The following is a 265646-nucleotide window of genomic DNA, read 5'->3' as shown; positions in this document are numbered from 1 at the left end:
ACGGGTTTACAGGAAACCGGGACACATACGGGTTTACAGGAAACCAGGACACATTACAGACATGGGACACACACAGGTTACAGGAAACCAGGACACATTACAGACACGGGACACACACGGGTTTACAGGAAACCAGGACACATTACAGACACGGGACACACATGGGTTACAGGAAACCAGGACACATTACAGACACGGGACACACACGGGTTACAGGAAACCGGGACACATTACAGACACGGGACACACACGGGTTACAGGAAACCGAGACACATTACAGACACGGGACACACACGGGTTTACAGGAAACCGGGACACATTACAGACACGGGACACACACGGGTTTACAGGAAACCGGGACACATTACAGACACGGGACACACACAGGTTACAGGAAACCGGGACACATTACAGACACGGGACACACACGGGTTTACAGGAAACTGGGACACATTACAGACACGGGACACACACGGGTTTACAGGAAACCGAGACACATTACAGACATGGGACACACACGGGTTTACAGGAAACCGGGACACATTACAGACACGGGACACACACAGGTTACAGGAAACCGGGACACATTACAGACACGGGACACACACGGGTTTACAGGAAACCGGGACACATTACAGACACGGGACACACATGGGTTTACAGGAAACCGAGACACATTACAGACATGGGACACACACGGGTTTACAGGAAACCGGGACACATTACAGACACGGGACACACACAGGTTACAGGAAACCGGGACACATTACAGACACGGGACACACACGGGTTTACAGGAAACCGAGACACATTACAGACATGGGACACACACGGGTTTACAGGAAACCGGGACACATTACAGACACGGGACACACACAGGTTACAGGAAACCGGGACACATTACAGACACGGGACACACACGGGTTTACAGGAAACTGGGACACATTACAGACACGGGACACACACGGGTTTACAGGAAACCGGGACACATTACAGACACGGGACACACATGGGTTTACAGGAAACCGGGACACATTACAGACACGGGACACACACGGGTTTACAGGAAACCGGGACACATACAGGTTTACAGGAAACCAGGACACATTACAGACATGGGACACACACGGGTTACAGGAAACCAGGACACATTACAGACACGGGACACACACGGGTTTACAGGAAACCAGGACACATTACAGACACGGGACACACACGGGTTACAGGAAACCAGGACACATTACAGACACGGGACACACACGGGTTACAGGAAACCAGGACACATTACAGACACGGGACACACACGGGTTACAGGAAACCGGGACACATTACAGACACGGGACACACACGGGTTTACAGGAAACTGGGACACATTACAGACACGGGACACACACAGGTTACAGGAAACCAGGACACATTACAGGCACGGGACACACATGGGTTTGTAGGAAACCAGACACATTACAGACACGGGGGACACACATGGGTTTACAGGAAACCGGGACACATTACAGACACAGGGGACACACACAGGTTACAGGAAACCAGGACACATTACAGGCACGGGACACACAAGGGTTTGTAGGAAACCAGACACATTACAGATACAGGACACACACGGGTTACAGGAAACCAGGACGCATTACAGACACGGGACACACACGGGTTTACAGGAAACCGGGATCCATTACAGAACAACATCGGTGAACCCCAAGCTGCAATGATCTAGCAAAAAGGTGAGAAAATACAAATAGCCAATATCAAGAAGAAGAGGTATCACCACAAATCCACAGAGATGCTACAGGAATAATAAGGTAATATTATGAACAACTTTATTCTAATCAACTCAGCACCCTACATTAAATGAGAAACATTCCGTGAAAGGCACAGATTACTAAAACGAACGCTAGCCAAAACCCTAATCCTCTCCCTACAACTGACGAAGAAAGAAAACCCAAGAGTCCCATAATAATTGAAGAAATTGAATTTGGGCTGGGCGCAGTGGCTCACACCTGTCATCCCAGCATTTTAGGAGGCCCAGGCAGGTGGATCACCTGAGGACAGGAGTTTGAGACCAGCCTGGCCAACATGGTGAAATCCCATCTCTACCAGAAATACAAAAACTAGCCCCCGTGATGGTGCACACCTGTAATCCCAGGTACTCAGGAGGCTGTGGCAGGAGAATCGCTTGAACCCGGGAAGCAGAGGTTGCAGTGAGCGGAGATCGCACCATTGCACTCTAGCCTCGGTGACAGAGTGAGACTCCATCTCAAAAAAAGAAAAAAGAAATTGAATTTGTAATTTAAAATTTTCCACAAAGAAAACTTGAGGCCAAGATGTGTTCACTGGCGAGTTCCATGCAATACTCGGTAGAGAAATAACACTGCCCTATCCAAGCTCTTCCAGAAAATGGAGGAGGAGAAGCCTGGTACGCCCACCAGGACGGGAGGAGGCAGCCACTCTGGAGAAGTGTCAGTTCTGGAAACGTGAAGCGTGAACTTCCTCAGGAAGCAGCCACTCCACTCCTAGGTGTCTGCCCAAGAGACATGAAAGCACAAGGACGTGTAAGCAGCGTTTACAGCAGGTTGATTTACTGCAGCCAGGACCCGGGGTGGTGCCGGTGTCCGTCAGCAGGAGGACGGGTGAACCGGGTCATCTTGGAGCCATCGTCCTCAGAAACAGGCACATCCGGCTGTTGATACGCACAGCGTCGGACCCTCCAAGGCACCACGCTCAGCTAAAGAACACAGACGAAAGAGTTCACAGGGCACAGCTCCACTCGCGGAACTGCAGGGAGGACCACGGCCCAACTCCAGTGACAGACGCAGGCCCATGTTGCCAGGGCCAGAACGCGGGGAGATCTGGGAGAGGAATGTTCTGAGTCTCAGCTGTGGTGCCGGGTGCCCTTGTCAGAAACCGTCGGTTACATTTAAATGGGTGCATTTTGTGTTTGGAAACCATGCCCGGCTCTCTGGATAAAGCCCTGATTTATGTGGTTTTGAATTTCTGGGATCTAAACACCGTGCCCGCCCCCATCTCCGATTCAAGCCCCCAACACGTCCTCACTCAGCACGGAGCTGGGCAGACGTGCACGACCTGCTCCCACCTGCTGGCACGAGCCCACCTCACCTTGGGGAGTTGATTTGGAAAATGAAATGAGCACGGAAACGTGTCAGCGCCAGGCTGGACCCAGCAAGCCGCCGACGCCAGCGAGACGCCAGGCTGGACTCAGCAAGCCGCCGATGCCAGCCAGACGCAGAGCAGAGAACGCTGGTCAAAGAGCAGCTGGGCAGTGTCTGCTCGGCCGAAGCCCAGTCCCGGAGAGGCAGGCTCTGTACCAGGACGTGGAGGCTCCGGGGTCACGAAACCCCCAGGGCGAGAGACAAAGTTAGTGAGTGACCACGGGCCGTCCAGGGCAGAGGGGACGGAGGCAGCACGTGCGCGACGGAGCCTCCGCACAGAGCGTCACGGCCATGACTGGAAAGCCCAGACACGTCTCACGAGCCCCCGGCCCAGGTCAGAGGCGGCAGGATGGCGGGCGGCCCCATGCACAGAACTGCGGCCACGTGTGGAAGGCGACAGACACTGGAGGCACGGGGTCTACTCTGCTCTGGACCTGGTGGTGGCCACGCTGATGTTCACCCTGCGGACATGTTGGAGCTCCCCGTCCACTCCGTGTGCTGCTTTGCATGAGTTCCAATCCGCACGGAAACTATTATGATCAGAAAACCTCTCTAACTGCGGCGTGTGACAGCCTCCAGTTCCCGGTGTCGTGCTGTTGTTTTGAGATGGAGTCTCGCTCTGTCACCCAGGCTGGAGTGACTATTATGATCAGAAAACCTCTCTAACTGGCGTGTGACAGCCTCCAGTTCCGGGTGTCCTGCTGTTGTTTTGAGACGGAGTCTCGCTCAGTCACCCAGGCTGGAGTGCAGTGGCGCGATCTGGGCTCACCACAGCCTCCGCCTCCCGGGTTCAAGTGATTCTCCTGTCTCAGCCTCCCGAGTAGCTGGGAATACAGGCGCCTGCCACCACGCCCGGCTAATTTTTGTATTTTTAGTAGAGATGGGGTCTCACCATGTTGGCCAGGCTGGTCTCAAACTCATGATCTCGTAATCCACCTGCCTCAGCCTCCCAAAGTGGTAGGATTACAGGCGTGAGCCACCGCGCCCGGCCTGGGCTGCACTTCTGAGTCCCTGAAGCTTCCACTGTGTTTATTATGAAGAGCTGAGCTGGGGTTTGTCCTCTAACATGTGTGCTAAGGAAGCGGGAGGAGACCCGGCTCCGTGCGGGGCCATTGTGGCTCCTGGCCTCTCTGCCTCTTGCATCCTATTTTGTTTCTGCTAATGGTTGACCCCGGGCAGCCTGAGCAGACACACCCCGCGCCCCTGCATCCAGGTCATCGTGTCCCGAGCACAGCCGCCCCCCTGCATCCAGGTCACCGTGTCCCGAGCACAGCCGCCCCCCTGCATCCAGGTCATCGTGTCCCGAGCACAGCCGCCCCCCTGCATCCAGGTCATCGTGTCACGAGCACAGCCGCCCCCCTGCATCCAGGTCACCGTGTCACGAGCACAGCCGCCCCCCTGCATCCAGGTCACCGTGTCCCGAGCACAGCCGCCCCCCTGCATCCAGTTCATCGTGTCACGAGCACAGCCGCCCCCCTGCATCCAGGTCACCGTGTCCCGAGCACAGCCGCCCCCCTGCATCCAGGTCACCGTGTCCCGAGCACAGCCGCCCCCCTGCATCCAGGTCACCGTGTCCCGAGCACAGCCGCCCCCCTGCATCCAGTTCATCGTGTCACGAGCACAGCCGCCCCCCTGCATCCAGGTCACCGTGTCCCGAGCACAGCCGCCCCCCTGCATCCAGGTCACCGTGTCCCGAGCACAGCCGCCCCCCTGCATCCAGGTCACCGTGTCCCGAGCACAGCCGCCCCCCTGCATCCAGGTCACCGTGTCCCGAGCACAGCCGCCCCCCTGCATCCAGGTCACCGTGTCCCGAGCACAGCCGCCCCCCTGCATCCAGGTCACCGTGTCCCGAGCACAGCCGCCCCCCTGCATCCAGGTCACCGTGTCCCGAGCACAGCCGCCCCCCTGCATCCAGGTCACCGTGTCCCGAGCACAGCCGCCCCCCTGCATCCAGGTCACCGTGTCCTGAGCACAGCCGCCCCCCTGCATCCAGGTCATCATGTCAGGAGCACAGCCGCCCCCCTGCATCCAGGTCATCGTGTCACGAGCACAGCCGCCTCCCTGCATCCAGGTCACCGTGTCCCGAGCACAGCCACCCCACCCCCCTGCATCCAGGTCATCGTGTCCTGAGCACAGCCGCCCCCCTGCATCCAGGTCACCGTGTCCTGAGCACAGCCACCCCCCTGCATCCAGGTCACCGTGTCCTGAGCACAGCCACCTCCCTGCATCCAGGTCACCGTGTCCTGAGCACAGCCGACCCCCTGCATCCAGGTCACCGTGTCCACCCAGTGATGTGCTTCCCAGGCCGGACTTTTCTAAACTCAGCCTCTGAACCCACCACAGGCCGGACACACAGCTCCTTCCCTCAGCCCCACGGCTTCGAGAGGGCCCTGGCGAGTGCCTGTCCAGGATACCTTGTTTTTTGTTTTTTTTTTTGCGATGGAGTATCGCTCTGTCGCCCAGGCTGGGGTGCAGTGGCGCAATCTCAGCTCACTGCAAGCTCCACCTCCCAGGTTCACGCCATTCTCCTGCCTCAGCCTCCGGGGTAGCTGGGACTACAGGCGCCCGTCACCACACCCAGCTAATTTTTTCTACTTTTAGTAGAGACAGGGTTTCACCATGTTAGCCAGGATGGTCTCAATCTCCTGACCTCATGATCCACCCACCTCGGCTTCCCAAAGTGCTGGGATTACAGGCGTGAGCCACCGCCCCCGGCCTCAGGACACCTCGTTTTAAGGGCAGTGAAAGCCAGGAAAGCCACGGCCAGCAAGACCCAGCAAGACCCAGCAAGGCCCACGCCACCCTTGCTCCTGTCGAGGGGCCGGCGCCCGTTTGTCCTCAGGGAAGGTGGTCTTTGCCGCTGGCTCTGGTCAGGGCTGCATCTGGGCCACCAGGATGTTTGGTGCCAGCCCTGCAGCTGCGGGGCCTTCTGTGGTGGGCACGCATTTGCATCTCAATGACCCTGATTAATATTTAAGGAGCCAGCTGTCTGAGACACATGAAAAAAAGGGTGAAAAAAGCGCCTTGTTCCCTTAAAGGGTGGGCTCCAGGCTCTCCATCAGGTGGCCTCGTCTCCCCACACGATGTCCTCACTCACAGTTCTTCTCCACGCAAAAGATACGCGGCATCATCAGCCAGATCAGGACCTGTGTCCCCGCCAGGGCCGGCCCCATTGTGTGCCGCACAGCTGCAGGCTACAGCCCCGGCCCGTCTGCCTGCCCTGCCCTTTCACAGCCCTGTCTGGTGGAGGTGGACGGCACAGCCCACAGCTGTGCACAGGGCACAGCTCAGGGGGTGCCCCAGCCAACACACCCCGGGCCCAGGGGCATCCCCCACTCGGTCACTGTCACCCCCGCCAGGGGCCTCCCCAGCCACCTGCCCATCTGTCCACGGTGCCTTTGGGGCAGGCGTGGCCAGGCCTGCTATTCCTGTTGTCTGTCCCCTCACTGGGTGTCAGCTCCCCCGAGGAGGGTCTGAGGGTCGGCCTTGACCCCAGGACAATGGGGACACTGGGCTGAATGCTGTCTCCCTAAATTCACGGCCACCCAGAATCTCAGAACGGGACCTATTTGGAACTAGGATCTCTGCAGTTGTGATTAAGGGGAGGGCCTTGAGATCAGGTCATCCTGGATTGAGGACGGCCCAGACCCAGTGACAGCTTCATAAAGCCAGGGACGATGATACACAGCAAGGGAACAAGGCTGCGTGAACATGGAGACGGAGTGATCCACCCACCCTGGGGCGTCCGGCCGCCAGGAACCGGAAGGGGCAGGAAGCATCGTCACCCGGAGCCTCCAGAGAACACATCTCCAAGACACAGAGACTCACTTCCGCAGAGCTGGGAGGGGACCTCACCGTTGCCTGGAGACACAACACAGCCCTGGGTTGCTGCAGGCCCAGGAGACGGGGGCCCCAGCAGGAGTGGGAGGCGGTGCCTGCAGGCCCAGGAGCCCCACAGACCCGGGTCGAACCGAGAGGAGCACGTGGAGGCCCCTCCTCAGTCAACCGCCCCACCACCCTCTCAGCCTCCTGCGGCAGCGCTACCCGAGGCCCAGGGTCAGGTCCCGAGGCCCAGGGTCAGGTCCCGAAGCCCAGGTCAGAACCCACAGCCCAGAGTTCCCCAGCCCAGGGTGAGGTCCTGTGGCCCAGAGTAAAAACCGACGGCCCAGGTGAGAACCTGCAGTCCAGGGTCAGGCCCCAAAGCTGAAGGTTGGGCTGGGCCTCTGCAAGCCCCACACCCCGAGAGAAGCCAGTGGGCGCCCCCTTCACACACTCATGTGGACCCTGGGGAGGCCAAGACGCAGCGGACACCGAGAAAAGCACAGGCCCCTCCCGGGAGGAAGGCTCTGCCCAGGCTCGAGGCTGCGGCAGCAGGTCGGGGCACCCGAGGCCACCCATGCCCGTGAGGGCACCAGTGTCCCGAAATGCAATAGCAGGAGTGGTTCTTTTTTCCTTCACCTGCCTGAGGTGCTGAGTGGACAGGTCCCTGGTCCCTTCCTGCCATCCCTGGTCCAAGCGAGTCTGAGAGTTTGAGGGATAACGGGGGCTGGTCGGCAGGGCCTGGGCAGCCCCATGCAGGAACCTGCGAGAAGATCCCCAAGCGACGGGAGCTGGCATCGTGGTTTGTGGCTATTTCCCAGGCAGAGAAGCCCCATGTTCCCTGGGAGGGAAGAGGAGGGAGCGTGGCTAGGGGCACCAGGACACAGAGGCGCCGGTGACACCCCTCTCAGGCCAGGGGGACACACAGAGCACCTGTGTGGAAACACGTGCACGCACCAGATGACAGCACACATATGTACACAGCCGCGGGTGCGACACTTCCTGCTAACATCAATGTTGTAAATTGTGTGAATGGAAAGGTATTTTGGAAATAGGAGTGAGGCGTGTGGAGCTGAGCCTCTGCCCGGTGGTTGCTCTTAACCCCGGAGGTGACCACACCCCAGCCACGTCCCTGAACCAGCCGCCGCACAGAGCGGCCCCTGCACGGAGCGGCCTGGCTGAGCCTTTTCCAGTCTCCAGCCCCTGCTGCTGGGCCTGGCTTCTGCAAGAGCCACCAGGCCCAAGACCTCAAATGCCCACCTGAGAAAGGGGCTCAGGGCTTTTCTTTCTCAAGGGGAAACGTGAGCTTCCAGCAGCCACAGGACACCTGGGGAGCAACTCTCTTTCTGAAGCTCAAAGGCTCTTTCAGAGGAAGGTCCGGCCTCTGGTGGGGGTGGGGTCACCTCATCCAGGGCAGGGGTGGGGACACCTCATCCAGGGCATCACTCTGACCATCCTCGGGCTGCCCTGCCCCCTGCGACCCTCCACGCCCAGTGTCCACTACCCCCTTAGGGGGACACTGTCCACGGCAGCCCCCAGCCCCCTATCCGGAGCTGCAGCAGGGCCCCCCAGAAGCCCCCACAGTGGGAGGCCCGTGTATTCATGCCACAAACACCTACGGAGCCCCTGCTTTCCGGGGGCCATGGAGCCAGGTGCTGGGGACCAGTCTCCTGGCTGGCAGGACGCGCTCGAGGCCTCTGTTGTCCTGAGGGCTCTGGGGTAGCGGCAAAGCCTGGGGGCCTCCAGGTGGTGGCAGCCGATTGGACCCATCCACACATCCTTGAGTCCTCACCCTTCTCCTATATCCCCGGGCTGGCAGTGGCCACCTCACAGGGGCTCCACACCTCCTCGGGGTGGACCCTCCCCAGCCCAGCCCACCCAGCCCAGTGATCTCAGCCAGAAGCAGAGCTGCAGCAAGGAGGGGGCCACACAGCCCCCAGGGCTCCTCAGCCCGACCACACCAGGACGCCACGTCCCTGGGCTTGAGGCATCTGCCTTTCAGGGCCGGGCCTCTGGCTCTCCCGGGAGCACGATGTCAATGAGACTCGTCTTCCCTGGGGGCAGGTTGGCAGGGGGAGGGGGAAACAACGAGAGGGCAAGGAGACCGAGCCCCACCTGGGGACACGGGAGAGGCCAGGCTGCCCCTCCACAGGGAGCAGGGGTGCAGGCAGCTGAGGGTTAAACCCACGGCTCGGGGGTGCCTCCCCACGCCCTTCCCTGGGGCCCTGGAGGGACAGCTGGCCCATCACTGTTACCTGTCGGGGCTCAGGCAGCACAGCTGTGTAGACAGTGTGAGCCCAGGCCTCTGATCCAGGCTGCTCAGAACAAAGTGCCCACACCTGGACCCAGCCTCCCACTCTGCAGGGCAGCACAGCTGGCAGCGTTTCCTGGGCGTCCCCCTGACCTGAGTGCCCAGGGTCTCCCAGGCATCCCCCCAACCCATATCCCCCAGACCCAAGTGGCCAGCATCCCCCAGGGCGTTCCCCTCAACCCCGGGTGCCCAGTTCACAGTGGGGACTGTGCTGAGTCCATCGCCCTGCAGGCAGCGCCGAAAACCAGCTGGTCCACATGCCCTGGCCACGTCCACTCAGCACAGGGCAGTGCATGAGCAGCACCCTCAGCCCTCTCTCGGTACCGCAATGGGGACCCCACCGCCAAGCTGCAGCCCCGGCCACTCGGTGGCGGTAAGGGAATGACCTGATGGTGACGGTGAACATGCCGAGCTTCATCCTCAGGCCCACAGGGTGGGAACCACACACCAAGCACCTTGTGAATACCTTGCCGGCTCCGCTGACTTCCCCATCCCACAACCCCCGAGCTGAGAATGAGCAAAGCCCCCGTGGGCTGGAGAGCCACCTTCTCCCCCATCTACAGGGTCTGTGGGTCCACACTGGGGGCGGGGGGTACCCCTTCTCTGGTCGGGCCGTGCACACCCATACCTGGGCAGGGCAGAGTGGGGCCGGAGCCACCCACAGACCCAGGCAGCAGAGGGGCTGGCCCAGAGGCCTAGAGACCGTAATAGCAGGAGAATGCAGAACCCCAAAAAGAGACATCCACGTCCTCGCCCCAGAACCTGTGGACGTGACAGTATTTGGAAAAGGGTCTCTACAGACATCAGTAGGTTGAGGGCTTTGAGACGAGATCATCCTGGAGTAGGGTGGGCCCTAAATCCAGTGGGAAGGGTCCTTCTAAGAGACAGGCGAGGAGAAAACACAGACAGAGGACGTGGTCAAGTGAAGTCAGAGGCAGAGACGAGCGACACAGCCACAAGCCGAGGAACACCTGAAGCCCCTGGGAGCTGGAAAGGACCCTCCCCTGGAGTCTCCAGTGGGAGCACGGCCCTGCCGAAGCCTTGATCTCAGACTTCTGGCCCCCAGGACAGTGGGGGTGGGTTTCTGTTGCTTTAAGCCCCCGAGTTTGCCACAGCAGCCCAGTCCCCGCACCTTCCTGACAGCCACACCCAGTCCCCGTGCCATCCTGACAGCCGCGCAGCCACACTGGGACAGATCCATCTTCCCAGGCCTCGCCTGGCTCCTCCCATCAGCCTCGGGGCCCAGCTGCCCCTCAGAGGCTCAGTCAAGACTCATCTTTGGTCTCAGGGCTGCTCAAAACAAAGTCAAAAGCACAAACAACTCCCCTCTAGGCATGTAAATTTTATAACTTAGAAGAAATGGACCAATTCCTTAAAAACCACAACCAAAACTCACCCAAAATATAACTGATAACGAAGAGCCCTTCAGCTATTAAAGAAATTAAATCTGTAAAGATATGAAAAGGAAACATCCGGCCGGACGCAGTGGCTCATGCCTGTAATCCCAGCACTGTGGGAGGCCAAGGCAGGTGGATCACCTGAGGTTGGGAGTTCAAGACCAGCCTGACCAACATGGAGAAACCCCATCTCTACTAAAAATACAAAAATTAGCCGGGCATGGTGGCATATGCCTGTAATTCCAGCTACTCAGGAGGCTGAGGCAGGAGAATCACTTGAACCCGGGAGGCGCAGGTTGTGGTGAGCCGAGATCATGCCATTGCACTCCAGCCTAGGCAACAAGAGCGAAACTGTCTCAAAAAAAAAAAAGAAAAGAAAAATAAATAAAAGGAAACGTCCAAGCAAAGATGGCTTGACTGAATCCACCAAACCTTAATAAAAGAAATAACACCAATTCTACACAACCTCTTCCAAAAAATAGAAGAGGAGGAAACACTTCCCACTGTGTTTCATCAGGCCAGCATTACCGTAATACTAAAACCAGAAAAAGACAGTACAAGAAAAGAAAACCAGAGGGGCGCAGTGGCTCACGTCTATAATCCCAGCACTTTGGGAGGCCGAGGCAGGCGGATCATGAGGTCAGGAGATTGACACCATCCTAGCTAACTCGGTGAAACCCCGTCTCTACTAAAAATACAAAAAATTAGCTAGGCGTGGTGGTGGACACCTGTAGTCCCAGCTACCTGAGAGGCTGAGGCAGGAGAATCACTCAAACCGTGAGGCGGACATTGCAGTGAACCGAGATCACACCACTGCACTCCAACTTGGGTGACAAAGCGAGACTCCATCTCAAAAAAAAAAAAAAAAAGAAAAGAAAAAACCACAGGCCAGACACAGTGGTTCACACCTGTAATCCCAGCACTTTGGGAGGCCAAGGTGGGTAGATCACTTGAGGCCAGGAGTTCCAGACCAGCCTGGCCAACATGGCAAAACCTTGTCTCTGCTAAAAACAAAAAATGAGCCATGTGTGGTGGTGTGCACCTGTAATCCCAGCTACTCGGGAGGCTGAGGCACAGGAATCATTTGAACCCAGGAGGCAGAGATTGCAGTGAGCCAAGATCACACCACTACACTGCAGCGTGGGTGACAGAGTGAAACGGTCTCAAAAAAAAAAAAAAAAAAAGAGGCCAAGCACGGTGGCTCACACCTGTAATCCCAGCACTTTGGGAGGCTAAGGCAGGTGGATCATGAGGTCAGGAGATCGAGACCACCCTGGCTAACATGGTGAAACCCCGTCTCTACTAAAAATACAAAAAATTAGCCAGGCATGTTGGCGGACGCCTATAGTCCCAGCTACCCGGGAGGCTGAGGCAGGAGAATTGCTTGAACCCAGGAGATGGATATTGCAGTGAGCTGAGATCTCACCACTGCACTCTGGCCTGGGTGACAGAGCAAGACTCTTGTCTCAAAAAAAGAAGAAAGAAAGAAAACAAAGCCAAACCCCAGACCAATATACCTCATGAATATAGACAGAAAACAAAACCTCAGCAAGATATTGGCAAATTGGTAATATCAGAAATATGTAAAAAGAATTAGACACCATGCTCAACTGGACTGTGGATTGTATTCCATGATGAGGAATGCAAGGTTGGTTCAATTTGAAAACCAATCAGCCAGGCACGGTGGCTCACATCTGTAATCCCAGCACTTTGGGAGGCCAAGGCAGGTGGATCACTTGAGGTGAGGAGTTTGTGACCAGCCTGGCCAACATGGTGAAACCCCATCTCTACTAAAAATACAAAAAATGAGCCGGGCATGGTGGCAAGCGCCTGTAATCCCAGCTACTCAGGAGGCTGAGGCAGGAGAATCACTTGAACACAGGAGGTGGAGGCTGCAGTAAGCCAAGATCATGCCACTGTACTCCAGCCTGGGCAACAACTGTGAAACTCCATCAAAAAAAGAAAAAAAAAAAAAAAGCAAATCAACCAATTAAAAGACTAAGAAAAACCATATGATTGTATCTCTGATAGATACAGGAAAAAACATTAGACAAAATTCAACACTATTCATAATAGAAACTCAGCAAATTAGGAAGAGAAGGAAACTTCTTCAGCCTAATAAAAGGCATCTACAGAATCCATAGACCTCATACTATTTAATGGGGAAAGACCGAAAGCTTCACTGTAAGATCAAGCACAGGACAAGGACAGCCAGTCCCACTGTTTCTATTCCTTATCACACTAGACTTGCTAGCCAGAGTAATAAGGCAAGAAAAAAGAAAGCAACACGGATGACGCCAAAGGCACTGACGGAGTGAAAGTTTACACCAAGTTTCAGAATTGGTGAAACTAACCTATCGTGAAACACACATGAGGACAACGGTTCCCTCTGTGGGGGGGTTACCTGGGGAGAGGCATGAGGAACGTTCAGGGTGTTGTTCTGTCTTGACCGAGGAGTGTTCTGTCTTGACCGAGCTGTGGGTTACTGGTGTCACATTTGTCAAAACTCATCCAGTTATAACCTAAAACATGTGCATTTTATGTTAGCGGGTTGAGGACTCACCACTGCAAACCCTGCAGGCTCCATTTGGGGAGGCCCCCCTACATGTGGCTACTGTACCCACAGCTGCCCATGCAAAGGCCCCACGAGGACCTGGGCCTGTTGGTGCAGAGCCCTGTGAAGCGGAGGCTGCACCCCCCATAGGGCAATACCCAGCACCACCCCCATTACAGACCTTCCAGACCACCCTAGCATGTTCTCACACATGCTCAAAGAGAAAAGGCATCTCTCATCTTCAAGTGTTCCCTGTTCACCCTCTTTCCTTAATTTGCATTACAAGGTCACCCCTGAAAAGCCCCTTCTGAGCTATCCTTCCCTCCAGTCCCAGAGATGCACAGCTAGGCACCCACAGGCCGCAGGCAGCTCCCGCCCAGATGACCCTCAGTGCTCCAGCACAGGGACTCAGGCCGAGGTGTGGGGAGAAGTGTCCAGCCATGCAGCTGTGCGGCTGGTAACTCACCCCACTATTCCCAGGGGCTCAGAAGGGGACAGACGGTCTCAAGAGACAGGTTGGCCATCGCTGCAAAGTGGGCGAGGCCACAGCTCTGTGTCCCAGACAAAGGCCCAGCACGAAGGTCACACAGCCACCTCACTTGGGCGGGGGGTGAGGGGGTCATGCCCAGAAGCAGCCCCTGTGTCTGGCCCAGCGGGCGGGGGGTGGGGGGGGTCATGCCCAGAAGCAGCCCCTGCGTCTGGCCCAGCGGGCGGGGGATGGGGGGGTCATGCCCAGAAGCAGCCCCTGCGTCTGGCCCAGCAGGCGGGGGGTGGGCGGGGGGTGGGGGGGTCATGCCCAGAAGCAGCCCCTGCGTCTGGCCTGGGGTCTGCAGAGTAGGCAGATGCCCTCCCCCTCCCCTTCAGGCCCATCACTTTGTGGGGTCCTCTGAAGCTGGGCCTGAGGGGGCTGCAGCCCCCAGACTGGTTTCCCCCAGTCCAGGCCCTCCTGGAGGCTCATGGCTTGGCACAGGCAGAAACCAGGGAGTTTGTGTGGGGAGGGCAGGGCAGGGCAGGCCACACATGGAAGGGCATCCTCTCTTCCACTCCCCGCCTCCCTCCACGACACGAGTCACGCCCATTCCCCAGGCCAGTCTGGTCGCACAGGCCCAGGGTCACAGTCCACATGGAGTCTGGACAGCCATTTAATTTGGTGAGGGACGTGAGGATGGGATTTTGCCCCTACTAAAGACAAGTCTGTAATAATACAGCCACAAAAGTTCTAGAAGAAACCATTTTGCTACCCACGGTGACTCAGGCAAGGACCACCAAGGGGGCCAAACTGTTTGGTGACAGGCAATAGGAATCGGAGAGCACAGGGCGAGAGGAGCCCAGCCTGGGCCCATCACAGGGACAAGTGCAGCTGTGGTGTCGGTGGAACAATGTAGAGACACAGACACAGCACCCAACAGAGGAGCCGGCTGAGGGTGCTGGGTGGAGACTGTGGGCTCAACCCCCTCAACCCCAGCCCACAGGAAACTCAAGGAGTGAGGAATGAGGCAGACGGCACAGACGAGCTGGCTGAGGGTGCTGGGTGAAGACTGGGCTGAAACCCCTCAACCCCAGCCCACGGGAAACTCAAGGAGTGAGGAATGAGGCAGACGGCACAGGAAAGCATCAGGCACACCAAAATGCCAAACTTCTGCCAAGGCAACCAGGCTGGTACACAGGCCCCGCGAGCCACTATCCCTCAGTGGGAAATCTGAATTCTCCAACGTTGTTCCTTTTCAAGATGATTGTGGCTCTCTGCCGTCTCTTGCAATTTGATATGAACGTTACAGTCACCTTGTCCATTTCTGCACACACAAAAATCAGCTGGGATTCTGATAGGGATTGTGTTGAATCTGTAGATCAATTTGGGAAGTATTCTCATCTTAGCTATATTAAGACTTCCTATCCATGAACATGGACATCTGCATTTATTTAGAACTTTCTTTCTTTCCAGTGTAGTTTCAGTGTACAAGTCTTGCACTTCTCTTGTTAAATTAATTTTTTTTTTTTGAGACAAAGTTTCACTCTTGTTGCCCAGGCTGGAGTGCAATGGCATGACCTAAGCTCACTGCAACCTCCACCTTGCAGGTTCAAGCGATTCTCTTGCCTCGGCCTCCCGAGTAGGTGGGATTACAGACCTGCGCCACCACACCCAGCTAATTTTTGTATTTTTAGTAAGACGGGGTTTTGCCATGTTGGCCAGGCTGGTCTCCAACTCCTGACCTCAAGTGATCCACCCACCTCAGACTCCCAAAGTGCTGGGATGACAGGCGTGAGCCACCGCGGCAGCACAGATTCATGTTTGAATGCATGCACCTGCTCACTAATTCACTGGATTTGTTCTCTAATGGGAGTGTCCCCACGTGGGGAGACGCTGGAGTATTTACAGTCAGTGTCTGCTGCTTTCTTCGAAACGGTGGGCAGAAAACACAAAGGCACGTGCGTAACAAGTAAAACACATATGGGCAAGTTGCCGAAATGGCTGACCCTGGGCACTGGGTGTGTAGATGTTCTCCGGGCTATTCAGCCTTTGCTTGAAAACCTTCACGTCACACAGCTGCCAGGAGGTCATCACGTTGGCGTGACCCCTCCCCTGGACCCGGCCACGGCTCTGGCTGAGATGACCTGGACGGTGCCCTTGGCTCAGGCACAGCTTGGGGAGGCTGCTTCTCCGGGAGAGGTGCCGGGGCTGCTGTCCCCAACCCAGCCTCCCCATGTGGCTGCCCTGGGCTGTCCACTCGACGGCCCCCTTGCTGGGGCAGAACCTTCTCTACCATGGAGCAGGTGCCTTTGTCCACGGGCTCCCGGGCACAAGCCCCCTGCTCTCCCCCATCCCAGACGCAGACCCCAACCCAAGCCGTTGTTCCAGGAATAAAGAGGCAGCCACTGCAGACTACAGGGATTTGTGAGCGAGACGGGCAGGATGGGTGATGGCGAGCGGAACACCCCTTCTCCCTACTTCCAGCCTCGTGCCTCGCACCCCCTCCCCCCGCCCCTCCTGGCCATGCTGCCCCACTCAGCCTCACGCAGCCTGGCCACATTGTCCCAACGCTGTCCTTTCAGAGTAGGGAGTGATGTTCAGCCCGACCCCGGTTCCCTGTGCCCTGGAGTCCCCCACAGTTCCTCACAGTCCCCGTTAACAAGCACAGTTGCAGGGGGCGGCCGTCCACACGCAGAGCCCTTGCTGCCATGACAGGGCCAGCCCAAGAGGCGGGGGCTGCAGCCACTGCTCTCATGAGGGTGGCAGGAGATGCCGGCCCGGAGCCAAAGTGTCCGGAGCGGCTCACAAAAGGTAGCTCATGGGGGCGCCGCCCCGACACTGTGATCCACCCAGCTGAGCTCCCTTGTGATGGCCGTAAATTTTTATGGGCGCTAAAACAGCTGGGGCCTCACCTCACCAGGGAACAGACTCAGAGCAAATGCTAGAGGTGACTGTCCTCCTGTTCTCGGAGCTGCCATGAAAAGCCTCTGCCACAGGGTGGGACGGGGCGGGACGGGGCGGGGCGGGGCGGGGCGGCGGATGGGCTGAGGACCCATGGGGTGGGCGGGCGGGGCGGGTGCTACTGCTCTGACCTCCTGGACAGAGACGGCGAGGACAGGGCACCGGCTGGGGGCAGAGGCTGCTGTGACAGCCGTCCTGTCTCCTCCCACCAGGGCCCTGCAGCCAGCCCTCCTGGCTCCGTCAGCTCAGCTCCTTTCAAAGCCCAAACATCCTGCAGCTAAACCTGGAGGGGGGCGCAGTGGCTCACGCCTGTTGTCCCAGCACTTTGGGAGGCTGGGCCAGGAGGACCACTTGAGCACAGCGAGCCACGATCTTACGGCTGTACTTCGGCCTGGACAGCAGAGTGAGACTCAGCTCTAAAACAAAGAAAGAGGCCGGGCACTGTGGCTCACGCCTTCACCCCACACCCTGACCACCCCACCCCTCCCCACCCTCATGCTCCTCCCCTGCCTCACACCACTGGTGGCATGGGGCAGGGTAGGTGTCTCACCAGGGAAGGAGCTGGGGCCACAGAGCCCTGAGCAGGGCCGGGGCAGAGTCCACAGGCCCCACCCATTGCCGGGTTCATCCATTTGTTTCTGTGTTGATTTTGCTTTTTTTTCCTAAAAATTTAACAAATGCCCCCTGCCCCAGCCCTGCCCTAGCCCTGTCCTGGCCTTAGAGATGGGTCTCAGAATCCCGGGCCCCAGCCGGGAGGAGAGTCCCTGGTCCTTGCTTCTGCTCAGGGCACGCACCCTGCTCTCAGGGCGGTGTGGCCTCGGGAAAGCGGCTGAGGGGCTGCCCTGGCCTTTTCTGTGAGTGCCACGCTGGCCAACTGCCAGGAAAGTAAACGTCTCCCAGAAGGAAAAAACTCACAAGGCGGAGGGTGCCGGGGTGGCACAAGGGGTTCTGGACCAAGGGGCTGGAGGCAGCTCTTGTCCAAGGAGAACCCCCCTCCCAGGCACCTGCTGGTCAGAGCTGGGGCCCCCACACCTGTTCCCAGCGGGCCCCGTCCCCACGTGCCCGGCAGCCTCTGTGACGTCCAACAGGGCCACGGAGTGCTCCAGGCGCCTCGCTGGGCCAGAAGTCGAAGGACAGAGGGCTCGGCAGGGCTTTCCTGACCCGTGATGATGGTGGGCAGAGCCCTCCCTTGAAACCAGCCCAGCAACGCATGCCCACTTTACCCACCTGGTAGGACTAAACCCCTCTAAGGAGAGGGGGCCCTTCGGGGACACAGGCTGGGGCTTTGGGGAGTGAGGCTCTGTGAGCCCTGCCCCAGGACCACCACACAGCAGGCCCACAGGCCCAGGCAGGGACTGCAGACACAGGGCCGTGCAGGCCGGGAGCGCCTCCTCCTGGGACCCCTGCAGCCCCTGCCCTACACTCCCAGGCTCAGGGACCTCCTCCCGGCCGGACACTCCCAGGCTCAAGGGACTCCTCCCGGCCGGACACTCCCAGGCTCAAGGGACTCCTCCCGGCCGGACACTCCCAGGCTCAGGGGCCTCCTCCTGGCCCCACCGTCCCAGGCTCAGAGCCCTCCTCCCGGATGTTTCTTCTGGAGCCTGACCCATGGGCTTTACTGCATCTTCTTTGAGATAAAATCGAAAACAAATCTTTAAAGGCCATCTCCAAAAACCACAGAGGCCGGAACAAAGTAAAAGTAAAGCTTCCTCTCAGGAGCTTCCTGCTTATCTAAAAAACGCCTGTGTCAGCAGCACCTTCCAGCCCAGAGGGGTCCCTGGGGCCCCAGCCTCTGGCAGGGGCCGGACCCAAGGCCAAGTGAGCCACGGCAGAAGGTGCCGGGCCCTGGCGTGCGGTGCCACGGGACGGGGACAGTGACCAGCCCTGCGGCTCAACGTCAGTGTCCGCGTGTGTGGAGTCTCCTGCTCAAGGGAAAAATGCCCTTCAGTCCTACGAGTAGGCAGCAAAGTGGCTAAACAGTGCCTCCAACCACTCAAATATCAAAAAGCTGCCTTGCCTGGAAACAGGGTCCTTGGCGACGTCATTGAGATGCGGTCATACCGGATCAGGACGGACCCTAAATCCAAAGTCAGAAGACACGGCCCATGACGACCAAGGCAGAGGCTGGAGTGATGAGGCCATAGCTAAGGCAAAGCTGAGCGCCAGGGGCTGGAAGAGGCAGGAAGGCTGTCCCGTCCCCCTGGGGACCCTCCGTGGCGCAGGCCCGGCAGTCCCTGATCTCAGGCTCCTGCAGCCTCATTCCACAAGCCAGGCTGGGCTCCGGCGCATCCAGGAGCAGGTTCCCCTCCTCCCTGTGGTCAAGGCTCCAAGCCTGCCTCCTTCGCTCCTTCCCTTCCCAGAGTCTCACCTACCTCGGAAAAGAGGAGGTGGCCTGAGACCGGCTCTGCCGACAAGCCCGGCCCGGGTGTTTTGAAAGCAGATGTCCGTGAACGTTTTTAATCCGTAGGTAGACGGCACCAAACCCCAGTACGGACCGTGCGTGGGCACTCAGCATTTCACGACAGAAGGAGATGCCAGCCGGGAAACGCAGTGAACCAAACGCCATCCCGCCCAAGGCCACAACACCCAGAACACCCACAACACCCACAACACACAACACCCACAACACACAACACCCACAACACCCACAACACTCACAACGCCCACAACACTCACAACGCCCACAACACAACACCCACAACACCCACAACACAACACCCACAACACCCACAACACCCACAACACCCACAACACCCGCAACGCCCACAACACCCACAACACCAACACACAACACCCACAACGCCCACAACACCCGCAACACCCGCAACGCCCACAACACCCACAACGCCCACAACACACAACACACAACACCCACAACACCCACAACACCCACAACACCCACAACACACAACACCCACAACACACAACACCCACAACACCTACAACACACAACACCCACAACACCCACAACACCCACAACACAACACCCACAACGCCCACAACACACACAACACCCACAACGCCCACAACACAACACCCACAACACCCACAACACACAACACCCACAACACCAACACACAACACCCACAACGCCCACAACACAACACCCACAACGCCCACAACACACAACACCCAACACCCACAACACCCACAACACCCACAACACACAACACCCACAACACCCACAACACCTACAACACACAACACCCACAACACCCACAACACACAACACCCACAACACCCACAACACCCAACACCCGCAACACCCGCAACACCCAAACACCCACAACACAACACCCACAACACACAACACCCACAACACCCACAACACCCACAACGCCCACAACGCCCACAACACAACACCCACAACACCCACAACACACAACACCCACAACACACAACACCCACACACCCACAACGCCCACAACGCCCACAACGCCCACAACACCCACAACGCCCACAACGCAACACCCACAACACCCACAACGCCCACAACGCCCACAACGCCCACAACGCCCACAACGCAACACCCACAACGCCCACAACGCCCACAACGCCCACAACGCCCACAACACAACACCCACAACACACACAACACCCACAACACACAACACCCACAACACCAACACACAACACCCACAACACCCACAACACACAACACCCACACACCCACAACACCCACAACGCCCACAACGCCCACAACGCCCACAACACCCACAACACCCACAACACCCACAACGCCCACAACACAACACCCACAACACCCACAACACAACACCCACAACACACAACACCCACAACACCCACAACGCCCACAACGCCCACAACGCCCACAACACCCACAACACCCACAACACCCAACACCCACAACACCCACAACACCACACCCACAACACCCACAACACCCACAACACCCAACACCCACAACACCCACAACACACAACACCCACAACACCCACAGCGCCCACAACACAACACCCACAATACCCACAACACCCACAACACACAACACCCACAACACCCACAACGCCCACAACACAACACCCACAACACCCAAACACCCACAACACACAACACCCACAACACCCACAACACACAACACCCACAACACCCACAACACCCACAACACAACACCCACAACACCCACAACGCCCACAACGCCCACAACACACAACACCCACAACACACAACACCCACACACCCACAACGCCCACAACGCCAACGCCCACAACACCCACAACGCCCACAACGCAACACCCACAACACCCACAACACCCACAACGCCCACAACGCCCACAACGCCCACAACACAACACCCACAACACACACAACACCCACAACACCCACAACACACAACACCCACACACCCACAACACCCACAACGCCCACAACGCCCACAACGCCCACAACACAACACCCACAACGCCCACAACACAACACCCACAACACCCACAACACAACACCCACAACACACAACACCCACAACACCCACAACGCCCACAACACAACACCCACAACACCCACAACACAACACCCACAACACACAACACCCACAACACCCACAACGCCCACAACACAACACCCACAACACCCACAACACCCACAACACCCACAACGCCCACAACGCCCACAACACACAACACCCACAACACACAACACCCACACACCCACAACACCCACAACACCAACACACAACGCCCACAACGCCCACAACACACAACACCCACACACCCACAACACCCACAACGCCCACAACGCCAACACAACACCCACAACGCCCACAACACAACACCCACAACACCCACAACACAACACCCACAACACACAACACCCACAACACCCACAACGCCCACAACACCCACAACACCCACAACACAACACCCACAACACACAACACCCACAACACCCACAACGCCCACAACGCCCACAACACCCACAACACCACACCCACAACACCCACAACACCCACAACACCCACAACACCCACAACACACAACACCCACAACACCCACAACACCCCCCACAACACCACCCACAACACAAGACCCACAATACAACACACAACACCCACAACACCCACAACACCACTCCTGGGTACACGCCCAGGCACCACAAAAACCTCTGTCCAACAAGAGCCGGTGCATGGACAACCACAGCATCTCACGCACTGCGCCCAGCAGCCCAGCGTCCACTCACAGATGAGCCACAAACCACACACAGGCCGGCCACACACAGAGCGCCACTCAGCCACAAGAAGGAAGGAGGCCCCAGCACACACCACGCCGGGATGAAACCTGAGGCAGGACCTCGAGCGACGGAGGCTCAGAGGGACACAGTGTCTGATCCCATTTCTACGAAACATCCAGAACAGGCCAAGCCAGAGAGTCGTGGAGGCTCTCACCCTTGGGAAAGGGTGGTGAGCCAGTGCTGATGGAGACAGGGTTTCCTTTTGGGGTGATGAGGACATTCAGGACTAGAGAGAGGTGAGGGCCGCCTGACACCGCAACGTGCTGAACGCCGCCCAAGCGTGCACTTTAAAATCAGTTAACACCAGCCGGGGGCGCTGGCTCACGCCTGTCACCCCAGTGCTGCGGGAGGCCGAGGCAGATGGATCACCTGAGGTCAGGAGTTCGAGACCAACCTGGCCAACGTGGCAAAACCCCATCTCTACTAAAAATACAAAAAAAGTTAGCCGGGCATGGTGGCGGGCACCTGTAATCCCAGCCACTCGGGAGGCTGAGGCAGGAGAATTGCGTGAACCCAGGAGGCGGAGCTTGCAGTGAGCTGAGATCGGACCACCGCACTCCAGCCTGGGCGACAGAGGGAGACCCTGCCTCAAAATAATAAATAAAATAAAATAAACTTGGCCCCACGGAAACTGTTTTTCTTTCCTAATGGTGGGGGGAGGGAGAAGGCTTTTCCATTCCCCATCCTCCCACATCACCCCACACAGAAGCCAGAGGCCCGGGGCCCCTCGAATGTCTCTGAGAGAACCTCGTAGAGACTCTGGGGAGGCCCAGCCACCTCACACAGCAGCAGGAGGCACTTCTGATCAGCAGCAATGCAAACAGCACTGCCCACTCCACAGCCCACCTGCCCACTTCTTCCCAGCCAACAGGACCCAGGCCTTCCCAGGTGCGGGCCGGGTGTGTGCCCGGGTGTGGGGCAGCCCCATCTCAGGTCAGTGTCGGAGTGAGAATGGGCAAAGGACGTGCCGGGCTGGTGGTGGTGAAGGGACACAGGACATAAGACAGAGGAAGGACGTCTGTCCCTGGCCGCCGTGGGTGGGATGTGGGCCCCAGTGGGCGGGATGTGGGCCCCAGTGGGCAGTGGCGGTGCTGGTATAGACAGGGCCGCGCCTCTTCACCCCGTCCTCACCCCAGCGGCCCCGGAGCAGCAGGCAGACTCAGAGAGCTCCTGGGAAGGGGCTGTCGGCTGATGCAGGAGGAAGACATAACTGTCACCCGTGGCTGGGTAGGAACGGAGGGACAGGACCCCACCCACCATCAGGGGCCTGCTCATAACACGGTCCCACAGACCCCACCCAGAGAGCCGAGGACCTTCCCAGAGGGCCATGGGGCTGCCACAGTGATGGCCCCCAGCCTCCCAGGTCAGAGGCCTTCCCATTGTCGGCCGCCCAGAGGCTCCAGTCCACTCCCCCCATTCCCCACTCTAGCTCACGGAGCCCCTGAGGATACAGAGAGTCCTGAGTGCCCCTCAGACCTCAGTCTTCCCATCCAAAGCGGCTCCCGTGCTCCACGTCGAACCTCCCCTCCCGAGATGCCCCTACCCACACGCCACCCTGCACCAGTGGGGTCAGAGCCTCCAGGAGACGAGGTCTCGTCCCAGCGTCCCTCCCTGCCTCCTGCCTCCAACCTCAGGCCTGAAACATAAACCCTGGGTCCATTTCATCACACAAGTCTCAGTGTCTGAGTCCAGCTTTACAACAACCCTGTTGTAGGCAGGTGTCTGCTTTTGAACAAACTGTTGGTTCACGTCCCCAGTGCCCTGGGCGCGTAAATCTCAGCACATTTAATGCACCTGGTTTCCAGCCTCTGGCAGGATTTCGGGATGTGTGAGTGACTCATCTGACCTGGGTCCAGGCACGGAGGCCCCAGCCATACCCTGGAGGCCGAGAGTTCATTTCCCCCCGCTAGGACTGGGCCAGACCCCTGCCTGGCTGCTCACGCCCCAGGCCTGAGCTGCGCTGTTCCCCGGGCCTGGAACAGACACCCTTCCAGGTCCTGTCTGCTGCAAGGTTCCTGGAGCACATTCTCCCAGGACACAGTGGGGCAAAGAGAGAAACAGCACGGTCCCCCCAGGACGCACGTCCGGGCTCCAGTCGTCACGTGTGTGGCATGAGGGGAGGGGTGTGTTCCTGTGCCTGGCAGCGAGTGTCCGTGAATGCGCGTGTATTATGTGTGTGTGTGCATGTGTGTTGTGTCTGCACACGTGTTGTGTGTGCGCGTTGTGTGTGTACATTGCGTGCCGTTGCACCCGTGACATAAGGTGACACGTGCAGCTTCCAGAGCTACCCTGTGGCCTCCAGCACAACCCGGCAGCACAGGCCGGCCCGTTTTCCGTGGCCCGTTTTCCGTCCTGTGTCTCGGTTTCCTTGTTTGTGCAACAGGGACCCTCCCAGAATCCCTGGGGTGACTCTGGGGAGCGTAGTGACAAGCAGGTCTGTGAAATCCCTGGGCACAGTGACTGGCACCTCCCGAGTGCAGCCCAAGGGCAGGGGTTCCGCCAGAACCAGCTTTGCAACCGCTGGGAGACCAACCTGCACGGAAGACCACAGCCTGCAAGGGGCCGCCCAAGAATCAGGCGGCAAAACCCATGAGACAGACTTGGGAAGCGGAGCAGAGATGCTTCAGAAAACAGACGCGAAGCCAGGTCTGAGGCCTGGAAGCGACGGGGTCGGGCAGGTGGGGAGAGCACCAGGTCTGAGGCCTGGAAGCGACCTCAGGAAGTCACCCGGAAGGCAGGTGGGGAGAAGTCTTCACACCTGGCCTGAGAGCCACATCCTCAGTGTTTATGAGCAGAGGCGGAGCCAAGGCCGGGTCTCCCAAAACCACCTCACACACGTGCACAGGTACACGTGCTAACATGCAGACACACGTGTACATGCACAGACACGCAGAGACACGTGTGCGCACCCTCCCCTCCCCGAAGGCACAGCCGCTCCTCAGAGAACCTCCCTCCTCGGCCTGGTGAGTCTTGAAACGGCTTTTACATTTTTTAGTTTAAAACTCACATTTCCCCGACCCTCTTATTCTTTTTGTGAGACGGAGTCTCGCTCTGTCGCCCAGGCTGGAGTGTAGTGGTTGATCTCGGCTCCCTACAACCTCTGCTTCCCGGGTTAAGCAATTCTCCTGCCTTAGCCTCCCAAGTAGCTGGGACTACAGGTGCCACCGCCATGCCCAGCTAATTTTGTGTGTGTGTGTGTGTGTGTGTGTGTGTGTGTGTGTGTGTGTGTGTGTGTGTGTGTGTTTACTAGAGATGGGGTTTCCCCACGTTGGCCAGGGTGGCCTCAAACTCCTGACCTCAGGTGATCCACCTGCCTCAGCCTCCCAAAGTGCTGGGATTACAGGCGTGAGCCACTGCTCCCGGGCCGACATCTGTTTTTAAAATTCACCATCCACAGGCACAGTGGCGACCACAGCACACGCAGCCCACGGAAATCCGGCCGGGTTAAAAAGCAGCAGTTTTGTGGCAAACCCTGAATTGTATTTTGGTGGCCGAAGGAGCACGTTAGCACATCAAAGAGAAAGAGAACTTGGGAGGGAGAAGGAGAGGCGGATGAGGAATCAGATTAATTTATTTTGTGCAGCAAAATATCTTACCAGCTTTGAGCTGTAAAATTCTGACACGCTTTCCTGAAGGGGACAAAGAGACCACAAGCAACCCTCTCGTTCTCAAACCCACAGCGCTCGACACCGAAAGCCATCCCGGACTTTAAAAAGTGGAATGACGGCGAAATCACACAGAAAATAAAAGCAGAGGCTCAAAGGAAGCGGCTGTACGTAATCGCTTTCAGCAAATAAACATTCTCAAATCCCGGTCTGATGGGAACCGAGGGAGAAAAGTACAGGTTTTGGGAAAGAACAGAGGGGTGGGGGCTGGGAGCTAAGAGAGGCATCTTATTTTATCTGGCTGCTTTCCAACAATAAAATCTAATCCATCATTTTCTCCGGGTGAAGGCTCTTAATGAAAATTTAGAGAGTGTGACTGAAATTTAGAATCCCCCAGGGATCCCGCAAGGAAGATGTCTAGCAGCCGTGCAAACCTCCCTCCAGCCCAGGCTGCCAGAGGGCACGGCCGCGTGGAGGCAGCGGGTTCCCATCTGGCTCTCGAACCACCGTGCCCCTCGCCACACGGGGAACCTGTCCCTGAACCGAGGCCGCCTGCTTGAGCCTGGCAGTCCGGCCTCCCCCTGGGCTGGGCGGGCCCGGAGTCTGGCTCTGGGATCCACGGCCGTTTGTGGCTCACAGCACGAAGCCACGTGGGAAGGGGTGGGGGCCACGCGTCCTCCTCTCAGCCTCTCAAAGCAACACATTTGCCCCGATGCCGTCGGCCATCACCCTCCCGCTCGGAGAGGGACAAGGAGGAAGGAATCCCGCTCTCCTCTGCTTCCCAGAAGCTCCCACGGTGAAGAACAAAAGTCAGCCCACATTCTGGGGTGCACAGAACGGGGTCTGTGGGGGAGGGAGGAATGGCAGAGGCGGCCGGCTGAGCACCCGCCGGTTGGTAAGAGGCAGGGCTTTGTGACGTGAATGGAATCGGCACCAGTGCCCCTTCGTGGCTTCTCACTGTCCAGAGAAGACCCCGGGTGACTCCGCCCTCCAGGGCACCCCGGGGCAACGTGGGATGTTTTTGCCCATCTCAAATCACAGATGCTGCTGGCATCAGGTGAGTGGAGGCTGAGGAGGCTGCAAACATCCTCAGAGCAGGGGCAGCCCCCCCGCAGGGATGCATCCTGGCCAGGCCAGCAGTGGTGCCATGGATGGGACGAGGGTGCCGCGGACGGGACGTTGGTGCCATGAACGGGACGGTGGTGCCGCGGATGGGACGGCGGTGCCATGGACGGGACGGTGGTGTGCCCACCAGGGCTCTCAGCAGGCCCACGCTCAGCCAGCATCGTAATGACTTGTGTTACGGGCTCACAGCTCCCGACGCCTTGCAGGGATGTGGAGCCCCACCCTGCCCCCGTCCCCAGGACCAGGTTGGACGCTCAGGTGCGTCCCTGCCGCAGCATCCCTTTCCCGACACAGCACGAGGACACCGGGGGTGGCGTCCACTCTCCCTGAGTTTCATGGCTTAGGCAGGGGCTGGTGTCCCCAAACCACGTTTGTCCACAGACTCGGGGGACCCAGGCCTCCCTACACGCTGCCGGGCCTGGGGAGGGGACAGCTGCCAACGTGGGACTGGGGGCGGCAGGTGGGCGCTGGTCAAGGCGGAGGACCAGAGTCCCCCTAGTGTGACGAGCTCCCCCCACTGCTGGCCGTCGTGGGCCTAGTGTGACGAGCTCCCCCCGCTGCTGGCCATCGTGAGCCTAGTGTGACGAGCTCCCCCACTGCTGGCCGTTGTGGGCCTGCTGTGGACAGGCGTCAAGTCGGGTCCTCTGCCTGTCTTTTAATTGGGCTCTTTGCCTTTCTGTGATTTCCTCTCGTCTTTCTTGAGCCCCTGTGTGTACAAGGCTCTCATGTGCCTCCCAGCCCTGGAGGCCCGTGGTATCCCCTCATGTCCCCGGCACTCGGCTGTGAGGCTCACAGGAGGCAATGGGGGCCTTCAGCCCTGGCCCAGCCCCTGGAGAACGACAGGACGTTTGCAGGCGGTGGAAGCCTTTGGTTAATGCTCCCTGAAGCAGACCCGGGATTGGGGGGGTTGGGGGGGTCTCAGGGTTTTAATATTCTCTGGAGGTTCCATTTTTAAGGACCTTCTTGGATCAGACGACATTGTCATCCAGGATATTTCACTTTCTCCTGGGAAGATACAGACCCCAAATAGCCTCAAAGGATCTAAGGGATAACCCAGAGGCCAGGCTGACCATGAGCCAGTGTAACATACAAGAGTGGCCACTGCTTCCAAACTATCCCAGTGCGAGCCCAGCAAGCCCAAATCCGGAACGCAAGCTCACCGCAATCCCAAATCGGGAACGCAAACCCACCGCAATCCTAAATCCTGGCCAAAGCCACCCTGGAAAGGATTTTCAGAACCAAAATTTGCCCTCATACCAAGAGAAGAGGGTTACTGCCCAAGCCAGGCAATGCAGAGTGACACCAGACCTCACCGTGAAACCCAGCATCGGGACAGACGTCGAATCAAAACACGCGTTCCTACCGCGTTCACGCGACACCGCCAGCTTCACTCTCCGCACGGTGGCTCGAGACTTCCTTCAGCTTTCTGCCCGTGATACACAGGGAATTCGGATTGTTTTCCACAGAAGTGGGGCCCGTGTGATTCTCAGCAGACACTCTCGCTCACACACAGGCCGCACCAGCACACGCTGTATTCTAAACCTTCTACAGCCTTGAGAATCCTTCCCTTGAAAAGCAGCACGATTTAAAAGGAGCTCCCAAGGCCGGGCGCAGTGGCTCACGCCTCTGATCCCAGCACTGTGGGAGGCCGAAGCGGGCACATCACGAGGTCAGGAGTTTGAGACCAGCCTGACCAACACGGAGAAACCCTGTCTATACTAAAAAATACAAAGTTAGCCAGGTGTGGTGGCGGGCACATGTAATCCCAGCTACTTGGGAGGCTGAGGCAGGAGAAATGCTTGAACTCGAGAGGTGGAGGTTGCAGTGAGCTGAGATCACATGACTGCACTACAGCCTGGGAGACAGTCTCCATCTCAAAAAAAAAACTCCCTAAAATTCAGAACCATCGCTTTTCTGTGTCTACATGAAAGTGTGGGTACAACCCCTCACACTCACAAGCTAAAATCCGAGTTTCTGATGAGAAACATCCGGAGTCCTTCCCCCACCTCCGCAGCAGCCGAGCCTGGTAGAAAGGGTGGGGGGCTACGTTGGCCACACGTGGGGCTGCCCCTGGCCATTCCCAGTGTCTGGGCCTCACTGAAGCCTCGGTTCGTAGGTCAGACATGCTCCGTGTGGGTCTGGATGCCAAAGCCCCCAGACTCACATCGCAGCTGAATCCCCCGAGCTCACTGCTCCTCTGCAGAGGGCCCGAGCGTCCTCCAGGGGGTCTTCCCAGAGTGCAGTCACCAAGTCAGGGAAGGGTGTCCCCACCCTGTGGGACCTGCCACTGGGTGAGAAGGAGCCGTGACACCATGGCTGCAGCCCTCAGGACAGCAGGAGCCAGGCTGGTCCCACCTGCACCTGGGGGAGGCCCAGAGGCTCCAGGTGAGTTCACGTCCCGTGGCCGCCAAGGAGCAAGGGCTCCAAACCACACCAGTTCATTCCCTCACGGCTCTGGAGACTGCAGAAACCCTCAGTGCTCCCGGGCTTGTAGACATATGGCTCTGATCTCCGCCTCCGTCCACATGGCTAACCCGTGTCTCATTCCTCCTCTCACCAGGACGCTGGTCACGGGACCAAGGCCACCTGGCTCCAGTCCGACCTCATCTTAATGTAATTCCTCCTGCAATGACTGTATTTGCAAATAAGGCCATATTTGAGGCTCCCTAGATGAGAATTTGGGGGGCACACTGTTCCAGGAAAGCGTGCTGTGTACCTGGGGTGCCAGGTTCAAGGAGAGGCTGGAAGAACAGGCAGAGCTTGTCCCCACCCTGGGTTCCAGTGCTGCCGGGGACTCTCCTGCAGGTCCAGCCCTCCCCAAGCTCCTGGAACACCTGGGGAAGCTGAGACAGCGGCCAGCAAGTGAAGAAAGAAGGGTCAGGCCTAGCGATGAGAGGCGGCTGTCAAGAGAGGCCACTTCCGGGCAGCCGTGTGGGGAGCTGAGCTCCTCAGGGCTGGAGGGGCGGGTAGGAGGGTCAAGAAGGGAGGAAAGGCGGAGTCAACCCCGGAGTTAGAAGCTCACAATGAAAAGGTATTTCAATGAAAACCTGACATTGGAAGACAACCCTTCCCACCCTCCCCAGCTCCTGGCTGGTCGGCAGGTAGCACCCAGCTGGCGGGGACAGGCCGCCCCTGCTCTGGTGACAGCTGTGGGTGCAGTGGGGGACACATGGTGGATCCACACCTCCCCACCAAAGGTCCTACATGAGACATTTTGAAACCAATTTAAAACATACACAAGAAAGGCCAGGCGCGGTGGCTCGTCCCTGTAATCCCAGCACTTTGGGAGGCCGAGGTGGGCGGATCACCTGAGGTCGGGAGTTCAAGACCAGCCTGACCAACATGGAGAAACCCCGTCTCTGCTAAAAAAAAATACAATTAGCCGGGCGTGGTGGCACATGCCTGTAATCCCAGCTACTCGGGAGGCTGAGGCAGGAGAATCGCTTGAACCCGGGAGGCAGAGGTTGCAGTGAGCCGAGATCGCGCCATTGTGCTCCAGCCTGGGCGACAAGAACGAAACTCTGTCTCAAAAAAAAGAAAAAAATACACATGAAAAAACTGAGACATCTTTTTCACGTTTTCCAATATCCACAGCCCCCCAAGGCTGCCAGGGGTCACCGCCCCGTAGGTGTGCACCTGGCCCTCCCCTGCCTCCCAGGGCCTCTTCTCTCAGCCACCTGCACAAGGTGACAACGCTTTGTTCTCATGAAAAGCCACTGTGTCTGCCCGAGCATCACACGCAATCCTCACCTCCCGGGTTTGCTGACAAGTTCCACGAGCATGTCACACGTAAGGTGAGGAAGCCAGTGGGGCTGTGGTGGTGAAGGAGGCTGTTGGGAAGAAAAGACCATTCCTCTGTCCTCTTACATTCTGCGACTGGGGCCTGCAAATTAAACTGACAAAAGACGGATCCATAGGATGAAAAACTTGATTGACAAGCGCGCGGCAGCGAACGAGAGAAGTGCGTGGTTCAGCGGTGTGGAAACCACCGCCTTGTATCCTCACTAGGTCAGGGAAGGGGGCAGCAGAAAAGGCTTCTGAGGGGAAGAACAAATAGGTTTCTTCAAAAAAGACAAAAGGGCTTTTAGAAGGACAATGGAAAAAGTTTGTCTGGGCGCCTCACGCCTGTAATCCCAACACTTTGAGAGGCTGAGGAGGGCAGTTCACCTGAGGGTGGAGTTCGAGACCAGCCTGGCGACCAACACGGCAAAACCTCATCTCTACTAAAAATACAAAAATTTGCCGGGCAGCTGGGCGCGGTGGCTCATGCCTGTCATCCCAGCACTTTGGGAGGCCAAGGCGGGCAGATCACGAGGTCAGGAGTTCAAGACCAGCCTGACCAACATCGTGAAACCCCGTCTCTACTAAAAATACAAAAATTAGCCAGGCATGGTGGCGCACGTGCCTGTAATCCCAGCTACTCGGGGAGCTGAGGCAGGAGAATTGCTTGAACCCAGGAGGCGGAGGTTGCAGTGAGCTGAGATCATGCCACTGCACTCCAGCCTGGTGACAGAGCGAGACTCCATCTCAAAAAAAAAAAAAAAAATTAGCCAGGCATGGTGGTGCGCACCTGTAATCCCAGCTACTCGGGGGGCTGAGGCAGGAGAATCACTTGACCCAGGAGGCGGAGGTTGCAGTGAGCTGACATCGCGCCTCTGCACTCTAGCCTGGGCAACAGAGTGAGACTCTGTCTAAAAAAGAAAGAAAGAAAGAAAGAAAAAGGAAGGAAGGAAGGAAGGAAGTTAGTTAGTTTATGATAATACAGGCATAAGCGGTGTTTCTGTCTTGGTCCCCCCAGGCAGAGATTTGGGGCATGTTTTATTCCAATTCTCCCCTCTGGGAACGGAATCACCATGAAGAAGGAATCTGTAGCAGCCTCAGGTCCCAGGAGTTGCTGGTTTTAGTCAGAAGAGAAGCTCTGAGAAGCCGTTTTTCTGCCTCTGTTGATCTCAGTTGCCTGCAGCTCACAATACTCCTGATGCCAACATGGCGTGGTTTTGGATCACGAATCTCGCTCCCCTTCGAGGCCCTCAACCACAACACACCGGGCCCGTCGCTCCGTGCTGCGACCCCGTCCTATGGACGCAGATCTGCTTTTCCTCTAAGATCAGGCCCCAGCAGATCTTCTAGGAGCCCCTCAGTCTCCCAAGTGAGGATGTTTCCAAAACCCAATGAGGCAGGAACCAGGAGGGGAATGTAGGCTCCACGGTGTGGAGTGAGGGGAGGAGCTGCAACGGGTCCTCACTCTGGGAAGCCACCAACAGAGCCCAGAGGGCCTCCCCAGGCCAGGCCAGCAGCCCCCAGCTCAGGCTGTGCTAAATAAACGCAGGCCACAAGGCAGAGGGAAACCACTCTGCTGATCGTTTCCTGAGGGCCCCGCAGTGCCGACAACACACACACGTCAGATAAGCATCGCACCTACCGTCACTCCACCCCTTCTCCACCCCCTACTCCAGCATCTCCTGGGTTTACTCTTTCAGTGAAACAGAGCTTGTGCTCTGAGCATCTAATAAATTGTCATAATGTCTTACACCTGACACCTGGAATAATGAATAAATTCCTTCCCCAAAAATAGGCATAAGTGTTCTTAACTCCCTGAAAGAGACTTGGGCTTAGAAAGCACAGGACCCAGAGGTTCAACATGCACTGGGGCCACCAGGGAGGACCCAACGGTGAGCCCTTCCCATGACTTAACAGGAATCCTCTAAGTTGAGCTTTGTTGCTTGAGTTCACACTCAACTTGCTCTTTTTTAAGTGGGACCCACTAGTACATTCCTTTCTCAACGCCTATTTTCTGATTTAATGGAAATGACTCTAGGGAGGTGAAAAGGAATATTATTACTTCACAGTCCACGTGTATTCCATAGTGAAAGTCAGGTGGTTCTGCAACATGGAGGTCTGGCATCCTCAGGCTGTGTCCTGACAGCAGCCTGGACGTGGTACAGCCAAGATGGTGAGGGCCATCATCATCACCACCATCACCATCACTACAGTCTTTACCACCATCATCATCACTATAGTCTTCACCATTAACATCACTACAGTCTCCACCACTATCATCACCATCACTATAGTCTTCACCACCGTCATCACCATCACTATAGTCTTCACCATCATCACCATCACTATTGTCTTCACCAACATCATAACCATTGCTATAGTCTTCATCACCATCACTATAGTCTTCACCACCATCATCACCATCACTACAGTCTTCACCATTATCATCACCACTACGATAGTCTTCACCATCATCACCATCACTATAGTCTTCATCACCAACATCAACATCACTATAGTCTTCACCATCATCAGCATCACTAGTCTTCACCACTATCATCACCATCACTAGTCTTCACCACCGTCACCATCACTACAGTCTTCACCATCATTACTACAGTCTTCACCATCATCACAAGAGTCTTCACCATCATCACCATCACTACAGTCTTCACCATCATCACCATCACTACAGTTCACCGTCATCATCACCATCACTACAGTTCACCGTCATCATCACCATCACTACAGTTCACCGTCATCACCATCACTACAGTCTTCACCACCGTCACCATCACTACAGTCTTCACCATCATCACTAGAGTCTTCACCATCATCACTAGAGTCTTCACCATCATCACTAGTCTTCACCATCATCACCATCACTATAGTCTTCACCATCATCACCATCACTACAGTCTTCACCATCATCATCACCATCACTACAGTTCACCGTCATCATCACCATCACTACAGTTCACCGTCATCATCACCATCACTACAGTTCACCGTCATCATCACCATCACTACAGTCTTCACCATCATCACTACAGTCTTCACCATCATAAGAGTCTTCACCATCATCACCATCACTACAGTCTTCACCATCATCACCATCACTACAGTCTTCACCATCATCATCACCATCACTACAGTTCACCGTCATCATCACCATCACTACAGTTCACCGTCATCATCACCATCACTACAGTTCACCGTCATCATCACCATCACTACAGTTCACCATCATCATCACCATCACTACAGTTCACCATCATCATCACCATCACTACAGTTCACCGTCATCATCACCATCACTACAGTCTTCACCACCGTCACCATCACTACAGTCTTCACCATCATCACTAGAGTCTTCACCATCATCACTAGAGTCTTCACCATCATCACTAGTCTTCACCATCATCACCATCACTACAGTCTTCACCATCATCATCACCATCATCATCACCATCACTACAGTTCACCGTCATCATCACCATCACTACAGTTCACCGTCATCATCACCATCACTACAGTTCACCATCATCATCACCATCACTACAGTCTTCACCACCGTCACCATCACTACAGTCTTCACCATCATCACTAGAGTCTTCACCATCATCACTAGTCTTCACCATCATCACCATCACTAGTCTTCACCATCATCACCATCACTACAGTCTTCACCATCATCACCATCACTAGAGTCTTCACCATCATCACCATCACTACAGTTCACCGTCATCATCACCATCACTACAGTTCACCGTCATCATCACCATCACTACAGTTCACCATCATCATCACCATCACTACAGTCTTCACCACCGTCACCATCACTACAGTCTTCACCATCATCACTAGAGTCTTCACCATCATCACTAGTCTTCACCATCATCACCATCATCACTAGTCTTCACCATCATCACCATCACTACAGTCTTCACCATCATCACCATCACTACAGTCTTCACCATCATCATCACCATCACTACAGTTCACCGTCATCATCACCATCACTACAGTTCACCGTCATCATCACCATCACTACAGTTCACCGTCATCATCACCATCACTACAGTCTTCACCACCATCGTCACCATCATCTTTGGCTGACACTTACATGGCACTGACCACTTGCCCTCTCCATGTATCCATTTATCTAATCCTCACACCTGTTAGGTAGGAACCATTAGCCCCAATTCACAACTGATGAAACCGGAGCACAGAGAGGTTAAAACCACGTAGGCAGAAGGTAACACCACCAGAGTGTGAACCCAGGCAGTCTGGTTCCAAAATTAGTCCTGTCCCTGAGCCCCCCGACTCTAGGTGAGCCAGCATTCAGACACGGCAGGCTCGTGGGTGCCCAGTCAGCAAGGACGGCCTTGCTTTCCTTCCTCCTGCCTCCTTCTGCTTTGGCCTGTGTCCTGCACAGAGAAGGTTCCCCCAGGCCCCGTGGGGGCAGAAGGAGGGGGCAAGTGGGCGTTAAGATGAGAAAGTCTCGGTCCAGGGGTGGTGGCTCACACCTATAATCCTAGCACTTTGGGAGGCCAAGGAGGGCATGAGCTCAGGAGTTTGAGACTAGCCTGGGCAACACGGTGAAACCCCATCTCCACTTAAAATACAAAATTAGCCGGGTGTGGGGCAGGCGCCTGTAGTCCCAGCCACTCAGGAGGCTGAGGCAGGAGAATCACTTGAACCCGGGAGGCAGAGGTTGCAGTGAGCCGAGATCGCGCCACTGCACTCCAGCCTGGGATAAAAAAGCGAAACAGTCTCAAAAAAAAAAAAAAAAACGGGGAGGTCTGGCTCATGTCATTCACCCGCAGCTGGAGCACCCCCGAGGAGCCCCACTCAACACTGGCTTTTCTGAAGATGAGCCACAGAAGTTCAGTTCCTGGGGAGCAGGGCCGGTTCTTTCCTGCTTTTAATGCTATAGGAAACCTCGGCTGCTGGGGAGGCTGCGCGCGAGGGGCCGCAGACAGGCCGAGGGTCTGCAGGAAGCTGCGAGTCGACAGGAGAGAGGGGATGAGAGACGCGCTGAGCAAAGGCGGCGAGAAACGCTGCCGTCACCTCCTGCCTGGGCCCCGTGGGGCCGCCCGGCCACCGCCACACAGACGTGGTGTGTAAAACCGTGGGTCAGCCCGCGTCTGCTGGTCGCCAGGGAGCAGAGGCTCGTTAAGAACGTCTGTTAAAAGCCAGGAGCTTCCATCGTCACTCAGCTAAAAACGTGTCAGTGGAGAACGGAACCAAATGTGCTTTTTCTAGGGGAGGAAACGGGCTTTTCACACACCGGCTGTCACCAGGACCAGGTAGGTGTGAGGGCCTGGCGGGCGACGGTGGGTAGCAAGGGGATGGCCGGCAGTGGCGCCAAAGCATTGTGTCTTGCCAGAGCCTTCCTCCTCGCCTCCCGGTCAGATCCTCACCCTCCCTCGCCACCGTGCGCCTGCAGCCACACTCGCCCCTGCCAGCCTTGGCCAGAGCGTCCTCTGAGGTGCGAGGCAGCAGACAGAGTCCCCGTGCCAGCCACCCTCCCCTTCTCGCTCCGTTTTGCCAGGTGACTCCCAGTCTTCAGCAGCAGAACGCGGTCCTCCCTTCGGGGTCCCTGAGCTGCAACACAGCCGCCTGAGGCTGGGGACGGCTCCAAGGAGCCCCCAGTCACCAAGAAGCAGCCTTCAGAAAAGCCGCCGCGGGTTCCGGGGAAAGGCGGCCTGAACGTGCATTCCCATGAGACTGCCTGGAGGGGCGAGCTCTGCTGCGGGGCAGGGGGTGCCTGATGGGGGCTGAGGCCTGTGCAGAGAAGCCAAGAGGACACCTGTACCCTCCCCGAGTCCAGCCACCAGAGACCCAGAGCCCCCCACGAAAGCAGAGCCTCAGGCCGGGCCCTGTGGCTCACGCCTGTCATCCCAGCACTGTGGGAGCCCGAGGTGGGTGGATCACGAGGTCAGGACACTGAGACCATCCTGGCTGACACGGTGAAACCTCGTCTCTAATAAATATACAAAAAATTAGTCGGGCGTGGTGGTGGGCGCCTGTAGTCCCAGCTACTCGAGAGGCTGAGGCAGGAGAATGGTGTGAACCCAGGAGGCGGAGCTTGCAGTGAGCGGAGATCGCGCCACTGCACTCCAGCCTGGGTGACAGAGCGAGAGTCCGTCTCAAAAAAAAAAAAAAAAAAAGAAAGAAAGAAAGCACAGCATCTGCTCCCTGCTGAGAGGAGGCCCCAGGCCAGGTGAGGGGGGCTGCCCCACGTGTTCCCGCTGGGTAGACCCCTGCCCCCACCCACAACAAATGGGGCACAGCAGGTGTGGAGGGGGCAGCCTTCTGCACCCCTCCTGGTGCTCAGCTCTCTCCCGGGACCCCTGCACCTCCCAAAGGCACCAGGCCTCCCCTGGCCCCGTGCCTTGTTGGCTTCCAGGCCTGACTCTATGTGACCTCTTCTCTGAGGTTCCCCTCACCTCCTCCCAGTGCCAGGGGAGGGACACGGGTGCCTACAGGGAAGGTGACAGGTCCCTTCTAGCCTCGAGAAAAGTATGGTAAGCCCCGGTTGAGGGACCTTCTAGGAAATCCCGACCTCCCTCCTCAAAACCGCCCAGACCACCAAAACCAAGGGAAGTCCAAGAAATGGCCACAGCCCAGGGGGGTTCACAGCCCAGGGGGGCTCAGGCAGCCAGACGGGAACTGTCCCAGGATGGGGAAAGGCCCCACGGTGAAGGCCGAGGACTCCGGTAAAACGCGTCGATCCTGGCTCGCGCCAGTGTGGGGCGTCACCTCCACAGGACCCTGCGGGGAGGGCACAGATGGGGGCTCGGCTCTGTCTCCTCAGTGTTTCTGAAAACCCACAGCTGCCCAAAAGAAAACCTGTTATTTGTTTAAAGTACTAAGATTCCTGTCATCCCAGCACTTTGCGAGGCCAAGGCAGGAGTATCACTTGAGACCAGAAGTTTAAGACCACCCTAGGCAACATACTGAGACCTCGTCTCTATAAAAAAAAAAAAAAAAAAAAAAAACTTTAAAAAATTAGCCAGGCACGGTGGTACCCACCTGTGGTCTCAGGAGACTGGGGCAGGAGGATCACTAGAGCCCAGGAGAGGTCAAGGCTGCAGTGAGCTAGGATGGTGCCAGTGCACTCTAGCCTGGGTGACTAAGGGAGGCCCTGTCTCAAAAAAATACATTTTTTGGCTGGGCGTGGTGGCTCACACCTGTAATCCCAGCACTTCCAGAGGCTGAGGCAGATGGATTACTTGAGGTCAGGAGTTCAATACCAGCCCGGCCAACATGGTGAAACCCCGTCTCTACTAAAAATACAAAAATTAGGCGAGCGTGGTGGCAGGTGCCTGTAATCCCAGCTACTCGGAAGGCTGAGGCAGAAGAATTGCTTGAACCCAGGAGGCAGAGGTTGCAGTGAGCCGAGATCACACCACTGCACTCCAGCCTGGGTGACAGAGCAAGACTTTGTCTCAAAAAAAACTTTTTAAGGTAGCAGGATTCACCCATAATGACATCAGCCCAGCATTTCCACAAACCTCAAAAGAGAAGAGAAGAGAAGAGAAGAGAAGAGAAGAGAAGAGAAGAGAAGAGAAGAGAAGAGAAGAGAAGAGAAGAGACGGGCCTGGCTGAGCCCCGGCAGCCCACGTGCCACACTCCGAGTTTCTGCACAGCCTGGCTGTACTCGTGGGCCCCCATCTCGTCCCCACTTCTCCTCAGGTGCTTCTGGGGTTTCTGTGAGTAATTCCCCAACAATTCGGACCTCAGTGACTCTGGACTGAGGAGTCTCACCTCCCAGAGTGACTGTGATTATAAATAGGATTTTCTCAAGCTGGTTTCTACTCTGAAAACTGTAATAACGTATGTCTGATCCTCGTCTTCAACAAAAAGATTTAAAAGCAGCAAAGCATGGCCAGGCATGGTGGCTCACACCTGTAATCCCAGCACTCTGGGAGGCCAAGGCAGGTGGATCACTTGAGATCAGGAATTCAAGACCAGCCTGGCCAACACGGTGAAACCCCATCTCTACTAAAGATACAAAAAATTAGCCGGGCGTGGTGGCAGACGCCTGTAATCCCAGCTACTCGGGAGGCTGAGGCAGGAGAATCGCTTGAACCCAGGAGCCGGAGGTTGCAGTGAGCCAAGATCGTGCCACTGCACTCCAGCCTGGGCAACAGAGCAAGATTCCATCTCTGAATGAATGAAGCAAAGCAACGTTGGTAAAGACCCCACAACAGGCATCTGGCGGCTGTGTCCAGACCATGCTTCTCAAAGGGGATCCAGAAAGCTTCCAGGGTCCCCGAGGTCAAACCTGTTTTCATGACACTTCTAAGAATGGTTTCCTTCCCATTCTAATTTTTTTTTTTTTTTTTTTTTTTTTTAAGACTGTGTCTCGCTCTGCTGCCCAGGCTCCATGCAACCTCCACCTCCGGGGCTCAAGCGATTCTTGTGCCTCAGCCTCCGGAGTAGCTCGGATTACAGGCGACCGCCACCAAGCCTGGCTAAATTTTTGCATTTTAGTAGAGATAGGGTTTTACCATGTCGCCCAGGGCGGTCTCAAACTCCCGCCCTGAGGTGATCAGCCCACCTCGGCCTCCCAAAGTGCTGGGATTACAGACGTGAGCCGCTGCGCCCGGCCTCCTTCCCACTCTCCTGAAAATGTGGGGCGGAACGTTCCGGAGGCCACCGGCTTGCAAGCAGACGCAGACATGAGAATCCAGCACAAACAAAGTCACGCCTTCTTTTTCTTCCCACTACATTTTTTTTTTTTTAAACGGGGAAACAGTTGTTTTTCATTAAAATGCTATGTTCACATGCAATGGATTTATTGCTATTTTTACGTGAAAAGGTGAACATTTTTAAATGCTCGATTTCTGGTAGAGTGAATGTCCACAGCGGCCGCCCACGTAAACAAAAGCCCGAACGGTTTTAGGATTGTGAAGGATCCTGGGAGCCAGGCTGGGCCAGTGTTGGGTGAGGATCCTTCCGGAACCCGGGATCACGGGGACGATCACACGGACCTGTGGCTCCACCCGGTGGTGACAGCGAGAGACCCCAGCGGGCAGGAGCGCGGCCCGAACCGCGTGGCCCCGGGGATCCGCCCAGGGCAGGCAGGGGTGCCCCGGGCACTGGGGGCTCAGGGCTGGCCGTCCTCCGCGGCGGGGCCGTCCTGCGGGTCGCAGGGTCCTGGGCAGCCTCCCCGGGCTCCACCAGCCAGATGCCTGCGGCAACACCAGCCTAGAGATCACAGACGTCTCCAGATGCCGGCCAGCGTCCCCCGGGGGCAGAACCGCCCAACCCCGTGAGAGCTGCCCAGTCCACAACACAGACAGGACGGTGCTGAGGGAGGCGTCAGCATGGAGCAAAACATTCGCACATGATGGCCGAGAGCTCCGGGCACTTACTCCACCTCCACTCCGTCCCACAGGGGCTCCAAGCCGGCCGCTCCCCACCATGGGAGCCGGGGTAGACCCAGGGATGGGGAGGCCGTGTCGGTCCCGCAGCAATGGCAGAGGGGATGTCTGTGCGGTCGCCGCCCACGGCAGCATCTGCAGGGTCAGCGGCGCTGGAGGGGTTCAGGCCTGGGCACTCCCTGGGGGTCTTAGCCTCTCCTTGCCTCCTGCGGGCCTCACAGACCACGGGGCCTCCCACGCAGTCCTTGAGGCCCCCCACCCACGGCTGCACCAAGGGGCAGTGCCTGAGCCCTCAGCCCCGTATGAGATATATATGATATGTACACACACACACACGTATATAAAGTTACAGGTATGAAAAGGTTCATTGTGGCATTTTTTGGTAGACTGGTTTTTAGTAGGATGAGAAATGACATGGTTTTATTCTATGTCTTATGAAGCCAAATGTTTACGCACAGAAAAGCAAACAAATCAACCTTGAGGAGCCCGCAACTGATCAAGTGAGGGACTGTTCCTCCCTGTCGGGGGTAACCTCCCTGGTTCTGTCAGGGCTCACTCCTTCACTCCAGAGCGGGGACTCGACTGTCATTCAACTCATCGGTGAGGTTTTATTTCTACAATTATGTTACTGTTATTCTTTTTTTTTTTTTTCTTTTTTTGAGATAGAGTCTCGCTCTGTCGCCCAGGCCGGAGTGCAGTGGCGCGATCTCAGCTCACTGCAACCTCCGCCTCCTGGATTCAAGCGATTCTCCTGCCTCAGCCTCCCGAGTAGCTGGGATTACAGGCACGCGCCACGACGCCCGGCTGATTTTGTACTTTTAGTAGAGACAGGGTTTCTCCATGTTGGTCAGGCTGGTCTCAAACTCCCAACCTCAGGTGATCTGCCCACATCGGCCTCCCCAAGTGCTGGGATTACAGGCGTGAGCCACTGCGCCCGGCCACAATTATGTTTTTCATGTGAAGGTGGCTCCTTGTTCTTTTTGCATGTCTCCCTGTTCTTGCTTCTTTGTTGTTCTTCCCTCATTCATCTCCTTGGGAACTGTAAACACAGCTCTTTCAAGACCCCCTTCACGTTATTCCTTGGCTGCAACCCCCGACGTGCTGCTCTGTGGGCTGACCGCTTGTGTGCAGCCTGCATGTCCTCCGATGCTGGAATATATTCGGTTGTTCTTTCCTGCACCTGCCCTCGTGGAGTGGGGGTCGGGGGTTCCAGGCAGAGGATTTTGAAGATTGTCTCTGACCAACCTTACGACGTGCTCCAGCCCTGAACTGGGTCTTCACAAGAGCGTCTCAAGTCTGAGATGTTCACCCCCCACACCTGCGAGCAGCAAGACCGTGGCCTCTTCTCAGACTAGCAGCCTGCCCGCCTGCTCCTGAGGTGCGGGGGTGCCCCCACCCCCAGCCCTGCCAGCTCACTCCATTCTCCTTGTCCTCCTCTTGTGGGTGCAGTGGCTGTCTGAGGTCCTCCACCTCCCCGTCTGGGGAGTGGGACTCAGCCCACACCATTGCAGGCATCTCTAGGGGTAACTGAAGACCATGGTGAGAATTCTCACCACAGAGCTTGAGCCCCCACCAGCCACTGAGTCTCGCCAGCGCCAGCCTCAGCCTCTCGCATGGGACTGGGCAGGTATCAGACCCCAGCATTCTGAGGCTACGTCCCACCCTCGGTCATGGGAGTACTTTGCACTTTCTATTTTCACATTTAAGCCTTAGATACAATTTCTAGGCAACAGAAAAAATCCCATCCAGAACCATGTAACCTCCAATTTTTTTTTAACTTTTTAATTTTTTTTTTTTTTTTGAGACTGGGTTAAGAGACTGGCTAATTTTTGTATTTTCAGTAGAGACAGAGTTTTGTCATGTTGCCTAGGCTGGTCTCAAACTCCTGGACTCAAGCAATCCACCCGCCTCAGCCTCCCAGAGTGCTGGGATTACAGGTGTGAGCCACAGCGCCTGGCCAAAGCCCTGATTTCAATTAATAGTTTCCATTTAAGTTCATCTATGACTAAGCGCTTTGCATACACCAGTATTCATGTTTTTTGGTTTGTTTAAGAGACAAGGCCCCGCTCTGTGTCCCAGGCTGGAATCAGCTCACTGCAGCCTCAAACTCCTGGGCTCAGGAGATCCTCCTGCCTCAGCCTCCTGAGTAGCCCGGACGATACGTGTGAGCCACCATGCCAATTTTTTTTTTTTTTTTGAGAGATAGTGTTTTGCTATGTTACCCAGGCAGGGCTTGAACTCCTGAGCTCAAGCAATCCTCCCTTCTCAACCTCCCAAAGTGCTGGGATTATAGGCATGAGCCACCACCCCCAGCCTCTATTATTTTTCATGATGCCCAACTTGCCCCTGGCAGGCACTGTGCAAACACGTTACACAGCGCCTCAGTCAACCCTCCCAAAAGCCCTGGGCAGCATTGTCCTCCCCTTCCTCTAATGAGCAGACCTCAGAGAGGTTGGGCCACTCACCCATGCCAGCCACCTAGTAAGTGGCAGAGCCAGCCAGAAGCTCAAGCCAAACACAGCCGTGTGGACAGCCGTCCCTCCATGCCACACCTCCTCCCTGCTGAGGGAGAGGCCAGCCAGTCCCCGTCCACATCAAGTGTCCTGAGAACCAGGTCTGCCTCCCCACAGGGCAGTGCTCTGGCCACTGGCTGCTCAGTGTGGGAGCCTCCTTTTGGGCAGAGAGCAGCCCGGGGCAGCCCAGAGCACACTGGACGTCCCGGGGAAGCTCCTAAGGCAAACCCTCCACATATCCGAGCCTGCTCCAGAGCCCAGAGGTTCCGGGCCAAGGGGGCACATGGAGTTTCAGTTTGTGCTACTTCCCTGGGACATCCTGATGTGGCCTGTTTGGGAGAAGCCGCCAGGAACACCCTATCCTGTTGGCTCCATGTCCCAAGTCACCCAGACCTGTCCCACACCCTCCCCGCCGCACCGTCTCTACTGAGGCCTCTGCAAGATCCATCTGGGACATCATGAAAGGCTCTGCTAACCCTCAAAGCCCAGGTACCATGGGTTCCAGATTTGGGCGGCATTTTCATAGAAAATTGCATCAGAAAGACCTCACTGCATCTCCCAGCCCTCCTCAGGGAACCAGAGGGGACCCGTTCCTCACCCACAGCAACCTCTGCAGCCTCTCCTCAAATCCCCCAGCCTCTACCACAGCCTCCCTCTCCCCTCCCTTCCTTCTGTTAAATGAAATCTATAGGAAGCCACTGGTGGCCAGGTGCAGTGGCTCATGCCTGTAATCCCAGCACTTTGGGAGGCCGAGGTGGGAGGATCACTTGAGGTCAGGAGTTCGAGACCAGCCTGGCCAACATGGCAAACCCTCATCTCTACTGAAAACACAAAAATCAGCAAGGCGTTGTGGCACGTGCTTGTAATCTCAGACACTTGGGAGGCTCAGGCAGGAGAATCGCTTGAACCCGGAGAGGCGGAGTTTGCAGTGACCCGAGATCACGCCGCTGCACTCCAGCCTGGGCGACAGAGCGAGACTTCATCTCAAAAAAAAAAAAGTTCCATGTCACCAAACTGAAGCTAAGTTGTTTATCTGAACTTCTGAGAAACCAGGAGAGTAATAACAGCCAAATTCCCAAACAGGCCGGTCCTTGCCGGTACAATAAGGAGGTCTCTTCTGCTTTCACCCTTACAAGAAAAGCAGCTTCGAAGTGAGCAATCCGTGTCTTCTGTTTCCGCTTTCCTCAGCCCTTCCGTCTAGAAAACCAGCCTCCTCTGTTCAGCCCCCCAGGGCACTCCCTGCTCTTTGTAGAGCCAAGCCGTTGCCCAAATCTAGCATCACGAATGGAGCCCACGAGGATCTTTAAACTAAATTTGTAACTCTGTCTTGTGACAATTCTCTGGATCAGCTTATGCAGGGAGGGAAAGAGGGCAAATCAGACACTGTCCTAGTGGACGAGGAGGGAGATGTCCGACCTGCCGTGGGTCATCTCAAGCACCTACTTGGCTGGGTGAAGGGATCCCTAGAGACCTCATAAGGCGCTGCTTCTGGGTGTGTCTGCGAGGCGGTTTCCAGAGGAGCCTGCCTGGGGGTCGGGGGACCAAAGGGAAGACCCTCCATGGGGGTGGATACCATCAATCGCCTGGGGGCCCAGAAAGAACAAAAAGGGGCTAGGCACGATGGTCCACGCCTGTAATCCCAGCACTTTGGGAGGCTGAGGCAGGCGGATCACTTGAGGTCAGGAGTTCGCGACTAGCCTGGCCATGGTGATACCCCATCTCTACTAAAAAATACAAAAAAATTAGCCAGGCATGGTGGCATGCACCTGTAGTCCCAGCTACTCTGCAGACTGAGGCAGGAGACTCACTTGAACCTGGGAGGTGAACGCTGCAGTGAGCTGAGGTCATGCCACTGCACTGCATTCTGTCTCTAGCCTAGGAGACAGAGCGAGACTCTGTCAAAAAAAAAAAAAAAGAGGGAAAAGAAGTTCTGCTCTCGTTCCTGGCGCTGGGACTCTCTCTTCCTCCTCCTGCCCATGGACAGGGCTCCCAGCCTTGGGACTCCAGGACTTAACACCAGCGGCTCCTTGGATTCTCAGCTTTCAGCCCTGGCCTGAGTCACATCTTTAGCTCCCCTGGTTCTTCCGTTTCCTGACTTGGACCGAGCCAGGCTGCCAGCATCCCAGGTCTCCGGCTTGCAGATGGCATCCCTCCCGGGACTTCTCGGCCTCCCTAACCGCATGGGCCAATTCCCCTAACAAACCCACTATCATCCGTCTATTAATCTCTCTCTCCAATATATTGGTCGGCCTCTGGAGAATGCCTACTGATGCGACGCCTGTTTCTGTACACTGGCTTCTGCCTCAGATCTCACAGGTGTGCCAGGGAAGAAGCATTCCAGATCCCATTTAGGAAACTGTGGAGGACGGTGTGAAAGTGAAAGCTCAGGACCCCAATTCAGGCTGCCAAAAGGACAGAACGAAGCCGAAGACGGAGCCGGTCAAGTTACTGCCTCTCCCTGTGTTGTTGGGCAGGTAACTACAGACGCGAGGTCACATCTCACTCTCCATTCTCCTCATCTTGGGGACGCATCATCGGCGACCCCAGCCCCCCCACCCCCCACCTCTCCTTTTGTCTTCCCACCGTGGGCTCAGAAACAGGACCGGAGCCTTCCTTACCCCGCAGCCCGCTTTCCCCCTTTCAATACGGAGGCCTCAAAACCATCTCTGGAGAAAGGCATCGACCTGTTCCCCAGGCGCGACCTCGTCCTTGCCGAGACACGCTCCGAAGCCCACCGAGGCCTGTCCCGGCTACTTCTTGGTTTACAACTGAAATGGACCAAAAAGACACCGCGCATCCTTCTGGATCATCTGATTCTGCAGGGGCCTGCGACTTTCGCCGTCTTCGAGATATTTTACGGTCCTGGAGTTGCAGAAAACGTCGAGCAATGCGAGCGACTCTCGACCAGCGTCGCGTCCGTCAAATGCAATCGATCATCGCCAGTGGAGAGTGACCGGATATGAGAGCCCTGCCCGACTCCAACATGGCCGCCCAGCCCACGACCGAGGCCTGCGCAGCCGCTGCCAGGAGCCAAGATGGCTGCAACGAGCGCTGACGTCACGCGGGCGGCCACCGTGCACGGCTGACCCTTTCCTGCCTGGACCCGGAAATTATCTCCCAAGGCGGAAGTAAACGGCGCGCGACGGTCGGTTGAAAAGTTGGCGGGCGCGGGCGAAGGCTGCGAGCGGGGCCGTCCGGGTGGTCTGGGCGACTGCCCCGAGGGCCCGCCACGCCCAGCGGCCAGCCCTGACCGTCTTACCTCAGTTTCCCCACCTGTAAGAGGGATCCGCTGGCGGGTCCCTTTGCCATCCTCCTCCTCTAAATGCAGGGACAGAAGACGGCCGCTGGCGGGACGGCCACAGGGGCCCAGGCCCGGCGCCTGCACGCGGGGCTCGCGCCCGGGTGTTTGCCCATATCGGGAGGCGGCGGCGAGGGGCCCTGGCGAGGTCACAGGCGGGTCAGGGAGCAGCGCTGGCTGAGGCCCGGCGGCCAGAGGGAGCGGGAGGGAAGGTGCGGGGCCTGGGCTGCTGCCTCCTGGGCACATCTAGCTTTCGAGGGTCACACCGCGGGGAGAGGCGACATTTTGAAAAGGTAATGGGGGCCACGATCCCTCCAGAGGCTATAGGGAGGACCCTTCCTGCCTCTTTGAGCTCCTGGGGGCTCTGAGAGCTCCAGGCGTCCTTAAGAGGCTTGTGGCCGCGTGGCTCCAAACTTGTTGGTTTTTTTTTTTTTTTTTTTTTTTGAGACGGAGTCTCGCTCTGTTGCCCAGGCTGGAGTGTAGTGGCGCGATCTCGGCTCACTGCAAGCTCCGCCTCCCGGGTTCTCGCCATTCTCCTGCCTCAGCCTCCCGAGTACCTGGGACTACAGGCGCCACCACGCCCAGCTAACTTTTTTGTATTTTTTTTTTAGTAGAGACGGGGTTTCACCGTGTTAGCCAGGATGGTGTCAACCTCCTGACCTCGTGATCCGCCCGCCTCCGCCTCCCAAAGTGCTGGGATTACAGGCGTGAGCCACCGCCCCCGGGCCAAACTTTTTTTTTTTTTTTTTTTTTGAGATGGAGTCTCCCTCTGTTGCCCAGGCTGGAGTGCAATGGCATGATCTCGGCTCACTGCAACCTCCGCCTCCTGGGTTCAAGTGATTCTCCTGCCTCAGCCTCCCGAGTAACTGGGACTACAGGCGCGCAGGCCACCACCCCTGGCTAATTTTTGTATTTTTAGTAGAGACAGGTTTCCACCATGTTGGCCAGGTGATCTGCCCACTTTGGCCTCCCAAAGTGCTGGGATTACATATGTGAGCCACCATGCCCGGCCTCAACTTTTTTTGAGACAGTCTCGCTCTGTTGCCCAGGCTGGAGTGCAGTGACATTATCTCAGCTCACTGCAGCTTCCACCTCCCAGGCTCAAGCAATCCTCCCACCTCAGCCTCTCCAATAGCTGGGACCACAGGTGCACACCACCACACCCAGCTAATTTTTGTATTTTTTTGTAGAGATAGGGTCTGGTCCAGGCTTGTCCAGGCTGGTCTCCAACTCCTGAGCTCAAGGGATCCTCCCACCTCGGCCTCCGTAAGTGCTGGGATTACAGGTGTAAGCCGCTACTTCCTGTCATCTATTCTCTGTATTTTGCAAATAAAACGTTTGCAGGTCATGTCAAATATCAAGTGATTGATCTGTGGGGACGCAGGCGCCTTCCTCAGAGCCTCTCCCTCCCTTGCTCCTGCCCCAGCCAGCCTTGTGCATCTGCAGATACCGAGGCTGCTCAGGGGTGCTCTGCTGTCCACTGAGTGCGAGGAGTCTCAGGCGCTGCAGGGACCTGGGTGCTGCCACACAGGTGGACAGCCCATGGTGGCCGGTTGGAGGCCTCTAGCACAGACCCTGCACACCTGGAGGCTTCTGCTGGCAAAGCCCTGGGACCTAAGACCAGATGCCCAGGGCTATGGCCCACTTGGGATGACACACAGGGTCCCCAGATGTGTGCATCTACCACAGTGACCCCCTTTTTGGGATGCTTGTGTCTGTTCTGGGGCTGCTCTGGGCCCCAGGGGTTGGGGGTGGACGGTGTCCCCTTGTGAGAAGGGGCCCGCGTGGCAGGAGTTCCCTGTGGGCGCAGGCCAGGCCCTGGAACGGTCTGTACCTCACACACTGCATTTGCGAGCGGCTGCGCTGTTCCTGAGCTGTTCGGGAGCTCAGAAATGCAGGCGGGTGTCTTCCTGCCCCATGGGGTGGTACAGATAGCCAGGAAGGGAGTGCCGGCTGCCCAGGGCCCCAGGCTTATTTCCCGAGACAGAGCTTGGCCACCTGTGGTCTGGTCTCCACGTAGCAGGATGCACGTTCGAGGCCTGTGACCCATGGGGTGGTAAGTGGGGTGTGCAGCTGCCCCACCCGTGTTGGGGTGACCTGGCTGTCCCCAGCAGCCACCTCTGCACGGGGGCTTCTGGTCAGTTCGGGCCATCCTAGCATCTGGCTAGGCTCTGCCAAACCCATTTGCCAATCAGATTTGGAAGACTGGACATTCTGTGGTTTCCCTAGCCCCAGAAGCAGCAGCAGGGCCACCCCCTGCACTGGAGGTCCCAGGATCCCTGATGGGCTGTGGCGTGACCCGTCCAGGGTCTTAGAGGCCAACCTGGATTCACAGCATGTCCTGTGGTTAGTGGTACAGGCGGGTCCTTGGGCCCTGATGCACTTACAGTGGTGGCCACCCAGCCCGGGATGTTTGAATGAAGCCGTGGGGACAGCCAGAGGCCAGAACACACCGTCTTAACTTCTAGGTGTCCTTGGGCAAAATCACTGGACCATTGTCATCCCTTTTTTTTTTTTTTTTTTTTTGAGACAAGGTCTCCCTGTTGTGAGCTGTGGCATGATCACAGTTCACTGCAGCCTCCGCCTTCCAGGCTCAAGGGATCCTCTAGCCTCAGCTTCCCAAAGTGCTGGAATGACAGGTGTGAGCCACTGCACCCAGCCTAGTCATCCCAAAGCAAGTGTCCGTCTGTGTGGGCAGGGACTCTCCCAAAGCCAGAAGCCCTGTCAGGCTGCTGCACGGCTCTGGCCACCACCCTGCGGATCACGGGCTCCTAGGAAAGCCGCCCCAGGGACCACGACACCGGAGGGTGGCCTGGGGCAGAAGGCATGACTCACTTTCCCTTCTCTTCCCCCACAGACCTTGGAAAGGTCTCGCCTCAGGGCCTCCCACCACCCTCTGCTGAGCAAATGTGTGTCTATTTTGGAAAATCTGCGACTTCTGAGCTGGCGCTCTTGAAAGAGCGTAATTTGGTGTAGCCAGCAGCGAGGGCCTCTGAACCCAGCAGGCTGTTATTTGCCCGTCGGTTCCCCTTAAACACACTCAAGTTCTGAATGGGGGCAGCATCCCATCCCCGGGAGCCCAGCTGGCATTGCTTCTGGTGACACACTGACCTCCAGTCCTCAGGCCAGGAGCTAGGGCGTCCGAGCCTGTGGGGATCCACCACCCAGCCTGCTTCTGTCCTTCCAGGACCTCCTGCCTCAGGCCACGCTTCTGGTTAGCAAAGACATACCTAGCTTTTCAGGAGACGGGCGTCTCTTAAGTAGGAAACCTCCGGCGACTGTAACCACGTACTGACCTGCAGCTGTTCAGAGTAAACCGAGCTAAGGCAGGCACGCTACCCCGAGGCTGCAGCGCGAGCGTGGCTACGGCCAAGCCCCTAGCAGGCCCCTGACTACACAATGGAGGTCAGGTGTGGATGACAGCCACGCACCCGGGACTCCCTTGAAGTTTTCTTTTTTTTTTTTTTTATACTTTAAGTTTTAGGGTACATGTGCACAACGTGCAGCTTTGTTACATATGTATACATGTGCCATGTTGGTGTGCTGCACCCATTTACTCGTCTTTTAACATTAGGTATATCTCCTAATGCTATCCCTCCCCCCTCCCCCCACCCCATCCCTTGAAGTTTTCCGTTGTTTTCTGTGCTTGGGTTTAAGAGCTTAAATTGTTTTTGAAAATCACTTTGAAACTTTCACAGATGACAGAAAAGTCGTTGCCGTGAGCTCCAGTTAACTAGGTGGAGTGAGTTTCTTTGGTGAGGAGCTGCCTTCGTTATTTCCCCAGGCCCCACGCTTGCGGTTTTGTTTGCAGGGACTGAGGGAAGTCAGCGTGTCCTCCACACACATTCACCCACCACCCCCAGGCTGCTTGGGGCCTGCAGGCCACAGGGTCCCCCTAGGACAGCCAGCGCCCTCTGCAGAGCCTAGGGCACAGGCGGGTGGAGGACGGGGCTGGTCCTTGGTCCCCAGCTCAGCACTTTATCCCTCTGTTCCCCGGAGAGTTGACTGGTGTCGGGGGCTGTCTCCCCCACCCATTTGGAGTTGAGGCCGCAGCCAGAGGCCAGTGCTGAGAGACCCTGCTGCAGCTTCCTGCTAGGAAGGGATCAGAGCCCCCTGTGCCAGTGTGGTACCAAGCCCTGAAGTCAGCGTGAAGGGCCTCCGGCCTCCTGTGCTTCCCCCACGGTCTTCGTTGGCTGTAAATGGGGTGTCTCGATGCTCCTGCCCCAAGCCAGGACCAGCGGCACAGCCCCACGCCTGGTGGGTCAGGAGCCCCTCGGGCCGGGGACAGCCATTTCTAGGGCAGCGGAAAGAGCCCTGCGTGTTCTCACCCAGCGGCCCAATTAGTGGCCTAATTTCAGAAAGGAGCCCCTGGCCTCGGGAGGCTGTGGTCACTCCGTTGGGGGAATGGCTGCCATTCCTCCCAATGAGAATCGCTGAAGCCGGGTCCAGCTGTAGGGCCGGGGGAGGCAGATTCCAGACCCGAGGCTGACTCCAGCTCAAGGGGTCAGCGCCCGGATGTGTTTGGGGGTTTCCGAGTGCAGCCTTGGTAGGAAGGTCGAAGTCAGTCTTCAAGACCCCCATCTTACTGAGGATGGGACCTCACAGCCCCCCACATGGGAGCAGAGGTTACTGCACCCACCTAGGTCAGCACAGGACCTGCTTCTGATTCTGGGGGTCCACACGACACCGAGGCTGACTGGTGCCCCCCCAGCGACCAGAAACGCCACAGAAGTGGGGTGAGAGACGGGACCCATCACATGCCTGGGACATGGGCCTGCAGCAGACCCAAAACCCTCAGCTTGCCCTGGCCCTGCCCCCACTTCCCTCAACCTCCTCCTGCCCTTGGCCTTGGGGGTCACCCAGACCCTGCTCAGGTAGGCAGGCCGGGTCCACCATGCAGGTACACACAGCCACTTCTCTGCTGAGACGCTGAGGACTGGCAGGACCCGCCCGGACCACAGGGCAGTGCTCACTCCAGGACGTGGCCCCACAGCCCGTCTCGGCTGTCCCGGTGGCCCACACCACACTCCAACCTGTGTCCTGATTCACTGGGGGCACTGGCCGTGTTGGACAGAGCTCAGGCACCCTCAGGGACCTTACTGGGTCCAGTGAATTGACCAAAAGCCAGAACCTGGAGCCTTGGCGACCCCATTAGGAGACCCCCTAGGTCCTTCCAGATGAGCAGATGCAAAGGCCGCTTGGGGTCCTGAGAGCGGCCACAGAACCCCCAGCTCTCATAACTCAGCTGCAGACCTCAGGGTGTTCCCCCGCCTGGCCCTGGCTCCAAGCCACCTGCTGTCCCAGTGAACGTGGGGGACATGCCCTGGGGTCCCCCCCCCCCTTGCCTGCATCCTGGGGTGGCACACACCCCTCCCCTAACAGCCATTCCACTCTCTGGCGCCCAAAGTGGTGCCCCCAGCCACAGGGAGAGCCCTCAGCAGCCCAGAAACTAAGGTGCATCCGGAGTCACAGCACCAGGGGGCACAGGCAGGGCAGGGCGGGCACTGGGACCAGGGAGACCTCGTCTAGCCCCCACCATGCCAAGAGGGGCAACCATCTGCCCTGAGGAGGAGGCCTGGTGCCCTGGGCTTTAAGCTGCCCCACCCCACCCCCAAATCCATAATAAAAATAATCCCTTCCCTAATGTGCCCCAGTTCCAGAGGCGCCTCTGATCCAGCCGACCCACATCAGGGCGGGAGGTGCAGGTGGCCCCGATTCACGGAGTCACACTGGCAGGGAGTCCTGCTGAGTGACTTCAGGGACCTGAGTGCCCGAGAGGGACAGGGCCCACCTCTCCCCGACAACCCCTGCAGGGGTCTGGGCCACCCCAGGCAGGCCGGGCGGTTCCCTGTGACACTGGGGAAGGCAGAGTGACCTGCTCACAGGCCCCTGGCCCTGGCAGCACCCGCCGACGGCCTGGTCCACGCTTCCCCGGGGGTGGCCCAGCTTCTGCAGGGACTGTTTGGGGAGCTTGGCCCTGTGCCCCCAGAGGCTGCTGTTGCTGCCTGGGCGCCCCCACCTAGGATGCAGCCTGGTATGTACGTCACCTGCTGGTACATAGGGCACAGCTCCCACAGGAGCCCAAGGGGTACACCCAGGGCAGGGTGGGAGGAGACACGGGGAAACGTGTCAGAGGAAAAGGGGCCAGTCTCAGCTCTGCAGGCTGACAGGTGCAGAGCCCCAAAGGGAAGCCCCCTTCCCAGAGCCTCGAGGTCACACAACCCGAGCCCAAGTGCTGCAGCTGGGGGCACCTCTCCAGAGGCAGCGTGCCCCAGAGCACCCACAGTGGGCCGGTGTTGGGGACGCCTCAGGCCGCCACTCTCAGCTCAGATCAGACTGAAAAGCACGGCACTCTCCTGCCCTCGGGAGCTGCCCCGTGCCGGCCACTGGTCTGGGAACGGGGGATCGGGCCGGAGCAGGGAGCTCCACAGACCCCCGGGGCCCCTAGCAGGAAGAGGCTCACATCCCAGGGTGAGCCACATGGCCCACACAGGATGCCTCTGTCAGGGGGGCACAGCTGAGTGTCACCTGAACCCTGCAGGCTGCAGAGGCTCCAGAGGGCAAAGGGTCCCAGCCCCATCCCCACTCCTCCCGGCTGGCCCAGGACACTGGAGGGGAACCCACCCCCTCAAGTGGAAGGAGACCTCTCCACCAGGGCCCAAGCTGGCCCCTCAGGGAAAATGGACCAGCCCCACACTGGCCCCTGGCTGCATGTCCACCCGCTGGGTGAGCCCAGGGGAGGTGGCAGCACAGGCTATCTCTGGGGTCAGCCCAGCCCTGAGGAGGGGGTGGGGGCGGCGCCAGGGCCCAGGTGGCGGGAGGGGCGGGGCACAGCCAGGGCTCTGCCTGGCGGACTCCCGGAACATCACTTGGCCCTCGCTGTCACTCGCGGTCGCCTGGCCGTTGTCATTGTTCCTCCGCCGTCACCTTTTCAAGGTAGGTCCGCGGAACAGGCCCCTGGGGCTAGGGAGGGCCCGGAGGCCCCGCGACTCTCAGCCGGCCCAGGTCGGTCCCCTGGGCTCACCCTAACTCCCGGGGCCAGGGCAGCTGCCCCGCAGGCAGCAAAACCCAACCCGAGCCGGTGCTGCAGGCAGGGAGGCGGCTCGCGCGGTGTGGGGGAGCTGTGTCCATCTGAGCACCGCGCGCCGCCTGCAGTGCCCACCAAGTCCCGTGGCTGGGGGCGTCCATGGGGTGCACGGGGCGGGTGGCCAGGCTTGGCGGCAGCTGCGCGAAGGTAGGGCTGGGCAGCAAGGACTGGGCTGCGGGCGGGGCGCCAACACCCCGGGCCTGGGAGGACCCGCAGGCAGCTAGTCCCGCACCCACGGGGCTGAGTGTAGGGTCTCCGAGGAAAGGCCAGCACCGGGGATGGGGCGGGTGGGGGTGCTGGAACTCCAGGGTCTCCGGGAGGGAATCCTCTGCATGACCCTGATCACTCCCCCAGAAACCTGCCCCCGCTCGCTCCCCGGGCTCCCACCCCGCTACGGGCAGACCCTCTGCCGGCTGCTGGGAGTCTGCGCAATTCACCACCGGGACCCCACCAGCCTCAGGCTCTGGGCCCCTCCCTAGGTGGCCGGTGCAGCTGCACGACCAAAGGATGGGGAGACTGTTGGGCCAGGAGCCCCCTTCACAGCCAGAGGCAGGCTCCCCCAAACTCAACGCCAACCCCCCACCCACCCTCCCAAGGTTCAGCCCTGTCTCCCAACCTTGGGGATGGGGGCCAGAGTTGGGACGGAGTGAGGGACTCCCTGGGCCCCTGGAGTGGGTAGGGGGTGGGAGAGGCAGGGGGCAACCCACCCCCACTTGCCTCGAACTTGTGGCAGTTCTGAGGGGTGTCAACCTGTGGCTTTCCCAGGCTGGCCACAAGCAGAAAGCACGCAGGTAACGTGTGTGTGGTTCCCAGACACACTGGGGACCCAGGGGCCACCCACAGCCCATATCCCAGACTCGGGTAGTGTAGCCTGAGCCCCCAAGATCCTGAGCACACACCCCACCTGCCAGAGAAGCAAACTGCAGCAGAACATTCCTGTCCAGGAGTCCTGGCTCTGGACTGGGCTCTGCCACGCAAAGCAAAGGGGCACACAGCGGGGCGGGGCAGGGGCCACCTCCTGAGGACCTCGCCCCACACCTCACGCCGTGGTCTGGGTCAGCCTGCGTGGGCCTCAGTGGGAGGGTAGGAGCTGGGGGCCTGCCGTGCTGAGCACCCTTTCTGCTGCCTGCAAGGGACCTTCGTAAGGTGTGGGGGCCTATGGGGGAGTAGCTGAGGATGTAAACTTTCTTGCAGTTAATTAGTCCCACTGCAGGAGGCGGGAGCTGGGGCCTTGTGGGAACTCGCTCCGTGCCCTGCACCCTAGCAACGCCTAGGGGACTGGCCCAGGCAGTGGTGGGGACTCTCCCCATTTCATCATGCGGGGCTCAGCTCAGGCCTGTGGGGAGGGAGCAGCGGGGGCGGGGACTACAGGCTGGTGGCCTCGGCCCTGTGGCTTCCTCCTGTGCCCTCCAGCCCCAGGCTGGCTGCTTCAGAAGCCCCTGACCCCATGGAGGAGTGGGACGTGCCACAGATGAAGAAAGAGGTGGAGAGCCTCAAGTACCAGCTGGCCTTCCAGCGGGAGATGGCGTCCAAGACCATCCCCGAGTGAGTGCCCCACCTGCCTGATTTGCCTCTCATTTGTCTGCCCTGCGCCGGCTGCTCATTTCCATAGCCACGACCACCGCCGCCGACAGGCAGGTGCAGCAGGAGGCCCTCGGGGGTCAGGTGCCACCACTCACCTGCCACCCGCCCACCCGCAGGCTGCTGAAGTGGATCGAGGACGGGATCCCCAAGGACCCCTTCCTGAACCCCGACCTGATGAAGAACAACCCATGGGTGGAAAAGGGCAAATGCACCATCCTGTGAGCCCCGCACCCGGCCCCTCTCACACCATCTTGTAAGACTGTGCCCGGCCCCACTCACTCTATCCTGTGAGCCCACGCCCGGCCCCACTCACTCTATCCTGTGAGCCCTGCACCCGGCCCCTCTCACACCATCTTGTAAGACTGTGCCCGGCCCCACTCACTCTATCCTGTGAGACCACGCCCGGCCCCACTCACTCTATCCTGTGAGCCCACGCCCGGCCCCACTCACTCTATCCTGTGAGCCCACGCCCGGCCCCACTCACTCTATCCTGTGAGCCCACGCCCGGCCCCACTCACTCTATCCTGTGAGCCCACGCCCGGCCCCACTCACTCTATCCTGTGAGCCCACGCCCGGCCCCACTCACTCTATCCTGTGAGCCCACGCCCGGCCCCACTCACTCTATCCTGTGAGCCCACGCCCGGCCCCACTCACTCTATCCTGTGAGCCCACGCCCGGCCCCACTCACTCTATCCTGTGAGCCCACGCCCGGCCCCACTCACTCTATCCTGTGAGCCCACGCCCGGCCCCACTCACTCTATCCTGTGAGCCCACGCCCGGCCCCACTCACTCTATCCTGTGAGCCCACGCCCGGCCCCACTCACTCTATCCTGTGAGCCCACGCCCGGCCCCACTCACTCTATCCTGTGAGCCCACGCCCGGCCCCACTCACTCTATCCTGTGAGCCCACGCCCGGCCCCACTCACTCTATCCTGTGAGCCCACGCCCGGCCCCACTCACTCTATCCTGTGAGCCCACGCCCGGCCCCACTCACTCTATCCTGTGAGCCCACGCCCGGCCCCACTCACTCTATCCTGTGAGCCCACGCCCGGCCCCACTCACTCTATCCTGTGAGCCCACGCCCGGCCCCACTCACTCTATCCTGTGAGCCCACGCCCGGCCCCACTCACTCTATCCTGTGAGCCCACGCCCGGCCCCACTCACTCTATCCTGTGAGCCCACGCCCGGCCCCACTCACTCTATCCTGTGAGCCCACGCCCGGCCCCACTCACTCTATCCTGTGAGCCCACGCCCGGCCCCACTCACTCTATCCTGTGAGCCCACGCCCGGCCCCACTCACTCTATCCTGTGAGCCCACGCCCGGCCCCACTCACTCTATCCTGTGAGCCCCACTCCACTCGCACGTGATTACAGTCTGTAAAGGTGTGACTTTATAAAGACATCTCCAGGTTTCTGTCTCTGCACTCTGCGGGAAGCAATGCGGGGGCATGTCCGCAGCTCAGAGAGAACTAGAGCAAGTCCCTGATGTACAGGCTGCGCCGCACGGCGTTGGAGACACCCTCGTTGAAGCGGAACCAGACCTCGCTCCTGCCCACCGCTGTGCCCATGCGCCGCTCCACTGAGTCCTGCTCCGGGGCCGTGTCCCCTGCGGGGCCACAGGGTTGCTCCTCAGCTGGACCCCAGCACCCCAGGCCCCCCACAACCCCACAACACCCCCACACACACCTGCGCTCGGGACTGCTGTGCTCCTGACGACCACACGTCCAAAGAAGTCCTTCTCAGGCTGATGGGAGGAGGGACTAGTCAGTCGTATAGGACAGATGCCCCATCCAGCCCCTACCCAAGACAGGAGGACCGAGAGCCTTTCCAGGGAGGAGGGGCCAGAGCACCTCTCTCTGAGACACCTTTCGGAACCCGGCCCAGGCCAGCTGCCCCTCACCCCTCACTGCCATCTGCTCCCCACCAGGTGCCAATCAAGAAGAGCCAATACAGCCACTCTTCTGCCCAGATGGGAAACTGAGGCCTGGGTAGAACCCTGGTCATGCTGAGGGTAAGGAGCTGGTCCTTCAGAGCCCCCCTTAGGGCACTGAGCCAGCCCCACCCTCAGCCAGACTCCTCCTGTGGCTCAGCCCCACCCCCAAAGGTACCCTGGCCCCGCCCCATGGGTGCCTTGGCCCCACCCCTGAAGATACCCTGGCCCCACCTCATGACTGCCCTAGCCACAGCCCTGAAGATACCCTGGCTCTGCCTCATGAGGGGCCCTAGCCACACCCCCAAAGGTACCCTGGCCCCACCCCATGGGTGCCTTGGCCCCGCCTCATGACTGCCCTAGCCACACCCCCAAAGGTATGTACCCTGGTCCCACCCCCGCGGCTGCCCATTCCACACCTGTTCCTCCCGGGCCGCTCGCCTCATGATGTGCTCCAGCCGCTGCTCATGGTTGCGTGGGGCAGGTCGGTGCACCCCTTTCTCCCCAATGCCCCCCAGCAGACCCTCGAGCCCTGGGGGGCTCCCATCCACCTGTAGGGAGCAGGCATTGTGAGATCTGGCCGCACAGGGATGCAGTGGGGATGGTGCACGCCCAGACCGCAACCTGCTCCAGAGCCAGGGTGGGCTCACCTGGGGGCTGTTCTCTACCCAGGCAGAAGCCTCCGCCCGCCGCATCTTCTCCACCTCGACCTCGCGGGCGATGAGCTGCTTCGTCTGGTAGGTGAGGGGCTTGCGGGCAGGCAGCTCAGGGAAGCGGCAGAGTTCTTCCACGTTCCTGCTCAGCGCAGGGGGACACCAGGGCAGGTCAGCGGGGCCGGGCTCAGGGCCAGAGAGCCGCCGGGCGCTCCAACCGCAAACCCCAAAAGCCACAAGGCCAGAGCGGGAATGTGGGGCTGAGTCCTGGTGCCACCGCACCCCAACCCTGCGGCAGCCAAGTTTAACTGCCCCGAGCCTCAGTTTCCCCAACTGCAAGTGTACGTGGGATGATGATGAAACCTGCCGATGGCTGCCACGGAGAGTGACTCAGCATCCTGCACGTTGGTGCCGTCGCCGGGGCAGCAGGACCCCGGGGCCACTGCCCCATGCCTCACCCCCACCACCCCCATGGCCATCCCACAGCGGGAAACGGAGTGTTGGAAAGTGCAGTCACTCTCGGGGCCCCGGCTCCAGTTCCACGTGGGGGTGCTAAGGCTGGGAGCAGCTCTGCAGCAAAGCTCAGGTCCCAGAGCCAATCTCAAGTAGCTAGAGGTGACCCCCCTTCTCGGTTACATCTGAGCAAAAGATACGCTGGGGCCCACCACCCCCAAACACCATGACCATGCTTTCAGACTCCTGGCCCCATGCGGGCCCTGAACATGGAGCACGGCCGGGGAGCACGGCCGTGGAGCACACCCCAGGCACTGGAGGACTCACGGCTCCAGCCTGTAGATGTACTGGCCATCGGGCGTGCGCTCCTGGCGGTAGGTCAGGCTGTAAGCGAGCATCGTGCCCACCAGGCTGGCCAGCTGTTGCTTCTCACGGGTGCTGTACAGCTGCGTGCTCACCTAGCGGATGGGAGGCAGCAGGCAGGGAGCTGAGCAGGCTGTAGATGTGTGCTCACCTAGGACGGGAGGGCAGCAGGCGGGGAGTCCCCCCCCCACCCCGGGGATGGCACTCACGGGGCGGAGCTTGGGCGCAAGAATGTCCAGGAGCAGGCAGAGGGCATCGAGGAGCAGGGCCTGGGGCGTGGCCCGGCTGCGTGTGGCTGGCGCGATGCCGGACACCAGCGTCTGGATCAGGTTCCTCATCTGGCTCATCCGGTTCTGGGCCTGGGGCAGGGGGTGAGCCAAGGCCTGGTCACCTGGGCCTCCCGGGCGAGGGGGGAACGGTGGGTTGGGCTGGGGCAGCCACATGGGCAGCGCGGGGGGGGAGGGGAGGGGCGGCACGGGGCCGGGGGCAACCACACGGGCAGCGCGGGGGGGGGGGACGGCACGGGGCAGGGGGTACCCACACGGGCGGCACGGGGGGAGCACGGGGGAGGGGGCAGCCACACGGGCAGCACGGGGGGGTACAGGGCCGGGGGCAGCCACACGGGCAGTGTGGTTGGAGAAGGGCACAGGGCCGGGGGCAGCCACACGGGCAGCACGGGGGGGGCACGAGGGGGGGCACGAGGGAGGGGGCAGCCACAAGGGCAGCGTGGGGGGGCACAGGGGAGGGAGCAGCCACATGGGCAGCGCGGGGGGGGGCACGGGGGAGGGGGAAGCCACACAGGCAGCGCGGGGGGGGCATGGGGAGGGAGCAGCCACACGGGCAGCACGGGGGCGGGGGCGGTATGGGGCCGGGGGCAGACACACAGGCAGCGCGGGGGGAGGGGCACGGGGCCGGAGGCAGCCACACAGGCAACACGGGGGAGAGGGCAGCCACACAGGCAGCGCCGGGGGGGGTGGCATGGGGCTGGGGGCACCCACACGGGCAGCACGGGGGGGCACGGGGGAGGGGGCAGCCACACGGGCAACACGGGGTGGGGGGCAGCACGGGGCTGGGGGCGGCACGGGGCTGGGGGCAGCCACACAGGCAGCGTGGGGGGGGGGCACGGGGCCGGGGGCAGCCACACGGGCAGCACAGGGGGGCGGGCACGGGGCCGGGGGCAGCCACACGGGGCAGCGCGGGAGGGGGCACGGGGCAGGGGGCAGGAGTGGTGCAGGGACGAGCACACCTCCTGCTGGCTGCTGGGGAAGGTGATCCTGGGTGTGTGGCTGGAAGCAAACAGCACGTGGAAGGCCACGGGCAGGAAGGGTGGGTAGCGCAGCAGCTGGAAGCTCTGGCTGTGGTGAGCAGCCCCCGCCAGCAGGTCATCGAAGGCCAGCCAGTCCAGGGCCACACACACAGCGCCCAGGCTGGAGTCTCGCAGCCGCAGACGCAGGAAGTTGTCAAACAAGCCCTGCAGGCGGCCGGCAACCCCTGAGCTCCTGCCCACCCCAGGGAAGGTGCACCACCACGGACCCTCCACTCCTGCCTGCCGCCTGCCCCACAAGGGTCCCCACGACGCTGGGCGTCTGAGGCAGCAGCACACACCAGCAAGGAATCACGGGGCCCAAGGGGTCGGGGGAGGGTCCACCCTGAGCATCCTCGCTACAGCTTGACAGAGAGTGACTCAAGGGGGTGACCCACCAGGAGGCCTCCAGGAACCAAAGGGATCCAGCCTCACTCAGCCCCTCCTTAGACTGCCTGAGGAAGTTCCGCCCACCAGAGTCCAGGCCGTGGCGTCCCCACCCCTGTTCCATGGGGGAGTCTATCCCCGCCGCTGCTCCACGCTGCCCCTCCACGACGCGGCTTTTGGGATTTGGGGATTGGTTGTGGATCCCCAGCTGCTAATCCAAAGCCGCTTAGAGTCAGCAGACAGCTTAGGCAGGGACTCCCGGGAGCAGGGCGGCAGGAAGCCCTCACCGCCCTGCTCTCCACCCCATGTGCATCTTAAGTCCAGAATCCAGTCCCTCACAGCCCCAGGCCAGGCTGTCCGGCAGGGGCTCCACCCCAACCCGCTGAGAGTCCCAAGCAGCCACCAGAGCGACCTCCCCCGTCAGACGGCCGCCCCTACCTCCTTGCCTGCCGGCCTGTGCCCTGCAGCCTCTCCCACCCTCCTGGCTCCTGCTCCCCACCTCAGACTTCCTGGCACCCCATTTCCCAAACCTGCCTCTCTCAGCACCCCCAAAGCGCCTCCCCGTCCACACGGGAGGGCCGGCAGGGGCAGGGGCACAGCCCAGGTCCTAACCAGGCGGCCCCAGGCAGGGATTTTGGTGGAAGACAGGTACCTGGACCACCTTCTCGTGCTCGCCCGCAGAGGCAGCGGCATGCAGGACACGGTAGAATCGCTGTGAGGCGGAGGTGAGGGAGCCCGCGTCTCCGTCACCCAGCAGGAGTGTGTCAGCAGGCAGGGCGGGGTCCTGGCCCACACGGCGCCTGCAGGTGGGGTGCTGAAGCTAGATGGACCCGTGTTAAAAGCACAGGCAGCCCCACCGTCTCCCCGGGACACTCGGAGGCCCCATCAGAGCTGCCACCCACTTCATTCTTCTCAGCAGGGCCCTTGCTGCCTCGCTCAGGTAGAGACAGCCAAAGACACGCCCAGACCTCAACCCCCTGAAACATTCCCTTAAGCCGAGGAGCCCCAGTCTGAGAGGAGCCCTGCTCTGACCCTCTGGGGTTAGGGGACCCCAGGGAAAGTCCCCCTCCAGGTCCAGGCCAGGACCAGCACATCCCACAGGCCCAGGCCAGCGTCTCCCATGTCCTGTAGCATGACCAGGCCAGCATCCCCTGGGGTCCCATGGCACGTCAGGACAGAGACATGCTGGCTGCTCCTGCCCACGGGAGGCCAAGCGGTGTGGACAGGCAGGGGCTCAGAGACCACAGCCCAGGCCAAATGTGGCAAAAATGAGGGTGCAACTGGGACAGCGGCTGAGTCAAGGGGCGCCCTGGAGAGGGACGCCCTGGAGGCCCCACCACACTGGGGGTGTCTTTCCCACAGGGGGCCGTGGAGGCTTCTCTGGCTGACCCCCCAAGGCTGTAGGGGCGAGAACAAGCCAGGAAAAGGCTGAGGAGGGCCCTGGAGGCCGGACCAGGCAACCGCGGGCTCAGGACACTGAGTCCCCGCCTCGAGGGTAGTGCTGGCCTGCACGCAGGGCTAGCGTCCTGAGGTCCGGGCACCGTGAGCGTCTGGGCCGAGGCTGTGGCCACCGCCTACCTCTGGGCTCGAGGCAGCTGGAAGACCTCCTGCCACACCGAGAAGAGCCCTCTGCGCTGGTCCTTGAGGCCCACGCGTGTGGCCTGCACGTCCCGCACGCTCAGCTCCCGCTGGCCCCGGCTGTACAGGAACTAGACACAGGGCGGGGGCATGAGAAGCGGCCAACTCCCGACCCCACCCCACCCCACCCGGTGCCTGCCGGCCGCCCACCTGCAGGGTGTTGATGCAGGCCCGGATGTCATTGTCAGTTTTCTCACAGAGGGCGGCCAGCACCCCCGGGTCGGCCCTCATGCCCTGCCGCAGGGAGACCTGGTGGAGAACGGCTGCTGGAGGGCCCGATGGTATGCCCCATCCTTTCGGGGTTACCAGTGTTCCATGGGGAGGGGCAGGGAAACAGGGGCCAGAATGAGGCCACGCCCCCAACCCCGCCATCAGCCACACGGCTCCTGGGGCTCCACCGACCTCCTGGAGCCGCTGCACCAGCCTCGAGGGCAGAGTCGGCGGGAAGTGGAGCAGGAAGGCCTGCTGCTTCAGCTGCCGCAGGGACGGTGCGAACCTGAGGAGAGGCAGCAGGGCCAGGGACCCCAGGGTTGGCACCACAGCCCAGGACACAGGGACGGGCCGGAACCCTCCCTCCAGGCACCGGGGCCTCTCCTTACTGTGGCGCCCGCCTGTGCACTCACTGGTCATTGCAAATGCAGATAATGGGCCTCATGAGGAGCCCCCCCTCTGCCCGGCGCCGTCGGCCGCCTCCCGAAGGCACAGCCGGGCCCTGTGGCCCCACCTCCTGTGGACCCTTGCGGTTCAGGATGCTCAGGAGGACGTTGATGGCGGCCTTGGGGGAGGTCAGAGGACACGGTGAGTCCAGGCCCTGCTGCCCGCCTGCCTGCCCGCCCACCCACCTACCCAGGCATCAAGGAGCCCACCACGGGGGCCCCGTCGATCTCATCGATGACCAGGCAGTTGGGCTTCCCGCCAGCACCCAGCACCGACTCCATCTGGGTGGCCGCCTCGATGCGTGTGCGGAAGACCTCCGGGCTACGGTCGTCACTGCAATGGGGAGGTCAGGGGTCGTCAGGGCAGCGGGCGTCCCTGGCAGGACAGCCTCCCAAGGCCGGGGCTGCCGCATTTGCGTGGAGACCGCCACATGACGCGGCTGCTGCCGATCCCGCGAACCCCGAGGAAGGACACGTTTCCCCGGCCCACACACCCAGGCCCCCACCACCCTCAAGACGGGAACATCCACACCCGGTTTCAGGTCCGCCACCAGAACTCAAACACGTCAGGACAGAAGGCGAGCCAGAGACAGACCTCACATCACTCACCTGGCGTTCATCTCCACCACAGAGTACCCCGCGTGACGTGCAATCACGTGTGCCAGGGTGGTCTTCCCCAGCCCCGGGGGCCCACAGAGCAGTGCCACCTGCAGCCCAGGTAGATGAAGGCGTAGTGTGCACCGCACCTACAGGACGCTCCCGGCCTAGCAGCCAGGGACTGCCACATGTGTCCCACAGGCTGGGCGCTCCCTCCACCCCACTCCAGCCATCAAATAAAAACAAAATTCAGTACTTTCACGCACCAAGATGGCAACAGAAAAAAAAAACCTACACAAAGCAAAGTTCGTGCAGACAAAACACAGCTGATACCAGTGTGACCGGCCCCCAGAAACCACCGACCATCCACCCAGATCATCCTGGCCAGCCGCAGAACCCTTCAGGGACAACAACTTCCCCCGAGTTGTTACTGGAACGCTCCAGTTCTAACTCGCGCTAATGGCGCTTCACGCCAAGACCCACACGTCACCACACCCACGGCTCCTGGAGAAAGTTAACAGGCTTCGAGGGTGCCGGTGCCGAGTGCAAAGCCTCAGGCTTGTTGCCGGCAGCACAGCCAGCGGGGCTCACCTTCTGCCTCGGTCGCTGGCTCGGGTCCAGCCCAGCCTCCAGCATCTCCTCCAGCACCTGTTCGTGGCTCTTCCACTTGCCTGGGGCTGTGGCCTCCTTGCTGACCCGGGCCGGCTCAACACTGGGCCTGGGCTTCCGGGCAGGCCTATCGTGGCCAAACACCACCAGGTCCCACAACTTCAGCCACTTGAGCAGGCAGCGGTTGGTGAACTGCGGGAAGGACGGGAAGGGAAGCACAGCCTGAGGGCACCGCCTCCAGGCACGGACAGTCCACCTGCCACCATGAGTCCCATGCCCCATGGGACACCAAGCCACAGGATGAATGGCCACCCCTGTCTTCCTGCCAGCGAGTGACCGCGAGGCTCACACCAGGGGCTCCATCCCCACGGCTCTGGCCACAACCCATCTAGGAGGCCCCTGCCCTCCCCAGGGGCACTCCAGTGTCAGCTGCTGGGAAGGTAGGAAAGGGAACAGACTTGGATCAGGTGACACCCTGGACCCCTGGCCTGCCTCACAGGTCACAGGGGACCAGTAGCACACAGCCCTGTGCTCAGTTCCCCACCTACAACTCCAAAGGGCAAACCAGAGCCCACTCCATCCCCGAGGCCCAGTGGATTGGCTGTGCAAAAATCACTGGGCCCAGGTTCTTCCGTCTTGGGAACGGAAGAAACCAGCCACACTTGAGCGAGAACAAGACCTCACGTCATCACTGAGCAGCTCCGTGTAGTGGCGGGGTGCAAACTCATCCACCCAGAGGCAGTGACTGGAGGCGTCTTGGCCGTCAGTCGGTTCCTCCTCAGGGGCCCCCAAGGGCTGGGCTGCCTCCTCCTCCACCGACCTGAGACTGGAGAGGACCACGTCCTGAGCCACAAACAACTCGCAGGAACATGCCAACCCACACGCTAGGAGCTAGGAGTTGGTGCAAGAGCCAACAAGGGTCCCCAGGGTGGAAGGGCCAGCCGAGTCACCTGTGCAGGGTGTCTGAAAGCCTCTGGGCCTCCTGAAGCAGCCGCTCCCGCCGCTGTGCAAACAACAGGCTGGAATCAGGAGGGCTCAGGCGGCCCCGCCACCGCCCCGCAGCAAACCCGCAGCCCCTACCTCGCCGTCGACCTGCTTCTTCAGGGAGGCAAAGGACACACCCAGCAGGTCCAGCTGGCCACCGCCTCGCCATGGGACGTGGAGGAGAGAGCCCTGTGGGGAAGGGAGGACAATTGCCTATGGGCCCCTCCTAGGTCACAGGATTCACATCGGCCCCCATCAGTGCTCAGCGACCCGGGTGGGACAACCCCAGTAAGCTGGCCAGTGAGGGGTGGGAGACCGGACAGGGGGGCCAAAGGAAGGAAGCCATCCAGATGGGTCAGCTGCAAAGGGGAATTGGGGGGCAGCTTTAGGAGAAAGGAGGAAAGGGCAAAAGCAGGAGGGGGAAGCAAAGAGGCCCTCTCCACCCGAGGCCATACAAACACGCTGGACAGCAACCTGGTGTGGGGAGGCTGTGTCCTCCAAGTCTACGCCCCATGACGCAGCCTCCCCCTCTGCATCCCTGGGGCTCTGCATAGGACTCCCTTTAAGCAAATGGCAGAGCTGAGGGGCTCCAAGGACCCTTTCCTGAGCAGCACTGGCCCACCCACCGTGCAGGAAGGCCACAGCCACGCACCTGCACCCCCGGGGCCATGGGGTCAGCACGCAGCACCAGATAAGCCCGGACGCCCTCTGTGGATGTCACGTGGACGTAGTCCTCCAAGATGGGGGGCCGCCTCAGGACGGGATTGCGGGCAGCTGGTGAGGCCCGTGTGAAACCCACGTCAGCAGCAGCGTCTGAGACTCTGGAGAGAGACCGGGGCTCAGTGGCAGAAACTCAAGCGTGGGGTCACCCTTGGATATGGGTGTCCGAGACTGCCCTCAGCCATGGAACGCTCCCCACCCTCCAGGCCTCGTCCAGGGCACGGGATGGGCTCCATCTGAGTCCCACTGGACAGATGGGATGGGACGCCCATGTCCAAGCCACACACCCGTGGCCCCAAAGCTCTGCGAGGTCCTCAGGGCTCGGCGGCGGGGTGATGTCCGTCGGCGAGGAGTCGGGAGGGGGCGGCTCCTCCATCTCCTCCGACCTGAAGTTCAGCCTCTTGACCACCTGCAGCCTAGGCCGTTTGATCCTGGGGGCTGGGTGAGACACATGTAGGGAACCAGAGGCCTCCCCAGCCTCGCGCCCACTCCGGAGGCCCTGGGGCAATGCCGCCAACGTACCGTGGGGCAGGGACCGGGCCGGCTGCAGGTCGGCGTCCACCTGCCTCTTCCTGGCGCCGCCCTGGCTGCTGCCCACAGATGCGGCTGGGGCGGGACTGGAGGCCGCGTCCCCTCTGGCAAGGGCCTCCTCGAACGTCCGCGGGGGTCGGCCCGCGGTGGACAGGGGGACCCCGGAGGGCGACGGAGTCGACGCCCCTGCTGGGAGAGGAGATTGTCAGCGGCCGCCCCGAGACAGCAGATCCCGCCAGCGGCGACGTGGAGGCCCCTTCGGCCCCCGGCACGCCCTCCCCGAGATCGCCACTGTCCCGGCTTTCGCAGCTCCTCCCCAACGGCCGGGGGCCGCGCCGCACCTTCCAGCTCTGCCAGCACCTCCAGCTCGGCCGCGAACTGGTTGTGGAAATCATCCTCGACGCCGCACAGCTCCTGCTCGTAGTCCTCCATACCGTCCGCGAGCCCGAGCTCCCGCTCCGAACCTCCCGCGCCGCCGCCGTCGCGCACTGCCCGCCCCGAGCGTGCCGGGCGCCGCCAATCAGCAGCCGGCGTGCCCGGCGGCTCGCGCCATTGGTTGGCGTGGCGGAGGCGGGGCTGCGCGAGGGGTGGGCGGGGCGAGTTCCTGCTCCGAGCCCCCGCGGCCTGTCCTGGGGAGCTCGCCATTGGCCGCCGCAGCCGCCCTTCCGCGGCGGGGGCGGGTCGGGGGCGGGCCGGGGGCGGGGCTGCGCGCGCAGCGGGGCAGGGCGGAAGCGCTGCCAGGCGTCCGGAGTGGAGCTTCCAGGGTCTCTGGGTCGCCAGCGCGCGGGCGCGGGGCTGGAGCCGGCGCCGGGCACGGCATCGGGGGCCTGGACTGCACGGCCCGGCAGCAGGTTGGTCTTGGCGTGGGCGTGGGCGTGGGAGGAGCTCGGAGCCAGGGTCGGCCTGCCCACCGGGCCTGTGCGGGGCGCGGGTCTGCGCTGACTGCGGAGAGCGAGGAGGCCCCAGCCCTAACCCGCGCTGCGGGCAGACCTGGCTGCCGGGCCTGGTAGTGCTGCAGCCCCTCCCCGCCCCCACCGTCGGGCAGAGGCCGTCACCTGCATCCCCTGGAGGGGAGGGTTTGCGGGGAGGATCTGTGGGGCAGGTTTGGAACGGGCTCTTTCTCCAGGCTTAGGTCAGGCAGGGCCCTTCAGGTCAGCCCGGAGCAGGCTGACTCCTTGACCCCCCAGCTGACGCCCCGGCCTGATCTCGGGATCTGAGGATGCAGGTGCACAGTAGGGCTGCGGACCTGGCTCGGTGGCTTCGCACCGGAGCCCGGGTGGGGCGGTGCGGGTACCTCTGTATGCTGGGCTGGGCGCTCCCCACGTGCTCACAGCACACGCACCCACGCGTGGCTCGGCAGGCCGGCCATGGAGCCAGGCAGCGTGGAGAACCTGTCCATCGTGTACCGGAGCCGCGACTTCCTGGTGGTCAACAAGCACTGGGACGTTCGCATTGACAGCAAGGCGTGGCGGGAGACTCTGACCCTGCAGAAGCAGCTGCGGTACCGTTTTCCCGAGCTGGCCGACCCTGACACCTGCTACGGGTTCAGGTAGGCGGGGCGGCTGGAGCCCCACGGTGGCGTCTGTGGAGGAAAGTGGCTCAGACGCTGGACTCTGTCCCACTCCAGGTTCTGCCACCAGCTGGATTTCTCCACCAGCGGGGCGCTGTGCGTGGCCCTAAACAAGGCAGCCGCCGGCAGCGCGTACAGGTGCTTCAAGGATCGGCGCGTGACCAAGGCTTACCTGGCGTTGGTAAGACCTGGTCGGTCCTGGGGTGGGGCGTGGGGACTCAGGACTCCCACCCGACTTGGGCAGCCCTGGCTCAGAGCCTCCCACGACGCTCTATGTGGCTGCTTGGTGTTAGGTGGGCTCCCCGGCAGCGCTGGGCTGCCCCGTGAACTGCGTGCGATTCCCCCTCTCCCGCAGCTGCGGGGGCACATCCAGGAGAGCCGGGTAACCATCAGCCATGCCATTGGCAGGAACAGCACGGAAGGCCGAGCCCACACCATGTGCATCGAGGGCTCGCAGGGTGCGGCAGGCAGGGACCCACCGGGCGGGCATCGTGGGTTGGGGTGGGCCTGGGCAGGCAGGGACCCACCGGGCGGGCATCGTGGGTTGGGGTGGGCCTGGGCCCCGGGTTGGTCCCACTGACCTCACACCTGCCTTCTGTGCCCCAGGTTGTGAGAACCCAAAGCCAAGCCTCACAGAGCTCGTGGTTCTGGAACACGGGCTGTACGCAGGCGATCCTGTCTCCAAAGTGCTGCTGAAGCCGCTCACGGGTGTGTCTGGGGTGGGCGGTGTCCTGGTGGTGACAAGGGAAACTGAGGCACAGGGCCACGAAGCTTATGTTGGGCCACCCTGAGCATCAAGGCAGAGCTGGCAACAAGCAGTCCTGCGTTCTTAACTCCACGCCCTGCAGCTTCTCAGCTTCTCACCTGACACAGGGTCCCTGCTGGCTCCTGACTGAGTCCTTGGGGGTCTGGCTGGCCTAGATTCTCCAGGACCAAGCGCCACCCTGGTCCTGTCCTCACCAGTGGTGACTTGAACACAGTTTTCTGTCCCAAATACTGTCATCCTCACCCATGGCAGGGGACAGGGAGAGTTCCACCCCAAGGGGCTGCTTCAAGACTACAGCGGGGTCATGGCGGGAGGTGGGTCCTGGTCAGGGAGATAGGTGTGGATCGGCCCCGCCCCCAGCTTGATCCGGCACTGCCCTCATCCCGCAGGCCGGACACACCAGCTGCGCGTGCACTGCAGTGCCCTGGGCCACCCCGTGGTGGGCGACCTGACCTACGGAGAGGTCTCGGGCCGGGAGGACCGGCCGTTCAGAATGATGCTGCACGCTTTCTACCTGCGCATCCCCACGGACACCGAGTGTGTGGAGGTCTGCACGCCTGACCCCTTCCTGCCCTCCCTGGATGCCTGCTGGAGCCCCCACACACTGCTGCAGTCGCTGGACCAGCTCGTGCAGGCCTTACGGGCCACCCCCGACCCTGACCCCGAGGATAGGGGCCCCAGGCCAGGCAGCCCCTCTGCACTCCTGCCTGGGCCCGGCCGGCCTCCTCCACCCCCAACCAAGCCCCCTGAGACTGAGGCACAGCGGGGCCCCTGCCTGCAGTGGCTGTCGGAGTGGACGCTGGAACCGGACAGCTGAGAGCCATGGGGCTGGGGCTGGGGGTGTCAGCTGCACAGCAGGACTCTAGGGAGATGGGCGAGCGAGCGTCTGCTTACTGGCTCTGGGGCCTCAAGGTGCCAGGCAGCATCAGGACCACTGGGTTGCCCTGGCCAGGCCTGCGAGGAAGGGCTGAGGTGGGGCCGGCAGGGGGCGCCAGGCAGCCGTGATCACAGGTGACGACCGCACTGCGGCCGGCCGTGGGACTGATGCGGGATCCCGAGGGCCTTCCTGCCCACATGCCCCAGGAGAAACCGAGGCCCCTCCCTCCTCCTGGAACAGCTTCCGGCTCTCAAGCTTCACCCCAGGAGCGTTAGTTTTACGGACTCAAGGTCACCCCAGGAAGAGGCAGGGCCAGGTTTTGGGATAGGCTTTGCCTGCAGGATAGGCTGCTCCTGGGCCTGGTGAGCTACTGCCCCCAACCTACCCTCTAGAGGGGCTGGGAAGGGCCGTTCTGGGCTCACCTGGCCTGGGAGACCCATCTGGTCCCTGCGTCCTCTGCCCCTCACTGCTCTGTGCAGATCCTGTCGCCCTCAGCTGCCTCCTCCCGAGACCTAACGGTCCCTGCTGGGCTCGAGTCTGCAGGCCCGGCTGCGTGTGCCTTGGCCTCCCTGTACCCGTGGTTCCCCCTTCACCCGGATTCTGAGCTCAGTGTGGTGTTTAGTGCATGGGGGTTGGTCAGGGGCCATGGCCAAGGCCCTGCCACGCACGCCCATCCCTCAGATCCACTGTGAGCACCAACCTGCTGCAGTCTCTTGGGCCCCTGCTGGCAGCTCTGCCACGTCACTGCTTGCCTGGCTCCCACACAGCCACGCATTGTCACTCTGCCTCCGGGACCCCAGCTTGGGAGCTGTGGGTCTGCCAGGTCCCACCTCCTCTGTCCCCCATGCCACAACCTGGGCTCCTGGCTACAGCAGGGCTCCAGGGACTCCAAATAAATGTTCAGTGACTGGCTCCAAGGATGACCGTGAACGTGTCCGAAGTGGGGCTTCCAAGGGACGGGTCTGGCCACGCAGACCTTTCCTAGCTCTCTTCCCTGCCCTGAGGCCCCAGCAGGACCCAGGACAGACGCAGTGGTCCAGGCTCCTGTCGGCTCCTCCTGCAGACAGCAAGCACCGTGCAGCTTTGGCCTGGGCACAGACCCTGGGCAGGCCCCGGAAAACCCCCAGCCCCCACAACCAGAGCCATGGGAATACCCAGCTGGTCCAGCCAGGGATCTTCGTAGAGCCCAGGCCTGGGCCCACAGAGGGACCTGGCCTCCCAAGTCTCAGAGCTCTGTGGAAGGGGCATCTCATGGGCCAGCACTTGGTCTCAGGTCCGCCTGGCCCCTGCCTGCCACTGTCCAGCTCCAGGGCCAGCCCTGAAACCCTGGTTAGGACCCCAGCAGTGACAGCAGCAGGGCCTGGACCAGAGGCAGCTGCCACCGTGCCCTCAGCCGAAACGCGGGTTCCAGACCCGGAGTCCCCACCGGGGCCCGGACCGGAGGCAGCTGCCACCGTGCCCTCAGCCGAGACGCGGGTTCCAGACCCGGAGTCCCCACCGGGGCCCGGACCGGAGGCAGCTGCCACCGTGCCCTCAGCCGAGACGCGGGTTCCAGACCCGGAGTCCCCACCGGGGCCCGACTGGAGGCAGCTGCCACCGTGCCCTCAGCCGAGACATGGGTTCCAGCCCCAGAGTCCCTGAGGTGAGGCCACAGGCCCTGGACTCACTGCTGCTGCTCCCGTGACTCAGTTTCCTCATTTGTAAAGGAAGGGGCTGGTGCAGATCTGAAGAGACTGCATAACCCTCAAGTAGCACCAGTCGGGCCACCCCAACAGAGGGCAGCAGCAAAGCCCTCCCGGCCAGCACACCCATCACTCGAGGCTGCTCCCTGGCCAGCCCCGGGATGTGTCCACCCTCGGGCGCCTGGCCCCAGCCTCCCCTCCCCCAGGGCTGGCTTGTCTCCAGGCCTCCTCCTGGTCCTTGTCTGAATCAGCCCAAGTCAGGGCCAGGCACGCCTCCCCTCTCTGGCTGGGACAGTCTCCCCACCCTGCCCCACGGGGCCCCACCCCTCTACACTGGGGACTGCCAACCTCACTGCCCCAACAGCAGCTGTTGGAGCCGCTGTGTCCAGCTGGGCTGGCCCAGCTGACAGCCGGCCAAGGGACCTTCAAGGCCTGACCTGAGCCGGACCCTCATCAACAAGCCAGGCCTCCTGAGCGCCGTCCCTCATGGTGCCCATGCCTCGGTGTCAGCCTAGAGCTCTCAAAGGGGCACCTGGGTTCCTGTGGGCTTGTGCAGGCCTGGGGAGCGGTCACCTACCAGTTCCCCTGCTGTCAGCCTCCAGAAGACCCAGATCGGGGGTCAAGTCTCAGCTTGACCGTGGAGCTGGCTTGTTGGGCACCCATAGCAAAGCTCTGGTGCAGGGGGTGGTGGTTCCACAGCTGAACCTGAGCTGCAGGTCCTGCCAAGCAGGGGCTGAGTCTCTCCCAAGATGAGAGCTGGGGTAGGTGGGCCAGGCCAGGGCTCAGCCTGGGTCACCCAGCACCCTGTTCCAGTGAGGGGAGAAGCCTGGCAGGTGGGCTGGGAAGTCCCTCCTGTGTCTTCTCCTGCTCTGGCCTGCCTGGTAGAGCCCCACAGTGCATACATGGGTGCTCTTGCCTGCCCAGCTCTGAGCTGTGGCACCCACGGAATGGCCGCAGCCGTCACCATTCCTGGTCCCCGCATTGGGTACTCGTGTGCCTGATGTCCCCGCAGAGGCAGACATGGTGCGTCCGTGTCCGTGCTCCCAGGCACACAGACCAGGAGGCCCGAGAGGCACCTGTGCACACGCAGGCACCAGCAAACACGGCGGACTCAGGTGCAGGCGCACATGACCCCTGGGGCACGGACGCTGCAGAGCAGGGCCCCGGTAGGTGGGGAGGGGTGTGAGCTGGGCAGCTGCCAGCTGTGCGCTCAGCCTTTGCTCTGGGGGAAGGGAGTAGGTGCCCATTGTGCCTGAGGTCCCCAGGGGCTGACACGGTGCATCGCGTGGCACAGCCCGGGCCTCCCCCACAGGACTGCCTGGCGGGCGTCACCGTGGGAGTGGGACTGGGCAGGGCAGGGCAGTCTCATGGCGCCTGCCAAGCCAGGCATGGAGGTGAGCGGGGACCCCGGCATCCCGGCCCTGCACCGCCTCTGCACCCGGGCGCTCAGTGGTAGCGGCTGACGCACTTGGCGGGCTGGGATTGCGTCTGGAGCACCTGGTCCGCAACTCCCTGCCAGGAGCAGCCACCCCACAGCCTGGGCAGCACCTCCCTCCACCACACCCAGGGTTTCTGCTCAGGTGAGAAAGGCTGGCGGGAGCCACCACCAGCCCACCTGCAGGGCCGGTCCCGGACCTGTGGCTGGGCCTGAACCTCTGCATTTGCCTCTGCATGGGGCAGCCTCCCTGTCTCCCTCCTGGGCCACAGTCAGGAGGCCCAGAGGTGCCCAAAAGCCATCAGGCTGGCTCCAGGAGGAGGCAGTGGCCCACAGCAGTACCAGACTCCTCTAGGGTCCCTGGCCTTGCAGCTTCCATTTCCAGCGTGGTTGAGGCTACCCCAGCTGCCACTGGGGGCTGGATGTCAGCGACAGAGCCCAACATCTGGGGCTCAAAGAGGGAAAGTGAGCTGCCAGGGCTGCCGGGTGTGGGGATGAAGCCGGGGCTGCACGAGGCTGCCTGGGGGACTCGCTGTTTGTTGGAAATCTGTTCATTGGAGACCCAGCAGCCCGTGGGTCCCCTAGGCCCCGACCTGCGATAAGAAAGGCCCGAGGGTTTCACCCAGCTCCCGCTCCCTGCTGCTGCCTTTTACTGTTTATGGGATCGTTTCCCCTCGAAGGTGGGAGAGCCGCAGCTCTGGCCCCACTGCCCTGGGTGAGCCTAGACTGCACCCTCCCTCTCCACACCCCAGGGGGTGGGAGGCAGTGCGGGGCCAACCTGTGTGTCTCACCTGTGTCTTGCCTCTGTCACGCCTCTCCAGCTGGTCCTGGACCCACTGCCCGTGGCCCCAGCACCTTCCTGCCCTGGGACGTCTCAGCCAGGATGACCACTGCACGCCGCCACACAGACGTGGGCCGCAGAGTGGGTGAGACGAGACCTCCATGCAGAAAGGGGCCTCCAGAGTGGCAGGCCCTCATGGCAAAGCCATCCCGTAGACATGGGAGCGTCCAGGGCCCTGGCCACCCCATTCTCCTGAGCGAGGGTCTGTCCCAAGCCAAGGAAGGAGAAGGCGGGCCCTGCCCAGCAGCAGCAGGACGGGGGTCGGGCTGCCAGGGCACTGTGAGCCCAGCCTTCCCCAGCAGGCATGGGGGTCCTGGGAGGGTGAGGCAGGGCAGGCAAGCTTGGCTAGAGGGGGCCACTCCTAGCCCAGGCAGCTGGACATGGCTTCTGGGGAAACGGTGGGGGGGGTGAGTGGAGACAGCGTTCTCTTGGGCAGTCCGGCCACAGGCAGGGCTGGGCTCTGAGGCCAGGGTTGCCCAATGCCTCACCCTCCCTGAGAGGGGTGGGCCAGGCCCCAGCAGCCCAGGAGGCCGTGGGCAGATCTCTGTGTGAGCTGTGGCAACCCCTGCTCAATGCCTGCCGGAGAAGAGACTTCACCACGTGGTCTCCCCAGGGCCAGCAAGATAAGGGGGCTCCCCTGCACCCAAACCCCCTTCCTGGGCTGGGTTTCCAAAGCAGGAACATGGGCTGGGCTCCCAGTTCCTGCTGGGAGGCCCTGCCGTGACCCCCACTGCAGAGCTGAGCAGCCGGGGCCCTTGAAGGTGGCTTCTGCCCCCACAGCTCTGCTGCCTTAGGGGTCTCAGGGCTCCACTGTGAGAACACAGAGCCATGGGGCATCTGGCTGGAGGTAGAAGGAGCTCACACATATGCACCTGCCATCTCACACATGTGCAACACGGGTGGACATGCACACACGCTGCCAGAGTCATGCACACAACTGTCACCTACCAGTGCACACTGTCACCTCCCCATGCACACAGCTTTCACCTACCCGTGCACACAGCTGTCACCTACCCGTGCACACTGTCACCTACCCATGCACACAGCTTTCACCTACCCGTGCACACAGCTTTCACCTACCCGTGCACACAGCTGTCACCTCCCAGTGCACACAGCTGTCACCTACCCGTGCACGTCACCTCCCCATGCACACAGCTGTCACCTCCCCGTGCACATAACTGTCAGCTCCCCGTGCACACAGCTGTCACCTCCCTGTGCACACAACTGTCACCTCCGTGTGCACACAGCTTTCACCTACCCGTGCACACAGCTGTCACCCGTGCACACAGCTGTCACCTACCCATGCACACTGTAACCTACCCGTGCACACCGTCACCTACACATGCACACAACTGTTACCTACCTGTGCACACAGCTGTCACCTACCCATGCACACTGTCACCTACACATGCACACTGTCACCTACATGTGCACACTGTCACCTACACATGCGTGCCTGCAAGCATCCAGCCTCATGCCTGTGCTGTATACCCGTGCACACTGTCACCTACCCATGCACACTGTCACTTACACGTGCACACTGTCACCTACATGTGCGTGCCTGCATGCACCCACAGCATCATGCCTGTGCATGCTCCACCAGACACGTCCTGTGCTTGGGCCCAGGCTGTGCACAGGTGGCCAGTGCTGTGGGGCTCCAGAAGTTCCTCCATGTCCTCTGGCCTCAAGGAGACCCCCATGGTGGGGGCCACAGGTCCACCCTGGGACCCGGATGCCCCGGCCCCTGCTCCTGCCGGGACCCTCACAGCCCACCTTATTCCAGGTGCCCTGCAGAGCTCAGGCCTCACCCTCCTGCTGTCCCTTGCTGCCCACTGCTCTGGGCCCCAGGCCAAGGTTCTTTCCCCAGGAGGGCTGGATGCCAGCGGGGCCAACCTGTGGGCCAGGTGAGTGCAGCCCTCCTGCAGTAGGGGTCTGCTTCTCGGTCGGGCCAGGGGAGGGGTCAGACGAGGGGATGGGGAGGGGTCTGGGGGTGGCCGCCAGCAGTCTGCACGCTGAGGCTGTCATCTCTTGCTCCACCTTGGGGGGCCCTGAGATGACTCAGTGTCCAGTGTCCAGCTTTGGATCTACACGGCCGGTGTGGGTCCTTCAGCCACTGCCGAGGCCTCAACCATCAGGCCCTGCCGCCTCTGCCCACCCCAGAGGACACTCTGGTTCCCCGCACTGCCTGGAACCTCATGCTGGGCTCGGCCCTCCTCCCCATCCTTCAGAGTTAGTGACAGTGACAGGCTGGTTAATTGACTAACCAGGGCGTCTGTGAGGCAGGGCTGGGGTCCTGAGTGGCACAAGGCCCGCTCTGTGTTTGACTGGATTAGAGTCACACCACAAGGAAGGCTGGGGAGACGGCTTCCCCGGGGCTGCCCAGCAGGTGCCAAAGCCCTGGGTGGGGGTGTCTCCTCCTCAGGTGCCTCAGCAGCCAGCAGGGATGTTCAGGGAGCCACCTGAGCTCCCGGCCAACTGGGACCCAGCCTCAGGAGGAAGTGCTGTCCCAGGGTCTAGGCAGGGGCCACACGTAAGGCTCTGTGTGCAGCCCAGAGCCTGGCCCCACAGGGTGTTCTGGAGAGAATGAATGAAAGAGAGAATGAACGAGTGAATGAGTGAGTGAATGAGTGAATGAGTGACTGAATGAATGAGTGAATGAATGAGTGAAAAATCAGTGAATGAGTGAAAAATGAGTGAATGAGTGAGTGGGTGAATGAATGAATAAGTGAAAATGAGTGAGTGAATGAATGAGTGAAATGAGTAAACAGTGAATGAGTGAAAAATGAGTGAATGAGTGAATGAGTGAATGAATGAGTGAATGAGTGAGTGAAAATGAGTGAATGAATGAGTAAAAATGAGTGTGTGAATGAATGAGTGAATGAGTGAATGAATGAATGAGTGAATGAGTGAATGAATGAATGAATGAGTGAATGAGTGAAGGAATGAGTGAAAATGAGTGAATCAGTGAATGAATGAGTGAAAATGAGTGAATGAGTGAATGAGCAAAAATGAATGAGTGAATGAGTGACTGAATGAGTGAATGAGTGAATGAAAGTGAGTGAATGAATGAAATGAGTGAATGAGTAGAGCGAGTGAATGAGTGAGTGAAAAATGAGGGAATGAGTAAAAATGAGTGAGTGAATAAATGAGTGACTGAATGAGTGAATGAGTGAGTGAAGGAGTGAAAATGAGTGAGTGAATAAGTGAATGAGTGAATGAGTGAATGAGTCAATGAATGAGTGAATGAATGAATGAGTGAATGACTGAGTGAATGAGTGAATGAGTGAATGAATGAGTGAGCAAATGAGTGAATGAGTGAGCAAATGAGTGAATGAGTGAGTGAATGAGTGTGAGTGAATGAATGAGTGAAAATGAGTGAATGAGTGAAAATGAGTGAATGAGTGAGTGAAAATGAATGAGTGAATGAGTGACTGAATGAATAAGTGAAAATGAGTGAGTGAATGAAATGAGTGAATGAGTAGTGAGTGAATGAGTGAATAAATGAGTAAAAATGAGCGAGTGAATGAATGAGTGAATGAATGAGTGAATGAGTGAAGGAATGAGTGAAAATGAGTGAGTGAATGAATGAGTGAATGAATGAATGAATGAGTGAATTAATGAGTGAATGACTGAGTGAATGACTGAGTGAATGACTGAGTGAATGAGTGAGTGAATGAGTGAATGAGTGAGTGAGTGAATGAGTGAATGAATGAGTGAATGAATGAGTGAGTCAATGAGTGAATGAGTGAGTGAGTGAAGCAGGACCTTGCCTGTGTCCGGGGCACCACCTCCCACTCTCCCTCCTTCAGTGCTGGGGAGCGATGGAGTCAGACTTTGGTCCTGCAGGCTGCGTGCGGCCCATGCCCTTCTGCTGGGCAGCCCCCCTCAGCTGCTTCCACCCCTCCTGGACCCTGCCTGCCCCTGTCTCCTCCTCTCTGCCCAGTGCCAACTGCTCCCTGCTGCAAGGCTTCTGGTGCCAGCCGGCCAGCCAGCTGCCCTGGGACCAGCTCTCAGCCCTAATCCAGAGGCTGGCCTTGCTGCAGGTCCCCCTCCAGGCCTGGCAGGTGAGCGGGAAGGAGTGTGAGTGGGTAGGCGGGTGGCCGAGGCCAGGCTCTGAGGGATGGGCCCGGATAGGGAAGGGCATGTGGGCTCAGGTGTGAGAGGCGAAGGACGGCTAAGCGAGAGCTGGGGCAGGACCCAGTGTGACCACGGTCGGGACAGGGTGTGTGGCCCCCTAGAGCAGGAGGGCTGTGTGGAAGCCAACCCACCAACTTCAGAACCACCTGGAGTGTGTCTCTGCGGCCCCCCAGGACAGGAGGTCCACCAGGAGGCAGGGTGACTTTCGGGTGCAGCCCAGGCTTATCTACTTCCAGGACGTTGTAGCCAACTTGCCTGCAGATGCTCCCCCCGTGGCCCCAGTGAGGACAAGGGTTCACCCTCCCCTCTCCACCCACCTCCGCGGGGAATGGTGCCCAACTTGGGGTGCATACTCGGGGCCCCTAGAGCGGATTTTACAGCCCACAGGCCTCTCCCTGCACGGGCTGCAGGATCCTGGCCTGTGCGGGGCCGTCCAGGAAAAGGGAAAAGCAGAAAGACCTCCACCCCTTCACGGGAAAACCACACAGTGACATAGTTTAGAATTATCTGAGCGGTATGAATGACCCCGGCCCGAGGAAACAGACTCAAGAGGTGTCAGCGCCCTGAGGCCGGCGGGTTGCAGGCTGGTTTTCCAGGCATCCGGGAAGCAGGAGTTACAGGCAAAGAGGCAGGGAACACGGGGTAGGCAGATATCAGCCCGTTCTCCCTGAAAAGGCAGGATATCTCAAATTGGGGGCTTATAAGTCATAGGTGGATTCAGAGACTCTTTCATTTGTAACCGGTTAAAGGAATAAAGCCCTGTGTAAAACATGGACTCAGCAATAGGGAATGCTTTCAACTCAGACAAGGAGGCCACAGGAGGGACAGAGGGACAGCCAGCAGGCACCACCTCCCTTCTGCCTGGCACGGCCGTAGGTCTCATTTATAATTTGGTATCTTGTTGCCACAGTCTTTTTTTCTCTTTTATTTATTTATTTATTTTTTATTTTTATTTTTTTTCTCTGAGACAAAGTCTCGCTCTGTCACCCAGGCTGGAGTTCAGTGGTGCGATCTCGGCTCACTGCAAACTCCGCCTCCCAGGTTCACGCCATTCTCCTGCCTCAGCTTCCCGAGTAGCTGGAACTACAGGCGCCCGCCACTACGCCCGGCTAATTTTTTTCTATTTTTAGTAGAGACAAGGTTTCACGACGTTAGCCAGGATGGTCTCGATCTCCTGATCTCGTGATTCGCCCGCCTCGGCCTCCCAAAGTGCTGGGATTACAGGCTTGAGCCACCGTGCCCAGCCTATTTATTTATTTTTGAGACAGAGTCTCACTCTGTCACGCAGGCTGGAGTGGAGTGGCACGATCTCAGCTCACTGCAACCTCTGCCTCCCAGATTCAAACAATTCTCCTGCCTCAGCCTCCTCCCAGATAGCTGGGATTGCAGGCGTGTGATACCACGCCCAGCTAATTTTTGAATTTTTAATACAGACGAGGTTTCACCATGTTGCCCAGGCTGGTCTCAAACTCCTGGCCTCAAGTGACCCGCCCGTCTCGGCCTCCCAAAGTAGTGGGATTACAGCCATGAGCCACCGCACCTGGCCTTTCTCTTCTTTAAAACATATAAAATTTTATTATGGTACTTATTTTTTGAGATAAGATCGCACTCTATTGTCCAGACTGGAGAGCAGTGGCACCATCTCAGCTCATTGCAACCTCAACTCCCAGATTCAAGCCATCCTCCCACCTCAGCCTCCCCAGTAGCTGGGACAGTTGTTTTTGTTTTCGTTTTTTGAGATGGAGTCTCTCTCTGTCGCCCAGGCTGGAGTGCAGTGGCGCGATCTCAGCTCACTGCAACCTCTGCCTTCCGGATTCAAGTGATTCTCCTGCCTCAGCTTTCCAAGTAGCTGAGACTACAGGCGCCCGCCACCACGCCCAGCTAATATTTTTGTATTTTTACTAGAGACGAGGTTTCACCATATTGGCCAAGCTGGTCTCAAACTGGCCTCAGGTGATCCGCCCGCCTCGGCCTCCCAAACTGCTGGGATTACAGGCATGAGCCACGGCGCCCGGCCTAACTTTGTAATTCTTTTTGGAAACGGGTTTCACCATGTTGGCCAGGCTGGTCTCGAACTCCTGAGCTCAAGTGATCAGCCCTCCTCAGCCTCCCAAAGTGCTGGGATTACAGGCATGGGCCACCACACCTGGCCTGCTTTTGGCCTTTCTTTTGATAATCAAACAGGCTGAACGTTCTGTTCCAGCTCACAGGTGTTCTGGGTGTTTGTGGGTCAGAGTTTTTCTTCCCCTCCCTCTCAGCCAGGAGGACCTTGCGCTGCAGGAGGCTAGCAGCCCGTGCTCCATTCCCCAGGGCTCCTTTCAGGCTGCAGAAGGGTCCCCGAGCCCCCACCCTGGGTGGGCTCCTCCTCAGGGATGAGACCCTGGTGGTGGCTGCACAAAACTCTGGGGCCGTCCTCGTCTGCCTCGGAGCCCCTTGCCTTATGCACCGTACGTCCCAGGGGCTTCCTTGACATAAAATCAGGCAAAGGGCCCTCTGAGGAATGGGCTAAAAACCCTTGAAATGATCTCAAAGGCCAGGCTAGACAAGCCTAGGCAGGGGGCGCTGAGGCTGGGCAGCGTGCTGCATAGGCTGAGAGGGGCAAGCAGAGCCTCAGGGAGCATGGGGTGGGGGGTGGAGGCCGGGCCTGGCAGAGCCCCGTTGCCAGGAGGAGGCTGTCAGGTGGAGCCGAGGAGCACCACCCAGAGTCCACTTGGGAAGCTGCCAAGGGGCTGCGCTGGAGGAGACCCCCAACCCCGGTGTCATGGGGCCTCCTTGGTGGAGACAGGCAATCGTCTACACCCACCCAGCATCCGGACGTGCGCTTTAACACCCCGTCAGTGAGGAGGCGGCTTTGGAACTGGGGGCCGGGGAGGCTGCGAAGGGGCCTGGCGGCCGGGGAGGCGGCTTTGGGGCTGGGGGCGGCCGTTTGGAGGCCTGTTCTGCTGTGCGGGGTTCCCCTCCAGGCAGAGGGGCGGGCACGGGTGGCCGTGGGGATGACCTGACATGTGGGAAACGGGGCCCAAGAAGTGGGTGGGGACTGGGGCCTGAGGCCTCTGCAGAGGGGAAGGGCGCCCACGGGCTGCCACGGCGAGTCCAGAGTCACGAGGGAGCGCCCTTCTGCCCAGCTCAGCTGCTTGGCCAACCTGGCGTCACGGTGCGGCCTCCAGGACGACTTCACGCTCCACCCATCCAACCTGCTGCTCTTCTACAAGTGAGTGCCCCTCCCTGCCCGGCCACAGGAGTCCTGGGGGCCCTCAAAGCCCCAGGGGCATCTCAGGGCTGCTGGGAGGTCCGGCCCCACCCCCAGTCGGCCTGACAGCCTCACACTCACCTGTAGCCTGAGCCAGGTGCGGGAAGCTGACTGCCGGGCCTTCATCCGCCGTGCCGCCCAGGGGGGCGTGGAGCTGCTGAGCCATCTACCCGACCAGAGGGTCGCCCTGCGGCGTGCGGCTGTGGCCTGCCTGGTGGGCGCTGGGTGGGGTGGGCCGGAGCGTGTGGGGGGTGGCTGTGGCCTGTCTGGTGGGCGCCTGGGCAGGATGGGCCCGGTGCATTGGAGGCAGCCTCCCGCAGGGCACCGACCTGCTGGCCCTGCAGGGGGTGGCCCGCCCGTGACTCAGCGCCTCCGACCTGCAACTGCTCGGGGCCCTGGTGTGTGACATGGACGCGTCCAGCATCGGTGCCGCAGACCCCCGCGTGCTGGAGAACCTGCGGCACTGCCCCCGGCTGACTGCTGCCCAGCGCATTGCCCTTAACTCACTGCTGGCCGGTGGGAAGACCTCGCTCGGGTGGGTGAGGTCACAGGGCCGGGCAAGGAGGCGGGGACGAGACGGGAGGCAGCCTGGGGTCGGCCCAAGAGGTCACTGATGTCCACAGCCCACTGACATCTGACCTCTGGCCTCAGCCTCACCGGGTCCTGCGGCCGAGGGGGCAGAGGGTTGGGGTGCTGTCCCGCTGGCTGTGGTGGGGGCATCCCTCTCATGGGTGCCAGTCGGGGGCTGGGTGGTCAAGCACCTACTGGGTGCTCCTCCTGCCTGCTGGGTGTCCACGGAGGGGCAGGGGCTCCCAGGGCGGGGGGCCTGCCCTGGACCCAACACTGCGCCCCATTCTGTGCACAAGGCCCCCTGGCTCCTGGACACTGGAGGGGCTACAGGCCCTGGGGCCCCTGGCCACATACATCAGCCCTCACCTGTGGGCGCAGGTGCAGGAGGTAGGAGGGGGCCCCGGGGTGGGCACAAGCGGGCTGTGGCACGGGGGCCTGGGCCACCAACCTCAGCCCACACCTGCCCTGCCAGGCCGTGGGCCTGGGCTTCTTCCACAGCGTGGTGGCTTCGTGCCGGGTGGGAAGGCTCAGCCAGCGCGAGGCCAGGTGCTTCGTCACCAGCTTCCTGGAGTCCGAGACCAAACCAGTGTCCTCCAGGCCCAGGCTCAGCACAGGTCAGTATGGCCACTGAGGCCTGCGACCCTGCACCTCACCGGTCCGGCTCCTCCCTCGGGCCTGGCTGACTTCAGAGAAGTAGTTTGGCCAAGTTCTTGGTTAGAACTCAGGGAAAGCCAAGGTCTGACCAAGGTCAGAAGTGGAGGGGAAGGGGTCAAAGAGGGGGCCTGGGCCAGGCACGGTGGCTCACACCTATAATCCCAGCACTTTGGGAGGCCAAGGCAGGCACATCACTTGAGGTCCATAGTTCGAGACCAGCCTGGCCAACATGGGGAAACCCCATCTCTACTAAAAACACAAAAATTAGCCGGGCGTGGTGCCTCATGCCTGTAATCCCAGCTACTCGGGAGGCTGAGGAGTGAGAATCGCTTGAACCTGGGAGGTGGAGGTTGCAATGAGCCAAGATCGTGCCACTGCATTCCAGCCTGGGCGACAGAGCGAGACTCTGCCTAAAAAAAAAAAAAAAAAAAAGGGCTGGGCACAGTGGCTCAGGCCTGTAATCCCAGCACTTTGGGAGGCCTAGGCGGGACGATTCATTTAAGGTCAGGAGTTCAAGACCAGCCTGGCCGACACGGTGAAACCCCGTCTCTACTAGAAATACAAAAATTAGCTGGCATGGTGGCGCATGCCTGTAATCCCAGCTACTCGGGAGGCTGAGGCAGGAGAATCACTTGAACCCGGGAGGCAGAGGTTGCAGTGAGCTGAGATCAATGCCACTGCTCTCCAGCCTTTGGCGCCCTGCTGCTAGGCGACAGAGCAAGACTCTCTCAAAAAAAAAAAAGGGCGCCCAGAGCCGGCAGTGGTGGTTGGCCCAGGCCCCAGTTACCAGCCTGGACCCCACACACCCCCCGGGGGACCCTGTGTCCGAGGCAACATCACGGCCGCCACGCTGAGGGACGACCTCTTCCTGGTGCACTACGACTGTGCAGAGCTTGAGTCCTGCCTGGATGGCCGCACCCTCAGAACCAACCTGGACACCCTGTTGCAGCACCCGCTGCCCACTGAGTGCCAGCACGTGGTCAAGGCCAAGCTCGCACAGGTGCACGGCTGGGCTGTGGGGACGGGGAGGCCGGCGGGCGTGGCACCTCTGCTGACCCTGCCCAGCCCTGTCCACGTGCTCAGATCTACTCACAAGGCCTCCCGGAGGATCAGCTGCGGCTCATCACCTCGCTGATCTACCTCTACTCCCGCACCGAGATCGGCCAGTGGAGCATCACCTCCCAGGACACGGTCGTGGCTCTGCTGGCCTCTGACGTGGCCCTGGAGAACCAGACAGAGGTGAGGGCACCTGGGTGGGCGGGCAGGTGGGTGGCCCCAAGCCCCAGCCTGCCCTACTGACCCGGGCTCTGCCCCCAGGCTGTGCTGCAGAAGTTTCTGGAGCACAATGGCACAGTCTCCGGCGCCCTGCTGCTGGCCATCGGGGGCACCCGCCTGTGCTGGATGAGTCCTCAGCAGATCCAGACCATCCATCCCCAGGAGCTCCGGTGAGCCAAACCCAACCCCAACCCCCCACTGCCTCGGAGGCAGCTCCCACCTCAGCCCAGGAGGACCACGAGGGGAAACTGAGGCCAGGGAGGGCAGCTCAGCCAGGCTATCAGGGGTGCATTAGTCCCAGGGCTGCCCTGGCTGGACTCTAGCTTTCAGCAAAGTACACAAACTGGGTGACTTTATTTATTTTTTGAGACGGAGTCTCGCTCGGTCACCCAGGCTGGAGTGCAGTGGCATGATCTCGGCTCACTGCAAGCTCCGCCTCCCGGGTTCATGCCATTCTCCTGCCTCAGCCTCCGGAGTAGCTGGGACTACAGGCGCCTGCCACCACGCCTGGCTAATTTTTTGTATTTTCAGTAGAGACGGGGTTTCACCGTGTTAGCCAGGATGGTCTCAATCTCCTGACTTTGTGATCCGCCCGCCTCGGCCTCCCAAAGTGCTGGGATTACAGGCGTGAGCCACCGCACCTGGCCTATTTATTTATTTTTTGAGGCAGTCCTACTATGTCACCCAGGCTGGAGTGCAGTGGCGCGATCTCAGCTCACTGCCACCTCTGCCCCCTGGGCTCAAGCAATCCTCCCACCTCAGCCTCCCGAGTAACTGGGATTATAGGCACCCACCACCATGTCTGGCTAATTTTTTTATTTTTGGTAAACATGGGTTTTCACCATGTTGGCCAGGCTGGTCTCGAACTCCTGACCTCAAGCGATTCACCCTCCTCGGCCTCCCAAAGCACTGGGATAACAGGTGTGAGCCACTGCAACTGGCCAAATTGGGTAATTTTAAAGATAAATATATTCTCTCAGTTCTGGAGGCCAGAGGTCTGAAATCAGGGTGCTGGCAGTCCCCACCCCCTCTGAACCCTGCAGGGAGGACGCTTCCTGCCTCCTCCAGCTTCTGGCGTTGCTGACAAGGTTTGGCGCCCCTGGGCTTATGGATACATCAACCCCATCTCTGCCTCCATCCTCACGCTGCGCTCTCCCCCGTCTGTGTCCACATTTCGTATTCTTATTTTTTTTAAGAGACAGGGTCTCACTGTGCTGCCCAGGCTGGTCCCAAACTCCTGGATTCAAGCAATCCTCTTGCCTCAGTCTCCCAAAGTGCTGGGATTTACAGGCGTGAGCCTCCACGCCCAGCCCTCAGATTTCCCTTTTTTGTTTGTTTGCTTATTTTTGAGATGGAGTCTCACTCTGCCGCCTAGGCTGGAGTTGAATGGCGCGATCTCGGCTCACTGCAACCTCTGTCTTGTCTCCTGGGTTCAAGCAATTCTCCTGCCTCAGCATCCCAAGTAGCTGGGACTACAGGCGCCCACCACGCCCGGCTAATTTTTGTATTTTTAGTAGATATGGGGCTTCACCATGTTGCCCAGGCTGGTCTCGATCTCCTGACCTCGTGATCCACCCACCCAGGCCTCCCAGAGTACTGGGATGACAGGCGAGAGCACCGCGCCCAGCCCTCAGCTTTCCCTGTTCTTAGAAGGCCCCCATTCATTGGTTTAGGGCCCACCTGATCCAGTCTGACCTCACCTTACCCATCTGCAATGACCCTGCTTCCCAACAAGGTCACATTCTGAGGTTCTGGATGGATGTGAATTTTGGGGACCCTGTTCCCCCAGGACAGAGGGCAAGAGGAAAGCTGTGGCTTGGGAAGGGAGGGCCATGCCCAGCGTTGGAAGGGTGGGGGGCTGGCGACCAACTCCTCAGCCTCCCGCCTCCCACAGGCTGGCCGGGACCCTGGACCTCTCCTCCTGCCCCCAGAGCCGGAAGGACGTGCTCTACGCCAAGGCCCGTGAGGCCTTCGGCGGCAGCAGCAGGACCCCAGCTGCCTATTACCGCCTCATGCGCCCCTACCTCGGTGAGCCCTGCCCGTGGGTGGGCACCCCTCCCCCAGAAGCCCCACCCCCCTCACCCCCGTCCCCCCAGGCAGCTCCCCTGGTGGAGCCCCAGCCCCCCTCACCCCCGTCCCCCCAGGCGGCTCCCCTGGTGGAGCCCCAGCCCCCCTCACCCCGTCCCCCCAGGCGGCTCCCCTGGTGGAGCCCCAGCCCCCCTCACCCCCGTCCCCCCAGGCGGCTCCCCTGGTGGAGCCCCAGCCCCCCTCACCCCCGTCCCCCCAGGCGGCTCCCCTGGTGGAACCCAGCCCCCCTCACCCCCGTCCCCCCAGGCGGCTCCCCTGGTGGAGCCCCAGCCCCCCTCACCCCCGTCCCCCCAGGCGGCTCCCCTGGTGGAGCCCCAGCCCCCCTCACCCCCGTCCCCCCAGGCGGCTCCCCTGGTGGAGCCCAGCCCCCCTCACCCCGTCCCCCCAGGCGGCTCCCCTGGTGGAGCCCAGCCCCCCTCACCCCGTCCCCCCAGGCGGCTCCCCTGGTGGAGCCCCAGCCCCCCTCACCCCCGTCCCCCCAGGCGGCTCCCCTGGTGGAGCCCCAGCCCCCCTCACCCCCGTCCCCCCAGGCGGCTCCCCTGGTGGAACCCAGCCCCCCTCACCCCCGTCCCCCAAGGCGGCTCCCCTGGTGGAGCCCAGCCCCCCTCACCCCCGTCCCCCAAGGCGGCTCCCCTGGTGGAACCCAGCCCCCCTCAACCCCATTCCCCCAGGCGGCTCCCCTGGTGGAGCCCCAGCCCCCCTCACCCCCGTCCCCCAAGGCGGCTCCCCTGGTGGAGCCCCAGCCCCCCTCACCCCCGTCCCCCAAGGCGGCTCCCCTGGTGGAGCCCAGCCCCCCTCACCCCGTCCCCCCAGGCGGCGCCCCGGTGGAGGAGCTGCGGCACCTGGCCCAGGCCAACATCTCCATGGACATCGACACCTTCACCAGCCTGAACCCCCTCGAGCTGCAGGTGGGGCTGGGCTACCCCGTGGGGGTGGGGGTGGAGGTGGGGATGGGGGTGGAGGTGGGGATGGGGGTGGAGGTGGGGATGGGGGTGGAGGTGGGGATGGGGGTGGGAGTGGGGGTGCAGGGCTTTCCCAGGCAGGGGAGCCCCTAGGTCACAGGTCACAGCCAGCATACCCCCACTTCCCTGCTCCAGGCCATTTCTGGGCCTCACTCCCGCCATCTGCCCCATCCTGGGTCTGGCCCTACCCTGTGGGTCTTCCCCTGGCCCGGAAGGTGGCCCCACGGCCCCTCTGCCCCACCCCTCTCCGCAGAGCCTGGATGTTGGCAATGTGAGTGAGCTGCTGGGCCACAACGTGGGAGACCTGCAGAAGGCCCGCAGCCACCCCACCGTCAGGGCCTGGCTGCACAGCCTCAACAGCTCCACCCTGGGCCAGCTCAGCCTGGACGCCAGCCCCGCCGGCCCCACTGGCCCAGCCCACGGCACCAGGGGGCCCCCCAGCACCACCCACCAAGCGCTCCATCTGGTCCACACCTCGGGCCTGCCCACGAACGATGCCCAGGCCTCCACCTCAGGTATGGCCCCCGCACCCCTCCGGCTTGGCCCCCTCTGCTCGGGGCCCTCTCAGACCCGTCCTTGCCTCGTGGCCACTCCCACAGGCCTGTCCACCAGCTTTGTCCACTGCCTCCTGGGATGAGGCTGGCCAACCCTGCTTCACCCTTCATTGACCACTGAGTTAAAGATACAGCTGCCTCCCCTAAAACCCACTGACCAGCAGCAAGTGGGAGTAGGGGAAGCTTTGAGACCTTTGTTGGGTCTCAGAAGAGCAGCCGCAGGTGGGTGTCCTCGCTGGCTGTCCCCACCCTCCCCAGCCAGAGGGAGGGGCTGCCCAGGCCTGTCTGGCTCTAGGGGGTGGATATGGGGGTAGCGTCTGGTGGGACTGATGGTGGCCTCCCTGTTCCATCTACAGGCAGCCTGTGGGCCCCCCTGGGGTACCTGCCCCTGGCGATGGCCCTGCCTTGCAGCCTCCTGTGGCTGCTGCACTGGGGGACTTGCATCCTGGTTTCTGTGGACAGCGTTGCCTCAGGGTGGCTGGGTTCACAGGGGTCAGGTGCAGGAAAAACAGGGCTGTTAGATTCAGCTGGACGCCCACTTGGGCTGAGGGGCCAGCTCTAGGCCAGGCCAACCTACCCAAGCCCCACCTCCTAGACCGTCCCACCCATCCCCACCTCCAGGCCCCAGGAGCTGGACTGAGGACCAGGCCCTAAGAAGGTGCCTCCCGCACAACCACAGGCCCAGGTGGGCCACGGAAGACGCTGCCCGGGCCCTGCAGAGGGCTGGGGCTGGGGCTGGGGCTGGGGCTGGGGCTGGGGGCCACAGACTTCACTGCTGGACATGAATAAAGTCCAAGGTCGTGGTCCTGCGTGTGTCTGTGCTCAGGGCCTGAGTAGGGGAGCCCGGGAATGTCCTAGCCGGGGCCAAGCCTGTGGGGACACGGGCACAGGACTCCAACCACCGTCTACTGGGGCCACCCTGAGTGCTGGCCTGGCCCTCAGCACAGTGGCAGCAGGGTCAGGAAGACCTCCAAGGGCCCCCACCTGGCCTGGGGGCGCAAGACCAGAGGGAGAGGGAGCCACACTGGTGGGGTCACAGAAAGTCCTCGGAGGCCACAAGGCGTGTCTGCAGGGGGCATGTTCCCGTTTACTGAGTGCGAGTTCTCTTGGGGTGGAACAGGGACCACCCGTGCCTGCTCCTGGCCAGGCGGGGATCCCCAGCAGGGCTGGGGCCAGCAAGGGAGTGGGGCCCTCAGGCCAGGGTGGAGGCTAGGAGCAGTGCCAGGACGGTGAGAACAGGTCCAGGTCCCAGGAGGCAGGGCGTCCCCGAGAGGGCCTCTACGGAGAGAGGGGTGACTCAGAGCGCCCACCTCCACGCCCCCAGCTCTGCCCCCAGCCCTGGCCTGGCCACCCCGCCCACCTCGCACGCTGAGATCTAGGACCAGGTAGCCGTTGGGGATGCCGCCCTGTAGCCCCAGCCCCAGCGTGTCCAGGTCGTCCTGCTGCTGCCGTAGGATCCAGTCCCGCACCGGGCTGTGCCGCTCCTCCGCCTTCAGGCCCTCCACGTGGGGTCCCAGAAGTTTCTGCACCTCAGCCACAGTCAACGGCTGCCAGAGACCCCGGGCAGCCATCAAGGAGGGTCTCCTTCCCCCAGCGCCGCCAGAGGGCTGCCAGGCTCTCCTATGTCCAAACTGCCCCACCCACAGATGCCCACCGCAGCCTCTCCAGACTTCGGAGGTCTCCGGCCAGCTGACCTCAGCTCAATGGCTGCCCTTCCCTAGGCCCCGCCACACGGGAAGATGCTGGCCCTTCCTAAGGCCTCGCCCCACTGCAGACCCGCCTTACACGCCCTCCCACCCCCCGTTGGCCCCTCCTCCATGCGCCGCTCCACCAGGGCTTCTCCACTCGCCCCCCCTCCACGCCCCCCCATGCGCCCCTCCTCCACGCGCCCCCCCTCCACGCAACCCCCTCCACGCAACCCCCCCCACGCGCCCCCTCCATGCCCCCCCATGCGCCCCTCCTCCACGCGCCCCCTCCACGCGCCCCCTCCACGCCCCCCCATGCGCCCCTCCTCCACGCGCCCCTCCTCCACGCGCCCCCCCTCCACGCGCCCCCCCTCCACGCGCCCCCCCTCCACGCGCCCCCCCTCCACGCGCCCCCCCTCCACGCGCCCCCCCTCCACGCGCCCCCCCTCCACGCGCTCCCCCCTCCACGCGCCCCCCCTCCACGCGCTCCCCCCTCCACGCGCCCCCCCTCCACGCGCCCCCCCTCCACGCGCTCCCCCCTCCACGCGCCCCCCCTCCACGCGCCCCCCCTCCACGCGCCCCCCCTCCACGCGCCCCCCCTCCACGCGCTCCCCCCTCCACGCGCCCCCCCTCCACGCGCCCCCCCTCCACGCGCCCCCCCTCCACGCGCCCCCCCTCCACGCGCCCCTCCACCAGGGCTCCTCCACTTGCCCCCCTCCACTTGCCCCCCTCCACGCGCCCCTCCTCCACGCGCCCCCCCTCCCGCTCACCCCTCCTCCACACACCCCTCCTCCCGCTCGCCATACCAGCACCGCTTCCGTCCGCAGCTTCATGAACGTGGCCAAGTCCATGCTCACATTCTGCTGACTGAGCGCCTTCAAATCCTCCGTGGGGGCCCCACCTGCCCGCGGGGAGAGGGGCCCGAGCTGAGGCCTCACCTCACACCCCCAGGCCCTTGACCACAGGCTGCTGGAAGCCCACTTGCCTTACAGGGCTTCCCTTTTTCCTTAGGGATTCCAGGGCCTGGGTTTGCCTGGCCGCCTGACCCCCAGGCGTGGGAGACTCTGGAGGTGGCTGGCGCCCTGAGCTGGGGTCAGAACCCACAGCCCCTAAGGCCATACACACCCCGGGGGCAGAGGGCAGGTGACCACCCCGTTACCCTGGCAGCAGGCGGCCCAGCTAGGCAAAGGCCTGGCACCCCTGAGTGGAGTCTGTGTTTCCCCCGTTGTGGTGCCCACCCTGGCCAGGGACTCCCTGGCTCACCCAGGAAGGACTGGATCTTCATGAAGTATTCGGACCTGTTCATGTTCTGGAAAGCAAGGCGGGCCTTGGGATAGAGGACGTCCAGCTGCCTTGGGTCACAGGTGTCCAGGTCCTGGGGCCTGACTGCCCTGGGGACACGGTGGGTGGACAGTGAGCGCCAGCACACGGACCCACCTTGCCGGGCAGAGTTCTGGGGACTCACCAGATGCTGCTGGGGGGCACGGAGCTCAGCTGCTCGGGGCTGAGGGAGCACAGGTACCCAGGGTAGAAGGCGGTCAGGGTGTCTAGGGTGTCTTTGTCTAGCTGGCCCCTTCCCTTCACAAAGCGGTCGATCAGGGTGGCCACCTGTGGGAGGGGCCACCGAGGAGCCTTGTGGCAAGGAGAGATGTATTCCTCCACCACCAGCATAACCTCAGGCCGTGCCCCTGACCCCAGGCCCGCCCAATCTCAGGCTTTGTCCCCCACTCTGCCCCTCAGCCCTTCCCAATCTCATGCCACATGACCTCCGAGCCAGACGGTCACCTGAGGACTCATTTTGTGTCCTTTGTTGACTTCAAGCAAAGCCTTCAGGGTCTCCAGGGACGTCACATTCCACTTGCGAATGTCCTCAGGGCTCATCTTGAGGAAGAGGTAGCCCAGGTGCTGGATCACAGACTCGGGGTAACCTTGTGGGTAGAGCTGCAGGCCAAGAGACCAGGAGGGCCCACGTCACTCCCAGCGGGGCTGGGGATGGCTTGGACACAGCAGGCCGGCGGGAACCTGAGTCATGAACTACCTCATCCAGTTTATGCTTTAGGACGTCCAGCTGCTCGTAGGTGAAGGGGATGGCGTTCACGCGGTCCATCTGGGCGGCCAGCAGGGCCGCATCCACGCAGGCTTCCAGCTCCCACTTCCTGTAGAAGATGAGGCTCTCGTCTATCTCGCGGGCCTTCTCGCCTGAGGGACAGGCTGTCTCTGCAGGGCACAGGGTCAGGGGTCAGGGGTCAGGGCCAGAGTTCGTTTGACCCCTTCTTCCTCCCACACCTCCTGTGAGATGAGACCTCGGGCCATTTGTGACCCTCCCTGTGCCACAGTTTACCCACTGGCAAACGGGGATTCTGTCCACTCTCCGTGATTATAATGGGACGTGCTGCAGAGCCAGGGAGGGGCAGGTGAGACCCTAAACTGATGCCCACCCCCAGGGGTGCTGCCCAGCCTGGTGCCACACTGCACAGGGCACTCACTCTCCACGTCCCGCCGGAACCGTGGCCGGAGGATGGTCTGTTCATGCTGCTGCCAGGATGGGTCCCGAGAGGAGCGTCGCCGCCACGCGGCCACGGTGCCCTGAGGACGAGCAGGACCCGGGCTGAGCCTCGGGTGGCCGGGCATCCCCACGGGCTGGGGATCGGGGTCTCACCTGCGGGATGCTGCGGATGATGGGCTGGCCCAGCACGGGCAGCAGGCCCCGCAGAGCGTCCAGCGTGGAGACAGACCATGTCGACGGGGGGCTGTGCAGACACGGGACACAGCTCAGGGACCCCCCACGTGCAGCCCCAGAGAGGGAAGAGGCCAGGCCGTACCCCCTGGCTGTGGAGGGGACGCTGGGGGCATTGGCAGGGGTTGTGGCGGGGGTGACTGACCCTGGGCCTTGAGGCGTGGCCGCAGGTGTCCTCACGCTGCTGAAGCCACACCGCCAGGTGAGCCTTCGAGGTTCCAGACACCTTCACTTACCCGTAGGGGGGTCCCCCGCCCTGCAGAGCCGCCCTGGCTGCCTCCTGCTGGTCCTGGTCCAGGGGTCCCGGGCAGCTCACCAGCCGGGGTAGCAGCACTTCGGCCGACTCGGCCACAAAGCGCCCAGGCAGGTCGCAAGCCAGGCCTCCCAGAGCCCGCACATCAGCCTCGCTCAGCAGAGACCCCCGCACACCCTGCAGAGAGGCTGGCCTCAGCGCCTTTGGAACTGCCGAGCCCTCTCCGCCCCGCGCTGGCCCCAGCCCCTACCCAGCAGGCCAGAGCCGCAGGCAGCAGCCGCTGTCGCTCGGGAGCCCCCCTCGGGAGCAGGTCCACATTGGCCTCCGTGACGCGGGAGAAGAAACGGGTGCAGGCCTGGGGCCCCGAGAACGCATCTGGGCTGTGGAGAGAGGGTGCTGGGGACAGGCCGCACTGATCACACCCGTCCCCACCCTGAGAGGCAGCCTGGCCGGCCTCCACATCTCTGCTGTGGCCTGGGATCCGAGGCAAGGGGCAGGGGGTTGGGGGCTGAGGGCTGGCGGCAGAAGCCGGGGGGGTGGGTTCAGGGGGCAGGGGGTGGGGGGCAGGGCCTACTTGAGGAATAGCAGCAGGTCCAACGGGAGGGCGTCCAGGTCCTCGGGGGGCTCAGAGAGCCGGTGAGCCAGACAGCGCAGCTGCAGGGGCAGGGAGTCCAGCACAGAGTGTTTCGAGCCGCTACTCACATGGTGGGCCAGGGTCGCCTGGCCAGTCTGCCCACCACAACACACCCCTGCCCTGGCCACGAGAATCTGTGGAAGTGGATCTCTGGCCGCCTGCAGTGCTACCCCAGGGGATGTGGGCTCCCGTGCCTGGCTGCCGCTCCCCTTCCCCAGGTCTCACCCACTCCCCCGAAAAAGATTCACCCTTGGGGCAGAGCCTGGAGGGCTGCCCACGGCGCTCCAGGGGGGGGGCCAGCACACAGCGTCATATCAGACTTGCTCCTGGGGAGCCGGCCCCTGACGTGGACAGGCACCCTAGTGGTCATCTTGGGTGGCCAGAGGAACTCTGGGAAGAACTGGCCGGGGAGAGATGGCAGCAGGGACAGAGGGGAGTGTGGTGGCAAGGTGGGGACTGCAGAGCTGCCTGTGAATTCCTCAGCCTCAGCTGTGCCCACCTGCCTCAGCCCAACTGAGACTGACCTGCTCTGCTGAGAGCTTGACATTCTTCTGTGCCAAGGCCACAGCCAGCTCCTGGACACGCTCCGTGCTCAGGCCGGACACCTCCGCACACGGGAAGCCAAGGAGTTGGCGTGGGGAGAGGCTGCAGGAGGGATCGGGCTGGGCACCCACGATCGCCCCTCCCCTGCAATGTCCACCCAGTGCTCCCCAAGCCCCACACCCCACCTCTCCCCGAAGGACCCTGGTGCTCCCTGCAGACCTCCCTCCAAGACCAGGTGACGCCCTCAAGGGCCGGGAGTTGCCATCACCTGGGGGGTGTCAGTCCCTCCAGCAGTCCTGAGCCCAGTCAGATCTGAGGTGGAGCAGAGGAGGAAGGGGGAGGAGACGCGGGAGGAGGGGACGTGGGGGGAGGAGGTAGGGGAGGGGACATGGGGAGGGGTGGGGGAGGGTGTGGGAGAGGGGTGGGGAGGGGACATGGGGTGGGGGAGGGGTGTGGGGGAGGGGACGGGGGATGGGATGCTGGGGGATGGGGTGCCCTGCCCACCCTCAGTCCCCAGGGCCCCTCGAGCCTCACCCTTGAGGACTGTGAGGACCCCGGACCCACCTGGAAATGTTAGGTGGGTTGGCCAGGACTCCTTCCAGGGGCACAGCCTCCTGGGGGCACAGGGCCTGCTGAACATGGCTCAGACCAGCTCTCTGGAGCAGGAGTTCCCAGGTCCCGCTACCCCTGGGCCAGGTACTCCCCGAGTTCAGCTACTTCCCAGGCCCAGCTGTGTCTCAGACCCATGGGCTTGGCTACTTCTCATCCAGCTACTTCCTGGACCCAGCTGCAATTTCAGCTCTGCCACTCCCTGGACCTGACTGCTCCCAGGCCAGTCACATGCAGGTCCAGGTGCCCCTTTGCAAGCAGGGACCGTGGAAACTGGCAAGCACCGTGGATACGTGACAGAGAGAACACAGCATGGCACCCCCACCTGGGACCTGAAGACCCTCCCCCGTTTCCCCAGAGGGGACCTTACCTGCCCTGTCTCTCCAGCCAGGGCCCTCGAGGACTGCACCCATCCTAAAGGGGCAGAGGGGACAGCTTGGGGGAGGGGGCGGGCCTCTGGGCTGTGCCCTGAGCCAGGGGAGGAAGGAGGCAGAGCCCGGCCGCCCCCACAGCCAGCCCTGTGCACGCCCCAGAGAGAAGCCAGTGGCTCAGGCCCGTGTACCCCGTGACATCACAGTCCCCCAGGCACGGGGGTCGGGACTCAACCAGGGAGCCCGGCCTTCCACATCTTTCCCTGAGACCCGGCTGCTTGGCCGGTCAGACCACCCATCCCACAGACATCCCCACTGTGTCCTGAGCCCCATCACTCCCTGGCTGGGTCTCCAGCTCCAGTCACCTCTGGGGGCAGAGACTGCTGCTGAGACGTGGCCACCACAGGCACTCCAGGGAGAAGGCAGGGGCAGGCAAAGCCTTGCTGGGGGCCTGGCCCCCAAGGCCCCTGGGCCATCTCCACCTCGCCAGCAGCCCCATCAAAGTACCCACCGAGGCTGAAGAGCAGGAACAGGAGGCTGCTGAGGGCGGGGGTCCCACAGGACCCCAACAGGGGTCGAGCCGTTGGCAAGGCCATAGTCTGTGTCTGTGGAGGGCAGTGACTCAGGATGGGACCCCCTGCTCCCACCCCATGCCTCTATCCTGGGCCAGCCTGGGGCCACGTGGGCCCAAGAGGGGCTCCCAGGGCAAACTTCTGTGGTACCTGCAGCTTGTGTCCGCACCCTGGCCCTGCCCTCCAGCCACTGAGCCCTCTGTCCCCCGGACTGGCTCCTCCTGTCCAGGGGAGGGGCTGGGTCTGAGATCCCGGTCCCCAGCCCAGACAGCCCAGGAGTCAGTTGGCGCCCACCCCTCTCCCAGAAGGGCAGGGCAGTGTGAGCAGAGCTTAGATTAAGCAGCCGGGGCCGCTGCCCGCTTGGGCTGGCCTGAGTCTCCCCACTCTTGCACAGGAGGATGAGCAGCCCCGTCGCCTGGACGTGGCTCCCTCCCCTCTCCCCTGCCCTCAGCTGCAGGTGCCTGGGCTTTGTGAACACCCCAGGCCCTGCCAGGCAGACAACACCCTTGAGGCAGGAGGGGCACTGCGGGCACAGAGGCCACCGCCCCTTCCCACCCAGCAGCGTCTTTTTGGGCCACTTGGCCTCTCTGAGCCCATTTTCAGGTGCAGTCCAGGTGGGGCAGGGCTGGGCCAGTGAGCAGCCTGGGGAGCCCCTTGTACTCTCTAGGGTGGGGCCTGTGGGCCAGTGTGGGGTGGGGAAGTGGGTGGGGAGACCCTCCCTGAACAAGATTGTCCTCCTGGGGTAGGGGTGGGGCCCGCAGAAGAGGGAACTGGCTTCTACACTCATCCCTTTCAGGGAGGCCACCATGGCGGAGTAGAATAGAGCTGCCTCCTGAAAACCTTGGCCCAGGCCCGGTGGGTCCACCCACAGCTCAGAAATGGGGGTCACACGCTCATGCTCAGCGGCCCCGTCCACAGGCAGAGCCTGCCTGGTCGGCCCGGCCACTGGGGAATGTCTCGGGGAGGCACAGACCCTCCGGGTGACAGACTCTACTCCCCCAGGCCCCAGAGGAAGTGGGGAGGCCCCTGAGGCTCTGAACACCTTGAGAAGGTGGAAGAAAACAGACCCCCCCACAGCCAGAAAATGGGCAGTGAATGGGACCCCCAGCCCTTGGGGTGCATGAAGCCAGGAGGGAAACGTGGCCATCGGATCACAGGGGACCTGGGCACTCCCCACCCCAGCTCCATGTGACCCAAGGACCTCAGCACCTGGGATGGGGGCTCCCCGAGAGCCCGGCCCTTCCTGCTCTGAGGGGCCTCTGCAGGCCACGGGGGGCCCTGGAATCTGCATCCTTTACACCTGCAGGAGAGCTGGGCTGGGGCCGTGGAGGCACCTGCACTGCCTTAGGACTGCCGCTTCCAAACAAATGGGTCTGCATGTGCCCTGCTGGGTGAAATCTGCGTCCAGCTGAAGCCTGACCATCGCTCTGGTGCTGGAAGCCCGGCCTGGGGCGGCCCCAGTTCTCCAGATGGAAGGTGCAGATTCCATCCACACCACAACAGAAAGAGCTCAAAGGTTGTTACTTACAGATCCCAGGGAGGGAGGCACCGTGGGTCCACCGGCAGCTCTCTGTCCGAGCGTCACAGCAGACGGGAGTGGCCGGCCAGGCAGAAAGAGGAGTGCGTGGTGCTGGCAGCGCCCATGAGGAACAGGACAGCCCCTTTCGGATCTCGGGCCAATGCCCACACGTGGGCCTCTAAAGGGCGATGTGAAAGGGGGAGCCCAGCCCCCAGGCCTCCGAGGCCTTCTGCGCAGTTGGGTAGGGAGCTTTACCCCTAACGCCCGGGCAGCCCCCAGCCCTCCAGGTCCCGAGTGGCCCCTCCCAGGTCTCAGTGGGCCCTGCCCAGGGTAACTCTGACATGCAGAGTGATTGGCCACACCTGAGCCTCCTCTGCCTTGGTTTCCTCAATTGGGAAGTGGGGGTGGAGAGCCTGACAGCCTCCCGGGCCGTCAAAAGGAACAAATGACGGCTTTGCCCGGGGCAGCAGGGAGCGGCGGCACCTCACGCCGCAGGAATGTGTGGGTGGAGACCCCGCACAGGAGCCTCGGACAGGCAGCGGGCCAGGCCTGGGGGAGGAGGGATGCCCAGGAAGGCAAAGCTGCCCTCAGTGGGCAAGGGTGGGAGCCCGGGCCCAGGTTTCACAGCTGCCCTGGGTGGGTGCGGGGTGTGGGTGGGAGCCCGGGCCCAGGTTTCATGGCTGCCCTGGGTGGGTGTGGGGCGTGGGTGGGAGCCCGGGCCCAAGCTTCACGGGATCCCACTCTGATTCTCGGGTGCTGAAACCCAGGGAGCACTGGCCCCCCAGTCACAGGTCAGCAGGCTCTGGATGGCGGCCACGCAGCCCAGACAGGACTCCCGGGAGCACAAGCCTGACCCCCAGTGCAGTGTGGGCCTCGCAAGGCTGTGAGCCGTCCGTCTCAGGGCTGTGGGAGCACACAGGTCAGGGAGGCAGGACGGGGCCCAGCTCCAGGCACACGCACACCCCTTTCTCGCAGGGTCGACTGGAACGGAGCTGCCCCCGGGTGCTCGCTGGCCTGGCGAAGTGGGAGCTGTCTTCCCCACGCATCTGGGCTGGCTGCCTGCTGCTGATGGAAGAGCTGCTCCTCCTGACCTGGGGCCACAGAAGCCCCCTCCCTGCCCCTGAAACCCCTCCCAGCATGTCGTGAGCTCTTATCCCCAGTACGGAATCTGCCTCCGCTATGAACACCTGCAGAGGTTTGTGTGCTGAACGGAGGTGTGCGCAGCAGTCATCTCTGGCCTCTTTCCACGGAGTGGGTTTTCTATCGTGACTCGTGGTGGAATCGGACCTTCACGCACACAGAATTCAGCAAGGCTGCCAGGTGTAAGCGTCAACTTACAAATGTCAAGAAGGGATTAAGGGCCTTTTAAAAACTCCCTTCCACAGAGAACAACTGAAAAATTCCAGACACTCTTGTAGCAAACCAGTTACCCAAGGGCTCTGGGGAGGGGACAGAAGGCAGCCGGCTTGGGAGGGAACTGACAGGTAAAGGGAGAGGCCAGCTCCGAGGGGCGTTCCCTTTGTGTCCACACAGCTTTGCTCTGAAGGAGCCGCAGGTTGGCTGCGGGGCTGTGAAGTGGCCCAGACTGCCACGGACACCCACCACTTTCCCGGCCAAAGGCCAAAGGAAACCAAGGAAGGAGCCCAGCATACTCAGGGCGCAGAGCTCGAGGAGAGGCCTGAGCCGGAGGAGCCAAGGAGGCGTCCACGTGCCCAGCTGAGCCCTGAACTGAAGGAGCCGAGGAGGGTCCAGGAAGAGCTCGGAGGGCCCCGTAGACACGGCTGAGCCCTGAACAGGAGCCTCAGAGGGGCCCATGTGCCCGGCTAAGCCCTGAACCAGCAGACTGCAAGCTGCGGACAATGAGGAAAACGCGCTGTGGCCAGCCTGGGCTCACCCTTCAGCCAGCACCGTGGGAGGCTGAAGCGGGAGGATCCGTTGAGGCCAGAAGTTCAAGACCAGCCTAGGCAACGTAGTGACACCTCATCTCTATAAAGAATCTTTAAATGAGGCCCTGTGTGGTGGCGCATGCCTGTCATCCCAGCACTTTGGGAGGCCGAGGTGGGCGGATCACCTGAGGTCAGGAGTTCGAGACCAGCCTGGCCAACATGGAGGAACCCCGTTTCTACTAAAAATATGAAAATTAACCGGGCGTGGTGGCACATGCCTGTAATTGTAGTTACTTGGGAGGCTGAGGCAGAAGAATCACTTGAACCCAGGAGGTAGGGGTTGCAGTGAGTCGAGATCACGCCACTGCACTCCAGCCTGGGCAACAGAGTGAGACCCTGTCTCAAAAAAAAAAAAAAAAAAAAAGGCCGGGCGCAGTGACTCACGCCTGTAATCCCAGCACTTTGGGAGGCCGAGGCGGGCGGATCACGAAGTCAGGAGATCCAGACCATCCTGGCTAACACGATGAAACCCTGTCTCTACTAAAAATACAAAAAATTAGCCGGGCGTGGTGGCGGGCGCCTGCAGTCCCAGCTACTCGGGAGGCTGAGGCAGGAGAATGGCGTGAACCCGGGAGGCAGAGCTTACAGTGAGCTGAGATCGCACCACTACACTCCAGCCTGGGCAACAGAGCGAGACTCCATCTCAAAAAAAAAAAAAAAAAAAAAAAAGCCCAGGCGTGGTGGCTCACGCCTGTAATCCCAGCACTTTGGGAGGCCAAGGTGGATCATGAGGTCAAGAGATCAAGACCATCCTGGCCAACATGATGAAACCCCTTCTCTACTGAAAAAAAAAAAAGAAAGAAAGAAGAAAAATGAGAATATCCGTGTGATTTTTTTTTTTTTTTCTGAGACGGAGTCTTGCTCTGTCGCCCAGGCTGGAGTGCAGTGGCGCAATCTCTGCTCACTGCAACCTCCGCCTCCCGGGTTCATGCCGTTCTCCTGCCTCAGCCTCCTGAGTAGCTGGAACTACAAGCGCCCGCCACCATGCCTGGCTAATTTTTTTTTTTTTTTTTTTTTGTATTTTTAGTAGAGATGGAGTTTCACCGTGTTAGCTGGGATGGTCTCGATCTCCTGACCTTGTGATCCGCCCACCTCGGCCTCTCAAAGTGCTGGGATTACAGGCGTGAGCCACCGTGCCCGGCCATATCTTTGTGTCTATGTGATTGAAAGAACGTAGATTCCTACCTCATATTATATGCAAAATTTACTCAAAGCCAACCATAGGCCTGAGTATAAAAGCTGAAACTATAAAACCGTTAGAAGGAAATTCAAGAGGAAGTGTTTGTGGGCTTGGAACAGGCAGAGACCTGTTAGATGGAAGAAAGAAGGCAGAAACCATGACTGACACTGCTGCTCTTTGAATGATGCCGTGAAGAAAATAAAGAGCCAAGCCACAGAATAAGAGAAATATTTGCATGACATATACCCAGAATTGACAAGGAACATTTGCGGTTCAATGATAAGACAGACAATCCCGTAAAACCCAGGCCATATGCGCCGCAACGCGGCTGAGCCTGGAAACACGGACACGTTGTACGAGTCCCTTTAGATGAAAGGTCCAGAGTGGGTCAATTTAGAGAGACAGGAAGTAGATGAGTGGTTTCATAAGACCCGCGGGAGGGAGACCAGTCAGGGGGACTGACTGCTAAGGGGTATGGAGTTTCTTTCCTTTTCTTTTTTGAGATGAGTCTCCCTCTGTCGCCCAGGATGGAGTGCAGTGGTGTGATCTCGGCTCACTGCAAGCTCCGCCTCCCGGGTTCACGCCATTCTCCTGCCTCAGCCACCCGAGTAGCTGGGATTACAGGCGCCCGCCACCACGCCCGCCACCACGCCCAGCTAATTTTTGTATTTTTAGTAGAGACGGGGTTTCACCATGTTGATCAGACTGGTCTTGAACTCCTGACCTCAGGCGATCCGCCCGCCTTGACCTCCCAATGCTAGGATTTCAGGCTGCAGCCACCACGCTGGGCCCGAACGGTACTTCCAATGGGTAAATGGGTGAGCTGTATGGTGTGGATTATCTCTCAGTAAAGCTGTTATTTAAAAATGGGCAAAAGATTTAAACAGACACTTCACACACACAAAAAAAGATACAAAAGCCAGGTGTGGTGGTGCACGCCTGTAGTCCCAGCACTTTAGGAGGCTGAGGTGGGAGGATCACTTGACCCAGGAGTTTGAGGCTGCAGAGAGCTATGACCACGCCACTTCACGCCAACCTGGGTGACATAATGGGACCCCATCTCTGCAAAAAATTTAAAAACTAGCCAGGCGTGGTGGCGCAGGCCTGAAGTCCCATCTACTTGGGAGGAGGAGGTGGGAGGATAGCTTGAGGCCAGTTTGAGGCTGCAGTGAGCTATAACCACACCCTGGGAGAAAACCCTGTCTCAAAAAATACACAACACACGATCAATCTGAATGTGAAAAGAGGCTCATCATCATCACCGCTCACTAAATGCAAATGAAATCCACAAGGAGATACCGCTCACTACACACCCACTAGACATTACTCATTAAGGAAATGCAAATTCCATCCACAGTGAGAAATCCACAGTGCAACACTGCGTATTACACACCCACTAAAATGACTAAATTAAGGACCGACAATGACAAGTGTTGGCAAGGAAGTGGAGCAACTGGAACTCTCAGAGGCTGCTGGTGGGAGTGCAAATGGATACAGGCAGTTTTGTTTGGCACTTTCTTAAGAAGTTAAACTTATACCTAACCATGCCACTTAGCTATTCCACTCCTAAGGAATGTCCTGAGAGAAATAAAAATGTGTTCACACAAAGACTTATGCATGAATATCTACAGCAGCTCCATTCACAATAGCCAAAAATGGTTTAAAAAATATATATATATATACACACACACTTCCATCAATAGATGAACAAAGTATGGCATATTAACACTATGGTGTACTGCCCAATGATAAAAAGGGAAATACTGTCTCATACATGAAAAAAATAAATGAATTTCAAAAGCATTATGCTCAATAAAAGAGGCAGACTCAGAGTACATAAGGTATGATTCCTGTTACATAAAAATTTAAAAGGCAAGCTAATCTATTCTGACAAGAAGCAGATCAGTGGTTGCCTGGGGCTGGGCAACTTCATCAGAATGAAGGACTCCTACTCAACAAGAGCAGGAGAGAGGAGCGGACTGCAGAGACTCTAGGAAGTCTCTGGAAGGTGGGGAAAATGCTCTGTGTCTTGACTGTGGTGATGGATTCGTGGGTGTGTATAACTTCCAGGACTGTTTGAATTATATGCTTTATTTTCTTCTTTGGAGGCAGCGTCTTGCTCTGTTGCCCAGGCTGGAGTGCAATGGCATAATCACAGCTCACTGTAGCTTCAACCTCCAGGGCTCAGGTGATCCTCCCACCTCCACCTAAGTAGCTGGGACTGCAGGTGCGTGCCACTGTACCCGGCTAATTTTTGTAGAGATGGGGTCTCGCTATGTTGCCCAGGCTGGTCTTGAACTCCTGGGCTCAAACGATACACCCATCTTGGCCTCGCAAAGTGCTGGGATTATAGATGTGAGCCAGCGCACCCAGCCTGGAATTATATACTGTAAATGGATGCATTTATTGTACATAAGTTTAACACAATAAAACTGATTTAAAAATTAATAGCAGCCAGGCCCGGTGGCTCATGCCTGTAATCCCAGCACTTTGGGAGGCCGAGGCGGGCAGATCACCTGAGGTCAGGAGTTTGAGACCAGCCCGACCAACATGGCAAAACCCTGTCTCTACTAAAAATACAAAAATTAGGCTGGGCACAGTAGTTCATGCCTGCAATCCCAGCACTTTGGGAGGCTGAGGCGGGTGGATCACTTGAGGTCAGGAGTTTGAGACCAGCCCGGCCAACATGATAAAATCCCACCTCTACTAATAATACAAAAATTAGCCGGGTATGGTGGCGTGCACCTATAATCCCAGCTACTCAGGACGCTGAGTCAGGAGAATCGCTTGAACCCAGGAAGTGGAGGTTGCAGTGAGCCAAGATCGTGCCACTGCCCTCCAGCCTGGGTGACAGAGCAAGACTCCATCTCAAAAAATAAAAATTAGTAGCTTAACAAGCCCTGATGAGGATGTGGAGGGACAGGAACCCCCGTGTGCTGCTGGTGAGCAGGTTAAAGGGTGTGGCCTCTGTGGAGAACAGCTTGGTGGTTCTGCAAAAAGTTAAACATAGAATGACCACATGACCCAGCAATTCCCGCAAAACAAAAGAATAAAAAACAGGAACTTGAACAGATCCTCACACACCCATGTTCCCAGCAGCATTATTCATAATGGCCAAGGCAGAAACAATCCCTGTCCATCAACTGATAGACAGATAAACACAATGTGGTCCATCCATACAATTATTCATGGAAAAAAACAGACTATGGAAAAAAAAAATTTTTTTGAGATGGGGTCTTGCTCTGTCACCCAGGCTGGAGGGCAGTGGCACCATCTCAGCTCACTGCCTCCTCAGCCTTCCGGGCTCAAGCGATTCTCCGGCCTCAGCCTCCTGAGTAGCTGGTATTACAGGCACCCACCACCACACCCGGCTAATTTTGTATTTTTACTAGAGACAGGGTTTCACCATATTGGTCAGGCCGGTCTTGAACTCCTGACCTCAGGTGATCCGCCCGCCTCGGCCTCCCAAAGCGCTGGGATTACAGGCGTGAGCCACTGCGCCCCGCCTCTGTGAAATATTTCAAAGAGGTTTCTTCTGAGCCAATATGAGTAACTGCAGCCCAGGGAAAACAAGCCCAGGAAGCCTCAAGTGTGTGATTCTGAAGCTGTCAGGTTAGAAATTTGGTTTTGTACATGCCAGGGAGACAGCAGTTATAGGCAGACATAAAATACATAAGTCAGTGTACATCAGTTCAGTCCTAAAAGATGGGATATCTTTTTTTTTTTTTTTGAGATGGAGTTTTGCTCTTGTTGCCCAGGCTGGAGTGCAATGGCACAGTCTTGGCTCACTGCAACCTCTGCCTCCTGGGTTCAAGCAATTCTTCTGCCTCAGCCTCCTGAGTAGTTGGGATTACAGGCACCTGCCACCACGCCCGGCTAATTTTTGTATTTTTAGTAGAGACGGGGTTTCACCATGTTGGCCAGGCTGGTCTCAAACTCCTGACCTTAGGTGATCTGCCCACCTTGGCCTTCCAAAGTGCTGAGAGGACAGGCGTGAGCCACCGCGCCTGGCTAAAGGTGGGATATCTCGAAGTGGGGTGGGGAGTGTGTTCCAGGTGTATTCAGATTGTCTTTAACTTGTAATTGGTTAAAGGAGTCAGGCTCTAAAACTCAGAACCAGCGAAAAGGAAGGTGTAAGGTCCCGTAAGGATGCTGTGTCAGAGTCCGCCCCCTCCACTGGGTCACAGTGACCCGTGTAGCAGGAGGGCGAGAAGCAGGCGTGACCTAACCTCTGCCTGGCAGGGCCTTAGGCCTCCTTTATAATTTGGTATCTTATTGCCACAGAGTCTCTTTGTCAGTCTTGCGATCTGTACTTTAACATGAATGCCAGGTGGTCGTTAAGCCTCAACTCCAGAAGGGATACAAGGAGGCTGCCCGACTCCCTTCCCATCATGCTTGGGAACTCTGTTTTAAGGTTTTCTTTGGGGTCCCCTTGGCCAAATGGGGGTCCTTTCAGTTGGTGTGGGACTTAGGATTTTATTTTTAGTTATTCAATGAAATATCACTCAGCCCTAAAAGGGAGTAACATTCTGACACGTGCTACAATGTGGATGAACCCTGAGAACACTTTGCCGGCCGGACGGGCGCGGCAGCTCACATCTGTAATTCCAGCACTTTGGGAGGCCCAGGAGGGTGGATCACTTGAGGTCAGGAGTTCGAGACCAGCCTGGCCAATGTGGTGAAACCCCATCTCTACTAAAAATACAAAAATTAACCAGACATAGTGGCTCATGCCTGTAGTCCCAGCTACTCAGGAGGCTGAGGCAGGAGAATCGCTTGAACCCAGGAGGTGAAGGTTGCAGTGAGTTGAGATCACGCCATTGCACTCCAGCCTGGGCAACAGAGCGAGATTTTCTAAAAAAAAAAAAAAAAAAAAAAAAATTGCAGGGTGTGAGGGGTGCAAAGGTATGATCCTGTTTATTTGAAATATTCAGAACAGGTGAAGACACAGACGGGAAAGAAAACAGCAGCGCCCGGGAACCAGGGCAGTGGAGGATTATTGTTTAATGGGGACAGTGTCTGTGTGAGGTGAGAAATTTCTAGAAATGGGTAGCGGTGATGGTTATACAGCATTCTGAATGTACATAATGCCACTGAATTACGCACTTAAAAGCGACGAAAGCCGGGCTTGGTGGCTCAGGCCTGTAATCCCAGCACTCTGGGAGGCCGAGTCAGGTGGATCACTTGAGGTCAGGAGTTTGAGACCAGCCTGGCCAACATGGCGAAACCCCATCTCTATCAAAAATACAAAAATTAGCTGGAAACCGCTTGAACCCAGGAGGCGGAGGTTGCAGTGAGCCGAGATCATGCCACTTCACTCCAGCCTGGGTGACAGAGGGAGACTCCATCTCGGGGGAAAAAAAAAAAAAAAAGTGGAGATGGGGAGGAAACCAAAAAAGGGAACGGAGCAAGATCCCCGAGGCCCTGGGACCAAACTACACTGCAAAGCATTGGTAAATCTGACTTCATCTGAAAGAAGGGGATTTCTACTGAATGAACCAACTGGCAGCTGAGAGGCAGATGTCAAACAAACACACAGAAGACATTTCCCAGCACCTGAAAGAGTCCACGGCACAGCGAGCAGCAGGGACATCCAAAACCAGAGAAACAGCCAACGCGGGAGAAAAGCAGGGGCCGAGGGAGAAGCCACCAGCTCAGGGGAGCAACTGGGTGGCTGGTTCACCAGGAGGGGTTTGAGGTCTGACCTCTGTACATCCATTGAAATTCAAATTAGAACAAGGAGCTTTGCATGAGCAGAAGGAAGGGCTGTGGTGAGAGGGATGCTGGAACCCACAGGCCTGGAGAGAAGAGGCTGCCCTGGTTCCCACCGCCACTGCGCAATCTCGCAGCCCGTGGGTGGCTTTCCTTCTGGTCTCCTCGGCGCCTCGTTTGGCTGCGCTCACAGGCGCCTCGCTTCCGTGCTCACCTTACCCCTCCCTACACCCACCCCACTCCACGCTGCTCCATGCCAGGGACGCTGCTCCATGCCAGGGACGCTGCTCCGTGCCAGGGACACCGCTCCGTGCCAGGGATGCCAGGGATGGTGGCTGCCAGGGTGCCCTCACCCCCATCCACCCCAGGCTATTGTTGGCCTTTTCACACTTTGAATGAATAAAATAACTTTGGTGTTGTTTGTTCTACATATTTAAAAAAAAATACCTTTTCTCTTTGGTTTTCACATGGCCAAATCGTCAGGGTACTGGCCGTCGCATTTAAGAAGTTGAGTAAATAGAGATGTCCGGCTTTGCTAGCTCAGCCTCTGGTGTGGACACATTGAACGTTAATCCGATAATCCACAGAGGATCCCTCAGCAGGACCCACTCCCAGAGAGCAGTAGCCATGCTCTGAGCTGAGAGGCTGGCTTCTGCTCTGATCGCTCTCAATTCCATCCCCCATGACGTCAAAACAGAAAAGAGGACCGAGCCCCTAGCCTGGAGCAGACGCATCACTGGGTCTCCGCCCCGGTCACCTCTTCCAGGAAGTCTTCCCTGGTTGGCCCAGGCTTCCCGACTCTGGGAGGTCAGCGCCTCTCGCTCGGCCACTGTTTCCTCCACCCGCCAGGCCAGAGCAGGATGCCCTGTGCAGTCAGGGCTGTGGGAGGTCGCCTTCTATCCCTGTTTTACAGAGGAGAGAACTGAGGTGCCGAGAGTTCAAATGAGGGGCCAGGTCCCTCACGGGAACCAGGTCTTCAACACAGGAGCACGGGCACAGCTCAGGGGCCAGGCACTCCGGAGTGGTCCCGGCTTGGCTGATGGTGGAGTGGGCGGTTCGGAAGCTGAGATTCCAGTTCTGCAAAACAGACATCGGTGCACAGAGCAGTACTTGGTCCGGGGGCTGTGATGCTGGCACACAGCCGGCCCAGACAGGGGCACCACGATGGTTATGATGGAGGAAGCTCTGCCTTTTCCAGGCCTCCAGCCTCATAAAACACGACCAGAGTGACTCCATCTCATAGTGCCTAGCTTGGCACTCACAAGGCAAGTATAAAGTTCATGCTTAGGGGCTGAAAACAGCTACGTCCCAAGCTGACCACCAACTGTGACTGCAAAATAGTTATGCAAATAGTTGCAAAATAGTTATGGCCATACAGGACATTTCCCAGCAGGCCTGAGAATGTCCAGACCTCCAGAGAGTGCAGCCCACTTCACTGAGAGAGCGCCAGTGAGCAGGCTGAGGCTGAAGGTGATTGGTCACGGGGAGCACCAGCAGCCCCGACCTTCGGTGAGCACAGCTGCACATTCAGGTCTACGTGTAGAGATTCCTTGTAGTTTCTTATAAGCAGAAACACTAACAAAGGACAGCGAGTTCTTCCTGCTCTCTGAGCACGTCCGCTCTGTAATAGAATCATTCGTTGTTTTTTTTTTTTTGAGACGGAGTCTCGCTCTGTCGCCCAGGCTGGAGTGCAGTGGCGCGATCTTGGCTCACTACAAGCTCTGCCCCCCGGGTTCACGCCATGCTCCTGCCTCAGCCTCCTGAGTAGCTGGGACCACAGGCCCCGGTCACCATGCCCAGCTAATTTTTTATATTTTTAATAGAGACGGGGTTTCACTGTGTTAGCCAGGATGGTCTTGATCTCCTGACCTCATGATCTGCCCACCTCAGCCTCCCAAAGTGCTGGGATTACAGGCATGAGCCACCGTGCCCGGCCTCTTCTTTTGTTTTTTTGAGGCGGAGTTTCACTCTAGTCGCCCAGGCTGGGGTGCAATGACACAATCTCCGCTCACCGCAACCTCCACCTCCCAGGTTCCCACGATTCTCCTGCCTCAACCTCCCAAGTAGCTGGGATTACAGGTGCCTGCCACCACGCCCAGCCGAGTCATTTCTAATAAACTTGTCTCGCGGGGCATGATGGCTCATGCCTGTAATCCCAGCACTTTGTGAGGCCAAGGTGAGCGGATCACGAGGTCAGGAGTTACAGACCAGCCTGGCCATCATGGCGAAAGCCTGTCTCTACTAAAAATGCAAAAATTAACCGGGCTTGGTTGCAGGCGCCTGTAATACAAGCTACTCAGGAGGCTGAAGCAGGAGAATCGCTTGAACCCGGGAGGCAGAGGTTGCAGTGAGCAAAGATCCTGACATTGCACTCCAGCCTGGGCAACAAGAACAAAACTCTGTCTCAAAAGAAAAAAAAAGAAAAGTTTTGACAACGGCTGGGTGCAGTGGCTCACGCCTGTAATCCCAACACTTTGGGAGGCCGAGGCAGGTGGATCACGAGGTCAGAAGATCGAGACCATCCTGGCCAACACAGTGAAACCCTGTCTCTATTAAAAATACAAAAATTAGCTGGGCGTGGTGGCACATGCCTGTAATCTCAGCTACTCGGGAGTATGAGGCAGGAGAATCGCTTCAACCCAGGAGGCAGAGGTTGCAGTGAGCTGAGATCGCACCACTGCACTCCAGCCTGGGCGACAGAGCAAGACTCCATCTCAAGAAAAAAAAAAAAAATTTCAACCGAAGCAGTGCCACATGGAAAATGAATGTGAACATATTCTCTGGGGTTAGCTATGTCCTAAAAGAAAGAAAAGCAGTTATTCATCTCAATGCAAGATTTCAAAATAAAGCTGAAGGTTGTGAAAGCTGGCCAGCTCTTACAGGCCATCTCCATGCAACTGCCCACAGTCCATTCCTAGAATTCCTGTAACATGCTTTTTTTTTAAATATAGATGGAATCTCACCATGTTGCCCAGGCTGCTCTCAAACTCCTGGGCTCAAGAGATCCCGCCCGCCTGGGCCTCTGAAAGTGTTGGGATTACAGGCCTGAGCCACCGTACCCGGCCAATACGCTTTTTCACGTTAAATTTTCTTTTTAGCTTTTTCTTTTCTTTTTCCTATAGTTTTTTTCCACTACTTTATTTTTATGTTTTGAGATGGAGTCCCGCTCTGTTGCCTAGGCTGGAATGCAGTGGCACAATCTCGGCTCACTGCAACCTCCGCCTCCCGGGTTCAAGCGATTCTCCTGCCTCGGCCTCCCGAGTAGCTGGGATTACAGGTGTGCACCATCATGCCCGGCTAATTTTTTTGTATTTTAGTCAAGACAGGGTTTCGCCATGTTGCCAGGCTGGTCTCGAACACTTGACCTCAGGTGATCCTCCCACCTTGGCCTCCCAAAGTGCTGGGACCACAGGCCTGAGACACTACGCCCGGCCCTGTTCGACTATTTTAAATTATCGGCATTTCCACAACTCACTGCGCACCTGCGATGGAGGCGCGGGTCACACACCCTCCTCATTAGCTGTAACTGCAGCATGTCACGGCCTCCACCTGTCAACAAGACGTGGCTGCCCCCAGGGAGGATGTGGGTGTTGATTATGCTGCTAATGACCCCACGCCCATCCCGACGGCAATTCCGTTCCACAAATAAAACATCTGCTCGGCCAACGGAGAGCCCGAGTCCTGCTTGACAGAGGGCGGGGGTGGGTGTGGGGTGGGGCACGGGCCACACGCGGGGAGGCAGTCCGGGTCCAACCACAGGTGGAAATGGCCGCCAGCACCCCACACTTTCCTACAAAAAGGCACTTTCTCTCCAAGTTTTATGAATAACAGGCTGCACGGGGCCACCCACCGGGGAGCCCGGGGCCCGGCAGCCTTTCCCATGTTCCCCCTGCCGCCCAGGAGGCAGGGCCTCGGGAGCCCTCGAGCACATCAGCCCGAGCGGCGGGAAGTTTCTGCAGACTGGAGGGTGTGCCCCCCACGTCCACCCAGCTTCCCACAGGAGCCAGCATCTCCATACTTATTTTGTACTGTTATTTGAGATGGGGTCTTGCTCTGTTGCCCAGGCTGGAGTGCAGTGGTGCAATAACGGCTCACTACAGCCTCGACCTCCCGGGTCCAGGCAATTCTCCTACCTCAGCCTCCTGAGTAGCTAGGACCACAGGCATGCATCACTGCACCGACTCATTATTTTGTAGGAACGAGGTCTCAATATGTTGCCCAGGATGCTCTCAAACTCCTGGGCTCAAGCGATCCTCCCACCTTAGTCTCCCGAAGTGTTGCCATTACCGGTGTGAGCCGCCACCTCGGGCCTCATCTCCACATTCCTGTTGGGTACCACGCCGCCCCAAGGCCATGCTGGCCTACCCTGCACTCTGTTGCCTGGCCCTGGCCCTCTGGGAAGCTCGTCCTGGTGTCCTGCACGTTGGTGGCCACACAGGTGGGGGAGTTGGAGGATTCACCTTCCCCACTTACGTGAGTTCATTCCCACACTGCTATAAAGACACTGCCTGAGACTGGGTAATTTATAAACAAAGAGGTCTGGCCGGGCGCGGTGGCTCACACCTGTAATCCCAGCACTTTGGGAGGCCGAGGCGGGCGGATCACCTGAGGTCAGAAGTTCAAGACTAGCCTGGCCAACATGGTGAAACCGTGTCTCAACTAAACATTCAAAAATTAGCCGGGTGTGGTGGTGGGCACCCGTAGTCCCAGCTACTCGGAGGCTGAGGCAGGAGAATCGCTTGAACTCGGGAGGCAGAGGTTGCAGTGAGCTGAGATTGCGCCACTGCACTCCAGCCTGGGCAACAAGAGTGAGACTCTGCCTCAAAAATAAAAAATATAAAAATAAAAGAAAGAGGTTTAATTAACTCCCAGTTCCACAGGGCTGGGGAGGCCTCAGGAAACTTACGATCATGGCGGAAGGCGAAGGACGCAGGCACATCTCACGTGGCAGAAGGCGAGAGAGTGGAGGGGGAGCTGCCACTTATAAATCAGCAGCCCCCGTGAGAACTCACCATCACGAGAACAGCATGTGGAAACCCTCCTCCATGATCAAATCACCTTCCTCCCTCGACACAGGGATTACAGTTCGAGATGAGATTTGTGTGAGAACACAGAACCAAACCATATCACCCCCACCCACCCACCAGGCAGCTCCTGGGCCCCCAAACCTAAACCCAGGTTCTATGGCGAGAACCAAGAATAGCACTGCTCTCGGAGGGTGGCCCTGCGGGGTGGGGTGGGGCGGAACCACCGTGGACCCCAGTTGCTGCTCCCTAGCCCTGTGTGTGATGGGGGCATCTGGCCTGGTGTGTCCTTCGGGCCTTGGAAACCACATGGGCTGAGTCTGAGTGCACATCCTGCCGCCCGGCCAGACAGACCCGCAGTGAACCCACCTCTCCTCCTGCCGCCCACCCTGACAGACCCGCAGTGACCCCACCTCTCCTCCTGCCGCCCGGCCAGACAGACCCATAGTGACCCCACCTCTCCCCTCCTGCAGCCCTGACAGACCCACAGTGACCCCACCTCTCCTTTCCCAGTTCCTGGAAGCACAGGCCTTGATGGGAACACAGGAAAGCTCAGTAAACGTTTTGAAATCAGACGTTCAGGAAAAATTAGTTAATTTTGGAAAACTCAGCTCTCCTCCCCAGGAACTCCTGACCTGAGGGGGTTTATTCCCCCTGTATGGGGTTTTGGCACCTGCTGGCCCCCGTGGGCTCCGCAGCACCACCTGCCGGCCCTCAGCCAACCTGGGCTGCATCCCGTCCACCGGACTCACAGGCCCCACCTCCACCCCGCCCGCCCCTCGCAGGCCAGCCCAGCCCCCACACAGCCTCCCTAAGCCACATACCCGGTTAGGAGGTGGAAAGCATCTCTTTGTCCTTCAACCCCTGAGGGTCCCACAAGAACCTGAAATGAGGGCTGTGGTGGCTGAAGGGCAGCCTCCCAAAAGATACAGCCAGACCGGGCCCAGTGGCTCACGCTGTAATCCCAGCACTGGGGGGCCGAGGTGGAAGGATCACTTGAGCCCAGGAGTTCGAGACCAGCCTGGCCAACATGGTGAAACCCCGTCTTTTTTTTTTTTTTTTTTTTTTGAGACGGAGTCTCGCTCTGTTCCCCAGGCTGCAGTGCAGTGGTGTGATCTCAGCTCACTGCAAGCTCCACCTCCCAGGTTCACGCCATTCTCCTGCCTCAGCCTCCTGAGTAGCTGGGACTACAGGCACCCGCCACCACGCCCGGCTAATTTTTTGTATTTTCAGTAGAGACGGGGTTTCACTGTCTTAGCCAGGATGGTCTCGATCTCCTGACCTTGTGATCCGCCTGCCTCGGCCTCCCAAAGTGCTGGGATTACAGGCGTGAGCCAACGTGCCCAGCCCCGTCTTTAATAAAAATATAAAAATTAGCTAAGCCTAGTGATGGACTCCTGTAGTACCAGCTGCTCAGGAGGCTGAGGCAGGAGAATCGCTTGAATCCGGCAGGCAGAGGCTGCAGTGAGCCAAGATCCTGCCACTGTACTCCAGTCTGGGCAACAAGAGCGAAACTCCGTCTCAAAAAAAATAATAATAAAGGCCAGGTGCGGTGGCTCACGCCTGTAATCCCCGCACTTTGGAAGGCTGAGGTGGGTGAATCATGAGGTCAGGAGATCAAGACCATCCTGGCTAACATGGTGAAACCCCATTTCTACTGAAAATACAAAAATTAGCCAGGCGTGGTGGCAGGCGCCTGTAATCCCAACTACTTGGGAGGCTGAGGCAGAACTGCTTGAACCCGGGAGGCAGAGGTTGCAGTGAGCCAAGATTGTGCCACTGCACTCCAGCCTGGGTGACAGAGTGAGACTCTGTCTCAAAAAATAATAATAATACTCATGCCTATAATCCCAGCACTTTGGGAGGCCGAGGCCGGCAGATCACGAGGTCAGGAGATTGTGCCCATCTTGGCTAACACATGGTGAAACCCCGTCTCTAGTAAAAATACAAAAAAATTAGCCACGTGTGGTGGTGGGCGCCTGTAGTACCAGCTACTTGGGAAGCTGAGAGAGGAGAATGGCGTGAACCCAGGAGGTGGGGCTTGCAGTGAGCTGAGATGGTGCCACTGCACTCCAGCCTGGGCAACAGAGTGAGACTCCATCTCAAAATTAATAATAATAATAATAATAACAGTAAAAATAGCCGGGCGTGGGGGTGCACACCTGTAGTCCCAGCTACTTGGGAGGCTGAGGCCGGAGGATCTCTTGAGCCCGGGAGGCTGAGGCTATAGTGAGCTGTCATCACACCACTGCACTCCAGCCTGGGAAGAGAGCAAGACACTGTATCAAGAAAAAAAAATGTGCTGGAGCGACGCAGTCACAGACCAAGGACACCTGGAGCCCCTGGAAGCTGGAGAAAGCAGGAAGGGTTCTCCCTGCAGCCTCCAGAGGGAGCATGGTGAATGACACCATGACCTCAGATGTGTGGCCTCCACAGCTAGCAGGGGACGCATCTCTGTTGCTTTCGCCCCGGTGTGTTGTCATTTGTTACGGGAGCCTCGGGAGACAGGCACAGGATGATCCCTTCGGAGGGTGAAGCTCTGACACCAACCCAGGAGAGGGGACCAGGCGGCTCTACCAGTATCATGAACCCGGACCAGCAAGAGGATGCTAGCATGCAACCTCCCACTCAACCACCGGGGGCGGCTGTAGGCAAAGGGGGGTCCTGTGGGTGCCCGCAGAGCAGACGCCTCCACCAGGCGTCCCTTCCAGCCCAGGGAAAGGGGGTGCCCACACACAGTCACAGCATCACAGCAACCTGGGGTCCGGCTGGCCTCGCACTATGTCCCCAGCCGGCCCTCGTGTCCCCCCCGTGCCCTCCCTGGGTTCCCAGGCTCTGGCTCAGGGACTAGCACGTGGGAAGTGCATGGTAAATACTCGCTAATGACGATGATGAAACAATCTGCAAAACAGAGAGCAGGGACCCCAGAGGCACAAGGTTGGCACTAGAGCTCAGGGGCTCCAGGGAAATGTCTGTGAGTTAATGAAGAACCCCGCCCCAGCTCCATCCATCCGGAGCAGCAAGAGGAAGCTCACCTAAAGACCCTTCCCTTATCCCAACAGCCCTCCTCACTCTCACATTTTCTGTAAACCCACTCCACCGCATTTCAGTGGCACTAAGTTTCTTTCGTATTTTTTTTCTTTTTTTTTTTTTTTGAGACGGGGTCTCGCCCTGTCACCCAGGCTGGAGTGCAGTGGTGCGGTCTCGGCTCACTGCAAGCTCTGCCTCCCGGGTTCACACCATTCTCCTGCCTCAGCCTCCCCAGTAGCTGGGACTACAGGCGCCCGCCACTACGCCCGGATAATTTTTTTTTTTTTTTGTATTTTTAGTAGAGACGGGGTTTCACTGTGTCAGCCAGGATGGTCTTGATCTCCTGACCTCATGATCTGCCGGCCTCGGCCTCCCGAAGTGCTGGGATTACAGGCGTGAGCCATCGCACCCGGCCTCGTGTTTTTTTTTTTCTTTCTTCTTTTAGATGGAGTCTCGCTCAGTCGCCCAGGCTGGAGTACAATGGTGCGATCTCAGCTCACTGCAACCTCTGCCTCCTGGGTTCAAGCGATTCTCCTGTCTCAAACTCCCGAGTAGCTAGGACTACAGGCGCGTGCCACCACGCCTGATAAGTATTTTTTTTTTTTGAGACAGTGTCTTAGTCTGTTGCTCAGGCTAGAGTGCAATGGTGCGATCTCAGCTCACCACAACCTCCACCTCCCAGGCTCAAGCGATACTCCTGCCTCACCCTCCTTAGTAGCTGGGATTCCAGGCACACACCACCATGCTGGGCTAATTTTTACATTTTTAGTAGAGATGGGGTTTCACCATGTTGGCCAGCATGGTCTTGAACTCCTGACCTCAAATGATCCACCCGCCTCAGCCTCCCAATGTGCTGGGATTACAGGCGTGAGCCACCGCGCCCAGCCTAATTTTTGTATTTTTAGTAGAGACGGGGTTTCACCATGTTGGCTGGGCTGGTCACAAACTCCTGACCTCAGGTGATCCACCCACCTGGGCCTCCCAAAGCGCTGGTGAGCCACCGCACCCGACCCCCTGTTCTATTTTTAATAGAACATATTTCAGCCCCTAACCTCCAAGCTCGGCCAGGTATTGCCAGGTGGCGGGATGGCTGGGACCTGGAAGCTCACCTGGCCCAGGTGCTGGGGAAAGCTCCTCCGTGCAGCAGCAGAAGAAAGTCCTGTCTGGCCGAGAGGAGCAGCTGCAGGTGATGGAGGAGGCCACACAGGCTGGTGGCCCAAACCCCACAAGCAGGTGCGGGAGTGCCCAGGCCGCATCTAGGTGGGGACATGTGGTCAGAATCAGGGCCTAGAACCCTGGGGAGGGTGCGGCGCAGGCTGGGGCCTAGGATGTTGCCATCGTGAGATCTCCATGGGCTGAGCCTGCTTGGGCCGGAAAGATGCCAGCCTCGATCCAGGAGTTTCCTGAAAAGTCCCCATAAAACTGGCCGTTAGACATGTAACTGGACATATGATGCCAGTTACACATGTAACTGGCCAGGCGCGGTGGCTCATGCCCGTAATCCCAGCTCTTTGGGAGGCTGAGGTGGGTGGATCACTAGGTAAGGAGTTCAAGACCAGCCTGGCCAACATGGTGAAACCCAGTCTCTAATTAAAACTACAAAAATTAGCCGGACGCAGTGGCAGGTGCCTGTAATCCCAGCTACTCGGGAAGCTGAGGCAGGAGAATTGCTTGAACCCAGGCGGCAGAGGTTGCAGTGAGCCGAGATCGCGCCACTGCACTCCAGCCTGGGCAACAGAGTGAGACTCTGTCTCAAAAAAGAAAAAAAAAAAAAGTGAGTCGGGGTCGGGCGCGGTGGCTCACGCCTGTAATCCCAGCACTTTGGGAGGCTGAGGCGGGCAGATCACGAGGTCAGGAGTTCGAGACCATCCTGGCCAACACGGTGAAACCCCGTCTCTACTAAAAATACAAAAAATTAGCCGGGCGTGGTGGAGGGCGCCTGTTGTCCCAGCTACTCGGGAGGCTCAGGCAAGAGAATCGCTTGAACCCAGGAGGTGGAGCTTGCAGTGAGCCGAGATCGCGCCATTGCACTCCAGCCTGGACGACAGAGCGAGACTCTGTCTCAAAAAAAAGAGAAAAACAAAAAGCGAGTCGGCCCACAGGGTCCTGTTTCAGGGTCTCTCAGGGGCATGGACTTTTCCAGACTGGTCTCCAAGATAACAGAAAAAGAGGCTGGAGGCCCTGGGAGCGGCTCCCCAGGAAGGGGAGACCTCGTGCCCATCCCTGCTTTCTTCCCTGCCTGAATTCCCCAACACGAGCTGAGCGCCTCCTGTGTGCCAGGCGCGTTCCGGGTTCTCGGGTTGCATCCGGGAGCACCTGGTCCGCAGGTACGCAGAGGATGAGGAAATGGACGGAGCCAGATCCCCTCCGCTTCCTTGTGAAGGCGGAAAGACTCCGGGGCCGGAGCTGCGGCACTGGCCCGACAGACCCCTGCGCCCCCCGCACCCCAACCCGGGGCCTGGGGCGCGCGGGAGGCGGACGAAGCGGTAGGTCCCGGGTTCCCGCGGGGTGGGCGGGGAGCCGCCGCGCCGGGGCTCGTCAGCAGAAGGAGCCGGCCCCGGGACGAGGTGCGCATGCGCCCCGGGGGCGCTTTCCGGCAGCGTGGCGGAACCAGCCACTTCGTTTCGCGCCGTTTAGCGACACCTGCGCGCGGCGGCAGTGCGGCCGTCATGGCGTCGCCCTTCAGCGGGGCGCTGCAGCTGACGGACCTGGATGACTTCATCGGGCCGTCTCAGGTGGGCCGGCCTGGGCGCGCGGGGGCGAGGCTGCGCTCGGTGCCCTGTCGGGCGGAGGGAAATTGCTCTGCGCCCCACTTCCTCCCCTGAGGAATGAGATCCGAATCCCGGGAGCCTGGTCTGGGCCGTCGGGGACTCTATCGACCCGGGCGCGGGGCCTCAGACACTGAGGCCCGCTTCTTACCAACAAGGAAACTGAGGCCAGGGAGGGCGGCGCCCCCCAGCCCGCTCCTGTGCCCCATGGCGTCCGGGCGGGCTGCGTGGGAGGGTCCAGTGGTCGCGGGCTCGCGCCGGCCTGCCCAACCCAGAGAAGGCAGCAGAGGCGGCTCCCACACATTCCTAACCCTAACCCGACCCCTGGGTCGCAGCTGGAGGGCGGCGGGGCCCGGGCCGGGGCCTCCTCCCCTGCGCAGGACGCCTTGTCAGGCCTCAGGACCCCCAAGCCACAGCCTTTGCATCTGCATAAACGGGTGCGGTGGGGACCCCACCTCGGTTGAGGGCAGTGGGGGCGGCCCGCTAGACGCCCCGCAGTGGCTCCTCAGTAGAGCTGTCCTTAACGTCGCCCTTGTGGGCTGGACAGCTACCCTTGAACCCGGGAGGCTGCAGGCGCCCTTTTCTGGGTGCACCTGCCTGTCCATGTCCAACAGCCCCGCGGGGCCAGAGCTGAGCAGGGCGAGAGGCGGGGTGCTGGGAGCGCTTCCGGCAGGGATGAGCTGGGAGGCGGCTTTCTGGGCTGCCAGGGTTCTCAAGGAGAAGAGAGAGAAATCCACTTGTTTTCCCGGGCACTGAGCAGGAGGTGGTCTCCAAACAGATCCAAGCACACGTCCTCTCGATGGGCAGTGCAACTCTGGTCTCTGTGGTGGTCACGCCCCCCGTTCACGTGAGGGGTGAAGGTCAGTGTTGGTGGTGTCTCCGCAGGTGGGTAGTTTGCAGGCGCGCTGTTAGCACTGGCCTTCCTGCACACTGGGGACTTCAGTGCCGCAGGATGTTGGGAACCCGATCCCTGGGTGAGAGCAGTGGGGCAGGAAGAAGACGGTGAGACCAGCCTCAGTCCCTGAGTGCATGGCTCCTGGCAGAGCCTTCAGGCCGTGCGGCTGGGCAGCCATCCTTGAGGCCTGGCCTCCCAGGGAACCTCCGCCCACTCACAGGGGCTGACTTGGGGTCTCTTCCTGCTCTAGGAGTGCATCAAGCCTCTCAAAGTGGAAAAAAGGGTGGGAAGTGGCGTGGCCAAGATTCGCATTGAAGATGACGGGAGCTACTTCCAAATTAACCAAGTAAGGCACAGGAGGCTGCTCCACCATCTCTCCTGCCCGGCTGATCCGAAACACTTTTCTCTGCTTCCTCCCGTCACAGAGCGGTGACCCTGAGACGCTCCAGGTCTCACCAGTCCTTTCCCACTGGTCGAATTCACCTGCCATCTGGGAGGCCGGGGGTCAGGGTGCCTGGGGCAGGTGAATGAGCAGCACCCAGGCCAAACAGCTTGATCTGCTCAGCAGAGGGGCTATTTGCAGAGATGTGGATCCTGTCTGCGTCTGCCTGTTCCCCCTAGTTCTAACCATGTAAGATTTCCTAATTCAGACCCCTCGTTCTTTTGTTTGTTTGTTTGTTTGTTTGTTTGATACAGAGTCTCCCTCTATGGCCCAGGCTGGAGTGCAGTGGCATGATCTCGGCTCACTGCAAGCTCTGCCTCCCGGGTTCACACAATTCTCCTGCCTCAGCCTCCCGAGTAGCTGGGACTACAGGCGGCCACCACCACGCCCAGCTAATGTTTTTTGTATTTTTAGTAGAGACGGGGTTTCACCGTGTTAGCCAGGATGGTCTCGATCTCCTGACCTCGTGATCCACCCGCCTCGGCCTCCCAAAGTGCTGGGATTACAGGTATGAGCCACCGCGCCCGGCCCAGACCCCTCATTCTTAAAGAATAGTGCTTCCTCTCTAAGTGATAAGATCCTGATGAAACTGTTAAAATTCAGGCTGGGCGCGGTGGCTCACGCTTGTAATCCCAGCACTTTGGGAGGCCAGGGGCGGGGGGCGGGGGGCGGGGGGCGGGTGGGGGGGGCGGATCACCTGAGGTCAGGAGTTGGAGACCAGCCTGGCCAACACAGCGAAACCCCATCTCTACTAAAAATACAAAAATTAGTTGGGTGTCGTGGCGCATGCCTGTAATCCCAGCTACTCAAGAGGCTGAGGCAGGAGAATCACTTGAACCTGGGAGGTAGGGACTGCAGTGAACCAAGATTGTGCCACTGCACTCCAGCCTGAGAGACAGAGACTCCATCTCAAAAAAATAAAGAAACTGGGCCCGGCGCGGTGGCTCAGGCCTGTAATGCCAGCACTTTGGGAGGCCGAGGCGGGTGGATCACGAGGTCAGGAGATCGAGACCATCCTGGCTAACACGGTGAAACCCCGTCTCTACTAAAAATACAAAAAAAAAATTAGCCGGGCGTGGTGGCGGGCGCCTGTAGTCCCAGCTACCGGGAAGCTGAGGCAGGAGAATGGCGTGAGCCTGGGAGGCGGAGTTTGCAGTGAGCCGAGATCTCGCCACTGCACTCTAGCCTGGGTGACAGAGCGAGACTCCGTCTCAAAAAAAAAAAAAAAAAGAAACTATTAAAATTCACCTGTCTGCCATTTGGACTCTAAAAAACGTCTGCCTGATCTCATGAACTGCTGCACCGAGAAACGATTTCCAGCCCAGTACTGGGGGCCCAGCCCACAAACGAAGGGAACCCCTGGAAGGTGCTGGGGTGCTGGTAGGCGCGGCTGTCGGCGCAGTGGCAGTTGGTTTGGAGGAGCTTGTCAGCCTCTGCCCAGCACCCTGTGGCAGGCAAGGCTTTGTGCCTTGGGGCAGAACCAACGTAGGAATACAAGGCGAGCTCAGATTGTGATACACAGGCCTAGCAGAGAGCTGGGCTGTGAGGGGTTCCCACCCAGTTCCCACCCAGTCGCCTTGCTCCTCTGGCTGTATTCCGGGCCACTGCAGCACCCCTGGCCCTGCTCAAACCATTCCTGCCTTTGTAGGAGAAGTTGGGGGAGCTCGAGCTGGGTGCGTTTTGCATGTAAGAAAAGTTGCTGAGGGATGTCCTGGAGGCCCCTGACTGGAAGACCTTGTTCCTGCATCTGTTTGGCGAGGCTGATGGTTGTTTCTGCCCCGCCCACCGGAGGCCAGGCTCCCAGGCTTCCTCCCTCTGCTCTCCTCTTCCTGTGCCTTCGTCCTTTCATCCTTTGTCCTCAGCTTTCTCGCCTCCTCCTTTCAGAGCCCACCTTGGCATTTTCCTGCCCTACAGCCCCGTGAGTGTGCACCGGGGCCAGCACCCCGTCCAGGGCCCCATGGGTGAGTGGGGTGGCTGCTGCTTTGCTGAGATACCGGTGGCAAGCCTTAGTCCTGTGATTCGGATGCACTAACCAAGTGGTACCAAGAAGCAGACTTTGACGGCATTATGAAACTGTAGAACGTGCGTGTGCATTTTTGTAATACATATCTAATTTTTAAAAATTCAGCGGCACACAAGCCCAGCCAGCAGCCATGTTGGATGTCGGTTATGAGCTGGACTCCACTATTCTCTGTCTCCATGTCCTCGTGCAGAGGGGGCCCCTGTGCACCAGGTTCTTCTCCCTTGTAGGATGGCGGGACCCGGAGGCTGGAGAAGGCCAAGGTCTCGCTAAACGACTGCCTGGCGTGCAGCGGCTGCATCACCTCCGCAGAGACCGTTCTTATCACCCAGCAGAGCCACGAGGAGCTGAAGAAGGTTCTAGATGCTAACCAGGTAAGCAGTGGTCGGCCTGGGGACTCTGCTTTAACCTGAAATCCACCCCAGCAGCCGACAACGCGTTTTGCCAAGGGCAGCTCGTGTGGTGCCGCCGTCCGTCGTGCGGGTGGCGCCTGCCTTTTTGAGGCTTGGAATCTTGGTGATTTGTCAGTGGGCTCCAGTGGTGAATGTGTCAGGCCCCGAACTTCAGGTTCTAAATATACATCCAAATGACACCCTTACTGGGTGCAGGGGCTCACGCCTGTCATCCCAGCACTTTGGGAGGCTGAGCCGGGTGGATCACTTGAGGTCAGGAGTTCGAGACCACCGTGGCCAACATGGTGAAACCCCGTCTCTACTAAAAATACAAGAATTAGGCAGGTGTGGTGGCACATGCCTGTAATCCCAGCTACTAGAGAGGCTGAGGCAGGAGAATCGCTTGAACCCAGGAGACAGAGGTTGCAGTGAGCCAAGATCGCGCCATTACACACCAGCCTGGTGATAGACTGAGACTCCATCAAAAAAAAACGATACCCTTGGCCAGGCACGGTGGTTCACGCCTGTAATCCCATCTACCCAGGAGGCTGAACCTGGGAGGCGGAGGTTGCATGCAGTGAGCTCTGATCGCACCACTGCACTCCAGCCTGGGCAACAGAGTGAGACTCTGTGTTTAAAAAAAAAAAAAAAAGACTCTTGATGGAGCTGGCCTGCCCTCTCCACAGCTGACAGCATCTCACCGTGCGGCTCTGGCCACCAGGAATCAGCATAAGGCCGGCAGAGTAAGCAGCGTCTTCCCCTTGCTTTGCAGATGGCGGCACCCAGTCAGCAGAGGCTGATTGTAGTTTCGGTCTCACCACAGTCTAGAGCATCGCTGGCTGCACGGTTTCAGCTGAATCCTACAGACACTGCCAGGAAATTAACCTCATTCTTTAAAAAAATAGGTAGGCTTTGAACCTGGGGTAACACTGCCGCTCCAAATCAAGGGGGCGTCTGAGTAAGCCCAGGCCCCTCGCGCCTCTGAGTCACTGACATGCCACCCAGCCCTGAACTTCAGCGCTACAGAAACTTTATTCCCTCTGTGACCTCAGCCTGAAGTTTTGATTTGACATTTGAGAGCAGTGCCTTCTCACAGAACACGTCTGCATTCTGACTGTGCACTTTCTCTAAGCTGGGGCTGACCAACTCCTTGTACTTTTAGCTGATAATATTAAGGCACTCTCTCCGGGGCTCTGTTGGGTTCAGCCAAGGTCAGCTTCTGCTGACTTCGGTTATGTGCCTGGAGCTGGGCTTGGGGAGGATCTGGATGTCTTGAGAGCCCCCAGCTAACTAGGCTCCAGTGCCTGGTGTCTCACTGGGAATGAAGGGGCTGGACCTCATGGTTACTGTGTGCCTTTCACAGGTAACCACCATGTGCAGTCCCTTCGTTCCCAGCGAGGCAGGCCTGTGCGCCTTGTAACCAGCAGACTGCCTGTCATCCAGCTGTGTCCCGGGTCCCTCACACTGGAAACCTGGTGACACTGGCAGGTGCCCCATGGCTCCTGTCTGACCCACGTCCAGTTGGTGCCTGAGCAGTGCTCTGGCACTGGGAGCCTGACCTGGTGTCCCAGGGAAAACCTGGCCTGGGGCAGCCCATGGTTCTCCAGATGGAAGGTGTGGATTTCGTCCCCACCAGAATAGGAAGCAAGTTCAAAGATTTTTACTTAGAGATGACGATGACGGGCAAGTGGGGCACAGCGAGTCCTCCGACCACGGGTTACGCGAGGGAGGAGTGACAAGTCAGGCAGAGAGAGAGGGACCCACACGCGGGTGCCTCTGCTGGGTCCAGGGCACGATCAGGCAGGTTTACGGAGCAGTTCTAATGGCTGGGCTTGGAGCTGGCTGGCGTGTTCCAGGAGTCCTGCTGTGTGTGAGGGGTGGCCACTATGGCAGGTCTGCACAGTCAGGGTCCGAGGGGCCAGTCCAGCAGGCCGCGTCCAGCTGTGCCCTAGGGAGGGTCACCGGGAGCAGTGCACGTGGCAATTCCCTGGACCAGCCGCGCTGAAGAGCTGGGAGGGTGGAGGACTGAGCTGCCGGGTGGCTGCCCTGCCTCTGGGGTGGGAAAGCAAGGCCTGCGTTCACAGGGGATGCCGAGGCAACGTGGCTTTAGGAGGTCCCCGCAGTGGGGCTGGGGCTTTGGCGCAACATGGCTTTAGGAGGTCCCCACGGTGGGGCCGGGGCTTTGGCACGGCAAGCAGGTGCGACACACGTGCCCTGGCAGCACCATGGTGGTCCACACACCGGCGTGTGCTCGCGTGGGCGTCCCGCATGGGGTTAACCAGGCACCCACCTTCACCTTCCAGGGGTGCACTTCGTCTTTGACACCGCCTTCTCAAGGCACTTCAGCCTCCTGGAGAGCCAGCGAGAGTTTGTGCGGCGATTCCGAGGACAGGCCGACTGCAGACAGGCGCTGCCCCTGCTGGCCTCCGCCTGCCCAGGTATGCTCATGGTGCAGGTGGTGGGAGAGTCAAGTTCAAGTGCAGTTGAAACGTGAGGTGATATGGACGCGAATGACAAGGCGGGGGCATGGGGGGTGGAGACGCAAGCCGGTTTTGCGGGATGGGTTAGAAATGTTGGCACAAATGGCCTTTTCTGGAGAAGAGGCTGCCCTCCCGTGGGAGCCACGCGCAGTCACCTCAGGTCCCTAGGCGGTGTCGCCTGCACGCCAAGCTCCGCGTGGTGGTGGGGAGAACAGGAATGAGCGCTCTTTAATGTCATCATGATCTCCTGTATGAGCGGGCCCGCCCCCAGAATGTCGTGCTGCTGCCTGTGGGTGCGGGGGCCGCCATGCGCCCCCGCCAGCCCCGTGTGCCCCCTGTCACCTCAGGCTGGATCTGCTATGCCGAGAAGACCCACGGCAGCTTCATCCTCCCCCACATCAGCACCGCCCGGTCCCCGCAGCAGGTCATGGGCTCCCTGGTCAAGGACTTCTTCGCCCAGCAGCAGGTAACGGCGTTGGGCCAGCCCCAGACTCAGGCTGGGGAGCGGCCAGAAGTGACTACGCTGGCCTCTTGCCATGAGGCTGCAGGAAACAGAGTCCTCGCCGTGGTGTGCGGCCTTCCCGAGCACACTTCCACCCTTGTTCCCTCCTTGTTCAGGCCCTTCCTCTTCTGCAGCAGAGGGCTTCGTTCTGATCCAGACGTGCTCACTGCTCACCCAGAGGCAGCCAGGCCTGAGGCTGAGGGAGCAGGAGGCCCTGGGCAGTCCGGGCCTGGAGCCCACCCCTCCGGCCACCAGGTGCACGAGGATGCCCAGCACGACCCCCACCTGAGGCCCAGCGGGATTGAAGCCTGATGACACTCAGCCAGCAGGGGGCGGGAGAGGGCGAGGGCGGCCCTGGTGGTGCCTGGGCCTCGAGCGCCCATGTCCCCTGCGGCACCTCTTGCCTGACTGCACACGGATTTTCACCCGGGGCTGGAGCTGATTGGTTCCCCCGTGACATCCGTTTCCCCGGCTGGTGTGCAGTGAGAGGGCCCGAGCCGTGGGAAGGCCACTTCTCCTCCGCTGGACTTGGCTGTTAGGGAGCGCAGGCACGCTGGGAACGGGTCAGTGTCATTTTCTGTCACAGCCAGGGCCCGTCCTGTCCAGGGACATATCCGCAGAGCCGGCAGGAGGCTTGCTGGGAAATGGAGTGAGGCTCACTGTCCCTCGGGGTCCGGCCTGGCTGCAGGATGGCTGAGTTCCAGGTCACGTCTCAGCCACCTTACTGCTGGGAATGGGGAGACAAGTGTTTGTTTCTCCTTGTAGCACTTGACCCCCGACAAGATCTACCACGTCACGGTGATGCCCTGCTATGACAAAAAGCTGGAAGCCTCCAGACCCGACTTTTTCAACCAGGAGCACCAGACACGGGATGTGGACTGTGTCCTCACAACAGGTGTGGTCATGCCGTGCGGCCCTGAGCCCTCAAGCCTCCTGGTCTGCTTCCTGAGCCCTGGGCACAGGTGGCAACTGCCCAGGATCCTGCCTGTGGGGGCCCTGGCTGGAGTGTGGGGGCTCGCGTGCGTGCACGTACCTTCGTCTCTCTCCTTGGAGCCAGGTGGGCCCATTTGCAGCTGGCCTGTCTTGGGGACCTGCAGCCAGGTGGCCCTCAGTAATACCTCCTTGTTGGCTCTGAAATGAGTCTTTGGAGGTGGGCAGAGATTCTCGAATGCAGCCTCTTCAGCTCCCATGAGTCACCCCATTCCTGAGTCGAGCAGCCCCACAGTCTCCCAAATGTGAGGCAGAAAAGCAAACTGCGGCCGGGCATGGTGGCTCACGCCTGTAATCCCAGCACTTTGGGAGGCAGAGGTGGGTGGATCACGAGGTCAGGAGTTCAAGACCAGCCTGGCCGAGATGATGAAACCCCATGTCTACTAAAAATACGAAAATTAGCCGGGAGTAGTGGTGGTGCTCCTGTAATCCCAGCTACTCGGGAGGCTGAGGCAGGAGAGTCACTCGATCCCGGGGGGCAGAGGTCGTAGTGAGCCGAGATCGTACCATTGCACTCCAGCCTGGGCGGCAGAGTGAGACTCCGTCTCAAAAAAAAAAGAAAAGCAGACTGCCTAAGAGGATGGACAGATGGACACTGGGTGAGCAGAGTGGCCTGGCCGCTGGCACACCTCCCTGGGCAGGACCAGGAAGCCTCCAGAGGGGCTTCAGGAGTGACTGGGCCTGGCCTCCTCACCACGGGCTAGGGTGGACATTTGGGGCCTTCTGGGGCCAAAGTGCAGACTGCTGGGGATGCAGGTGGCTTGGATGTTCTCTGACTTTGTTGCTGGGATCTCCGCTAAAGAGTGTCTTCGCCGTGGCTTCTTTGCAGGAGAAGTTTTCAGGTTGCTGGAGGAAGAGGGCGTCTCCCTCCCCGACCTGGAACCAGCCCCTCTGGACAGCCTGTACGTATGTCTGCCACCAAGAACTGTTATTTTAGCTTCTAACGCTGCCTCTGAGGATAGCATCCCCCTGCTCTAGGCTTGCCTCCCCGCAGCCCATCTTGGCGTCCACAGAAGTGGCTGAATAGCCAGGCGCAGTAGCTCACGCCTGTCACCCCAGGACTTTGGGAGGCCAAGGTGGGCAGATCACCTGAGGTCAGGAGTTCGAGACCAGCTCGGCCAACATGGTGAAACCTCGTCTCTACTAAAAATACAAAATTTAGCCAGGCATGGTGGTAATCCATGCCAGGCCCTGTAATCCCAGCTACTTGGGAGGTTGAGGCATGAGAATTGCTTGAACCCAGGAGGCGGAGCTTGCAGTGAGCCAAGATCACACCACTGCACTCCAGCCTGGGCGACAGAGCAAGACTCCGTCTCAAAAAAAAAAAAAAAAAGAAGTGGCTGGGCCCCTGTGATGGCTGGTGACACAGGAGCTGTTCCTCTGTGTCTGTGACTTGTCTCCCACTTGGAAATGCAAACGCTCATGTGTGAGGGAGGAACAGAGGCCCTGCTCGGGAGGTTGGCAGGCAGCAGCCCCAGCTGTGCTGAGGCCCCTCCCTCCTTGCCAGGTGCAGCGGTGCCTCTGCAGAGGAGCCCACCAGCCATCGGGGAGGGGGCTCGGGGGGCTACCTGGAGCACGTGTTCCGGCACGCGGCCCGAGAGCTCTTTGGAATCCATGTGGCTGAGGTTACCTACAAACCCCTGAGGTCAGTGGGATGGGCCAGATCTCTGGGCAGAGCGGCCACACAGCCCCCAGCCTTCCTTGGGCTGCTGCCTCCCCCGGGGTCGTCCCACAGAGGTGGGCTGGGTGGAGGGCGGCCTGCAGGGTTTGGAGGGGACCCTGGGGCCAGGCAGGGCCCTCCTGGCGGGCTCAGGGTGTGAAGGCACCTAAGCACTCCAGGCCTCAGTCGGCCCATTGTGGGGGATGGTGACCCTGAGCCCGAGAGGCCAGCATGGGCAAAGGTGATGGGTGCCTGGCGCAGGCACGCGACCACATCCCAGGAGGGAGGGCCAGGGCCTCACAGACATCCCTGGGGAGGGAGGCCTGTTTCACAGACAGCCCAAGGCTGGAGGTGAGGTCCCCTGCTGGACTCGAGGAAGTGAGCCTTCCACCCTCTCTCTCCGTTCTTGTCCTTCCCTCTGCCCAGGAGAGAGGGAGAGAGCCCTGGGAGCTGCCCGGTCATCCCCTGAAGCCCAGCAGGCCTCCCCTTCCAGGCAGGCAGGAGCCTGGTGGGTGTGCCATGTAGACAAACCCCACCTGTGCCCCCCAGGAACAAAGACTTCCAGGAGGTGACACTGGAGAAGGAGGGCCAGGTGCTGCTGCACTTCGCAATGGCGTACGGCTTCCGCAACATCCAGAACCTGGTGCAGAGGCTCAAACGCGGGCGCTGCCCCTACCACTACGTGGAGGTCATGGCCTGCCCCTCAGGTAGCTCCTGCAAGGGACAGGACACGAGGGCCCCTTCTGGGAGCAGAGCTGTGGGCCACCATCCACCAGGCTGGGAGTGGGAGGAAGTGGGGCACAGAGGGGGCCCGGTCACCTCCTTGCTCCCTGCTGGTCAGGAAGCTTGGCTGGGGCGCAGGCTGTGACCCCTGTCCCGTCTGCTCTCCCATAGGCTGCCTGAACGGCGGGGGCCAGCTCCAGGCCCCAGACAGGCCCAGCAGAGAGCTCCTCCAGCACGTGGAGAGACTGTACGGCATGGTCCGGGCTGAGGCGCCCGAGGACGCGCCTGGGGTTCAGGAGCTGTACACACACTGGCTGCAGGGCACGGACTCAGAGTGTGCAGGTCGCTTGCTGCATACCCAGTACCACGCCGTGGAGAAGGCCAGCACTGGCCTGGGCATCCGGTGGTAGGGGCTGCAGGACCAGGACTCCCAGGAGGCCGTGTCCATGTGTGACAGCAGAACCACATGCCCCAAGACCCCAGGGCTCCCCCCAAAATTCTGAGTGAGCTGCAGGGTGTGCTGGGACCCGAGTAGGAGCTAGGACTGGCCAGGACCCGCAGCCGCCTCGTCACCTCCAGTTGGGTGCCTCTGGGTTCCCACTGGCTCTGCCCAGGTGGGGTGGGGTGGCCCAGGCAGCAGAAGGTTCCCTGAGGTCCCAGAGCCTGTTCCATTGGCCCTGGGCCGAGGCCCACAGGTGCTGCCCTTGCTGTTGCTGGTCGGGCACCCAAGTGCGTGAGGGGCTTCAGCCTGTCCCGGGGTTGCCTGAGGCAGAGCAAGACGGGTTCTCACCCCTGACTTCTGGAGGTTTCCCTTGAAGCTCTGTGCAAAAGGTGGGAGACAGAGCTGGACCTGCAGGGGTGGTCCCGCCACAACCCTGCATGTGGACCCTAGCAGGAGGGGGTGCCAGGCCCCTGGAAAGCAGGGGTTACCGTTACGAGGCTGTGGTCCGGGGCAAGCCAAGTACGAAGCAGCAGCCATCACTGGCTGCATCATCCCCCAGCCAGGTCCCCACCAGGCCTGTCTCCCAGCGTTTGTCTAATAAACGCACCCCTCCTAAAACACGCCTACGAAAACAGCTCCTCTCCTGGCACATCTGCCAACACTGAGAACGGCCTTTCAAAGCTTTATTCGTAGTTCGGAGGCCCCGTGTGCCCCACTTCCCAGACACCCAGGTCTCGGCGCCCACACAGGCCCCACTGAGTGGTCCTGTGTGTCCACCCGGGAAGCACCAGCTTGCCCACCCTCCGAGGCTGGGCAGATGGCTGGCCAGGGCCTCGAAGAAGGTGCCAGAGGTGGCCCTCGCATGGGTCCAGCTGGTCGAGGTCACGAGGAGGGACGCAGGCCCCAGCCCTGTGAGGGTCTGGGTGGCTCACTCGTGTGGGGCTGCACTCAGGAGCCCCCACTGCAGCGCAAGGAGGGCCCGCGCCTGTGGCTGCCGCGGCTCGCCCGCCTGTTCGAAGCGCGCCCGCTCCTTGCAGAGCGTCTCCAGGACGTCGGCGGGGACCGCCTTGCCCGTGAACTTGCGCACCGGCTCCTCTCTGCAGGGAGGGGTGCAGTGAGGCGCAGGGCCCACTGCCCACGCGGGAGGATGGCGCCGAGGGGTGGGCGGGCAGGCAGGCACTTAATGAGCAGCCTCCCCAAGCCAGAGATGCTCACTCAGCCCAACACTCAGTCCCGAGATGCCTTCCTAAGGGTCCACGTAACGGTGGAGGCACCGGAACAACAGCCATACTCACGCCACCCGCAGGAAGGGGTTGTAGAGGCGCTCCTCGCCCAGAGTCGACGGCACTGTGGGCACGTCATCCTCATCCCTCTTCTGGAGTGACCACAGGCCCCAGTCACCATTAGGCCTTGTCTGAGAGCCCCGCCCCCGAAGCCTCTTCCCCCCGCCCCACCCTCTTGCCGCGGCGGGAAGGGGCCGTGCCTTAGCCCAGGACAGCTTGGCTCTCACGTGGTCGTTGCAGGGCTCCACTTTCTGGGCAAACTCCAGGTTGCTGAGCGTGTGCTCGTGGCCGCAGAACACCTTCTGGAGGAAGAGCGCTCGGTGAGCGCGCACGCGGCCAGGAAGCGGGGAAAGTGCTTGCGCCGGTGGCCTGGCCTCCCCTGCCCGGTCTGCCCTCAGGTGGACATTCACTCTGCATCCCTAGCACAGTGAGGGTGCGGAGCGTGGGGGCTGTGCCCACGGGAGAAGAGGGGAGGGCCCAGGCCCGCTCACCGTCTCGGGGGGCAGGGTACCCAGCTCGGCCAGGCTCTGGTACATCTGCTGGGCGCTGCCCTCCAGGCACGAGCCGCAGCCGGCCACCGACAGCGCGTCGCCTGGCGGGGGAGGGCGGGTCAGAGCAGATGGGGCGGGGCCGGCGGGAGGCGGGGTGGGCGCGCTCCGCGCTGCGGGTACCCGAGAACAGGGCGGGTGGGTCCGGGCAATCGTCCTCCCACAGGAAGTAGCTCATGTGGCCGGCAGTGTGGCCGGGCGTCAGGAGGCAACGCACGTGGATGGCCCCGAACTGCGGCGGAGGAGCAGGCGGACCTGTGAGAGCGGGTGGACCCGGAGCGCCCTCCCCGCCCCTCCCGGGAGCGCGCGCTCACCCGCAGCTCCTCGCCGTGCGCCAGCCTGCGCGTCAGCGAGAAGATGCGCTCGTCCGCGCCCAGCACCGCCAGCCCGGGACGCAGCCGCGCCAGCTCCGGGTTTCCCCGCGCGTGGTCCCTGCGGGCGGGCGGGCGGGGGCCGGGTTAGGTCGGGTTGGGACAAGGCGGCGTCCTCGTGCCTCCCCGCGCCCCGCCGGCGCTCACCAGTGATGGTGGGTGGTCAGCACAGCGGTCAGAGACACCCCCTCCCGGCCCACGATCTCCAGCAGCTGAAAGGGACGGGAGTGACGATAACACAGACGGTCCCGGTGGCCCACTCCCTCCATATCGGGATCCGCCGCGCTCACTGCCCCAGGCCGGCCAGAGCCCCGGGTAGCGCCGGGGAACGGGGACCCAGCGGGCGGCGACTGCACCCAGCGCGTGCAGGGACCGCCAGGCAGCAGCGAAAGGGCGGAGGCCAGAGGCGCAGTAACTTCAGGGAGCCCCAAGATAAACAAGGAACCCCAGCCGCCAATGACTTCCGGAGAGCAGAGCACGTGGGGGCTCGCTCCTGCCAGGGGGGTCGGGGAGGCTCTCGGGGGACACGGCCGCGTCCCTGCGGCCCGCGGCCTGCCCTCACCCTCTTGGGCACAGCCACGTCCACGGCCACCGCCTCGCGCGTGAGCTCCTCGATGACCAGGTACATGTAGTTGTCCTCGAGCACGGGGATGACCTTGACCTTCATGGTCACCGAGCTCGGCCACCGGTGCCTGCTCCAAAACAGGCCCCCCAGCCCACGGTGCCCCTTCAGGGCGGGGCCCGCTCTCCACACCCTAGGAAGGGCTGTGCGAAGCGGGCTCGGTCAACACGCTGGGGGCCAAAAGAGAAGCCCGGCTCCCCAGGAACTCCCCGGCACTCGCGTGGAATTCCACGCACCGGGCTCCAGCAGGAGCGGAACCCGGCCGGTCCCCAACCAGCCCCGGCTCCGCCCCCAGTCCGAGCCCCAGTCCCCAAAGGCCACGCCTTCCTCCCAGGCCCCGCCCCTCGGCCCCCCGCCCTGCCGCCGCAAGACCCCTGACCCGGGACAGCCGCGTTCCCCCGCCGCCCGCCTCACCGGCACGGCTGCGCTGAGGGCCCGAAGGACAGACAGACGGAGGCGGGGCCTCGGCCGCCGGTCACGGGGTCCGGACTGAGCGCGGCGCTGGGCTCGGGAGCCGCCAACCGCCCCCCTCCGCGGACGCGCCCCGCCCCCGCCCCCGCCCGGCCCGGATCCTGCGCGCGATGAGACCACAAGGCCCGCCGGCGGTGCGCGTGCCCGGTGGGGCGCCGCGCGCACGCTCCGACCCCGCCGCGCCCGGCGCTGGCACCTCCTCCAGGAAGCCCTCCCGACGCCCCGGCTGAGCCAGTCGTTTCCGAGTTCTCCGGCCCCTGATGGGGACGTCTGCGCCCCTCTTCTCAGGCCAGAGGTGCAGAGATATACCTCCCCGTCCCGGGGCTCAACCAGCACTGCTAGGTACACAGAAGGTGTCCAGCGAGTGTAGCTCAGGGCATCCTGCGGGCGGGCTGCCGCTCCGTTCCGCGTGCTTGTCCGCTGCGCCCAGGCTGGGCGCTTTCACGCACCTGGTTCCATCTGCACAGGGTATGTGCAGGGGGCGCTGGGCCGCATTCCCCAGGTGGGGAAACGGAGGCATGGAGAGAGGAAGAGCTATCCTCCCTCCTCAGCAACCACCGGTCTGGCCGGCCCCTGTGGGCGGTGCCCTGGGAGTCACCTGGGACCAACAGAGGCCTTGGCAACGCACGTAGCAGTGCCGGTGGCAGCAGCAGCCATGGGGAAGCCGGGCGTGGAGGCGGCACCGGGCTCGGAGCTGGCCAGGGTCCCCTAGCCTATGGAGCACGCAGCCACCACAGGCCCCAGGCCTGGACCTCCCTCTCGGCGGGTGGAGAATGTGAGTTCTCTGGGACTCGCCGCTCCTGCCATGGGGTTGAAGTCTGCCCGTTCCCCCAAAGGCCAGGAGGGTGCAGGTTCCTTCACCCTGGGTCTAATTTCAGCCAGGAGAGGGACTTTTGCAGCTCAGCCAGGCAGGGAGGCGGGACTGGTGAGTGCATGGGAGTGGGGCCACAGCCCAGCCTGGGACCCACCTGGGGAATGGGTGGCGGTACCTCCCCAGGTTGTGCTACGAGCCAAGGACTGGCTGCCAGGAGCTCCTGGGGGCACCGCAGTGTGGGCCACCAGCTTGGAAGCAGAGGTCCCACCAGATCTAGCGCTCAATAAGGAGCAGCAGCTGCAGGTAGGTGTGGGGCCCCAGGGTGCTCGTGAGGAGGGAGGGTGCCAGCAGGGCCCACAGATGCCACCTCTCACCTGGCCACCCACAGATCTCCAAGGAGCTGGTCGACATTCAGATCACAACCCACCATCTACAGGAGCAGCACGAGGCTGAAATCTTCCAGCTGAAGAGTGAGGTGAGCAGCCGTGTGAACCAGCCTCAGTGCACGGGGGACAGGGGGTGCAGGCCCAGGACACGTGCCCTGCATGGGCATGCACACGCACGTGGCATCTGTGGGTCTCGGCCTGCCTCTGAGTGCTGCATGCCCCTGAGCGTGCACCGGGTGAATGTTCACCTACCCCAGGTGGCCCGCGGGCAGGTGCACCTGCTCATGCCAGTTGTCCCACAGATCCTTCAGCTGGAGAGCCGGGTACTGGAGCTGGAGCTGCGAGGAGATGGCGCCAGCCAGGGCTGTGCAGTCCCAGTGGAGTCTGACCCCAGGCACCCCCGGGCACCAGCCCAAGAGCTCAGACACAAAGCCCAGGTGCCTGGACACTCTGATGACCGCAGATTCCAGGTTACCATGAGCACATGGAGAGCCTGGCTGGGAAAGGCCAGAGGGAAGCCTCAGCAGGGGCCTCAGTGAAACTGGGGCTCACCCACCCCTTAGCTTTCCCTGCCCTCCCTTCCATTCAGGTGCAGCCCAAGAACGCCATGAACCCCGAGAATGAGCAGCACAGGCTGGGGAGCAGCGTGAGTGTGCAGCCACCTAGCTCAGGGGAGAGGGCAGCACCAGAGACCCCAAGCCTAGGGTCTCATCCAGCCAGCCTTGTGTGCCCCACAGCTGCAGGGGGAAGTGAAGCGGGCGCTGGAGCGTCAGGAGGCCCGGCAGCAGGCACTGGAGATGCGTGTGTGAGTGGCCATCTCACCTGGGGCCCCATCCTGGAGCAGAGAGAACCCCTGATCGTGGGCCTGCTGAGCCTCACCCCTGTGTCTTCAGGGCAACCCTGGGCCGGCAGCTGCAGGTAGCCCGAAAGGAGGCCAGGGCAGCCGGGCAGCGACTGGCCACACAGGCTGTGGTGAGGCTCTGCCCTGACTGCTTGGAGACCTGGGGGGTGGGGGCCCCAGAAGCTCAGCCGGGGTCCACTCTCAGGGCACAGGTTGAGGGCGGCTTCCACCCCAGGTGCTGTGCAGCTGCCAAGGCCAGCTCCGTCAGGCAGAGGCCGAGAACGCCCGGCTACAGCTGCAGCTCAAGAAACTGAAGGATGAGTACGTCCTGCGGCTGCAGCACTGCGCCCGGGAGGCAGTGGTGAGCCCTGCAGGAGCACCCTGAGGCCTAGGGAGCCCAAGCCTGGCCTGGGTGTGCTGGATAGCTTCAGGGAGACCCCAGGGCCCCGGCACTGCTCAGCCTGCTGGGGTGGGGGGATGGTTAGAAAAGATGGGGGGTGGGCCCCATGCGGACCCAGCCCACCGCCTCCAGGAGCACGCAGATGGTGCAGGCCAAACACCAGCCACCATGGCCCTCCGGACATTCCTGGAGGCGACTCTGGAGGACATCCGGGCAGCGCACCGCAGCCGTGAGCAGCAGCTGGCCCGGGCTGCCCGCAGCTACCACAAGAGGCTGGTGGATCTGAGCCGCAGGCATGAGGAGCTACTGGTTGCCTACAGGTGGGCCCCACTGGGATGGGAGGTGTCAGGCATCTGTGGGTCTCTAAGTCTCTGTGCCTCAAAGTCTTGGTGTGCAGCAGGAGTGGCCCCAGACAGACATTAGCCTACCCTGACAGGGCACCTGGGAACCCCCAAGCTATTTTTGACATAGCCAGCTTGGACCTGGAACCATTGCCCGTGCCCCTGGTCACTGACTTCAGCCATCGGGAGGACCAGGTGAGGCTAGAGACCCCCAGAAGCTCCAGGCCCGGGTGCCCCCCACCCACCCACTGCCCCACACTGGCCCCAGGCCTCATCCTGGGCTCAACAGAGACCTCAGCCCCGGGCCTCTGAGGGGCCTGCCTTGTTCAGCCAACTGAAACGTCCCCACCACAAACCTCTGTAGCACGGCGGGCCTGGGGCACTGCTCTCATCCCCAAAGAAGGGACCCGGTGGAGCCTCCCAGGGGGGAACGTCAGAGCCACAGTGAGTGCCCTCATGGGTGTGGGGGAGGCCTGTGGGGGATAGGCAGAGAGCACAACGAATGCACCCTGGGGCCCCCAGTTGCTCCACCAAGCCCCCGCCAGACAGGGTCTGGTCACAGCAACGCACTCAGTGGCACATCCCCACCCTGGGGTCCCTCCGTGGGTCCCGGGGACACTGATAATCACAGGAAAGAGAAGAGGGGCTGCTGTAGATGGAGCTGGCCTTGAACATGCAGGATCAGGGAGAGCACACCTGAGGGAGGTTTCTGCTGAGACCTGGAGGACGCGAGAGGTGGGAGCAGGGCGCCTGGTGACCAGGCCAGCCCTTGCCTCTGGGCCTCCATGTTCCCAGCTGTACAATGGGCAGGGCTCCCCAAGGACCATTTCCTGGGATTTAGGGCACACCCGTGTGGGGGTGGCATCCCTGTTGATGCTGGAGTCACTGTCTGGGCTGGCCTTGTGGTTTAGCCCTCCCCAAGCAGCCAGCAGACCCCCTGGGCCCGGGCTGTCCCCATACACGGATGGCTCCAAGGCCTGGGGGGGGCGCCACAGGAGCACGGGGGGGCCCATGCCTCCCTCACTCACTCCCAGGTGTCCCCTCCCAGCTCTGGGAACCTGACTCTGCACGGTCACGTCTGTCCCTGTGTCACCATGCCAGCTCTCAAAACCACTCCTCCTTTCCTCTCCCCTCACAGGGGCCTGGACGCTGCATCCTGGGCCCAGATCCACCAGAAGCTCCGGGACTTCTCCCGCAGCACCCAGGTAGGAGGCAAGGGCTGGCCCAGGCCCCTCCTCACGCCATGCCCCAGCTCATGGCTTACATCCCCATGCCAGGCAGAGCTGGAACGGGAGCGGGCACAGCTGCTGGTCCGGGCCACGATGGCTGAAGAGCAACTTTCTGAGCTACAGGAGTACGTGGACCAGCACCTGGGCAGGTGGGCAGAGGGAGCTGGGTGTGACCCCAGGGCCCTGGTCTGGCCGGAATGAAGGATGATGGCTGCCTCAGGCGCTAGAGGCAGACCTGTGCACAGCTGGGCAGGTCACTTAAGCATGGTTCCTCTGAGCAGGTACAAGCACGAAATCCTGAGGCTGAGGAAGCTGGCAGGTGCAGGGGACCCCTGGAAAGTGGGGGCTGTGCCTCCAGCCAAGCCCCAGCATCCAAGGACCGGCAGCCACTAGGCCGTCTCCCAAGGAGCAGAGCAGAGCAGAGCCCGTCAGCCAGCACAGAACCCTCCCACCCAGCCCCCCATGAAACATGAGTCAGGATAGAACCCACAGAGTCTTTATCGTGTCTAACATTCAGCTGGCCTGAGAAACAAGCCCCCCGGGACGGGGGCAGAACTAGGTCCGGGGGCAGCCTGGATGGGGATCCGCGAGGAGACGGCCTCCCCAGCCTCCTCAGGAACATCATAGGCCCATACTCGGTCCAGGCCCTCGCCAACCACGGCCACAGGCTGCCAGGTGGGGAGTGGGAAGCGCCCAGACACCACGCGGGCCCCGGCAGGCAGCTCTGTCCGCAGCTTGTCCTCCAGCAGCGGGAGCTGAGGGAGAGAACAGCAGAGTAGAGGGGGCGGGGGCGGGGCTGGTAGAAAACAGCCGCGCTCACCCCCCTAGCCCCAAGCCTAGCACCCACCGGGCAGGCCCAGGCCTCAGAGCAGCAAACACCCTGGAGTGTGGCTGGGGCTTCCCAGCGGGGCTGGCAACCCCGGACCTACCACGCTAGGGGCCAGGAACACAGACACGTTGCGGCAGTCCCTCAGGCTCACCTGCCGGAAGAGAAGTCGCCCCAGCCGGGGAGAGGCCTGGTGGGCACCGGGTCATCGCAGCTTCCGAGTCCCGGCCCCCAGCCCTCGCAGGTGTCAGCCGCACCTTGGGCTGTCAGCGGGTGGCCAGGGATCCCCAGGTTACCTTCCAGAGATCCTTGCGGCGATAGCAGACGCTGCCGGCGCTGCCGGCACAGCCGGCCCTCCAGGCGTGCAGCCGCGCCAGCGCCACCAGCCAGGGGTTCAGCTCGTAGCCCACGGCCGGGCGGAGGCCGCACCTGTGGGCCGCCAGCACCTGTGGGCACCGAGAGTGTGGGAACCAGGATGTGGGCAGGGGCGCCCGCCGGCAGGTGGGCGGTGTGGGGCGACGAAGACCCAGACGCGGGCACTTACGATCCTGCCGTCGCCAGAGCCCAGATCCACCGTTTTTCCGGGGCGTCCTCGCAGCAGAGACAACACGTGCTCCACCTGCCGCGCGCTCGCGCCGACGTAGGGCACCTGGACCGGGTGGCGGCGAGAGTTCACTGGCCGCTCCCGCCCCGCCCGCAGCCCGGCCGGAACTACCAGACGGGGGCGCGGAGCTCACCCCGGCCACGCCCAGACCTTGAGACCCTGAGCGGCAGCCGAGCTCCCCTGCCCGGCCCGGCCCCGCCCCGCACCTGCAGCCGCAGCGGCACGCGCCGGAAGCCGGGCTGGAGCAGCAGCGCCCACACCGCGTAGGCTGCCAAGCCCGAGCCGGCCGCCGCCTGCAGCAGCTCCAGCGCGCCCAGCCGCCGCTCGCGCAGCTCCGTCAGCGCCTCGGCCGGGTCGTCCTGCTCCATGGCTGCGGGACGCGCGGCTCGTCCGCCCAAGGTCCTTCCCGGCTCGGGTCCGCGGCCCTCGCAGCCTGGCCTGGGGCTGGCGGTGTGCCCTCTGCCTCCTGCCGGGAGCCGCCGCGCGACACCGGAAGTGGCCGGCAGAGCCTGCGCGGTCGGTCCGTTGCGCTGTGCGCTCCGCCCAGCCCGGCTGCCCTCCCGCGGGTTCCGGCGAGCTGCAGCCTCGGGGGCTCTGCCCCGCCGCGTCCGGCTCCAAGCCTGCGAGGGTCGGCTCCTTTGGTCCGCTCTGCGGACCGCCGTTTGCGGCCTGTGCTGGCTGCTGGCGACCCGCGGAAGGGGACAGGCAGGCCCTGCCCTGGGGGAGCGCACGTGCCGGCGGGAGTCGGGATACACCCGGCGATCTCACGGGCTAGAGCCCCAGGGAAACGGGGCTGCGCGTCTTTGTCGTGGAATGAAGGGAAGTCTGCCTTGGAGAGGGGCGGTCCTGGCCCCAGAACCAGCCGGGGGCTCGCGTGGGGCGGCTGGAGCCCAGGGAGCCGGTGGAAAGCGGCTCCCCGGGATGAGACAGCGTCCAGGCGCCAGCACCCCCATGACTCTGCCTCGGGGAGACTGGTGGGGGCGCTCCGCTGACTCGGACACCCAGCGCCAGCCAGACCCCGGGAGGACATCCTTCCATTTCCCTCCTACAGCCTGAGCGATGAGCCCCAGTGGGCGGTGAAGGGATGGGGGGCTGGGGTCTGAGGGAGAAGGGCATGGAGGAGGGGCTGACACGGAGGAGATCTTGAGCAGGCCCAAGAAGACAGATGCTGGCTCTCAGGCGAGTGTGGTGGGAGGAAAGCCGGATGTCACAGGCGGGGGCCTCTGGCGCCTGCCAGCTACAGGGAAGGCAGACAGCCCCGGGAGTGGGGAGATCACCTTCCTTCTCCAGAACACAACACACAAAAAGACTGAGTTCCTGGAGGTGACCTTGTGAAGCTGGGGGTGGGAAGCGCAAGTGGAAGAGCCGAGCTCTGGGTCAGGCAGCGGGGCCACGACCTCCACACCCAGAGTAGGGCTGGACACCCATGAATGTCGGGGGTTGTCTGTGCGTGCCCTGGCCTAGCTCCTCCTTAGCCATCCGTGGCTGGGGTCTGGAGCCCCTGCAGGGACAGAGGCTGCTTCCAGACATGGGTATGCCCCAGACCACAGCCCCCAGCTCCCAAGTGCAGAGTCTCACAGGCCTGCCCACGTTGGCCCCAGCCCCACCCAGCTCAGCGTGTCCTGTCTCCTGGGGGCCTGGAACGGCCCTCCCAGGAAAGGAAGGGTGTATGTACACTGAGCTCTAGGGGGAGCTGACAGCACCCATTCCTGTCCTGCTGCCTGCATTATTCCCTGCACCTAGAGCAGTTACCTAGGAGGCTTACTGGATGAATGCACCTAACTGGACTCTAGTGTGCACTCCCCACTCTTCTTCTTTTTTTTTTTTTTTTTGAGACTGTGTCTCGCTCTTTCGCCCAGGTTGGAGTGCAGTGGCGCAATCTTGGCTCACTGCAACCTCTTCCTTCCAGGTTCAAGTGATTCCTCTGCCTCAGCCTTTTGAGTAGCTGGGATCACAGATGCATGCCACCACGTCCGGCTAATTTTTTGTGTTTTATTAGAGACGGTTTCACCATGTTGGCCAGGATGGTCTCCATCTCCTGACCTCATGATCTGCTTGCCTCGGCCTCCCAAAGTGTTGGGATTACAGGCGCGAGCCACTGCGCCCGACCTCCCCACTCCTCTCTTGTCCACACCAGGCACTCTGCTTCTTGGCCTTTGGGCACTCTGCAGCCACCTGTACCTGTGTGAACTGGCACTTGCCTGGCGGTGTCTGTGATCCACAGGCCCCAGGCTCCTGTAACTCCTGCCCACCTGCTCACCCACACCGTCTCCCTATCTCCCATGCCACTTTGGCCACCTGTCCTCAGGGCAGGCATGAAGCCCCTGGTCTAATGCTCCAAGACCCATTTGGGCACCGTGGTGCTCCTGTGGCCCTGTGTCTCATGAGAAGACAGCTGGTTGCAAAGCCAGGGCTTTCTCTGGGAGGGTCTGTAGGTGCAAGGCTCAGGCACTTCCTGAGACAGGTGGGTAGAAGCCAGGGTTTGGCCAGGGCCCAGCCCAGGGTGTTTGTGAACAGGTGAACTTGGGTGTGGCTGAAAAGGAGAGGTTGTAGGAAGCTGGCCAGAGAATCAGGGCAAGTGCCAAAGGTAAGGGGGTTGCTTGGCCCATGGGAAAGCCTCTCCAAGACAGGAGTGGAGGAGGCGGTGCAGGAGGGCACACGGGCTACCTCCTTTTCTAGTCTTTGCGGAAGTGTTTGGGCTGGGGGCAGATGGATGTAAGGCTATGGGCCCCAGGGAGTGGTCAGGGCTGAAGATGAAAAAGTGGAGGTTGTCCAAGGGTTATTGGAGGCTGCCCCAGAGGAGCGGTCCTGTGCCTGAGCCCTCAGCGTGCCACAGTTGGGAGAGGAGAGAAGCAGCAAGGAACCTGAGGAGGGGCAGAAGGTGGGTGAACCCCCACAGTGCATGACACCCAATGGCTGCGCTCCTCACCCATCCTCATCAGCCCTGCGGTAGGCAGGTGATCTGTGTGAAAGGGTAAGTCCCTTGAACGTGCAGCTTTCAGACAAGCTGCCCTGTGGAAGTCACAGGGCGGCGCTGGAGGTGACCCCCCCCAGGTGTCCACAGAGGGCATGGCACTCATCAGCATCTGCATCTGCTAACCTAGAGAAAGGACCGTGTTTGTGGGCCCTGCACAGCCGTGTCCCTCACACAGCCTCAGTTTCCCCCTTGAAAGCTGGGGGCTTCATCTGCCTGGGCAGGGCCTCTGGCCTCCATCCCCACCCCGGCCCAGGCGAGAATGGAAAGCCATTTCTGGGGCTCAGCCCAGGGGTCCCTGGCCCTTGAGCCATGGCTGTCTTTCCCAGGATCCAAGGGGTTGGGGTGAGAGGAGGCAGCTCACACAGGGCCAGGTGTTCTGGAACACCCCCACTCAGGGGCTTTTAGCCTCAGGGCCTTGGGCTGTGGCTGTCCCAAACCTCACTGGCCCTTTATGCGGCTGAAAGGCTGAGGAGGAAGGCGGAGACAGTGACAATGGGGCCAGTGGCGGGAAACGGTCCTTAGAGACCCCATTGTGCACCCCGCCCGCCGGAAACAGGCAACAAGCAGGACCCTGCAGAGGGGACCCCACACCCTTCGGGCTCCTCGCCACGTCTGGATGCTCAGCACGTCGAAGGGGCCTGAGGACAGAGGGGCCCATTCTTCCCCAAGGGCGGGACGGGGCCAAGGATGACTCTGCGGGCTCACAGCAGCCATGGGGGAAGTCGGCACCCTGCCAGCCTGCAGCCCCTTCCCTCACAGGCCTGGCTCAGAGCCGGAGCGCTGTGCGCCCGCCTGCCCCCACAGTACCCGAGGGACCCTATGCCCCTCTGCCCCTTTCCTCTCCTGCTGAGCCCCAGAAGCACCTGGCACGGGAGGCAAGTGGGAGCCAGCCAGGGAAGCAGGCAAGGGTGCGGGCGAGGACGGGGCTGGTGGGCGCAGCAGAGCAGAAGCTTGCGTGAGTGCAGGTCCCCACGTGCCCCCCACCCAGCAGCGGCCCCTCCCCGGAATGTGGGTGTAGCTCCTCCTGACATCTGCTTTCCCTCTCAGTTGCCAAATGGTCTTGAACAAGATACCATTCCCCTGAGCCTCAGTCTCCCGCCAGGAGGCAGGAATTGGAGCCATCCTCACAGCTGCGAGGCAGGCCCAAGGCTGGGCTGGACACAGGAGACCAGGTCCACAGCAGCTTGTGTGAACAAAGTTCTTATTGATTAGTCCCCATCACCTCCAAAGCAGTGGGCCCCCCACCCTCCCTCCTACCAGCCCCTCCCCAGCACCCAGCCTCTCAGTGCAGCGCCACCTCGCAGGGGTGGAGGTGAGCAGCACGGGCAGCCTCGTAGGCACGGCGGAACTCCTGGAATCGTGGGGCACAGCCCAGCCAGGCCTCCCCAAAGCGGCTCCAGCCCATGAAGAGGAAGGTGCCTGGGCCCGGGCGGACACCACAACGCAGTGGGGTACGAATGGAGGTCAGCCACTGGTCCCCGGATCGCCCCGCCTGGAACAGCGGCGGTGTCTGGCGGAGGACACGGGCGGCCACCACGGTGATGACAGACTCCTGCAGCTCCACGTCATGGGCGACCCCATGGATGATCCCGTGAATTACTGTGGGGAGGCATGTGGCTGCAGTGGGCATTCAGGGGAAGGCAGGCTCCAGGCTCCCCCCATGGCGGGGACACTCACCGAAGTCGCTGGTGCATGCGGCCAGGAGCAGCTCAGCATCGCTGCAGGGCCTGCAGGCACCTGGCTTGCAGAGGGGGTGGTGAGGAGAGGCCCTGCCCTCTCCCAGCAGCACCCCAGGCCCCGTCCCTTGTCCGCACAGGCAGCAGGAGGCAGCAGGCAAATGAGCAGAGCCCGCGCTCAGGGCCTGATGGCACCTGGGGGTCCCAGAGAGCTACACAGCAGGTGTGCACGCCCTCGGCGACACCTGTACTCAGGAAACACACTTGCAGGCGCGTACGTCCAAGGCAGGAATGCACACAGACATGGGCCTGGGGGCCATGCCTAGCGATCAGCTGTCCTGGGCCGCCCTCCTGCACTCCCATTTGACGTATGCACCCCAGCATCTGGGACCCCTCTAGTTTCCCGGATCTGAGGTCTGAAGAGCAGCAGCCCAGCTAGGGTGATAGGAAGTGGGGGCAGAGGAAGGGTGGTCTGGGGTCCCTGGCCCAGGGCCAGGGGGCAGAATAGTGAGAGCCCATCCCTTTCAGGGTCAGGCGCCAAGCTCCAGGAGAGCCAAGCAAGAGCTGGGCCTGGTGCCCTGCAGGGAGGCGAGCAGCGTCTCCATGGTGACCGGGCTGCACACTGGACTTTTGTTGGTTGGGCTGGGGGAGGGGAGAGAGGTCACCGCTGGGCCAGGGAGCCCCGGACAGCTTTGGCCGGAGGCTTTGATTCTGCCCCCACCATCTCCTCCCCCAACCGTTCAGGGACCAGAGGCCCAGGATTGCTCGGCCCGGCCTCCCCTTCCCTCCACTCTGCCCCTGCCAGCTCTTTCCAGAGATGAATCGGGAAGGGAGGGCGGGGAGGCCATCCCTCCCCAGCAGTCCCAGGCTGTGTGGCCTGACAAGCCCATCCAACCCTTGTAGCTCACTTTTTCCCTCTGCAGTGGGGCCGACAAGGCACATTCACGCCAAGCCCAGGCAGGGTAAGACTTCGGGACTCCCACCCTGTCCCACCCAGACCGCCACTCACCGTCTACGCCGAGACCGTGGGCCTGCGGGGGCAGCTCGGGGCGCCCGTCCTCGCGCAGCTCAAAGCGGAAGGCGGCCACGCGGCGGCTGATGTCCCGGTGCGGCGTGGCCTGCAGGAAGAGGGCCCGGCGCTCGCGGGGACCCCAGCGCACGCAGCGGCCCCCTGCCGGGCCCGGGCCCTCGGCCAGCAGCAGCTCCAGGGCGCCCCCTGCGCGCTCCGCGAAGACCTGGGCGCCCGCGAAGGGCCGCACCGGCCGCAGACAGGCGATGCCGGGCCGCGCTCTGGGATCGGGGCCGCCCAGGGTCAGGCGCAGCGCCCCAGCCGGGTACAGCCACTCAACCGCGCCCTCCGCACAGGCCAGGGCCAGCTGCCCCACGCTGCCGGGCTCCTGGGTGAGGCCGCTGGGGACAGGACGGGACGGGGCGCTGAGACGGGGGCGGGTCCCCGCCCGGCGCAGCCCCCGCTCCCTCCCGGGGCCGCCTCGCGGATGGGGAAACCGGCCCAGCGCTCTGCGCGCTCCGAGGGGCGCCTGGGGGGTCCTAGCCGCAGCGCACCCCGTCCTAAGTGCGGGGACAGCCCCCCGCCCGGGCCGTACCTGCCCCTCCAGCTGCAGCGCTCCTCGGAGTAGCCGGCGCGGGCGGCCGGGGCCAGGAGGCCGCAGCACAGCGCGCAGAGCAGCGCCGCGGCCGGGAACTCCATGGCACGGCGGGCGGCGTCCGGGGAGTCGGGGCTGTCACCACCGCTGCCCCGGCGGGGCGCGGGTCCGGGCGGCGGCGGGAACAGCCGGGGGCGCCGGCCGCCCGGCCCCGGCGAAGCCCCCAAGCCCGCGGCCGCTCCGCCTGCCGCGCAGCCCCAGCGCCCGGGCCGCCTTGGAGCGGGTCGGGAAGGGGGCGGGGCCTGCGGCGTCTCGGCCAATCGCGGTGCGGCTCGGAACTTTCCGCCAATAGCAGGCGCGGGGCGTAGCGGGGGCGGGGCCGGAGCCCGGGCGCCGCCTGAGGACTATCCCACGGTCCAAGCGCCTCCGGGGTTGCGGAGGGCCTCGGCGCGGAAGGGAGGCTCCTTGCCCGCCCCGCGCTGTGCGTCTCTCCTTCGCCGCGCCCTCACCCTGGCCTCGCCCCCCGCGCTGTCCGGATCGGAGTCCTGGAGCCTCTGATGGAGCCGAGGTTTTGATGTCCACTGGAACCTCGGGGTGGCGGTAGGGAAGGTGGACCACCTGGTGGTTTCGCCTCGCGGGCGGTCGGGCCTGGTCCTTCCTAACACTGGGACCTGGGCCTGTTGGCCACATCCCTCCCAACCAGGTCCGGTCCTGCTGACCAGAGGCCGGTGGAGCCCCAGAGGAGAGGGGTAATGACTCCAGAGGCGGGGAAGGCCTGGCCTGGGGGCTGCGCCTTGGAGCGGGGCCAGGCCTCGGGTTTTGGTAAGGCCGTCTGCAGGAGGGGGTCCTGCTGAAGAGCGCGCAGCCCGCAGGGTTAGGCCCCTTTCCTCAGACCTAGCGGCACCCCATAGTTGCCGGCTGACCGACCTCGGGCCAGACGGGGCTCCTGGAGGGGCGTGAATGGAGCAGCCACGGGCACCCCTGCAGGCCTGCAGCACATGGAGACACAGGAGCTGGGAGAACACCCGGGGGCCACAGGAGCAGCCTCCACCAAGATGAAACAAGCAGAAACAGGCGATTCGCAAACACACTGTAGCCTCAGGCTGGGGCAGTGTGGGATTCCCAGCATCCGGGACTGCTGAGTTGGCCTGATGGGAGGGAGTGGGCAGTGGCTGGCCAGGTGGACAGGAAGAGAATGGGGGAGAGCAGACAGCCTGGGTCAAGGGCCTGAGGAAGGAGCTCTTGGCAGCCCAGTGAAACCCCAGGGCATGGGTGGTGGGTGGGGACGACAGGTCAGATCACAGAAGGCCTAAGGCACAAGCAAAGGGGTCCCACTACATACTGAACCCCTTACGGACGACGGAAGCTTTAGCTGGGGCCTGCAAGGACCAGCATAGACTGTGCAGCCTGAAGATGTGAACATTTCGTCCCCTGCCCCCAAACCTCCTGCCACCCGGCGCTCGAAACTCATGGTGGACAGATGAGTTCACCAGTGGCAGTCGGACAGATGAGGCCAGATGGCCCAGTGGCAGTGGGAGGCTGGATCCCACTGACCAGGCCCTCTCTCAACCCCAGGGCCCTCCCAGGCCAAACAGGAACAAGGCGCCTACTGGGCTCGGCCAGCCCCTTGCTCTGGGCGAGGTGCAGGTCAGAAGTAGCCATCACAATCCCCAAAAGGTGGAAGACTCCCAAAGGCCTGTCTGCAGCTGAGTGGACAAGCAAGTGCAGTGGGTCCATTTTTTTTTTTTTTTTTTTTGAGACGGAATCTCGTTCTGTCGCCCAGGCTGGAGTGCAGTGGCTCGATCTCGGCTCACTGCAACCTCTGCCTCCTGGGTTCACGCCATTCTCCTGCCTCAGCCTCCCAAGCAGCTGGGACTACAGGCGCCCGCCACCACACCCGGCTAAATTTTTGTATTTTTTCTTTTTTTAGTAGAGAGGGTGTTTCACCGTGTTAGCCAGGATGGTCTCGATCTCCTGACCTCGTGATCTGCCCGCCTTAGCCTCCCAAAGTGCTGGGATTACAGACGTGAACCACCGCGCCCAGCCTTTTTTTTTTTTTTGAAATGGAGTTTCGCTCTTTGCCAAGTCTGGAGTGCAATGGCGTGATCTTGGCTCACTGCAACCTCCACCTCCTGGGTTCAAGCGATTCTCCTGCGTCAGCCTCCCGAGCAGCTGGGATTACAGGCATGTGCCACCATGCCGGCTAATTTTGTATTTTTAGTAGAGATGAGGTTTCTCCATGCTGGTCAGGCTGGTCTTGAACTCCCGACCTCAGGTGATCCGCCCACCTCGGCCTCCCAAAGTGTTGGGATTATAGGGTGAGCCACCGCGCCCCCTGGCGGTGGGTCCATTATTAAGCCATAAAAAGGAATGAAGTTCTGGCCCCTTGACACCCGCTACAGCCTGGATGAGCCTGGAGGCTTATGCGCTGAGCAAAATAAGCCAGAGACAAAAGGACAAACACTGTTGGATTCCACTTCTGTGAGTCACCTTAGAGTAGTCACGGTCATGAGGACAGAAAGTGGAGCAGGGGCTGGGGAGGGGAATGAGGGGTTGGAGCTTAATGGGGACAGAATTCTGGAGTTTGATTACACAACAACATAAATGCACTCAACAGTACGGAACTGCACACTTTAAAATGGGTAAAATGGTAGATGTTATGATGTATATCTTACAATTAAAAATAAAAATTGGCAAGGCACAGCGGCTCCCACCTGTAATTTCAGCACTTTGGGCGGCCAAGGCAGGCAGATCACAAGGTCAGGAGTTCGAGACCAGCCTGGCCAACATGGTGAAACCCCGTCTCTACTAAAAATGCAAAAATTAGCTGGACGTGGTGGCGCACGTCTGCAGTCCCAGCTACTCGGGAGGCTGAGGCAGGAGAACCGCTTGAACCCGGGAGGTGGAGGTTGCAGTGAGCTGAGATCAGGCCACTGCACTCCAGCCTGGGTGACAGAGTGAGAGTCCGTCTCAAAAAAATTAATTAATTAATTACATAAAAATTAAGGCCGAGTGTGGCAGCTCATGCCTGTAATCTCAGCACTATGGGAGGCTGAGGCAGGATGATCGCTTGACATCAGGAGTTCAAGACCAGCCTGGCAAACATGGTGAAACCCCAACTCCACTAAAACTACAAAAATTAGCTGGGTGCAGCAGCTCATGCCTGTAGTCTTAGCACTTTGGGAGGCTGCGGCAGGAGGACTGCTTAAGCCCAGGAGGGTGAGGCTGCAGTGAGCTGTGATTGCACCACTGCACTCCAACCAGGGCGACAGAGGAGACCCTGTCTCAATAAAAATTAAAAAATAAATAAATAAAATATAAAAATCGTAAAGGTTAAAGGGTAGACTCGGCCTGGGGCTGCGCACATGAGGTGCTCGCAGAGGTGGGGAGAGGCACACGGGTCGGCCGCTGCAGCCCCCCAGCCGTCCAGGGCTGCTGCCGCTTGGCGGTCCTCGGGTCAGCACGGTGGGCTCCAGGCGCCCTCTGGTGGCGGCGCGAGGGTCAGCCCCAGACACCCTCCTGACAGCCTGGGCCCCGGACTTCTCCCCAGGCCTCCCCCAGAGAGGGGCCAGTGTCTGCGGTTGGAGGGAGGGGTTCCTGGGGTGACCTGGTCTGGAATGGCACATGCCTGGCCCCGAGTTGACGCCTCAACCCCGGGCGTCCCTGCCTCCTCCCCAGCCTCATCTCCGGGGGTCCGGTGCCAATGCAGCCATCCACAGGAGAAGCCCTGGACACACACCCCTTCTCCTCACAGCCCCTGGCCCCACCCAGGAAAGCACCTGGCGTCAGTGAGTGCTGTGCTGCCTACAGGAGGGGCCTGGAAGGCCAAGTCTGGCCTCGGTTGCTATGGGTACAGGACCCAACTTGCCAGGGTGCTGGTGCTCAGTAAATACCAGCAGACTAAGTGGGGGGTGGCTGGGCAGAGGAGTGCCTGGAAGGCATCCCCAAGCTTAGGTGACGCCGTGGCTGTCTGTGCTGTTTGGGGGCCCCCTCAAGTGCCCCAAGCCCCAGACCCTTCAGTGCCCTGAAACCCCAGAAGGGGCCTCTCTCCATTTCCACCCAAGTCAGAACGAGAATGACAGCAGCAAGACATACTCAAGTCAGAAAAAAGGAAGAACTTCCCTCAGGCTTTGTTTCAGGAACCTTGGGCCTGGCGCGTGAGGCCACCCCTGGAGAGTGCAGAGTCTGGGACAATCATCTCTCCCGCCTGCGGGTCAGCCTGGCCGTGGCCAAACAGATGCCATATCACAAGGCCCCTCAGCCCAAGGCAGGGCGGCCAGCCTCACAGCTTGTCCTGAAGCCTGAGACTTGGTTTCTGTTCCTGTCTTGCCCAGAGGGCCCTTGGAGCTGCAGCCTAAGGGGGTGCTGGGGTGGGGGCGGTCGAGACCCTGGTCACCGCCACATGGTTCCCACCTTCGGCCACTGCGTTCTCCCCCCAGACACAGGTTCCGGCCCGCGGAGGACACCAGTGCTGCATTTGCCATGAGCTGGGCCCCAGCAGTGCCTGGCACAGGCAGCCTCACGTCCGGCAGGGGAGCGGCTGCAGACAGGTGGCTGCGCCACGGAGTGCCGAACAACCCGTTGGGGACACCACAGTGCCGGGCACAGAATAGGAGCTGTCACGGCCAGGGCAGGAGCTGGGCTGGCTGGGGCCCTGGGGGAGCAACATGAAGGACGAGGGGAGTTGATGGAGGGGGCAGGACGGGAGCCCCAACCCTGGGGAGAAGAGGGGCAAAGGCCCTGAGGCAGACGGAACTTCGAGTAAACCAGGAACCACAGAGGGTGAGCCCTGGGGGCTCCTTGTTTGCTTGAAGCTCCATCTGCCTCAGAGCCTTTGACCTGCTGCAAAGGGGAGGCGGGTAAGGCCGGCCCCACCCAGCCCATCCGCCCTGAGGGAGTTGGGGAGTTTGGACGCACCGGTGAACAGGATCCCCCAGGAAATGGGGAGGAAGCCTAGAGAGAAGGGCCAGATCGCAGGCCAAGACCCCCGCCTGTGTCTCTGTTCACTGGCAGCGGAGCGAGGAGAGAGGTGTGGGCTGACCTGAAGCCAGCGCCTCCTGTGTCCCCAGCTGAGCCCTGCGCGGGATTGGCCAAATGTGCTGCTCTACGGCCGCCCTGCTGCCCCCTCCCTGGGTGGAGCTGGGGTCTGGGACAGTGAAGATGGCTCCCACAACTGAGGGGCACTGGGTGCCAAGAGCCTGCCAGACCCTGGGCCACCCAAAAACACGCTCTGATAGTGCAGCTGTGAGCACTGGCCTGCGTCCCCTCTACCCAGCCGACCTACGAGGCTCAGGGTGCTTGGGGGCCCATCAAGGACATAGTCCTAGCTGCCAACTCATCCAGGCAGCCTGCACAACCCCCGGCTCCCCTCCACCGGCCACCTGCCCCCCCTGCACAGGCAGGATCCGGCCTCGCCTACCCACAGGCCTGCACCTCCGAGCCCACGGCAGCAAGATTCCTATCTTGGGGATGCTTTCCTCCCTTTGCCGAGAGACCCACCCCCCCACACCTTGCCTCTCTTCAAGGAGCCGAAAATGCAGCTGCCGACTGATTTGCTGCGGAGCTAAAAATAACTGCCGGGCTCCAGCCAGGGCCCAGGAAAATATCCCATTGCTAGGAGACAACCGTTGCCGGGAGACCGCCATTGCTAGGCGACGCGTATTGCTATGGTGATGGCTGGGCCCTGAGTCATCCTTAGCCTTGATAGGGGGCAAGCCAGGCAGGGAGCAGAGCTGGAGGGCATCAGAGAAATCCCACCGCCCATGGCACTCAGGGCACCCCTAACGGCTGTGAGGTTCTCATGCCTATGGGTGCCCATTCTGGCTGTGGAGGGGTCGGGACGGCCAAACATACCCACAGCCTGCTGCTTCACATGGATGATCCTGGGTGCTCTCGGGCTGTGCTCCGGGCAGGGGGCAGGGGCAGTGTGGGGGGGATGGTGGCATGGCCATCTGGCCCCCGGAGCAATCACTTTGCTCTCCAGTGTGGGGCTATCACCACAGGTGCAGAGCTGAAGTGAATGTGGGTCCCCTTGCAGTCCTCCAAAGTCTCAGGGCAAGATGTACCAGCAGCCTCTGGTCCTCATCCCCATGGCTCCAGAGTGCCCTCCCAACCACCTAGATGGGAGACTCCTCAGTGCTGAGGCATCAAGGCAAGGGGTGGTCCCGGTGAAGTATGCTCCTGGTAGGGGTTCTGCAGGAGAGGGGCTCTCCAGGTGAGGGGTGCTCCAGGTGAGGGGTGCTCCAGGTGAGGGGGTGCTCCAGATAAGGGTGCTCCGGGTAACAGGGTGCTCCAGGTAACAGGGTGCTCCAGGTGACGGTTCTCCAGGTGAGAGGGTGCTCCAGATGAGGGTTTTCCAGGTGAGGGTGCCCCGGGTAACAGGGTGCTCCAGGTGAGGGTTCTCCAGGTGAGGGGTGCTCCAGGTGCCCTCCGGAGCCCAGGCACATACCGCCTCCCATATCAGTCTCCAGGACCAATGGAGGGGTGCGGGCCTGAGCGGTATCCACATCCCCCAGAGGAGATCGAAGTCTGCTGAGCAGCCCCCTTTGTCCAAGCCACTTCCCTCTGGGGTGTGAGCTGTTCTCCAAAGGTATCCTCTACAAGGGCCTCCCGCCACAGGAGGCGATCCAAACTGCTGGTGCCAGTCACCTTTCATGCTGCTGACGCATCGTTGTCTCCCTCATTCGCCAAATTTGCCATGCACCTGTGACGTACTGAGCTGGAGGCTCAGTGCCCAGGGACAGGGTGGTGGGGAAGAAGACCGCACCCTGGCCCTCAGCAGGCACAGTCAGCCAATAGCTCATCAAACGCACCATCAGACACCAGGCAGACACAGGCTGAGAAAAGAAGGTCCTTGGTGCTGGGGAGGTGAGGACACGGGTCTGTGGCCCTGTCCACCTGAGGGAGGGCACCTAGGGGAGAATACATTAGCCAAGGTCTGAAAGGCAAGTAGTCACCCAGGTACAGGTGGCAAGGGAGTGCTCCAGGCAAGGGGCCAGGAGAGGAGTGCTCCAGGCAAGGGGTGCTCTAAGGGAGGGGTGCTCCACACGAGGAAATGCTCCAGGAAGGGGTGCTCCAGGGGAGGGGTGCTGCAGGGGAGCTCCAGGTGAAGGGAGGGGTGCTCCAGGTGAGGGGTGCCCCAGGTGAAGGGTGCTCCAGGTGAAGGGAGGGGCGCTCCAGGTTAGGGATGGGGCACTCTCCTGGCCCCAGAAGAAGGCCAGTGTGGCTGAAGCTTCATCCTCAAGGGGCCAGGTATAGAGCGAGGCTGTGGGCCAGCCGTGCCAGGCACTCAGGGCTGTGCAGTCTTCAGCAAAGAAGGGACAGGGCCCTGGGAAGAACAGGACCATGTCTGCACGGCAAAATGACCCCGCTGCACCCTGGGGAGAAAAGGAGATGGGACAGGGGTGGAGAGACCAGTGGGGAAGTAGCTGCCACCAGCCATGGTGGAGACAGGCAAAGTTGCCCGGCACAGGTGGGGTGACAGAGGTGGAGGGTAGGTGGGTCACAGCTGGTGACAGAGGTGGAGGGTAGGTGGGTCACAGCTTTGGAGGAGCACGGCTGGCCTTTCTGTGATGATCTTCCACACACTCTTCCCTGCTCACATTCCCCACAGGCAGGGCTAGCTTCTTGGGCCTCACCAGGGTTGCATGACCCAAATGCCTGACTCCCACGCTCACCCTATGCACTTGGGGTGTGTCCGGCCCGCCCTGTACGCTTGGGGTGTGTCCGGCCCGCCCTGTGCGCTTGGGGTGTGTCCGGGCCGGCCCTGTGCACTTGGGGTGTGTCCGGCTCCAGCCCCAGCTGGGACTCAACACAAGCACAGCTTGTTCTCTGCCTGAGGCCCTGGCACCTGCTGTGGTGAGAGCCCCAGGCACCAGGTGAAACCCTCCTACCGGGAGCAGTCCACGCCTGGGGTGGAAGCTGCTGCCGGAGGGCCAGCCTGCCAGACCACGCACAGGAGACGCCCGGATAGGTTGGACCACCGCTCCCCTGTTGCCCCAACTGTCTTCACGGGGCTCGTCCTGTCTGCCCCACTCCGGGCACCTTCTTTGGTCAGTACCCAGGTACCGGGCAAGACTTACACAGAAGAGCTGCTGCGCTCACCCCAGGTAGACCCAGTGGCGCCCCCACAGCAAGCACAGAACCACCCCACCCCGGGACCCAGCCAGGGTGCCGTCAGTCTGACCCTCCTTCCCGCTGACCCCAGGCCTCACACCGGCCCCTTCGGCCAGGCTTCCCATCAGGACGCTGGGAACAGCAGCTGGTTTCACTCCTATTCAGATACTCTCAGGAGCCCCATTCAGCCCTATAGCTCTTTCGCGGTGCAAAGACCCCCTCTGCTCTCCCCACACCTGCTCCCTCCCCCGGCCCTGCTCCCAGGAGACCCCAGGATAGGGCGCCATTGGCCTCCATTCTCCTGCCCTGAGCCTGCTGGGGCGTCTGGGGTCTCCAGCGGTCCCCACCGAGTCCTCCACCTAACCTAGCACGCCCGACCCCTGCCCCGGGCTGCAGCAGCCGCCGCCTCCAGCCTCCAGTTTATTCCCGAGGGAACTTGCCAGGCTCCTCGGATCTTTGCACCCCCATTCCCGAGCCATCCCTCCCTCGCAGCGTGGGGGGGGGTCTCAGCTCCAGTGGGGCACCCTCAGGAAGCCCCCGCCAGAAGTCACCACCGCAAGCCCTCGGGTGCTTTCACTGTCACTGTCTGAACTGATCCGTGCAGTCACTTGTTTTCGCGCTCTGCGGGTGTGCCAGGGTCTCCAATGAGGGGCTTCCGGCCGGGCACGCAGCAGGTGCGCGGGGGGTGTGAGGGCTGTGAAGGGTCCTTGCCGTGGGCTGGGCGGGAAGGTCCAGAGACGGGGGTCTGACCACCCTGTCTCCTCTGGGCCGGGTCTCGCCTTCCTCGCCTCCCCAAGTGGTGGCCAAGGGCCGGGACGCGCGGTGCCGCCCCGGTCCCCATAGGACCCCGGACCCCTGGGCCACCCGCCGGCGCCTGCTCTCCCGCCTCCCCTCGCCCTCCCTTCTGCCTCCCGCGCCCTCCCCGCCCGCCGCGCGCCGGGGTTTGTTATTGTGCGGGTGCCCGCGGCGAGCGGGGCGGGGGCGCGTGCCGGGCCTGGCGCGTGCTCGTGGACGCCGTGCCGGGAGCGCGCCGCGCGCGGGGGCCGGGGCGGGGCGGGGGCGGGGCTCGGCATTCTCGGCGCCCCCGCCCGGGCTCGCGAACCCGGATTGGCTCCCCACGCCGGGAGCGCGCGAGGGCGCGGCGTTTGGTGCCGGGCAGGGGGCGCGCGCGGCGCCGGCGGCGGCCGCGGAGGAGCGCGGGGAGGGCGAGGGGAGGAGGAGGCGCCCGCCTGGTTCCCTGCAAAGCGGCCTTATTTATCTGGGCACAGCCTCAGCCTCCCCGGTGGGAGGCTTGGGGCGGCCGATCCTCTCCCACCGGGGAGCTCCTTTCCGTGCGCTGCCGAGGGGGCCCGGCCAGGACGGGACGCTGGGCGCAGGGCGCGGCCGGGCCCTGCCGGCCAGTCCAGCACCCCGGCGGCCCCCGCGCGCCGACGCCCATGCCGGGCTCCCCATGACGGGAGGTCGCCCGGCGGACAACGTGGCATGAGCCAGGAGCCCGGGCCGAGGTAAGGTGCGCGTGCGGCCGGGCTGCGGGGCCGGGAGGGGGCCAGGCCGCACCTCCGCGGCGGCCACAATGAGGAGGGGGCGGGGTGGGGGTGGGGGCCGCGCCGCCGCCGCCCGGGAAGGGCTTACGTAACGGCAGCCCCTTCCCCACCTCCCTCGCGGCCGCTGGGCCTCGGTCCCTGCCTGGCCTTCCCGCAGCCCCGCGCCCGGGCCCCTGGCCTGGAAGAGGGCCGCTCCCCACTGGCCACTCGGCCGGGGCTGGGGGTCCGTGCCTCCTGGGACGCCGAAAGGAGGAATTGTAGGCCCCCGGCCTCCACCCCGGGCGCCTGGTCGGCTCAGAGGGCGCCCCCGGACCTAAGTGACAGGCCAGAGACCGTTAAACTGCATGAGGGTCGCGTGGATGTGCGGCCTGAGGGGCGGCCCTCCCCGGGCGGGCGGCTTCTGGACCCGGGGCCTGCGCTGAGCTACCCCCCGCGGGAGGAGGAGGGTGGGGGGAGGCTGGCACCTTCCTGGTTCTGGAGGCGGGACCGGGCCTTGGCCAAGGTTGGAGGGCCTCAGAAGGGAAACGGCACCTTCAGACCTGCTCGGGAGGGGTCCGGTGTCCTCCTGGGGATTAGGTGGGTGGAGAGCGTTCCCCACCCATCACCTCAGAAGGAGAGAGGGCTGCGGTGGCAGCCTCAGGAATTGACGGCCCAGCGGCCACTCCAGGCCCTTCCCAGGCTCCAGGCTCTGTTCGGGCAGCCTGCCCTCCGCAGGAGGAGCAGATGGCGGAGGCCACCTCACCTGCCTCTTCTTTCAGGCCCTTCCCCCACACCCGTGCATCCGAGGGCCCAATGGCCAGGGGCAGCTCAGGCCTCCCTGGACACAGGGCTGTCTCCCAGCCCACCCCCTCGGCGGGGTGCTGGACAGCAGCCTTGGAGCAGAAGGCCTGGGTGAGGCCAGGAGACTGAGGGGATTTTCTGTCTCCTGGGCCAGGGCAGAGGCCTAGTGGAACCTGGCTGGTCTGGCCAGAGGTAGACACAGGGCTGGACCTGGAGCCGCCTGGAGGGGAGGGAAATTCGAGGCCCAGCTGCAAACATCGCTGTGTGGGGGAACCCTAGGACTCACTTGCCCCACTCCCTGCCCCCTGCCACCCCAACTGCCCCTCATCTGGGGCCAGACCCTTGAGTTCAGCCCCTCCATCGACAGACTCACTGCCTCCAGCTCACACCCACTTCCGGGGCGGTTGAACGAGTCCTACCTCCCACTGATGAGAAGGACACAAACGGCTTCATGTGTGGGAGGCACGGGGCCCTTGAACCAGCTGGACATGGACCCAGGAAGCCCTGTGTTGCCGAGAGTTAGGGATCTCCCACCCAGGTGGCACTGTTCAGCCACCCGAAGACCCCGTCTCCTTGTATGTGGGCACCCACTGCTGTGCCTCCCATGACTGGGGTGGCAGTGAAGGGAGCTCTGTGGGTAAGCGGGTGACTGAGCCTTCCCCACCAATGGTGCAGGAGGAGCCAACTGCCAAACTGGCTGCAACGTGTGGGTTCAGGCCTCATTCCTTCACTGGGCAGGAAAGAGGGGTGATGGTTTGTGGCAGCTGCCTGGAGCAGTAGGCACTAGGGGCCCAGGCCTCGCCTCTGAGAGTGCTCATGCTCTTCCGAGCAGGGGCTGAGATGAGGCCTGGGTCCCAGCACCCACTCCCCACGGTGTCCAGCTTTCAAGGCTGAGCTGCCCTGGGCTTGACCATGGGCCCTCAGTCTGCTGGGGCAGCAACACAGGTTTCTCTTGAGGCCACGTGCCTGCTGCGCCATGGTGCCCCTCCTCAGAGCCCCTGGTGCACCCCCAGAAGCATCTCAAACTGGGGGCGGGAGAGGAGCTCTGCCGCTGTGCCACGTGCCAAGTGGCAGGGACACGGGTGTGCCTGCGTCACGGGGCTGCCACGGAATGTGTCAGTCTGCACCCTGTCCCCAATCCCCAGCCACCCCAGCTGTCACCCAGGCTCTGGGGCTGCCACTGCAGATGGAGCCCGATGTGCATTTCTCTGGCCACCAGGGCCCTGCCCAGCTCTAAGGCCCTCCGCAGGCAGGGCTCAATGGTCCCTGAGGTTCTATGAGGGCTGAGTGGTTGGTTAGGCTGTGCCCCAGTCTGATGCTGACAGAGATGCGGGCACCAGAGATGGGGGAAGAGACCTTCAAACTGGGGGCGCTGAGGGGTGAGGAGGTTTCCCAGGCATGTGTCCAAAAGGATGTCCCAGGGGTGTGCACGCAGTGTGCAGCCTCTGCAAGGAATGCAGCGCCGTGGCAGGGACCCTGCAGGATGAGGGCAGTACTTGGAGAGACCACCAGCCCAGGGCCCAGCAGGAAGGCATCGAGACCCCATGAGGCAGAACAGGGCAGAGCGAGGACCCTGTGAGGTACACCTGGCCAGGACCCAGGTAAAGGGAATCAGCCAGCCCCGGGGCTCTTGGAGCCAATCCTAGCTCTATGTAACTTCTGGAAAATCCCTCTGCAAGCTCTGCTTCCCCACTCCTGGTTAGGCAGTGTGTGAAGGAAGGACTCTGGCCGGTCAGAGGAGGGGTGCGTGTGGTGCCAGGGAGAGCGGGGCAGGAGGACCCCCTTCCCTCTCTTGGCTCAGGCCAGATGGTGGAGGACGGGCAGCCACTTCCTCAGCCCTGCAGCTCCTGAAGAGGGAGCCAGCTGAAAAGGAGATGGGCCCTCCTCATCCGAAGGCTCTGTGTACTCCAAGGCCCACCCCAGCCCTGGGGTCTTGGGAGCCCTCTCAGTGACTCAGGTACCAACCTAGTCCCAACCCCAGAGGCCACTCTCCCCGCGGACACTGGCCATGGCACGATCCGGGTTAATTTCCCGAGCTGTGCCTTCCCCGCTGACCGGCCTCTTCCTAAATTTGACCAATCCTCCATCAGCCCTCCGGGGGCCTTGGCAGCTGCACCCCTTTCTGCGTGACTGAGCTAGCGGAGCCGCATTCCGCATTCATTCATTCGTTCCCTAATTCATTCATTCCGCGAACATGCAGAGGCCATGCACGTTGGTGCTGTCTGTCCTCAAGAGTCCTCAGGCCAGGAGGAGAGACACCAGGTGGACGGTGATGATAACCCATGTGATTGCAAGACCCTGGAGACGCTTTCTCAAGAGCTGGGGGTCCCGGAGCAGGAGGCAGGGGCCACCTCGCACCAGGAGCTGAGGGATGGAGGAGAAAAGCTTGCAGGGCTAAGGCAGGGAAACCCTGCCAGGCAAGCAGGGAGAACGGCGTGTGCCCAGGCAGAGGAGCAGGGGAGGAGGAATGGCATGGCTGGGCTGTGGCATCAGGGCTGGGAAGGGGCAGGAGCTGAGGTCTCCGGGCTCAGTGACTTGATTCGCAGAAGAGGCAGCTCTTGCGGGGCCCCCGCATGGCCGTCTGGGAATGGTCAGCCTGGATGCTGTACATGTACATGTGGGGACCCCCAGGAGCACCCAGGCCCCACCGTGCTCCCTAGGCTCACTCTGGCCACACGCTTCACACTGCGTCCCCTGGGGAGGACATAGAGGCCACGGCCACCTCTCCCCAGCAGCTCCCAGGCCAGGCTCAGGCTGCTGAGGACAAGACAGCTGAGGTGGGGCCACCTCTCTCTCTTTCCCCTGGGGTGAGCCCCGGAGCCTCGACTGAATTCCACTTCAAGCTGAGCCAGCACCACAGGGGCTGAGGCTGAGGATGGTGCAGGCATGGCCACCTTTTTAACAAGCCTTTTCCCCGTATTAGCACCCAGGCTGCTTGTCCCTAAAGGGAGAGGCAGTCCCTAGCAGCCCACGCAGGTCGTCCGAGCCCCTCTGGGTGGAACGAGGGCTCTCACAGTCACCAAGCAGGAAAGGGGGCTCTGTGAGCCATGGGAACTGGCTCCTTGGTGACCGTCTGGCTGGGTGGGTGGGGCCGGGCCCAGGGCCAAGCAGAGGGGCCCTTGTGTGAGCCCCCAGGGACTTCTTGCTGAACGGGCAGAAAGGCCCCAGTCTCCAGTTGAGCTCAGCTTTCTCCCACAGCGCCCATGCCTGGGCCAAAGTGTGTGGCTGTTTGCATTTTTGAGCTACGGGGTGGGGGATATTCGGGCTGAGTCAGTCAAGCCGGGAGTGTGAGGAGCAGCGGGGGCCGGCAGGAACGTGGACGCGAGACTGGGGAGCAGTGGGGCTGCCTGTGCGGGGATGCAGCTGCCACCAAGCACACGGGTCGAGGGCTGAGCACAGGCAGAGCAGCGCCTTCTGGCAGCGCTGCGGGTGTGGATGAGGGAAGCCAGGCCCCGGACCCATACCCAGGCGGCCGCTCCTCAGCCTGTCCCCTCCCTCCTGTGGGCTCTCAAAGTGCGGCTTGATTTCTCCATCTCGACCCTGAGGCCTGGAGGTGGGGACGGGACTGTGGGCGCCGGCAAACGTGAGCTCCCGAGCGGGGCGGGAAAGGAGCCCTGCGAATGCCTCCCCCAGCCCCGGCGCTCCACGTGCAGGCCCATGACTGGGAGCGTTTTCAACCTAAATCGGCACTGCGCCGGGATTATTCCTCCCCTGGCGCCGCCCCCGCCGCCTCCTCCGGATCCTTCCCGGCTTCTCCCCCACTCTTCGCCCCCGGGGCCCCTCCCTGCTGAGCGGGGGTTGCCGGGATTTGGGATTGCAGGGCTGCCCCGACCCCGCTGCTGTCCGCGGTGGAAGCCAGCCCGGGCCTGGCCCTGAGCGCGCGGCTGGGGCGGCCGCTGTCCATGGTGCTGGCGCGGGTGGCGCGCCGGCCGGCGGGGTCTGCGGAGGCCCAGGCGTCCCTGGCGAGGAAGGCGGCGCTTCCGGGTCTGGGGAGCGAGGGTCCCCGCTCTAGGGGCACGGAGGATATTTAGACCGGGGCGCCCGTGGGCCTGGTGCTGCCGCCTCGGGCGCCGGCATCCTGCGATATCCCCTCTCCCCGGCTCTGGGAGGGAACCGAGGCAGCCCCGCGCCAGGCCTCCCCGGACACCTGGGGCAAATTCACTCCTCAGAGCCTCGTGTTCCTTCCCCAAACCTGAGGTAGCGACCCCTCCACCCCTAAGGGCGGCCGTGAGGTCGAATCATGTGCCGACCCCAGCCGGCCCTTGCAAACGTTGTGATGTCAGCCTCCGGAGGCCGCGCCTTCTGATCATGGGCACATGGTGGGGGTCACCGGCTGTGGGTGCCTCCTCTGTGGAGGGCCCGGCCTCACCTTCCAGGACCCGAATGACACTTTGGGGAGGGGGAGATGGTACAGAGGGTGGAGCTGGGGCTCCTGCCATTAGGGCAGGAAGGACTTTAAACCCAAAGCTGGGTTCTCAGCCACGAGGGCCACGTGTTTTGGCGAGACCCCTGGTCCCGGCCCCGGTCTACACCCCCTCCCCAGATGTGGACCAGTGGCAAGGCTGGCCCTGTCTGGGGCTTGGAAGCCAATGTGGGGACCTGGTGCTGGGAAGAGTGGGGCAGGACCTCCCACTGCCTCCCTGCCTCCCTGCCTCCCCTCCGCCCTGACCAGATTATGGGGAATGGGCTGCGGGCCTTGGGGTTGCAGTGCCATCAGAGACCCCGCCACTCTCTGTGGTGGAGCAGGCCAGGCCCTGTAGCCCCAGAAGGGACACTCAGCCAAAAAGATGTGAGCCATCCTCTTCCTGAGAGTCTGCATATTGCAGGGCCCACCCCAAGCGTTGGAATCTTCGTGGGAGACTCTCAGACACCCCCTTGGTGGCTCCAAGAGACCTCCCAGTGAGGCTGTGGCAGGAGGGGGCAGGGTGGGCTGGGAGTGGCTTTGGCCCCTCCTCTGAGATTTTGGGGCAGGAAGGCAGGACCTGCATGAGGCTCCAGGCTTAGTCCTGGAGTCACCTAAGACCGGGGAAGATGCATCTTGCTTTGCCCTGGAGTGTGGCCGTGGGGCTCAGACATCACTCTCCCAGACCTTGCTATGAGCCACGCACTGAGCTCATTCACTTTGCAATGCCCCAAGGGAGCAGGTACCATCACCTCCCCAGGCTTCAAGGTGAGGAAATTGAGGCTCAGAGAAGGGAAGTGGCTTGCCAAGACCACAGAGCCAGGGTGGGGCCCATTTCAAGTCCAGGGCGTGTGACCCCAGGGGCTCTACCTCCTCCCCGGATGTCGGGGTGGGGGCGGCAAGAGATCCGAACTGTGGAGCAGATGGTGGCACAGTGAGGGTCCCACCTCTGCTTCTTTCCGTGCCTGTGCCCAGTGCCCCCTGCCACCCACTCACAGACTGGAGGCCTAAGGAGGGTGCCCGGGACTGGTCCCACTCCACCCTGTGCGTGGATGTCACTGGCCTGAAGATAACCTCCGCATGGCCTTCCTCAGCCAGCTCTGCCCGAACTTTGGCTTCACCACTTATCTGGCCATGACCTCGGGCAGGCAGTTTGCCCAGCCTTGGCCTCAGTTTCCTCATCTGTGCAGTGGGTACAGCTATCACAGCATCGTTCTCATTGGGCAGAAGATTAAAGCGACAGTTTGTGTCCAGGGCTAACCATGCTGGCACCACAGCACACCCTGGGAGGATGCCCGCCCTTTCTTTGCATGGATTCTTTTTTCTTTTTCTTTTCTTTTTCTTTCTTTCTTTTTTTTTTTTTTGAGACAAAGTCTCACTCTGTTCCCCAGGCTGGAGTACAGTGGTGTGATCTCGGCTCGCTGCAACCTCCGCCTCCTGGATTCAAGTGATTCTTCTGCCTCAGCCTCCCAAGTAGCTGGGATTATGGGAGCCTGCCACCAAGCCCGGCTAATTTTTGTATTTTTAGTAGAGAAGGGGTTTCACCATGTTGGCCAGGTGGTCTCAAACCCCTGACCCTGTAATCCACCCACCTCAGCCTCCCAAAGTGCTAGAATTACAGGCATCAGCCACTGCACCCAGCCCCTTGGGTAGATTCTGAGCCAGGGAAGCGCCTGTGCATGTGGAGGGTGGCTTCAGAGTCAGCACCAGAGCCCCTCCTGAGCGCTGTGCAGTCACCCTGCAGGGGAGGGGCCAGAGGCCACCCCAGACCCTTCCCTTCAGTTCCCCTGGCCTGCCCAGAGGGGTGGGCCTGGTGGGTACCTACAGTGGACGGCACAGCAGAGAGGTCAAGAGAGCAGTCCTGGCCTCACCAGGTCCACCTCCATTTTCTTCTCTGTAAAATGGCCATCATGGTACCTAAGTGCCAAAAAGTGTCGGCGTTTCTTGGCCTCACTGGGCAAACAAAAATGTGTCCGGTCAGGCACGGTGGCTCATGCCCATAATCCCAGGACTTTGGGAGGCTGAGGCGGGTGGATCACTTGAGGTCAGGAGTTTGAGACCAGCCTGACCAACATGGAGAAACCCCATCTCTACTAAAAATACAAAATTAGCCGGGCGGGGTGGTGGGTGCCTGTATTCCCAGCTACACGGGAGGCTGAGGCAGGAGAATCACTTGAACCTGGGAGGCAGAGAGGTTGCGGGGAGCCAAGATCCTGTCTCTGCACTCCAGTCTGCGCTCCAGGCAACAAGAGTGAAACTGTTTCTTTTTTTTTTTTTTTTTTTGAGACAGAGTCTTGCTCAGTTGCCCAGGCTGGAGTGCAGTGGTGCAATCTCGGCTCACTGCAAGCTCCGCCTCCCGGGTTCACGTCATTCTCCTGCTGCAGCCTCCCAAGTAGCTGGTACTACAGGCGCCTGCCACCATGCCCAGCTAATTTTTTGTATTTTTAGTAGAGATGGTGTTTCACTGTGTTAGCCAGGATGGTCTCGATCTCCTGACCTCATGATCCGCCTGCCTCGGCCTCCCAAAGTGCTGGGATTACAGGCATGAGCCACTGCACCCGGCCGAAACTCTGTTTCAAAAAGAAAAAAAAGAAAAGAAAAAGAGGGTGTCCATGGGCAATGAAGGTTGGGCTCAGTGCATACCGTAGGTGCCCAGTGAGTGCCGCTAGTGGCCATGGTCAGCTTCCTGTTGCTGCTCACAGTCTGGGAGGGAGAGGCAGGCACTCCCATCCTCTCTGTCTGGTGGTTCTGGGAGCACCATAGGGATGCCCAAGGAGGGAAGGAGCCCCACTGCACCCGTGCACCCGCCCCCAACCCCGGCCTTCCAGACTCAGCAACAGACTCACTCCCCCTCCCGGCCCTCATCCACAGAGCGTGCCAGGAAGATGTCGAGCCCGGGCATCGACGGCGACCCCAAGCCTCCATGCTTGCCTCGAAACGGTCTGGTGAAGCTGCCGGGCCAGCCCAACGGCCTGGGTGCGGCCAGCATCACCAAGGGCACGCCAGCCACCAAGAACCGCCCCTGCCAGCCACCACCCCCACCCACCCTCCCACCACCCAGCCTGGCTGCTCCACTGTCCCGGGCTGCCCTGGCTGGGGGCCCATGCCCCCCGGCAGGTGGACCAGCCTCAGCCTTGGCACCTGGGCACCCAGCGGAGCGGCCGCCGCTGGCCACGGACGAGAAGATCCTCAATGGGCTCTTCTGGTATTTCTCGGCCTGCGAGAAGTGTGTGCTGGCCCAGGTGTGCAAGGCCTGGCGGCGCGTGCTGTACCAGCCCAAGTTCTGGGCAGGCCTCACGCCGGTGCTGCATGCCAAGGAGCTCTACAACGTGCTGCCTGGTGGCGAGAAGGAGTTCGTGAACCTGCAGGGTTTTGCCGCCAGAGGCTTTGAGGGCTTCTGCCTGGTTGGCGTCTCCGACCTGGACATCTGTGAGTTCATTGACAACTATGCGCTCTCCAAGAAGGGTGTCAAAGCCATGAGCCTCAAGCGCTCCACCATCACGGACGCAGGCCTCGAGGTGTGCACCAGGCTCGGGGGGGACAGGGCTGGGGGGCAGGGTCGGGCAGCAGCAACCCTATGGAGGTGGGAGCGGATGGTGGCTTTGGGGTGGGGGGGGTGTGCGCCCAGGCTGGGTGGTGGGGGGGACAGGGCTGGGGGGCAGGGGCGGGCAGCAGCAACCCTGTGGGGGCTGGAGAGGATGGTGGCTTTGGGGTGGGGGAAAGAAGGACTGACTACAGGGGACCTCGTGCAAAGCGAAAATGTGGGTCCCTTGTTCAAAGACAATCAAGATTTTCAAGATGGCAGCAGCAGGGCAGTGGATTAAATGCAGGGCCCAGGCCCAGTGGCTCAAGCCTGTCATCCCAGCACTATGGGAGGCCGAGGCAGGCCACTCACTTGAGGTTAGGAGTTCATGACCAGCCTGGTCAACATGGTGAAACTCTATTTCTATTAAAAATGCAAAAATTAGCCAGGCCTGGTGGTGGGCACCTGTAGTCCCAGCTACTTGGGAGGACACTGAGGCAGGAGAATTGCTTGAACCCGGGAGGCTGGGGGTACAGTGAGCTGAGATCATGCCACTGCACTCCAGCCTGGGACCTGGGCAACAGAGTAAGGCTCTGTCTCAAAATGATTGAATGAATGAATAAACAAATAAATAAATAAATACAAATGCAGTGTGGGGAGGATGCGAGGGGGAGCTGAGGGGCAGCTGGGAAAGGATCCCCCAGGAGTAGAGGTCAGAGGAGCCGCCTGGCAGCCGGGTCTGGAGTCTAATTGTAACGCTGGTGCCAACGCCCCCAGCACCTGCCCTGGCCAGGCCCTGGGCTCTCGTCCCGATGCCCCACCTCCTCACACACTGCCAAATGTTTTCAGGGTTCAGCTCCCTGCATGTTTACACCCTACTGCTTCCTCCCTGCGGGCTCCACCCCTTCTCCTGCAATCCTGACCCGGTGCCCGCCCGCCCGCCTGCAGGTTATGCTTGAACAGATGCAGGGCGTGGTGCGTCTGGAGCTGTCGGGCTGCAACGACTTCACCGAGGCCGGGCTGTGGTCCAGCCTGAGCGCGCGCATCACCTCGCTGAGCGTGAGTGACTGCATCAACGTGGCCGACGACGCCATCGCGGCCATCTCGCAGCTGCTGCCCAACCTGGCGGAGCTGAGCCTGCAGGCCTACCACGTGACGGACACGGCGCTGGCCTACTTCACGGCGCGCCAGGGCCACAGCACGCACACGCTGCGCCTGCTCTCCTGCTGGGAGATCACCAACCACGGCGTGGTCAACGTGGTGCACAGCCTGCCCAACCTCACCGCGCTCAGCCTCTCGGGCTGCTCCAAGGTCACCGACGACGGCGTGGAGCTCGTGGCCGAGAACCTGCGCAAGCTGCGCAGCCTTGACCTCTCGTGGTGCCCACGCATCACCGACATGGCGCTGGAGTACGTGGCCTGCGACCTGCACCGCCTAGAGGAGCTCGTGCTCGACAGGTGCGCGCCCCCGGGCCGCGCCGGGCGGGGCTGGGCCGGGCGGGGCTGCACGGGGCCGGGGGCGGGGGCTTCCGGCGGGGCTGGGGCTGGGGCTGTGGCGCGGCGGGCAGAGCCCTCGGAGCCTGGGGAGTGGGAACCGCAGCCTGGGGAGTGGGAACCGCAGAACCGCAGAACCGCAGCACGGGTTGGCTGGACCCCCGTCCTTCCCGGTGGGTGGGAGCGAGGAGGGGCCAGCGGCTGCTCCGGGTGGGGCAGGAAGGGATTCACGCCAGGGGCACTCTCAGGAAGACGAGGGATGGCCGGGGCCAGGTGATTTGAAGGTGGGGGTCCCCTCTGGTGCAACCACAGGTGTGTACGCATCACGGACACTGGCCTCAGCTATCTGTCCACCATGTCGTCCCTCCGCAGCCTCTACCTGCGATGGTGCTGCCAGGTACCGGCTCTCACGCCCCGGGATTGGGGAATCGGCGGGGAGGTGGGGGCGCGGGGAGAGCTCCCGGCCCCACTCAGATCCTGGGAGAGTCTGGGCCCCTCCCTATCCAGCAGCCGACCTAAGCGGAACGCAGGGGTCCCGGCGGCCCCCACCAGCACTTCCCAGCCGCCTCCCGGCTCCGGGGGGGACTGAGGAACCCCGGGCTTGAACCCGCCTAGCCCTCCATGGACCCCAGGGTGCCCTCCGCCTCGGTGCGAGCGGAAATCGTTAAGTCGCTCCTCCACTCCCGACAGGTGCAAGACTTCGGGCTGAAGCACCTCCTGGCCCTGGGGAGTTTGCGCCTCCTGTCTCTGGCAGGTGAGACCTCCGTTTCTGCTCTGACGCTGGCAGTGACCACCCACCCCCACTTAGTCCACCCGCCCAACCTGCCCGGTCCTTGTGCAAACTCACACCCGGCGCGGACACACAGTCCCGGGTCCGAGGCGGAGGAGGAGGGAGGCGCGGCCAGGCCGTCCCCGCCCGAGCCCTGGGCCGCGCGCACTGAGCCGCCCTCTGACCCCGCCGCAGGCTGCCCGCTGCTCACCACCACCGGGCTGTCGGGCCTGGTGCAGCTGCAGGAGTTGGAGGAGCTGGAGCTGACCAACTGCCCCGGGGCCACCCCCGAGCTCTTCAAGTATTTCTCGCAGCACCTGCCCCGCTGCCTCGTCATTGAGTAGCGCGAGGCCCCCGCCCCGGTCGCGGGAACCCGGCCATGACCTGGGCGGGGGCGCGGGGCGCCGCCGAGCCCCCTCTTCCCGCCTTGCGCTCGGGGGAGCCCCCGCGCCCCCGGCCCAGCGCGGGAGGCGGGGCGAGCCGAGGGAAAGCCCCTCCCCGACCTTCGGTCCCCCCGCCCTCCCAGCCCCGCCCCGGGCAGGGGGGCGGCGGGTGGGCCCGCCCCACGCACGCACGCACACTCGGGGACTTTGTGCATGCCCCTCGTGCCCGCACTGCACGCCGCCCTCCGCCACGCCACAGCCACAGCCGCCGCCATCACTCGCTCGCCCTCCCGCTTGGGGGGCGGGGCTCGGTCCTTGGGGGGGCTTTGAGCTCTCCAGACTGTGCCCTTACCGCCTTCCCCGCCACACCCGCTCTGTCTTCCCACTGTCCCCCCCATCCCGGGCAGGGCCCAGTGGGATTGAGGGGGCTGGGTCCCCCAGGACACGGGCCCAGAAGAGCCCCACGGGCTTCCTGCATCTTCCACCGCACCATGCCTGGAGCCCTCCGAGGGGTGTCAGGGGAAACAGGCCACCGCCAAAGCCATGGCCCGCCGCCGAGAGCCCAAGCCCCACCCGCACCTCCTCACCCATCCAGCCTGACCCACGCGGCCTCTCCTCCTCCTTGCCGCTGTGTGGGGCAGTCCCCTGTCCGCCCCAAAACCCGGTCTTGGTCCTTGGCCAGGCTGAGACAGAATTGGGCAGGGAGAGGGCAGAAGGGCTGGCGATCACTTGGAGTCATTAACATGATCCCAGCTGACTCCGGTCGGCCTCAACCCAGGGGTGGCGCAGGCACCTTGCAAGCCCCGAGCTGTAGCCACCCTCAGGCATGGGAAGAAGCCTGGGCCGACCTCACACCTCAGCCCTTGCACCCGGCCGGGCTCAGTTCAGGCCTGGGCACCGAGCTTCACCCTGGGTGGGTCTCCTCAGGTGGAGTCTGCAGAGTGGACCCAGCCAAGGGTCAGGGTCAGCACTGGGTCAGCGACTCCAATCTTCCAGTGGCCAGCACACCCTAGACACCCCGAGGAGGGAGGGCTCCTTTCTAGCCTGCCCCCCCACCCACTTCACCCCTCCCCAGCTTCCCAAACTTCTGTCTGCCCAAATGGGCTCTGACCGTGCTCTGTCGGCCCGAGACATTTGGAAGTCCTGGGGGATGCTGGCAAATCTCAGCTGTTGCTGAGGAGGGGGCTGGGACCCCTTCCCATCCCAACCTTGAGCCCCAGGAGATACCGCGCCCACACCCAATCTTGGGACACTCCCTATCTGGTTGGAAGAGAGTAACCAGTTTCCAGAGAGCCAGAGAGTGAGAGAGAGAAAGAGAGTGAGAGAGAGAGAGAAAGAGAGAGATGCTGTTGAATCAGAAACAGATCAACAGCCCAAAGATTTTCCTGTCCCTGGAGTGCCAGCCCCAGGAAGCTCCAGGGTTGAGTGGTCAGGAGCCAGTTTCTCCAGCCCCTCCTCCCCACAACCCCTAGTGGGGAGGGGCAGCTGTCCATTTGCCCAAAGTATTAATGCAACTGAAGCTGTGATATTTCCAACGACTGTAGGAGGAAAAATTAAGGGGAGAGAGGAAAACAAAACCAACCAACCCCTAAAATCATTTTCTTATTGTACATAACGACCTCATTCTCCTGTATATGCGGAAGATATAACCTTATATTTGGTAAGTGTTTCTTGTGCTATTTTATCACGTGACCTGTTTATAAAAATATATATTAAAAAAGTTGTAAAAACATGTGTCTGAGTTGTTTTTAGGTCCCCAGACAACGGTGTAGGTGGGCATATCTGCCCTGCGCATCCCAGGTCTCGGGATTCTCCTGTACCTCTTATCAGATTCATTCTTTCTTGCAACAAAGGGGTAGAGGCTGGATGCCGACATGGTAGAATGGAAACAGCAGTGACTACATGGAAGGCAGAGGACCTCCCATTCCTTAAAGGGAGAGACAACACTGAAGTCACTACACGTAATATTCCCTCCAACATATCTAGACTCTAGCCCACCCTTCCAGAGAGGCAGAAATAAACCCTGTTCTATACACAGTAACAGGCAAGGACAAGGATGTCGCAAAAGATTACAAAATGCACCAATAGCAGACAACGGCTCACACCCAGGAGAGAAAGAGAGGTCGAAAAAGGCAACTGAGGCTGGGCACAGTGGCTCACGCCTGTAATCCTAGCACTTAGGGAGGCCGAAGCGGGTGGATCACCTGAGGTCAGGAGTTCAAGACCAGCCTGGCCAACATGGTGAAACCCTGTCTCTACTAAAAATACAAAAAATTAACAGGGTGTGGTGGTGGTTGCCTATAGTCCCAGCTACTAGGGAGGCTGAGGCTGAATCGCTTGAACCTAGGGGGTGGAGGTTGCTGTGAGCCGAGACTGCGCCACCTCACTCCAACCTGGGCGAAAGAGCAAAACTCCGTCTCAAAAAATTTTAAAAAGAGACCGGGTGCCGTGGCTCACACCTGTAATCCTAGCACTTTGGGAGGCCAAGGCAAGTGGATCACCTGAGGTTGGGAGTTCGAGACCAGCCTGACCAACATGGGAAAACTCCATCTCTACTAAAAATACAAAATTAGCCCAGTATGGTGGCCCATGCCTGTAATCCCAGCTACTCGGGAAGCTGAGTCAGGAGAATCGCTTGAACCCGGGAGGCAGAGGTTGCGGTGAGCCAAGATTGCACCATTGCACTCCAGCCTAGGCAACAAGAGCGAAACTCCGTCTCAAAAAGTTTAAAAAAAAAGAACGAGAGCAACTGGTTGAACAGGTGTGTCAGGCACTGGGCATTCGGTGGGGATTGAGCCAGAATGTGATTCCTGCCTTGGTGGAATTCACACTCGTATGTGACCGACAACAACCAGTAAACAAACGAATGGGTGGTGACAAGTGCCGTGGAGGCCACAGTGATGGAGAAGCCCATTAGGGCAGTCGTCAGGGAGGTCCTCTCTGTGGAGGAGGCATCGCATGCACGTACAATGTCCCTGAGGCAGGAAAGGGCTTGGTGGGCTGGGAATGGGGGTGGGCAGGGGAAGGCGGAGGCGAGGAGTTGGGGTTCATTCACAGCGTAGTGGGAGCTGCCAGAGGCCTCAGGCAGAAGACCTGGTGCCTGACTTCTGTGCGGGTTTCAGATCAAAGGGGAAAGACGGACCCAGGAAAGCCGTTGGGAGGCTGCTCCCGAGGTCGAGGAGTGAGGAAGGAGGGGAAGACTGGGGGCACTCGGAACTTGTCTAGGGATGACCAGACGTCACGATGGACCTGGGGATTAAAATAGGTGATGGCATTAAAATACTGAAATTGAGACTTAAAAAACAGGCCAGGCGCGGTGGCTCACACCTGCAATCCCAGCACTTCGGGAGGCTGACGCCAGAGGATCGCTTGAGTTCAGTAGTTTTAAGACCAGCCTGGCCAACATGGTGAAACCCCGTGTCTACTAAAAATACAAAATTAGCCAAATTAGCCGGGCGTGGTGGCGGGCGCCTGTAGTGCCAGCTACTTGGGAGGCTGAGGCGGGAAAATCGCTTGAACCTGGGAGGTGGAGGTTGCAGTGAGCCAAGGTCGCGCCACTGTACTCCAGCCTGGGCGACAGAGCGAGACTCCGTTTAAATAAATAAATAAATAAACCAACCACACAAGCACAGCACCGAAGCGCAATGGCAACGCCCAGGGCGGCCCGCAGACCCCAATCCTGGGCCCCTCCTGGCCTCTGCCAACGCAGCTCCCTGACCCGGAACTTTCGTGGTGTCGGGCGAGAGTCTGTGCCCACTTCCTGAGAGGGATGGGTAAGACAAGGACCACTTCCGCCGAGGGACGGGAAAGACAGCGGCTTCCGGCGCGGCGGTTCCGGACAACCGTGCGCTTTTAGTAAAAGACTGGGGTTCGCGCGGGGAAGAAGGGCTGCCCCGGGCCCTCTGGTTCTCGTCCCGCAGCGTCCGCTCCCCCGCGCCACTGCGCCGGGGAACCTCTGCGCCGCTCCCAGGAACCCTGTACTCCGGGGTCGCCGGCTTCTCTCCTGCCTCCGGTCCCGCCAGACACCTCGAGCTCCTTAAGTAGCTCGGTCCTTGAGGTCCCTCTGGGCCCTTCCCGCGTCTATCGCCTGAGTCCCCGGGCCCCTCTAGCCCTCTGTTCCCTCCCCTCTTTTGTTCCTCCCTAGAGCCCCGCCGCCCTCAGGGCTGACAGTGTGGACGGCGGGAGTCTCCTCGCTCCCCTGCTGGGATTGACTGACCGAGCGTTTAGTGACTGCCCCGATCTGGCTGATGGGGGGACCGAGAGGGGGCCTGGGCCGGGAATGTCCAGCTAGAGTCTTCCGTGGAAGTCAGACATGAAACTGACAGGCCTAAGGGAAGCTAGGAAGTCCCCTCACCGCTCAGCCAGGGTGATGGGCTGGACTGACAGACTCCAGTGAATTTCAGCTTGCATGTCAGGCTGATTGGCTGATGGACAGCCCTGGACTGGCTCACTAAGACTGACCAGCCCGGGACCAAGCAGTTCTGGGGCTCCAACCTGGGTGGAAGGTCTGAACTGATGACCCACCCAGGCTGACCAGGCCAGCCCACCTCACTGACCTCCTGACCCCTGACCTCATCACCTGTGCAGCCATGGAGAAGATGTCCCGTGTGACCACAGCCCTGGGTGGCAGCGTGCTGACAGGCCGCACCATGCACTGCCACCTGGATGCTCCCGCCAATGCCATCAGTGTGTGCCGCGACGCAGCCCAGGTGGTCGTGGCAGGCCGTAGCATCTTCAAGATCTATGCCATCGAGGAGGAACAGTTCGTGGAAAAGCTGAACCTGCGTGTGGGGCGCAAGCCTTCGCTTAACCTGAGCTGTGCTGACGTGGTCTGGCACCAGATGGATGAGAACCTGCTGGCCACAGCAGCCACCAATGGCGTGGTGGTCACGTGGAACCTGGGCCGGCCGTCCCGCAACAAGCAGGACCAGCTGTTCACAGAACACAAGCGCACGGTAAACAAAGTCTGCTTCCACCCCACCGAAGCCCACGTGCTGCTCAGTGGCTCCCAGGATGGCTTCATGAAGTGCTTTGACCTCCGCAGAAAGGACTCTGTCAGCACCTTCTCGGGTGAGGCCACAGAGGCAGGTCAGGGCAGGTGGGCATCTCTGCCGGTGCCCAGCCTGTCCATGCAGGCGGAAAAGGGCTCTGTGCATCAGAGGCCCTCAGGATCACTCCCAGAGGGCTTCCTCAGGGGGAAAGGGAATCGGCAGGGGAGGGATGGGGCAAGTTGGGCTGGACAGCATGTGAGCCAAGGCAGTGAAGTGGGAAGAGGCAAGAGATGAGACCAGCAGAAATTGAGGCTAGGTGTGGGGTGAGGGAGAGCAGAGCCCCAGCGGTCTCCCAGCCAGCCTGGGTGGTGAGCAGAGAGCCACTGACTCCCTTCCCTCATGTCGGAGCTGCAGAGGCTGCCTCATAGCAGAAGGTCTGCCAGGACTTCCAGGTTTCCTGGCCCAGGGAGGCAGAGGAGGTGGGTTTGCTGTCCAGTGCCCTGGGGCCCTTTTCCTAACAGGCCCAGCTCCCCGATGGCTGCCCTGAGCCAGCTCTCCCTTGTTCACCTGGAGGAGACTAGGTATGAAGCACAAGGTGGAGCCCTCAGGGGCCTCAGAGAATTTTCAGGCCACTTAAGACAGATCCTGGCCGGGCGCGGTGGCTCATGCCTGTAATCCCAGCACTTTGGGAGGCCGAGGCAGGCCGATCACGAGGTCAGGAGATTGAGACCATCCTGGCTAACACAGGGAAATCCCATCTCTACTAAAAATACAAAACAAAAAATTAGCTGGGCGCAGTGGCACGTGCCTGTAATCCTAGCTACTTGGGAGGTTGGGGCAGGAGAATTGCTTGAACCCGGGAGGTGGAGGTTGCAGTGAGTCCAGATCGCGCCACTTGCACTCCAGCCTGGGTGACAGAGGGAGACTCCGTCTAAAAAGACAGATCCTGAGCTGCCTCCCCTGCAGGGCCCTGGAGGAAGGTTGGGTACCGCCCTTGAAGTCTCTTGGTGTGGTGGTCCCCTAGGGTGGACCTGGGCCCTGAGTCATCCAGTCCTTTGGGGCTGACCAGGCAGTTCCAGCTCCAGGTGAAGGGACTGGGCCAAGGCCGGGGCACCCTCCTCAGCACCTCCTTGGACCTCCCCCAGGGCCGTGGGAGTGGGCGATGGCTGGGTGGGTTCCTGTTCTCCCAGTGGTCAGCTGCCACATCCTGAGGCTGCACCACAGCTTTGCTCACGGACCGACGCAGGATGCAGAATCGACGGCAAATGGCTCCCGGGAGTACGTGTTAACAATCACGTGGCGTCCTGCTCCCGGGCCCAGGCTCTCGTGGCGACTCTGCGTGGCTGCTTCCTAGGGCAGATCTTGGGGATGTCCACTCTACCCTCTGGGCCTCTGTTCTGGGCCACAGGCAGGTGTGTGACACCATGCCACAGCTGTTCTGAGGGTGCACCTCATGGGCCAGCCCCGTCACTTCCCCTGCATCGACCTCCTGCCTGCAGGCCAGTCGGAGAGCGTGCGGGACGTGCAGTTCAGTATCCGGGACTACTTCACCTTCGCCTCCACCTTCGAGAACGGCAATGTGCAGCTCTGGGACATCCGGCGTCCCGACCGGTGCGAGAGGATGTTCACAGCCCACAACGGACCCGTCTTCTGCTGCGACTGGCACCCCGAGGACAGGTGTGGCATGGGGATGCAGGGGCAGTAGGTTGACAGTAAGCTCTCACTGCCTCAGACCCGTGAGACAGTCCGGAGCAGCAGAGCTGGGGGGTCCCCTCTCTGCAGGAAAGGCCACTGAGGGTTTGGGTGGCCCTTCTTCCCACAGGGGCTGGTTGGCCACAGGAGGGCGCGACAAGATGGTGAAGGTCTGGGACGTGACCACTCACCGTGCCAAGGAGATGCACTGTGTGCAGACCATCGCCTCGGTGGCCCGTGTGAAGTGGCGGCCAGAGTGCCGCCACCACCTGGCCACGTGCTCCATGATGGTGGACCACAACATCTATGTTTGGGACGTGCGCCGGCCCTTCGTGCCAGCTGCCATGTTTGAGGAACACCGAGACGTCACCACGGGAATCGCCTGGCGCCACCCCCACGACCCCTCCTTCCTGCTGTCTGGCTCCAAGGACAGCTCGCTGTGCCAGCACCTGTTCCGCGACGCCAGCCAGCCCGTCGAGCGCGCCAACCCCGAGGGCCTCTGCTATGGCCTCTTCGGGGACCTGGCCTTCGCCGCCAAGGAGAGCCTCGTGGCTGCCGAGTCGGGGCGCAAGCCCTATGCTGGCGACCGGCGCCACCCCATCTTCTTTAAGCGCAAGCTGGACCCTGCCGAGCCCTTCGCAGGCCTCGCCTCCAGCGCCCTCAGTGTCTTTGAGACGGAGCCAGGTGGCGGCGGCATGCGCTGGTTTGTGGACACAGCTGAGCGTTACGCGCTGGCTGGCCGGCCACTGGCCGAGCTCTGTGACCACAACGCAAAGGTGGCTCGAGAGCTTGGCCGCAACCAGGTAGGTAGGTGCTGAGCCTGGGGGGCCCCGGGCCACGACCTCAGGGCAGGGGCTGGTTCCTCCGTCAGCTGCGCTAACCCCACCTCAAGCTCTGCAATGGACTCCAGCCAGTCGCACCAACAGGCCTTGCCTTGGTAGCTGAGGGTGTCAGGATCACACAGGGCCAGGGCTCCAGGGTGGGCCAGACCCGGGACTGTCCTCTGTGGGGCGGGGGTCTCGGGAGTCATGTGGCTCAAGCTCTCTGTTCTTCCCCCCTTGCTTCTGGAGCTCTCCAGGCACCAGCAGCGGTGGAGCCGTGAGCTGCCGCTCCCATGCCCATCTCTAGCTGCCCCGCAAGTCCCCACTGCCCAATTCTGTTTTCCTGTGTGCTGCTGTAGCGGGGGGACTGGGGTTTTTGTCTTTCCCATGAGCCTCAGCTTTCCTACCTGGGGTGGGCCTGGACACTGGGTACTGAGGGCAGCTGAATGCTGAGGGCTTGTGACTGTCCAGGCAGAGAGGGACCTGCATGGGGTGCTGGGTATCCAGGACGCCCACAAGTGACCAGTGCCCGCCCCTAGGTGGCGCAAACGTGGACCATGCTGCGGATCATCTACTGCAGCCCTGGCCTAGTGCCCACTGCAAACCTCAACCACAGTGTGGGCAAGGGTGGCTCCTGTGGCCTCCCGCTCATGAACAGGTAGATGCCGGGGGCAGCTCTCCCCAGGGGCTGGGGCTGCTCGAGCCCACCCACCCATGGGCCCTTCCTGCCCCCAGTTTCAACCTGAAGGATATGGCCCCAGGGTTGGGCAGTGAGACGCGGCTGGACCGCAGCAAAGGAGATGCACGGAGCGACACAGTTCTGCTCGACTCCTCAGCCACACTCATCACCAATGAGGGTAGGCTGGGGTGGGTAGGGGTGCTGATGGGAGAGGGGTGGGGGTGTCCCAGACGACCCTGAATGCCCGCCCCATTGTCGGGCAGATAACGAGGAAACCGAGGGCAGCGACGTACCTGCCGACTACCTGCTGGGTGACGTGGAAGGTGAGGAGGACGAGCTGTACCTGCTGGATCCGGAACACGCGCACCGTGAGTGGGGGTCCGGGCAGGGTGGGGTTCAGAGGCGGATGGAGGACAGACTCAGAGCCTCCGCTGGTCCCTGCCTTCCAGCCGAGGACCCTGAGTGCGTGCTGCCCCAGGAGGCGTTTCCGCTGCGCCACGAGATCGTGGACACGCCTCCCGGGCCCGAGCACCTGCAGGACAAGGCGGACTCCCCGCACGTGAGCGGCAGCGAGGCGGATGTGGCCTCCCTGGCCCCCGTGGACTCCTCCTTCTCGCTCCTGTCTGTCTCACACGCGCTCTACGACAGCCGCCTGCCGCCCGACTTCTTCGGCGTGCTGGTGCGCGACATGCTGCACTTCTACGCTGAGCAGGGCGACGTGCAGATGGCTGTGTCTGTGCTCATCGTCCTGGGTGAACGGGTGCGCAAGGACATCGACGAGCAGACCCAGGTGTGTGGTGGGCGGGGCCTCCCCCTCTGCAGCGCCGCCCCTGGCACCCAGATCCTGACTGCCGGGCGCTCCCTCCCCCAGGAGCACTGGTACACTTCCTACATCGACCTGCTGCAGCGCTTCCGCCTCTGGAACGTGTCCAACGAGGTGGTCAAGCTGAGCACCAGCCGCGCCGTCAGCTGCCTCAACCAGGCCTCCACCACCCTGCACGTCAACTGCAGCCACTGCAAGCGGCCCATGAGCAGCCGGGGCTGGGTCTGCGACAGGTGGGGCAGTGGGGTCGGGAGGTGGGGCAGGGGCCTACAGGCAGCGCAGCAGCCCCCGCTGAGGCACCCTCCCTCCTGCCCGCCCCCAGGTGCCATCGCTGCGCCAGCATGTGTGCCGTCTGCCACCACGTAGTCAAGGGTCTCTTCGTGTGGTGCCAGGGCTGCAGCCACGGCGGCCACCTGCAGCACATCATGAAGTGGCTGGAAGGCAGCTCCCACTGTCCCGCAGGCTGCGGCCACCTCTGCGAGTACTCCTGACGGGGCATCTGCTGGGCTTGCCTGGGGCCCGGGGACCTGACTGCCCGGGCGGCCGCGTGCAGAACCCCGCCTGGTCTTGTGCCCGAGACGGGCGGAGGCTGGAACTTGACACCTCAATAAAGGAAGTAGAGCCGCTGTCGGCACTGCGTGTCACGCCATAGCGCGGCGGGCTCGCCGTAGGCCCGCGGTGCAGCTGGCGGGCGGGGGCTTTCGGCGGGGTTGTCGCCATGGTAACCGGCGGCGCCAATAGTCGCTCTCGGGGCGGCCTTCCCAGTGCCTCCCGTAGAGGCCTCTTCCGGGGCGGGCCAAAGGAGGTCACTTCCGGGGTCCGTCCCGGTTCCCGGCCGTTGCCACGACGACGAAGCTGCCGGCCAATGGCTGGCGGACGGGCCCAAGGTTCCCGGCGTGCAGCGCGGCTGCCTGAGGGCGGCAGGCTCATGGCGCCGGCGTCGCGGTTGCTCGCGCTCTGGGCGCTGGCGGCTGTGGCTCTACCCGGCTCCGGGGCGGAGGGCGACGGCGGGTGGTGAGCGGCCCGGGAGGGGCCGGGCGGTGGGGTCACGTGCGGCGGGCGGGGCGCGGGCTGACCCAGCTGTGCCCGCAGGCGCCCGGGCGGGCCGGGGGCCGTGGCGGAGGAGGAGCGCTGCACGGTGGAGCGTCGGGCCGACCTCACCTACGCGGAGTTCGTGCAGCAGTACGTGCGCCCCGATCGCGGAGGTCTCGTCCTGTTCACTGGCCCGTCTGCCCCGACCGCCCAAGGCCGCCTTCCCCTGACCTCGCGCGCGCGTGTGGGGCTGGGGCGGCGAGGGTGGCGGTCCGGCCTGGCCGCGACTCTGCCCTTCTTTCCAGGTACGCCTTCGTCAGGCCCGTCATCCTGCAGGGACTCACGGACAACTCGGTGAGCGCGTGCCCGTCCGTCCCCGGCCACTCTCGCCCGTGCTGGGCCCGGCCACTAAGTCCCCTCCCCGCCCCCGCAGAGGTTCCGGGCCCTGTGCTCCCGCGAAAGGTTGCTGGCTTCGTTTGGAGACAGAGTGGTCCGGCTGAGCACCGCCAACACCTACTCCTACCACAAAGGTAAGCGGCCCCACCCCTGCGGCCCGCCCATTTGCCAACACCGGGGCGGCTGGACCAGACGACGGTCCTGACCCGTCTCTTTCCTGCAGTGGACTTGCCCTTCCAGGAGTATGTGGAGCAGCTGCTGCACCCCCAGGACCCCACCTCCCTGGGCAATGGTGAGTCAGCCCTAGGCGGCGGTAGGGGGTGGGGACGCTTCGAGTCTCCAGGTGCCAGGATTCCTGTCCCCACCGTCTCTGTTGGTAGACACCCTGTACTTCTTCGGGGACAACAACTTCACCGAGTGGGCCTCTCTCTTTCGGCACTACTCCCCACCCCCATTTGGCCTGCTGGGAACCGCTCCAGCTTACAGCTTTGGAATCGCAGGTGGGTGCTTCTTGGGACTGGGAAGGACTGAGGCTTCTGTCGGTGAGTACAAAATGGGTTGGTCACCAGATGCTCATAACCCCACAGGAGCTGGCTCAGGGGTGCCCTTCCACTGGCATGGGCCCGGGTACTCAGAAGTGATCTACGGTCGTAAGGTCAGCAACGGGGTGGGGGTTGAGGCTTGGGGCTCGCTGACCAAAACGGGCAAGGGTGACACTGCTGCTCATGCCCCCAGCGCTGGTTCCTTTACCCACCTGAGAAGACGCCAGAGTTCCACCCCAACAAGACCACGCTGGCCTGGCTCCGGGACACGTACCCAGCCCTGCCACCGTCTGCACGGCCCCTGGAGTGTACCATCCGGGCTGGTGAGGTCAGTGGCTGGCAGGAGAGGGCCAGGCCAGGCCAGAGGCCCGCAGCTAATCTCTGCTGCACCCCCTTCCTCCACCAGGTGCTGTACTTCCCCGACCGCTGGTGGCATGCTACGCTCAACCTTGACACCAGCGTCTTCATCTCCACCTTCCTCGGCTAGCCAAAACAGCTGGCAGGACTGCCTGTCACACACCAGCACGTCCCACCTCGTGCTCACGGATTTTATTACACAGATAGTGGCGGCAGTGGCCTCAGCCCAGCCCACCCTCACCTGCTTTTCCAGCCCACGAAGGGGGACGATCACGGCCCAGCAAGAGCGATGCTGAGAGGGGGAAACAGTCCAGAGTCCAACAGCAGAACTTGGGGGAAGGGGTCGGGGTGGCCAGGAGCATAAACTATGTATAGGGGCCGGGGGCTTCTGCCCAGGGCTCCCCTGGACCAGGACGCCAGGCAGGGCAGGGAACCTCAGTAGTCCTCCACCCAGCCATTCTCAGAGATGAATGCGTCAATAACCTCCTTCATAGCCAGGTTGGGGATGAGCTGTTCCTGGGTCAGAGGGCTCCGGGTCACGGGGTCAAAATGACCCACACGCTGCAGTGACAAGAAGGGCAGAGGGCAGTCATGGGGCCCAGGACCATGCCACTGGCCCTGCTCCCCCCAGCCGCAGCCTCACCTGCAGGTGCTCCTCAATGTCCTTGCGGTCGTAGGTGATGCCACTGGGCGTGATGCACGGCTCCCGCATTAGCTCAAAGCTGATCTTGCCACACAGGTAGTCGGGGATGTCTCGCTTCTGTGGCACAGGGGCACACGGTCAGAGGCTGGAAAGGGGCACTGCTTCAGCACCTGCCAGCCATCAGCAGCAAGCGACAGACACTCACCTTCCTCTTCTCGTCCACCTGAGAAAAGAGCTCGTCCATGTCCGCCATGTACTTGTCCTGTGAAGAGTTGAGTTGAGTGCTGCGCTTGGGGGGGACACCCCGCCTCCCTCCTCCATGGGGCACAGACCCAACACAAGGCGGGGATGCTCCCACACCACGCGCACACACACAGACCCACATGTGGGTGGGGGGCACCCTCACGTGCTTGGCCTCAATGCAGGCCTGCTGGGCCCGGACGTGGCTGTCGTCCTCATCACCCTCGTGGTTTCGCTGGCACTCTTCCAGTTCCCTGGGGGTTTACCAGGAGCCAGTCAGAGATGGACCTGGCCAGATGTCTGACCACACCCCAATCTCAGGGCTAACATCCACACTTCTTTCCCACGTTTCCTGCTTGCCAGTAAAGCCTTCGATAAACGCTCGTGTTGGGAGTGGGTGATTCAGAATTATCCCAAGACAGGGCGGCCTGGGGTGAGGGTCCCACCTCTCACGCTCCGCGGCAATGAGCCTGGAGAGGTAGGAGTGCAGCTCGCTCTCCTGGTGGATGCGCCGCTCCTCGATGCTGTTCCAGCGCTTCTTCTTCGCGATTCGAAGAGCGCTGGGGATGTCGTCCCCGAAGTTCAGCCGCTGCTCCTTGGCCAGGCTGTAAGCTGGGGAACGGGGACTTCAGATCACTCTCTGGCCAGTCCACCTGCCTGGCCCCAGAGGCCCCACAACCGGGCAGCTTGTCAGCCAACCTCGCTGCAGATTGGCGATGGCCTCATCATAGCTCTCCATCTCCAGCTGGCACTGCCCCAGGAAGAAGTGCGCCTTCACAGACTGCCCGTCCAGCTCCAGGGCGCGCCGGCAGTCGGCCAGGGCCTGCTCGTGCTGCTGCATCTTCAGGTAGCACAAGGCCCGGTTGGTGTAATACACGGCCACCAGCGGGTTCCGGGTCTAGGGACCAAGGCCGGGCCAGCCGCATGAGGGCGTAGGCTCAGCGTGCCCCCTCTGACCCACGGCCCGTCCCAGCTTCTGCGCCCTGGCTAGAATCAAGAAACTAGGTTTCTCAGTTGTCGAAGCCCCTGGGTCCAAGGATCTGTGCACGGTGGAGTACTGGCTGAGCCTATCCGCTTGACTCCACTTGGTTTTGTAAAGTTTCCCAAATCTTTGGAGAGTCCGGGCTTTGGACCTGGGGTCCTCAAGGGGCGAGGGCCCCTGCCCTCCCCCCGCCCGGCCGGCCTCCATCCAGCATCGCACCCTCGTTCTCCGGCACCCGGCGCTGGGCTCGAGAACCACGGCTGGGCTTTGGAAGCCCAGGACACGCCCCGAAGAGGAGCCAGACCCTCCCCGGTGCCGCCGCCGCCGCCCTCCCCGCGCGGGCGCACTCACGATCGCGCGGCCGTAGCAGGCCGCCGCCTCCGGGTACTTTCGGCCCACGAACAGACGATTGCCCTGCTCCTTGAGCTCCTGCGCGCTCGGGCTCTTTTCGGGGCTTCCGCCGCCAGCGCCCAGCCGTGCGCCGCCCTCCTTCTCCTCCTTGCCCTTCATGGCGCCGCGCGGCACGGCCTGGGCTGCGATCCCAAGCTCCGCGCCTCGCGGCCCAGCGCCCGCAGCCGGAGCCCCGCAGCCCGAGCCCGCGATCCGCTCGGGCCCGGCCCAGCTCCGCCGCCGGAACTTCCGGCCGGGGGCGGGATCAGCGGGGACGCACGCGTGGGGGCGAGTGGGGCCGCGCGTGCGCCCAACCAGCCTGGACGGGGACACTGGGCCCGCGACGTCGCGGGCTGGGAGGAACGCTCCAGTTCCCTGTCCCCGCGCTCTTCAGGGTCGGCGTTCGCGTAGGCCCTGGCCTGCCCTGCTGAGGTCTCTTCGGAACCGGCCTCGGCGGCGGCCGCCTGTAACACACATTCGACTTTCCCAGTGAGATGCCTTACTTGCTTCGCTGAGGGCGCGCTCCCGCAACAGCCTGTCCCGACCACCTGGGGTTCCGCCCCTGTCCCAACGCGCAGAGACCCCTCCCCCCGGCAGCCGGCCCCATCCGGAGGCCCCGCCCCCAGCAGCCGGCCCCATCCAGAGGCCCCGCCCCCGGCAGCCGGCCCCATCCGCAGAGGCCCCGCCCCCAGCAACCGCCCAGTCCACAGAGGCCCCGCCCCCAGCACCCGGCCCCATCAGCAGAGGCCCCGCCCCCAGCCGCCGCCCCCCGCCCCTGCGCGTGAACGCAGCGGCTTCCCACGCGCTGTGGGGTGTGAGGACCCCAGTCGCGGGGCTGCCATTCTGGAGCGCCACGAGAGGTGCTACGGGCGAGCGCGAGTCCCCGAGGGCGGCTGGAAGCCCCGGACTGTGGTAGAGTGGAAGGGGATAAAGAGATCGGTGGGGCGAGCGTCCCCCGTGGCCAGACCTCCCCTCACCGCCCTTCCTCAGGTATCGGGAAGAGTTGCCAGCGGCCATCAGGGGCAGGGCAGAGAAGCATGTGACAGGGAGCTGGAGCGGCTGCTGGCCTGGCAGCTGACTGTGAAGGGCGGCCCTCCCCGAGGGCAGGGCCTCCGTAGCGTGGGTCTTCATTGGGGCGTGACATCGGCGGGGCGGGTGTCTCCAGTGGGGGCGGGGCCTCCCTGGTGGGTCCAGCACCCCAGGCACCCTGACCTGGCCTCCCACAGAGGGGCGCTTCCGGCCACGTCTGCAGCAGCTGGTGGCCACCAATCCCCCTGAGCTGGTTGTGCACTGTTCGACCGCCATCACCTGCCTCCTGCCAGATGTGGGGGCTGCAGTCACCGAGCTGTGTGCCCTCTGCGGTGTGGGCCCACCACAGCCTCGGTTGAGTTGGGTGGGCACGACTTGGGTACATAGGCGTTTTTGTCTGTGAAGCGGGCAGTCTGGGCCCTTGCGTGTCACTAGGAGCAGGAATCATAGGGCCCTGGGCTGCTGGGAGCAGGGTCTCCCAGAGCTTGTCCTGATGGGGTGTCTGGCTGCTTCTCCTCGCTGTTCACAGCAGTCCTGGCAGCTGGAGCTCCAGAGATGGAGGCCTTCATGTCAGATGAGGCAGTGGCTACAGTGCCCGGCTGGCCGGCCCCACAGTACACCCTCAGGAACTACCTGCTGTACCTGGGCCAGGTTCAAGAGCGCGCCACAGCTCTGAGCCAAGAGGAATGAACTGTGTGTGGGCAGGTTGGGGTGGCCCGTGCCCCTGGGCCTGAGTCTGTGTGCCCCTCCCTAGCCAGTGCCTCAGGACAGTGGACTCCCTACCTAGTGGAGACAGCACTGTGGACCTGGGCTGTGGGGCAGAGGCTGTGCCCAGACCTGCTGCCCAACCTTGGCCCCAGCCTGGCCACCCATGAGGATGCTAGGCCAGCCAAGAAGCATGGAACCCAGGCCGAGTGAACTTGACCATGGCCCAGGCCTGCTCACCTGCCACAGAACCTCAGGCCTCCGGGTCTCACTGGACGGCAGGGAGGCTGAAGAGGAGGCTGGCCACTACGGGAGCTCAATAAACACTTCCCAGACTCACGCCTGATCACACACCCAGCCTGACCACACACCTGGCCTGACCACACGCCCGGCCCCCAGCCATCCCGCGTGCCCCCAACTCCCAGACACAGCACCTGTGGCCCAGGAACAACTCCCACGCCTGACCCCAGGTGCAGAGATGCACAAGGAGGGAAGTCCAGGCCCTAGTGGTGGGGAGGGCCGTCACGGTCTGTGCAGCAGGTGTGGGGGCCCTGACGAGTCTCCAGAGCCCGGGACAGCCCCCTGGTGCTGTGTAAAATATTTATTAATTATCCAAAAAGGCTCAGACCGCAAGTCCTGGGAGTAGGGGGTGGGTGGCTGGGACAGGGTCTCCTTTGAGGCCACCCAAACCCAAGGGGCACAGCAGCCCTGAGACGTCCGTTCACAAAGGGCAGACGTGAAGGCCCCCTGGTGGGCGGCCACCACATGCCCGAGCCCTGGCCTGTGCAGCCTCAGGTAGCCGGTCAGGGCGGTGGGGGGATGTGGGCGCCCAGCAGGTCGTAGGCGAAGACGTTCCAGAAGACGGCGAAGAGCAGGAAGGTGCCGTAGGCCAGCAGCACCACCCACCAGCCGCACTGGTCCCGCAGGCGCTCCTCGTAGCTCCGCAGGATGGTCAGGCCCATGCTCACCCCCACCACCGCGCCTGCCAGGTGCGCCATGAAGCTGGGCTGTGGGCCCGAGGCGGGCAGCGGCGGGGAGAAGCGCAGCCACACGGCCCGGCCCACCTCGGAGCTCACTGCAGAGGGACGCGGCAGGTGGGAGGTGCCCTGGCTGCAGGCTGAGAGGCCCCCCGGCCCTCCCCCCAGCCCCTACTCACTGCACACCAAGGCCAGCACCATCCTCAGCAACTTGTAGGGACATCTCATCCCAGCCCAGTTCTATGGGTGTGTGCAGACGAGAAGTGGTGAGGCTCACCTGGGGCCCCTCCCCACGCCCCCCACCGGGCAGGCCCGTTACCATGACAACGTTGGCCAGGTGTGCCGAGCACAGGGCGTAGACCCCGCCGGAGCCTCCCACCACCGGGGCCCGCATGTCGGTGATGGAGACGGTTAGGGAGCCTGTGTGAGCAAGCGGCGGGTGAGGGTGCAGCCGGCCAGGGCAGGGGGCGGGGGTGCGCGCCTGCCTCACCTGCCAGCACGCCTGCCAGGTAGAGCAGGCTGATGCGGAGCAGGCCGTGCACCATCTCCAGGGGCACCCCGATCATCAGCTGCAGGAGGGCATTGAACCCCAGCTGCTCCAGCCTGGCCACATGGAAGCAATGGGGTCAGCCATCCGGCCCCACCCCCCAGCCGTCGCCTCAAGTTGCTGCACCTGCCTTGGGGCTAAGCCTTTCTGATGTAATGGCAGATTGGGGTGGGGCGGGGGGGGCGGGGCTCACCGGGCAGCAGTGCTACTCACCCAACGTGCATGAACATGTAGGTGAGGAAGCGCCAGGCGCGGGCACGGTGCCCGGGGTGGTACACAAGGGGGCTCTTCATGTACTCGGGGTGGTAGGTCTGCAGCACCCACTTGTTGAGGCGGGCCCCGTAACACAGGAACACGATGATCTGGGGACACGAGTGTTAGGCTGGTCATGGCCAGGAGCGCGGGAGGCTCCCGGGGCAGCCGCCTGGGGGCCCACCTGGGCAAGAGTGACCGAGGCCATGAACACGGGGGGTGGGCAGCTGCGGTGACGGTAGAAGTACCAGCGGCGGTCCACCTCACAAGGCAGGATCTCGTAGGCCACGTAACGCACAAACCGCTTGTAGACACCTAGGCCTGGTTCATCCAGCAGCCCGTCCCGGGGCAGTGCCCGCTGTCCATTAGCAATGGCCCGCTTGAAACTGCTGGAGCGCTTGCTGCTGATCTGGGGGCAGGGGCCTGAGTGTGGGCCACGGACCTCCCCACGGCACCCCTGCCTGTGAGGCTCACCCAGCTCCCCGCATCCACAAGCCCCCCCGCCCCCACCCCCGCAGTGAGGAGCTGCCTGCCCGCCTCCTCTGGCCAGGACACCGTGCCCCTGCCGCCTGCCCACCGTGGCACTGACCAGGTCCACCAGCTCCTGGTAGCAGACCTGGCCCTGCTCGTTGCTCTGAGCCAGGGCCACCAGCATGTCCAGCTTGGCCGGGTCCAGGGGCAGCTCATGGCTGTGCACCAGGCCAGCGAAGGTGTCCGCACCGATGAAGCCTGTGTTCTCGGGGTCCAGCTGCTGCAGTGAGGAGCCGCCGGCCAAGGCCTGAGTGCGGGCCCGACCCCTGGACCAAAGGGCTGGGCCAGGCTGGCTGGGAGCATCAGGCTCAGGCTCCCAGCACTTTTGGGACAGGGGCCCCGTGCCTGTCTGTTTCCTGGGACCCTGCTTGATCCCAGGAGCTGGCAGGGCACTGGTGCCTGGGTCCCAGTCCTGCAGCTCCTCAGTTGTTCCCCGGTCTTCCACCCTACCCATCCTGGAAGGCGAGGGCCAAGGTCCAAGACCAGCCAGCTGCCCGCCCTCCCTCCCTCCCTCCCTCCCCCGACTCTCCCTTCTCCAGCCAGGAGCCCTGGTCCAGTCAGTCCTCTCCTGGGGTCCCAGACACACCGACCAAGGTCGTGGAGGGATGAGGTAGGTACCGAGCGGGGCTTTCGGGGAGCTCGGTCCCGCACAAGCTCAGCTCAGCGGCAGGAGGGCCGCATTGGGGGCGGTGCCAGCTCCCCAGACCACCCCCCGACGCACCTGCTCCTGGATGAGCTGCAGCAGCGAGCTCCTGTCCATAGAGCCTGGCCGGGGGCCGGGGTCCGGGGTCGGCGGCCGCGGCCGGGAGGGGCTGCTCTGCGGACGACTCCGCTCCGCCCCAGCCGGCCCGCTCCGCCCGCTCCGCTCGGCGCCGCGCTTGGGCCGCGTCACCGAGTCGCCCGCCTGCCCGCCCCTGCCGCACACGCCGCCACGCGCGGCCAAGACACGCGCGCACCCTGCACGCGGACGCACACCCCGGACAGGAACCGCCTCCAGTTAGCACCGCGTCTCAGCGCCGGCCCCCACCCCCGCTCTGGCGCAGCTCCAGCACACTGGACTACCTCCACGGCAGCCGCTGGTAAATGGAGTCACGGGGGTGGGGGGCACCTAAAACCCCCCATGCAAGACCATTCGCCCTCTCACAGCTTTCCTGGGCTCAGGCCTGTGAGGATGCCACCTCCTCCAGGAAGCCTTCCCTGACCACTGCTTGCTCCTCCTCCAGGCTGACCCAGTACTCCCTGCGGTTCCTGTTGCCACCGGCTGGAGCTCCCTGCTTGCAGCAGACACACCCCCTTCCCCCCGCCCCCCAACCTAGCGCAGCAGCAAGGAAGTCCCTCGTCCCGCATGGCCACTACAACCGCCTCTTAGGAGGAGAAAGACGCTGCTGCAGCCGCCTTGGCTCTGACGACCAAGCCCAGCCCACTCGTCCACGCCCTGGGCTGGAGGCCCCTGACCGCTCTTGCAACTCCATGCAGGACAGCAAAACCTCCCGCCCTAAGGCGGCGCCAGGGCTGGGCACAAGGGGCATTCCAACACAGAGCAGAACCCCCAGGGGGCAGGGCTGCAGTTGGGATGAGGGGACCTGCTCCTGGGAAGGCGGGCCAACCCCTCCACAATGGAGGTGACAGATAAGACACGTGTGACTATGGCAGCCCCTGCAAGGGTCACTCAGAGGGCTTCTCCTAGGGTTGCAGTGGTCCCAGAAGGCAGGCCATGGGGTACAGCGGGCTCAAATACCATCAGTCCGGAGGGACCTCAGGGGCCAATGCCACAAGCTCCAAGGCAGGGCCCGTGTGGGCCAGGACTTGGGAAGGGGCCCCACCTGCCACTCCCTAAAGGCAGACACGGGACGGGGGGACCAGGCCTTCTGATACTTGTCCAGGTGACCTTGGGAAGGCCATGCCCTGGGTCCTGAGAAGCAGGCATCTGGGCTCAACTCCCAGCCCGTCCCTCCCTCTAGCCCATCCTGCTTCCCTCAGGTCAGGGCCCCAGGGTCACCCCGCTCTATGGCAGGCAGTGACCACATCTGGTCACACAAGCCCAGGTTCTCGGCGCAGCTCAGCCAGGCTGGCAGGACGCTCTGGGGAGTGAGTGGGCAGTGCCAGGGCACACTGGACCCTGAGAAGGGGTCAGTCACCGGGGAAACATCTCAGGCACCGGCGCCCCCCAGTCCATGCCGGGTGCGCACCGTCCTCCCGTAGTGGGCTCCCACTCCCAGACCGCAGGACCTCCAAGGACACTGGGCTCCCAGGCCATAGCAGCCCAGAGTGGACCTTCCAGAGGCCATATGCACACGCCTGAGACCTTAGGACAGTGACCCAGGAATGAAAGGAAGGGTGGCGTTTCCAGCCCACATAAAGACAAAGAACACATTCTAGGTTGAATCAAAGCAAGTTGTCTTCAGAGACTGCAATCCGAGATAGAAAAGACACAGTGAAGTTTAATCAGGAACCCAATCTCCGGTCCTCTGCTACAACCACGGAAATGGCTCCAAACTTGAGGGGGGACCCCCCAATGCCTGCTTTTGGCCCAAAGCTCTGCCTTCCAGCCCTCCTCATACCCACTGGCCACCCAGGACCAGGAAAGGGGGGTAGAGCCCTGAGAATTCTGGGTCTGGGGTCACCAGCTCCCACACCTGTGCTCCCCGGCCCCACACACGATGCCCAGAGGTGGGCAATCCCTGACAGCGGTGGCCGGCACTTGGGAGCTCCTGCTCAGCCACCTGCCACGGCCCACCCTGGGGGTCCGGCAGGAGCCAGGGCAGTGCATGGCAGCATGAGGCCCCGCTGCAGATCGACTGCCTTCAGAAACAAAAAGTCCCGGCGCAGAGGCGTTCCCGGAGTGGCAGCCTGGCCTGCACCCCAGCTGTGCTGCCCCTGCAGAGCCCCAGCAGCGAGCCACACCCAGGTCAGGGGAGGGGGCTTGGGTACCAGGGGCCTCACTGGCTCTTCACCAGGACCCTGTAGAGTGAGAAGCTGAGGACTGCGGCCACGGCGGCCCCGACAACCCCCAGCAGCCCCCGGAGCCAGAAGGAAGAGGGATGCAGCTCTGCGTGGACCAAATGTCTGCAAGAGAGAAGAATCATCTGCAGATACCTCAGGCACGTGCCCCCAGCTTGCTGCTGGGCACCCTCCCATGTCCTGGACTCACAGGGCCCCACAGGCGGGGATCCCAGACCAGAGGCACAGCCGGTGGAGGCCAGGCCCTGGAGGGACATGCCTGGGCACTGCCTCCCTCTGCCATACAAAGCTCCACCCCGCCACTCTGGCCCCAGTTCCAGGCCTGACGCCACCGCTGCCCACTGCTCGGATGACAGACACTGCTAGTCCCCAGGGCTGCGCTACTGGGTACCCACGGGAAGGCGGCCATGGTGGCGAGCTGGGTGAAGATGGTGGTGCTGGGCTCGGCTGGGCCAGCACAGGAGAACGGCACGGGAGCAGGTAGCCGGTGCTTGTGGCAAAACTCGGCCGGCGATGGGCCAGACACCGCGACACCTTGGGGCAGGTCGGCCTTGGAGGAGACAAAGAGGCAGGGGGTCTGCCCGTCCATGTAATGGCACTGTGGGCAGAGAGTGGTATGAGGTACAGTCCTGGGGTGGCCGAGGCACAGCTGGAGGGATAGACCCTGCCCCATGGCCACGTGGCCCCTGCAGGGCCCCACCTTGTAGACGCTGGCACAATGTGCAAAGGACTTTGGGTCACTGCCATCAAACATCAAGCAAGCAACGTCACAGGCGGCGTCCAGCGATGTGGCCAGCAGACCATCTGTGCCAACCTCACAGAGCTGGGACAGACAGTGGCCTTAGGAAGGGTCCCTGGGGCTCGGTCCCCCTAGGGCCATGCTGGGCCAGATCTGCTAGGCAGGCCTGGGTGTCCCCGGGTCCGCCCTCGGGCACAGGCCGCGCCGCCCCAGCACTCACGATCAAGTACTTCTCCTGCCCGTTGACCTGCACTGTGTCGATGGCGTAGCCGGGAGGCTGCTCCCTCGTGTCCTGGTGCTGAGGGAGGTGAAGTCCTGACACTCGCTGGCTGCAGTGCCCCCCCAGATTGCCCTGCCCTGCCCCTGGAGTCCCTGGGATGGTGGGGGAGTCTAGGGTGCTTACCCCCAGGCCGCGGCCGAGGAAGGCCTGCAGGAAGGCAGACTTGCCCACTCCACGGGCCCCCACCACCTTGCACAGGAGGACGCTCCGCTGCGTCTGTCCCTTCTCCTGGTCCAGCCTCTTCTCACGGGTGACTGTGAGGATAGACACGGGTTAGGGCAGCTGCCAGGATGCTGGGCCCAGGCCCAGGGAGGGTGGGTGCCTACCTGTGATGGCATGGGCCTGGGAGTCCTGCTCACAGAGGGTGGGGTAGCCCAGGTAGCCTAGGTGCCCAAGGCAGCTCCGGACGTCCAGGTAGGTCACCAGGCTGGGGGTGGGCGGGAGGCAGGCACAGTGTTATGGTGGGGAGGGTGGTGCGGCAGGCGGGCATGGTGTGGGCCGCACTTACGTCCACTGGCAGAGGTATCCGTGCAGGGGCAACCGGCCGGCCTCTGTGCGGACTGTGCGTGGGAGCTCAGGGCCCCAGGGGGCTGCTGGGAACACGCTGAAAAGGCTTTGCAGCTCCACGGGCGAGAGGGCGCCGTCACGGTCCTGCAGAAGGAGGGATGCAGTGATGTGTGTGCCGGGGAGGGGGCGGGGGCAGGGGCAGGGGAGTCGCCATGCTCTCACCTGGTCGTGCTTCTCAAACACTCTCTGCACAAACTGGTAGCCAAGGTGGTTGAGCTCAGTGCTGCAGCCGGGGGGCACGTGGATCCTGCAGGGAGGCCACAGCCCGTCTAGCTCCCAGGAGACTGCACCACCACGCTCAGCCCATCTGTCACCCTGCCAGCCCCGTCTGTGCAGCTGGACCCTCCCTACAAGACCCAGAAGCTCCTGTACGCCCCCAACCTTGCAGCTGCGATAGGGGAGGAGGGTGCCCACCTGGCTCCAGCACGTGGGAGGCCTGGCTGAGGCCCACAGGCCACACCCCAAGCTGCCGACCCCAACAGGGTGAACAAGCCACGCGCGCGGGGTTGGCAAGGGGCCAGCCCCCCCGACTCAGAGCTCTGTGAATGCTGAGGGGTTCAGGGCACAGCCAGGCAAGGGCACGACCCCAGACGGCCTGCTGAGCGAGACCTTCGCTGACCCTCAGGGAGGGCAGGCCTCAAGCCCTGGCGTCACTCACGGAGGGGAGAGATAGTCGGCAGTCAGCTCCTGACCCTCGGGGAGGGCAGGCCTCAAGCCCCAGCGTCACTCACGGAGGGGAGAGATAGTCGGCAGTCAGCTCCAGGGCGTCGCTATAGCCGAAGCGCCGCAGGATGGTCCACGTGGTCTCGTGCCGGCCGCGCTGGATGAAGAGCGTGTTCAGGAAGAGGAAACCTGCACCGAGACAGAGCAGGGGGAGCACCAGGCACAGCCCCCTCCCCCCACTCCCCAGGCACAGGCGGGCACCCGGCCTCACCATCCAGGGTCAGCCGGTCCTCCCACACGCCGCCCGCCACGTTCCTGCACACCACGGTCTTCACGTCCTCTAGGGCCTGCGGGGCCAGGGGGTGCCCAAAGCAGGATTTCTGCTTCCGAGAGAACGTTGTTGGGAGTCAGCCAGCCACCCGGAGACGGCCCGTTCCAGTCACTAACGGCAGCGGAGGTTCAAGGGGGCTGGGCACCGAGGGTGGGGCGGGGGCACACCTGGAAAGCGTTGAGCTCTTCGTCACTGAGCGCCTGGTCCAGGTCCTGATCTGAGAGCCTGAAGATGCGCGTCAGCGCCTGGGCACACGCGGGCCTCAACTGTGGGGATGTTGGCTCAGCACCCTCAGGTGACCCACGCCGACCCGCCACACCGCCCCACCTAGCACCCCCTGGGCCCCTGGGGAACCAGTGTGCGGGGCCCCAGTGGATGCTCACCTGCTTGGCCTCAGGGTCATAGAGGGGGGCTGTGGGGTGCAGGACGGCCTTCTGGGCATAGTAGAACAGCTCTGAGATGTTCCTCAGGTTCTTGGCCGAACACTGGGAAAGTGGGAACAGCCTCAGGGAAGTGCCCCGAGGAGGGCACCGACTGAGGACACAAGGAATGAAGGAGGAGGCCCTGCCTGGGACCTACTCACCTCCACGCAGGTCTCGATCTCGGGAAACTGGCTCATGATGGGGAGCACGGCCTCCATGGAGCTCCCCGACCGCAGGTCTGACTTGTTGCCCACTAGGATGATGGGCACCCTGGGTTGAAGGCCCATGGTCACCAGGGGCAGGGGAGCCGGGGGTCCCAGCCCCTTCCACATCCCCCTCATTACCTGGGCCCCCGCGTGGTCCCCCCATTCACCAGTGGGATCCACTTAGTTCGAATCTGAAAAGCAAAGCCTGGCTGTGAGGTGAGGCTGCCCGCGGGCACATGGCTCCCAGCTGGAGCACGAGCCTGGCTGGGGGAGAGCAGAAGGGGGAGGTCAAGGCCCACTGAGGGCCCAAGTCCCGGCCACAGGAACAAAGCTGGTGGGAGAAGGCAGGCAGCAGGTGCAGCCTCATCTGTCTGACCCCAATGGCTCCCAAACACCCCCAAGTCACTGGGGCCCAAGCCTAGGGCCGCCCCCAATGCAGGCCCTCTGCGGGTCCCCCCCGGGGGTTTGGAAACTGGGGAAGAAAGAGGGCTGCCAGCCTAAATGGCTCAGAGTGCGGGACGTCCCAGACCCTCTCAGGGGAAGTGGGATCACAGGAGAGGGCCGGGTGACTCCACGTCAGGCAACTCCACGTCAGGCTCCCCAAAATGCTGTGAGCGATGGCACTGGCCACGGGTTGGGTGAGGGTCCACCTGGGCCACCACCGGCCACTGTGTCTCTGCTGTTGGGATCTGCACTGAGGGCTCACCTTCTCAATGGTGGCCTCCTCAGAGACGTCATACACCACACACACCACGTTTGCCTGAGGGAACAGTGATGAGATGTGGGTGACAGGGCTGCTGGCTCACCACCGACGACCCTGGCCGTTCCACGCCATCTCGAGGCTCCAGGAGGCCCCAGAGGCTCACGGGTAGCATGGGGTGCAGCTCTGAGGCCGGGAAAGCCCAGCCTTCCCTAAAACCTGCCTCCAGCCTGGTGTTGGCAGAGCAGGCACTCCCCAGTGTCACACTGGGAGCTGCTGCTGAACCCTCAGAGAAGCCTCTTCCCCGCCCACTGCCAGTGCAGGGACACCAGGCCCCAGAAGCATAACTGTCGTCGGCAAGAGTCTTAGAGCAGAGGGCTCAGGACAGACACGGCCACACCTGCAACCCAACACCCTGCAAGACAGCCGCCTTGGCCCCTGCCTCCCCCCTCGCTACAGACAGAGTGACAGGACCGCAGTGAGGGGTGCCAACAGCAGGGGCTGCCCTGGGTGGCTGTGTCCTGTGCCCTTGCCTGGAGATGTCGCCGGCACACGTGCTCTGGTACTGGGAGCTCCGGGTGCCCGGAGGCCGGGACGGTGGGCTGGAGCACACAGCACGGGGACGTGGCGCACACAGAGCCCACAGGAAGAGTAAACGCTGCTGCCACCCCGGCAGGAGGGAGGGAGAGCCCGCGGGGAAGGGTCCTGTTATCCTTGGAGCACCACTGGCCTGAGCGGTGCCGGCTCCCAGCGGGGTGCGCTGTAGGGGCCCCAACAACCCTCAGTGCGGAGGTCACAGAATTATCAGGGACAAGGACACCCTGAGCACCTCGGTCCAATCCCCCAGCCTGCGAAGCGGATTAGGCCGAGCCCGCGCCCAGCCCCTCCCTCGTCCCGCGCACCACGGGTACCTTGTGGATCTCCTCCCGCAGCTCCTCGTCCGTCTGCTCGGCTTCTAGGGGGACAAAGAGACTCCACTGCGGACCCAGCAGGCCCGCCGGACCGCTGCGGGCCGGGCCCCCGGGAGGCTACGGTCGCTACCTGAGTAGTCCACGATGTGGGTGGGCACCTTCTCCGGGGTGACGTCCGCGGGGATCGTGATCTCCTCCGCGCGGGGAGGGACCTGCAAGGGACCCGCGCGCTCACCAGGGACCCCCGGCTGGGCCCGCTCCCACCCCCGCGGCGGGCGTGCCCCTTACCTCCTCGGGGAACTCCTCGCCCACCAGGGACAGGATCAGCGACGTCTTCCCCACCTGGGCTGCGCGGGGCGAGGCGGTCAGCGCGAGGGCCAAGGTCACGGCGCCCCCCGACCCCCGAGACCCTCACCCCGCGTCACGGCCGCCGCAGCTCCGAGACCCCCGGGCCGGCGCCTACCCTCGCCCAGTAACAGGATGCGCACGTCCCGCCTCATGGCTGCCGCCCGGAGCCGCTCCCCGACCAGGAACCCGGCCCCGACCTGGTCCTCAAGCCTTTCGCTCTGCCCCCGCGCCCGCCCCGCACTTCCGGTTCTCGGCCCCGCGGGGCCCCACACTTCCGGCCCCGCCCGCACAGCCGCACCAGCGAGCCGGGCGGGCCAGAGCGGACAGGCTGTGCGGCGCGCCACCGCGTGGACGCGCCGGCCACGGCGGGCAGCGCAGGCTCCTGGCGCCCTGGCAGGCCGACCGGCCACTGCTTCACGGCACCACAGGGGCCTTGACAAACAGCCGATTAAGGGACGGGCAGAGGCTGAGCTCAGGCCAGGAGTGACCAGAGACAGCCAGTGCAACAATGCAGCAATAATGCAATAAATGCCCATGTTTATTACAAGATAGAAACATTAAGGATTTCTTAAGCAAAACGGCAACAGGTATTAAAGTATTTACAGGTCGCCAAATTTACAACAGCTTGCTCCAGGCGATTTACATGAATCCTGGCCTGTCCCAGCATGAGGCCATTGACAACCTGGCACCTCTGCCAAGCCTGTGTCCAGGTGCCTGGCGTGACCAGGCGTGATGCCCACCACCACAGTCCCTGCTGCATCTCAGCGGCCGGGGACCTCCCACACAAGGATCTCGTTGCGGGCGGCCGTGAAGAGCAGCCTGGCAGACGGTGTAAACCTGCACAGGTGCACTGCATTGTCGTGGCCGGCAAAGTCTTGCGCAGTCCCCATGGCACAGTCTACCAGCCTCAGCATGCACTCTGTGGGTAGACGGTGCAGGTGGGCCAGGGCCAGGGCCAGGCAGCACTCAGAGGGCTCCCCCAACCCACCCAGACTGTCCCCACTGGGCATGATGCTGGTCGGGGGAGCTGGTGCTAAAAGGGCTCCTGGCTGTGCCCTCCATGTGCCACTGGGACTAGGGGGTCCATCACTGCCAGGCTGTCGGCCTGCAGCTGGGCCAGTTCCCTCCTTAAAAGTCGCTGCCACCCGTGCATTCAGGCCCTGTGCTGGGCGCTGTGCCTGGTTCCTCACCTACCTCATCGTCTCCTGATCCCAGGACGCTCTCTCTAGGGCAGATGTCCTCACCCCACCCCAGAGACGAGGAGCCCGGGGCACAGGTGAGGCACCTGTCTTGGAGCAGGGCACCAGTCAGCCCACTTGGCCCCCACCTAAGACAGGCCCAAACTGCATCCACCAGCACTCACCAGCAAAGCCAACAGCCAGGAGGTGGGTCCCGGGGGACAGGCTCAGGGACATGGCAAAAAAGGGCAGTGGTATCTTCTCCACCACCTGTGAGCAGCCAGCGTGAGGCTCCAGGCCTGTGGGCTCAGGGCTCAGCCAGGCCCCACCCACCACCCTGGATCCCTGGGGCTCCCAGTGACACGCGGGCAGCTGCGTGTACCTGCTTCTGGCAGAGGTTGTAGATGATCACCTCCTTGTAAACACCGGGGCCCACGTACATCAGGAGCGCCCCATCCCAAGGGCAGAAGGCAGCGAGGGACGGTGGCAGGTGGCCCTGAGTCTGCAAAGGCGCAGCATGCTGTGGTGGGGTGGATGGGTACCAGCCCCACCCACAGTGCCAGGAGCATGGTTTACCTCCGTGGTGGCAGGCATTGGGAAACTCAACCAGTCCACAAGCTCACAGCGGTTCCGCAGCCAGTCGGAGGCCCAGACGCTGACCCGCTGGTCCCCACTGGCAGCCAGCCATAGGTCTGTGCCCTCCACCCCTAAGTCTTCACACTGGGAATGGAGTGCGTGAGGGCAGATAGGTGCCTTCTGCCAAGATGGTGCCTGCCCCCACCAGCACCCCGGCCCCCTCTCCCCAGCTCTTGGGGCTGCTTTACCTCTTTGCACGTGACACAGATGGTAGAGATTGGGGCGCCCTGGTGGTCACTCAGCACACGGAAGGTTGTCCCTGTGCGGGGGTGGCTCACAGCCACGAGCCCATCCTTGTCTCCAGAGAGGACAGTCTGACCTGGGACCATGCCGTCACCCTGTGAGCCCCCAGCCCAGAGACTGGACCTGGGCCAGGTCAGGACGGCACCATCCCCCACACACCCAACTCCTCACCATCGGTGGAGAAGGCAACAGTGGTCAGCGCCACCGGGTGGGGGTGCATCTTGAGCTCCATGGCTGTGCGGGAGACGCTGAAGATGCGCAGGGAGCCGTCACCATAGCCGGCCGCTAGCCGCTGCTGCTCAGGGCGGCCACAGCACGGGGGGCTCCATGCCAGGCAGAGGCAGCTCTGGGGACCCACAGTGGGGAAACTTCAGCACTCACAGGGGCCCTGGGGACACACACCCAGGCCAGAGGGAGGAGGCGGCCCCACCCATGCCAGGCCCCCCACCGAGCAGGCCCCCATCCTGCCCCCGGCCTGGGCACTCCCCACACACCTGGTTCAGCACCTGGAACTGGATCACAAGCTCCATGCTGGCCAAGGCCCACACCCGCACACTCCCATCCTCACTGCATGTGGCGCAGTGGGACTCCCCGGGGCTGAAGACCACCTCGTTCACCTGGGGGAAGCCGTAGCTAGGCTGGGGGTGTTGGCCTCTGGGCAGGGGAAAGGGACGCAGGCATTTCCTATTCCAGCCCCCAGGGCCGGGCTGTCCAAACCAGAGCATGTGCCTCTGGCCCCGGCCAACTCCACATGGCGGAAAGGAGCAGTGCTGGCCTCCGTGTGTGTCCCTGCACTAGATCTGGGTGAGTCCAAACCAAAGCAAGCCCACTAGCCAGTCAAACCCGGCGGGATACCGAGGAGAAAGCTGTTCTGACAGCACCTCAAAGACAGGAGCGTGGTCGTGAGTCCCTAGCAGGCTGCAGACTGAGGCTGAAAGACAGGAGTGTGGCCGTGCGTCCCTAGCAGGCTGCAGACTGAGGTTGCAGCGAGCACGCCATGCAGTCGCATTCCTCCTCCCAAAACTGCTGCACGCCGATTGGGGGGAAATGCAGACGTGTCATTATGCAGGTGCCGCTGACAGCTGGCACTGCTGGACTGGCAGAAAGGAGACACAGGTGCCACTCACCAGTTAGAGGAAGCGATACAGCCTGGCACCAAATGTGAACTTTAAGTGCAAGTGGGAACACGATGCACTTCATTAAAAAAAAATCAGTTCAGCCAGGCGCGGTGGCCCATGCCTGTAATCCCAGCCCTTTGGGAGGCTGAGGCGGGCGGATCACGGGGTCAGGAGATCGAGACCATCCTGGCTAACACGGTGAAACCCCGACTCTACTAAAAATACAAAAAATTAGCCGGGCGTGGTGGCGGGCGCCTGTAGTCCCAGCTACTTCGGAGGCGGAGACAGGAGAATGGCGTGAACCCGGGAGGCGGAGCTTGCAGTGAGCCAAGATCATGCCACTGCACTCCAGCCTGGGCGACAAGAAACTCCGTCTCAAAAAAAATAAAATAAAATAAAATTCAGTTCAGCTGAGCAATGAGGGACTGCAGGGACTCAGGCCAGGACAGCTCAGTCCATCTCCCCGGGAGGGCCCTGGGCCCTCCAAGCAAACGGCGAAGTCCAGGCCCAGGCAGAACCGCCCAGGCCAGGACAGCTCAGTCCATCTCCCCGGGAGGGCCCTGGGACCTCCAAGCAAACGGCGAAGTCCAGGCCCAGGCAGAACCGCCCAGGCCAGGACAGCTCAGTCCATCTCCCCGGGAGGGCCCTGGGCCCTCCAAGCAAACGGCGAAGTCCAGGCCCAGGCAGAACCGCCCAGGCCAGGACAGCTCAGTCCATCTCCCCGGGAGGGCCCTGGGCCCTCCAAGCAAACGGCGAAGTCCAGGCCCAGGCAGAACCGCCCAGGCCAGGACAGCTCAGTCCATCTCCCCGGGAGGGCCCTGGGCCCTCCAAGCAAACGGCGAAGTCCAGGCCCAGGCAGAACCGCCCAGGCCAGGACAGCTCAGTCCATCTCCCCGGGAGGGCCCTGGGCCCTCCAAGCAAACGGCGAAGTCCAGGCCCAGGCAGAACCGCCCAGGCAGAACCACACAGGCGGGGCCCAGAATTCCTCGCACTTCCACGTCACAGGAAGGCCACCAGTGACCACGGGCTCAGGTCACAGGCTCAGGTCACGGACTCAGGCCGAATTTCCCGGCCCTGGTGGATGGACACACACATGATCTATCCGTACAATGCAACAGTATTTGGCCATAAAGAGGGATGACTGGCTTGGCACACACAGCGGCCGGGATGACCCTGGAAACCATGCTCAGGGTGAGAAGCCAGGTGAGCCAGTTCCTACAGAATATCCTGAACAGGAAAACCCAGACACAGAAAGCCACTCAGTGGTTGCCAGGGGCTGGGGAGGTGGGAAACGGGGAGTGACCGAGGAACAGGCACACATGGGGTTTCCTCTAGCTCCACAGCTGCTCAATATGCCGATAGCCACCCCCTGAAACACACAGAGCTCGTGCTGTGACAACTACACCTCAACAAACCTGCTTCCAGAAAAGTAAACAACCCTCACCTGTCTCAAACTCAACTTTCTTTGCTGGCTATCGTCATCTCCAAATACTAAAGACAGGTTTCTAAAGAAAGAAGCAAGGGGCAACTGGATGATGGGATTCGGCATCAAGGAACAATCAATCCCGTGGGGCCCAGCTGACCACACGCAGAGCTCTTACACCCACAGGAGGAAGCCCATGGCCACGGCTGCTAGACCAACGCCACGCCAGAAACCTGGTCCAGCAGGGGAAGGACTGGCACCTGTCCTGCTGCCCCAATTCCGCCCAGGAGGCCACCTCTCCTAAGGCTGCAGCTGGCGGGTGAGGGGGCGACATGGTGGCTGCCCCAACCCCATGAGGCCATGGAGCTTCCAGACCAGGAGGTCCCAGAGAGATGAGTGCTGTGTGCTTCTTGGAGACGCAGCTCCAGCACCAGGAGGCTGCAGGCCAGAGCTGGGCCTTACAGGACTGGACCCAACACCAACCAGAACCTGACCAGACCTGACCCAGAGAGAGCAGAACTTGACCCAGTAGCTACCTGGGCCTCCTGACCTCTTGAGCCTCAGGGAACAATCCCATGAGACTGAGTCAGCAAAGCCAGTCTATGGGAGGTGTGGGGACAGACGATGTGGGGTTTTTCATCTTTTTTTTTCCTTTGAGATGGAGTCTCACTCTGTCGCCCAGGCTGGAGTGCAGTGGTGCAATCTTGGTTCACTGCAACCTCTGCCTCCTGGGTTCAAGCGATTCTCCTGTCTCAGCCTCCAGAGTAGCTGGGATTACAGGTATACATCAAGAGGCCCGGCTAATTTTTGTATTTTCAGTAGAGATGGGATTTCACCATGTTGACCAGGCTGGTCTCGAGCTCCTGACCTCAGGTGATCCACCTGCCTCGGCCTCCCAGAGTGCTGGGATTACAGGCACAAACCACCACGCCCGGACTGATGTGATTTCTTTGACAATTACAAAAAACAAAAAACAAACAAACAAAAAAACGCAAAGCAATAGCAGGGAAAGGACGGTTTGAGAAGACCTGCAAGGCCTGCCAGGCGGCTCGCTGGTGCAGACACAACCGGGACGGCTTTGAGGGGCGTGCACACCCAAGACTTCCCCGCTGGGAACCCCAAGGCGGCCGCTGCGAGCCAGTGACGGCAGGACTTGGAATCATCTGGGCTGGTGGAGATGGAGCCGGCAGGCAGGGAGGGCACCAGGTTCGGCTGCCCCGCCTCCATCCAGGCTGGAAGTCCCTCACCTTGCTCCTGTGGCCACTGATGAGGCGCGTGCTGGTGCCCTCGGCCCAGCTGACAAACCAGAGCGTGCCCGCCGTGGTGCCCACGATGCCCATGTCCATGCTGTCATCGAAGCTGGCGCTCACCACAGCCCCATCCAGCACCAGCTCATGTTCCATGAACACAGAACTGGACCTGAGGGTGCAGGGAAGGAGAGAACAGTGGGCCTCAAGGCCGACGACAAGAGCCAGCTGGGTCCCCAGCCGAGGCAGGGCCCTCAGCATTGCGTCTCGGGACCTGGCTGTGCCCTCCCGGTGGAAGAAGAGAAAGCCCGTGGAGCTGCGGCTTCTGGGCCCGTGCCTGTACTCGACAGCAGCCAGTGAGGCCCAGGCCACACCCAAGCCTGTCCCTTGGAGGGGCTAGCAGGCCGCCGGTCTGCAGAGCGGCCTTTGGGGGGGCGGGGCACTGGCTGCAAGCCCCAGTCAGGGACACCAACACCCACCTGCAGTCAAAACACGTAGGGGTGAACAGCTCACCTGGCGCCTGAGCCCTTGCACCTCAGCTCTGACACAGCCCCCACGGCCCACAGGCGCAGCCGCCCCGTGCTGCTGCCACTGACCAATCGAGAACCCGAGAACAGCAACAGCCCTAGGGGCAGGAGGAGCCATAAGGGGCCACGGCTACCTTCCCAGAGGCCCTGGGTCACAAGGCTGCCCGGACGCCAGGGCTGCAGATGAGGCCTCTGCCCCAGCTCTGAGGATCCCAGGTAGGGGTCCTGAGGGCCACAGGGCTTCTGCGGGGCACTCACCAATGCCACCGTCGTCCGCCTCCCAGGACAGGAAGCAGCGGCCGGCACGCGTGTCCCAGACACAGACCTGGCCAGAGCTGGTGCCACAATAGAGCAGGGGGGGTGCCCCGTAGCAGAGCGAGGTCAGCTCTCCAGCCCCCACTGCCTCTGGGACCGGCTCTCGACGCACCTGGCAAAGTATGAGAGTGGCCATGGGTCAGCAGTGTCCCGGGGCGCAGGCAGATTCCACCCCACAAAACCACCCCTGGGCCCAAACGCCAAACGGGTGGCACCTGAAGGCTGATGTCTGCCCCGCGCTGCTGAAGGAGCCAGAAGGTGACAGTGCCCTGGCCCACACAGGTGAGCTCGCCGGCGTCCCAGGGGTTGAAGGCCACGCCATGCACCGGCTCTGGGAGGCGGGTGGAGGACACGAGGTCATAGGTGGCCGTGCCCCATAGGGCGAGGGTGTGGCCATCGTGGTCCCCTGGGAAGGACACAGAGCAGCCGCGTCAGGTGCACAGGTGCAGCCCCCCCGGGGTCTAGGGAAGCCCCTGGCCTCCGCCCTCCCTCCCACTGACCCAGTGTGACAAGAAGCCTGTCATCTGGTGAGAAGGCCAGGGCGAGCACGGTGGTGCTATGGGGGAAAATGAGATGCTGGCAGAGGCCGCCAGACACGTCCCAGACGCGGATCTGACAATGGGCGGTCGTGCTGCTGCGGCCCGAGGCAGAGGCCAGGACCTGGCAGGCAAGAGGGCACGCGTGAGTGGGGAGGCCGTGGCTGGCTGGAGTGGAGGCTGGGGTGGCCGTCTGCTCCGTCTTTGGTGGTGAGAACCCGCACCGGTCCGGGAGCTGGGTTCTGTCGGGCACGGTGGCCCTGGGTGAGGAGGAGGGCGATGCAGGCGGGCACCTGGGCACTGTGGCTGAGGGCCAGCGTGGAGATCTCCGCAGAGTGGCCGGACCAGTGCTGCTGGGCGCCAGAGTGCAGGTCCTCCACCACCACCAGGCGGCCGCACGTGTAGGCAAAGAAGCCTGTGCGCACAGAGGGCGGGGCCTGAGGCCGGGAAGGGAGGGCGGGGCCTGAGGCCGGGAAGGGAGGGCGGGGCCTGAGGCCGGGAAGGGAGGGCGGGGCCTGGGGAGGGGCCGAACAGGGGGCGGGGCCTGGGCCGAGCCGTGGGGCGGGGCCGAGGGGTCAGCATCGTCCCAGCTGCGCCCTCCCCAACGTCCAGCAGCCAAAGTGCTTCACAGGACCTCGGCTGGAGCGCCAGGAGGCGCTACCGGGAGAACAGAGCCCCACACTGATGGCTGGCGCTCATTTGCCACCAGGTCCTGGCCTTGCGGTGGGGAGAGCTGGACCACGCGCGGCCGCATCTTGGCTGGGGGTGGGGGTAGGCTCTCGGCCCCCACCTGTGTCCGGCCTCCAGACCATGTTGGCCCGCCCATTCCCGCCGTAGCCGACGACAGCCTTCAGACGCAGCCACCCACCACTGGCGGGAGGCAGGCAAGTGCCCTGCGAGGAAGGAGACCCGGATGCTGCTGGGGCCCAGCATGGCCACCTGTGCCCCAAAGCCTGCACATGGGAGGCTGTTTTGGGGCACACCCAGGCCAGCTGCAGAGGACACCCAGGGGCAGACGGGGAAGCTGGGGTGGGAGGTGTGGGAGCTGTGGGCACTCTGTGCCAGGGCCAGGAGGGGCACAGGCCCGTGGGGCTCTCATCAAGGGCAGCTGCTGGGTGAGAGGGGAAGGCAGGTCAGCAGGAGGTCACCACAGAGTCCCGTCTGGAGGCCAGCGGAGGGCAGGGGTGGGGGTGTGGGATGAAGTTGCCTCCAGGAGACAGGCGCCCAAGGGCCAGAGCCATCACCTTTGGCGACCAAAAACAACCCTGAGGAGGTGCTGGGGAGCCCTGCGGGGGGCCTCTGTGCTTGCTGGGGATAAAGAGGGCTCCCAGAAACCACTCCCCACCTTGGCAGAGTGGGGGCTGCAGCTGACCCTGGCAGGCGTGAAGGCCTTGCAGGAAGCCAGGTAGGTGGTGCGTGGGGCCCCCGAATTCCTGGTGTCCCTGGCGCCTGGCAGGGAGGAGGCAGAGCTTGTGGCATCACACTGCCCTGAGCTCTTCAGAGACCCCACACTACACGCAGTCTCCCCACAAGCCCCTGGTCTACCACACAGTGAGAACTGCACGGCGGGGCACAGGCTGGAGCCACAGACACAGGCAAGCTGTGTCCCACTGCAGGTGGCCTTGCCTCGTCACACAGGGACTCACCGACCGCCCTCAGGGCCCTGCACCGGCACCAGCATCCCTGCCCTGCCCTCCACTGCTCACGGGCTTGGCCGGGGGGACGGGGAGGCAGGGCAAGCCCCCAGGAGCCCACTGCCGCAGCCCAGGCCCCGTCTCCAGCCCTGCCAGCCTCCTCCTCCGTGAGCACAGGTGGGCCTGAGGCCTGCCCAAGCCCCTCGGGGTCACAGCTCTCCTCACAGGGTCCTTCCTCATCTGACGGGGACAAGGTGCCTGGGGCCAAGGGGGAGAGGAAAAGCTGCCCCCACCCCTGACCCCACCGTGTTCCACCTGATGAGGCCAAGGAGGAGAGGAAAAGCTGCCCCCACCCCTGACCCCACCGTGTTCCACCTGATGAGGCCAAGGAGGAGAGGAAAAGCTGCCCCTACCCCTGACCCCACCGTGTTCCACCTGATGAGGCCAAGGAGGAGAGGAATAGCTGCCTCCACCCGGACCTCACTGTGTTCCACCTGATGAGCAGCGATGGCACCTGCACCCCAGAGCTGGACGTGCGTGAGTACCTGCTGCCACTGGGCCTGTGCCCTCTCAGACCCCCGAATCCCCCCACTCCTCCAGGACCCCTGCTGCTCACCATTGCCACCTTCGGGAGGCCTGGCACAGACGCCCAGCCGTGGTGGAGATGCCTGAGATGGCTTGGGGACCTGCTGCCGGGGGAGCTCGCTGGCCCTGGACACTGCGTCCTCCAGCGGTCCTGTGTCCGGGCCTGGGGAAGAAGCCCTGTGATGTTTGGGAAGGAAGAGGGAGGGCCACTGGGCAGACACAGGATGGGCCCCAGAGTCAGCGCAGCGCCTGCCCCCCAGCTGAGCACAGCCACTCACCTGTCTTGCAGGCTGGGGGGGCCCCGGGGAAGCTTTGGTCGCTGGAGAGGGAGGAGAGAGGGTTTCAGGAGGGCCTGGGGGGCCTAGGCAGACACAGCTGAGAGTAGGCACTTGCCTTTCAGTAGCGGCCAGGACATCCCAGAGGAAGACGGCGTCCCCTGCGCTGAGGACCTGCTGCTGGTCAGGAGAGAAGGCCACAGCCTGCACGGGCTCCGAGTGGCCGATGTACACCTAGGGGTAGTGGCGTCACATGCAGGACCCCGAGGCGGGGCATGGATGCTGCCGTGTGCCCAGTCCCCAGGGACGGTGAGCCCCACACAGTGAGAGGCTCCGGAGGCACAGAGGATCCTTGGGGGGTCACTCTCACCCCTCACCTTCTGCTCTCCCTGCCCCCACCCACACCTGCAGGGGTCTTCAGGGCCACCTGAGGAGGCTCCTGACTGCCAAAGCCACCTGCCTCCCCACGCACACACCTGGGGGCCTGAGCTGGCCTGTGTCGCGTAGTCCCACACCTTGATGGTCCGGCCGGCGGCAATCAGCAGGAAGCGGGCGTCCTCACTGAGCGTCAAGGAGGGGCAGGGCTCAGGGTGGACACCGGGCAGCTGGAACACAGTGCTCTTGGGAAATGCCGTGTCTCGGGAGAGTGGCCAGCAGCCTGGGGCCTCCCTTCGTTGTGGGTGTGGCGACGACGGCCCCCCACCCAGCTGGAGGGTCTGCAGGCACAGAGGCCAGGCCTGGACAGCACAGGGAGGGCCAGGTCGGTGGGCCACAGCCCTGAGGCTCACCTCCCGGATGATGCGGCCCGACACAGCATCCAGCACCACGACTCTGTTGGACGAGGTGGACACCAGCAGGTGGCCCAGAGCTGCAGGGCCAAAGCACACAGCCATGGCTGAGTCCAGGCGGCTGCTGGCCAGGTCCAGAGTGCCGATGTCAACTCGCAGCAGCTGGTGGTAGTGGTAAGTGGCCGACAGTCAGGGCCCCTGGGCAGAGCCGGTGCCACCCAGGGTCAGGCTCGGGAGGGAGGTCCTGGGGACACGCACTCGGCACCCAGGTAGCACCTGCCCTGCACGGGAACCTGGCTGCACGTGAGCCCCACATGGCTGATGTGTACTCTGCGACAGGAGGCGGGACAGGGCCCGGGTCCTGCTCCCAAGTGGCCGTGACCTCCCTCCTGCCCCTGCAGCCAGCCTCTCATGGCCCAGTCTCCCTGGACCCAGGAGGGCTGCGGACTCACCTCATCAAGGGAGGCCGAGCCCATGACTGTCACTGTGTACCTCGAGGGTCCCACGAAGGCCAGCAGGCGGCCATCCCTGCTGACTGCCAGGGCGCTGGGGCTCGCGGGGGCATCCGGGCATACCATGTCCGCTGTGGCCACATGGGGCAGGGGTCAGCTGGGCGGGGAGGGAGTGCCGGGGTGCGCGTGGCCAGGGCCCGAGGAGGCCGCCGCCCCCGCCCCCACTTTCGGGAAACACCAGCCCAGGAGCACAGACGCATCACACCGGCAGAGGATCGCCAAGGTGCCAGTGGGCGCCAGGCGCTGCCAGGGGAGCTGGGAGTCCCCGTGGGCCAGCAGTAGTCACAAGTGACCACTCAGGGGGCCCAAGTTACGGTGGCCGCAGGACACGGCAGGTGCCCATGCCTGGGTCTGACTCCAGCTGCTGACCTGGAGCTTCGGCTGCCTGCCGCCTCCTGGGCACAGACCCGAGCTGACCTCTGGCCTTGGGGTCCAGTGAACGCTAAACCACGATCTCCTCAGGGCCTTGACAAGGTTACTGAGGCGGCCACACCCCCCACAGGACCCAGTCAGTGGACCAGGAAACCGGCATGTGTGTCCAGGTGTTGGCCTGCACCAGACCCAGGCCTCCCCCGCCCTGAGGAGTCCCCCAGAGTGGCTGCAGGGGGCCCAACCTGCCACTCGGAGGACATGCCACTGGGGGTCCGCACAGCTGTACTGGGCCAGGGAGCCCCGGGAGCAGGAGCTGAAGAGCAGGCGGCCGTCAGGGGTGGCGGTCAGGCCGGTGACAGCTCCTCGGTGGCACCTGCAGCACACACAGGGACCCCGCTGGCCCTAACCCCGAAGCCCAGGTACCATGGGGCCCCTCGACCTCCAGCCAACCAGCCTGGCCACGGAAGTCCCCATGGGGCAGCAAAGGGTGGAGCTCCAGCCAGCACTGGCCATTCTGCACGTGACCCCCACCTGGCCACCCCAGCTTCCACCGTGGGGTCTCCATGGGGCTGGTGGCCAGCTGGGCACTTACGTGTGTTCCACCAGGACCTCAGCGGCCTCCAGGCTGAAGGAGCGCACGGCCCCACTGCTAAAGCCGCAGAAAAAGGTTGGCCTTGTGGGGTGGAAGGTGACAGCGCACGGGGCTTCCTCTGATGATGTGAAGTCGTATAGCTGTGGGACAGGGGCCGTGCTGAGGGGAGGACAGGGATCTCAAGGGCCCAGGGGCTCTCCAGGCAGACCAAACCCATGGGGCCAACACAGGCTGGAAAGTCTAGGCCCCTATAGGCCCCCCTCACCCCCACTGACAAACCCCAGCTTCAGGATCTCCTGGCCCTCCCTGCCATGCTGCCCCTGCCAAACCCCACCTGCTGCAGGGTGGCCAGGTCCCAGATGCGGACGGTGCGGTCCTGGGACACGGTGGCCAGCTGTCCCCGCCTCTGCTCCATGGCGAGGGCCAGCACCGGGGCGGTGTGGGAGCGAGCCAGCATGTGGTACACCCGGGACAGCGTGTCCAGGAAGCCCAGGTGGCCCGAGGAGGTGGCAGACAGCACACGGAGGCCATCGGGGCTGACACAGACTGAGCTGACGGGGCCCTCGTGCTCTGTGGGTGGGGTGGGGTCAGGGGCCTCCAGGGCCACCCCGGGGTGAGCCGCATGCTCAGGCTTCGGGTCCCCGAGACCCCAGCAAATGCACTCCCTGCTGCTCAAAGTCCCAGGCTCCACACGGCTGCAAGAGGCAGCTCCCTCGAGGCCACCACTCTTAGGCTAGGCGGGACCCAGGCTGAGGGGCTTCACACACTACCCACGTCCCACCGGGCCCTTCCGTGAGGCTGCCCTGCGGGCCGCCCTGGCATGGGCCGCCCTGGCATCAGCCGCCCCAGGGCTCAGGATACGCCACTTGGCCCCGTGGCACCCTGTGCAGCCAGGAGCCAGGGCGGCTGACAGCAGAGCCCCGGGGACTGGGCCTTCCCCGCCCCAGCATCCAGGCGAGGCTCTCCCGGAGTTGGGAGAGCGTGCCCACAGCATCACCTGCCTCCAGGAGCACCGAGGAGAAGTCCAGGGGCCAGAGCCGAAGGAAGCCGTCCTCAGAGCCCACAGCACACATGGCCGGGGAGATGCTGAGGCTGCTGATGGCAATGCCGGGGCCTGGGGGCAGGGAGGCGTCAGTGCCTCGGTGTCCCTGCCACCCTCGCCACGTGGTGGGCGCCCTCTTACCTGAGCTGAAGGTCTGCTTCTGCGGGTGGGGACCGCCCGGAGTCCGTGTGGGGAGCAGGCGGCGGGCATGCCGCACGACCATGCGCTGACAGTCAATCTCCAAGATGTGTCCGCTGCGGCTGCACACCAAGCTGCCCGAGGAGGCGGCAGGGAAGGTGAGGCCCTCAGGGAAGGGGAGGCCCAGGCGCCAGGGCCCCCACGCCGGGGCAGGCCGTGGGGAAGGGCAGGGACTCACAGCATGGCAGCCGAGGGCTCCGGGCAGCCGTCCCGGGCCTGCTTGAAGGCGAGGTCGGTGAACTGCAGCGCATGGTGCTCCCCTAAGTCCACGGGGCAGGAACGCAGCGCCCTGCCACGCAGCCGCCAGAGCCGCACGCTGCCCTGCCCACACGACGCCATCCTGCAAGGAATGAGGACTGAGCACCGCCGCAGCCCGCAGCGCCCTGACCCGCCGGGAGACGCAGCGACGCACAACCAAGCCAGGGGGAGGTGCTCGGGCCTCGGCCCCCACTCCGGGCCCAGACCCTCTCCCAACATCGTGGATGGGCGGCTGCATCACCTGGTTTCATCAAAAAAGGTGACCCGGAAGGCCTGGACGTCAAAGTCAGTGTGCGCCTTTGCCAGAACGACCACCTCGCCACTGAGGCCCACCTGGCCGGTGCCCCAGGCCACCACCATCTGCAACAAGCCCAGGCTGAGCCCGCATGGCAGGGCCAGTCGGTGCCACCTTGATTCTGCAAGGCCCAGCCGAGCCCCACCCGGAGGTGGCTTTTCTCTCACGCGGAGACCAGCCTCTGAGCGTGTGGCCGCGGAGAGTGGAAGGAAACCAGCCCCTCCATCTTCTCATCCTGAAGCTTTGGGACTTCTACAGAGACCCGCAATGCTGAGCACTGCAACCCATTCGCAGAGAAGTACAAACCCACCCACAAGCCGGAAGGTGGATAAAAAGCAGCTCGTGGCTGGGCACAGTGGCTCATACCTGTGATCCCAGCACTTTGGGAGGCTGAGGTGGGAGGACTGCTTGAGCCCTGGAGTTTGAGACCAGCCTGAGCAATGTAATGAAACCCTATCTCTACAAAAAGTTAAAAAAACAAAACGTGAGACCATCCTGGCTAACAAGGTGAAAGCCTATCTCTACTAAAAATACAAAAAAAAAAAATTAGCCAGGCGTGTTGGCAGGCGCCTGTAGTCCCAGCTACTGGGGAGGCTGAGGCAGAATGGTGTGAACCCGGGAGGCGGAGCTTGCAGTGAGCCAAGATCGCGCCACTGCACTCCATCCTGGGCGACAGAGCGAGATGCCATCTCAAAAAAAAAAAAAAAAAAAGTTAGCCAGGTGCGGTGGCCCATGCCTGTGGCCCAGCTATCTGGGAAGCTGAGGCAACAGGATGGCTGGAGTCCAGCTGGCGGGGAGGTCAGGGAGGGGTCGAGGCTGCAGTGAGCTATGATTGCACCACTGCATTCCAGCCTAGGTGACAGAACAAGGCCCTCCCTCAAAAAAAAAATGTTTAAAAAGGTGTCCCCACCAAGATGCCCGGTGCTTCGGCTGTGTGGAGGTGCCATTGATGCCCAAGCGTGGGTCAGCTGCAGGGGCTCTGCCACGTGAAAATCTTACAACCGCATCACCAGCAGAGAGAACGAGGCGAGGTGTGTAAACGCTGACTTAAACCGACTCCGATGGCCGAAAAGCCGAGACGTGAAATGTGAGCTGCTGGTGGTTTTTGTGCAGGGCACGGGGGCGGCACGAACACCGGAGTGCAGGGAGCCCCACCACAGGGAGGACACAGAGCAGGGACCCAGGGTCACATGAAGCTGGAGTTTCAGAAAACCAAGACCCTTCCAGCTGTCTGCGTGCATCAGGACGGCCCCACCCCAACCCCCAGCCAGGGCCCTGTTACCGTCCTCCCGTGGTGGTCCTTGCCAACCCCGCAGAGAAGGGCCCCGCTGTCAGAGAAGCTGTGAACAGGAAGGAGGTGGTCAGTGTCGCCTGTGCTGACCCCCACCCCCTGCATGGGGCAGACCTGTGCTCACCTGAGAGAGCAGACAACGTGCATTGGGCTCCGGAACAGGCACAGGCACCGCCCGGTCTGGAAGTCCCAGAGCCGCATCATACTAGGGGCCCTTGCCTGGGCCGAGGCCAATAGTGAACTGCTGCCATCCAGCGCCAGGGCGGAGACCTAGGAGGCAGAAGGGTGAGGGAGGGTGTAGGGGCTGCAGGTGTGAGCTGCCCCGGGCCCGGGAAGCACCCACCTTGTCTGTGTGGCCAAGGAAGAAGCGCTGCTCCCCCGTGTCCACAAGCAGGACGACGATGACCGCATGGCAGGGGTACACGACAGCCGCCCCGTCTGGGGTCCACAGGGCCTGGCACAAGGGGGCGGGGGGCTGAGGACCAGTGCTAAGCCAGGCCCCTCCTGGCTGCCGGGAGGTCAGCCTCACCTCCCACTCCAGCCCAGGCAGAGGGGGTGGCAGGCCTGGCACACACACCTGGGCACACAGCCACCCAGGGGCAAGAGAGAACACACACCCTGCACACACTACATACACGAGTCACAGGCTGCATGTGTCAAAAGAACAGCTGGAACACTCAAGCAGACACGTGCACACACACGCACAGACGCCTGTCCTCTAAGCCCCGCCTCCAGTGCAAGAAACTCCGGGGTGGGGGTAACAAAAGGCCAAAGGGCCCCCAAACACTCAGAGCAGGCGCCCAGCAGGGCCTGACAAGGGCCCAAGGCCACTGGGGCAGAGGGGAAGGCCACCTTCTCTGCCATGGGGCTCCTCTCCTAGAAGGCCCACGTCACCCATCAGGGACCTACAGGTTGTGCCCACAGCCTGGCCCCACACTGCTGGTCTGGATCATCAGAGCTCTAAAGATGTGAGAGCTCTAGGTCTTCGGGGGGAGCACTTAGCCCAGCCAGTGAGTAAGAGATGCCCGTGACCCTGAGAGCCCCCGGGCACCAGGAGGTGACAGCAGCTGTGGGCGGGGCAGGTGCATGAGCACGCGGGAAGCAGCGGACTGCAGGGGGACGGGACCGCTGTGCCAGGGGGGCTCGGGAGCCCACACACAGCCACCACAGGACATAGGTCTCTTCTCTCTCCCCGTTCTGTACTCAGCGCTCGAGCCAGCCAACGAGAGCTGCTCTGGACACAGCCGCAGGAGCCTCACCTGTCTGGTGCTGTGGCCCCCAAAGCCGATGACGCCCTTGAGCCTCAGGACTGGGTCTGGGAGGAATCCCTGAAACAGCCATTCACATCAAAGTCCTGGGAGGCTCAGCCAGGTCCCCAGAATGCCCGACCAACTCCGAGCCCCGCCAACCCCTAGCTGGGTCCTGCCTCTCAGGAAGACTGCCCTGGTCCTGGGTGGCTCCTGCTGGCTGTGGTGAGGTGGAAGCTGGGACTCCGGCTGCACTGCCAGACCTTCAAGGGTCCCCCACAGACCACCTGGGGCTGAGACATTGGGGGTGAGCAGAAGCCCTTCCTTACTCTTTGTGGACAGAGATTCTTCCCCAAAGCCGCCTCCCGCCAGCTCTGCTCCTTGCCAGGAGGCTGAACAAGAGGAGACCGTCGGAGGCAGATCCGTTCTGAATGCATCTCGTGGCGGGCTACCAGCTGCCCCAGCCCACACCTCACCAGGCCCCGCCTGCTGTGGGATGGGCACTCACTTTGGAGGAGCCGGTGCGGGCCACAGGCACCTCAGCCGACTCGTGAGTCAACACGTGGGTGCCAGCAGCAGCCGTGTGGACATCAGAGGCCTCCACCCGGGCCCAGGGCTCAAGGCTATGGAAACCGGGGCCATCCGCGTTGGAGGCGTCTGAGCACTCTTGGGACAGGCTGACCTCCGGGAAGGGCCTGGGTGCCAAGGGGGCCCGGCCGGACTGCTGGGGGACAAGTGCCCATCAGCATCCTGGGCCATCACACCCCAACCCCGTCTCATAGGGCGAAGGGGGTACTCACGGCTGTGGGGCTGGGCGTCTGGACCACTGGAGACACACTGAACCGCACAGGTTTGCTGGAGGCCACCGGGCAAGGGAGAGGCTGTGGCCCCGGCCCCAGGAGGACTACAACAGAGCAAAGAACCCCAGTGACCCAGGGGCCAGCTGTGCAGACGCCTGGTGAGGGTGACGCCTGGGGAGGGCAGCAGCAAGTGGCCCAGCCTCACCGGCTCTGCAGGACCCACAGCCAGTATCCCCACTTCCACCCTAGGCCCTGAAAGTCTCCTCTTCCAGCTGGAAAGCTTGGGGCCCCCAGGTACCCCTCACACAGACTTCCCACCCTCGTGGTTCTGGGAGCTCGGACAACCTACGGGCTTCCCTGGGTCCCTGCACCAGCTGTAGCCAGCACACCACTGGGTCCTTTCCCAGCCCTGCCCTCTCCTACCGAGCCCCACGCACCCTACAGGCCTTAACCTGGGTCCCCGCTGACCCCACAGACCCACCTGCCTCAGGAGGGGAACAGCTCTTCTCAATCGGCTTGGAAGGCACTTTCAAGCTCTCACTTGGAAACCTTGGCAAGCAGAGGGAGAGTCAGTGTCTGGGGGCCCAAGGGCCACCCACCCTCCCACCACCGAGACCTCCCTCGAAAGAAGCAGAACCACTCACCGGACGTGGATGTAGCGGTCATGCCAGCTTTCTCCCTTGGGCACAGGGAATGCCATTTCCCGAGGCATAGGAGTCACGGGCAGCTTTGCCCACTGGGCCCCAGAGATGGCTACAAGGAGCAGGGTTGTTCCAGGTCAAGGGAGGCTGTTTAGCCACCTGAACATGGGGCACCCGCCAAGGCACTGCCACGCCACCAGCCCAGCCACCGCCCCACCCCAGGGCTGCCTCTGGGATGGGTTCTGACCCCAGGGCTGCCTCTGGGATGGGGTTCTGGCCAGAGCTCAGAGACAGCACAGCTCGAGCACTGTATTTTCCCAAGCATCCTGGACTTGGGCCTCTCCAGGGCTGAGAGCATGGGTGAGATATGGAGTGGGGAGTGCAGGTGCGGCCCTCACCAGGCTCAAAGCACAGGTCGCTGGTGTACAGGTTCCTGACCAGCAGGCTGGCGCACAGCCTGATGCTCTTGAGATGGCCGTAGCACCGATTCAGGTAGACCAGGAGAACGTCCTGCAGATCGAGCTGCAGGCAGGTCCAGCGGGCTCCGGAGGGGGCCAAACCCACCGGATCTGCAGGATGGGCACTCGGTCAGCGCCCACCCTCCTGACAGCCCCCGACTCCCAGAACTGTGAGCTTGTGCCCCCGCCAGGTTGTCCTCCAGGCCGCTGAGGAGCCTCACTGGGCCTGCACCAGCTCCCTCCAGCCACCTGTCCTGGACCATCCACACCCCATCTTGGTGTCACCTCTCCGAGGTGTCCTGGCCTCCAGGACCAAGGGAAACTGGAGCCACGTGGCCGTAGACTTAAACTCCTTGAAGAGGTTGGAGAAAGACACACGGATGACTTGGTTGTCCTGTGGGGACGGAGCAGGGCCGTGAGGAGACAGGGGCCGCAGGAGTGCTGGGGCTCCCACGAAGCCCCCAGCCGCGGGCTCCGTACCTTGGCGGACACATCCAGGTGGATGACGAAGTGCTTGCTGGGCAGGGGCCGAAAGAGCACATACAGGTATCGTCCCGTCAGTCCCAGGGACTGGGTGCTGCTCTTAGGGAGCTGGATGTAGTTGGCGGCAGAGACTGAGCCCCGAATGCGATACACGGCGCCCTTCAGGGTCTTGTCCTGGAGAAGCGGGAGCCCGCATCACCGACAGCACCCAGGAGAAGTGCAGCGGGGGCGAGGGGGCCCTCGGGGGCGGGGCAGCTCTCCTGGGGGCAGGGCAGGGGTGTGGGCTCCGGGCGAGCCCCCGGCCGCCTACCGTGACCACGGCCACGTCCCCCTGCTTGGCGGAGCGCTTCCACTCGTCCACCCGGAAGTGTCTGAAGACGTTGAGGAACGGGTGCTGCCACGCTGCGGGGAGCGGGCGCCGGGCGTCAGGGGACTCGGCCACGCGAGCCGGGGCCACTGCGGGGCTGGGCCGGGCCTCGGGGACCAGGCAGGAGCCGGGGCTCTCCGCGCCTTCCCCGGCGACGCCAACGCCAGCGAGGCCGGCGGGACGAGCCCGGGCGCCCGAGGGAAGCCAAGCTCCGGGAGCCCGAGGGTGGGCGCCCGGCAGACGGGACCCTGCCTGAGCGGGGACTCTGGCCTCAGGGCCTAGGCGGGGGCCCTGAGCGCTCCGGCCGCCGACCCTGGACCCCGGGACCCCGGAACCCGGGACCCCCGCCAGCCGCGCGCTACCTCGGGCCATGGCGCCACCACTCGAGCTTCCCGCCTAGGCCTCCGCGCGCCCAGCGCAGAGTACGCCCCGCGACGCCAGGTAACGGCTGCCTGGCAACGGTGCCACTTCCGCCATTACTTCCGCCGTCATGGCGGCGCCCTGGCCACGTGACCTCCCCGGTGGGAGTACCCCGCTCACGTCAGCGGCCTCCACGGTTGCTCCAGCCGCTAATCCCGCTGCCCTTTGCCCCGCGGGCCTCCCAAGGCAGCCCCGTGTTAGCCCGACCGGCTTCGAAGCCCGCGCCGGTTGCGGACCCTCCGCCGCGCCCACCTGTCAGCGCCTCCGCCGGCCGGGGCTCCCGCCGCATGCAAGCAGCGAGGCGAGGTCGCGCTGAGGCCTGGCCATGCCACGGACAGCCGGGCCTCACCCTGCCGCTCTCTCGCCGTCCAGAGGCCCCTGGTCCACACCTGGGTACCCTGGGTCCTGACTCAGGTGGGCTGGCTCATCCCCGTCCATCAGGGAAGGTAGTGCGGGCGCCCGCGGAGGGCCTGGTTCCCACGTTCGTCCTAGCAGGTTCCCCACGTATTCCTTCGCCCAGTGTCCTGCGGCCGGGCCCGGCGGATTCAGAATGGGACCTGGCGTTCTGAGACACAGCCCCAGTGCTGGTAGTGGGGGGTGGTGGACTGCACTCCGGGGCCATTTAATGTCTTTACGCCTTGAGTCTCGACTCTGGTCCCAGTCAACGCCAACGGGAGAGGAAAGAGGAACAAAGTGGGGTCCCCAGATTTCCAAGCAAGGTGGGCTGGCTAACGTCCCTACTACCTGTCGCAGGGCAGCTGGGTGAGAAGCTAACGGCCTGAAGGGACAGGGCTACAAGGGGAGTTTGTGCTGGGCCTGGCGTCCCAGGCTGTGGACTGGAACTGTACATGAGAACCTCCCCCCCCCACACCTTCCCAAGTCAGACACTCCAAAAAGACAGTTTCTCCGCTTTATTAGCCTGGAGCTCCTCCCTGCCAGCCCCAGGGGCTGGTCGCTGGTCCCTGGGCACAGTGAGCAGGGCTGAGGTCAGACGGGTTCGGCCCTTGGCCATGGCAGCTTGGTTGGGACAGCCGGGCCAAGGGAAAAACAGGTGCAAAAGTCCAAATGCTGGCACTTCAGGTGTGGCCGGCACCCAGCCAGGCGCAGTGGGTGGGCAGGGCGCCATGCTTCTCTCCTGGCGACAGGTCGGCCGTGTAGCAGCGCCCCCTCCCAGCAGCCACTAGGAACAGCTGGTGATTCTCGCCAGGAACTGCTGCGCCCACCACTCGTCTAGGTCAATGGGCACAAAGTCTGTGGGCAGAGAAGGCTGGGCAGTGATGCTGCCTCCCAGGCCAGCCAGCATCTCTCCCCTGGAGCTAACCACAAGCCGCTCACCCGGACTCCGAGTGCGGCAGGCGCTGGGAAGAAGGGGTTTCTGCACAAGAGTCCCCTCCCTCATCCCCTGGGGTGGGAACCTGGCAGGGCCTGGGTCAGGATCAGAGGGGCTGGGGGGTCTCTCCTGGGGGGACAGGGTTGGGGGGCTCACTCTGAAGCCGGGGATTGGGGGTCCTCTCCACGTACTGCACAGGCCTTGGCCCGCCCTCACCGGCTGGGCCACCATCCAGCTGCTGTTGCACCTGCTGCCAGGCTGTGGGAGGAGGGCAGTCGGGCTGAGCCAGGTCCCAGGCACCCCATCGCCCACCCAGGGCCTGATGGTCACCCTGGACTCCAGCCCCACACAGGGCTGGTCACAGGACACAAGGGCAGAGTGCCAAGGAAAAGCACAGCCCTGCAGCGGCTGTGGGTCAGCTTGAAGTGGGGCCATCCCGGGTCCATGTTTTTGCGACCCAGCAGCCTATGCCGCACCCTCTGGCCCCGCTCGCTACCTTCGGACACAAAGCGGACATTCTCCTCGTGGGCCACTGTGTAGGTCTCCTGGGTCCCCTCGAGGGATGGGGACGTGGAGGGGGCCCGCCGGCCATTCACACGATTGAACACAAGCCTTGGCCCTGGACTGCAGGAAGGGAGGAGACGGACATGGTTGGTGCCCATCCCAGGTGCAGTGCTGCCTGGCAGAACTCAGGAGCAGCCCCGGGCCAGCCCACTTTCCCCAGACTTGGCCAGCCTAGGCACTTCCTGAACCAGAGAGGGCAGCCACCCACAGCAGCCGGTGGCCCAGGCCTCTCTTGCAGGCCCCAAGCCATCAGCAGCTCAGCTCACACCTGCAGCCCTGTGTCCTGAGGGAAGTGAGTGACTGTAGGGTGGGGGCCTCAGTCTTAGAGTGTCCCAGACCTCTGGTCGGGCCCCACTCAGTACCCCTCCCCGAGGGTCTTGCAGGTGCCCATGCTGCCACCTGCATCCCATCAGCAGCCCAGATTCTGACCTGAGCCACGACCCAGTTCATGACCATGTCTCTCTGCCCCAACCCCCCACTCTGGGTGTAGTTCTAGGCCACATTCTCGCCCCACAGAAGCACCTCCATCTCCACGATGTTTCCCTCCATGGACGGATGGACCTGGACGGGAACGGGGGCCTTTGCCCTCTCCCTGGCTGCCCCCACGTCCCATGGGATGAGGACTGGGTGCCGGGATGGGCAGTCCCTGAGTCGGGAGAGTGACTATAACCCTCGCCCACTCCCCACCGGCCCGAGACAAGGGGCGATGCCAAATGAGATAGCTCCCGCAGTGCCGCACGCAACGTCTAGTGGGCCGCTGGGCCCGTCCCGGCCAGCCAGGCCCAGGGCAGGGATGAGCGGCCCCAGCTGGCCGAGCCCTGAGCACACAAAGCCCGGGACAGGGCCGTGGAGGGAATGGGGCCGCACCTACAGCCGGAGGTGGGAGCCGGGAGTCCTGGGCTGCGCCTGCTCCGCCAGGCACTCGCGGTCCCGGCCGGCCTGTTGCCTTCCTGGGCTCAGGTGCCCCAGCGCCGCTCTCGGTTCCTCCTCAGCTGAGAGGGGCACTAAAATAAAGAGGAGCGTCTTGAGGGGCGCAGGGTCCTGCCGGCCCCAGGGCTGGCAGGGTCTGGTGGCCACAGAGGATCTTAAAACGTGCAGGTGGAGATGGGACAGGGGCAGGGGCACCTCCCAGGCCTGCCCGCTGCCTGAGTTTCTGCACAAACCACAGGGAATAAAGTTTGTCCACTTGGAAAGCCCCCTTGCCTGCAACCCACTCCCACCTCGGAAAGCCAAAAACTCCAAGAAAGCTTGGAGGTTGGATTATCAATGTCTAAGAAGACAAGAACATTGCCAGGGGCTGTGAATCGCAGGGCGGAGGTGGCGGCTCTCGGGCAGAGATGGGCCCCAGGAGGCAGGCACCGCCCCAGGGGTTCTGGTTACGTAAGGCCGCTGCTCTCTGGGGGAAAGGGCACCGGCCCGGCGAGCACCTGTGGATCACTGCCAACCTCTCCCACTTCCAGGGACACTGCTCCGGGCAAACTTCAGCCCAGGGAAGTGAAGGCTGTGGAGTGCATCCTCTCGTCTCCCCTCCACAGCCCATCCCTTTTTCAGCCCATGAAGCTGGGCGTGGGAGAGAATCCACCTGAGCATATTACATGCTGGGTGGGGGCAGCACCAGGATATCATAGCAAATCCAACAACAGAGTCCATGGCCCTGACCCAGTACAGCCCCCAAACCAGCCCCCCAGCCTGCCCTCACTGGGCCTCCCCCTCCGCCTCTTGCAGGCTGCCCCTTCTCGCCCTGTGGGGTTCATTCCATTGTCCCTTCCTGTGGCGGTCCCCACGCCCTCCATCTGCCCTGGGGTCGGGTGATCACATGGCCCCGTTTCATCTTATTACTTATATCGCCTCGGTTTATCTTACTGCCTCCCGTATCCGTCTCCCACCAGGAGGAAGAACTTGTCAAAGGTGTATCTGGGCTGGGTGTGGTGGCTCATGCCTGTAATCCCAGCACTTTGGGAGGCTGAGGCGGGTGGATCGCCTGAGGTCAGGAGTTCAAGACCAGCCTAGCATATGTGGTGAAACTCTGTCTCTACTAAAAATACTAAAAATTAGCTGGGCATGGTGGCAGGCACCTGTAATACCAGCTACTCGGGAGGCTGGGGTGGGAGACTCACTGGAACCTGGGAGGCAGAGGTTGCAGTGAGCCAAGATCACGCCACTGTACTCCAGCCTGGCAACAGAGCGAGACTGTCTCAAAAACAAACAAAGGTGGCTGGGTGCGGTGACTCACACCTGTAATCCCAGCACTTTGGGAGGCCGAGGTGGGTGGATCACGAGGTCAGGAGATCGAGACCATCCTGGCTAACACGGTGAAACCCCGTCTCTACTATAAACACAAAAAAATTAGCCGGGTGTGGTGGAGGGCGCCTGTAGTCCCAGCTGCTCGGGAGGCTGAGGCAGGAGAATGGCCTGAACCCAGAAGGTGAAGCTTGTAGTGAGCCGAGATCACACCACTGCACTCCAGCCTGGGCTACAGAGCAAGACTCCATCTCAGAATAAAAATAAAAATAAAAAAAACAAACCAAGGTTTATCTGGTCTGTCACCGTCGTGGGCAGTGCCCAGACCCATGCCTGGCAGGAACCAGAGCCAGCATACATCGTGGGTGACAAGCCTTGACCCTCTGGGTGCACCAGGAGATGCGCAGGGACCCCGACACCCCCCTCCCGCGCCCAGTCAGTGAGAGATGAGGAGTAGCAAAAAGCACCAAGGAGAAGAAAAGGCAGGGCAGGGCCGGGCGCAGTGGCCCACGCCTATAACCCCAATGCTTCCACAGGCCAAGGCGGGAGGATTGCTCGAGCCCAGGAACTGAATACTACCCTGGGCCACGTAGTGAGACCCGTCTACATAAAATTTAAAACTGAGCCAGGTGTGGTGCTCGCCTGTCATCCCAGCTACTCAGGAAGTCCAGAGGTGGGAGGATCACTTGAACCTGGGAGGTTGAGGCTGCAGTGAGCCATGATTGCAGCACTGCACCCCGGCCTGGGTGACAGAGCAAGACCTTGTCTCAAAAAGAAAAAAATTAAATGAAGTAAAAAACAGGGAGGTGGGTGGCAGCATGGAGTGGGGTGGTTCAGAGGGAAGGTGGTTGGCCAAGTACAGTGGTTCACGCCTGTAATCCCAGCACTTTGGGAGGCCGAGGTGGGCGCATCACTGGAGGTAGGGAGTTTGAGACCAGCCTGACCAACATGGAGAAACCCTGACTCTACTAAAAATACAAGATTAGCTGGGTGTGGCAGTGCACGCCTGTAATCCCAGCTACTTGGGAGGCTGAGGCAGGAGGATCGCTTGCACCCGGGAGGCAGAGGTTGCGATGAGCAGAGATCCTGCCATCGCACTTCAGCCTGGGCAACAGAGCAAAACTCCATTTCAAAAAAAAAGAAACAGGGAGACGGTGGTTGCCCCAAGAAGGTGCAGGAGCAGGATGGGGGCTTCATGCAGAGATCCCACTGCTGCCAGAAGCTCCCAGTGCTGGGGCCTGGGGGTGGGAAGGTGGGTGACCCCAGGGAGGAGAGGGCAGCACACATCCTGCCCTGCCCAGGGCTCCTCTAGCCCCACTGCACACGGGGTGAAGCCCACTCAACTCCCACAGGTCCCACTGGCTGACAGAGGACCTCACATGGGGACTTTAAGAGAACAGGCCGGGCGCAGTAGCTCACACCTGTAATCCCAGCACTTTGCGGGGCTGAGGCGGGTGGATCATGAGGTCAGGAGATCGAGCCCATCCTGGCCAACATGGTGAAATACAAAAATATAAAATTGGCCAAGCATGGTGGCATGCGCCTGTAGTCCCAGCTACTGAAGAGGCTGAGGCAGGAGAATCGCTTGAACCCGGGAGGCAGAGGTTGCAGTGAGCTGAGATTGCACCACTGCACTCCAGCCTGGGCGACAGATCGAGACTCTGTCTCCAAAAAAAAAAAAAAAAAAAAGAGACAACAGCCAGTGGGCCTGGTGTTGCCCACTGGGACCCTTGGGGTCCCATGGAGAACTCTGGGAAGCATTTCCATCTTCTTCCCTAACTCCCCCCAACTGTGCCACAGCCTTGCCCCTGCCCTCCCTAGCAGTGGGGTCTTGGAGAGAGAAGGAAGGTGGTTTCCCCAGGTTAAGAGAGACGGCGTCACCCTGGGCCACTCCAGCCTCGTGCTCCCTGCCTGGGGACCAGGTGGTGGCTACAGGTGTGCCTCGGTTTCCTCCCCTGGGAGGTAGAGCGGCCACGAGGACCAGCCAACCCTTGGTGACGTCCGCGGAGCGTCCCAGCAGAGCTGGAATGCTGAAAGCACCTCGGGGCCCACTCACCTCCCGCCAGAAGGCGCCTCTGGTAGAGGGCACTTACCTCACTAGGATGGAGACCCAGAGAGCCCCCGCCCCGCTGGAACCTCCACACCTTTCTGAGAGGTAGGCAGGGGGCAGGCTGAGGGTGGCTCGGCACCCCCCCACCTGTAGCTGCCCCGAACTCCTGGCCCGAGCTCTCCTCCCCAGCACCGCCTCAGGCCATGACCCTACCACCTCCAGGAGCCTTCGGGCCGGCTTGGAGCCACAGCAAAATCCACAGGCCTGGGAGATGCACAGGATAAATGAAGGGAACGGTGGAGGAACTGAGCCAAATTCAAACGTCCAGCCCTGCAGGGCTGTCCAACCTCTGGGTCATGGTCACGGGGAGGCCACAGTGGCCGGACTAAGGCTCCTGTGGTCTCGGAAGGGCACTGGGTTAGGAAAAGCAGAAGCAACCGGAGGGGAGGAGGCCCCACTGCCCCAGGGTGTCTGGGGTGAAGGGCGGAGGAGGGCAGCGGCCCTGCCCGAGGGAAACGCACGCACGTCTCCCCCACTGAGCTCTGCAAGGGCAGAGCCGGGAGACCTTGAGGACCAGCGCCCGACGCTCTCCGCGAACCGTGGCCTGGGCCTGCTGCACGTCAGGGTTCCAGCAGCAACCCAAGGTCGCCCGAAGCACCGACCTCGGCCGCTGGAGGCCCCTGCGACCCAGGAACTGGCCGGCTTTCTCCCCGCTGGGGGCCCGGGCCCGGGCCCGGCCAGGTGAGGCGGAAATGCGAGGCGCAGGCCCGCGGGCGCGTCGTGGGCAGGACCCGCGCACCCCCCGCGCCCGGAGCGCCCGCCCCGCCTGCAGCACGTGGCCGGACCTCACTAACATTTCCCCAAGGTCATCCTCCGCTCTAGGGCGGCCGGCGGGGGAGGGGAAGCCGGGCCGGGCCGGGCCGGGCCGGGGCTGCGCGCGTCTCACCTCGACAGGGGCCAGGGTCCCGGCGGCTGCGCAAAGGGCTGCGCCCGCGGGGGCTGCGAGGTCGGCGGCGCGGGATGCCGGCATTTCAGGAGCTCGCCGAGCCGGCCCTCCACCTGCTGCTGCGTGGGACCTGCGGGCACCGGAGGGCGGTCAGCCGCCGCCGCGCCCCGCCCCGTCCCCGTTCCCGTTCCCCGGCCCGTGCGCACCTGTGCGGCGCTGCGCGACCAGCTTGCTGGGCCCCTTGGTGATGGTGTACATGACGCACCGCTCCCACACCGCTGCCGGCCCCCGGCCAGATCCGGCCCCTGCGCCCGGACTCGCACTTAACGGACGGCGGGCGCTGCGAGGAGGGGGCGGGCCCGCTACACGCCCCCGGCCCTTAAAGGGCCCGCACGGGCTCGGGCTGACCCCGGACACGCGGCGGAGGCGGCGCTTGGGCCCTTTGGGAAACTGGCAGGCGGGGGCGGAGCCGCCAGCAACCCCGCCCCAGCCCCCGGAGGCCCGAGGCCAAGGCGGACGAGGCGCCCTGCTGCCCGGGAAGGCCGTTGCTGCCTGGAGGCTATGTCAGTGTCGGGGCACCGCACTCTGACTGCTGGCGGCGAGGACCCAAGGGCCCTGCGGGGTCAGCGGCGATGTGCGAGCAGGGTCCTCGGAGCCGCAGGGCCCACCTTTGACAGGCGCTGGAGGAGAACCTGTGCTGGGGGTCCGTGTGCTGGGGGCATCCCTGTGCTGGAGGTCTCTGAGCTGGCGGGATCCCTGTACTGGGGGGGGTCCCTGTGCCTGTGCTGGGGGGCTCTGTGCTGCGGGCCCTGTGCCGGGGGCATCCCTGTGCTGGGGGGATCCCTGTGCTGGGGGGCCCTGTGCTGGGGGGATCCCTGTGCTGGGGCGGGGGGTCCCTGTGCCTGTGCTGGAGGGCTCTGTGCTGCGGGCCCTGTGCTGGGGGCATCCCTGTACTGGGGGGCCCTGTGCTGGGGGGATCCCTGTGCTGGAGGTCTCTGTGCTTGGGGGGATCCCTGTACTGGGGGGGAGTCCCTGTGCTGGGGGGATCCCTGTGCTGCGGGCCCTGTGCTGGGGGCATCCCTGTGCTGGGGGCCCTGTGCTGGGGGGATCCCTGTGCTGGGGGGGCTCTGTGCTGGGGGATCCCTGTGCTGGGGGGGCTCTGTGCTGGGGGATCCCTGTGCTGGGGGGCCCTGTGCTGGGGGGGCTCTGTGCTGGGGGGATCCCTGTGCTGGGGGGCCCTGTGCTGGGGGGCTCTGTGCTGGGGGGATCCCTGTGCTGGGGGGCCCTGTGCTGGGGGGCTCTGTGCTGGGGGGATCCCCGTGCTGGGGGGCCCTGTGCTGGGGGGATCCCTGTGCTGAGGGGGCTCTGTGCTGGGGGATCCCTGTGCTGGGGGGGCTCTGTGCTGGGGGATCCCTGTGCTGGGGGGGCTCTGTGCTGGGGGATCCCTGTGCTGGGGGGCCCTGTGCTGGGGGTCCTGTGCTGGGGGGATCCCTGTGCTGGGGGGCCCTGTGCTGGGGGGCTCTGTGCTGGGGGGCCCTGTGCTGGGGGGCCCTGTGCTGGGGGGCCCTGTGCTCGGGGGATCCCTGTGCTGGGGGGCCCTGTGCTGGGGGGGCTCTGTGCTGGGGGATCCCTGTGCTGGGGGGCTCTGTGCTGGGGCGATCCCTGTGCTGGGGGGGCTCTGTGCTGGGGGGGTCCCTGTGCTTGGGGATCCCTGTGCTGGCGGGCCCTGTGCTGGGGGGCTACTCTGTGCTGTGGGTCTCTGTACTGGGGGCTCTGTGCTATGGGGGGTATCTGCGCTGGGGGCTCTGTACTGAGGGACTCTGTGCTGGGGGTGTCTGTGCAGGGGGGCTGTGTGCAGAGGAGCTCTGTGTTGGGGGCTGTGTGCTGGGGGACTCTGTGCTGGGGCCGTCTGTGCTGGGGGCGTCTGTGCTGGGCTCCTCTGTGCAGAGGCTGGAGGCAAGGATTTACCATTCATACTTGGGGAGCCTCAGCCAAGGTGCCTGCAGAGGCCTGGGCCAGTGTGAAGGGTCACCCTTGGCTTGGGTCTTGGGACTGGGTCTAAGAAGAGAAAAAGGGGCTCATCCCCCTGGACTTGGGTAGAGACATGATGCCCTGGGAGTCTCCCTTCCACCCCAGGAGTCAGAACCCTGGCCGCACTCTGCCCCACGTCCTGGCCCCCAGGCTGAGGTGCACCCAGAGGCCCGACGTGTGCCTCTTCGGCCCTTGGGGCTCCTGTACCCGCCCCACAGATGTGAGAGTGTGGCAGGCCAGGTCTCACTAACGCAGGCCTCCATAACAATTATTTCAGTGCAGAGTGGTTAGTTAAATATTAAAAGCTTAAAAAGCTGTCTAGGAGTGGTGGTTTACGCCTGTAATCCCAGCACTTTGGGAGGCCCAGGCAGGTGGATGACCTAAGGTCAGGAGTTCGAGACCAGCCTGGCCAATTTAGTGAAACCCCATCTCTACTAAAAATACAAAAAAAAAAAAAAAAATTAGCCAGGCATGGTGGCAGGTGCCTATAATCCCAGCTACTCCAGAGGCTGAGGCAGGAGAATCACTTGAACCTGGGAGACAGAGGTTGCAGTGAGCCAAGATCGCGCCACTACACTCCAGCCTGGGCAAAAGAGTGAGACTCCGTCTCAAAAAAAAAAAAAAATGCCAGGTGTGGTGGCACACACCTGTAGTCCCAGCTACTCGGGAGGCTGAGACAGGAGAATCACTTGAACCCAGGAGGTGGAGGTTGCAGTGAGCCGAGATCACATCACTGCACTCCAGCCTGGGCGACAGAGCAGGACTCTAAAGAAGAATAGCCAGTGCCCTTCTTCAAAGGCTGGAATGTAACAAAAGCCCACCAAGAGTTGTGCCCAGGCCTTTCCTGGGCCTTGAAGCGCAACAAGATAACAAAGGAATTCTTAATAGGACCCGTTTAGGATTAAACAAGTTTATTGGAGGTCTGAAGAAACTCTCCAGGCCTCCACAGACAAGTTTATTGGGAGCCCGAAGGAACTCCCCAAACCTTCATGATTTAGCAGGAAACAAGATTAAGTCAGTTTACTGAGGCTCCAGAGGAAGGTCTTCAGGACTCAGGCCTTAATTATAGATTAAAAGAAGTTAATCACTTGGCCGGGCACGGTGGCTCACGCCTGTAATCCCAGCACTTTGGGAGGCCGAGGCGGGCGGATCACGAGGTCAGGAAATCGAGACCATCCTGGCTAATACGGGGAAACCCCGTCTCTACTAAAAATAGTGAGCCCAAGATCGCGCCACTGCACTCCAGCCTGGGCAACAGAGCAAGACTCCATCTCAAAAAAAAAAAAAAAAGAAAAAAGTTAACCACTTATGTCTTCAGATGAATGCACACTTACACACAGACATCTAGGTTGGAAGGTACATAACCTCTGGAAAACTTTGTAATTTGACTTGGTCTGGTGATAATTTCCAGGCCTTCTCCTTGTAACTGGCTGCAGAAATAAAAACGCTCTTCCTCACCAGTTCATCTGCATCTCTTTACTGGGCCACGAGAAATAGCAGCCCAACTCAGTTTGGTCCAGGAACAAGAGGAGACTGCCTGTGCCGGCATCAGGGCCTGGCGTGTCCAGTGGCCCCCACATTCTCCAAGGAGAGGTCAGGGATGCTGTGGCTGAAAACGGAGCTGTGGCGGGTGGGCAGCAGGGCCCAGAGTCTTCCTGTCTAAATTTCCAAGCAAGCAACATGCACCACATGGAGGGGTGAGGGGAGGCCCTTGGTGGTGGGGGGGCCAGCCCGAGGAGCCCCCACCCCATGCGCTGGCCCTGCTTCTCCTCCCTTCTGGGAGCTCCAGGCTTACTGGGAGGCCCTCAGGGAAGCTTCTGACCCAGGTGTCTCTTGGCCCTGTACCCCTCCTCAGCATGGCTGAAGAGCTGAAGGAAAGATGTTTCCATCCCCAGCTGCCTTCTCTGCAGGGTTGGGCCAGGCCTGTGGCCCTCAGAGGGCAAAGGAGATGGCAAGCCACATCCAGGGAGGCCAAGCCTGAGATGCCCCCTAGGAAGGACTCCTCACGGACTCTTTTCTGCCTCCCAGCCCCACCCCTGCCCCCACCTTCCCCACTCCCCCAGTTCCCCTCCCCCCACCTGGCTCTGCCCTCCCCCCACCAGCATCGGGCAGCATGTCCTTCAAGGAAGGCCAGTGTGATCCCCGTCATCTCTGCAGCCTGCGTCCTGCCCCGGCTTCTCCCAGTGGCCTTCAGCGCAATCACTCACACAGGCCAGGGAGGCAGGACAGGGTGCTGGGAGGCCTGTGCACAGCCTGAGAGCATATGCTCCTGTGGAAGACCTGGCAGCAAGGACCAGCTGAGTTAGAGTGAGGGCGGTGCTGGGGAGGGAAACCCCATGTGGGGAAGGGCATAACTTGAGCTCACACAGGCTCCCGAAGGTGGCCCCCCACCCTTGGGGCCCACTGCAGGCGGCAAGGACAAGCTGGACTGGCCCAGAGCCCAGCAGCGCTAGCGGTTGCTTCAGCCATTGGTGGTCAAGCCACGAGGCCCAAACATCCAGCCCCAACAATAGGCCATATCTGAGGTCAGGCAACACTAAACCTGCCATGCGCTGGGCACTGTAGGCAGCTCCTGAACGCAGCTCCATTCAAGGGGGGAAGCAGGGAGGCCCAGAGAGACTGATCTCGGGCTCCTCTCTCCTGTGCCTAGGGAAGCCCAGGTGAAATCTAGGTGAAGAGAGGTGCCTGGGCCCCAGGAGAACCACTGGTCATCATAGGTCCCTCCTCCTGGGGCTCTCCTCGAGGTGGGGGTTGGGGGCAGGGTGCGCGTTGAAGGAGGCGCAGGGAAAGTGCTCAGCCCACAGAAAGAGAGACGGAGGCGGCCAGTCAGGCGAGGAAAGCGTGGGCTTGGGCCGGAGAGCGTGCTGCAGGGTCTGGCCAGTCACCACTACGGCGGACACCAACATCTCCTGGCAGGGCTGTCCCTGACCCCCGACTCCCTTGAACCCCCCATGGCCCGCGTTCCCAGTCCCAGACTGGCAGCCTGTAAGCCACTCTCCTGCCCTGAGCCACGTGACTGGCCCTCCCTGGTTTACCCCTTCCAACGTCCTCGCCCTAGCCAGAGCGATATGGGGTTCCCATTGGTGAAAAACGGCTCAGCAAAGGCGCTAAGCCAGTCCTGAATGCAGAGCCAGGCGCTCGGCACTTTCTGGAGAAGAGCCCGGCTCTGAGGCTGGGACCCCAACCCTCGGGCGCACATAAATCGCGGCCTGTGACTTGATTTCGGGGGTCACCGACCGACCCCTCACGCTATCCGTGGGCCCCGAGCTGGTGCTGTTACCCCAGTGTCACAGAGAAACCCTGGGGCATTATTCGTGCCCCTCCCGCAGACCGGCCAGTTCTGCAGGCTGGGACCGCCCGCCCCGCCCTCTGCCGCCCTCTGCCGCCTCTGCCGCCTCTGCCGCCTCTGCCGCCCCGGCCGCAACCCCGCTCTGGCCCCGCCCCAACCCGCCAGTCCACACTCATGTCCCGCCCCTCCCCTAGCCCCGCCTCCTCTCTGGGACCCGCCCCGATGTGGCCCCGCCCCTCCGGCAACCCCGCCCTAAACTCGGACCAACAGGGGGCCCCAGCCCAGCCCCGCCCTCTCCCCAGCCCCGCCCCGACAGGGCCTCGTCCCCATCGGCTCACGAAGGCCGACGGCTTCCACGGCTCAGGCCCGAATCGAGACTGTCCTCCAGCTCGCGTCCTTCACGCCCGCTCCTTCCCCTCCGGCACTGGGGGGCACCGCGAGACTCTTACCGTCGCGGTCCCGCCAGCTGGGTCCTCCTATGCAGTCGCCAGCTCCCTTGCGGTGAGCCCGGCGCCAGTGGTGGCGCATGCCCGGAGGACTTTCCGCGTCACAGTCTCTTGTCTTGGCGGGTGGTAGCTGTTTACGACAGCGCCGCTGGTGTAGTGGTATCATGCAAGATTCCCATTCTTGCGACCCGGGTTCGATTCCCGGGCGGCGCAGTTAGTTTTTTTTTCCCATTTGAACATCGAACTCTCGCTAACGCCAGAAATTTAAAAGTAGAGAAAACCCGAAACCAAGGGAAGGCGCCCAGTCTGGCGCAGCGCTGACACAAATTTCGGAGAGTGACACAGGTGCCCTGAAAACCCTGGACGGCCATGGGCGACAGGGTGCCTGAGCTGAGGCGCCTGTAAACCAGCAAGCCAAGCTCGCCGTTCAGTCCCCTGCCTGGGGCCGCCACACACCGCTAAGCCGCTCCCCACCGTGCCTCTGGCGACTGCGGGTCCTTTAACAGGACGCGCGCGTGCTCCTGGGAGTTGTAGTTTATCAGCTTCCGACGCGCCCCCGCGGCATCTGGACTACAGCTCCCGACGTGCCCCGCGGAAGCCCGGCCACCGCCCCCAACGCGACCCGCGCCGCGTCCCGGCGGGGAGTTGTTGCTGCCGCGATGCTGGTGGCGGCGGCCGCGGAGCGGAACAAGGATCCCATCTTGCACGTGCTGCGGCAGTACCTGGATCCGGCCCAGCGCGGCGTCCGCGTACTCGAGGTGGCCTCGGGCTCCGGCCAGCACGCAGCGCACTTCGCCCGGGCCTTCCCCCTGGCCGAGTGGCAGCCGTCGGACGTGGACCAGCGCTGCCTGGACAGGTGCGGCCCCCGGGGCGGCCACTTCTATCGGTGCGGCGGTCCGGGGCCTCAAGAGCCCACGGCCCACAGCCCCGGAGGAAAAGGATGCGGCTCGGGCTCTGAGGGTGCGGGGTGGGAGCCTGGGGGTGCCCCCGGGGCAGGCCCTAGCTGTGCGGCCCCCGCGGCTGCGGAAGTGGGTGGGCTTCGGGGTCCCCCTTCCCAGCCGCTTTGGCCTCCGCTCCTCAACGTGCCCCCCAGCCTCCCCTAAGAAAGTCTGTGGGGTCGTCGGAAAGGCGGGTGCGCAGGACTCGGCCCCCACCCAAGCGTTCGCCTCCTGCAGCATCACGGCCACCACGCAAGCCCAGGGCCTGACCAACGTGAAGGCCCCGCTACACCTGGACGTGACGTGGGGCTGGGAGCACTGGGGCGGGATCCTGCCGCAGTCGCTGGACCTGTTGCTCTGCATCAACATGGCCCATGTCAGCCCCCTGCGCTGCACGGAGGTCTGTGGGGAGCCCAGCATGGGTGTCTGCCGTGGCACCCCTCACCCTGCATGGGGGCAGCCGGGATGCCAGATTTGCCCCCATCACAGTCGGGGTGAAGGTCTCCAGCCTCCCCCATCACAGTCGGGGTGAGGGTCTCCAGCCTCCCCCATCACAGTCGGGGTGAGGGTCTCCAGTCTCAGGGCCTGGCTTCTGTTGGGGGCAGCACCTCACTGCCATCCTGTTCCCTACTCCCCAGGGGCTCTTCAGAGCAGCAGGACACCTGCTCAAACCCAGGGCCCTGCTCATCACCTACGGGGTGAGTGGGCCTGTCCATGGCGGGCCTCCCGCTCCCAGTCCTAGCTGCTCTCTCCTGCCCTACTGAGAGTCCTCCCTCCTGGGCTCCCTGCCCCCCCCGCCCAGCCACCAGCACGGCCTCCCCTCCACTTCCAGTCTGTACCCCTCCCTGGGTCACCTGCCAGCCTCCCTACCCCCTTGCCCACCAGGCTGGCCTTGGCTGACTCCCTCTTGGGGACAGGGAGGGGGTGCCCTTTCATTCTCCGAACCCCAGCCTGCAAGTTTGTCCCAGGCTCTCTGGGAAATACCCCGACCTTGGTCCAGTGGGCTGTGTCCCCATGCCCACAGCCCTATGCCATCAATGGGAAGATCTCCCCCCAGAGCAACGTGGACTTTGACCTGATGCTCAGATGCAGGTCAGAGCTAGTGGCGGGGGGTCTGGCTCAGGTGGCAGGTGGCTTGGGTGGCACCCCCCAGGCCATGACTCCATCTCCCCACCCTCTGCAGGAACCCAGAATGGGGGCTTCGGGACACAGCCCTCCTGGAGGACCTGGGAAAGGCCAGTGGCCTGCTCCTGGAGAGGATGGTAGGTGGGGGAGCGGGGGCCCAGGCAACCTCTCTAGGGGTTGAGGGCCGTCCTCCAGCAAAGCGTTTCTCCAGGTGGACATGCCAGCCAACAACAAATGCCTGATCTTCCGGAAAAACTAAGCCCCTCCTTCACCCCCGCACACCTGCATCCCTGCGGGAGGCTCTGTGAGGCACGAACCCTGCCTCCCTAGGCCGGACCTTGTGGACGACAGCCCCACCAAGTCTGTGCTCTCAGCCGCTGGCCGAAGGGCCCAGCCTGCTCAGAATAAAGCATGTCCTGCTGCTGGCTTGCTGGTGTCTGCCCCGCCTCCTCCTAGGAGCACCTTGTGAGGTTGGGTGGGAGACGGGGTCTCCTGTGGGGTCAAGGGCTTGGGACGTCCTGATCCTTGCTGCTGGAGCTCGGGCAGTGGGATTGGGGCCGAGACAGCTGCTGAGGCAGGATGGAGCTGGTTGGGGATGCAGGGGCGGACAGGCACTCCCTGGTGACCTTGTACCAAAGCCCAAGCCCCAGTGGGTGTCAAGGCCCCAGCGGAAACTGGCTGGGGATGGGGCACCTGGAAGGATGAGGGTCGCCCGACCAGCAGCAGCAAGCCAGGAGGTCTGGGGCACAGGGAGTGCGTTTATTCACCAGGACGGGGTGGCGCAGGCCCCTGCGGGGGCTAGTCCTGGAAGCGGTTGAGCAGCTCGCAGGCCTGCTTCTCCAGCAGCTCCAAGATCTTCTTGACGCGCTTCTCGCTGGCGGCGCGGACGTAGCTGCCGGCGTCCAGCACGGCCACGCCATCGCGCACCTCACCCATGATGACCAGCGGCCCGTCACCCTCCGTCATGTTGGGGCAGGGGCAGGCCCAGTCCATGCCACTCAGCGTCACCTCCAGGTACTTGGTGCCCAAGAACTTGAGGCCCATCTTGTCATCCTTGAGCACGTCCTCGAGCGCCACGCGGGCGATGCCGCCGGCGGCTTCGGGCTCCTCCAGCACCTCCGTGAGCCGCCCCACGATGGCAAAGTCGCTGCGGCACAGGCTCAGCGCCAGCTTGCTCCGGAGGCGGCAGGCACGGCAGGGCGGTGTGCGCGGCACGGGGCAGGCATCCTCGCAGCTCTCGCGGCTGTGGAAGTTGTTGCCGTTGCCCTCGCAGCCACCGTACACGAAGGGATGGCACTGCTGCAGCAGCGGGCTGTAGGCCCAGCGCGGCTCCCAGCCCCGGCAGGGGCCCTGCACGGCAGGCAGCACGCAGGCGTCGCCGGGGCCGCGGGCACAAGCCTGCTGGCATGCTTCGTAGGTCTCAAAGCCACGGGCCGCCCCATCACAGCCACGGGCCGGGAAGGTCATGCAGCCACCCCGCTGCGGGTCGTAGTGCCAGAGGACAAGGTGTGGGGAAGTGGGGCCCGTGCAGGCCTGCACATCCGGCAGGCACTCGGCCGGGGCTGGGATGCTGGGGGCTGCATCCCTGGCCGGCTCTCGCTGGACCACAGAGAGTGGGAAGTCAGCCCGCAGCAGCCCAGCGGCGTTGCGCGCGGTGCAGGTGTACAGGCCGGCGTCTTCGGGCCGCGCGTTGTAGAGCACCAGCTGCCCGATGCTGGTGACCACCACGTTGCCATACATCTGATCAGGGCGCATGATCAGGTTCTCCCGCTGGTGACTCTGCTTCTCCCAGGTCACAGCAGGCGGCGGGCGGCCGCTGACGTCGCAGTGGAGGCTGGCCGTACCCCCCACCTGCACCGCCTGTGGGGAGGGGCTGCTGTACAGGGCAGGAGGCATGGGCGCGGCCCCAGGTGTGGGGCGGGCAGTGGTCTCCGGCGGCCCCGGGCTGCTGGGCGGCCAGCTGAGCACGTGCTTGCAGGGCACGATGTGGAGGTGCAGGCCCCGCAGGCAGGCCTCGGCATCCATATAGCAGCGGTTGTAGTAGGTGAGGCCATCCGAGGCGCAGGTGAAGCTGGGCTCCTTCTCACAGCGGTCGCGGCAGCGGCACACGGGCTGCCCGTCCCAGATGTCGCAGTCCGAGCCCTGCTGTGGACATGCAAAGCCCTCGCAGGAGGCCGCTGTCGTGGGCGCAGCTGGGCTGCCGGGGAAGCGTGCTGCCACACAGCTGCGCAGTCCACACACGTTGATGCAGCACTTCTCAGCAGCCGCACAGTCCTGGGGATGGGGGACACTTAGGTGGGAGCCCCGATGCCCCCCGCCCGGGGGCTCTGGCTTGGCCCCTGCAAGGGGAGGCCCAGGTGGGGTAGCAGGGAGCCCCCCGCTCTGTGGCTGCCTCCAGGGCTGCCTCCCCAGGGACTCAGTGTCCTTTCCATCCTGTGTGAGGAGCCACCTCGCCAGAGGTGCCACCTGGCTTCACCTTCCAGAATCCTCACACCCACAAGCAAGTTCCGTTACTCTTTACGTTGTACAGACGAGGAAACTGAGGCCCAAGGAGGGCATACAGTGCTCAGGCCCACCCAGCAGGTGGTGCAGGCCAGGACAAAGGCTGGACATCGGCTGCAGCACCCCCACCACCATCTGCACTGGTCCCGGATGGAAGGAGGGTGGGAGGACAGGGAGGACAGTTGATGGAAGGAGAGGGTGGGAGGAGAGGATGGAAGGAGAGGGTGGGAGGAGTGGGTGGGAGGAGAGGGTGGGAGGAGAGGGTGGGAGGAGAGGGTGGGAGGAGAGGATGGAGGAGTGGGTGGGAGGAGAGGGTGGGAGGAGTGGGTGGGAGGAGAGGGTGGGAGGAGTGGGTGGGAGGAGAGGACGGAAGGAGAGGGTGGGAGGAGAGGGTGGGAGGAGAGGGTGGGAGGAGTGGGTGGGAGGAGAGGACGGAAGGAGAGGGTGGGAGGAGAGGGTGGGAGGAGAGGGTGGGAGGAGAGGGTGGGAGGAGTGGGTGGGAGGAGTGGGTGGGAGGAGAGGGTGGGAGGAGAGGGTGGGAGGAGAGCGTGGGAGGAGAGGGTGGGAGGAGAGCGTGGGAGGAGAGGGTGGGAGGAGAGGGTGGGAGGAGAGCGTGGGAGGAGAGGGTGGGAGGAGAGGGTGGAGGAGAGGGTGGGAGGAGTGGGTGGGAGGAGAGGGTGGGAGGAGAGGGTGGGAGGAGAGGGTGGGAGGAGTGGGTGGGAGGAGAGGGTGGGAGGAGAGGATGGGAGGAGTGGGTGGGAGGAGAGGGTGGGAGGAGTGGGTGGGAGGAGAGGGTGGGAGGAGAGGGTGGGAGGAGAGGATGGGAGGAGAGGGTGGGAGGAGAGGATGGGAGGAGTGGATGGGAGGAGAGGGTGGGAGGAGAGGATGGGAGGAGAGGGTGGGAGGAGAGGATGGGAGGAGAGGGTGGGAGGAGAGGGTGGGAGGAGAGGGTGGGAGGAGTGGGTGGGAGGAGAGGGTGGGAGGAGTGGATGGGAGGAGAGGGTGGGAGGAGAGGGTGGGAGGAGAGGGTGGGAGGAGAGGATGGGAGGAGTGGATGGGAGGAGAGGGTGGGAGGAGAGGGTGGGAGGAGAGGGTGGGAGGAGAGGGTGGGAGGAGTGGATGGGAGGAGAGGGTGGGAGGAGAGGATGGGAGGAGAGGGTGGGAGGAGAGGGTGGGAGGAGAGGGTGGGAGGAGAGGGTGGGAGGAGTGGGTGGGAGGAGAGGGTGGGAGGAGAGGGTGGGAGGAGTGGGTGGGAGGAGAGGGTGGGAGGAGAGGGTGGGAGGAGAGGGTGGGAGGAGTGGGTGGGAGGAGAGGGTGGGAGGAGAGGGTGGGAGGAGAGGGTGGGAGGAGTGGGTGGGAGGAGTGGGTGGGAGGAGAGGGTGGGAGGAGAGGGTGGGAGGAGTGGGTGGGAGGAGAGGGTGGGAGGAGAGGGTGGGAGGAGTGGGTGGGAGGAGTGGGTGGGAGGAGAGGGTGGCAGGAGAGGGTGGGAGGAGAGGGTGGGAGGAGAGGGTGGGAGGAGTGGGTGGGAGGAGAGGGTGGGAGGAGTGGGTGGGAGGAGAGGGTGGGAGGAGTGGGTGGGAGGAGAGGGTGGGAGGAGAGGGTGGGAGGAGAGGGTGGGAGGAGAGGGTGGGAGGAGAGGGTGGGAGGAGTGGGTGGGAGGAGAGGGTGGGAGGAGAGGGTGGGAGGAGTGGGTGGGAGGAGTGGGTGGGAGGAGAGGGTGGGAGGAGAGGGTGGGAGGAGAGGGTGGGAGGAGAGCATGGAAGGAGAGGCAGTGACAGGGTGGTGGGAGAAGAGGATGGGAGGAGTGGATGGGAGAAGATGGAAGGAGAGGCAGTGATGGGGTGGGAGAAGTGGATGGGAGGAGTGGATGGGAGAAGATGGAAGGAGAGGCAGTGATGGGGTGGGAGAAGTGGATGGGAGGAGTGGATGGGAGGAGTGGGTGGGAGGAGTGGGTGGGAGGAGTGGGTGGGAGGAGAGGGTGGGAGGAGAGGCAGTGACGGGGTGGGGGTGGTCGCCGAGGATGATGGTGCCCAGGGTGGAGGCACATGGGGAGCATGAAAGCTGGAGTGGGGAGGGCTCTTATTCTTAAGACAAATGAGGGCAATGATGGGGGGTGTCTCTGGGCCCCTTAAGAGGCCCAGACCCAGACCCCCCAGAAGTCTGGGGAGCCCAGGCAGAAGGTGGCACCTCCAGCAGGGTCTTGCCCAGGCTGGCTGCCTTGAGCCCCGGGACCCTGGCCCGACCACACTCACCTGGTCCCTGCTACACTCACGCTCACAGGTGCTCTGGGCGTCCACCCACAGGTTGGGGCTGAGCTGATTGGGGCACACGCCCGGGTGGCTCCCCGGCCCTGGCAGCAAGCCGGCCCCCGAGGTCAGCCGGAGGAGGAGCAGAAGCGGCAGGAGTGGACGTAGGGCGGGCATGAGGGCCACCGAGCCAGGGGGCCGGGGGGTGTGGCCACCAGCCCCTCCTCGGGCTCCACAGAGCCCAGCTTCCTGTAGGCATCCACCCTCCGGGCCTGTGGTCGGCGCCCCCACCAGGACCCCGGGGCTCCCTTTTGCCCCTGAGGCTGAAGCCTGCAGCAGATGCTTGTCCTGACACCCCTGCTGGGTGGGTAACAGGGTCTCCAAGTTCTCAGAGGCTGTCTGTGTGATGCTGGTTCCTCTCCAGCTTCAGCCTGGCTCCTCTGTCTGAACCGTGCGGGGGCTCCCAGGCCCTGGTCAGCACAGGGCAGAGGGGAGGAGGTTGGGGAGGGGCCAGAGGCCCATGAGCACAGAGCCACTGGCCATGAGGGTCACCGGGGGCGGAGAAGGCCTGGCTCTGGCTGGAGAGGGGGAGGGGAGGGGACCCTGTAACCTGAACCCCTTCCTCCATCCCTGGGCTGAGATCAGTCTCCTTGACGACCCTCAGTAGGGTGGGGGCAGGGCCAGCAGATCCCAGCTTTTGTCCCTGACGCCCTCTGGACCCCAGGCTCCTATGCCATGGGGGTGGCAGGCACAGGCCCTCCCTGCAGAGCGTGGCTGACCACAGCCTGGGTCCCCCAGGCCAGGTCCAGGCTGGCAACGGTCACGTGCATCCGGGTCGGGCCGAGGGATTCACTCCGCTCCAAGGTTTCTTCCCCCTCCATGGCTGTTTCAGGGGCACAGGGGTCTGCAGGACGCCCAGCACAGCCCGGCCTCCTCTGCTCTGCTGCCCCTGTTGGAGTGGGGCCCAACCCGGCAGGACTGCATTCCCAGAGACCCCATCCCTGAAACCAGGCTGCGGGCTTGGGGCTCAGGCCTGTCCCCAAGGCGGGGCAGGTGCAGCAGGAAGAGGCCTGTGGCCGCCACAAACATAAGAACAGCCCCAAACGCTGACGCTGGAGCCTCGGCCCACGCACCGTGCAGCCCTGGATGTGGCTCCCCGTGGGATGGCACCGCCCGAGGGAAGGCCAAGTGCAAGGGCGTCTGCAGCTGAAAAGAGCAAGTGTCCCAAGGCAACAGAGCCTTGCCCTGCCCCAGCCCCCCGTCGGCGAGGCACACATCCCCAGGCTGGCTTCTCTTCGCTGGGGAGGGCAGGGGGCTGGCCTGCCTGGCGCAGCAGGACAAAAGGCTGCCTGGAATCTACCCTTCCAAACCCTCTGTGGCTCCAGATGTCTGGGGCCTCAGGGAGTGGTTCTCTTGAGACCGGATGGGAGTGTCCCCCTGACCCTGTGTCTGACCTCTGACCGAGGAGGCAGGGTAAGAGGAGCCTGGTCTGGTCAGAATGAGACCCGGAGATGGCTCCAGGCGCCACAGTCCCTGCTCTACAAGGGGACCGGGGGTGGGCCCTGATAGCGTGGGGGTGGGGGTAGCTAGGCCAGACCCAGCAGCAGGCGGCTGGGCTGGAGCTGCCAGGGAGGGGCTTAAGGCCCGGACATGCCCACGAAACAGCACAGGGAGGCACCTGAGCCAGAGGCTGTGGTCCCTGTACCAACTGGAGTGCCCCGTTCCAGCTCAGCTGTGACCTCTGGGGCGTCCACACCCCCCTGGGCCGGGCATAGCAGGCACCAGATTGGCCAGCGTGCAGGCGGCTCTCTGCTGACGGGGCCGACTGACTGGAGGACCCGGCCCTCTGGAGTCCTGCTGCTGTTGGGGACAGTCCACCCCAGGCCATCTGCTGCCGGGGACTGTGAGCGGGGGCTCAGCACAGCCCAGCTGGGATTCCATCCACCGGGAAGAGGAGAATGGCCGTGACCAGGCCCAGCTGCTCCAGCCCAGCTCCAGCCCTCACTTTGAGGCGAACCCAGCCAACCGCGGCAGGTCAGCCCGGTCAGCGCAGGGAACAGCAGGCAAAACAAAGGCCAGAGGTCAGTTTGCCAGGTATGAAGCAGCACTGGCCCCTGGCACGGGGCACCGCCACTGCCAGACCCACCCCACCAGACACAGCAAAACGTGGGGACCACAGCTGAATTACATTTACTGTACAAAGAACGGTTCGCAAAGAACCAGGAATGGCGGAGTGTCTAACAGCAGTGCCGGTAGTGTTGATGCCGTGAATGCAGGACCATCCAGGTCCTCAAAGTGTGTGAGGTTTGTTCATAATCCCAAACAAGGGCCCTGCTGGCAGCAACAGGACAGGTGGGGCCAGGACAGGGAAGGTGGAGCAGGAGGCCAGTGTCTTTGGGGGCTGTGGCAGGGCCGCCTGCCTGGGGTTCCCTTACTCATCTGGTAGTTCACGCAGGCCACAGCCCTCATCTCCCTGGAATGGGCCATGGGGCGAGTCCACTGGTGCCCAGTAACACCCTCCGTGGGACCACCTTGGGAAGCATGTGCCGCGGAGTCCACCACGGGGGGGTCCTGGGTCCCGGGAGGGCTCCTTCTGCGTGCTGGCCATGTTGTGCCGCACGGCCTGAGGACAGGAGGTAGAGGTGAGCACCAGTGCTGTGGGCAGGCCCAGGCGACGGCAACCCTGCAGAGGGGCTGCTGGGGCAGGCATGGGCAGAAGCACTGGGTGGAGGAGCAGCCAATGGCTTCAGGAGAGAGGTGGCCGGCCCTGCGTGCCTGGGGCTCAGCATGAGCGCCGGGCTGGTGGGCCTTTGAGGAGGGGCCTAGCCTCCCGAGACCCCCAGGTGGACATGGACGTGGACGAGGTGGTTCCAGGCACGTCCCTAAGAAGGTCAGGATGGTTCTGATGCCGTGCAACCTCACAGGAGAGCTGCAGCTGTGGGGACCCCAGGGCCAGCGACAGAAGCTGCCGAGAACAGGAGGCTGCACGCAGGTGTCCGGGGTCTGTACCGCTGCCCATCGAGTATTCCTAAGTCTACAGATAGCTCTGCACTCTCCAGGGTGGGCGAGATGATCTGAGTTTTGAGTGGTCAATGTCCCCGAAGGTGTCACATCACAGCAGGAAGGTTCTCAGCCCCATGTGGGGAGGGATTTGGGGAGCAACAAAAGTGTGGGCTCCCAGGTGCACCTCCTTTCTCCCCTCTCCTGAGTGCTGCTTGGGCTCTGACCACAGGACCACACCCTCCATCCCGTGGGAGCCAGGGACCAGGTCACCCAAGCTTCCAGAGGGAGCACCGGCCCTGTCTGCTCCCCCGGCCTCTGGGCAGCCCCGCCACTCGCAGTGCATGAATTCACAGGATGCCTTGCCATCGCGGCTGCGAATCCCCTCTCGAGGAGTCCCAAGTGCGTCCCCACAGCTGGCGTGGCCATGAAGTCACCAGTGCACCACCACCGGGCCACACCCAGGCTTCCCTGAAGGCCCCTTAAAAATGTACAAAAAAGTGAAGTGTTCTCTATATAAATAAGAAAGGCCAACCAGGTTCCCCGCCGGTCGAGCCCAGGCAGCTGGGGAGGCCCGGCTTGTTTCAGACCAAGATTCCCGGAAGCACCAGCAGCCCAGCCGCGCCCCCTCCTCCCGCCTGCCGCGCGTGGTCCGTGCATGCTCCTCCTCGCACCCGGCTCAGGTGTGAGGAAAGCCCGGCGCTTCTGAGGCAGCTGTGTGGACAGTCTCCACGCAGGCGGCACTGGCCTGGCGTCCAGCCAGGAGTGTCCAGCTCGAGCCCTCCTGGCATCTGCACAGGCGGCCCCGCCCGTCCCCGCTAGGAGATCTTGCAGTTACTCCGCGAGCAGTTCTGGGGGGGGCTCTGGGGTGGGCGGATGGACTTGGACCTCTTAAGGCTGTTGCCCTTGCTGCCGCCGCCCCCGGCCCCGCTGGCCAGGGAGTAGGAACGGCCGTGCATCATGACCGCGTTCATGCCGTTGGCCATCGAGAAGGACTTGAGGTGGCTCTTGATGGTGACGGGCAGTGGAAGCTTGTCGATGAGGTGCACGGGGGTGCAGGAGACGATGGCCCGGCAGCAGAGGTCCTGCAGGCTGAACACTGTGGGGCAGAGGGGGTGTCAGACCATGGGGCTGTGGGGGGGAGGCCCTGTGCAGGGAGACCTGAGGTGCCCAAGAGAAGCCTGGCGGGGTCTCCACACTCCTAGAGGTGTTCCCAGGCGGGGCTCCTGGAGGACCTCGACGCCCAAACTTCTCTGCCCAGCACAGATGTGTCCACTGGCACCCCATCCCCTGCCTTGCTCCCTAAAGCCAGGCACGCTGGGCGGTGCTGCTGCGGGGCTTCCAGAGGCTGCTCTGCCCAGTTCCTGGCCTGGATAACGCAGCTCCCAGTGTGAGGGCTGCGTGATCTGGCCCTTCAAGCGTCCTGACTCATCCCCTAGAGCGGGGGAGCGGGCGTCCTGACTCATTCCCTAGAGCACTCGCTCGTTCTTTTGTTTTGTTTTTTGAGACGGGTCTCGCTCTGTTGCCAGGCTGGAGTGCCGTGGCGCAATCTCCGCTCACTGCAACCTCCGCCTCCTGGGTTCAAGCGATTCTCCTGCCTCAGCCTCCCGAATAGCTGGGACTACAGGCGTGCGCCACCACGCCCGGTTGATTTTTGTATTTTTAGTAGAGACAGGGTTTCACCGTGTTGGCCAGGCTGGTCTCGAACTCCTGACTTCAGGTGATCCACCTGCTGCGGCCTCCCAAAGTGCTGGGATTACAGGAGTGAGCCACCGTGCCAGGCCCGTGCTTCCTCTTAAGAAGGACAGTGACACCGTCAGCCACCCTCTCTCTGTTCAGCGGTGAACCCTGCTGGGAGGCACCACAAAATCAACAGTACCACCTCCCTGAGGGGGGGCTTCATGGGAGCCTCTGATCAAGGACGTGGCCACCCAGGAAGAGCAGATGACACAACACAAAGCTGCAGGCACGGCTCCTGTGCTCCCCTGACAGCAGGACCAGCCCCGGAACCAGGAAGGAGCGAGCACACACTGCCCACACCAGCAATGCCAGGGACCCACAGGCATGGCAGAGTGCAGCGGCCACGGCGGCACCCTGAGGGGGGGTCATCAGCTGCTCCTGTGCCCCCCAGTGCTGCCGCCTCTCCCCCGAGGCTGCTCTTACCAAGTCACTGACCTGCCGCCGGCCGAGCCCCTACTGCGCGTTGCCAAGGGACCTGCCTGAACCTCCCTCACTGGCCCCCTGGCCCCCCTCAGCCTCCATGTGATCAGGGCAGCCCAGGTTCGGGGACCTCAGGGCTGGCCGGCACCGGCCCACCCACCTCGGTTGGGCCTCCAGATTTTCTCCATGCCGTGCCGCATGAGCACGATGCGGGACAGCTCCGTGAAGGACTCGATGACATTGAAGTTGCACAGAGGGCTGACCTCAAAGAAGGTCATGCAGTTCTTCTCTGCGTATGCACGGGCCTGCTCCGTCGGGACCTGCCGCTTGAAGGCCAGGTGCAGCCGGTTTCCAACCAAGATCCGGGGGACTCCGGGTGCATGCTGGGGGCACAGAACTCAGCAGACGCACAAACGCAGGGTGCCACCCACCCCTCAGCCGCAGCAGGGCCCGCCCTCACTGTCTGGACTATGATGGGGTGAGGGCCGTGGGAGGTCAAGGTGGGCAGAGCCCAGGGCTCAGGCCCTACAGTGCAGGCCCTTCCGGGTGGCCCCGTAGCTCCTGGTCTTGCTGGGCTCCACGCCCGGCTGTCATGTGCACAGTGACCAGCATGCCCAGGCGTAGGCCGTGGGACAGTGCAGGGTGCAGAGCCGGGGCCACAGGAGGGGCGGCAGGCGGGAATCCAGAGCCTACCCGGGGCCCAGGTACCTCCATCCAGCCTGCCTTCCCCGGGAGGGCTCCCCGGACCCAGGCCTACCTCATCGATCTCCTTGATCCAGCGGTCGATGCCGTCAAAGGACCAGCGGTTGGTGATGTCATACACCAAGAGGATCCCCTGCAACAGAGACTTGGGGGTCACCAGGGGTCACTGACACGCATGGCCAGCCCAGGCCCAGGGACGCTCAGGTGCAGGGGCCTCAGTTCCCGGGCAGGGCCAAAGATGCTTATTACTTGGCGGATGGGCAGATGAACCATACCCTCCACACACAGCTGGTGCAGCCCTGCCCCTCACCCCTGCCCTCACCTGGCAGGACTGCAGCAGGGGGGTGGGTGCCTTCCATGGTGTCAGAAATGCCGCTTCCCCTCCCTCCCCTGGAGCCATCAGCCTGTGGAAGTTTCCTGGGCAGGCAGATGAGGGGTTCTGGCAGCTGGGGGACGTGCAGCTGTGGAAGCTAAGTGTCCTCTCGGCCAGTCCATCAGTGAATCCCCCCGGGAGTACCTGGGACAGAGCTGAGTGGGGGCATTTCTGAGTTTTCCAACCTAAAACTTGCAGAGCAGAATGCCAGTCCCTCCAGGACAGTTTCTGTGAAGCTCCCCCAGCCAGGCAGAGCAGGTTTTGCCACGGGGACTTTTCGCCACATCCCTTAGAGACCAATTACTTGGAGCTCAGCTCTGGGCTGTTTCCACCTGCCCTAAATATCTCGGCAGTGACAGTCATGGCTCTCCAGCAGCACAGGGGAGCACGCTGCTCACACTCAGAGCCCTGTCGGGCGAAACGGTGACATCACAGGCCCATTCCCCTATGCCCGCCTCTCCCCAACGTCCACTCCCACCCTACAATTCTGCAACGAGATCCAGCCAATGAGCTGTGATCCACCCTACTTCCTAGGCTGACTAAACCTTCACGTAGTGGAAGAGCCTATCACACAAGGGGCTGAGGCTGAAAGAAGAGGGCACTGTCCATCTGAAAATTAGGGTTTTTAGAGCCTCTTAGAACCATCTTTCCATATCTGGAAGACTCAAGTGTAGCCCCAGGTCCTGTTTAGAACAAGGTTGACATTACTAAGCTCCCAGGGCGAAGGCCTTGCTCAGGATGGAGCGATAGCTCAGGAAGGACACCTCTTGCTGAGGGAGACCCTTCGAGGCCAGAGATGGCCAAGTCAGTCTGGTGGGCGATAAATGATAAGATTCAGAATAAACGAATGCACACCCAGGGGTTAACCCTGGAGGTTGGGGCACAGGGACTGGGGCTGGCTCATTTGCTGCTGGGGGAGGTGGAGAGACTGGGGAGTGGGCCACCAAAGCGTACAACACAGCCCACTCTCCCGAGTGGCAACCTCCCGCATGGCAACCTCCCACATGGCAAGACCACAACTCGGAAGTAACTGAGGATGTGTGTCACAGTGGCGCTGATAACAACGACAAGCCAGACACAAATTAAATGTCCAGACTCAGGGGACAGCTGAGTAAGCGGCAGTGAAATGTACCGTGCAGATGCTGAAGACAGCAGCAGCGCATGTAAAAGCGTGCATGCTGGCCAAGGAGAGGTGTGCAACCCAGGTGAGGTAATAACGCAGGTCCCAGCACTGCGGATGGCATTTTCTTTTTTTTTGAAACAGGGTCTCACTCCGTCAGCCAGGCTGGGGTTCATGCAGTGGCACGATCATGGCTCACTGCAGCCTGATATTCTGAGCCTCAGCTTCTTGAGTGGCTGGGAATACAGGTGTGAACCACCACGTCTGGCTAAGTTTTTTAAAACATTTTTTAGAGATGGGATCTTGCTGTGTTGCCCAGGCTGGTCTTGAACCCCTGGCCTCAAGTGATCCTCCTGCCTCAACTTCCTAAAGTGCTGGGATAAGAGGTGTGAGCCACTGTGCCCAGCCCAGCATGATTTCTTTTTTTTTTTGAGACGGAGTCTCACTCTGTCGCCCAGGCTGGAGTGCAGCCGCACCATCTCCGCTTCCGGGTTCACGCCATTCTCCTGCCTCAGTCTCCTGAGTAGCTGGGACTACAGGTGCCCGCCACCATGCCCGGCTAATTTTTTTGTTTTTTTTTTAGTAAAGACAGGGTTTCACCGTGTTAGCCAGGATGGTCTCGATCTCCTGACCTCGTGATCTGCCCACCTCGGCCTCCCAAAGTGCTGGGATGACAAGCGTGAGCCACCGCGCCCGGCCCAGCGTGATTTTTAAAAAGAAAAGTATAAACACACAACACATTACACTGAAGAAGTTTATATGGACATAAAACAAATGCTAAAAGGCTGGAGAGGAGTAACTTTTTATGCTGACCTGTTTTCTGTGGCAAACACCCCTATTCGCATGGAACCGAAAACTCGAGAAGGAGAGCAGAAGGCCCGCCTCCCGGCTGATGGGCTGCCTCAGGCTCCAAGTGTGCTGTGAGGCGGAGGGGGAGGCCCTGGCCACACCTCCTGGCTGCTGCCCTGAGCAGGCCCCCACTTCCTGGGATGGCCATGTCTGAGGAGCAGGGGTTACGGGCAGGGGCGATGGCACAGGAGGACCCGGAGGCTTGCTCCGGCGGGGGTCACAGTGAGGCCGCAGGGACCCAAATGACCACGGAGTGAGAAACCAAAAGGAGACTCTCGGTGACCAGCAGCCGCCTAACGAACGGCACCCTAAGCACCCTCAGCTGCGTGTCTCCAGGGGGCAGAGCACGGGGCAAACAGACTCTTCCACTACCTTCTGTTTTCTAAAAATGATCTGATTTTTAAAAAACTGGCGACTTTGGCCGGGCACTGTGGCTCACGCCTGTAATCCCAGCACTTTGGGAGGCCGAGGCAGGCGGATCACAAGGTCAAGAGATGGAGACCATCCTGGCCAACATGGTGAAACCCCGTCTCTACTAAAAATACAAAAATTAGCTGGACGCGGTGGTGCACACCTAGTTCTAGCTACTCGGGAGGCTGAGGCAGGAGAATCGCTTGAACCCGGGAGGCGGAGGTTGCAGTGAGCGGAGATCGCGCCACGGCACTCCAGCCCTGGCGACAGTGCGAGACCCGTCTCAAAAAACAAAACAAAAGAACGAGCGAGTGCTCTCGGGAATGAGTCAGGACGCGCGCTCCCCCGCTCTAGGGGATGAGTCAGGACGCGCACTCGCCCTGCTCCAGGCCCCTCTAGGAGCCGCCCTGACAGTCAGTTTCCTCAGCGTCTACAGACGTGTCCACGGTGCCGCTCGTGCCGCGCGGGCGGGGTCAAGGGGGTGGAGGCACTTGCGCTGCTCCCACCGGCACGCCCTGAGCTCAGGCGCAGCGCCCCCGCCTGCTCGTGAACTGGTACTGCGCCGGCTCTTGGGTAACGGTGGCAATATGCATCTGAGCACGTTTACACCTTTTTTTGATCAACTCGACCTACACGATAAATTCCCAGAAGTAGAACTGCTGGGCCTAAGAGTCAGTGTCCTTTTTGCTATCATTTTTTACTGAGCTGTAACTTACAAAGCACAAAATACAAAGATCCGAGGTTTGAACATTTTGATGAATTTTGACAAACACATGCCCCTTCCACCCATGTGGCTGAAGCTCCCAAGGTACCGCCAGCGAGAGTGAAGCCCTCCTCCTGCATCCCTGCACCCAGGCTCTGCCCAGGAGCAAGTGACATGTAAAATGGGAGCTACTGCCAAGCCGTGCCCACTCACGTCCACCCGCCCACCTGTGTGCGGAGAAGCCAGCAGCACGTGTGCCTCCCGTACCACGCTCCACATAAACCCCCTCTCAGGGAAACAAACCCACACCTTTGTCCTGAAGGAGACATGGCACTTGGCCACAGCCTTCCTGGCACTAAGCCCGCTGACCCCAAATTCTCAGCTAAACGGGATGGCACATCCCGTCAGCCACACTGCAGTTACAAGGAGCCTGCCCCACCCTCCACACACCAAGGGACCCGCACCTGGGTGACCCACTCATCCCACCAGCGGGTTGTGGCACCCGCTTCTGAGAGGGGCCGTCTCAGATCACAGCAACAGAATATGCAAACACGACCATGAAGTCTAGGGAGCCTGGCCTTCGGCGGCATGTGAAGGGCCTCGCGGGAAGAGCCACCGGACTGCTGCTGTGTGACAGGTGACAGCAGCAGGGAGTGGCCAGTGGCCTTTGCTGGTGCCATCTGCAAGACCCAGGCCGTGGGGACCTTCCAGGCCTCTCCACTCTCAACGGAGGGAGGCAGAGTGACAAATCCCGGCTGGGACAGACAGTCCTTGCTAGTCTGTGTCTCATCAGGAGCGGCGGGAGAAACCCTGCTGCAAATCTGGGCTCTGCACCTCGGCTGGATGCACCCACACCTCACCGCTGCTCACCAGGCAGGAGAGACACAGGACAGGGCTGGGCTCCCGGGGTGGCCCAAATGCTCAGTCATGGCGGTCAGAGGCCCGCCTGGAGGCTCAGGTGCTTCTCCCGGGGCAAGGAAGCACCTGGCACCCTCAACCCAGGACCAACATGTGCACCTGGGTCTGTAACCTGCTCCCTCGCATGTGGAAAATGACAGCTAAGAATTTCCAGAGTTAACAAGACAAAACAAAGACATAACCGGTTGTGCCAGATGCTTTGGAAAGAACACGGAGATGATAACAGAGCTTGCTTTCCAGGACCTCAGCCTGGCAAATGCAGAGCTTATGAACTGCTTTTTTCTTTTTTAGTTCTCATGCAGCTGAACAGAAATCACGACTGTGCTGGCCTCGTGTCCCACAGACCTCCCTGTGTGGGAGCTGGGATGCCTGCGGTGGAGCCCGTCGGGGGGCGGGGGTCTGGGATGCCTGCGGTGGAGCCCGTCGGGGGGGGGTGGGATGCCCGCGGTGGAGCCCGTCGGGGGGGGGGCTGGGATGCCCATGGTGGAGCCCATCGGGGGGGCTGGGATGCCCGCGGTGGAGGCTGGGATGCCCGCGGTGGAGCCCGTTGTGGGGCGGGGCTGGGATGCCCATGGTGGAGCCCATCGGGGGGGGCTGGGATGCCCGTGGTGGAGCCCGTCGGGGGGGGCTGGGATGCCCGCAGTGGAGCCTGTCAGGTTCAGCCTCCCTGCTGCCTTTTCCAGTATCTCCCCAACAACCCTTTATTGTCATCCGACATAACTGCGCCCCATATTTTTTAATACCAAAATAGTATATGTTTATTGCAGAAAAATCACGAAATACTTAAAAGCAAAAGGAAGACAAGAAGGCATTTTTGTTGATGTAAATCACCCACACAGCTCCTCCTTTTTTTTTGAGATGGAGTTTCACTCGTCGCCCAGGTTGGCGTGCAATGGCACAATCTCGGCTCACTGCAACCTCCACCTCCTGGATTCAAGCGATTCTCCTGCCTCAGCCTCCTAAGTAGCTGGGATTATAAGCGCCCGCCACCATGCTTGGCTAATTTTTGTATTTTTCGTAGAGATGGGGTTTCACCATGTTGGCCAGGTTGGTCTCCAACTCCTGACCTCGTGATCTGCCTGCCTCAGCCTCCCAAAGTGCCGGGATTACAGGCGTGAGCCACCGCACCGGCCCCAGCTCCTCTTTTAATAGCAGGCAGGGCCCATGGAACGCATCCTCGAGCCTGCCCGTCTTCCACCTGCCAGCTCCGCGCATCACGGCCATGTCACTCCAGTTCTCACAGGGACGGCACGGAGCCTGCAGGCCCTTCTGCTCCCATGAGGGAGCTGCCAACATCTCCGAGGGAACTCCCAGGACAGGGTGCGACCCAGCCCGCCCTGGCGTCCTTCCCACCCACCGCCAGCAGGTAGAAGACATCAGAGCCAACACCGACTACACTTCAGTGTAGAAACAAAAGGAAATGAGCTTGCCAGGGGACGAAGCTCCAGTGTCCATCCCCCTCTCACCTGGGGCAGCTTCCTGCGCAGAGTGGACCCACCTGAGCCAGAAGCTGCCTGGCACAGACCTGAACCTTCCCCCCAGAAGGATCCAGACCCAGACCCAGGCGGCCTCCCTGGGCCCACATGGGGGGCTCCAGGCTCATGAACTGGCCCTGGAGGGGCTCTCCTGGCTCTTCCAGAACTCTCAGGGGCATCACAGACAAGACGGACCCGCTCGAATCCCTCCCACTGAAGCAGCAACAACAGTGGCCATGACAGGTCTGTTTACATGGGCTTCACATCCTTGCCCTCCTTCCGGCCTCACATTCGCCAGCAGATCCAGTCAGCACAAAAGCGTGCTTGGGGGCCCAGAGGAGACACAAACGAGGGTGGCCAAGCGCACCCACCACACCTGCACACACACTGCACACATGGCCCCAGTGCCCCCGCCAGACCTGTGCACATGCCTGCACACACACATGGCCCTGAGTGCACCCACTACACCTGTGCACACACACAGCTCCAAGTACACCCACCGCGCCTGCACTCCCAGCTACTGGGGAGGCTGAGGCAGGAGAATCGCTTGAACCCGGGAGGGGGAGGCTGCAGTGAGCCGAGATTGTGCCATTGCACTCCAGCCTGGGTGACAGAGTGAGGCTCTGTCTCAAAACAAACAAATAAACAAACCAATGTGAAAATATCCTTATAAAGAAAGAAAGTGCTTGGGAGTTTGACAGGACAACAACTCACATTCAGAAAGAACCAGGAGAAACATCCTTTGAAAAGCAACGGAAAGAGCAGTGCTGGTCTTACCTGAGCGCCCCTGGAGTAGGACCTGAAGATGGTGCAGAACCGGCCCTGGCCCGACGTGTCCCTGAAACATACGGGGAGGGGACGGGCCGGGACTGTGGTCCCTGTGAGAGGCTCACCTCCTGCCCTCCTCTGCCGACCCACCTGGATGTCCTGTGGGGAGCGGGGCGGCCAGGACAGGTGCCATTGAGGCTGTGCGAAGCGGCTTCGTCTGCACAGGTCACAGCAGCCTGGCGCCGTGCCGCTGAGCCAGGCAGGCAGCAGAAGGGGCCCCCGCCCACCTGGGGAGTGAGCAAGCTCCCCACATGAGCCTGGGAGCTCCAGGAGATTGTCCTGCCAGGCTGGGGAACCCCAACCCTGTGGACATTCACGTCTCATCAACGCTGACGTTCTGGGAAATGCTTCTTTTTTTTCTTTTTTGAGACGGAGTCTCGTTCTGTCACCCAGGCTGGAGTGCAGTGGTGCAATCTCAGCTCACTGCAACTTCTGCCTCCCGGGTTCAAGTGATTCTACTGCTTCAGCCTCCTGAGTGGCTGGGACTACAGGCGCCTGCCACCACACCTGGCTAATTTTTGTATTTTTAGTAGAGATGGCGTTTCACCACGTTGGCCAGGCTTGTCTTGGACTCCTGACCTCAGGTGATCCTCCTGCCTCGGCCTCCCAAAGTGCTGGGATGACAGGCGTGAGCCACCACACCCGGCTGGGAAATGCTTTTTAAGGTGAAGCCGACAGAAGGGGAGGGAAGGGGCTCACAGCCACCACGGAATCAGGTCTCCCGGGGCAGGAGGGGAGCTGGGATCTCTAGGGACACAGTGCCCCCAGACTGTCTTTTGCCTGTTGGAGTAAAATCCATTCTGTGTTTAAACAGGGGCTGTGTAAGTGGCTCTTCCAAGTGAAATGCAAACAGGACGCTTTCCCGTTTCTCTAAGGGTTCTGTTCTCCCTTTGGCATTCGTGTCCTCACCCAGGAACTGAAGTGCCGCAGCCCCAACTCACCAGAGCTCCAGCTTCACGCGCCGGCCGTCCAGCAGGATTGTGGTGGTCTTGTAGTCGATCCCTGCGAGGAAGCACAGGGCGCTGAGGGGACGCGCCACTCCTGGAGCGAGCGCCCGCGAGACCAGCCTCGGCCACTGGCCTCCCAGGGCCAAGACCCACGCAGAAGTGGAGAAGCAGCTCCCCCACAATCAGCCAGTGGGGCAGGGGGCAATCTCGGGGCTCTGGCCCAGCAACCCAGGCCTGCCCACTTCTGCACACGGGCCAGGGGCAAGGTGGGGCGGGGCAGGGCAGGAGCGTGGTCCGTACAGTGTCAGGCCATCGGGCCCCACAGCCTAGCAGGCCAGCCTCTCCATGGGCATGGCTTGCCTGGAATGGGGCCTCCACCTGTGGCCTGAGCTGGGTGCAAGGCACAGGGCCTCTCTCCCTCAGAGGGCATTGGGCAAAGGCAGGGCGTGGACTCCAGCGTGCCTGGAGAAAGGGCAGTGCCTTATTTCCACCCTGACCTACTTCGTATGCATTTTGAAGTTGAATTCTCCAAGGCGAATGTATTTCCAAGTCTCGGCTTACTGCAGCCCAGGAACTGCCAAATTTGGTGTTAGGGAGGGCCAAACAAGTTTAAAAATGCTGCTTCTGGCCAGGTGCGGTGGCTCACACCTGTAATCCCAGCACTTTGGGAGGCCGAGGCGGGCGGATCATGAGGTCGGGAGTTTGAGAGCAGCCTGACCAACACAGTGAAACCCCGTCTCTACTAATAATACAAAAAATTAGCCAGGTGTGGTGGTGGGCACCTTTAATCCTAGCTACTCGGGAGGCTGAGGCAGGAGAATCACTTGAAGCTGGGAGGGGGAGGTTGCAGTGAGCCGAGATCATGCCACTGCACTCCTGCCCGGGTGACAGTACTCAAAAAATAAATAAATAAATAAATAAATAAATAAATAAATAAATAAATAAATTGCTGCTTCTCCGGACTCTGGACTGACCTCAGACAGCCACCAGCCTGCCTGCCACATTGGTGTTTTTTTTTTTTTTTTTTTGAGACAGAGTCTTGCTCAGTCGCCCAGGCTGGAGTGCAGTGGCGCGATCTCTGCTCACTGCAAGCTCCGTCTCCTGGGTTCACACCATTATCTAGCCTCAGCCTCCCGAGTAGCTGGAACTACAGGCGCCCACCACCATGCCCAGATAATTTTTTGTATTTTTAGTAGAGGTGGGGTTTCACCGTGTTAGCCAGGATGGTCTCGATCTCCTGACCTCATGATCCACCCACCTCGGCCTCCCAAAGTGCTAGGATTACAGGTGTGAGCCACTGCGCCTGGCCTTTTTTTCTTTTTTGAGATGGAGTCTCACTCTGTCGCCCAGGCTGCAGTGTAGTGCCACAATCTCGGCTCACCACAACCTCCACCTCCCGGGTTCAAGCGATTCTCCTGCCTCAGCCTCCCAAGTAGCTGGGATTACAGGTGCCCACCACCACGGCCAGCTAATTTTTATAATTTTAGTAGAGACGGGGTTTTGCCATGTTGGCTAAGCTGGTCACAAATTCCTGACCTCAGGTGATTCGCCCGCCTTGGCCTCCCAAAGTGCTGGGATTACAGGTGTGAGCCACCGTGCCCGGCCCACATCACATCATTACTTTTTATTTCCTTACAGTTTTATAGGAAAAGGTCAGTCCAAGAGAAACTGAAAGGAGCAGACAGTTCTGGACACTTAACGCAGGCACGACATCTTAAACAGGCTCTGGGCCCTCTGGAAACTTTCCAGAAGCTTCTACCTTTAGGGCTCAGCCCCTTCCCCCACCTTAGAAACACCATTCACGTTTTGTCTTTTTATGACACTTTCTCCAAGGGGCTTGGAAACGGGCACTTTTTCAACATAAGTGACGCCCTCCCACAGAGCGCACCTGCCCAGTGTGCTTGTGTGTGTGTCTCTGCACATCTGTCTCTCCGTGTGGGCCCAGCCCTGCAAGCCAAGCACGCGGTCTCTCTGCCTACGGCGCCCTTCCTCAGGCATCGGCGCTTCCACCCACACCATCCTTCTGCCTGACCAACCCCTACATGTACATCAAAGGCTGTACTCATGCATCGAAGGACACCATCAATGGACAGAAAAATGCAACCCAGAGATGGAGGGAAATGTCTGCAGATCACGCGTCTCCTAGAGACTGATCTCTAGACTCTACAAATAACTCCAACTCAACAACAGAAAACCAAACGTCCCAATTTTAGGATGGACGGATGGTCTCTCTCGGGTCCTTGTTTCCAAGACAAGAAGGAACAATGGTTGTGCCAAAAGGGCCACGGCTGTGAGCAGCCCATGACTGCAGGAGCTGCACCCAGTGTGTACCCAGGGACAACGCCATTAAGCAGTTCATCAGGATGTGGTAGAGTTAGGCAGTTCACCATCGGGACGAGGTAGAGTTAGGCAGTTCACCATCGGGATGCGGCAGAGTTAGGCAGTTCACCATCGGGATGCGGCAGAGTTAGGCAGTTCACCATCGGGATGTGGTAGAGTTAGCAGTTCACCATCGGGATGCGGTAGAGTTTGGCAGTTCACCATCGGGATGCGGAAGAGTTAGGCAGTTCACCATCGGGATGCAGAAGAGTTAGCAGTTCACCATCGGGACGAGGTAGAGTTAGGCAGTTCACCGTCGGGATGCGGTAGAGTTAGCAGTTCACCGTCGGGATGCGGTAGAGTTTGGCAGTTCACCATCGGGATGCGGCAGAGTTAGCAGTTCACCATCGGGATGCGGTAGAGTTAGGCAGTTCACCGTCGGGATGCGGTAGAGTTAGCAGTTCACCGTCGGGATGCGGTAGAGTTTGGCAGTTCACCGTCGGGATGCGGCAGAGTTGGCAGTTCACCGTCGGGATGCGGCAGAGTTGGCAGTTCACCATCGGGATGCGGTAGAGTTTGGCAGTTCACCATCGGGATGCGGTAGAGTTTGGCAGTTCACCATCGGGATGCGGAAGAGTTAGGCAGTTCACCGTCGGGATGCGGAAGAGTTAGCAGTTCACCATCGGGACGAGGCAGAGTTAGGCAGTTCACCGTCGGGACGAGGCAGAGTTAGCAGTTCACCGTCGGGACGCAGCAGAGTTAGCAGTTCACCGTCAGGACAAGGCAGAGTTAGCAGTTCACCATCGGGATGCGGCAGAGTTAGCAGTTCACCATCGGGATGCGGCAGAGTTAGCAGTTCACCATCGGGACGAGGCAGAGTTAGCAGTTCACCATCGGGATGCGGCAGAGTTAGCAGTTCACCATCGGGACGAGGCAGTTAGCAGTTCACCATCGGGATGCGGCAGAGTTAGCAGTTCACCATCGGGATGCAGCAGAGTTAGGCAGTTCACCGTCGGGACGAGGCAGAGTTAGCAGTTCACCGTCGGGATGCGGCAGAGTTAGCAGTTCACCGTCGGGACGAGGCAGAGTTAGGCAGTTCACCGTCGGGATGCGGTAGAGTTAGCAGTTCACCATCGGGACGAGGTAGAGTTAGGCAGTTCACCGTCGGGATGCGGAAGAGTTAGGCAGTTCACCATCGGGATGCGGCAGAGTTAGGCGGTTCACCATCGGGATGCGGCAGAGTTAGCAGTTCACCATCGGGATGCGGAAGAGTTAGGCAGTTCACCGTCGGGACGAGGTAGAGTTAGGCAGTTCACCATCGGGACGCGGTAGAGTTAGCAGTTCACCATCGGGATGCGGCAGAGTTAGGCAGTTCACCGTCGGGATGCGGAAGAGTTAGGCAGTTCACCATCGGGATGCGGTAGAGTTAGGCAGTTCACCGTCGGGACGAGGTAGAGTTAGGCAGTTCACCTTCTGGATGCAGTAGAGGCCGCAGCCCTTGCAGACATTTTGGAAGCATCTGCGCCGACTGTGTGCTTCCCGAGCTGTGTGTGAAGCTGTGTCACTGCCCCAGTGGTGCCCTTCATGGCAAGCCAGTCAGGAATCCTGCTCCTCAAGTCCAGGGCTATGCACGTCACCCAAGTCTAGACCTGGGTGCTGCCCACGACCCCCGCCAAGGCCCCAAGACCATGCATTCCACCTGGGTCTAGACCTGGGTGTTGCCCACGACTCCCACTAAGGCCCACATAAGGAGCTGAGTTCTTAAGGACTAAAGACAAACTATCCTCTGGGGAAAAAAATACGGAAATTATACTTTAAAAAAAGGGCAAAGGACTTGAATAGACATTTCCCCAAAGAAGAAAAACCGACAACCAAGAAGCAGTGAAAAGGCATTCCACATCATCGTTCAGCAGAGAAACCCATCCAAGCCACCACCGCACCACGATCCAGCCTCGCAGAAAAGGGCAACTGGCAGCAAGTGCCGGCCGGCGTGCAGAAGCCAGGCCCTCCATCCGCTGAGTGTGCTGCATGCTGCTGCACTGTGCTCTTGATTCTACAGGCCAGGGCGGCCGTCCCCGCTCTTGATTCTACAGGCGAGGGCGGCTGTCCTGTGCACACTCACAAGTGGAACAACACTCTTCAGGGAGGAACCGTGTTCAGGCCGTCCACACCCTCCCCACACCTCCATCCTCCCGTGGTTCTGTCAAGCAGGGACACATGGACGGAGGGGCCTTGGTCATTTCGGTCCTGGCTGTTGAAGCCCCCACGAGGCTGACCTGAGAGGCCAAAGTTGGACACCACGATTGCCACAAAGGCCATAGCTGCTTCTCCATGACAGTCACCTCACGTGCCAATGTGGCCAAGCAGGCGGGCGCCAGCAACACCCGCAAGACAGATGCCGATGGCCCGGGGACTCCCCTAGGCCACCCCTAGATGGCGCCATGGCCCAGGGCCACCAAGAGCCATGGCTGCTGCAAAAGGAGCCGGGGCGCCGGGAAAAGCCTGGGGACCACGTCAGCCACCCACAGAGCCGGGGCCTCTAGAGCACCTTGCTCTTGACTCAGAGGCGGCTCTGGGATGCTCCTCCCACTGAGCGTCTGCGTCCCACCCGTCCCACAGGCTCCACACCTGGTTGCCCACGGTGCGCATCAGAACAGGATTCTCAGCAACAGTGAAGAGGAAAAGTGTAAGAAGATTATGAAACAACATCCCCATGGATACCATTTAGACACAAACAGCGGCCTGTTCTCTAAGCACAGTCAGCCGAGTGTCTTGTTCCCAGCAAGCCACAGCCACTGACCACATGGAGCCCTCTGACCACACAGGGCCCCAGGATGTCACTCTGGAAAAGGTCTGGACTCTCAGAGGAGGGACAGGTGTCAGGATCCTGGGGAGGGGGCCCTTGGCCTGGAAGGTCTCAATTATCCAGGAAGGGTCAGGGCAAGCGGGTGACAGGGTGGGGCAGGGCGGGGTAGAGGGAGGAGCTCCTGGAGGCACAGAGCAGTGACCCAGGAGAGGCCTGGAGCCCGCGCTGGGGGACGGCGCAGGGGCAGGGGCAGTGGGCTCCGGCTGCAGAGCTCAACACCACCCCATAAGGGGGTCCCTAGGCATCAGCTGTGACATATTCTCTTGGTGTGCTGTTCATTTTTACCTCCTGTTGAAATCTCTTTTCAAAAATAAGCTAAGCTAATACCCGGTTCAGTGAAAAGGCAAGGGCGCCAGTGAAGGTCAGCTGCTCCGTGCAGGCCCACTGAGGCCTCACGCAGCACCAGCAACTCCTGCCATCCTTCCCCCTGCTCTCCTCCTCATCTGCTGGGCGCCACAGGCCTTGCTCACCACCTCAGGTTTACTGTTCCCAATAACCCTCTTGTTCATCTAGCCCCAGCCAGGCGCTGCCTCTTAGCCGACCTGAACACAAACCCATGAGACACACGGCACTGTCCCGGCTCCACAGGACAGGCGCTCTGACCTCAGGGGACAGAGGCAGGGAGGTCAGAACACCTGTCCTGCCACCAGAGCAAAGCCACCGGCACCTCGGCTGCTGGTTCTGTGTACCGCACGGGGTGCCGCTTCCCCACCAGCTACAGGAGACCAAGTCTCAGCAAGCGGACTCCCAGCTGGGCTGGTGTGAGGCTACATCTGGCCCTGGCCTGGCACCCGAGCCACCAGGCCGGTGCCGTTCACATCCCCACCCTCCCATGGGACCCATTCTGTTTCCTAAAACCTTTTAAGGCATGTTCTTTGACCACATTGCTCTGGGTGGTCTTTTTCGTACTCTGTGGCCCTTGCAGTCTGGAGACACATCCTGCCGTGCCTCAGTTCCCCGCTCCAGGCACACAGCTCCCGCCCTCCATCCTGAGCTGCGCCAGCCAGGGTGACCTCTGCAGGGACCGCCCAGTTGTTTAATCTCTTTTTGTTCTGTTTTCTGGGAGATGTCCTCAACTTTCTTTTCTAGCCCTTCTATGGCTTTTTAAAAATGTGCTGCTTATTTATAATTTCTAAAAGCTCCTTCCGGTGCTCTGAGCATTCCCCTCTGGCAGCGTCCGGCTCTTCATTCGTGGATGCGGTATCTCTGATGACGCCAATGGTAAGACGTCCTTCCCTGAGGACTGTGAGTCAATTAAACCTCTGCAGCGACCAAGGCTCACTGCAGCCTCTAACTCCTGGGCTCACGTGCTCCTCATACCTCAGCCTCCTGAGTAGCTGGGACTACAGGTGCGCACCACCACACCTGGCTAATTTTGTATCTTTTGTACAGTCAGGGGTCTCACTGTGTTGCCTAGGCTGGTCTTGAGCTCCTGAGCTCAAGCAATCTGCCCACCTTGACCTCCCAAAGTGCTGGGATGACAGGTATGAGCCGCCACACAATTGCAGCACAATCTTGGCTCATGGCAACCTCCACCTTCTGGGTTCAAGTGATTCTCGTGCCTCTGCCTCCCAAGGAGTGGGGACTACAGGTGCCCGCCACCATGCCCAGCTAATTTTTTTTGTTATTTTTTGTAGAGATGGGGTTTCACCATGTTGGCTAGGCTTGTCTTGAATTCCTGACCTCAAGTGATCCACCTGCCTCGGCCTCCTAAAGTGCTGGGATTACAGGCGTGAGCCACCACAGCCAGCCGAGTTTCATTCTTTTCAGGGTGGTAAAGGGAATGCCACAACCATTTGTCTAGAAGGGGCCTGGGTCTGATGGCGCTGAGGGCCACAGATTGGCAGCCTGAAGCCAGCATCCTGGGCCTCCCAGGTTTGGCACAGCACCTAGCCCTTCAGGATCAAGCAAGGACAGAGGACGAGGTGGGAGCTAAGCAGGCTCAGGAGTGATAAGGTTTGGCTGTGTCCCCACCCAAATCTCACCCTGACTAATCCCCACAGGTTGAGGGCGGGGCCGGATGGAGATAATTAAATCACGGGGGCGGTTTCCCCCCTACTGTTTTTGTGAGGGTGAGTTCTCCCGACACCTGATGGTTTTAGAAGGGGCTTCCCCCTTCACTCAGCACTCATTCTCTCTCGAGCTGCCCTGTGTGAGGTACCTTCCGCCATGACTGTAAGTTTCCTGAGGCCTCCGCAGCCATGCAGAACTGTGAGTCAATTAAACCTCTCTTCTTTACAAATGACCCAGTCTGGGGTATTTCTTCCTAGCAGCGTGGAGGCCGCCCAGGAACGTGTGGAGGGAGGTGGGGACAGGCACAGCACGTTGCCTGGCTGCAGACTCAGGCACCGTTCAGAGGGGGTCTCACAGCATCAATCTGAAAACGGGCAGTGGAGGGGGAGGAAGGGGTCTGAAAATGTCACTGAGGCGTCTGCTTTACTAGGTGTGACTTCGTTTTCTTTTCTTTTTCTTTTTTGTCTGCTTTACCAGATGCGACTTTGTTTTCTTTTCTTTTCTTTTCTTTTTGTTTTTGAGACGGAGTCTCGCTCTGTCGCCCAGGCTGGAGTGCAGTGGCGCGATCTCGGCTCACTGCAAGCTCTGCCTTCTGGGTTCATGCCATTCTCCTGCCTCAGCCTCCTGAGTAGCTGGGACTACAGGCGCCCACCACCGCGCCTGCCTAATTTTTTGTATTTTTGGTAGAGACGGGGTTTCACCGTGGTCTCCATCTTCTGACCTTGTGATCCGCCCGCCTAGGCCTCCCAAAGTGCTGGGATTACAGGCGTGAGCCACCGCACCCGGCCCCCCATTTTTTTTTTTTTTTTTTTGAGACAGTTTCACTCTCGTTGCCCAGGCCAGAGTGCGGTGGCGCAATATCAGCTCACTGCAACCTCTACCTCCCATGTTCAAGTGATCTCCTGCCTCAGCCTCCCGAGTAGCTGGGATTACAGGCACCCACCACCATGCCCAGCTAATTTTTTTTTTTGTTATTTTTAGTAGAGATGGGGTTTCACCATGTTGGCCAGGCTGGTCTCAAACTCCTGACCTCAGGTTATCCACCCACCTCGGCCTCCCAAAGTGCTGGGATGACAGGGTTGAGCCACCGTGCCCAGGCGACTTTGTTTTCAACAGTCATCAACATGCTGGTGGTCTGGGGAGTGGACGTGGCACCTGTGCCCCTGCCCATGGAGGCCAATCTGCCCAGGGACTGTCAGCAGAGTTGCTGTAAGGCAGCCGAGGGAGGCTGGCTGCTGAGCCTGCGTAGCACCCTCGGCTCGGGAGTGGGACCCTCGGCCACCTGAGTGGAGGTTCCTTGGCTCAGGTGGCAGTCTGTCTGTCGGGGCCGGCCTGCCACCAGCAGCCATGTTCCTGCAGGGCACAGTGCAGGGGCTGTTTGAGGCTGAGTTGCTAGCATGGGACTCTGCAGACAGGATTAAGGTGCGCAGGTCTCGAGGTGGGAGATTATCTGGGATTATCTGGGTGGGGCCAATTAACTACATAAGTCCTTAACCGCCTTTCCTGGCTGAGCTACAGATGAGATAGAAGGAGAGTCAATGCATGAGAGGGACTTCACCCGCCAGTGCTGGCTCTGCAGATGGGCAAGGGCCCTCCGTGAACAATGCAGGAGGCCTGGAGAAGCCGGGAAAGGCTCGGCTTGCACCCAGCAAGGTGCTACTGCCAGTCCTACCACCAGCAAGAACGGAATTCTGCCAACCTCCCAATGAGCAAGAGAACATCTTCCTCTAGGGCCTGCAAAAAGCAAAGCCCTGGCCAACACCTTGACTTCAGCCCAGGGAAACCCACACTGCACTGAGGACCCAGAGGACTATGTGTCAGCCAACACCTTGACTTCAGCCCAGGGAAACCCACACTGCACTGAGGACCGAGAGGACTATGTGTCAGCCAACACCTTGACTTCAGCCCAGGGAAACCCACACTGGACTGAGGACCGAGACGACTATGTGTCAGCAATAACAGAAAAGGAGTAGAAACGCCATCTATTGCGGCCCTGTATTTATTATAAATAAACTGGATCCAAACTAAAAATCCACCCACTGGGGAATGGTTACTGACAGAATAGAAATGTTCTATGGCTATTACAAAGAAACGAGCTTGCAGCCATCAGCATGGCTAAAAGGAAGGCAGGACTTAGAACAAACAGGACTCTCCCTCTCTCCTGTGGGACAGAAACTGTGTGACTGCTTTGGAGAACGGGTTGGCAGCATCTACAGAGGCCCTACAGCCCAGCTTCCACTCCTCAGTACGTCCCAACAGCAATGGGCACCTGTGTTCACCAAACGCGTCTGAGACTCCTCACAGGAGCCCTGTGAGAGTCACCCAACATGGAAACCATCCCAAAGCCCATCTGGAGTGGAGCCAACGCACTGCAGCCTCGGAACACGGGAGGCCACTCAGCGCGGGGAAGGAGGGAGCAACCGCACTCAACCACATGGCCGAAGCTCACCCAGAAGACATGGAAAGAAGGCAGCCAGACACAGGAGAGTTTGCCCTGTGTGGCCCCATTGACGTGAAAACTAGACAAGGCAGATGAGTCCACAGTGACATGCCAGGCCGGGGGCAGAGTGTGAGAGGCCTGCAGAGGGTCGAGGCTGCGAGGGCTGATGCTTTCTCAGGCCGGCATGCCTGTCCGCACTCACTGTATTGCAGACTTTAAAGGGGTTTTTTTGTACACAAATTACACCTCAATAAAGTTGATTAGTTAAAAGACGGAAAGCTGACAACATCAAATGTTGGCAAAGATGTGGAGCACCTGGAACTCTCATGCATTGCTGATGGGACTATGAAACAATGGGGCTGCTTGAGCAAACAGTTTTGTCTTTTGAGATCGGGTCTCACTGTGCTGCTCAGGCTGGAGTGCAGTGGAACAATCACGGCTCGCTGCAGCCTCCAACTCCAGGGCTCACACGATCCTCCTGCCTCAGCCTCCTGAGTAGCTAAGACTATTACAAATGTGCGTCACCACACCAGGCTAATTTATTTATTTTTTTGAGACAAAGTCTCACTCTGTCACCCAGGCTGGAGTGCAGTGGCATGATCTCAGCTCACTCTAACCTCCGCCTCCCGGGTTCAAGTGATTGTCCTGCCTCAGCCTCCCAAGTAACTGGGACCACAAGCACCACCACCACACCAGGCTAACTTTGTATTTTTAGTAGAGATATAGTTTCACCATGTTGGCCAGGCTGGTCTCGAACTCCTGACCTCAAGTGATCTGCCTGCCTCGGCCTCCCAAAGAGCTGAGACTACAGGCGTGAGCCACCACACCCAGCCCCAGACTAATTTTTCAATATGTTTATAGCAACGAGTTCTCACTATGTTGCCCAGGCTGGGCAAGCTTATAAATTAAAACGTACACTCATATATGACAGCAATTCCACTCTTAGATCTACCTAAGGGAATAGAAACACCTTCAGAAGGACTCACGTATATTCTAGAGAAATACCTTCAGAAGGACTCACGTGTATTCTAGAGAAACACCTTCAGAAGGCCTCGTGCGTATTTGTGTTATAGTTTAGTGCTAGTGCCACTGAACTGTATCCCTACATATGGCTAAAATGATGTGTTTTCTGTATTTTACAAGAAAAATAATTAAAAAAAAATTTAAAAGAACTAGTTCTGAGCCAGGTGTGGTGGTACATGCCTGTAGTCCCAGCTGCTAGGGAGCTGCTAGGTGGGAGGATCAGTTGAGCCCAGGGGGTAGAGGCTGCAGTGAGCTGAGATCATACCACTGCACTCCAGCTGGGGCAACAGAACGAGAGTCTCAAAAAAAAAAAAAAAAAAAAAAGAAAAGAAAAAGAAAAAAGAAGAACTCGTTCACATCAGCATTATTCGTAATACCCCAAACCAGGAAATAACCCAAATGTGCATCAACAAGGTAAATGCATAAACAAACTGGGGTATATTTGTGCAAAGGAATACTACTTGGGAACAAAAAGAGGAGAATCCACTATTGTACATCAGGAATAAGTTTCAAAACTGCCGAGCAAAAGAAACCAGGGTCTGCTTCGTATCCATGATGTCTGGAACAGGAAAAAGCAGCCCATGTGATGGAAGCCGACTGCTGGGGGCTGGGGGCTGACTCGGCAGGGCCTGAGGGGCTTTCTGGGAGGAGGGTGGACGTGCTCCTGATTTTGATGAGGGTACTGGCTGCAGAGGTACATATATGTGCCAAAACTCATAGAACTGTACATGCAAAGAGGGTACATTTGTTATATAGACATCACCTCTCAATAAAATTCATTGAAAAAATGAAACCCACAGGGCATCGATCTGCTTTGAATTTGGAGGCCTAAGGACGAGGGGACCGGATTACCCTAGAGACGGCCTGAACACATATCAGAGCCAGATGTGAAGGCGCTGCCTGTCCCTGAAGACCTGGGGCTCTACGTCATTCACGTGCGGGGCCGGCGCTCCGCATTCAATCTTCCCGCATACCACTCCCCTCGGATGTCTTCTGAGACAAGGACGGCCCACGTCCACCAACCCCACTGCAGGCAAACCGGCGCCTGCCTGATGGAGGACAGTAAAGGAAGGAAAAGTTATCTAACAAATTTCAAATGTGTCTGTCTACACCCGCATGCCAAATGTCAGAAGAAATTCTAGGGCAGTTTGTGGACTGGTTTCCTGCGAAGCTAGAGCTTTTACTTAACGCCTTAAAACCCACAACAAGCCAAAAGGGCTCTCGTGTCTACAAAGAGCAGGCACACTTGGCACAGAACACCTGGCTAAACACAGAACATTAAGAAAACAAAAAACACAGCTCTGGCCCCAGCTACTCAGGAGGCTGAGGCAGGAGGATTGCTTCAGCGCCACGGTTCAAGACCAGCCTGGGCAACACAGTGAGACCCTATCTCTTAAAAAAAAATTCTCCTCTCCCATCTTTTAAGGCGCAGATCCCACAGCTCTCAGATTATTTTCCATGATGACAAATCCAGCTTAGTGTGGCTTAAACCCCAATCTCATGTCCACTTTAAGACTCATTTCTGGCTGTGCTTGGTGGCTAACACCTGTCATCTCGACACTTTGGGAGGCCAAGGTAGGAGAATCACTTGAGCCCAGGAGTTCAAGACCACTAGCCTAGGCAACATGGCAAGACCTCAATTCTACAAAAAATAATTTATTGGCCAGGCACAGTGGCTCACGCCTGTAATCCCAGCACTTTGGGAGGCCGAGGTGGGTGGATCACTTGAGGTCAGGAGCTCGAGACCAGCCTGGCCGACATGGTGAAACCCCATCTCTACTAAAAAAATACCAAAAAACTAGCCGGGCGTGGTGGCAGGTGCCTGTAATCCCAGCTACTCGGGGGGCTGAGGCAAGAGGCTTGAACCCAGGAGGCAGAGGTTGCAGTGAGCCGAGATCGTGCCATCACACTCCAGCCTGGTGGACAAGAGCAAGACTTTGTCTCAAAAATAAAAAAATAATTTATTAAAAAATTAGCCAGGTGTTGTGGTACATGCCTATGGTCTTAGCTACTTGAGAGGCTGAGGCGGGAGGATCACTAGAACCCTGGAATTTGAGGCTGCAGTGAACTATGATCACTGCACTCCAGCCTGGAAGAGTGAGACTCTCTCTCTAATAAAAAAAAAAAAACAAAACCAAAAAAAAAAAAACAGAGATGACCACTGCTAATCTTGTCATATATTTCATTCCACAATTATTTTACATACTTAAGATATCAAGCATACCCACTTTATTGAATAATCATTAAATGTGCCTCCAAATCAGTAGTTTTTTGTTTTGTTTTGAGAGCTGTTGCCCAGGCTGGAGTGCAGTGGTGCGATCTCGGCTCACTGCAACCTCTGCCTCCTGGGTTCAAGTGATTCTCTTGCCTCAGCCTCCTGAGTAGCTGGGACTGCAGGCGCCCACCACCACACCTGGCTAATTTTTTGTATTTTTAGTAGAGACAGGGTTTCACCGTGTTAGCCAGGATGGTCTCAATCTCCTGACCTCGTGATCCACCCACCTCGGCCTCCCAAAGTGTTGGGATTACAGGCGTGAGCCACCGCGCCCGGCCTTTTTTTTTTTTTTTACTTTTTTTGTAGGGATAGGGTCTTGCTACATTGCCTAGTCTGAACTCCCGGCCTCAGGGGATCGCCTGCCTTGACTTCCCAAGTAGCTGGGATTATAGGTGTGCACCACCGCACCTGGTCCTGTGTTGTGATGTTTTACTATTTGATAAACTTATAAGCATTCCCTCTCATGTAATTTTAGGATTACAATTCTCTTTTTCATGAGAATCTCCTGTCTGAACACTGCATGCGTGGCCCTAGTGAACTGACTGAGATTAGGGGAACAGTCCCAGCAATGATCACATTGCTCCGCTGACGCGGCTGCGGCGGGGACCTGCCCGGAGTCTGGCACCCAGGGGCGCTCAGCACACACCTGAGCAAACTCACACTCTGAGCCGGATCCTGGCGACCCGGGCTCTGGAAACTGACGTGTGGACACTGTTGCTCCCGAGCAGAACAGCCTTCTGCCCAGCCCACCTAGGGCAAATGTAACACCTCTAACAGGCTGGACACAGACGGTTTCTCCTGTTCTTTCATTTCAATTCAGAAAGGATGGACGCTTTCAGAATGAGCAGATACTTGGTGATGCAGCCTTGATGGTGTGGATAACACACAAAAAATCACAGTTTTTGGTACTACAGTTTTTTAAAAGTCAAACCAGCTCCACACACACGTGGGAGCTACAGCTTCTATCTCTGTTCCAGACACAAGCAGCAGGCACGTTTACTGAACAGTGAGGAAAACTGAATCAGGAGGGAAGAGCTTCAACGCTAATGACCAGGAGGTGGCTCTGCAAGGAGGCTAAGGGTCTGAATGCAGAGGCAGACAGAGGGGCAGGCTGCTCCTGGGGTGCCAGAGGGCCCCTTCCTCCACAGCAGTCCAGGAGAGCCTCACGCGGCTGCCACACACCAGGCTCTGCCACAGTTGTGACTGCCAGCTCTTCTCAAGACCGAGACTGGAGTCAAAACCAAAACCTTTCTGTTCCCCCACAGGCAAAACCTGGGCAGTCACCGCTTGCTGATAATGAATTATGTGTTAAACTGTCTGTGTAACGCACGTAGGCACCAAAGCTCTTATTTTTATTTTTTTGAGATGGAGTCTCACTCTGTCGCCCAGGCTGGAGTGTAGTGGTGCAAACTCGGCTCACTGCAACCTCCGCCTCCCCAGGTTCAAGCGATTCTCCTGCCACAGCCTGCTGAGTAGCTGGGAATACAGGTGCATGCCACCAGGCCAAGCTAATTTTTGAATTTTTAGTAGAGACGGGGTTTCACCATGTTGGTCAGAACGGTCTTGATCTCTTGACCTCGTGATCCACCCGCCTCAGCCTCCCAAAGTGCTGGGATCACAGGCGTGAGCCACCGTGCCCATCCGGCACCAAAGCTCTTTAAAAAAGTCCAACATAACAATGTTTTAAACTCGGCAGGTTAGGTGACATCCATTTTTATTACTTACACTTTGCACTTGCTACTATTACTATTATTATGACGACTATTTTGCATATACTCAATTTTTAATAAAGTAATTTAAGAAGCTGACATACTAGCTATCCCTCCCCACCAGGAGGACACAGGCTCTTTAGAGAGATGGCCGTTTCCAGGGCAGGCAGGACCCACATCTGCTGGAAGTACCAGACTGTTCCAGGACACAGGGAGCTCTGGGAACTCAGGGCATAGCCCAGGACGCAGGTGCCACCTGAAGAGGCTCCAACATCAAGGGGGCCGTGCGAGTCCCAAACCAAACAGGAAAGGAGTATGATGCCACAAGGGAACAAAACTTTGCGAATCCACGCTGACTGATGCCACGAGGGAACAAAACCTTGCGAATCCACGCTGACTGATGCCACGAGGGAACAAAACCTTGCTGAATCCACGCTGATTGATGCCACGAGGGAACAAAACCTTGCTGAATCCACGCTGACTGATGCCACGAGGGAACAAAACCTTGCTGAATCCACGCTGATTGATGCCACGAGGGAACAAAACCTTGCTGAATCCACGCTGACTGATGCCACGAGGGAACAAAACCTTGCTGAATCCACGCTGACTGATGCCATGAGGGAACAAAACCTTGCTGAATCCACGCTGACTGATGCCACGAGGGAACAAAACCTTGCTGAATCCACGCTGACTGATGCCACGAGGGAACAAAACCTTGCGAATCCACGCTGACTGATGCCACGAGGTAACAAAACCTTGCGAATCCACGCTGACTGATGCCACGAGGTAACAAAACCTTGCTGAATCCACGCTGACTGATGCCACGAGGGAACAAAACCTTGCTGAATCCACGCTGACAGTAGCGAACACCCACAGGCGTGCATTTTCACGTACATGCCTATTGACAGAAGCAGCCATGGCAGCAGCACACACGGAGGAGGCACGGCGTGGCCCCAAGGGAAGCCGCCTCCTCCTTGCTGACCTGGTGAAGTGGGTCCTGCTGGCATCAGCTGACCCGGCGGCTCCTCTCAGGCAGGAATCAGGTGGGTGCAAGACTCTGCGGGCAGCCACTAGGGCTGTGGCCGGCCGACACGGGCAGGCATCAGCCTGCCACTGCCTTGGCAGAGCCTGAGGACACAGACACCCCTCGGAGCAAAGCTGGTGGCACAGGCAGAGAAGGGTCTCCTGTCAGTGGCAGCTTCGGCCGGGGCTGGGGCCTGGGCTCTGGCCATACTCCCCTCCCCTGCAGCAGTGACTTTCTGGACCGAAACACTGCACCTCGGCAACCCTGATCAGTGTCACTGTGTTTGTGTTCAGAGTCCTGAATCCTGATGTCATCTACCCTATTACCGCCCCTCCCAGCTAGGTCTGACACACAGGCTGTCCATGCTGCGCCCAGGTGGCCGACAACGTTGCTGTCCAGGAAGTCAGGCGAAAGCCCAGCAGCAGCCGCCGGCCCCAGGCAGGGAAAGCAGCACACAGGCTCCCACCGGGTCACCCACTCTGCTGGAGCTGCTGGAGAGTGCTGTGCTTGACCGCCCGGCCTACATCTTCACTCAGGGTTGACATGAGGTTCTTACATCCGGCCGCTGTACAAACTGTAAAGTACCTGCCCATTTCCAGGACTCAGCTCTTCTCTTCCTCCATCCTCTTTTCTTTATTTTTTATTTTTTGAGACAGGGTCTCACTCTGTCACCCAGGCTGGAACGTAGTACAACAGTCAGACTCACTGCAGCCACCACCTCCCAGGCTCCAGTGAGTTTCCCACCTCAGCCTCCCAAGTAATTGGGACTACAGACATGCACCACCACACCCAGCTAATTTTCTTTTTTTTTTTGTGAGACAGAGTCTCGCTCTGTCACCAAGCTGGAGTGCAGTGGCACGATCTCAGCTCTCTGCAACCTCCGCCACCCAGGTTCAAGCAATTCTCCTGCCTCAGCCTCCCGAGTAGTTGGGACTACAGGTATGCGCCACCACGCCCGGCTAATTTTTGTATTTGTATTTGTATTTTTTTTTTTTTTTGAGGTGGAGTCTCGCTCTGTCACCCAGGCTGGAGTCAGTGGCGTGATCTCGGCTCATTGCAAGCTCTGCCTCCTGGATTCACGCCATTCTTGTACCTCAGCCTCCCAAGTAGCTGGGACTACAGGTGCCCGCCACCATGCCCGGCTAATTTTTTGTATTTTTATAGAGACAGGGTTTCACCATGTTAGCCAGGATGGTCTTGATCTCCTGACCTCGTGATCCACCCGCCTTGGCCTCCCAAAGTGCTGGGATTACAGGTGTGAGCCACTGCACCCGGACTTTTTTTTTTTTTTTTTTTTTTTTTTTGTAGAGATGGGCTCTCACTATGTTGCCCAGGCTGGCCTCAAACTCCTGGGCTCCAGCACTCCGCCTACCTCGGCCTCCCAAGGTGCTGAGATTGCAGGTGTGAGCCACCATGCCCAGCCCTCTGCTCTTTTCCAAAGATGCTGAGCTGGGCTGGGCACAGTGGCTCATGCCTGTAATTCCACCAACTTTGGGAAGCTGAGGCAGGCGGATTGCTTGAGGTCAGAAGTTCAAGACCAGCCTGGCCAACACAGCAAAACCTCTGTCTCTACTAAAAATGTAAAAAATTAGCCAGGTGTGGTGGTGCATGCCTGTAATCCCAGCTACTCAGGAGGCCAAGGCAGGAGAATCGCTTGAACCCACGAGGCTCAAGAGGTTGCAGCGAGCCAAGATAGTGCCACTGAACTCCACCCTGGGTAACAGAGCAAGACTGTCTCAAAAAATAAAAATTAAAAAAAAATAAAAGATGCTAGATGGCTGTCCCTCTCACAGGATGGGCATGTCTTTCATCAGTTTACAGTTTACGCAGCCAGGACCACATCACCCATCCAGGATTCGAATCCTTCCCAGTTTGGTTTGAGGACTGTGTTCACTGTAAAGACGGCAAACGCTGCTCAGGGGCCGAGTGCCTCTGTTTCCACTCTGCCATCTGGGAATATGGGACCAACTCTTCCCTGCACCCTTTCCACAGCTCCAGGCCCCCCAGCACCAAGCCCTCTGCAAGCCATGGTCAGAAGACCCTTCCACATGCCCCTGCCACCACCCACCTCATCACCAGCACTAGAACCTCGCTGCTCCTGAGCCCCTCCCATCCCATCTTGCCTGGACCACCTCCCCCTGCTACCTACATGTGCAGCACCCTGGTGGTGTCTGGTCATGCCCTGGTCTTCCGCCCCACACCCATGGGTCCCTACCTCTCCACAGCGCCAATGCCCTTGTCCCTCCGCTAATTTCTGAAGGACGAACGTCCAGAAATCTCTGCTTTACTCAAAATCCTGATCTCAGCATGAGACAGCCGCGCACTGCCGGTATCAGAGTGCGCCATCATCCCCAGGTCGGCTCAGAAGCCTCCTCCCTACCTTAGGCTCGAAGTGCGAGTCCACCCTGCGGACATCTGTTTACCTTCGCTTCCAAGAGGACTGAAGAGGCCCCTCTTCCACCCAGCTCCTGCCCTGAGGATGCCCACAGCCCATGGTCTTGGCAGCCAATCCTTCTTCCCGCAGCTGCTCCTCTTCCCACCGCCTTCGTAACTTCTGGTCCCTGACACCCGCCAGTTCCACAGTCTGCACATCCTTCTCCCGACCGCCCAGGAAGTCAGCTCGGCCTGACAAGCAGTCTCCCCGCCTTCTCACAGTGGTTCGGCAGCGTTCTCCGCACCAGGATGCTGGACGCCGACACCTTTCCCTGCTTACTCCAAACGCCCGGCGGACGACACCCTGGCTGACGTGGCCCCTGGGCCCCAGAACAGCCCTCGGTGGGGTGGCATCGGTACCATGCGCTGCGCAGGGGAGGACTCAGCTGTGATGCAACCCCTTCCTGCTCTACGCCAGCTCGCAGGGGCTCCAGACCAGGGTAGGCGGCAGCTTTTCAGGGACCAGCAGCTTCGCGCCTTCTCAGCTGCAATCTTCAAATAGAACAAGAGGCAAAAGTACCTGCAAGGACCCAGATCCCTCCCTTGCGTCCTTCCCGCCCCCGTCTCAGCTTCCCCGACGTGGCTTCCTTCCTGAAACACTGTTCAATTTAGCTCATCGTGCAGGCCACAACACGTGTGCTCAACACGAGTCATCTGTGTCCACACCACCCTGCGAGGGACCTGGCTGGCACTGCCGTGCACCTGCCATGCAAGCATTTGCCCTGTTACCTGTGAGCGCTTAGAGCAAGTACTAAGGACGGAAGGTGGATGTTAACTCACTTGTCCAAAAGGTCCGGCATCTGGCCTCTGGACAAATTTAACATTCAATATTCTACCTACTAACTTAACAGTTTCCTGAAAATTTAAGTAAGGCCATGCCAGTCCAACTTATAAAACAGCACAATTAGAGGCCGGGCACGGTGGCTCACCCTTGTAATCCCAGCACGTTGGGAGACCGAGGAGGGTGGATCACAAGGTCAGCAGTTCAAGACCAGCCTGGCCAACACAGTGAAACCCCATCTCTACTATAAATACAAAAATTAGCTGGGCGTGGTGGCAGGCGCCTGTAATCCCAGCTACTCGGGAGGCTGAGGCAGGAGAATCACTTGAACCTGGGAGGTGGAGCTTGCAGTGAGCCGAGACCGTGCCACTGCACTCTAGCCTGGGCAACAGAGTTAGACTCCGTCTCAAAAAAAAAAAGAAGAAAAAAGTGATAATGACCCACAAAAGTCCTACCTCCTGACCACATGGGTTCTCAGATGCCAGCCAGGCTCAACCCGGGGCTGAGGCGGTCCTCTGAGGCTTGGGTCTCAGGAGAACTTAGTGTGCGCGATGCAGCAGAAGCAGGTGTGTGGCAGCCGTCCCCAGGCCCAGGTGGAGGTGAGGAGGACGGGGGAAGAGCCATGAAGCCCGCTGCTTCACAGGAGGCCTGCAGGGCGGCTCCTCCCGGACCCCAAGCCCACCCCTACAGCTGCCGCCTCCTGAGCCTCAATCCCTCGTCTGCACAGTGGGAGTGGCGCTGCCTTCTCACAGGTGGTGGTGGGGGCTACACGGGGGCAGCGGAAAGCGCCCACCAGTGCTGGCAGGCAACACTCATCACACGCTGGCAGCATTAGCTGTTGCCATGGTGAACACCCCGTTCCTCCCACAACGACACCCTGCTGGAAAACCCGGCACCTCACAGAGGAAAGGCAAACCCCAAAACACTGCCCCAGAAAACGAGCAAAACCCCTGAGGCAGGTGGATCACTTGAGGTCAGGGGTTTTAGACCAGCCTGGCCAACATGGTGAAACCTCCCTCTACTAAAAATACAAAAATTAGCCAGGTGTGGTAGCAGGCGTCTGTAATCCCAGCTACTCAGGAGGCTGAGGCAGGAGAATCACTTGAACCCAGAAGGCAGAGGTTGCAGTGAGCCAAGATCGCGCCACTGCACTCCAGCCTGCCCAAAAGAGTAAGACTCCGTCTAAAAAAAAAAAAAAAAAAAAAAGGAAGATGAGCAAAACCTAATCCAGTGCAGGGGAGGAGAAGGGACTCTGGGCTGCAGTGGTCAGTGGTGCCCAACACCAACAGTAGGCACAGGGAAGCCACGCACGGCTGTCCAGTCACCTAAAGACACACAGCTAGAACCTCCCGCGAAACCCTCAGCTAGCCCTGGGGATAAGCAGCCGACGACCCATCAGGACAATGAAACACAGAGGAGCCTCTGAAGATAGTGTCCCCTGGAATTGGCCACTTCGGAGCCACGAACTTCAAGCCAGATGAGAAGAAACATTTGTAACTGTTTGGAGAAAGCTCAGGGAGTCGTGAAGCCGAAGAAGCTGGGACACCCACACAGGGTGCCCTCGCTCCCATGGGCACAGCAGGCAGCGTGTGGCCCCACAGACATCTCAGTGACCACCAGGCCCCAACATCCACAGCAAACCGTGATGTTAGCCTCGCCATGTCCACAACCGCCTCCCTCCGTTTCTCCCCACAACTTGCCAGGCTCAAAGGACCAGAGTGTCACTCAGCAGCTTCCACCAACACTGAATCCCAAAGGAGCAGAGAGAGAAATAAAGTCAAGCCAGGATTAACCCCTTCTGAAGTCTTCCAGGACCCGGGCACACACACCCTGACCAACGTGGCGGGAGGCAAACTTGCTCCCAGGAAGGTTTGTGGGGACACGGTGCCAAGGGTGGAACTGCCTTAATCCAGGACCTTCGATGCCCCCTGCAGAGCGGGAGCGGCTGGGCTTGGGGAAGGGTGCGCACCCTGTGCGGGTGGTTCCTCGGGGCCAACATGGGCCCACCACCCTGGCCCACACCCTGGAGCCTGACTGCAGGTTCGCTCCTGAACTGCAGCTTTCTCCTCCCCACCGCGTGCACCACCCACACTCCTGGATGAAGCGTAATTCCTGCCTGGTAACTCGCCACCATCACCCAGGGGCACTCTATGCAAAGCGCTCTGTTCCGTCCTGAAGAGAGCATGAAGCACTCCCTAAGATCACTGCTGGGTGTCAAAGAAAGGAAAGCCTTTCCAGACCTAGAGATCCAGAAACCCAGCACACACCCACATTAGGAGACACGGGAGAGCTCATAGGGGCTCCCACAGGTGCTGGGCGTGTGGTCACACGCCACTGCCTCAGGTGCCAGTACTAAGAAAAAGGTCACTTTGATGACTCATTTGTTTGTGAAGCTGGAGAGGACAATGTACGCTCACACACCTGTCTGAGGAACATACCAGACAAGACTTCCAGGCAGGTAAGCGATCCGGTGTGAGCTGAAGGAACTGTGGGCCATGCTGGAGCAGCAAGCCCTGCACAGAAGGGGCCTCCCTGCCAAGGGCATCCACTGCCCAGCAGGCAGCCCTGAAGAAACACGGAAGCTGGAAACACAGAGGGCACCTCACAACAAAGGAGAGAAAGCAATGGAGGTTAACACGTACGTCCTTCCCACGAGGGCCAGAGGCCTAAAGCTCCTGCTACAACTCTTTCAAAGGAGAATAAATTCTCAAGATGCTGAGTCCTGAGAACCAGCTGCTCCTGAGCTTCTGAGACCCTGAATAGCCCCCTTGGGAAACCCTCAGATCCACCAACTTCACCCTGATGAAGAGGGCTGGCCCCTGAGGTTGGCAAGCTGCCACCTGACCACAAAGACCTGCTCCTTGTGCTGTGCACGTCTTAACCTTGAGGCCTTAGACACAGAAAGCGCGTTCCACAGCCCAGAGGCGCTCCCTTCTCTGCTCAAGGCCACAGGACTCCTGCGGGGACCTGGAAGTGTGCCCCGGGCCCTGAGAGCATGTGGTGTCTTTCTAAGAGTGGACTCTCCTCTCTGCTTCTGGTCCAAGCCACTGTGAGCCTCTGAAGTCTCTGCAAGCAGGCAGGTCTCCACGTCTTACACAATACTGGCCCCACTTCAGTGAGCATGTCACAGGAAGTGTGGCAATGGCCCACAGCCCGACGAAGGGGACAGGGAGGAAGGAGGGTCCTGTCTCTCCAGCTCCTGGTTGTGTGGTGCAATTGGAGTAGGCGAGCTGGCCAGCATGGCTGAGCCGGCCCCCAGAAGCACGCCTTCATGTCCTGGGAAAACACCGACCCTGATGAAACCCAACCCTTCCCGTGCTCTTCTGAACATGCACAAACACGCACGCCGCCAGCCTCCTGGGAGTGCGCAGCGCCCCTGGAGCCAAGCTTTAGAAGGCAACGCCACCTTCACAATCAGCTTGGCCGCCCACCACCTGAGTCAGGAGTTACCAACTCTGGGGCAGTCACTGTCAAGTGCAGGTCCAGGAGGCGGCAGGTGCAGGGGCCTAATGTGTGAGCCCCCAATGCCCCAGTGGGCCTTACACTTTCCCCACCTCAAAATGGACCCAGAGCTCTTCCTCCCTGGCCCTTTCCAACCCCTCCTCCAGGCTGAGGCCAGGAGCACAAGCTTCCAGAGCCCCCAGTGCTGCTGCCCACTGCTGAAGCCATGCCAGGACGAAGCGCGCTCAGCCTCAGTCCAGGTAATCCCACGCTCTGCCAACCCCCGAGCTGAGAGAGTGGGGGATGCTGCGCCCACACTCTCGGCAGCCAAAGGCAGGCAATTCAGCAAACAGCAGACGCTCAGGGCAGTCAGACAGGACGGACAAGAGCCCAAGAAACAAAGCAAGGGGAGAGGGCAGGGACCAGGAGAGGTAAGTTCGCCAGCGTAGATGGCATTCCCTGAAGTGCAGATGGACTCTGGGGAGGCTGGATGCTGACTGCTCCCAGTTCATCTGGGGCCACATCCCATTCGGCTGGGTCCAGGCCCCCATGAGAGCGGATGAGGACCACACCGTCTCACTTACTCTGTTAACCACCTAAATTAAGAGGCATGCTCAGGCAGGCAAGCCCCAGTGATGCCACCTATCTAGTGTATTTTAGCCATGCAACTGGAAGGTAAAAACAAACGTTCAGGCTAGGCGCAGTGGCTCACGTCTGTAATCCCAGCACTTTGGGAGGCCGAGCAGATCATGAGGTCAGGAGATTGAGACCATCCTGGCCAACATGCTGAAACCCCGTCTCTACTAAAATACACACAAAAAAATTAGCCGGGCGTGGTCGCATACAACTGTAGTCCCAGCTACTCAGGAGGCTGAGGCAGGGGAATCGCTTGAACCCAGGAGGCGGAGGTTGCAGTGAGCTGAAATTGTGCCACTGCACTCCAGCCTGGCGACAGAGTGAGACTCCATCTCAAAAAAAAAAAAAAAGAAAGAAAAGAAAACAAAACAAAACAAAACAAATGTTCAGTAACTCATTACAGAGGTATTTTCTTCTAGCACAAAGCGTTGACTCCCTCAGCAGTAAGCAAATACCTCAGGGGAACAGCGTGCCTATAAGGACCTGTCATCTGTGCACGCTCGAGACAGGGTCCCAAGAGCAGCCCAGCAGCACCTGCCACCAGACCTGGGTCCGTGACACCTTCCCCGGGCCCATGACACCTTTCCCCAGATCTATGACACCTTCCCTCGGATCCCAGATGATCCCAGACCCATGACACCTTTCCCGGGCCCATGACACCTTTCCCCAGATCTATGACACCTTCCCTCGGACCCCAGATGATCCCAGACCCATGACAGCTTCCCTTAGGACCACGATGCCTTCCCCCAGATCTATGACACCTTCCCTCGGACCCCAGATGATCCCAGACCCATGACAGCTTCCCTTAGGACCACGATGCCTTCCCCCAGATCTATGACACCTTCCCTCGGACCCCAGATGATCCTAGACCCATGACAGCTTCCCTTAGGACCACGATGCCTTCCCCCAGATCTATGACACCTTCCCTCGGACCCCAGATGATCCCAGACCCATGACAGCTTCCCTTAGGACCACGATGCCTTCCCCCAGATCTATGACACCTTCCCTCGGACCCCAGATGATCCCAGACCCATGACAGCTTCCCTTAGGACCACGATGCCTTCCCCCAGATCTATGACACCTTCCCTCGGACCCCAGATGATCCCAGACCCATGACAGCTTCCCTTAGGACCACGATGCCTTCCCCCAGATCTATGACACCTTCCCTCGGACCCCAGATGATCCCAGACCCATGACAGCTTCCCTTAGGACCACGATGCCTTCCCCCAGATCTATGACACCTTCCCTCGGACCCCAGATGATCCCAGACCCATGACACCTTCCTTTTGGCCCATGACGCCTTCTACCGGGACCATGACATCTTTTCCCGGACCCCAGATCCTGGACCCATGACACCTTCCCTCGGACCTATGACACCTTCTCCCAGACCCCAGATCCTGCACCCATGACACCTTCCCTCAGGCCCACGACACCTTCCCCCGGGCCCATGACACCTTCCCTCGGACCCCAGATGATCCCAGACCCATGACACCTTCCCCAGGCCCATGACACCTTCTCCAGGACCCATGACACCTTCCCCTGGGCTCCAGATCCCGGACCCATGACACCTTCCCCTGAGATCCCGGACCCGTGACACCGTCCCCCAGACCCCGGGTCCATGGCACCGTCCCCGCTGGGCGCGTCCCTCTGGTCCGTCCTCCTGCTCCCCGGCGTCACCTCGGGACTGGAGCACGGGCACCCCGCACCCACCGAGCTACCGAGTCTGGAAGCCAGGCAAAGGCGTTCCTGGGAACGTTCGGCGGCGCTTGGAAGGGCCGGGCCGAGGGCAAGCTCCGTGCCCAGCTCGCCGGGCTCGGGCCCCGCGTAGCAGCGCGCGCCGCGGACCGGGCCTTACCGTTACTGTAGGCGTACGGGGACTCTGCCGCGCCGTCCTGCAGGCTCTCCAGGATCTCGCCCTTGCCCACGTCGCTGTCGCCCACCAGCAGGAACTTGAGCAGGTAGTCGTAGCTCTTCACCGGACTGCCCTGCGAGCCCATGGCCGCGCCGCCTGCGCCCCGCGCCGGCCGCCTGCCGAAGCACCGCCGGGTGAGGCCGCGGCGTGAGAGAGCCCGCGCCCCGCACCTGCGCCCGTTGCGTCCGCCCCACGGCGGCCGAGTGGGCGCGCCCGAAGCCCAGCGCCAGCCCCGCCCCGCCCGCGCCCGGGCGCACCTCAGCCTAGCCGCCGCCCCGCCGCTTCCCGCACCACCAGGGCCGCCGCGCCGCCCCACCCCCGGCCGCGCCGCCGCCATTGGCCACCCTTCGCCCGCCCTCCCGAGCCCATTGGTCCACCCGCCCGTCCGTCACAACTTCCCCGCCCTCACGGCGTTCCACACGGCGCCGCCAGACCTCCGGTCGCACCGCCTCCTCACCACCCCGCCCTGCCTTCCCGTCGTCACCATAGGTCGCCCGCCGCCCTCCTTCCCTCAGCCATTGGCCTGTCTGCACGTCTGTCATGACCGCCCCTCCCCCGCCTTTCCCACACGGCGTTGCGGAGACAGCGGACGCCTGCCTCATCGCCGTCGCCATTGGCCACTCGCCTCCTGCTTTCCCGGAACCATTGGTTCGATTATAAGTTCACCAAGATCATTCCCTTCCCTGCGGCTGCCTCCCAGAGAAATCCCAGAGCCGCCGGCCGCCCCGCCCCCGGCCCACAACGCTGTTGTCCTCGCCCGCCCCGTCGCCGGCGCCATTGGGTCGCTTGCATGTCCATCACGGCTCTGCTAACCCCGCCCCTTTCCTACACGCTCGCCAATCAGGGGCTCGGAAGTCCGGGTTGTTTGTATCCGCCCCTTCAACGCGCGGACGGGCGGCAGGATGCAGGCGCGCCCGGGCGGAGGCTATGCGGCTGAGTCCGGGAAACGAAAGCCCCTCGCAGGCTGTGCCGCCTGCTTCCGCAGAGCCCTCGGAGGGAGCGGCGGGGTAGCCCCGGGCGCGTCCTCTCTAAGGCGGTGCGGCCAATCGGCGCTCGATGAGGCGGAATTTCCTCTCCGGGGCAGGGGCGGGACTTCCGCCCGGCGGCGGCGGGCGCACCGTTGGGTCACCAGTGTGTCTGCAAAGTCGCTGAGGTTCTGGGACCGCGCGGCGTCACCGAGCGTGAGCCTTCCGCCCGGGGACGCGGCCGCCACAGCTCGGGATGCGGGGAACGCGGCCGGCGCGAGCTCAAGACCCGGCCCGACGTGCTCATTGCGGCAGCGGCGCCTCCTGGACGGGGACCCAGGGCCCGGACCGCACTCTTCCTGTGGGCGCCGCCGAGCCCTAGTCCCTGCCGGGCCCGGCAGCCGCAGGTGCGTGGGCGAGCGAGGCGGCTG

General features: G+C 61.3%; 21 protein-coding genes, 3 long non-coding RNA genes, 1 other non-coding gene and 1 pseudogene across 103 annotated transcripts; 12 read left to right on the top strand and 14 right to left on the bottom strand.

Moving 5' to 3' along the window:
* The first annotated feature begins 52509 nt into the window (after positions 1–52509).
* GNG13 (G protein subunit gamma 13) lies at positions 52510–55732 on the top strand. Its single transcript, XM_004056905.5, has 3 exons — positions 52510–52595; positions 54160–54291; positions 54447–55732. Exons 2-3 carry the CDS (start codon positions 54194–54196, stop codon positions 54550–54552), a joined length of 204 nt encoding a protein of 67 aa, XP_004056953.1. The 5' UTR covers positions 52510–52595; positions 54160–54193; the 3' UTR covers positions 54553–55732.
* Positions 55699–65741, bottom strand: CHTF18 (chromosome transmission fidelity factor 18). 5 transcript variants are annotated; one of them, XM_055364849.2, is made up of 22 exons: positions 65496–65720; positions 65146–65340; positions 64911–65061; positions 64556–64724; positions 64000–64092; positions 63870–63922; positions 63604–63745; positions 62902–63111; positions 62323–62420; positions 61924–62047; positions 61681–61832; positions 61460–61553; positions 61208–61306; positions 60998–61128; positions 60072–60219; positions 58976–59200; positions 57939–58088; positions 57694–57824; positions 56911–57055; positions 56680–56811; positions 56017–56074; positions 55699–55936 (listed from the first exon to the last, which is right to left on the bottom strand). In XM_055364849.2, exons 1-22 carry the CDS (start codon positions 65584–65586, stop codon positions 55800–55802), a joined length of 2928 nt encoding a protein of 975 aa, XP_055220824.2. In that variant the 5' UTR covers positions 65587–65720; the 3' UTR covers positions 55699–55799. The 5 variants fall into 5 exon arrangements, with proteins under 5 accessions (XP_055220824.2, XP_055220823.2, XP_055220826.2 ...); XM_055364848.2 differs by having other exon boundaries at positions 65146–65343; positions 65496–65647; XM_055364851.2 differs by lacking the exon at positions 58976–59200 and having other exon boundaries at positions 65496–65741.
* Positions 65742–65801: 60 nt separating this feature from the next.
* On the top strand, positions 65802–69284 carry RPUSD1 (RNA pseudouridine synthase domain containing 1). Of its 4 annotated transcripts, none has more exons than XM_055364854.2 (6): positions 65802–66005; positions 66515–66703; positions 66782–66905; positions 67080–67182; positions 67331–67432; positions 67880–69284. In XM_055364854.2, exons 2-6 carry the CDS (start codon positions 66522–66524, stop codon positions 68305–68307), a joined length of 939 nt encoding a protein of 312 aa, XP_055220829.2. In that variant the 5' UTR covers positions 65802–66005; positions 66515–66521; the 3' UTR covers positions 68308–69284. The 4 variants fall into 4 exon arrangements, with proteins under 4 accessions (XP_055220829.2, XP_055220830.2, XP_055220831.2 ...); XM_055364855.2 differs by having other exon boundaries at positions 65807–66005; positions 66614–66703; XM_055364856.2 differs by lacking the exon at positions 66515–66703 and having other exon boundaries at positions 65807–66005.
* A 3083-nt stretch (positions 69285–72367) lies between these two features.
* Positions 72368–86425, top strand: LOC129527752 (mesothelin-like protein). The gene is given in 15 exon segments (XM_063699874.1): positions 72368–72410; positions 74109–74229; positions 76269–76389; positions 79588–79673; positions 79800–79926; positions 80057–80247; positions 80579–80669; positions 80755–80902; positions 81755–81936; positions 82020–82175; positions 82254–82381; positions 84106–84239; positions 85113–85207; positions 85515–85776; positions 86172–86425. Coding segments are annotated over 15 exon segments (2091 nt in total). The 3' UTR covers positions 86378–86425.
* A 442-nt stretch (positions 86426–86867) lies between these two features.
* On the bottom strand, positions 86868–96998 carry MSLN (mesothelin). Its single transcript, XM_055364847.2, has 17 exons — positions 94748–96998; positions 93159–93252; positions 92647–92690; positions 92232–92281; positions 91649–91769; positions 91065–91144; positions 90741–90870; positions 90474–90667; positions 90160–90250; positions 89987–90086; positions 89539–89717; positions 89286–89441; positions 88966–89108; positions 88764–88891; positions 88307–88401; positions 87176–87362; positions 86868–87093 (listed from the first exon to the last, which is right to left on the bottom strand). Exons 2-17 carry the CDS (start codon positions 93241–93243, stop codon positions 87008–87010), a joined length of 1869 nt encoding a protein of 622 aa, XP_055220822.2. The 5' UTR covers positions 93244–93252; positions 94748–96998; the 3' UTR covers positions 86868–87007.
* Positions 96999–102765: 5767 nt separating this feature from the next.
* On the bottom strand, positions 102766–114176 carry LOC129527485 (uncharacterized). Its single transcript, XR_008672446.2, has 2 exons — positions 112740–114176; positions 102766–110860 (listed from the first exon to the last, which is right to left on the bottom strand). It is a non-coding gene; the product is annotated as an uncharacterized lncRNA (long non-coding RNA).
* Positions 114177–114250: 74 nt separating this feature from the next.
* CIAO3 (cytosolic iron-sulfur assembly component 3) lies at positions 114251–125564 on the top strand. Of its 5 annotated transcripts, none has more exons than XM_055364805.2 (11): positions 114251–114365; positions 115544–115639; positions 117986–118129; positions 118920–119052; positions 120451–120585; positions 120975–121093; positions 121895–122024; positions 122949–123021; positions 123627–123764; positions 124329–124486; positions 124674–125564. In XM_055364805.2, the coding sequence occupies exons 1-11, from the start codon at positions 114300–114302 to the stop codon at positions 124910–124912; spliced, it is 1431 nt and encodes a 476-aa protein (XP_055220780.1). In that variant the 5' UTR covers positions 114251–114299; the 3' UTR covers positions 124913–125564. The 5 variants fall into 5 exon arrangements, with proteins under 5 accessions (XP_055220780.1, XP_055220781.1, XP_055220784.1 ...); XM_055364809.2 differs by lacking the exon at positions 114251–114365 and adding an exon at positions 114381–115258 and having other exon boundaries at positions 115544–115924; XM_055364806.2 differs by lacking the exon at positions 115544–115639 and having other exon boundaries at positions 114275–114365.
* A 49-nt stretch (positions 125565–125613) lies between these two features.
* Positions 125614–128314, bottom strand: HAGHL (hydroxyacylglutathione hydrolase like). 9 transcript variants are annotated; one of them, XM_063699866.1, is made up of 9 exons: positions 128183–128314; positions 127709–127838; positions 127294–127358; positions 127090–127207; positions 126899–127007; positions 126719–126819; positions 126428–126529; positions 126240–126319; positions 125614–126041 (listed from the first exon to the last, which is right to left on the bottom strand). In XM_063699866.1, exons 2-9 carry the CDS (start codon positions 127811–127813, stop codon positions 125873–125875), a joined length of 849 nt encoding a protein of 282 aa, XP_063555936.1. In that variant the 5' UTR covers positions 127814–127838; positions 128183–128314; the 3' UTR covers positions 125614–125872. The 9 variants fall into 9 exon arrangements, with proteins under 9 accessions (XP_063555936.1, XP_055220808.1, XP_055220806.1 ...); XM_055364833.2 differs by having other exon boundaries at positions 127709–127911; positions 128183–128267; XM_055364831.2 differs by having other exon boundaries at positions 126428–126526; positions 127709–127911; positions 128183–128267.
* A 568-nt stretch (positions 128315–128882) lies between these two features.
* On the top strand, positions 128883–132646 carry CCDC78 (coiled-coil domain containing 78). Of its 15 annotated transcripts, none has more exons than XM_055364799.2 (14): positions 128883–129014; positions 129237–129356; positions 129442–129528; positions 129742–129909; positions 130029–130085; positions 130177–130244; positions 130333–130411; positions 130516–130641; positions 130813–131000; positions 131117–131216; positions 131386–131465; positions 132160–132226; positions 132299–132399; positions 132532–132643. In XM_055364799.2, the coding sequence occupies exons 1-14, from the start codon at positions 128955–128957 to the stop codon at positions 132641–132643; spliced, it is 1413 nt and encodes a 470-aa protein (XP_055220774.1). In that variant the 5' UTR covers positions 128883–128954. The 15 variants fall into 15 exon arrangements, 14 of the variants coding, with proteins under 14 accessions (XP_055220774.1, XP_055220775.1, XP_055220773.1 ...); XM_055364800.2 differs by having other exon boundaries at positions 132303–132399; positions 132532–132642; XM_055364798.2 differs by having other exon boundaries at positions 132160–132399.
* On the bottom strand, positions 129491–130350 carry LOC129527486 (uncharacterized). The gene is made up of 3 exons (XR_010131483.1): positions 130262–130350; positions 129692–129936; positions 129491–129594 (listed from the first exon to the last, which is right to left on the bottom strand). It is a non-coding gene; the product is annotated as an uncharacterized lncRNA (long non-coding RNA).
* Positions 132647–132730: 84 nt separating the features above from the next.
* ANTKMT (adenine nucleotide translocase lysine methyltransferase) lies at positions 132731–137721 on the bottom strand. Of its 2 annotated transcripts, XM_055364835.2 has the most exons (5): positions 133887–137721; positions 133621–133725; positions 133373–133522; positions 133180–133230; positions 132731–133005 (listed from the first exon to the last, which is right to left on the bottom strand). In XM_055364835.2, the coding sequence occupies exons 1-5, from the start codon at positions 134046–134048 to the stop codon at positions 132757–132759; spliced, it is 717 nt and encodes a 238-aa protein (XP_055220810.1). In that variant the 5' UTR covers positions 134049–137721; the 3' UTR covers positions 132731–132756. The 2 variants fall into 2 exon arrangements, with proteins under 2 accessions (XP_055220810.1, XP_055220811.1); XM_055364836.2 differs by lacking the exon at positions 133180–133230.
* A 120-nt stretch (positions 137722–137841) lies between these two features.
* METRN (meteorin, glial cell differentiation regulator) lies at positions 137842–142711 on the bottom strand. 3 transcript variants are annotated; one of them, XM_055364828.2, is made up of 4 exons: positions 139938–142660; positions 139343–139743; positions 138335–138394; positions 137842–138256 (listed from the first exon to the last, which is right to left on the bottom strand). In XM_055364828.2, exons 1-4 carry the CDS (start codon positions 140039–140041, stop codon positions 137940–137942), a joined length of 882 nt encoding a protein of 293 aa, XP_055220803.1. In that variant the 5' UTR covers positions 140042–142660; the 3' UTR covers positions 137842–137939. The 3 variants fall into 3 exon arrangements, with proteins under 3 accessions (XP_055220803.1, XP_063555935.1, XP_055220804.2); XM_063699865.1 differs by having other exon boundaries at positions 138107–138256; positions 138335–138578; positions 139938–142695; XM_055364829.2 differs by lacking the exons at positions 137842–138256; positions 138335–138394 and adding an exon at positions 138444–138975 and having other exon boundaries at positions 139938–142711.
* Positions 142712–149198: 6487 nt separating this feature from the next.
* FBXL16 (F-box and leucine rich repeat protein 16) lies at positions 149199–162678 on the top strand. Its single transcript, XM_055364811.2, has 6 exons — positions 149199–149557; positions 157650–158296; positions 159250–159758; positions 160107–160191; positions 160485–160548; positions 160759–162678. The coding sequence occupies exons 2-6, from the start codon at positions 157664–157666 to the stop codon at positions 160905–160907; spliced, it is 1440 nt and encodes a 479-aa protein (XP_055220786.1). The 5' UTR covers positions 149199–149557; positions 157650–157663; the 3' UTR covers positions 160908–162678.
* A 2044-nt stretch (positions 162679–164722) lies between these two features.
* Positions 164723–170578, top strand: WDR24 (WD repeat domain 24). The gene is made up of 9 exons (XM_055364769.2): positions 164723–166016; positions 167437–167614; positions 167760–168432; positions 168990–169108; positions 169186–169307; positions 169393–169497; positions 169579–169919; positions 170001–170185; positions 170275–170578. Exons 1-9 carry the CDS (start codon positions 165536–165538, stop codon positions 170441–170443), a joined length of 2373 nt encoding a protein of 790 aa, XP_055220744.2. The 5' UTR covers positions 164723–165535; the 3' UTR covers positions 170444–170578.
* Positions 170579–170604: 26 nt separating this feature from the next.
* On the top strand, positions 170605–173542 carry JMJD8 (jumonji domain containing 8). Of its 4 annotated transcripts, none has more exons than XM_055364819.2 (9): positions 170605–170966; positions 171045–171134; positions 171290–171338; positions 171418–171514; positions 171604–171672; positions 171761–171880; positions 171968–172035; positions 172116–172250; positions 172329–173542. In XM_055364819.2, exons 1-9 carry the CDS (start codon positions 170671–170673, stop codon positions 172407–172409), a joined length of 1005 nt encoding a protein of 334 aa, XP_055220794.2. In that variant the 5' UTR covers positions 170605–170670; the 3' UTR covers positions 172410–173542. The 4 variants fall into 4 exon arrangements, with proteins under 4 accessions (XP_055220794.2, XP_055220799.2, XP_055220797.2 ...); XM_055364822.2 differs by having other exon boundaries at positions 170607–170966; positions 172116–172245; XM_055364824.2 differs by lacking the exon at positions 171045–171134 and having other exon boundaries at positions 172116–172245.
* On the bottom strand, positions 172457–175571 carry STUB1 (STIP1 homology and U-box containing protein 1). 4 transcript variants are annotated; one of them, XM_063699862.1, is made up of 8 exons: positions 175502–175571; positions 174496–174998; positions 173862–174060; positions 173609–173774; positions 173329–173416; positions 173128–173184; positions 172923–173039; positions 172457–172840 (listed from the first exon to the last, which is right to left on the bottom strand). In XM_063699862.1, the coding sequence occupies exons 2-8, from the start codon at positions 174652–174654 to the stop codon at positions 172715–172717; spliced, it is 912 nt and encodes a 303-aa protein (XP_063555932.1). In that variant the 5' UTR covers positions 174655–174998; positions 175502–175571; the 3' UTR covers positions 172457–172714. The 4 variants fall into 4 exon arrangements, with proteins under 4 accessions (XP_063555932.1, XP_055220802.1, XP_055220800.1 ...); XM_055364827.2 differs by lacking the exon at positions 175502–175571 and having other exon boundaries at positions 174496–175156; XM_055364825.2 differs by lacking the exon at positions 175502–175571 and having other exon boundaries at positions 173128–173416; positions 174496–175104.
* Positions 175572–176854: 1283 nt separating this feature from the next.
* On the bottom strand, positions 176855–180835 carry RHBDL1 (rhomboid like 1). 3 transcript variants are annotated; one of them, XM_055364802.2, is made up of 8 exons: positions 179297–180835; positions 178634–178795; positions 178229–178453; positions 178006–178154; positions 177736–177848; positions 177565–177665; positions 177425–177485; positions 176855–177343 (listed from the first exon to the last, which is right to left on the bottom strand). In XM_055364802.2, exons 1-8 carry the CDS (start codon positions 179333–179335, stop codon positions 177072–177074), a joined length of 1122 nt encoding a protein of 373 aa, XP_055220777.1. In that variant the 5' UTR covers positions 179336–180835; the 3' UTR covers positions 176855–177071. The 3 variants fall into 3 exon arrangements, with proteins under 3 accessions (XP_055220777.1, XP_055220778.1, XP_055220776.1); XM_055364803.2 differs by having other exon boundaries at positions 178634–178792; XM_055364801.2 differs by lacking the exon at positions 179297–180835 and having other exon boundaries at positions 178634–179067.
* Positions 180836–180996: 161 nt separating this feature from the next.
* RHOT2 (ras homolog family member T2) lies at positions 180997–186968 on the bottom strand. 15 transcript variants are annotated; one of them, XM_063699854.1, is made up of 20 exons: positions 186819–186962; positions 186644–186697; positions 186486–186567; positions 186356–186399; positions 185978–186204; positions 185451–185504; positions 184883–184935; positions 184700–184808; positions 184500–184601; positions 184284–184382; positions 184057–184168; positions 183854–183974; positions 183285–183369; positions 183064–183206; positions 182882–182982; positions 182679–182809; positions 182496–182573; positions 182237–182359; positions 181932–182134; positions 180997–181641 (listed from the first exon to the last, which is right to left on the bottom strand). In XM_063699854.1, the coding sequence occupies exons 1-20, from the start codon at positions 186853–186855 to the stop codon at positions 181515–181517; spliced, it is 2085 nt and encodes a 694-aa protein (XP_063555924.1). In that variant the 5' UTR covers positions 186856–186962; the 3' UTR covers positions 180997–181514. The 15 variants fall into 15 exon arrangements, with proteins under 15 accessions (XP_063555924.1, XP_063555925.1, XP_063555926.1 ...); XM_063699855.1 differs by having other exon boundaries at positions 184057–184165; XM_063699856.1 differs by having other exon boundaries at positions 184284–184361.
* A 255-nt stretch (positions 186969–187223) lies between these two features.
* WDR90 (WD repeat domain 90) lies at positions 187224–206272 on the bottom strand. Of its 10 annotated transcripts, none has more exons than XM_055364764.2 (41): positions 206127–206272; positions 205708–205799; positions 205395–205571; positions 205200–205308; positions 204855–205025; positions 204460–204568; positions 204297–204364; positions 203816–203919; positions 203524–203739; positions 203028–203096; positions 202112–202222; positions 201893–202038; positions 201760–201817; positions 200424–200542; positions 200103–200264; positions 199868–199998; positions 199682–199798; positions 199019–199254; positions 198685–198824; positions 198335–198465; positions 197661–197791; positions 197209–197370; positions 196897–197025; positions 196539–196654; positions 196424–196464; positions 196177–196308; positions 195272–195375; positions 194717–194819; positions 194220–194341; positions 193891–194050; positions 193606–193796; positions 193334–193502; positions 193062–193173; positions 192549–192720; positions 189255–189377; positions 188932–189106; positions 188706–188836; positions 188458–188601; positions 188264–188383; positions 188067–188151; positions 187224–187622 (listed from the first exon to the last, which is right to left on the bottom strand). In XM_055364764.2, exons 1-41 carry the CDS (start codon positions 206134–206136, stop codon positions 187465–187467), a joined length of 5256 nt encoding a protein of 1751 aa, XP_055220739.2. In that variant the 5' UTR covers positions 206137–206272; the 3' UTR covers positions 187224–187464. The 10 variants fall into 10 exon arrangements, with proteins under 10 accessions (XP_055220739.2, XP_055220740.2, XP_055220741.2 ...); XM_055364765.2 differs by having other exon boundaries at positions 203524–203736; XM_055364766.2 differs by lacking the exon at positions 203524–203739.
* LOC129527487 (uncharacterized) lies at positions 195370–198360 on the top strand. 2 transcript variants are annotated; one of them, XR_010131484.1, is made up of 4 exons: positions 195370–196097; positions 196546–196729; positions 196832–197382; positions 198223–198360. It is a non-coding gene; the product is annotated as an uncharacterized lncRNA (long non-coding RNA). The 2 variants fall into 2 exon arrangements; XR_008672448.2 differs by having other exon boundaries at positions 196546–197382.
* Positions 206273–207080: 808 nt separating the features above from the next.
* On the bottom strand, positions 207081–213780 carry MCRIP2 (MAPK regulated corepressor interacting protein 2). Its single transcript, XM_055364845.2, has 5 exons — positions 213522–213780; positions 213316–213445; positions 208011–208138; positions 207671–207772; positions 207081–207435 (listed from the first exon to the last, which is right to left on the bottom strand). Exons 1-5 carry the CDS (start codon positions 213571–213573, stop codon positions 207365–207367), a joined length of 483 nt encoding a protein of 160 aa, XP_055220820.1. The 5' UTR covers positions 213574–213780; the 3' UTR covers positions 207081–207364.
* Positions 213781–213859: 79 nt separating this feature from the next.
* LOC129527751 (uncharacterized) lies at positions 213860–214673 on the top strand (annotated as a pseudogene).
* A 4550-nt stretch (positions 214674–219223) lies between these two features.
* TRNAG-CCC (transfer RNA glycine (anticodon CCC)) lies at positions 219224–219294 on the top strand. The gene has a single exon. It is a non-coding gene; the product is annotated as a tRNA-Gly (tRNA).
* Positions 219295–219656: 362 nt separating this feature from the next.
* Positions 219657–221571, top strand: METTL26 (methyltransferase like 26). 9 transcript variants are annotated; one of them, XM_055364838.2, is made up of 6 exons: positions 219660–219937; positions 220257–220419; positions 220658–220717; positions 221044–221111; positions 221203–221281; positions 221356–221571. In XM_055364838.2, exons 1-6 carry the CDS (start codon positions 219741–219743, stop codon positions 221401–221403), a joined length of 615 nt encoding a protein of 204 aa, XP_055220813.1. In that variant the 5' UTR covers positions 219660–219740; the 3' UTR covers positions 221404–221571. The 9 variants fall into 9 exon arrangements, with proteins under 9 accessions (XP_063555942.1, XP_055220818.1, XP_055220817.2 ...); XM_063699872.1 differs by lacking the exon at positions 221044–221111 and having other exon boundaries at positions 219657–219937; positions 220257–220547; XM_055364839.2 differs by lacking the exon at positions 221356–221571 and having other exon boundaries at positions 219658–219937; positions 220937–221111; positions 221203–221286.
* Positions 221572–221649: 78 nt separating this feature from the next.
* On the bottom strand, positions 221650–227950 carry WFIKKN1 (WAP, follistatin/kazal, immunoglobulin, kunitz and netrin domain containing 1). The gene is made up of 2 exons (XM_055364804.2): positions 225899–227950; positions 221650–223418 (listed from the first exon to the last, which is right to left on the bottom strand). The coding sequence occupies exons 1-2, from the start codon at positions 226067–226069 to the stop codon at positions 221943–221945; spliced, it is 1647 nt and encodes a 548-aa protein (XP_055220779.2). The 5' UTR covers positions 226070–227950; the 3' UTR covers positions 221650–221942.
* Positions 227951–228066: 116 nt separating this feature from the next.
* On the bottom strand, positions 228067–264587 carry RAB40C (RAB40C, member RAS oncogene family). 3 transcript variants are annotated; one of them, XM_055364814.2, is made up of 7 exons: positions 264508–264587; positions 264194–264366; positions 239373–239433; positions 238381–238441; positions 231810–231887; positions 231213–231435; positions 228067–229991 (listed from the first exon to the last, which is right to left on the bottom strand). In XM_055364814.2, the coding sequence occupies exons 1-7, from the start codon at positions 264585–264587 to the stop codon at positions 229711–229713; spliced, it is 957 nt and encodes a 318-aa protein (XP_055220789.1). In that variant the 3' UTR covers positions 228067–229710. The 3 variants fall into 3 exon arrangements, with proteins under 3 accessions (XP_055220789.1, XP_063555933.1, XP_055220791.1); XM_063699863.1 differs by lacking the exon at positions 264508–264587 and adding an exon at positions 257471–257972 and having other exon boundaries at positions 264194–264272; XM_055364816.2 differs by lacking the exons at positions 264194–264366; positions 264508–264587 and adding exons at positions 257471–257972; positions 258717–259440.
* Positions 264588–265646: the final 1059 nt, after the last annotated feature.

Source organism: Gorilla gorilla, chromosome 18 (assembly GCF_029281585.2).
Source record: "Gorilla gorilla gorilla isolate KB3781 chromosome 18, NHGRI_mGorGor1-v2.1_pri, whole genome shotgun sequence".
Classification (NCBI taxonomy): domain Eukaryota; kingdom Metazoa; phylum Chordata; class Mammalia; order Primates; family Hominidae; genus Gorilla; species Gorilla gorilla.
The sequence above is the reverse complement of the archived record's forward strand: the minus strand, read 5'-3'. Positions and strand labels throughout refer to the sequence as shown.

Bases quoted from the DNA above. Each gene is read 5' to 3' on its own strand.
- GNG13 (XM_004056905.5), top strand. From the start codon at position 54,194: ATGGAGGAGTGGGACGTGCCACAGATGAAGAAAGAGGTGGAGAGCCTC. The intron at 54,292-54,446 runs GTGAGTGCCCCA...GCCCACCCGCAG, and splicing joins GCGTCCAAGACCATCCCCGA to GCTGCTGAAGTGGATCGAGG.
- CHTF18 (XM_055364852.2), bottom strand. From the start codon at position 65,586: ATGGAGGACTACGAGCAGGAGCTGTGCGGCGTCGAGGATGATTTCCAC. The intron at 63,746-63,869 runs GTGACTCGGCTG...GGTCCTCTCCAG, and splicing joins CTTTCAGACACCCTGCACAG to TCTCAGGTCGGTGGAGGAGG. The intron at 61,307-61,459 runs GTCGGTGGAGCC...GTTCTCCACCAG, and splicing joins TGGTGCAGCGGCTCCAGGAG to GTCTCCCTGCGGCAGGGCAT.
- RPUSD1 (XM_055364854.2), top strand. From the start codon at position 66,522: ATGGAGCCAGGCAGCGTGGAGAACCTGTCCATCGTGTACCGGAGCCGC. The intron at 66,906-67,079 runs GTAAGACCTGGT...CCTCTCCCGCAG, and splicing joins CCAAGGCTTACCTGGCGTTG to CTGCGGGGGCACATCCAGGA. The intron at 67,433-67,879 runs GTGTGTCTGGGG...CTCATCCCGCAG, and splicing joins GCTGCTGAAGCCGCTCACGG to GCCGGACACACCAGCTGCGC.
- MSLN (XM_055364847.2), bottom strand. From the start codon at position 93,243: ATGGCCTTGCCAACGGCTCGACCCCTGTTGGGGTCCTGTGGGACCCCC. The intron at 89,442-89,538 runs GTAGTTCATGAC...CTTGGCCTGCAG, and splicing joins TAAAGCATAAACTGGATGAG to CTCTACCCACAAGGTTACCC. The intron at 87,094-87,175 runs GTGGGCGGGGTG...CTCTCTCCGTAG, and splicing joins CCTAGATCTCAGCGTGCGAG to AGGCCCTCTCGGGGACGCCC.
- CIAO3 (XM_055364805.2), top strand. From the start codon at position 114,300: ATGGCGTCGCCCTTCAGCGGGGCGCTGCAGCTGACGGACCTGGATGAC. The intron at 118,130-118,919 runs GTAAGCAGTGGT...CTTGCTTTGCAG, and splicing joins AGGTTCTAGATGCTAACCAG to ATGGCGGCACCCAGTCAGCA. The intron at 123,022-123,626 runs GTACGTATGTCT...CCTCCTTGCCAG, and splicing joins CCAGCCCCTCTGGACAGCCT to GTGCAGCGGTGCCTCTGCAG.
- HAGHL (XM_055364834.2), bottom strand. From the start codon at position 127,813: ATGAAGGTCAAGGTCATCCCCGTGCTCGAGGACAACTACATGTACCTG. The intron at 126,820-126,898 runs GTACCCGCAGCG...CTCCCCCGCCAG, and splicing joins CCCACCCGCCCTGTTCTCGG to GCGACGCGCTGTCGGTGGCC. The intron at 126,042-126,427 runs GCACGGCCCCTT...CCCTCCCTGCAG, and splicing joins CCAAGCTGTCCTGGGCTAAG to AGAGGAGCCGGTGCGCAAGT.
- CCDC78 (XM_055364786.2), top strand. From the start codon at position 128,955: ATGGAGCACGCAGCCACCACAGGCCCCAGGCCTGGACCTCCCTCTCGG. The intron at 129,910-130,028 runs GTTACCATGAGC...CCTTCCATTCAG, and splicing joins CTGATGACCGCAGATTCCAG to GTGCAGCCCAAGAACGCCAT. The intron at 130,642-130,812 runs GTGAGCCCTGCA...CACCGCCTCCAG, and splicing joins ACTGCGCCCGGGAGGCAGTG to GAGCACGCAGATGGTGCAGG.
- ANTKMT (XM_055364835.2), bottom strand. From the start codon at position 134,048: ATGGAGCAGGACGACCCGGCCGAGGCGCTGACGGAGCTGCGCGAGCGG. The intron at 133,523-133,620 runs GTAAGTGCCCGC...CGGTGCCCACAG, and splicing joins GCTCTGGCGACGGCAGGATC to GTGCTGGCGGCCCACAGGTG. The intron at 133,006-133,179 runs GTAGGTCCGGGG...TCTCTCCCTCAG, and splicing joins TGTTCCTGGCCCCTAGCGTG to CTCCCGCTGCTGGAGGACAA.
- METRN (XM_055364828.2), bottom strand. From the start codon at position 140,041: ATGGAGTTCCCGGCCGCGGCGCTGCTCTGCGCGCTGTGCTGCGGCCTC. The intron at 139,744-139,937 runs GTACGGCCCGGG...TCCTGTCCCCAG, and splicing joins CGCTGCAGCTGGAGGGGCAG to CGGCCTCACCCAGGAGCCCG. The intron at 138,395-139,342 runs GTGAGTGGCGGT...TCTGCAAGCCAG, and splicing joins CCACGGTCTCGGCGTAGACG to GTGCCTGCAGGCCCTGCAGC.
- FBXL16 (XM_055364811.2), top strand. From the start codon at position 157,664: ATGTCGAGCCCGGGCATCGACGGCGACCCCAAGCCTCCATGCTTGCCT. The intron at 159,759-160,106 runs GTGCGCGCCCCC...GTGCAACCACAG, and splicing joins GAGGAGCTCGTGCTCGACAG to GTGTGTACGCATCACGGACA. The intron at 160,192-160,484 runs GTACCGGCTCTC...CACTCCCGACAG, and splicing joins ACCTGCGATGGTGCTGCCAG to GTGCAAGACTTCGGGCTGAA.
- WDR24 (XM_055364769.2), top strand. From the start codon at position 165,536: ATGGAGAAGATGTCCCGTGTGACCACAGCCCTGGGTGGCAGCGTGCTG. The intron at 169,498-169,578 runs GTGAGTGGGGGT...CCTGCCTTCCAG, and splicing joins GGATCCGGAACACGCGCACC to CCGAGGACCCTGAGTGCGTG. The intron at 170,186-170,274 runs GTGGGGCAGTGG...GCCCGCCCCCAG, and splicing joins CGGGGCTGGGTCTGCGACAG to GTGCCATCGCTGCGCCAGCA.
- JMJD8 (XM_055364819.2), top strand. From the start codon at position 170,671: ATGGTAACCGGCGGCGCCAATAGTCGCTCTCGGGGCGGCCTTCCCAGT. The intron at 171,339-171,417 runs GTGAGCGCGTGC...CCGCCCCCGCAG, and splicing joins AGGGACTCACGGACAACTCG to AGGTTCCGGGCCCTGTGCTC. The intron at 172,036-172,115 runs GTCAGCAACGGG...TCATGCCCCCAG, and splicing joins AAGTGATCTACGGTCGTAAG to CGCTGGTTCCTTTACCCACC.
- STUB1 (XM_055364825.2), bottom strand. From the start codon at position 174,654: ATGAAGGGCAAGGAGGAGAAGGAGGGCGGCGCACGGCTGGGCGCTGGC. The intron at 174,061-174,495 runs GTGAGTGCGCCC...CTTGGTCCCTAG, and splicing joins CCTGCTACGGCCGCGCGATC to ACCCGGAACCCGCTGGTGGC. The intron at 173,775-173,861 runs GTTGGCTGACAA...CCCGTTCCCCAG, and splicing joins CATCGCCAATCTGCAGCGAG to CTTACAGCCTGGCCAAGGAG.
- RHBDL1 (XM_055364801.2), bottom strand. From the start codon at position 179,029: ATGGGTAGGGTGGAAGACCGGGGAACAACTGAGGAGCTGCAGGACTGG. The intron at 177,666-177,735 runs GTGAGGCAGGCG...TTGCTCACACAG, and splicing joins CCTGGCAGGCGTGCTGGCAG to GCTCCCTAACCGTCTCCATC. The intron at 177,486-177,564 runs GTAACGGGCCTG...ACACACCCATAG, and splicing joins ACCTGGCCAACGTTGTCATG to AACTGGGCTGGGATGAGATG.
- RHOT2 (XM_063699854.1), bottom strand. From the start codon at position 186,855: ATGAGGCGGGACGTGCGCATCCTGTTACTGGGCGAGG. The intron at 184,936-185,450 runs GTGAGCCCTCAG...TTTGCTTTTCAG, and splicing joins AGGAGGCCACCATTGAGAAG to ATTCGAACTAAGTGGATCCC. The intron at 181,642-181,931 runs GTGGGTACCCAG...TCTCTCTTGCAG, and splicing joins GCCACCATGGCCGCCTTCCC to ACATTTGGTCCACGCAGAGC.
- WDR90 (XM_055364760.2), bottom strand. From the start codon at position 206,136: ATGGCCCGAGGTAGCGCGCGGCTGGCGGGGGTCCCGGGTTCCGGGGTC. The intron at 198,466-198,684 runs GTAAGTGCCCAG...TGTGTGCTGCAG, and splicing joins GAGGTCCTGGTGGAACACAC to GTGCCACCGAGGAGCTGTCA. The intron at 193,797-193,890 runs GTCAGTGGGAGG...TGTCCTTCCCAG, and splicing joins CAGGCTTCTTGTCACACTGG to GGGACCACGATGGCCACACC.
- MCRIP2 (XM_055364845.2), bottom strand. From the start codon at position 213,573: ATGTACACCATCACCAAGGGGCCCAGCAAGCTGGTCGCGCAGCGCCGC. The intron at 213,446-213,521 runs GTGCGCACGGGC...CGGTGCCCGCAG, and splicing joins GGTCGCGCAGCGCCGCACAG to GTCCCACGCAGCAGCAGGTG. The intron at 208,139-213,315 runs GTGAGACGCGCG...CCCTTCCTGCAG, and splicing joins GGACCCTGGCCCCTGTCGAG to TCCAGGGCCAAGGCTTGTGT.
- METTL26 (XM_063699872.1), top strand. From the start codon at position 219,741: ATGCTGGTGGCGGCGGCCGCGGAGCGGAACAAGGATCCCATCTTGCAC. The intron at 220,548-220,657 runs GTGAGGGTCTCC...CCTACTCCCCAG, and splicing joins CCTCCCCCATCACAGTCGGG to GGGCTCTTCAGAGCAGCAGG. The intron at 221,282-221,355 runs GTAGGTGGGGGA...GCGTTTCTCCAG, and splicing joins GCCTGCTCCTGGAGAGGATG to GTGGACATGCCAGCCAACAA.
- WFIKKN1 (XM_055364804.2), bottom strand. From the start codon at position 226,069: ATGCCCGCCCTACGTCCACTCCTGCCGCTTCTGCTCCTCCTCCGGCTG. The intron at 223,419-225,898 runs GTGAGTGTGGTC...CCCCATCCCCAG, and splicing joins GTGAGTGTAGCAGGGACCAG to GACTGTGCGGCTGCTGAGAA.
- RAB40C (XM_055364814.2), bottom strand. From the start codon at position 264,587: ATGGCGGCGGCGCGGCCGGGGGTGGGGCGGCGCGGCGGCCCTGGTGGT. The intron at 239,434-264,193 runs GTAAGGCCCGGT...GCTTCCTCGCAG, and splicing joins CCCGTACGCCTACAGTAACG to GGATCGACTACAAGACCACC. The intron at 231,436-231,809 runs GTAGGCCTGGGT...CTGTGCCCCCAG, and splicing joins GGATCAAGGAGATCGATGAG to CATGCACCCGGAGTCCCCCG.